Below are 232,728 nucleotides of genomic sequence, written 5' to 3' on the forward strand. Positions count from 1 at the left end.
TTACCGAGTGAATCATGAGCATACAAAGTCATCAAACATGTCAATGATAGAAGGGGCTTTTCATGTTCCGAGGCCAAATTCAGTGTACAGTGTTTCGCAATATTAAATACAGTTTCGAAGATTGTGAGTCCACTAAACCAAACTAATCAGAATCCCCTGAAAAATATCTCAAATTTTCGCAAACTGATTTAGGCACCGACCTAAACAGTAGCTTTAATAAAAACCAAATTGCCAAGGATGTCGAATAAAACGTATTCATTTTATTAAACAGACGTTTATACATAAACGCGCTTGTTTCCGCTTGTACATTATATTTTCACTGATGATGACAATTGTTTTTGTCGAAACGTCTGTTTAATAAAATGAGTACGTTTTATTCTACATCCTTGGTAATTTGGTTTTTATTAAAACAGCACGTTGTTAACGAAAAAGTAAGTACATGAGAGTTGCAAGTCGGGCCGGGTTAGGGTTCGGGTCGGGTTCGGGCTTAGGTATTTGTCAAAAAACGGGCTCAAAACGGGCCTGACTTTACGTTCCGTTTCCGCCATTGTTTTTTAAATAAAATCACTCAACTAAGTAACAATTCTCTGTCTTTGATCTAATACCCACCTTCCTCTAAAACGTATTGTTTACCCCATTGTCTACTATTGTTCATTGTGTTTGTTGTCTATCTTTTTTTTTCTCATCCTTTGTTGCAAGGCTTTCTTGGATAGGCCTGTCAATGTCAATCAAAATTTCGGGCCTAAACGGGCTTTGCAAAAACGTTTCGGGTTCGGGCCGGGTTTCGGGCTTATACTCTCGGGTTCGGGCTCAGATTTCGGGCCCGCTTGCAACTCTGAAGTACATGACAAGCTTCAGGTTTTTGTCACAATTGTATTCAACACGAGGGACATCCTAAAAAACCCACAATGCCTGACTATGTACAGTTTCCGAATTGGAACACCAATTCAATGCTCTAACACTGCACGTGATAAAACGAAACCCATGAAAAATGTGATCACGCCTCACACAGGTCACGTACAGGCCAGAATGTGAATACCTGAGCTAAAGTGGAAATATGTGAACCAGAGCTGTAAGTCGGGCCTGGTTCGGGCTTGGGTTTCTTAAAAAAGGGCTTGAATCGGGCCTGACTTTACACTTTGTGTCAGTATTTTTTATTAAGTTAACTTAACTAGCTAAGTAGCTAGTTGCTGGACCTGCCCTAATGTCAAACAGCCCTAAAACGCCTTGTTCAAAACCATTTGTCTATTGTGTTTGTTGTCTTGGTCTTTTCTGAGGCTTCAATGTATATAGGCCTGTCAACCAAACTTTCGGGCCTAAACGATTCGGGCCGGGTTTCGGGCTTGTACTTTCGGAATCGGGTCGGGTTCGGGCTCCAATTTCAAGCCCGTTTACAAATCGGCCATCAATCAATTAATGTGAGCCACGCTAAACAGTAACTAGGTTAAAAGCAGCAAGCATTTTTTGTTGTGTAAGGTATGATATGCGTTTATCACATTTACAAAACGGCCATGCAATACAATAAATGCTATCTGACATCGTTAAGTCGAGTATAAAATGATCAACGGACTTACAATAAAACAGGCAGCTCGACGGCGGACTCATTGTGAGCATAACGCATTTAGTTGCCCGCCCACCGAGGATAAAAATGACAACAAACAACAATCTATTTTACCCTTGAGTACATGTCGGCTAAAAAACGAAAAATACACATATAAAGCAGAACGGTACGTTTGTGGTTCTGGTAGGGTTGTGTATTTAAGCGTGACCTGTATATCTCATCAAACACACACAGCAGATGTTTGTTAAAATGTGAAACAAACGGCTCTATTGTTTGTTTCTACATTTATTATCTTGACAAATGAATGCAATGCGTCATCGTCAGTAAAGAGAACATCGCATTAGCCAGTCAGCTTCCGGCGTAATAAGCAACCAATAGCATCGACACTGGCAAACAGCTAATCATCATAATTTTTTAACTAACCACTTTGATTCACATTTATAACAAACAAACGTGTTTCTCAGTGGATATATTTCACACCATAGCCAAAAACTGCTGCCTCAAGAATAGGATACTAATAGTAACAATTACACCTTCGTTTTTTAGTGTTTACGATTTCAATTTTCGCTTTCTTTTTAAGACAACCAAATGTACCGTATTTACTCGATTGTATGCCGCGGCTTATATTGTTTTTTTAGCTGCCATTTGTGCGGCTTATAATCGAGGGCGGCTTACATTTTAATTTTATACCGAAATTATTTCTACCATCCAACGTTTTGAATTATTTTGGGTTCAAAACATGTATGCATGTGCAGATTTTACGTCGAAACGTTCTGTCGGGTACAGTTATCAACGTAACTAACAGATTTGGGCAAATATTTATACCATATAACAACAGAAAGATGTATTAAGAAACAATACTATCAAAAATTCCAGCGTGCGGCTTACATTATTTTTGTAACACCTCAACATGCGGCTTACAATCGAGTAAATAAGGTATTTGTTTCATTTTGGGCAAAAATATGACAATTTTTATTTGTTTTATTTTGGGCAAAAATATGACAATTTTTATTTGTTTCATTTTGGGCAAAAATATGACAATTTTTATTTGTTTCATTTTGGGCAAAAATATGACAATTTTTATTTGTTTCATTTTGGGCAAAAATATGACAATTTTTATTTGTTTCATTTTGGGCAAAAATATGACAATTTTTATTTGTTTCATTTTGGGCAAAAATATGACAATTTTTATTTGTTTCATTTTGGGCAAAAATATGACAATTTTTATTTGCTTTCATGTCAAAATGAATGTTTGTAAAGCGCATTTTAAAGTTTTCATTTTCAAAATTTATTTTCGTAACTGAAAAACAAAAACAAATGTGATTCACAATGTCTAAAGTCTAACAAACAAACGGCAAAAACAAAGCAAACAACAATCGATAATTCGAATTTAAAACACTTGCCAACTTGGCAATGCCAAGTGCACTGTTTTAACGGATGAAATATTATCAACAGTTTAAAAATGAAGTGGTTTAGAGGATGTTGTTCAAAGTGAGTAAATCACGTCATTCTACTGGCACTTGTAGTCAAAAACCCTCTTCTATATTACCACTTGTTTCTAAACAAGTCGATTTGTGACATGCAAACATATGTTAAATCACCGAATTGTTTTCATACCTGACATTAAAACTGAGTTTATAAATCAAATCAGTTCATTTTGTTGACGAAATTCAAATGGAAACTGTTTTGTTACCGTGCTAGAAGGGAAATGCGTTATTGTAAACAAGGACTGAAATAAATTGCCATTATAAAATCACGATTTTGCTGGCGGCTCAGTGCATGCATTCATGTGGTAAGTCAGATTCGTGACATTGAGTAACTGCATTTTGGCTTGTCCCATTATTTTATGCGCAACTCATTAAGTTTAATTGATTACAACCGCTAACAACCTAAAACCAGTTCTGGACACCAGACCTTTCAACATTAGTTGTTTTGTAAATAAAACGGTTAAAACTATAAAAGCCATTACATGGTGCCATTACATGGTGAGTAAGCAGCAGATATATTCGCCAATACGGCAATAGTCTTGTCACCAGCTGCACTGGTGAGACCTTATGGGCTAAAACAGTGTGCATCTGTAGCCGTTTTGTAAACCGTTTCAAAAAACGTTAATGTGATGCCCATTACAAACGCAATCCATTATAATAGCTACCATTGGTTTTAATTGATAAACAAAAATTCTTGATTAAAAAAAGGATCCAAATGTACGATCAGTTTGTGCAAACAATACAACTTTGATAAATGGACAGGCACAATGTATGGAAAGCGCAACATATGCCAAAAGCTGTGTTGGAAAAAAGCGCATTTCGATTTTTGAAACCGCAGAATTTCGATTATTGTTCGGCTACAAGGCAATACAATGTTATGCTTAAAACACAAGGTTTCATAGAAAGCTTTGCTCGCTATAGATTTAAAACCGTATGACCGGATGATATGATACATCGCCTGCTGGTTCCGCAAGAAGGAAAAAACATGTTTATGTCAGACTTTGATGGCAACGATACTGTTAACACCCAGTTTCTGTCGTGCTAATTAACTGTGGTGCAAAATCGTGAAACGGAAACTTTGAGACAGTTAATTAATAATTGCGTCCTTTCTGAGTGGGCTGGGTGGCCCAGTACTTAATTTGGAAGTAGTTAACCAATTTAAAGTTTCGTTTAAGTAATACAGCCACAGTTGGAAAACCAAAAATATTACAAAACATTTTTGCATAAAAAAGGAAGAATGTTGTATTGTTCCGAGGTTTGTACACACAAAAATAAAGGCTTCGCACCGTGTACAAACGCGGTCAACAACACAGTAATCGTTTTGATATTGCTAAAAACAGCGTACTACGTGTTTATGTCCGACTAATCACTTTCAAAAAAATTTGCATCGTTTTTAATCCTAAAAAGTTTTAAAACAACTTCACCAGTTAAATAATATAACTATGCACCAAATGTAAATTGAATTTAGCGTCAAAAAACAATTCGCTCTTAACCAAATAAGAAGTGCAAAAATCGATGAATAAAATTTCACCTCTGACATACTAACACCCACGAGAGTATTTTTAATCACTGCAAACCGTATTTGAAATCACTATTTTATTGAGTCAATGGCGCCTCTTAGGTTTTGTACATACAAACACATACATATATATATCACATATAGATTTGTCGTCTGTAATACATATGTACAGGTCAATTAAAGAATTGCAACGAAAGGGTTAAGGCGAAAATAAAACGCGGTAAACACAGTGCAAAAGAGAGCATCACTAACAGCATAGGAGGTGGACGGAGGCCTGACATGCAAAGCAATCGTGCTTATACAACTTGTAATGTGATAGGGGCAACAAGCTAAGGTCTCTGGGGTCTGAACTTTGTGTACTGGGCATAAGCTTCTGTGTATAAATGCATTTTTTAGTGTTTCAAACAAGAGGTCTCGATCTTGTGGTCGAATTCAAAGGCCTGCTAACGCGTTCGCAGCTAAAATTGCGATTTAAATTAAAACGCACTGTTAACAAAGCGAAAATGTAGGACTGGTAAAAAGGACAGTTTGGTTGGGTTTAAAGGCCATAATAATAGTTACTACAACTCAAGTTTCAAAACGCTTTCCTGCTAGCAAAGTTTACTTATTTTTTAGAAACAAAATCCGTACAAAAAGTTTATTTTTTGTGTGAACTATATTTTCTACAGAGGGATTTATTTTGAACAATAGCTTTAACAAGCTCCGTGGTAAATTGCAAAGCGTTTCATTTTAATAGTTACCAAAGCCTGGGTGTAAACAGAACTGAACGTCCAGAAGTTACTAGGAATTAATTCAGCTCACTGTCTTTTGTGGGAAACGGCTGAAAACACAAGCGAGGAACAGTGAACGAATTTCCGGTAATTTCTACAAAGTATTGAAAACCAAACACATTTTCCAGTAACTGGTAAGGGCTGCTGCAAACGCACAAACTCGGCTTCAATATAATTGCTCTTGTTTTCATAAAATACAAAGTTTAAATGGTCCAAAATTTTTATGTGCATTTTAGGCAAAATTTTGACTCAATTGTGCTAATCTGAGAAAAGGCAATAACTGTTACTTGTATTAAGAATAGCATGTCCCGTTCGCGCGGAAGAGTATTGCAATCGCTGGCAAAAACCCTTTGCTGGCAAAAACCCCCGGGTCGAAACTAAATGACGTCACTGTTGCGAATTTAGGCGTTGTGGTTGGGAAACTTGGAAACGAACTATGATGTCATAAATGTTTGTTCAAATAGACTTTTTTAGGCGGTTGTATGTTAAGAAGTAGTTTTGACCTAAAACCGAAGGTGCGTTACCAAAGCAAGGGTGTACATGTCTTCTATCAAGCGTTCGTAAAGGAGTTACGCTTTTCCAGTTTGCTTCCAATTACCAGTTATTAAATCGCACGGTTCTTACAATCAAATTACGCTATCATGTGATCGTTTAACAGAAACGATGGTATTACCACTTGTGGCACAATTTTCCTGCCACATGACAACTCTGTGACATTGCCATAAGCATCTTAGTAAAGCTGATGGACACAGTTTTAGATAAATAAACATTGCTTTTTACACAGGCCATACTAGAGCTCCACCAGCATTGCTCATATATTGGGAAATATGCTTGATAACTGTTCACCAACCAGTGCTAGACCCTAATGACCTTAAAACTAAAGTACAAACCAACAGCTGCTTGGCAAATGTTGTTTTAAAAACCAGCACAAACAACTGCTTAAGAAGTCTACTATTACGAAAAAAACAAGGACAGAAAATTGTAGGAAAATTAAAATTGGGTGACTTTTCAGGATTAGGAATTTTCACAACTAAATGTACTATGGGGAAGGTAAAATTACTGTCGATTATCATGTGACAAGAAAAAAAGAAAGAACACCAACACAATGTGCCAACTGAACAAGGCACTAGCTAAACGGTAAAGGTACACAAAAAATATAACTGTATTAATGACTTATATATTGGATTTAACCAACAAGAAAAAAATCAGCTAAACTTTCTGGGTGGAAGTTCACAAAGATGTGCAAACACGGTTTATGGCATCAGTTACCAACTCAATTCAAATATTTGCATTATTTAGGGTTTTGCCATGTGACTAACCGGGCACAATTTTGCTTGTTGCTTGGCAAAAATAGATGGGATGCCAAAAATAAGTTATATCTTGGAATCAGTAAACATTTGGATCAGTTGTACGAAACAAAAATAGAAACTAATGACCAATAACTATACAGGTATGATCCTGTCAGTATGAAAAATTAATATGGTTTGTTTTATGTTAATCTAAATCCAGACTTGGACGCTTTGACACAATCTCACAACACCCTAGAAACAACTACAAGGCATGTATAATTAATAGCAACCAAAACATAACGGAACTTTGAGGATAAAACAGACACATGCTGCAAACTTTAAGCAGATCCATGTTACCAAATAACACAAATAGTTAAATATGTCCAGATGGACCACATTTGAACCCCCTCAACAGTAAATAAGTAGATAGATTTTAGCAAATTTTATCAGCAAAAATTCAAGGACGGGGTATTGTTTAACGTTAGTGGCTAAAACAGAAAGCCACGTTTGACTTTTAAAGTGAGGCAGCATCATGGCTCCGGCTTCTATACTAACAGCTCTGTTTGTGATTCACTGGAAAATTGAAAAACAAAGGAAAAACACACCCACAAAGTGAACCTCTCACCTTCCACCACCATTTGTAAGATTGTACTATGTTTGTGCAAAAATGTTTGAACACAGAATGCCATCCTCGTCTCTAAGATGGCGCCGTAAAAATTCTTGTTTCGTTAAACGATGCGAAGAAATATTTCCCCGTGTAATAAAAAGTTGTTTGTAACAAAACTGGCAAAGATTTGCCTTCAGTGTTTGTTTGTGGTGGAGAATCTGAACTAGCAGCCAAAGGGTTTGTGTTTGGGTCTTGACCCGCTCCATCAGCCAGCTCCGATTGATCTTGTGAAGCAGCATTTAATATGTTTGCCTGAAACATAGTTTGGACTGTTTACTAAAAAAACTTTTGACATCAACAATTTTCAAAAAAATGTCTTTAAAAATACTATTAAATAGCCAAGTGAGTATATTCACACTGGGATCAGCCCTGAAGCGTCAATGAAGACCAGCGATCATGGCATACTTATCGATAAATAGGCCTGGCATACTATGATTTACTATTAAATAGTGGTTAAATATCATTTCAAGTATTTTTGCCAATGCGTAGTCCGCTAGCTTAAAAACAGTTTAAAGACAACAAGAGCAACAGCCGTCCAGCTTAATAAAAGTACAGAATCTGACAAAAATTAGACACAAAAACTTACATTCGTCCAAAGGCTTAAATGTATAAAGACAACACCAATAAAGAAACTGATGCTAAATAAGGTGAAAAAGTGGAACAGGATGTGTCGTTCATGACCCCTAGAACAAACAAAAACACAAATTAAAACAACAGAACATCCACTAAAATTTTTAAAAAAATGGCAAGCTATATTACAATGCTGTGAAGATATGAACCAGCATTGCTCATCATGTTGCTAAAAAGTGTAAATCAGCCACATTTTCTGTGTTTAAAGCAGCTGTCTACTATGATAGTTGTTACAAAAAAGCAACTAGGTAATAAAATTGCACTCTACTAATCACCTTATGCCTTCATAGACTTTGTCATCTTGGACAGGATGGCGCTTTGGTCGTTGATGTGAAGTTGTTGCCTCCGATTCTGACTTTTCCTCTGAAACTGCCAGTCTTTTTCTGACATTTTCATTTGGCTCCTCCATAATATTTTAATTTAGATTTTGCTAACTCACATTGAATGATTTGGGCTTATAACCTTATTGGAATATTATCTGCACATTAAATTAATAAAGATTTAAGTGCATTCAGTGTTATTTACCCTGATGAAGACGAACTGTATAGGGCTCGGAGTAAAATTACCTGCAATAGCTTATATATTTAAGCTAAATGAGTGTCAAAATTCACAATGGTATTAATATTGAAAATCAATCACACAAACTGTCTATAATTATATTCCTAAATGTCTAAAAAATCTTAAAGGCAAAAAAAAACCATAAACCAGTGATTCCCAACCCTTTTAGTCAAATTTCTCTGTAATATACTACATAGTAGATGCTAAACCGTACAAAGAAAATTTAAAATTTAGTCTTTTATCAACTTTACAGGTTAAATTTCCAGAGCTAAAGTGCCTGTTTACAAACCACATGTAAAAATCAAAGTAAATTCTTCCCCTCAAGTTTTAAATATTGTCCCCGGGTGGGAACCACTGCCTTAAACCCTGCCACATATTCCAAAAACATACAACTTATACTAAACTTTAAAGTAAACCTGGTTTAAATAATGTCTATCCGTCAAGAATTATAGCAAAGTTGTAATATTTCCATAGATGTAATTTACATAGATAAAGCTACTAGCTCCGTAACTAATATCAAATACAACAGTTAACACTGAATAAAATGTTTTTATCCGGCATGTTTGAAATTTGCAGATCGACCGCTACTTGCAAATCCGAGCGCACGCCCAAAAAATTTCAACCAAACAAAATTGCTGTTTACACTTTTCCCTGACGTCGTGTCACGGTTGGATGAGTTTGACCAAATGACGTTGCATGTACGGAAAGCAAAATATATATTCTATTTTTATCAAAATCGAACAATGTAGTTTAACGAAGGCTAGGTATGGTATTTAAGACGTAAATTTAGATCAAGCAAAAGATAAAATACGAAATAAATAAATGCATCTTCATTTTATTGTTGTTTTAATGCAAGGTTTTACAGAAACTGACGGTGCCAATAGGCGAAATATATATATTTTCTTAGTATTATCGACTGATTCTGCTTTTTTGGAAACCTGTTTGCATATTTAGAATTATACTTGAAAAAGACAATGATTGTCGGTAAGTATGCTGCCTGTCAGAGGGTCAGATACCGCTCAATCAAATGGTTCTATATTTTTTTTTCATTTGCATCTAGAATAGGGTTGCCATACGTCAGGATTTTCCCTGACATGTCAGGGAATTTAGTGTTTAAATCTGCGTCAGGGAGAAATGTTAAAATGTACTTAAAAGTCAGGATTTTAGGGAAACAAATGTAGATATACTATGAAATTAATGTACCAACGGAGAAAATTTCTAGTAGTTAGCTACAACCGCGTCTATACCATGAAACGTGAAGAGGTAAACTGGCGGCGGGCAGGTCAACGCACAAAGTTACTGTTTCGTTTTGCAGGGCTCCGTGAGGCAATCTTTCGGGGGCCGCAAAAAGCTGGAAGTAATTCTATATTCTAATTTAGCGTCAGCTTGTGCAACTAAATAAGTTCAAAGTGAAAATCAAAGTGAAATTGAGAATCGACCGTCTCCATTGCCAGACAATAGGTAATAGCGGAAAGAAATGACGTCATATTCAACAAATGACGTCATACACAACGTCACGACCCCATTCAATCCTCGCGCCGATTTTTGTTCCATATAGTTTTACGCACTAACCCGTAGCCACTAACTCACTAACGCACTTAGTCTTCCTCCTCAAAAACTACATTTAACACAAAGCATGATTCGATTGCATGCGAGTTTTTAATTAGTTCATTAATTTGCATGACCAAATTCTGCAGCATATTTTTGCATTTTGCTCTAAAAAATGCGTTTCTTGTTGCTATTTGGAAGCAGAAACAAAATGTTTGTCTAGTATGTTCAGCTTAGTAAATGTTATTGTAATACTTTTTTCCGCTATTATATATTGCATGACAACCAACAAAAATGCAATTGTTCGCGCACAATGCTAATGTTTTTGTCTTGTCTGTAATGTCAGATTTAGATCACTGTTATGCAGAATTTTACATAACTAGCAAAAATCCTGCAATCATTTTTCCTTTTTCTGAAAAACACATTCAGGCTTAAGGACCACAAGCCCTCGAAATAATGGCAGGAAGACCGTTTAGAGAAAATGACGAAAAAGTTTGAGAACCACTGGGTTAACGCAACGGAGATAAATTTTGCAGGGATTGTGTATCATAAAATATGGCAACCCTAATGTAAGATTTCTTGCCTCTAGCGTCGCAAACTGTTATGTACGGGTGCCAGGAAGATCGTCCTGGCACTGCTATTGTCGCAACAATGACTTTGTGACGTAAAATCCATTGTGGTGCAATTACCTTGTGCAACTGCGAGACGGGCCACTCTAAAATACGCAATCTACGCAATCTACGCAAGCTATACGCAATCTACTAACAAAAACTAACTAAGATGTTGACGGTTAGTGCTATTAGGGTCAGGGTGACGGTTTGTGATACAATTAACTTTATAATTTAATTTCAGATGCGTTTCAGGTCTAATTTTCTCTACAAGTGTTAACATGCGGTACCATACAGTGTTTAGTACCACTCTCAACACATATGAGAATATTAAGCCCAAACTGGACATCTAAAACTAAATTATAGTGTTAATTTTATTATAAACCCTCACCCAGACCCTAAAAGCCCTAACCGTCAACATTTTTTAAAGGTTGCATACGTTTTATAAGCAGATTGCGTACAGATTGCGTAGATTGCGTAGATTGCGTATTTTAGAGGAGCCCCTGCGAGACCGCATGGTTATTAGTTTATTAGTGTCTGTGATGTGCTGAACGCATGAAAGTGAGTTGTGATAGCTAAGTAACGACATTCTGATTCTATTTGAAACAGAAATTTTACTGCAAATGTGCAAAAGTTGTACCTAAGTGAAGTGGACCTGTGAACTTTGCGCTGAGCATTGGAATATTGTGACCCGATTAATTTACTGTGGGCAAGATTCGGCCTACATCGATCTGTGCGAGGGAGTGACTTGGTTGCATTGTTGTACGCCGGTATGTTTTAATGTAATGGCCTGTATCTTGGTGTGTTTTTATGTGTTTTACTGATTACGCCTTACGATATTTACAGTCTGAAAACCGTAATCTGTGATTTCTAACTGGGAAGTCTAATACCTGGACCGATCAAAGTTTGGTACGTTATTTGTTTCTCTCCTGTAAATGCGTTTGTCGTTGTTCCTCGTTCTGACTTTTACTAGTGTTGTTATATTTGCAGAAAACCGCGTTTATTGCGCGCGTCATTCATCTGGGTCGAAATAAAATTCTGTTGCTCGCACTGGTAGCTTGACCAGGCGCTGCACTGAAGGTGCGACGCTACACCTAATCTAGAAGGTTTGTCTGATTGGTTTAGAAAGAGGCGTTGCCAATTACCCCGGTTTTAAACCCACGAAAAAGGTAAATCAGTTTTCTGTCGTTGTTTATCATGCGGTTCTCGAATTTAGAAGGTTAAACTCCTCGTGGCTCGGAAAAAACACTGGAGCCATCCGAGTTCCGCCCAAATCCACATTTTGTCCGTTTCAGGGATGGGGGTCATGTAGCGGTTACTTTCACTGCGATTATCGTGTTCTTGCATACCTATAGCGAATCGGACAGATTGCCTTCTTTCATTTATTCACGTCTTATGGGGCTTATTCCTAAATTGCGTTATTCTATTTTGATATAACTCGAATAAACACGTCGCTATCTTAGGTAGGGTTGCACTTACAAAGACCTGACTTAACCAGAGGATCTAACAACCAATGGGAAAAACAATAATGTTTTAAGAGACCTTTTGTGGGAAAGTCGAATTGGATAAAACAAAAGCTTTCCTTATCTAATTTGCCGCTTTTTATGAAAAAGTCTTTTCACACTATTTTTGTACATTTAAACACAAAATAAACGATACATACGTATAGCCAGGTATATGTTTGACAGACGATGCAAATATAAGTCCATAACATTATGAAAAATGCAAAAACACGAATTGATTCACTTGCTGCCATTTGCGGTGAGAAGTTTCATCTGTTCACTATCAGTACCATCTTTGCTGCCTCCAGTGTCCGCTTGCATTCTCTTGTAAGGGGGACGCATTATGAGAAATATTACAGACGATATAAAAGTAAGAGCGAAGGGAAAAGACGTTGAAGCCGTTGCCCCAATGTTGCTGAGCAACACACGGCCGATGATGGGATACATCAGGCGAAATATCCCCATTCCAATAATGTTAACCATTGTAACCAACATTGTAGGTTTAGGATAAGTCACCTCTATCAGGATTTCAAAGAGCGACGTGTTTGCCATGCCAAGAAATAAGCCTTGCGCTACAACGCCAACGTAGACACAGACTAAAACTGAAAATTTCACGCCAAGGAGAATAACGAGACACGTAACACATTCAAAAGCGACACTAAACAGCACCACCTCGCGGAACTTTTTAGTTTTCGTGATAAGCGGCCCAGCTATGAAGCCTCCTATTGTGTATGTGATCCAACCTCCCATTAAAACCAATCCGGCTTTGGAGTTGAGCTGAGTTTGGCCGACAAACTTGGTGTGAAGCACAGACGATAGTAGAACGCTGTTATTGCGCAGAACTGGGTTGACGGCACCGAAAACGAACCAAACGGCCACAAAGTAAGGATCGGTAAAAAGCTCCTTGATAACCTGCTTGTACTGCTTTAATGCCTCGGTAAAACTCTGTTTCTGCAGATCTCCGGTTTTGACTTTTTGTATGATGGCTTTGGCTTGTGCTTCGCTCGGAGGCAAAGGCGGTGCGTCGACGACAAAGAAATAAACGCAGACTGTGAGAATCGCAGCAATCAGTGTGAAAGTAATAAATATCCACGTCAGCCGAAATCCGATCACACCCATGCTTTGACGCACGTTTACAATTTCCGGAGTCAAAACGGACCCGACCGACTCTCCAATGCCGCGTCCCACCACTTGGAGCGCCACAGCGGTGGCTACTTCCACCGTGGGAAACCAAATAGCGGCGGTAGGTGGCGGTATAGACCAGGAAATGATATTGCTGAATCCCATAACGGTCTGGCCGACTATAATAGAAATATAACCCGTAGGCATTGAAACTCCAATCGTTGTGAGCGCAAAGCCTAACAGCAGTGTTGACGTCATCAGGAGATATGACTGACGAAAGCCTAATCGTGACGTAAGCCATGACATAGGCAAGGACATGCTAAGAAAGACTACGGACTGTGTGAGGATAAACCAGTCAACTTGCCAAGGGTGAATGCCCAGAAATTTAACGAATACACTGTTTATTGGGCCATAGCAGGATTGGTTGAAACCACGAAGGAAAATAGCAACACAGGAGATTGTGAGAATAACCCAACGTCTGGCATAAACACCAAGCTTCATAGAGATAACATCTTCTTCTTCTTGTTGTTGGTCTTCTTCTGCTACACCGTCGTTGTTGTTCGCAACTGTCAATGTAGATTGAGTTTTTTCCTCAAACTCTGTAACATTTTCAGCAGGTACACCCATAATATTATTTGTTACAATGCAGGATTGCTATTCGAAAGCCTAATGAGCAAATATAAAAAAACGTTTAATATGTCACGGCTTCGAAGGACATGGACCCACGACCGTTTTAATATTGTCTAACTTTTCAACACTGTATTTGACCCTAATGTTAAGTATACGTGACTTCCATTATAGAAGAACTGTATAGGTCTACTTGATCAACATATACTATATGTGTCATATAGCAATCAATGTATGATAACTTTCACGACTGAATATATCGTGTTTCGTGCTTCTGTGCATAGATCAGTTGTACTCATGTAAGTTCGCATAACATTTGTACTTTTAAAGTCTGTTTAGCAAATCATGAAACACAACAACGCCGTCACTACCGAAGCACATTGTCGTTTTTTTTAATTTACCCATTCTCTGAATCAGTTAGAATAAAGTAATTCTTGAAAATAAAGTAAAATATTTTTGGCAAGAAATAAAAAAAACATTTACAACAGCAGTTTTGGTAATGGTAAACCATTAACGGCAGAACTTAAACTGTCGATCAGAATTAGTCAAATGCACTTTATTAGAGGTGCAGAAAGTGCACACTGTTTCGACCTTATACAAAGCCTGTTACTCCCAACAAACTTGAGTACCGTTGAATGGCTACACTATAGCCAATACAGACTATGTCAGTTGCTTTTACACACTCTATTTAAACAAGACACCGATGAAACCATTTGGAGAAATATATTTCTCTGCTTGAAACTGTTTCTTTTTGAACCAAGGGTTTTACTGTTACAATACAGAGAAAAATATCAAACTTTTTGTTTACATCCCTTCAAATGGAACCATAATTGACTAAAAAGAAAGTTCTATAACTGACCAATGTAATAAAAATACTGTTTTATAACAAATGAGTGCACACTTGTAACAATCTATTAAATACTTTCGGCAAAAATATTGCTGTTGTAAACGTCAGAAAACGTAAACAGAACCGGTTATTGTTTTTTTTTCGTGAACAATCGCTAGTACCAGCATGCTAAACACTAAACAGGCTAAAAACGTGTTGGTATGCTACATGTAGAGAAACTATGTTTTCAAATTCTTATTTTATATTTGTCTAGAATTTTTGGTATTGAGAAGAACTGCTACATGAAGTTATACTAAAACACTCCTGTCATTGGTCTTTTGACATATTTTAAAGGTAACAATTATCTACAAAATTACTCCAGAAGAGCGACAGATGATCAGCGTCAGTATAAGCTTTTATTTTCGAAACAGATTATTATTTTTGCCTGTTCAGAAGGCGTTATTAGTTTTCTTATTCAAATACCAACTCGATGTCAAATGCAGTTGAAGCTCTTTGTCTTGAAACATACGTGTTATGTGAAACCATGACAGTGTTAAACTTAAAAACGTTTTATCATGGCGTGACGCCTAACAACTTAAGTCAAAACAGCCACTGTCATAACAAAAGGTGAACCACCGGTCACTACTTCTTGCATATCGTGCACTGTACTTACGCGCATTCAGTGTTATTTGCCTGATTTGTACAGTAAGAAGTGTCGGTTCAAAAATACAATTGCCAGAAAAGCTCTATGGAGTTGATATTATGTCTGGCAGCAGCTTATACCTATCACAAGTTGCATATCCAAACAATGCACACATTTTTCTAAAAACTTACTTATAAGTATAACGAGCAACGTTTTTAGCAATATTAACCAACCGCCAACTGTTACATAATAAAGTATACGGCTAGAAAATATAAGAATAATTGTGACCAACTCGCATCACACGGCACCTAGATCAGCGCTTATACTCTACCTTGCTTTCGCATATGCTGACTATTTTAACTCCTGATAAATAGATATAATGACAACTTCCGAGGCACAGCTATTAATTTAGAGTTTTCGTACTTCGGCTTTTACTTTCAGTAGACACGTGACGACTTTCTAATATAGAGGTTACGACATGTTAATTTTGTGAGAAACACTTCATACGAATTAAATCATGCCCCATCCAAATATCGTGTAATGAAAATAAAAACTACAAAAAAATCAGAAACGTTTTTAGAATAAATTCATTTGTATCAGATGTCTAACAACAACAAACATTCTATGCAGCATACGCTTCACTTTTTCTTGTAATGACCCCGTATTTTAATAACCCTAATTTTTGGACACTTTTCGTATAAATTAGCCAAACTTTTGGTTACACATTTATTCACCTAATTATACATTCGAGCGACTGGATTTTTTTTAAATAGCGCTTTCTCCGCAATGCAAAAAGGTTACAATTTTGCAACTTGATTCTTGACATTGCCAGACACTTAGTTTCACAATCCCTGCACTATTCTGTTTTACAACCTTGTTCACCTATTATCAGTTCTTTAACTGCCCGAAATGCCTATGCCATAGCAATATCTAAGGCCACAGCGACCTTCAAGAAGGTCAAAAGCTTAGGTTGCGTAGGAAGACGCTTTAGCTTTAATTCGCTTATCGGTCTGCGCGAGAGATATCCTGAATGATTTATTACGTTTTCCGGTAGCGTCATACGCCTAAATGAATATAGGCTTAGGCTACCATTGGTACGTGTAGCCTACTGATCATGCTTTCACTGCCTAAAGCAGTGTTTCTCAACCTGGGGGTCGCGACCCCCCAAGGGGTCGCCAAGCACTTTTGAGGGGGTCGCGGAGACGCAACCGAACACGGAATTATTTTATCTGTATCAAAATAACTTTCCCTGTGACTTTTGTTTAGCATATAGTAACTCACACGACCGTTTGATTTAGAACGGGCGCAACAATATTTGCGATTGTATACTTCTATAATTGCGGGTTTTGGTTTTTCTTAACATAAAAAAAACACGAAATAGTGAAATAGTTAATGAAAAATAGGCGTTTTCCGGAATACAGCAAAACGCCGAACTATCGGAGCCACGTTAGATTGCAAATGTGTGATGAACACAATCAACACATGCTGGTAGTTAAACTTCCTGTGTGTGTGCGTGTGTAAAGGGGTCGCGTGGTGTTAGAAAATCTCTAAATGGGGTCGCATAGTAAAAAAGGTTGAGAACCACTGGCCTAAAGTGACTCAAATACCTTTAAAATTCTTCTGCTACAATAAGTAAGACATTTTCGGTTGTTATACATCTAAATTAGCCTTGGGGCTGCTCATATGGGTTTTCATTTGGAACAATTTGCCCAGCTCGATCGTCGCCTAAGCCTGTGAACTCAATTTGCACCATAACGATTTTAGTGTTTGTAGACTGGCAAGCGAAATGCTCAAATGCCTGAAAGGTCATTATGTGACGTTGGTAAAATCTGCATTAAACCTGGAATTTGTAATGTGTAAGATTAATTGCATCAATTAGTACTAAGCTAAGTTTTAACTAAGTTTTTGTAACGCAATAAAATACAAATTTGTGGGAACGAATTTTAATGATGAACAACAAATACGTCGATATGTGATTGAATTAGACACAAACAATAAGCATTACAAAATACTAACTTTAGATTTTGTTACAAATATCGTTTGTAAAGTTAAAAATTTGAATAGAAAAATCCTTCAAAAGTTTATTTTAAAATGTCAAAATCGCTCATCTGTTTTAATGCCATATTCCCGCCTTTATAATCAAGCACTGTTACGTCACAACCGACAAGACAAACGTTGCATTGTTTCAATTTTATCTAGAAACCAGCCAATGCATTTAGTTCCAGAAGGTTTCAGTTGTATTGTATTGTTATCTACAAAAATGGACACAAGTACATTGACTGTGTGTGGATATGGAAGTCGAAGGGAGCTGAACCCTACAGGTTTTCCAGCAAAACTATATCGTCTGACCACCAATGAAAGCTATTGCTCAATTTGGTGGGCCGAGGATGGAACTCATATTGTTATAGATGTGCCAAAATTTGAAAGCGAAATTCTGCGGAATGGACAAATTCCACGCTGTGATCGATTTAAGACCATGGCGTTCACCAGCTTTATTCGCCAACTTAATTTATATGGATTTCGTAAGGTATGCAGTTTTAATGGTTGTTTGTTTGGCATAAACATGTGTTTTTATGAAGTAACAAGGTGCTTTTTTGTTGTGTTCTATACTCACTTTAAAATAACATTAGATTACATTACGATCTGAAATTAGAATTTAGGTGTAACAACATGCTGCTTAAAGAAACCGAGTTATAAATTTGAAAGGCAATACGTTTTTTATGGCATTTACATAGTAGCCTATACTGGCCTCCTAAACGTGGGTTACACAAGCACCTATTAAAAAATAGAACTTTAAACATTTGTGAAAGGCAGCTGGCTAAAAACTAACAATTATTTTGTGTATGTTTTGTTTTTACTCATACTTTTAACTCAATAAAAATCCTGATTTTGTTTCAAAGCCTAAAGCAAAAAATCTTTCAGTTTACAAATATTAGCATAGGTATTTTGCACCAGGTTGTCGTGGATAATGGTTTGCATGAAGACCCTGTCGACTGGCAAAGATATGCCCATGCGTTTTTCTTCCGAGGGCGTTTAGATATTCTACATTGGGTCAGAAGACAACCAGGTCCATTCCATTGTCGCATGTCGCGAGCTTCAAGACAGGCTGTGAATGCAATGCGTTCCTACAACGAGTATGTTTATAATTTGTATTAGTGATGCACCGAATTGGCTTAATTAGGATTCGAACGCAACCGAATATTCGGTACATTAATAGTTTTTACGAATATACTGCGTGCTTAATATTTATACCGGTATTTTTGCAAGGTTAATTTGGCGAAATTAGTTTGGCATTTTTGGCGAAATTAGTTCGGCAACTGATATTTAAAGGTAGGCTACACTTTGTGCAAGTTTAGGCAACAATTTGAACCAAAATTGAAAGTTCATTTATCTTCCACTTTAAGCATTTGTAGTAACTCAGATTTGGTAAAATCGAACACTAAAGATCAGGGGTCGGCAACCTTTTAGGCGACGCGTGCCAATTTACTTGTTGTTTCCATGCGTCAATGCCCTCGCGTGCCAACGTTTTTCTAAATGATAGTGGTTCGTGCCAGCAGATATCAATAATAAAGAGAAAGCAGAGTGTTTTGTGCATGTAAGACTGAATTTTAAGACAACGGCATGATACCAACTATAAACAAGCAGTGTAACAGGTTAAATTGTTACTTCAATATAAACACGCAAATCGTTCGGCGTGCCATGAAAAACGACTTAGCGTGCCAACCTTGGCACGCGTGCCAGGGGTTGCCGACCCCTGCTAAAGATAGTTTGCCAACGTGGCGTGTTCAGAAGTGGGCAATTTAATTTTTTTTAAGGGGGAAAATACCTGTATTATATCAAATCTAGAGGGTACTGTCTGGTAATAGTATTGGATATGATGGCCAACACATCGAAAAAAAAATCGAAAAAGTACCTAAGCTTTTGTTTTTGCGCAGAGCTGTTGCTCAACATCTTATGTTTCGCGGGCTCCGGCCATCAAGGAAAGGACCTCGACCTGCTACGGACAGAAGACGGAGCGGGCCAAAACTACCAAATCCAAACGGTAAAAAATTTTTTTTTTTTGAAAGTATCTGTATGTGTTACGTTTTATTTTTTTGGTAACGTTCTCTAACGTCTTTTTTGCCATTCTATGTTACTTCGCTGTAGCGACTTGTAAAAGAGCCCTGTGAGGCTTGGTACCGGGCAGTTGTGTCGCTTTGTATCTGCGTCGCTTGTTCTTTAATTGTTTTTACTCTTTAACATTTTAATACAAGTTTGAATTGGATACTGACAGCCCGTTATTGCAGAACAACACATACACCGAAAGCAGCAAACGATAAGCCAGTGGCAGCACGAAATGTTTAAGGTTGACATATATAGGCCCAGCAACTACGCTGCCGTGTTTTTTTAACTTCTCTCTCTTGCATGTTTTCTTCTCCGCTTTTAAGTGACAACTCTGTTTAATCCAAAACTATAAAAAGAACAATTTGTAAATGGCGTCATTCCGCAATGGACTGTTTTTGCGAATGACTTTGCCCATGCTTGACCATTTCTACATATTTGTAATCGAAAGGTTATCACATAAAGCCCTAATGCAAAAGGTTCAAGTTCTCAAACTGGCTGTCGGAGTTCATAATTTATGATTGTTGTTTTGTATCTAGGTTACATACATCTGTGTGAGCAACTGCCATTAATCAGCGGAATGCAGCAGAATGCCATGATGCCGCTTAATACTGAATTCCCAAAAACGTTTGCGGTGGACGCTGGCTCATTGTGGAATCCAACTTTACAATTCGATTTGGCCGGACCTGCTGCTCTAAGTCAAGGTAACTAACGTTTGTAAATTAAATTAAGGCCAGAAGTTTGATTGAGTAAAAGCACAGAGGTAATAGTTTCCTTTGTCAAAAGTTAACTGTGCCCTAAATAGAATTGCACGACCAAGGTCCTTGCGACAACAGTATGTAGTTGGTAGTGATTGGACGATACCAGAATTTGAAGCGAGTACCAATACCGAGTACGACTACTACGTGTATATACCTTCGATGCCGTTTGCCGAGTATTTCTTCGATACCAAATACCGAGATTTTCACACGATAACGAAAAAAATATACATAACCTGGCGGAACTTTTTCCCGATTTGTGCTGTACGAAGCAAATATTTGCAAAAAGTTGCCCATATTCTTACAGTGTAAGCCGGGCTTCGCTATCGGACGTTGGTATCGAAAACTGAGGCAAATTATTTCGATATCGAGTACGAGTATCGATACCACTGAAATCATTCGATACCGAGTACCGGGTACTCGCCCTATCACGAGTAGTTGGACAATCATAGGCTTGTTCGAGAATGAAGACACAAGTTTAAACCTTAATTTACCACCCAAAAGCAAAGAATTGTTTGATTCCTATAAAATACGACCAAAGGTTTGACTTACCGAATAACATTCACATGAACATACTGTATGCGGATTGTTAGTGTACGTTGGACAAAAGCAAGAACAACCTTACATATTTTACGCAAAGAAAGAATAGAATAATGATTGTAGACCGCTTAAATTTGGTAAATAAACAGAAATATTTACTTGCTGTTAACAGGTGCTGGCGGATCTCATCAATGTGCCAAGTCACCCGGTTATATAGAAGTTGAACCAAACGATATTAATCTCACTCCGGAACAGTGGCAGGTATGAACAGTGCTTAAAAAAATAATGTTTTCCAAAAAGTGTAAAAACAATCGACTTATACTGTATTATCGAAAATGTGAAAAATTGGAAAAGAAAGTAATTTGTCTCTACTTTCCGTAGGCTTTGAGTGCAGCATTTCATCAGCAACAGCTACCCGACCTAAGCAGTCTTTTTGATGTTGGGGAGTTAAAGGAAGATCTTGGAAATCATGTGCTATTGCCGGTTAGCACTGATGCAATGGGCGAAGCAGAGGGTTTGCCAAAGTTTTACGTGTAAGTTTGTGGTTATCAACCGGTTTGTAGCTAAACTGACAAATTCCGGAGCGTTTTTTTTTCAGTTTATCAAAGAATTAAAAACAAACGTGGTCGGCTACCGAGCATCTTACGTTAATGCTCGGTGCTTGGCGCTTGGTGCAATGTGACGTCACAAACATTCCTTATTCCGCACTAGTTTTGTAGCTTTTCGAGGTCCCTTACGTCACCAGCGGTGTACTGAGCTATACATGCCCATAAGTACACGTTTTTCACAATCTAACGCATTTAAAACAACAGTAGTCATTTTTGATCTTGGATACCCTTTCGAACACCAGTTTTGTACTTTAAATATGCAAATTTAATGCTTTGGTCTGTTTGTGCAGCTGCTCGGCCGAGCACCGAGCTTTAAAAGCAGCGATGCTCGGTACCGAGTACTCTGGTTCTGGCTCGGCTCGACTCATACATAGAGTGTTTCCTATATCGTTCTTCCGTAGTAAATCCAAAAAATCCAAACTTGTCCAAGAAAATCCGTTTATCTTTGCATGTTTTTATCGATTTCGACAGAGGTCCGAAGGTGCCTATTAGCAAGAAGACCTCAGAAGATAACGCAGCATCTGATGGTGTTAATACAGACTTCTCTGTGACTACACCTCATGAAAATCTGCGCATTGAATCACTGTGGAGTGACGCAACTGGCAAAAAAGCCTTCATGTGAACTATCAGAGGCTGAAACTCAAGAAAAACTTTCCAAAGAGTTTGCCGCGGGAAGTTCTCCGCAGCAAGATGCCTTACATCAAATTTCTAACTTTACATAATAGCAAAAATTTTTCAGTCAACTTTTTATATTTCGCTTTAAAATTGAATGGTTTGCACAAAGTTACGGTGCCTTTAAAGCTAAAATATGCAATGAACCAGTTTTCGGTTTAACAATATTTAATTTGTGCGCGTTTGTGACTAAAAAATCGCAGTCTATGTTCTGTAAAGTTCTTTTTGTGTTCTACTTTGATGTAAATAAACGAATTCCGTTTTTTGTTTAACCAACGCACAAAAAACCTCCAAACACCTAGTCTTTTGCAGTTTACCATAAAAGGTATCAAATATACATAACCCAAATAAATTTTATCCAATTTTAGATTATAACTAGATACTAAACGAACTTCTTTCCACCTAAAAATGAGTCGTTTTATTTTCTGGGGGGCTATTTGGCGACTTGAAACAGGCGAAGCTTAGCGCGCTGTCGTTCATATCAGTTGTTTCGCGACGTTTGCAGCGTGGCTGCGATGGCCGAGTGGTTAAGGCGTTGGACTTGAAATCCAATGGGATATTCCCGCGCAGGTTCGAACCCTGCTCGCAGCGTTTTTATTTTCGCGAACCTAACTTAATATTTTTCGTTTCATTTGAACTGTATGCACTGACCAGTAACCACATAAGGTAGCCAAAAACACACCAAGACATTAGCAAATTCACACAAAGGAAAAGAATACATTTGAAGTCCTTATTCGACGACAAACGACATGCATAATTTGTTTTTAGGCAACTTTTTCAACTCATGACGATTTAGATTTGAAAAGTTTAAGTTTTCAAATTACATTTGACAACCAAAAAATTCTTTGCAACTAAAAATCTTGGACACAAAGTGTCACCTATCAAATGCGAAAAGTTTCACATTTACATGTATTTTAGTTGAGTTCTGAGTAGATGTAGCAAAACATTTAACAAACTGAAATTTTCAAAATACGAAAGGTTAAAAAAATACGGATCGAAACGAAGCAAAAACGCTGCGAGCAGGATTCGAACCTGCGCGGGAATATCCCATTGGATTTCGAGTCCAACGCCTTAACCACTCGGCCATCGCAGCGCCGATCATTTCGGCCTTCTTCATCTGCTATATTCAACATGTAAAAAAATGAATGTTTCTCGTAACCAATGAAAAGAGAAAGGCCTGTGTAAAATTTTATTTTCCGTACATTATACTTCTTTAAAATTGTTGCAAAATATTTAATGTGTTTGAGTTGTTTAGGATGTAGAATAGCTGATAATTTGTAAATTATTTGGAAACTTTTCGCATATTTTTTTATTTACACTTCAGTGCGTGAGTATTCATGCATAAAAATAACAAAAGATTTGGCGCGAAATCCAGTGAAAAATGGAATAGGTTCTTAACTACTTTGCGAGTATTGCGACTTTTACCAAAACAATAATAGCTGATACTCCGAAATAGAACGAGGTTATACAGAAAAATATGAAAGTCTTAACTCCAGAAATCTCCTGGCATGCCAAGGAAGCGGTTTTTTCAATTGCTGTTCAGCCCTCTTTACCAAAACAGCCAAGAAGATTGGCAACTGCCGGTTTGGACAATAATGTTCGCGTAAGTACTTCTTAATAACCAAAATCGGCGAGAAATTTTTAATCGTAATAAACTATCGACGAATTTGTTTTTAGATTTGGCAATTCAAAGACGGAGAAGTGAAATTTTTGTCAAACCTGAGCAGACACGACAGAGCTGTTAATATTGTGCGTTTCGCAAACAGTGGTCTATTTTTAGCATCTGCCGGAGATGGTATGAATGATTTTTACAACAAAATATAAACTTTATCTTGCGACAGTATTTGTAGTATTCTGTCATCTTTAATTAAATGTTGAAGTGTTGTTGCCTGGTGGTTAGTACAACTGCAACCAGATTGTGTATTGTAATCCTATAGCAAGAAACTTAAAGTTGGGGACTTCGGTCTGTCTAACGGTCTTTGAATTACTTGAATTGTAGTAAAAAGCTAAAACTAGAACTACATTTTAACAGATGGCAACATATTTATCTGGAAACTAAGTGAAAAAGAAGAAGCTCCAAATATTTTTGACAACGAAGGACAAAATGTTGAAACCTGGTGCACTGTTAAAGTTCTTCGGTATGAAAAATACCATTACCTTGATAACATTAGAATATTTTTAAAACCAAAAAGGTTAGCTATTCCACAAATCTGGTTTCACATTATTATTGACACCACCCAAAGCTGCTGTATTTTACAAACGATGCTGTTGACAGTGTGGCAAATTCTCTAAGATATCGTTTATGTACCTGATTTGTTTTGTTTTTCCCACAGATCATTTTATAGCGTATAGGCTATTGCTGCCAGACATATTATCAACTATATAGAGCTCTTCTGGCAATTGTATTTTTGACCTGACGTTTCATTTCATCGTGTGACAATATTCTGTATGATATCATTTTCCTGCATGATTTGTTAATATTGATAGAGGGCATCTCGAAGATGTAAACGACCTTTCCTGGTCCAAAGACGACCGCTATCTGGTGTCGGGATCAGTTGATCACACAGCAATACTCTGGGATATGGAAAAAGGCCAGAAGATGTCAATATTTAATGATGCCAAACATTTTGTACATGGAGTTGCATTGGATCCACAGGGAGCTTATGTTGCTACAATGAGTTGTGACAGGTACAAAATCAACTTTTAATTCAAGTATTAAACCCATTACATGATAAGTAAGCTTCAGATAGTGCACAATGTTCCGACAGATAAGGTCTCATCAGTACAGCTGGTGACAAGAAAAAAACCTGTCAAAGTTTAGCCTTGTTATACTTGGCTGAGTTCCTCCTATCACTTTCAGTAAGCAAGTGTCATAATGTGACTTCGCTAGCCGATACGGTCATATGTCTAATCACCAGCGGCACTTGTGACCTTATAAGTCAGAACAGTGTGTTTGTTGTAAACTGTACTATACTATTATTTTATGTGTTTGTTGTAAACTGTACTATTTAGGACCATACTGTGCCTGTGCAGCGAAATTATTTATTATTTATTTGATACTAAACACTTGGATATCAATAAAAATGTTGCCAATAATGTGTTTCACACAGGGCCTTGCGAATCTACAGCATTCAAAGCAAGAAAATGGTGCACTGTGTGTCAAAAATGAATCAACCTTGTTCATCTAAGGAACAGTCCAAAGACGGACAGACACAAAAAATGCAAAGGATTTTTCATGATGAAACAGTTGTCAGAAGAAGGTGAGTCTGATCTTTATCATATTTTTTGTTGAAAGAAAAAAAATGTTTTTGGATTTTGTATTGAGTTATACCCAAGATTGATAGTTAGCTATTGGTTGAGCATTTTTTTGGTTGTGTGAATGGATTTAAGTAACATTGATACTGTGACACTGAGCTGACTTCACTTTTGTTCCCAAGCAGTTGCTTGGCCATTGTGAGCCAGTTTCATCTGTAGTGAATGCCCAGTTGTGGCATTGCACAGACTACATGAGGCATGGCTTTTATCTTGTTACTCCCAACAAACTGGAGTGTCGTTGGATGGCTGCACTAGCCAATACGGCCGATCTCTCATCACCAGCTGCACTAATGAAACCTTATAGATCAAAACAGTGCGCACTGTCTGCAGTAAATGAATTTGTTTTCAGATTAAGTTTTACTTGTGATGGAAAGTTGTTGATTACTCCAGCTGGATGTCTTCAAGTTGAAGATGAAAAAGATAAACAAAATACGCAACAGGTATAGCAGATTTCCTGAGTAACTGGTATTATAGAAAAAACAAACAAGATGGTCAATTGTAAAAATTGCTTTGCAGATCAATACTGTAATGTTATTCGGAAGAAACATGCTTTCAAAACCATGTGCTTGCCTTCCAAACCTGAAGCAACCAGCTAGTATTGTTTCATGCTGCCCAACACTTTTCACTTTGAGGCAGGGTGGTAATGGAAAGGGTAAGCAAATTACAAAACAAATTTTCAATCCTAAAACCCAGAATCAATATATTATTATGCTTTACAGCCTTGCCATTTAAACTGAACTACCGAAATGTATTTGCAATTGCCACCAACGAAGATGTGCTAGTTTATGACACACAGCATCTTTCTCCATTTGCGATGGCTTCAAACATTCACTACGCCTCAATCACCGACCTCAGCTGGTAAGTATACACACAACTTGTGCTGCCGTTTACAGTAAATTATATTTATACCTTGTGACTTGGTTCTGCTTAAACTTTTGTATTGGAAACCAAAATACCCATTTCCCTATGATTTTTTTTCATAATCTTGGAATATTTTTTTCTTTTATAAAGTAGGAATAAGTAAGTTTGCTATAAAAGAGGTTTGACATTGATTTGCTCTTGAAGATAGAAACGGACTAGCACATTTTTCCATTAAGCTTATCATTTCTTACAGCAGTGTTGCAAAAATGAATTAAGATTAGAATATATCTTTTCATACAGGAGTCCTGATGGCAAATTTCTTTGTGTTTCCTCCCGAGACGGTTTTTGTTCCATCATGCAATTTGATGACGGTGAAATCGGGGAGGTGTACAAACCTTCAAAGTCCGAGGAAGTTTTGGACGATAACAAGACAAATGACCAAGACAAAAGTATTAACAATAAGGAAAATATTGTCTGCACAAGTGAAGGGAAATCCTCTACTACCATTGAGACTGAAAAGGAAGAAGCTATGGATGTTGTAATTTCAGAAAAAGAGTCTGCCGCACAAAATAACGAGATCGATGTGAGTATGGTAATAATTTCCACTTGTATTATAATCATACAAAAGTTTTTTAACGTACACTGTTTTTGTATAAAGTGCGTTGTTTGTGTTTTTCAGACAAATACAAAAACCATATCTACAAGGTAAGTATCACTCATACTTACTGTTTATTTAAAAATGTAATTCTTTATTAAACTGTGCAATATTGGGGGCATCACTCGTCATGTGATGTTTTTTTACTAACTTTGCAACAAAAACTATTTTTTGACAGCGATGTGAAGCCAAGGCGTGTAACACTGACAAAAGTACAGGAGCCACAACAAACGACCACAGAAATTTTTGCCAAGAGTGCAGAGTCACCGAAAGCACCAATTCTCAAAGTTGCTTCTACAAACAAATCAGCACCGAGACGAATACAACTTACTCCTGTAGCCACACAAGAATAAATTACATTTTTTACAAATATTTATGTGAAAAATCATTGTTCCTTTTTTGCACTCCACGATCATAAACCACAGTTCGTCTTTTATGTGCTTTGGTTGTATTTCAACTTTTTCCAATAAAACTAAACAGAATGACAATAGGTTTCAAAAATTCGCCAGGTCTTTTCGCCAAAATGTAGATGACTGTGCAAAAATTGGTATTCTGGTTGATAGACTTTTACTCGGTTTCATTCTCCAACCAACACAACGACAGTAAAGTAAACATCTTTCAAAAAACTGCATTATTCTGTGACGCAACATACACAAGAGAAAGACAACTGTGACGATAACAAATAAATTATGATGCTGCATAGATAGCTCATCACATTTTGCAACTTAAGGTGATTCACTCTTTGAAAAGAAAACAAGAATAGTTATTTATGTCAAGCATTGAAAAAGATTTGATACATTTACTCCCTTAGCCACTTAAGTACCGCTGGTGTGTAGTATGTGATAATTATATCAGTACCAGCTCTTCTTAGGGCAGTAAAACTTTCCATAACAGCAGATCGCAAATCGAGCGCTCCTTTTTCAGCGGCATGCCACAAACATGCGTATTCCCCTGAAACATGATACGCTGCAAGAGGCAAGTTTGGATGGTTTTGCTTGATTTGGCAAATTATGTCAAGGTAAGGCATTCCAGGCTTCACCATTAGCATGTCAGCACCTAGGAAAAGAATGATGAAATTAAGACCTTTGTCCAACTTATAGCACAGTATTTACCTTCTTGCACATCTCGTGCAGCTGCCCTTAGAGCAAGACCTCTAGATCCTATTGGTAGTTGATAACATTTGCGGTCGCCAAAGGCAGGAGCAGATTTTGCAGCATCCCGAAATGGTCCATAGAAACACGAAGAAAACTTTGCACTGTAGCTCATTACACTTGCTTTTCCCGTCAAATCTTTAACATGCGACAAAAAATGTTTAAAATGCTGTAATGTTATCAATGTAAAAATCATACCAGCGTCTTCCAAAGCATCTTTGATTGCTTTTATCCTGTTGTCCATCATATCGCTTGGAGCAATGACATGCGCTCCAGCTTTGGCATACGCCACTGCTACCTCTGCCAACCTCTTAATGCTCGGTCCATTGTTAATTGTTCCATCCTTGTTCAAAATTCCGCAATGCCCATGATCTAAATTTGCAAATACAAACCAAAGGCTTTATTTAGACTTGTTAGTAAAAAAACATGATGACCCTACAATTGATTACATAAAATTTTGCAAACACTCAAACAAACAAAATTAAGATAGGAATCTAAGTACAATGGATTTGTACATCACTAATATCTATGTAAACACTAAAGTACAGTAAACTTTAATCGAGGCCCAATTGTACCAAAAACTGGTCCAGCAAAGATCTGGATTAACCGATGTCGGTTAGTCTAAGACTCTAAGTCTTACAACATTACAAATCATTTGTACCTCGAGTTTGTCCGGGTTAGGCGAAGGTCCGGATTAAACAAGGTTTACCATTTACGTATACGTTTAAGCTCCAAGGTGATTGTCAAGTTTATTTACCTGTATAAGCACACAGACAAACATCAACAGCCACCAACAAGTTAGGAAAAGCTTCTCTCAACTTTCTTATGCCTCTAATAACCGGTCCATCTGGATCGTCTGCAGCAGAACCTCGCCCATCTTTTGTGATTTTCGTTGGCACTCCAAACACCAAAACAGCTGCAACATGAATTTTATAGCAATAAATATGTAAAACATGACTCTGAAAATTGATTGATGTTGGTTGAGTTTCAATTCCCTCAGTGCAAAGCAGAACAATTGCCTTAAAAATATTATTTGCCTTAAAACGTACAGCAACAGAACAATTGCCTTAAAACATACAGCAACACTGATTTTAAAGGATGACAAAGATGAGCCAGTCTGCAGAACATGGCAGTTCCCGCAAGATCTCAGCCATGTAGGACCAACATGTCCTGCGTGCATGACCCTTTTGTCTGTATGCAAGGCCACAAATTTGATAGAGGTCAAGTCAGGACAATTTAATGCCTTTGAGGCAAAATTTCCACATGCAAACCCAAACATTGGCATGGATAAATAGTAAATGTGCTATACCATGAGAGTGTCAAAGATACCAACCTTTCAAAGGAAGACATTCACTTCCATCCACCAGTGGCTTAAGGTATTTGATCAAATGATTTACGCCGTGTCTTCCTTGCTCTGGCAAAGTTGGGATTGCTTCATATGTGTCATCACAAGCATCAGTGATAAAAACTGGATACAAAAGGTTGTCTGCAACCAAAATTAAACAGATGTGACAATTAAGCATTTGAATGATAAAAACTTCATGACCATGAAGTACCAGTACAACTTTAGTGCATCACCTTTACATGATTAATTTCTTAGTATTATGCTTAACCTAAAATTTATTGCAGTTCGAAAATCAAATATTTCTTTTTGTTATTTAGTTAAGTCAAAATTTTATTTGCATTGTCACTTCATTTTCATTGTTGAAGTGTTAAGTACATGCCCTAACTCCTTACATTAACATTAGGAAGGCACGACGATTGTAAAAAAGCTTAAATATAAGTCAGTCGCAAAAAAAAACAGCAACACGTAATTACCTGGAGTTATTTCAGTGTTGATTGAATTCCAGGATCGCAAGGTTGGGTGAAGAATAGCTGAATGCAAACGGGTTGACATTTTTCCCAAACTTTACAGACCACTGAACGAAAGCTACAGCAAAAACCGTTTAAACTTTAACTCCTACACTTATCGCAAAATGCAAACTGTCAATGCACGCGTTACTACTTCTCAATTGCCCGGAAAAAAGGCATAAATTGGTCCTGTTATACGCGTTAAAACACGTTTAACGTGCACCACAAACTGCTCTCCTTTATATACCGGTTTTACCAGCAAGAAAGTAATTTTTGAAACGTATGCAAACACGGTCCAATTTCGACGAAATTTTTATGTCAAGTCATGCTAGATTTAAATAGTAATGTGGATTCTCCGATCTGACATTTTTATTCCAGCTATCATTACTTTATCTCTCTCGCTTAGCTACAACAGGGGTTGTGACTTTTTCGTGGCCCGTCTCCAAATCGATTACAGGCAGCCTAACAAAACAAAAAATGAAATGGTGCGTTTTTAAACAAACTGTTTGTATTCCATGTTCAATGTTATGGTAATTACGCTGCAGAAATGAATTTTACAAAAACAAAAACAAGTTTTACGTTACGCGCGCTAAGAAACCCAGACTTTGTGAGAAAAAAGGCCAGGACGAAACCTTTTTCGTGTCGCACCTCACATTGCTCAAGCCGTTAAAGCTAAACATATAGCAGCATAGTTTCAATTCGCTGTCCGGCAAATTATAAACAGGATTGGATTTTGAAATTAGGAAATGTCGGTTTCTGCACACACTGTGTCCCTCCAGCAGACTTTAAAAGGTGTTGATGCAAAATTATCGTTTCTGGGCCCAGGCCCTCATGATGCACAACAAGCAGAGGAATTAAAGAAATTGACAAATTTAAAACAAAAGCTCGTTCAACAAATTCAAGGTACCTTGCATATTATTTTTTCATGTTTTAGCTTTGTGATTATAAAGTAAACTTTTTGACAAACATGTTTCGAGAAAAAACAACACTACAGACAAATTTTTAGTTGGCTATAACACAACCTTATTTGTAGGGGGTCCATAGTGTTTTGATGGAAAGTATATGAGACAAACTAATCTTTATAGGTAGCAGTAATAAGAAATAACTATTTAATTAGTTACACAATTTCACACATTTTGTTTTGTTAGCTTCCATACAGGGCGTACCACAACAACAAAGTCTTTCTACCCCAAGCCCAACTACACAACTACAACAACCAACCACTCAATTGATGACCACGACTATAACACAACCATCGCTACCACCAAAACCAGTTCAACAGATGGTGCTTACCAAGCCACGGCCAGCAGTCCCTCAGTTTTTAACCCCATCTGTTCCTGAGAATGACGGAAAGGTACAGTCTTAATTTTCAACAGGTTTTTATTAAATTGGTGCAATTTGCATTTATTTCTATCATGGTTTATATTTGAATTAATACTTCAAAAGTATTTATTTATTATTTTTTAACACTGTGTTTCATTTTTTTGTTTTAAATAGAAAGTGACATTCACTAAAAGCATTGAAAAATTACACAAGGAATAAAAAATCAAGGTCTATTTTAAATCTATATTCATCTATTGTTCATGTACAATTTAGATCCTAAACAAGCAAAGATTACACGAGCTTGTTAAAGAAGTAGATCCAACAGAACAACTTGACGAAGATGCAGAAGAGGTAATTAATCATTTATCTTAACTGCTAGTACAGATGAATCAAGGTAATCACAAAACAATTGACCAGACAGTTCACTTCCCTATGGTTTCAATTTATTATTCCTTTGCATTTAAACAAATTATGTAAATTATGGTTATGTGTTTAACCAGATTTGTATGAACAACATCAATTTATCATACTTATTGTCTTTCGATCTGTTCCCTGGTGTCTAATGTTTTTTAGTAAGTAACTCCATGACATGTTTATATCACTGTGTTGACATTTGTAACACTAAACTAAATTTTAAAAAAATCATTTTTCTTTCCCATTAACACCTTTTTATTTGTGTTGCAGATGCTTATGCAGATCACAGACGATTTTATAGAAAATGTTGTAGCAGCGTCCTGTGAACTGGCAAGACACCGGAAGTCAAACACTCTTGAGGCCAAAGATATCAAGCTGCACTTAGGTATGTCCCCTAAACCAGTTGTTTTCAACCTTATACAGATCGTGTACCACCTGACAATTTTTCTATCGCTGTGTAACACCTAAACCCTGTTTAAATTGGGCTAAGAGATAGTTCTCTCTTTCTTGACCAGGCCAGCATATTTCTGAGGGCTGATCAGTTGGGTCAAGTATGGCATAAAGCTACTCACATACCACCTGAAAAGCTGTGGTGTACCACTAATGTGTGCATAACACAGGCTTAGAACCACTGACCTAAACCAAAGAAAATCAGCTTTAGCCTATGTATTTTGGGACAGCAAAATAAGAAGCGAATTCACAAAAGAGAATAGCATTAATATAGATACAATCAAATACAGTCAGGACAGTGTGTAAAATAATATATGTGGAGTTTTATTAACAACCTTCCTATTTTGTATGTAGAAAAGCATTGGAACATTACCGTACCTGGTTACAGTTCTGATGAAATTCGAACTGTGAAAAAATCTGTGACCACTGATGCCCACAAACAAAGACTTGCACTAATTCGAAAGGCTACAAAGAAATGAAATAACAATCATGTGCAAAGTTTGTGTTGAAATATTATTCATGGTGCGTACAGATGTACTACATTCTGGGCTTCATTGAAAACCTGAAAGTTACTGCTACATCAAGTACATAGCAGCATTACATAAAAATCAAGGGCCAAATTGAGTTCAATTGTATTAGATGTGTTTTTACTGCCGAAAAAAAAATCTTTAGCAAAAATATCTGTCACATGTGTGGACAAGGATATTTTTTTCTAAAGTAGTGAATAAACGAACGTTATCTGAAGTAAGAGCCTTTCAGTGAATATTTTTTAGTAATCTTATAGACACACCAACAACAAAACAACAACATATATAGCACATATTAAATAATAAAAAGCACATCAATCCCATAACTCTTCTGTCCTTCCAAATTTAAAAGTTATTGTTGCAAAAAATATCAGCGCATTTTGTAGAAAAACTGCTACTCCAGGATATGCATCTTTATGCGTTGCTGCAAAAAATGAAATAGATAAGTTCTTGAACCACTTAAATTTATGTGCAGAAGATAAACCCTAAAGAATGTTTACAAAAATTTAACCCCATCTTAAGTCTACATCAGGAGTCAACAGCCATTGCAATGTGAGGTGTTTTTTATGGCAGGTCAAGACATTTATGAGTTCATTTTTCAATGACGGTAAATGTAAATAAAATACGTTCAATTTATTAAAATGTGACAAAAACTACAATGTGAATTAACTAGTGCAGCCCAATTTAATAGGCAAAAAATATCTTCATTTTGAAGTCCTTTACATTGCTAAGTTGTTTTATTACATAACTAGTAAGTAGTTATTTTAAAAAGATTGTCAAATACTATACTGCATAATATACATTACAACTGCATGCAGCTATTTCAATAAAAACTTTTTAAATATATAGTGGTTTTGATCAATGGCAGCATAAACTCTTGCTTACTGTTGACGACGTAAACTCCAAATAAAACCCACATAGATGCAATTAAGGACCCAAATGCAAGTAAAAATCCAATTAGCATCCAAATTCTTGCCCCTAAAAAATATACATTCGGTAAATTAAAACGAGTTTGCCTGATTTAGAACTGAACCTAACCAACCTGTTGTGCCAAGGCATCCATCTGAGTAATTTTCTCCCCTTACCTGTCCATTAGAAACTGCATTTACCCTGAAAATATAGTCTGATTACTAATTTGGTACAGATTGTGAAGTGTGGAGGCTCAATCTTGAGCTGCTGACCCCGCGACCCCCAATTAAGGTTTAAGCGGGAGAGAAAAATCATGACGATGACTAATTTGGTAAATAATAATGCACACCAGAGAACTGGACTCGGACTTGCAAACTTTACCGTTTTACCTTGGATTGAACTTGCAGTTTTGCAGAACAAGTTCAAATTCAAGTTTCAATTGGTCCAGTTTTTATTTTGTTCAATACCCAGGGCCAACCTAAAACTTTAATGCAAAACAGTGGTTCTCAAGCTTAACGCCATTAGAAATTTATATTTTGTAATTCTCAGATTTCATGATTAGGTGTATTCCTAATTATGTCAATGGTGGACCTTGAAGTTTTAGTAAACTCCTAGGTTCACACGGGGTGAAACATTTGAGATACATGGATGTTAACAATGGAATAGTTAACAACAAAAAAATATATACAACTGTGTTGTAGAAGCAAAAAAAGTTCTATTATTTTTGTCTTACATAAAAAACGCAAACGCTGCGACTGCTCCACAGGCATGGACAGCATTTGGCATTTGAACTGGATCGTACATCATAGCCGCATCGATTACGATCCACCAACCAGTGAAGAACTGAAAAACATAATACATATTTAAACATATGTACTTTAATGAAATTACTATTGCTTACGAAACACTACACATGGACTTATTTAATCAAAAACACTGCCAGAGTACTTAGTATATAAAATACATCATGCACATGTTTTAACAGTCACTGTTGTCATCGTTAGTGTAGGTTGTCAACTGTGTTTAAACAGGGATTGTTTAACTTTAAATGTTTGCTAGATGTATTCCATATACACAAGTTCTAGCAGGCAGTTATGTTTTTGAATAAACTACTGTCATATCGTTAAAAGTTTTTCCACATTTGAACGCTTTTGATTTATCATGCCCAAAATCACCACTTTAAGTATTTTTTTTTATTTATGTTCAAGATTTTGGTTCAACACCAAATGGACTGATTTACTATTATCGTTGCCATAAACACGCAACAACACACTTACCATTGCTCCGGATGCAATAGATGCCACAACATTTCGTTTGTCACCAAGTTCAATACATTCGCAAGTTGGACATCTGAAGTTATCCAATATTCCGGCCATTTTTAACTTTGCTCCAATAAGTTGAAAGCAATAAAACTCCTACAACTAAAATATACAACAACAAAAACGACAGGACGTTATGCATTAAAACAGTTACAAGACTAAATATTAACACCTATAGCTAAGTATTTCGTACCTTTATTATTATTAAAAGAAAAAGATAAAACGGCTTTGAGCAAGAAAACAAAACATTAAAGCTCGCCATAGAAATCACACAGTCATGTGATGTTACGGATCAGTGATCTTCGTCACACTTGACAAACGGCGGAAATTTAAGTTTTGTTTTCTGTTGATAGTTTTTATTAAACGTTTAAAATAATAGTTGGCAAATGAATACCATGCTTGAAGCCGTCAAAACCTTGCCACTAACTTTTAATTTATGAATATGTATAGATATTAGATAGTAACGCAAATGTTTTTTCGTTAAAAAGATGAAAATATCACACTAATGGCAGAAATTGTTTTCCCACGATGGAAACCATTTTTTCATTGTAGTGTAATAACTGTGAGCATTATATTTGGAGCTCTTGCTTTCTGGATTATTGGTTTGCCGCTGATTCCCGATGAAATGGTGCAAGTAAAGCAAATGTTTCCAAATCCAATTTATGCAAGTGTCGCAATTGTTTTTGGATTTGTTGTATCTTCTGTTTTGTTTGGTGAGAAGATTTTTACTTCATGTTGTAAATAAAAAGTTGGATTCAAATGTTTTAAAAATAGCATCTCACTAGCAACTTGTCATACTTACCTGACAAACATGGTACACTAACAATGGCATGCTCATGCTCACATAGGCCAGCCTATTACTTATGTTGTTTACAACCAGTCAAAAATGTTAAAGCCCAATATGTCAACATCTCTATTTGAAAGTTTACATATATTTTGATCAAGTTTCATACGTTGTAAAGAATTTGCATTCACATAAAGTTGCCGCACTTCTAGTATGTCCTTGTTACGCAAAAACACACTGAATATTGCTGCAGGCAGTGCACACTGTTTCAACTAGGTCTCATCAGTGCAGCTGGTGACAATACATGTGCCAAATAGGCAAGTAAAGCCGGGCTACAGCACTCTAGTTTGTTGCTTTTACACTAAATTAAAAAAGCATTTTTTTTCAATCAAGGTTTGTGCTCACTCTTGTTGCTTCGAATAGAGAAGGAAAAGTTCTCTTGAATCATTAACTTTGGGCAATTTTCGTAGACCAAAGGAGCATTCAAGTTCACTTGCAATGAATAGATGAGTGGAAGAGAACTGGCCAGAAATTCTCATGTCATTTTATATCTAAAAGGACCAAAAAATGGCAAACCAGATATTGGGAGACAGAGCTTGTAAATTACTCATCAATTTCAGTTCTTGAGTATCTAAATACCTTTTATTGCGCAAAAACATTTTCGGCAAGAGTTGTTTTTATTGACCACTGTTTGTATGTTACTTTTTATTCTGTAGTGATGCTATTATGAGTTTTTCCTATTATCTGTTACCTGCCTTAATGAATAATGTAGCTGTAACACATCTGTCACAAATGGCAGTACAAGAAATATCTTTATTAATGAAATTTGGTCGCCGTGAAACATCACCGGAAATACATAGGTTCTGGGTTAAAATAGCAAAAGCAAGCTTTTAACTGAAACAGGCACATTTTGCAAGCAACAAAAAGTGGTAATGCCGTTGTCATGCGGCATAAAACGAATTGAATAAATAGATAAACAAGCGTTAACTGTCCACGCATTGAAAAGAACAATTTTAAATGTGACAAGCAATTCAAAAACAGGTGTAACAAAAGTCACACAATGCCTAAAAAACAAAATAGTGATGTTTGTAAAATAAGTTGGTCTGAAAAATTGTTTGTTGTGTTTTTAGAGATATTGTTATGAAGCAAAGAATTTTAACAGCATTTTAAATTCTGCAAAGCAATCGAAAATGGTAAAACAAATAAAACCATATTTATTATGATTTTATAACTAACATTACAATGTTGTAAGTACAGTATTTACCCAGTAAACACGATTTTTTCCACTGAAAGTACAATAAAAATTGCATTTGTTTTTTAATGCTATTTTTGAACAGTTTGCACAACCAACAAAGCGTTTTTTCACCTTTGTGGCATGTAACATATAACAGTAAATACCTATAAAAAGCCATTATTGGGTATCTGTTGTATATATGGAACCATGATTTTTGATATAATTTTCATGTGCCAAAAAATAACACTTATTGTCATGTCAGTGCTTTGGCACAGGTATAAAGTATGTCAGCATGACATTGTGGACAGGTCAGTTACCCCAACATTAAAAAAAGGTTTTGTGCATATTGTGTAGAAAAAATGCTACAATTGGCTTAACTTTAGTTTTGCCAGTTAATACAATATAATCTATTTTTTTTTAATTACCAAATTAATTTTACTGTTTTATGTGTATGTAGGTTGAAACTAGGCTTTCGACTTTCATATTTAACATGAGAAACAGATAGGAATTTAATTGTCAAAAACAATGTGTTGTTGTGGTCCAATGGTGCTTTATGTTTCTATTTTGATTTTACTAATAGTCTTCAGGGGAGGGTCATTCGGCGAGAGGGCGTCACTAAATTGTAGTGGCCCTTTACTGCATTGCGCTGGTCGTTACTTGTTTGACAAACGTCAGAGCTTGAATTCTGTCATATTGGTTTCAGTTGTTTTAAAGGAATACTGTTTGGCATTTTCGTCCATCTGTAAATGAAAAGTTTGATATAGTTGTGGCTGAGATTAAACCTGGGTTGCAGATTGATAAGCTGTAAGCTCTATTTTAAAGTCATTACTCCAGTTTAGAGGTAAAAAAAAACATATTTTTAAAAGATCAGAAAAAATTATCGCAATAAGCAAACGAAAGCAAATAGTGTAAGTCTGATAAAAATGCAACTTAAACGACCCAACTAATCAGTCTAGATTTGAGCAGAAATCGTGCTTTTGGAATTGCTAACCTCGTTGGTTTTGAAAATATGCTAGCCGAGTAGTAAGAAGAATTCCTATCTAAAATTATGTACAAACAAATCCAGTTTATCACATAACCAATGCTGGGATTCAAATTTTTGGTCAACCGGTTCCATCACAAAAGTCATATTTTCAACCGGTTCTGTTACAAATAGTCCATTGACAGTAACCAGTAATGCTAACCGGTACGCTCATCTCATAAAATTTCGTGAGACGGTTCTATAGAACCGACTGAATCCCTCCACAGCACATAACCAATTTGGCCCCCAAAATTTGACGATAACAAATAGGAACAGTTGAGCTAACAACAGAAACAACAACAAAAATAATTTTAACAAACCTCTGGTGCAAGTTGTTGGTCCTCATCTTCTGAACCAAAGTATTTATCGATCATATCAAAAGTTTTTTGGTAAATTTCCTGATTTTCATGACTTTGTAGACTCTCAATTTTGTCCAGGCCTAAATGGAAACAATCAGTATTTGATACTTCCTGGTATAAATGTTTGAGATAGAGTAAACATTGGTTACACAGGATTTAGTTAGTCCGGATCTTTGCCTAATTCAGATAAAACTTGAGGCACAAATGATTTGTAATGTGGTAAGGCTTTAACTAAAAATATTTTAGTAACAATAAGATGGGTGCTATGTATGAAACTTGGTAATAAATACTTTTAACAGCTTATTTGAATCTATTGTACCTCTACAAGATTCGATCATAATTGCATATTGGTTAACTCCAGAATCCTGCATCTCTAATTTTCCAAGCCTTAGAATATTTTCGAGCCCGTTTAGAGCCACAAGAATAATCCTGGCATCTTGGGCTCCAAGCAAATCACACAGGGGGTCGATACACTGTATACTGACGAGGTATCTAAAAGACAAAAGATCGCAATTAAACATTTGATACAAATACTCATTTGATATTGTCATTTTGTTCACTTACTTATAATTATGTGTCATTGTATAAACAAAGTTTAACGATGTAGGGTGCCTTTCATGGATTTGTTAAGGCTTGAACACCATTTGGCATTTATATTCTCACATTTATAACATCATAGTCAGATCTCTTAACTATTCAAGAAGTTAGTAGAGCGCAAGTCCCGGAAAGACTCCTGTCGTGGGTTCGAATCCCACCGCAGGCAGTATTTTTCTAGCCACTGCCTTGCCATATGGGAATGCTTGGTGACCGACTGATTCGATATCACGCCTGTAATATGCCTGCATACTATGATGGTCTCTACCTATATTGCAAAACTGTGTCTAAAAGTCAGTTTTTAAAGTTATATACTCGAAAAACCATATTTGCTCTGGTAACTGCAAAAACACAGACTAACTTTATTTGCTGTGGAGTTCCACCCGAAGTTGCATTTGTGATCGCCCAAGCACCCTCTTTTCGTGTTTTATAATCCGCAGTTCGCATAACTTCAATTAGCTTTGGAAAAATGTTGGAGTCAATGGCATGTTGAATTTGCTGCCTGAAAACATGAAACACAAGTTTAAGACAACCAAACAAATGCATGTACTTACATACAAAGAAATGACAGTAATGTGCAAAAGAAACAAACATTAAAATTAGTGCTTATTTTGTATTGGATTTTTCCATTAACTATTAAGTTCTGTTTTATTGTAATGTATTACTCTGATGTATGATGTTAAGTTTTATAGTATAACTACTAAAATTTATCAACAAAAAATATTGCAAAGCTGTTTTTTATGGTTTATTCCCTAAATCACTTAATAATGTGGAGAGTTTAAATAGTAATACCTATTTCCAGCTGTTATATTAGATAGCGTCCAGCAAGCTTCTTTCTTTATTGAATCTTTATTTACTGAGAGAAGATGGTGCAAAGCAGGAAGAACAGAACAATTAAGAATCACCTGGACAAGAAAAATATTCAGTTGACTAGATCATGGGTTATCCATCAATGATTGTCTAAGGCAGCGGTTCTCAACCAGTGGGCCATGGAAGCATTTTGATTGGGCCACAGACCAATTAAATAGAAAGCTTTTTTAAGAATTTACTTTCATTTGCTTTGGAGAAATTGGGAAAGGATGTAAATTAATTTAAATTATTCTGTTTGAATTTCTGCAACACTTTATGTTTATGATGTAATAAACTATACTTTGTGATTATAATAAAGCCAGATAGCAGCATATCAATTGTAAAATTACCTGGTCATAACTGAAAGTGCTTGATTAAAGAAAGGAAAGTGCTGTTTTATGAATTTTTTTGCATAGTTGTTTTTAACGTATAATCTGTTTGAAATATGTTCTGCATGTTTTTTCTGAACCTATTTTATACTTGTTTTTTCTTTCATAAAAATTTACTGGGCCACAGAATTTTTGAGCAATGAAAATGGGCCACGAAAGAAAAAAGGTTGAGAACCACTGGTCTAAGGTCATGGCACAAATCAACTGCTAAACTAACCACAATTATATTTTAGTTCTAAACAAAAAATTAGCTCTCAAGTCTTAATGGTTAGTAGAAAACCTATACTTTTACTGATACAAGCTGAAATAACCAATCTTTGGTCAAGTCTATTTGTCTTTTTTGTGAGTAAAAAGTCTTATCACCTGTGTTTGTACATCGTCCCCTGTAACGATATTTCCCACAGCTCGTAGAGCGCTGGAAATAACAGCGTGATGACTGTGAGTTAAAAGTTCCACCAACCTTCGGCACACACCACTGTACATGAAATACAAAAGTTTAATCTTTGCAAAAAAAATCTTTGCAGGTCATCAACCCAAAACTTATGTTTAAATTGTCTAAACTGGTGACGCAACAAACAGCAAATCATCTTGGTTGGAGTATAATAATTGAACTTAAGATATTTGTTTCTCAAATGCCTGTTGCTAAATTTCATAAAAATCACCATAGATGTTCCTTAATTTTTTTTGATATAATATTTTGACTTGGAAACAAATTTTTAAAAATACTTATTTTACTTGTTATGAAATGTACAACAACAGAACACATACACTTTGTCAAAGTCCTATCATTTTAGTTTTAGAAAATAACTAACACACCTGTCTATAACCATCTGTATTTTTTCATTTGGTCCATCGGAAAGATAGGAAAGAGCCCAACAAGTGTCGGCCAAAATGTCAGGTTCCTCATTAAAAAGTAATCGGGACAAAACTGGTAGACAGGGCGACACCTAAAAAATGAAATGCTTTGAAATCATGTGACAATAAGTTTAAAACAAAGATAACAGCTGAATGCTGAATTTCTTAGCAGTAATGGTCATAAACCCAATATACATGATCACATTTTCGGTAAAAAGCTTTTGTGTAATGTTGTGCCATAAACAATTGAATACTTATACCATGCAAGTGGTTTCAAAGAACATTTTTTGAATGCATTTGTGGTAAGATTAACCTAAGTTTGGCTTTGATTTTAGGACATTTTAACACATATAAGATGGACAGCATATTGACTACATAACTAATCTTAACCAATTTTGAACACAGGCAAATTCAGAAACAATCACATCATACTTCATAAAGCAAAATGTCAGGAAGTCAATTTTACTGATTTTGAGCGGAGATAAAAAAAATGACTGCAAATATATCAAACACTTTATGGGTGGTCACAGTCAAGACAAACCTACCTTTTGAAAATTAGGAGGTGGATTTTTTCCTCTGCACACATTTGAAATTGCCCACACAACATTTCGTAACATTGAAAGCCGTGAGCTATTTTTTGCCAACCTAAAGCCAACAAAAAAGTTGTTAGTGCCCCGGCAGCAAAATTACATTCTATGGGTCATTGTCACTTTTATTGAACATAACAGCAGAATTAAGGTAAAATAGATGTTTAGGCATCCAAAATTTAATGTTAGGTGCTTTACCCAATTCTACCAAATACAAAACATCTCCTCTTAAAAACAAAAATCATCGAAAACTTAATAATACAAAGATTAAACTACTGTTTAATTAAACAAACAAAAATTCTATGCGTCAAATGCATAATTTATTTTTTTGGGAAACCACTAGTATATATGCTCAGTCAGGCACCAACATAGAGTCATTAGTTGTTTCACAAAAATAATTAGTTTATTCAATGCCAAAACAGCAAATGCCTGCTGCTTTACCCACTTCAGCCATATATAAAATGAGTCATTTAAACTGCAACAATCATGAAACACCTTATAATACAAAGATTAAACAATTTTGTCATCAAACATATACAAGACAACGTAATATATATGCAAGGCAATGCCTAAATTGCATACAACTTTCACAAATTCTTACTCAAGTAAAGGAGGTATGACTCCGCACTCGATGACATAATCCCTGCACTGTGCACTGTCTCCTGCTATGTTGCCCAGCGCCCATACAGACTGAAAAAACAAAGAAATAAATTAGTTGCAGAATTGAAGTTCGTACGACAAACAAAGGGAGCAATATATGAGTAATATTCACTGGTTCTCTGGCATAATATTTTTACACAGGGAAAACTCAAAAGTTGTTAAGGTAACAGTTGTTAATGCGGATTAATATGTGAATCATGCTCAAAAACATGAAATAAGACTTGTACTATGAAAAAAATCTCCACACACTTTTTTAGCCCCAAAATTATTATGGCCTGCTAGTACTACACAATGGGAACCACTGAAACAGTAAGGGGTTTTGTTTAAACATTTGTTGATCATTTCTTGTTGTTGCTGAAAAAGAAGCAGAGACAGTTACCTTTTGCTATAGTAGGGGTCGGCAACCCCTGGCACGCTAGGTGGTTTTTCATGGCACGCCAACCGGTTTGTGAGTTTATATTGAAGACACAATTTACCCTGTTACACTGCTTGTTTATAGTTTTTATCATGCCATTCCCTTAAAATTCAGCCTTGCATGCACAAAACACTCGTTCTCTTTATTATTAATATCGGCTGGCACGAACCATTATTATTTAGAAATACGTTCACATGCGAGGTCATTAACACATGGAAATAACAAGTAAATTGGCATGTGTCGCCTAAAAGGTTGCCAACCCCTGTGCTATACAATGCCCTTGTCAGGACAAAACGTTAGTAGATAGTGAACTTTCATGTGGTCGAACATATACATTTGTTTCTGCTACAAAAATGTTGTCATACCTGTTCGCAGACTTCTTCATGTGGTGATGTTAATAAAGACACAAAAATTGGGACGGCATTCGCTTCAATCACGACTCGAGTTTGCATATTAGTTCCTGATGCTATGTTGGTGAGGGCCCAAGCTGCCTCAAACTGCAAGCTAGGCTGATCGCTATGACTTAGCATATTTACAAACTCTGGTACCAGCCCAGTTTTGATGACCTCGTCAATTGGAGGGTTTGGTTCTGCAAAGTCATGACTATTAAATTGCAACAACTTTCACAAATCAGTTGACAGTTTACAAACAGGTTTCTATTTCATAACTTTTCTTTTTATATCCCTAACTATCTAAAATATTTTATGCTTTTATTGTTGCGTTGACGGTTTACAAATGGTGGTGCACAATATTAATTAAGAAGCATTTAATGTGTTGTCTTAAAACACCAATAGTTTCACCAGGACAAAAAATTTGAAGACTTGTAGAATAAATCAGTATATCTGCCCAAATATGCAACTTGTCACCAACAACAAAAGTGATAAATATTAACTGGCAAACCTTTTGAAAGAAGCCTTCTAAACTTCTGGGTGTAGGAATACTTTTGCTGAATCGTACCATGAAGTACGGCTTCAACCATTTCTTGGTCTATAAGTTCACCATCTGATAAACAAGTAGTGGTAGATTAGAATACTTTCACATGTCAGCATTTTATTGCAATCTTTAGAAAGTAAATTGTGCTGCCTCATTCAAATATTTACCTGTAGTAGAGTGGATCATTTCAATCTGAATGTTATCGCCACCAGCAATTTCTTCATTATTTAATGTCACATTCCTTCTTTTAAACACCTGAAAAGAATATAGATGAGTTATTGTAGCGATTTAGACATTCTAGATGCAGTGTTGGAAAAAAATAACTTTAAGGGGGTTGAAAAAAAAGTTGAGAATTGTTGTCATAGAGCAGTGGTTCTCAAAGTTTTTTATTGTCGGGGCCAAATGGTAGTTTTTTAAGTGTGTAAGGAGCCACAAAAAAAAATCGAGACCTCAAAAAATCACTGAAGATTATAACCTTGAAAGTTGAAATAGCAATCTTTGGTGTTTCTCTGAGGTCTGGCGCAGGCCGCAAAATAAGTAGTTGGGAGCCACATGCGGCCCTGAGAGCCGCGGTTGAGAATGTTATAGGGTCTTTCTAGTGATAGGACGAGTACCCGGTACTGGGTATCGAACGATTTCAGTGGTATCGATACTCATACTCGGTATCGATATATTTTGTCTCAGTTTTCGATACCAACGTGTGAGTACCGAAGGCCGATTTACACCATAAGAACACGGGCAACTTTTGGCCAATATTTATTTCGGACAGCACAAAATCGGGAAAAAGTTCCGCCAGGTTACGTATATTTTTTTTCGCTATGACGTGGTGATTACATTTTTCAGCATGTGTGTGTGCACGCCTGTACCCCGACTATGGCAGATAAATTAGCCAGTGATATACAACAGTACAACACTACACTTCAGTACTCGGTAATCGTACTCGGTATCGAAGGTATATACATGTGGTACTCGTACTCGGCACTCGCTTCAAAACCTGATATCATCCCATCACTAGGTCTTTCCTGGCACAATCTTAAAATGGAGCTTAGCATGGGCTAAGCCAGGGGTCGCCAACCTTTACTACTCAAAGAGCCACTCGGACCAGTTTCACGTAGGAAAAAAACACTGGGAGCCACAAAGCCGTTTTAAAATTTAAAATAAAATGCAAAATGTTTTTAGTCTTATGACATTCGACTTTTTGTTGTTAGCTAGTGTTTCATTGCATACTAGACACGCTGATATACTAGTCTCGTCAGCAGAGAAAACAACTTTACGTAACGTAACTAACGTTGCATATTCTGTTTTTGCAGCATTTGGTAAATTCAACAACTGAGCCGCATCAGAGGGATCAAAGAGCCGCATGCGGCTCCGGAGCCGCGGGTTGGCGACCCCTGGGCTAAGCTGACTTGATGCAGGTTTGAAGTTTTAGACATTGCTCCGGTATTTGCACTGGGCTCCTCTAAAATACGCAATCTACGCAAGCTACGCAATCTACTTACAAAACGTATGCAACTTTTAAAAATGTTGACGGCTAGGGTTTTTAGGGTCTGGGTGAGGGTTTATAATAAAAATAACACTATAATTTAGTTTTAGATGCCCAGTTTAGGCTTAATATTCACATGTGTGTTGAGAGTGGTACAAAATACCGTATGGTGCCGCATTTTAACACTTGTAAGAAAATTAAGCCCAAAAGGTATCTGAGATTAAATTATAGTTTTTTTTTTGTTATAAACCCCCACCCAGACCCTAATAGCCCTAACCGTCAACATCTTAGTTAGTTTTTTTAGTAGATTGCGTATTTTAGAGTAGCCCATTTGCACTTATGCAATTTATTTTTTAATGGTTAATCAAAAAAATATTTTACCAAATACACATTTTTATGGGTAAACAAATCACACCTGCTCATCACGTTTCTGTTTTCGAAGTTGAATCCCTTCTTCTTCGCGTTTTCTCCTCAATTCCTCCTGATCTTTTGCTTTGTTTTTATAAATCTTCATTCGTTCTTTTGACGCCATTATTGTGACTTTGTATCAATTTATACTTTATTAACCTTAATAGATCAGTAATTTTCCTGTCGGGTTGCAGTTCCTAAAGTTTAGTAACTGATTTGACGTTAGAAAAAAGTTTAAATTGATCTAGACTAGAACTAAACAGTAAACAACCTTACTTTATTGTTTTATTAAAATAAAAACATAATTCAGACGTCATACTGTTTGAAAGATTTAAATTGACTTCGCCGTAATTGCCAAAAAACAAAAAACATTCAACAAATTTGACGCGCTGTTTTCTTCCAAAACTTTTACAACTTTTGCCGTATTTAGATCCGACCGCTGATCGACCATTAACTAAAGTGGATGATGCTAAACGTATTATACTGACTTAATTTTTTTTATCTTTCTTAATTTACTAGACATTTGTGCTCTGTTAAAGCCAACAAAACAAATAATACTGTATATTCTTAATATAGCAAAACAACTTCCTACCAAAACATTTCCAATTTGCAAACATTATTTTAAAATCGTTGGCAAATTACAAATAGTCAGGTTCTTGCAAAGATGAAAACTTAAATATAAAGAACAAGCATAAATGTGGTTGCATTTACATTTTTATGCAATTTTGTGTTAAATCCGTAAATATTTGTTGTTGGTCCAAAAGTTGAAACACCTGATATTTTGGCACTTGGGGCGACAGAGTTCACACAGCAAAGCATGTTGCAAGATGGATGCGCCCATGATAACCGACACGAAATTATGCGCAGATTTCAGTATATTTATGGTACGTATTTATCAACTTGCATGCTTAATCTAGGGTATCAATGCAAACTAAAAACATAAATATTTAAAATAGCGATTTTAAAACCATGACCAATTTTACTTTTGTTTAAAAACAAGGTTGTTTGTTAATTTTAATTAGACACGTTTATTAATGCTTTTGTAAACTTAACATATCAACTAGTCTTGTATAGACATCTTTACATATATTTAAAATAGTGTTCTGGTTTCAGAATGCCTTGAAGAATTCTAGAACAATTGATGACCGAATTGTGCAACAATTGAATTCTGTTATTCCCACGCAGTCGTTCTCAGAAGGAATAAATATTTCTGCAAAATGCAAAGATCTTTATGAACTTGTGAGTGATATTTTTAAAACTATGCATTTGGCTGTAAATTTGTTAAAGAAACCACTAAAAAAATTGTGAAAAAGATACATGTAATTTTGCAGTTACTATTATTTTTGTTGTCTTTTAGCGTTATGTATTTGTCTAAATTTCATGTGGCTGAGTTAATTTTTTTGTTGTGTATGAAATTGCCCCTAGAAAGCACTGAAAAAAACTGTTAAAAAAGTTATATGTAACTTTGGAATTACTATTGTTTTTGTTAGTTTTTAGCGTTAAGTATTTTTCTATTTTATGTGAGTTTTTTTGTTGTGCATGAAATTGCTTCCATTACAGATGCAATCAACACATCTTTCAAGAGTCACTGCCATCAAACAATGTATCTCTATGCAAACTGACCGCACGAAGGACTTGGCAGGTCAAAAACAAGCAGACCCAGAAAATTTTCAAATACGGAAAAAGCTAAGCAAGGAGCAGGGCACTGTAAGTCACATGATAGACTTAAACATTGTCATTGAAGTGGTTTGATAAGCATTGGCCATGTTTGAAATTTATTGCTAAGAGGCATAACGACAAACAGTAATGACTTCTGAACATGTTTTTAACATTTGGTTATCATAGATTGTAACCTAGACACTTATTAAGTACTAAGGAACAGACATGTTAAGTAACTATCCTATTAACAGAATTTTTAGCTCTTCCGGCAGTTTTTTATTGTAATATGCCAACGTTTCGATGTCCCATACGAAACACCTTCATCAGGGTAATGACATACAATGCAAACGCAAGTTATTATAAAGCGAAAAGGGCGGCGAAACACACATAAAAAAGGCGATAGAAATAACGCAGTGCGCACCAATGGTCGTGTGATAACACCTGGCTCAATGGTGCAAAAGTGACCGATAAGTTATCGGCATTAGAACGTCCGTTTTAACGTTCATCGTGTTGGTGTGGGAATGTATGTTCCACGACTCCAGGAAACCTCGCTTGTGAAAATCGGTTTCTCTAGCTAACACCTGGGCAGCAGAGAAGTTTATGGTGTGACCGAGGGTAGTAGCATGTTGTGCTAATGCCGATTTTTTAGCATCTTTCTTGGCTACATCCCTCTCGTGTTCTTTAACTATCCTATTGTTTAAACTTTAAACCTTTTAAGTAGCTAAACAAGTCATTAATCATAAAATACATTTATATATAGCTTATTTGACCATAAATTTGTATTTTATCTGCAGTTACGACTCTTTCAACAAGAAATGAACATTGAAGAGATAGTCCAGCAGCGAGCTCAGAAGGTGTTTTACGAGCGATGTCGTGATTACTATCAACCAGAGTCTTGACAAACGTTACAAGTTTCTTATTCCCTATCCACTTATACGGCAATCTAGCTGAATTTAAGATGTGGACTTTTGTTTGCATATGAGCGAAAATGTTTTCACACTGTTTTTGTTGTGCCAAGATATTGTCCAAAAATAAATTTTATTTCAACTAACACAAAAATTTGCATAGAAATTAGGTCACAGTGAAGTACAGAGGTAAAAATAATTTGCATCAAATGTTTAGAAGCGATTCAATCAAGTGCAATGTAGAATTTAGTCTGTCGCTTGTGATTTGGCACTCGGTGCTGCCAGGAAGAGACTCAAAGATGAACTTTAAGAACTGCCACATTGAAGCCAAATGGGAATTGATCTGAAAAAAAGGATTATTACACACTAACAAATCTTGGCATATCAATCTAGCTAAGATTTAAAAATTTGTATTCACTGTTGGGATAAAGAGCCACACAACAAATTTTGCAAGTAGAATGCAAATTTTAGCTTACCATGTAAAAATTAAAGACTTAAATGTGGTTAATCAGACCAGTAAATCGCCCAGTGTTTGGTTCAAATACCCAGAATATACAATTACCAGAACAAAAGACATTTTCTCTATGCAATAACATGGATTATGTAATTAAACTTATTCATGTGTACCTCAAAAAGATTTTTGGTAGTTGGCCACATCGAACATGCATGGTGTATCTTGCGCATGCACAGAGGGCACAGTAGAAGGGGTTGATTAAGAGCTTCTTCAGAAGAGCAACTGGCATTCATTAGACACGCAAACATGGCACAGTGGTTTAAACCAAAAACATGGCAGGTTTCGTGGATAAGTACCTGCAAACATGAAAAAATATATCTGAACAGACAATACATGTTTAGATGGAGATTCAAAGCATTTGAAGTTTACACAATCTAAGCATAATTGGTATTTTTTGTGCCCACTATCAATGTTGCACAGCTTTTTTAGCATGGTAATGTTCTAGTAAAATGGCATCTCTAGGTTGTTTTTACTCAACAAAACAACCTTTTTGAAAGTAGTTAAGATGAATTAATAACTGAGATCAGCCCTGAAGCGTTCATGCAGACCAGTGATCACAACTAGTGATGTACCGAATCGGCTAAATTTCGATTCGGCCGAAACCGAATATTCGGCGGTTTTGCCGAATAAATTCGGCCGAATCAACCGAATCATTTATGACGTCACGCGAAGTCGTACGCTTCGCGTTTGACGTGAAAAAAAAATGTTTATCTACCAGGCAGCCAGTGCAAAATAGTTGTGTTTCGTCCTTATTTCAGTTCTGTGGGGTTTAAAATTGCCTTAAGCATGATTGGCAACTTGCCGATGAATTACTAATTTTTTTGACTACCGTGGGAAAAACGATAATGTGTTGAAAAAGATAAACATTGACGCAATTTTCGTTATGTTTGGACTTTTGAAAGATTGCGTGGACCTTAATAAGCAGAAAAGACACGTTTAACGCTTAAAATTTGTGTTGGTAAAAGATTCGGTTTCGGCCGAATCGCAACAAATTATTCGGCCGAAACCGAATCTTTGCAAAAATGATCGATTCGGCCGAATAAATTCGGCAAACCGAATATTCGGTACATCTCTAATCACAACACACTCATATATAAATCATGGTAAACCAGGCCTATCCAATCAGCCCGTCACCAAGCATTCCCATATGGTGGGGCATGGGATTTAAACCCACAACATGAGCCTATCCAAGTCGTGGGCTTTTCACAGATAATAATGTCTATTGTGATAACTTTGTCGCACCTTGACTAGTTTCCACAGCGCTGGAGCGTTTATTGATGTGATGTCCTTCATATCATCAGCTGTTATGCCTTCAGTGTTTCCTTTAAATCCTCTTAAGTAAGTGGGATCGAATCTCCCGAATGAAGCAACACAGCAATAGTGATGGAAACTTGCCTATAACGAGATGCTAATTTTAAATCTGCTCACATAACTTGGTGAGAGTAATAAATAATCAAATTTAGCTGAAATCGAATTCACTTTTTTAAGTCAGTGTTTCCCAACCTTAGTTTTTTCCTTATCATAGCAATAAATAGAGTATGGAGTTAAAACACTGCTTTACTTAGTTGCCCACCCCCCTGTATGAAATGAGCAAGCTTGTAAAAACTCACATACTTTACAATATTGAAATTTGTGCATTTACTGGCCCCTTGTAACTCTAAACATCCCAGGTTGAGAACCACTGCCCTAATGTTATGAAACAAGTGAAGTTGGGAAGACATACTTGGCCAAGAACAAAGTTAAGATCCTTGCAAGGATAAAGGTCATCCCATGTTACAGCAACGATGCAAAAAGAATCTTTTGGCACCTCAGACCTAAAACCACATTTTGTCATGATTTTGAGCAACATAAGCTTACTAACAATTTCATTTTACAAAAAGACATTTCTACAAAATGTAAGACTCACATTTAAAGGTGATTTGTCGTAGCCCTTACTTTAATATTGGGAAGAAGTCAGTTACAAGATATTGGTGTTTCTTGGTGAAGTCATGTATCCTGCCTTGTACTTTCATCTGGCTTATGTCTCGCTCTGGCAAAACCTCAACAGTGCTTCCAGTAAAAAAGATCCTGATAAAAGAATTAAAAAAAATTGTTTGCTAGTTTTCTGGCAGAATGCAACACATAGGTTTTGACAAAGACAGTTGTATTAGAAAACACAATATTCTTTTAAGACAAAATAAATTATAGATAGTGATGGGACGGGTACCCGGCCTTCGGTAATTGGTATCAATGGTATCGAGCGAGTTTAGTGGTATCGATACTCGTACTCGGTATCGAAATATTTTGCCTCAGTTTTCGATACTAACGTGCGAGTACCGAAGGCCGGTTTACACCATAAGAATACGGGCAACTTTTTACCAACATTTGCTTCGGACAGCACAAAATCGGGAAAAAAGTTCCGCCAGGTTACGTATAATTTTTTCGCTATCATGTGGAGATTACATTTTTCGGCATGTGAGTGTGTGCACCTGCACCCCGGCCATGACAGATAAATTAGCCAGTGATATACAACTAACTACAACACTATATTTAAGTACTTGGTAATCATACTCGGTATCGAAGGTATATACATGTGGTACTCGTACTCGGTATCAGTACTCGCTTCAAAACTTGGTATCGTCCCATCACTGATTATAGATTATGTCAAGGATTGTAATCAACTTACGGAAATAATCTTTCAAAAAAAAAGGAAAACAGAGCTTGCAACAAAATAGCCCAGTAAATCAAACAGAACAAAACATAAAAGAGATACAACAATCATTTGCAATAAAAACAAATATATAAAACAGGCAGCTCAATGGTGGAATCATTTTGATCATAACACATTTAAATGTTGCCGGCTAAAAAAATGAAACCGGCTAAAAGTGAAGTTTACCTTAAAGAGTCAGCGAGTAATGCCCACAGACTTTTGCATCTTCCAGGAATTTGGAAGTTTTTGATGAAATCAGGAAATGGCCCAACTGGTAGCAGACACAGTTTCAGTTGTGGGGGGTTGGTTTTAAATCGCTCCAATTGTCTACAGAGACAAAAACGTTGAAACTTATTTATATATGGCAGTGCAATTTATTTTTATGACGACAAAATGCAGGCAGATGTAGAACCTTTATTTAATTTCATTTGCGGCCAAATAAATCACTTTGTTGTTGAGCAGCAAACTTTAAACTTCGGGGAACATAATCATTCGAATAGCGTTTCATGTAGGAAACAAAACATACATTACAAATTGGACCTGTTAAATTTACTCAGCGCAACGTGTTGTTTCCACTGACCAAATGTTTGACAATCAACAGATTTTGGGCACGGAATCAGTCTTGTGAAAATATCATCTGCTGGAACTAAAATGTTTTCTGCACCTAAAGAAACAACAAACAATATTTTATAAAGCTAACTTTTTGTTTAAGGGTTTTTGTCCGATCCAATTAATAATTTTCTTGTATGAGAAACTACAAGTTTCACACTGAAATTGTTCTAAGGAACACTATACATGGACTTGAAACGTAATTTAATCATAAACATTACTGCCAAAGAACTGGTGTATATAGAATACATCATGCAGACGTTTTGACAATCTCTGTTGTCATCATCAGTGCAGGTTGTCAATCAAGCTGTAGAACAGGGTATATAAAGCACTAAGGGAAAAAGGGAAAAGCCAGCTTTGGCTGATGATGACAACAGAGATTGTCGAAACGTCTGAACGATGTATTCTATATACACCAGTACCTTGGCAGTAATGTTTATTAACAAAAAGTATTTTGTATTTTCATGTTTAACTGTTACTACTACAGCTAGGATTATTGTATTGCTAGCAGAGACAAATCTAATTTAAATATGCACCTTAAATTCGCAAGTCCTAAAACACCATAAACAATAAACATATCTGCAAGTAGAAAAATAATAGGACTCAATAAAATCTTGTTGGTTTTGGGTTTGGAGTAGGTTTCTGTTCCCTGTTTTGGAAGTTTATTAACAAGCCTAGGTTTAGATAATATACTTATAAGTTTCCCACCTTTGCAAGAACAAATGTTTGAGGAGCATGATTTGAACGCCAGGCGATAAAACTTTTGTGACAGAGATGAAGTGTTGTTATAATTCCCAAGCAATCTCTGCATATCTTGCTGTGTGTGATGAAAATAACGAACCTTAGCTGTTAAGCTAAGCACCTAAAAATTCAAAATATGTAATTAGGATAGGTACAAAGTTTGTTTAAAAATAAAAAAAATGATTACTTCAACCTACAAACAATATCTAACTTTACAAGTGAAAAACAAGATTGAACAACCAGTCTGAACGTTTTACGAGTGATAAAAAAAGAATGTAAATTTCCATTATTTAACAAAAAAGTCTAAGAACATGAAAACACCTCAGATGATTACAACAACATATATACTCTGAAAAAAACATTACCTATTGCTGAACAAAGAATGAATGTTTCAGTTCTAAAGCTTAAAGCAATTGTACTTTACCTGGCACACCAAAATCAACTATTTTTGTGTTAAAAACAAGGTTAAGTAAGACTTGCTTGTTTTTAAACTTCGGAAGCTGTGTTGTTTTTTCACTCAATGACATTGCTTTACTGGTGAAGTTAAAATAACATTGTGCAATTTAAGGTTCAAGTTTTCAGGCACATCCAAAGAAACATTACATTGTTTTACCAGCATAACAAACTGCCCAATTTATTAAGTGCTTGAGATTTTACTTAAAAAAAGCTAAATATTTGAACTTATAAGAGGACAAATCCACCAACAAACTGTACTCATAACTGCCAAGTTTATCGATTAAGTACCGTAATAATAATAAATGACTTGAACCACAAAATCACAGTCTAAATCAGTTGTTGCTCAAAAGCAATCGACATTCATTTTAAACCTTGTTTTCGTTTTACAATAGTTTTTGTTCAGCAAATACACATTAAAGACCTGTAAAATTCAACAGTGAACTTCCCTTTTTTACACTTAATGCTTTCATTTTTCACAATTGAAAACAACATTTGTCAACACTATAAAAATTCATAATATTACAATGTTTACTCAATGTCAAAACCAGTGCATGTCTCTTTTTCTCTGCAGTCAATGAAAAAAGCAAAAGCACATACCTGTTGTCATGTCCAAAGCTCTTGAAGAAATACACATAGAATACTATTGCCCGATGAGTTGAATCATATATGTCAGTTGCTAACTATATATTCATAAAGGACAGTAACATATCAAACCAAGACTACAATTGTCTTCAACCCAGTGACCAGGGCAGCAGAACTAAGGGTGTATGAGACAGACCCCAAATAAACACAATTATATCAACACTTGTTATATTTTACAATAGGGTTTTATTGCTGTGTTGGGTCTTTGTCTTGTCATATAAACTTGATTCTTAGTTTGGTTACAGCAGAATTTGTGTCGCAGCTGTATGGAAGCAATTATACATATATTCTCTAGTTGCAAGTTTTTGGTCAACAAATAGTGTCAACTTGCATAAACTTTACTATCAACTACTAAAACAGCTAAAAAGAGCTGCTGTAGATTAATGGTCATCAACCTTTTTTACACAATCCCATACATAAGATCAATATTTGCATGAAAGTGCTTGCCCCATGAGCAGAAGTGAGCATTCAAATTTACCCAGTAACACAGGGATCAGGTTGTAGAGTCAAAACTTAGTTTAATTCTCACAAATTTGATGTTACAACAATATGCAGAGTCTTGCAAGTGATAATCGTAGGTGAAGTTTGTTACATCATAGACAAGATAACACTATGGTTATGCGCAAACAGTCACTGTTACCTGGGTCAGAACAAATTAGTACTACTCAGCAGAGGAGACTCTTATACATTTCATGTAATGTTACATTAAATGTACCAAACTAAAAGTTACTTACAAACAAATACTTCGCATTTTAGAAAGTAATTGTATAGGAGAAGGGAAAGCAAAAAGCTCATTACCGTTGTATTAAAATGGTATAGCCCCTTTTGCGAATCCCTCAGTTCCTATTTTATACAATTAGTTATTATAAAAAGGACAAAATCATGTCTATTGAATAACTGTGCTGTAGATAAATGTATTGTTGCCAATTGATTTACCTTTTGGACAGAAATTAACTCTAAAACCTAAAAATAATTCGGTATTGTACACTAATATATTCTATTGCCAATCAATTCAATACCCAACTAGCTTTTCTTATTAAAATTAACAGATTCTGTCATAATCCACATGCTACATACATATTGGCAAAAGTAATAATTCAGACTCCCCCAGTTATATTACTGTGACACTTAGCTACAGTGACTGATATGACATCTCTTCTCTTTGGTGGCTCAGAATTCAAAACATTATGCTTTCAGAACAAGAAACTGCCCACCCCAGCACAGAATGTGACATAGATTTCCCAACTGTCTCGGTACAGTGCAATCTGCCTTGTTGGTTTTAAAAAAGTTATGCACCACATATGTCTTCCTACAAAATGGCAACATCACATAACAATTCAAATGCTGTCTTCTTTCAAAGTAATATCATTTTGTCTTCTTGTCCACTCTAGTCTTAAACAGATGTTACAATTCATTGAAAACAATGCTTTTTTAATACGAGTTAGAGAACACCATTTGGTTAAAACGAAGGAGGACAAGTTAAACAACCAAAGGAAAACTGTTTTCACTTAGAACCCTATTTTACTCTCTGTTGCTCAGTTTTCATTCTCTCTCGTAGTCATGTTTGTCTAAAAGCACATTTAATGCAGTGCAAAATTGTTTAAACTACCTTCAATGAAAAGAACATCTATTCAAATATATCAAGTAGGGTCCCTATTGATTGTATGGCTTTTATAACATGATTTTGTGCATGCAGAAGCCAATGGGCCCCCATACACAAATTGTTAACAATATTATATCAATACTAGTATGTAGATTTAGAATTAGTGAAAAGCTTGAAACACATCTGTTTTATTCACCTGAAATCAATTGGTAAGTACTGGAGAAGCCTTAAATAAAATTTCACTTTTCAGAGTATGTGAGTTAATCACTAGGCTAAAATGGGGCAAAATTAACATGGACAAACTTAAGATCGTGGTTTGTCACTTGTTATACTTTCAAAAAGTTTTTCTACTCATTCTTGATGGCTTGATACTTACATACAGTGTTTTTTTAAGGTGTTTCGGGGGGCCGAAACGGTCCCCCAAATTTCTCCAGCGGTTTCCCAAATAAGCAAATATGGCTATTTTTGGGTATTTAAATGAAACACTTGCGGTCTCTTAAAACTACTTAGTGGTCACCCAAACCAAACCTTAAAAAAAACCTGCTTACATACTTGGTTAGACATAAAAAAACACAGAAAAAAATGTAAAAAAACAAACATTGAAAGCTTCCTTCATTATTATTAATTAGGTACATTCATCACAATACGACAATATGATTGCTTCATGTACATTATTTGAAATGATGACAAGTACAGGCAAAAAGTTTTGCATGTAGTTTTTCATTTCTGTAAAACAACAAATATGAGTCTACATGAAGTCAGTTATGCATCACATCATACGGATTTTTAAACAAAAGCTTGTTTCTCTTTAATTCCATAACCTGAAAATATTACTAGAAAGATGGTTTCATATTTTTATTATGTTTGAATTTTAGTTGGTCCCCACATTTATCAAGCATTTAACAACACAATGTAGAACTGAATGGGTCCCCAAACACAGGTGCAAACAATGACAGTAATGTTTTAAAGTAAGAACGTAACAGTGATAAAAAGCAAGAAATGAACTTGAGTTTGACCCAAAGTCTGTTTGCATTTGCAGATACCACCTTTTAACAGTTAAAACAATCCTGTTTCATTTATCATTTGGTTTTTAATAGGAGGTTCAAAATTGAATCAATTTTTTGTCAATGAATTAGAGAATAAAACAAGTAGCATAGTACAAGGTATTGGAGTCTGAATTTTACTCTGTTGTCACTTCATAAAACCAGTCCCAATGTTCCAAGCAATACCACCTTGGTTCTTACATGTTTGTATACCCCTGGACTTGCTTAATGATCAGAACTAATTGCTGTTTGATTTTTCAACAGTCAATATGATTTTGGCTAAATATTGCACTACTTGTAAAAGCATACAAGCCAATAAATGATAAGCTGCAGACAGTGCACACTGTTTCGACCTATAAGGTCTCATCAGTGCAGCTGGTGACGAGAGATCGGCCGCATTGGCTAGTATAGCCATCAAACATGTATGGGTTTTTACCCTGTTGCTCACCACAAACTGGAGTGCCGTTGAATGGCTACACTAGCCAATGTGGCCGATCTCTCGTCACCAGCTGCACTGATGAGACCTTATAGGTCGAAACAGTGTGCACTGTCTGCAGCTTATCATTGCACTACTTATTTTGCAACTGGGGCTTTCACAGTTACAGTTCTTCAAGAAAACGTGCACATTGTTAAAGATCTGACTAATTATATCAATTATAATTCACAATCACCTTGGAAATAAACCTCCACAATTTTCTTGTGAAACTGGACTCCTGTGGATAATAATGTCATTAAAAGTCAAACACCTTCATAGTTAAACCATTATTCCATTTCAACGATTGTGCCTCAAAAGTATCTCAAAAGTGCCAACAGTTATATTAGTGTTTCTCAACCTTTTTCCTGTATCGCCCCTTTTACACCGACATAATTTAAAATCGCCCTCCCTTCCCCAAAAACACAAAATCATTAAGAGTTTAATTCACAGACAATAACAATGTGACGATAAAAGCTGCATGATGCAAAGACAACTAATCTTTCACAAGCTTCAGTTTAGCTCCTGAAAAGTAAAACGGAACCCAGGGCCCGTTTGAGAACCACTGTGTTAGACTTTAACAATAGTTTATTTGTAATGAAACATTGCTTTTTAACATAGATAATGCATCAATACTAGAGTGGAGTAAGCTTTCAAAGCTGCACTAAAGTGGGTGTTAAAAGTTCCTCCAAAATTTTGCATCAATTAATGAAATCCAGTCATGATCCATCAACAGACTTTTTTGCACTGTATCAGGGGTGGCCAAACTGTGGCTTCCGAGCCGCATGCGTTTTTTTGAGTCTTTGATTGTGGCTCTTTAAAGTGGAACATGCATTTCCCCATCTTGTCGAGTTGTTTAACATGATTATAAAACAATGCATTCTCTATCACGTATTAAAAATAGGTAATAACCAATGTACATTCCGAAAACCGAAAAGCACATTATTGTACAGTACGCGCTAGCTTGTGCATTGTAGTCAAATATATTGTCAGATTGAAGCTGTATGTCAGGCCTGACATTAGAAGCATTTTACTTTTGTATTGTGTCTTGTACTAGCAATAACTGCAAAGTTTAACCGGTTAAATGTCGTTCAGAAAAATAAAACTTTCAAAAAAAAGGGTGGAAGGAGGAGTTTGCATTTATTGATAATGGAGGTAAAACTGTGTGTCTTATCTGTGAAGCTTCGCTCAATCATTACAAAACTAGTAACATAAAACGACATTTAACAAATACGAAAGTGGACGAAAACGCCTGTTCAGCATTTTATAAAACGACATTACGAAGCTAAACACAAAAACTTTCCCATCTAATCAGCTTAATTTCAAACACCTTGCAGCCCAGGTGGAGACTCAGAGTATCACCACACAACAATAATCATTTTATAGCGTACACTTCATTGTGAGTGAATAAATTCGTTTTTAATTTTTGTGTTGCGGCTCTTTTAAAACTAAGTTTTGTGATATGCAGCTCGAGCGTGAAGCAGGTCTGGCCACCCCTGGTCTGTATAAAGTTTTAACATTGCACAGCTATTTCTGTTGGTGATTGTTCTAGTGAAATTGTTTGCGATGTGTCTTTCACCAAGCAAAATAAACTCAAATCAAATTCATGTGCAAGTACTAATGAGTAAAATGAAATTTGATTAAAAAATCAGCACTGGATAACAGTTTTCAAAATAGTTTTATTGTCCAAGCATATGAAGGATGAATGTTTTGTACAGTTTCTATTAACGACAGTACCAGCTTTTGCAAAGGTTCTTGGGGAATGTTACAGAAGAAAAAAAAAGTTACAGAAGAGTCAATGTTACTTTAAATGTACTTTATAAGACACTCCTGTTAAACAAATCATATGTTTGACAACATTTTAAAAGATTATATTGCTGTAATTTTTATTGATAATCTCGTTGCAATGTAACCATACTATTACAGGTACATTCAGTTTCGGCAATTGACTTTTTTTAACAAACTACAACTGATTTGGTTTTTCAGGTTTGACTAAAATGTTTATTTAAGTAATGAAGGACAACAGTTAATAAATACAGATCAGTTATCAATCTGATTAATAGATTATCAACATGCTAAGCATCTAGACTCAGTTTCCCAGAGTATGCAAAGAACTATTCACTCAAATGGGTACAGTTAAAATTTCTGACCTCTTCGCAATTAACCAGAAAGGTCTGGCCACACTTCACTTGAATACATTTTTTTTATGATGAAAGTTACACGTTGTCCGTTGAAATCGCTTGTACTCGCTTTAAGAAAACCCATAAAACTTCGCAGTTTTGTTTATCACATGTTTCAGCGAAGCACAGAAAATTTACGAAATATTTACAAAAACGTATGTTATGATTGACTTCAACAGGAATCCGTGCTTCTGATGCTTTAAATTTCTTTTTACATTCATGAGCGACAATCATGTTACACAGCTTTACATAATTTAAAACTGCACACATGATGCAGTTTTTGCTGGATGGTGTAAAAACAAAATAACTGTCTAAATCACGATTAGCAAAACTTAACAAGCTTTTGTGTACAAGTAAAAGTCAGCCTTTGTACAGTTTTTATGCAGTAATGTACACATCACAAGTCTGCAACAGCAAGTGTTCAATTCAGATTCTTGTCTACTCGATACAGAAAGTGTTTTGAGCATGAAAAAGTTATGATTTTCGCTCGGACATCTCAGTAATTCAATACCGTCGTCGCTTTTGCTTCCCATCAAAATCCATGTCACCGTAACCGCCGCGTCTTTGCCCAGGATGTGGTCCTCCGCTATAACCCCCACCCCCTCCAAAACCCCTCTCCATGGGTGGACCATGGTCCATACGAGGGCCTGGGTCCATACGGGGGCCTGGGTCCATACGTGGCCCGGGACCCATCATATTGGGGTCCCCTCTTTGCCCCATACCTCCCCCACCCCTGTTTGAATCAAAGCGGGACTACAAATGGTTGAAGATTTCCAAGTTCCGACGCATCATGAAAAAACAAATCAAGAACAAACTCCAATTAGATTTTTCTCTAGTTTCAATACATCTGCATAATATTTAGGCACAAATTTTAGTTTTGGGGCCCCCACTTCCAATTTACACAAATTATGCTTAATAGTTAGTTACACACTGAGTATTTGCTCTGACTTTCAATGAGATCTGAAACTCATCCAAAAAAGTAAACAATAAAGGACCACAGCAAATTCTTGCCCATCATTGGTATAACAAAATAAATGGTGAAAATCCAAATTACACAAATGGTGCTTAATAAATTGGTCACATACAATGACTTATCAACAGGCTTGAGAGTTAGCCAAAAAACTAAAACATTATGAAAACAAAATCTGAACATTGTATAGAACACAAAGATCACAGGTTCGAGAAAAACTTTCTTGACAAACTAGATGTTCAGCCATGTTTCTGCCTAAGCCAAACTCTTAAAAATGTAGTCAACTTCTGAAATAAATCTACAAAGAAGTCTTTGCAAACAAAAACAATATTAGAATCGAAACCCTAGCCTTTAATGTTTAATATGAATTTCAATTCTTTGACTCCCACATTAGCGATAATTCTTTGTCAAGTTCAAAACCGACTGAATAAAAACAGTTTTCCAGCAAATATGTGCTATTTCTATTAAACCACCTTTTAAGGTCTAATGATGCAACCCAGCATATTTTTCATAAGTCTCACTTTCTGTAAATGTGAGTTAAACCTTACCAGTATTTGCATGCTGCATAATACTCAACCAAATTTGCCTAATGGAACATATTATCAAGGAAAGGGGTGAACGTATGAACCTCAGGGCTGTCATTAATTTGGGGCTAAAAACAAGAAGAATCTTAAAAAGCACAACAAATCTTTTAAACTATTTTTTTTTAATTTTTAAACTATTTCTCTTCAACAACCAAAAGCAGGAAAATTGGACTGAAAAAAACATTTATCACTTTCATTTGAACCAAACTCTCTTCAACATCTTAAAAAAGTATACAAAAGATTAACATAGAGCCAAATTGGCCGACAACTGTTTCATAAAACTGCAACAAAAGGTTTACATATAAAGGTTTAAACAACAACCACTGTATGTTTTTTCAACAATCCATCAACACCAATATTGGATAAGTAATGAGCAATTTTTATGCAAATATATTGATGCGACAGTCAAGAAACCACACCAGATTATTTTCAAGAAATTTAAACAACTAACACATGATCTTTGCAAAGGTTTTAAAGTCAGTAAACCAACTCAAATCCAGCTTCACTGCTTAAATAAGTTTTAATATGATGGAAGTGGGTACCCCAAAACATACACAATGTTTTAAAAAGTTAACAATATCATGTTTGTTTTATATTTGCCACTTTACTTATAGTAGCACAAAATCTGCTTATTTTTGTCTTTATCTACAAACTCTTTGTAAGAGTGTTTGGAAATTTGTAAAACGACCAATGTGGCAAATCAGTGCTTGATCACCCAACAGGCAAAGTAAACACATGATAGGGTATCAATTCAGCTAAATCTACATCTGCTAGAACGGCCCTGTACCACATAGTGGCATTTTGAAATCCATACAACTTAATCGTTTAGTTTTGCAACTAAATCCCTTTAAATCCTTTAGTTGCACAGGTCTCCTACTGACACTGTGTTTAAGTATTAGTCCACAAAGAACTTTACAACTAGCTTTTTAAAACCTGAGCAAGATTATTCCCCTTTAACATAATTAGACATTACATAGTTTTTTGTTTCATAGTTTTAAAGTTTTTCAGAGTAGAATCATAGTACACACAATTTCAGAGTTTGTTTTTAGCTCTGTTTTTGGGTAAAATTCGGCGCTTGCTTCAAACAACACTACGCTGAAAGGTAAAAGTTTCAACCAAGTTAGTCCGTTGCTGCTTTTCAGAAGTACAAGTATACATGATACATAAAACTTATTAATCCAGTTGTTTGGGTTAATTCCACTGTAATATGCTCAGCACAGGCCTGTTTGACAAATTGACTTTATAGCTTTAACTTGTAGTAATAATTTTGACACCCATGTCTGTGGAACAGGATTAGCTAACAAAAGCATTGTTAAGAGATAAATATTTCACCCTTGTGGACACCATAAGCCCCTACTTTAAATAGAATATTTTTAAATAATGGTGACATCTTAATAATCAGTTACTTGCAAATAGGCTGGGTTTAGACATCACTGTGTTTAAGCTCTTCAAATTCACATTTCTGCATGCCATTAGTAAACTTTACACTAAAAATTTTGACGAAAACTCTTGGTAGAACGAACAATCTTCAAACCAATTTAGCATTACGCCCACATAAAAATGAAAACTTACTATGCTACCAATTGGTTTATGATATTTTAAATTTGTTGTGTTTTTGGGTTACACTGCACTTTTTTTTTCCTTTTGAATCAATCTGCTCAAAAATGTCAGAGTTTTGTTAGACCCCCATATTTTTTGCATTCAAAAATCAATAACTATTTTTTTTGTTACAAAAACTATAGTCTGACTGCTCATTTAGAGTCTACATACCCAGGTACTTTAGTACAGAAACTTTCATTAATGTTGTCCGGTAATTACTGTTACATTCATTTAAGCGACTGCCTGCAAATTCATATTGACGTAAGAATTGTTAAAAAAGCATGAAATAATCCCAATGCTGTTCTCTTGCCATGGTGGCATTTCTAAACAGCTCACGACGGACGTACATTAATTACCAGGATCAGCTGTGAAGCATTAATACAGACCAACAATCTACCAACTGCAAGATAGATTTCACTAATCATGAATGCATGGAAAAGGCTTGATTTGGTATGATGCTTTCGCAGTCTGGTTTAAAACCTTTTTAACTCTCACGTCCCACCATATTTTCAAAAACTACAAACTTCTCACACAACTTTTTATCCAGAGCTGAAGACTAAACTATATTTGGTCAATAATCTTTTCCAACTGCAAATGCAGTATTCTAAACCAGACCAAGTTTCTCACCAAAACCATTTAAAAGATCTAATCTTCTCAAACTATCCAACTGTGTATCAACACTCTATCAAATCTTTTTCGACATGAGGCAGAAATAAGAAAGATGACCTTCCAGTTTTAAGTGACACTTTACTTACCGGTGCCGGACCAAGACCACCTTGCCCTCCCATCATTTCTTGTGCAATAACATCATGAAGCATTGCCTGGGCTTGAGCCTGGGAGCCTTCAGACCGAGCGAATTCTGGCAAATTTAACAATTGTTATGGCGAAAGAATAAACTAAACAATCAAAATAAATTTAACGATCACAAAATTTCTACAGCAACCACAAATGCGTTTTGAAAGCAATTTGGAAGAAAAATGTATGAAAAATATTTGAATCACTAAACCTTACTTTACTGATACTAAAAGTTTGTTTTTCAAAATAGATTAAAACATTCGGTTAATTATACTTGTATTTTGAAAAAGCTTGATAGGTAGCTTTGAAAAATAAAAGTTATTCATTGCTACGGTTTTATCATGACAAAAAGCTTCTATACTAAGCTAAAGTAACCATACCTCTTGGGAAGCCCATTGGATCTTGTTTAAATGACTGCAAATAGAAAGATTTTATTTGAATAAGGCACTGATGATGCTGTATGAGACACAGTTAACCTCAGTGTAACCGGATTCGGTTAATCCAGATCTTTGCCTAATTCGGACAAAACTTGAGGTACAAATGATTTGTAATGGGGTAAGGCAGTGGTTCTTAACCTTTTTGGTGTGGTTTCCCACTAAAGTCAACCACCAACTTCGAATTTTCCCCTCTGTTATTTTTATAAAGTGTTTTGTGCCCTACGTTAAACAAACACAAAAACTATTCTTTGAATGAAATAATTTTGAGAAGCGATTTGGTCTGGAACTCCAAAGGTATACTGCAATCTTATTTAGTTTTGTGCTTCTGTGAGAGATTAAAGTGTTTGGAATATTGAAGAGTCTCCTCTGCTTGCAATAGTCATTTATTCCATCATAATCAACAAAGGAAAAGCTTTTATTCGCGCACAATAGCAAAGTCATTGATACTTTTAGTCTTGTCTGTGATGTAACAAACGGCATTTGGATTTATATATGTGTCTTGTAAGCCTTGCTGAAATTAATCTTACATGTTGTTGCGAATTTTTTTTAGGAAAGTAACTTTCAATGATTAATTCAAAGCGGGATTCGACCCTCGGCCCGAGTTTGGTTAACTGACTTACATAATTTCCCTCTGAAAACATTAACACCGGTTAAGAACCACTGGGGTAAGGCTTAAATCAACATCAGTTAACTCAAGTCTTTGTCTAATCCGGACAATTTTTGGGTCCAAACGGGTCTGGATTAACCAAGGTTTGCCGTATATCTCAAAATCTTAATAAACTTATGTGAGAAGTTGTGAAACATGTGAATTTCAGACTTACCCCTTCAATCTGAGCTCTAAGCATATCTTGTCTATGATGCATCTCCTCAAGCTCTTTCTTTCTTGCTTCTTCACGACTACATCACAAAAAATATAATTTTCAAACTTGCATTATGAATATAGGTGGGTTTAAATAATATTTTTCAAGTATGCGCCTAAAGTTTATGCTTCACAGAATCAAAGCGTATAGTTTGGCAATAATTAGTATGTTGTCAATGACAGGGAGTAGAAATGCTTGTCATGTGGGTTTAAGTTCAATTCAGTTCAGCTACAGTATTTTTTTATTCAGTGGGTCCAGGTTTGGTTCAGGTTTCAAAAACAATTTTGTCGTTTGGGTTTTAATTCAGTTCGGGCAAACTCACATTTCTAAACCAGCTGAAATCCACACATTAAAAACCATAGCACAATTTTTGTTTTTTATTTAAATCAGGGGTGGGCAACCTGCGGCCCTTCATTAAGGTTGTGCGGCCCGCAGAGATGCTTGGATTTCAAAAGTACTGGCAAACAAGTCCAATTATTACATATTTTTAAACTGATTAATGCGCCTGATGCTACTTTTCTGCGATCTGGCAAAATGTGACTAGAATCAAATACGCATTATACTTTTATTTAAGCATATTTGGTAAGCAACAAAGTAAAATCACTTTGTGTTATGCACATGTGCGGCCCGTGATCCAATTTTGACATTTATAATTGGCCTACAGTAACAAAGGTTGTCCACCCTTGATTTAAATTAATAAACTTTGTGGTGGAAAAGTACAAAAAAATACAGTAAATGAAAACAACTTACGCCATTTCCAGTTGTTGCCGACGATCAAGTTCACGTTTCCTTGCGTCTTCCAGTCTCTGCAGCTCTTCTTGTCTTCTCATTAAGTCTGTTCAATTTGAGATTTTAATAAGACCAAACACAATCACATGCGAACAGTCAAATGCCACTCTGGTAAAGATACATCTGGTTAATTATACTTGCTAAACGTTTTATGCAATTACCTAAACGATTTTCGTATCAAATGGCTAGTAAAGGATTTATAATACCTATGCGATGAACCAGTGTGCAATTAGTGTGTGTTTTATTGAAAAAAAAAACACAAAACAATTACGTCATAGATTTTTAAAAGATTTATAGACTTAAAAGATCATAAGACTAAAAAAACTTTGATGCTGCCAATCACAACATTTTTATAAAATACCTTGTTTCATGAGCATAGTTTTGTGTTCATGAATTGCATTTTCCATTTCAGTTTCTAGTTTTTCTTTGGCACCCTGAATACTTTTCTCCATCTGCTCACGTTGTTCCCTCTCCAGGTCATCCAGTGCTTTCCATCTTCTTGCAAACTCCTCTTCAAATGTACCAGGTTGTGCAAAGCGCGGCGGAGCTTCCCGTTCCCTGCAAATTCCAGATACATGATTGTAACAAAGTAATTCACTTAATTGCAATTTTGTCATCCGAAACAAATCTTAAAGTTTAAGAGATGATTACCGAAGCAGAGACAAAATGAAAAAGCATGGAGCCATTACAGTAATGGGCAAGCTGCAGACAGTGGACACTGTTTCAACCTTGTGTATCAACCAGTAGGACATTATAGCTCTAATTGTCATCAAGGGGTAACGGCACCAGAAAGGTTGGGAACCGCTGACGTAAGCAATGAAACAGTGTGCACTGTCTGTAGCTTACTAATACAAGCAAGCATTCCAAAACATCATTTAGCAACACATCAAAATCGACAGCGGTTAAACAAGTCTAAGGATATTAAAAGTCTAAAGTTATTTATAAGTGTAGAATTTGGATTACTATTATCCTTAAACAATGACAAAAAAACGTAAAATACAAACGGAAACAAGCGCGTTATCGGTGTGACGTAGTTGATTGTACCTTTTCTCGTTACTTTTTTATGTATATAAACGCGCTTGTTTCAACTTGTGTTTTACATTATATTTACTGATGATGACAAAGGTTTTTGTCGAAACGACTGATTAATTAAATGAATATGTTTTATTCTACTTCGCTGGCAACTTGTTTTCTAGTAAAGCTACTATTTAATAGTGATGGGACGGGTACCCGGTACTCGGTACTCGGTATCGATGGTATCGAACGATTTCAGTGGTATCGATACTCGTACTCGGTATCGAAATTTTTTGTCTCAGTTTTCGATACCAACGTGCGAGTACCGAAGGTCCATTTACACCATAAGAATACGGGCAACTTTATGCCAATATTTGCTTCGGACAGCATAAAATTGGAAAAAAGTTCCGCCAGGTTACGTATATTTTTTTCACTATCGTATGGAGATAACATTTTTCTGCATGTGTGTGTGCACGCCTGTACCCCGGCCATGACAGATAAATTAGTCAGTGATATACAACTAAGTACAACACTGTACTTAAGTACTCGGTAATCGTACTCGGTACTCGGTATCGAAGGTATATACATGTGGTACTCGTACTCGGTATCGGTACTCGCTTCAAAACCTGGTATCGTCCCATCACTACTATTTAAGTCCGTGTCTTGTGTACCTAATGACAAAAACTTACTGGAAAAACTGTGGGCTTTTCTGCATGTTTCGTTCTTGCAAACCGTCCTCTGAATCTTCCTGTTCACGTTGGCATGCAACAATGGCTCGTGGAGATGAAGTCAAAAGGAAGCATCCATCCTTCAAATATAGGTAAGGGTAAATCATGGTCATCTTATCAAATGTTTCACAAAAGTGCAAAAACAAAACTGGATTCAGGTTCTTTCGAGAAGTGGTATTAATATGGTGGTTTACTAAAAACGTACAGGTACTTTGCAAGGTTTAGGTGATTAGTCACAGGCGTTTAATCAAAATGATAACTAACATGACATTAGATAGACTATGCATTGTGCATTAATGTGGCACTACTTTTTTTACATTTTGTATGTTTCTTGTGCAAAAATAAAACCATTTTGAAGTCCTGCTAGTAGATCACGTAATTTTTAATAACCAACAAGTGATTACAAAAACTAAAACATAGAATACAAAGATAATGTGAATGTAAAAAACTACTGAACACCTTGATCTGTTGAAGAGCTTTCATTGCAGCAGATTTACGAGCAAACTCAACTATCCCCTTCTCAGTTGAACGGCCACGATCATCCACAATCACAATCGCTCTTTCCACTTGACCGAATTGGGAGAAGGCTTCTCCCAGCAGTTCATTAGATACCTGCATTAAAATGTTCATTTATTGAAATGCGAGAAAATGTAAATCCTATTTTTATTAGTGGTCATACAAATGAATCAATTTGTTCATGTAGTTGTAAACCAGGGGTTCCCAACCTTTTTACGATCTCGTACCACTTGGACGCACTGCACTGTCACGCGTACCACTTCTTGCAGAACAACTAATTTGATCAAATCATATTCATTCAAAAGAATGGCCTACTAAATAACACTAAAGTACCACAATTAAATTGAATGAGATTTTTGTTTTTGTTTACTGTAAACAATTATAAAGTTGCGAAACCAGGCTTTTGTGAAAAAAACGGAAGCTACTCGCGTACCACCTGAAAAACCTTCGCGAACCACTAGTGGTACGCGTACCACAGGTTGGGAACCCCTGTTGTAAACCATAGTCTATTATCCTCATAAACAAACAACGCCAAATCAAGCTGGTATTATATGCACTGACATGAGGTAAAGCAGGCCAAACGCAGCCTATTGATTAAAGATTGTGCAACACCGGGACCCTTGGAGCGAGTCCACTTGTTATATGGTGACATTTTTTGCGACCTGACAATATGCAGCTAGAATTAAATGCGAATTTGACCTATAGTTGTCAACTCAATATAGGCACATCAACTCAATATAGGCACATTTGGTATGCAATAAAGTGCAGCCCGACAGTGACAAAGGTCGCACACCCCTGATGTAAAACATAGACTTGGAAACTTTGGGTTTAGATGGGTTTTACCAATCTTTGTGCTCTAACAACTAATAAGTAAAGACTCGATGGTACCTTTGCAAAAGTTAAAAAACCAACACTGCCATGTGTGTAAGCACCTGTTTTACAGTTATCTTAAATTTTTTACTACATTATCACATTACAAAAAATGTTAATATATTTAGGCTACTACTGCATGTGACTGCATGATGCCCCATGGCATTCTGCTCAGAATACTGCATGCTTACAAAAGTCGGAAAATTATAATTGGCGTAAAAGCATATTCAAGTCCTTCACAACTTCCTGTCGTGTGATAACATGCGGTCACATGTGGTACCATGCGGTAATTAGTACCACCGGTTTAGAATTCATCTGTATAACTTACGTATGGTGACAGATTCTTTACACTGAGGGCTGCTCCGTGCGTGGCAAACCGAACACGAAGAGGTCGATTTTTTAGTAAAGTTCCATCAAGCTCCCATTTGGCTTTTTCGGCATTGGCTCTGGTATCCTAGTTTCAAACAATAAAAAAAACGGTTTAAAAGAGGTTAAATATGACAGAAACACTCACACTTTTAAAAACACATTTCGACATGGGTTGTACTGAATACCGCATGATATTCTGCTTAGAATATTGCGGGGTGGAGGGAATGTGAGAGTACAAGCCTCAACACGGGTCAATTAGACCAGATTCTAGTGTTATTTTAGTTACAAACTATCACCCAACCCGAATAGCTCTAATCATCAGTGCTTTCAAAAGTCCGCAAAATTATAATTTTCGTGAATGCATATTCAAGGCCTTTACAACTTTCTGCCATGTGATAACATGTGGTAACATGCTGTATTTAGTACCACCACTTTGTCATGGCATGAAAACACCCTAGATTTTTCAGTTGCAATTTTTTGGTACTTACCATTCTTACAAAACCAAATCCTTTATCAGAGTTGATAAACGTTTCTGAAATTTCCCCGAATCTGGTGAAAAGTCCTTTGAAAGCATCTTCTCCCATTCCAAGTGGTAAGTTGCCAACAAACAAGCGGCTCCGTTGAGTAAACTTTTTCTCATGCGGAGGCAGTCGTCCACCTGCCATAGAAGTTCAAAGATCACAATTAAAGCATCAACTTATCATTATTTTATTCGCAGTTGTGTATGTGTTTACATCAGGCATATGGATTACTTTGGGCAAGCAATTGGCAACAGTGAAAGGACTATATTATAACATTAAATTAACTGGCAAACTGTTTAAACTTATTTTTACCTCACGCCTTTGTCAAGACAATCTATTTTAGCTTGGTCGATAAAATGTACGTTTAGCTATAGGAAGGCCACCCATTTTAGCAAAGTTAATTTTTTCAGCCGAAATCATTTTTTATTGAAAAAACTTTTTTCTTGTGAAATTTCTTATTTTCAATTTTTGAAACAAAATCACTACAAATAAAAAAACATGTTTAACTGACTATTTTGTGCATGTGCTGGGGGTGGTGCTTCAGCAGGGCTCGGACGAGGTGATGGTGCAGGTTTTTCTTTATGAACCTTATCGCTTTTCGGACTTTGCATGACTTCAGCTTTTACATGTTCTGCTTTTTCACGCTTCATAGCCGGCGATCCATTATGTTCTTTGCTTGGTTTCTTAGGATTGTTAAAATATCTTCCACCTCCACTTGGGCGATTTGCAGGCATATTTACAATTATTTTTTATGTAAAACTGACCTGTGGCAAAATATTTTTGTTTGTTTTAGAACAAATATATAATATGTAGTTGTATCTCACAACTGATAAAGCTATTACAAATTGTTACCAGTCTACAATAAATAATTTATTAATAATTTCCAATTAATATTTGAAAAACTTAATAAACGACACCTGTATATACTCGCACACAGTTTGTGGTATAATAAAAATAAATTATGACAATATATTGAAGTTAACACAAACAAGTTATTGTTTATGATAAAATAAGTAGTAAAATGCAAACTACAAAAAACTGCAGAATAAACAATCTTTCACACAAACATATAATAATAAGAGTTTAATTCTTCTTACGTTAAGAAAACTTCATTTAAAAATCAGGGTGAAATTTTAAACTGAGAAACAAACAAAGCAACATTGCAAACTTTATTTGCGCCAGTATTGCTTGAGCTTAGGACTATAAAGACATTCATTTAAGGCGTAAATTGTAACAAAAACACGTTACATAAATACAAGGTTTCATAATTAACAAAACAAATTTTAAAAAAAATTTCAACTTTTCCTTTCCCTTGACGTTTCGATTACCCTGCTCTCATACGAAATGCGGTAAATTGCGCTTGTCCAATGAGTCAACTCGTTTCTGCTAAAGTTTTTTAACAAAATCATTTTGTTTCTTGTAAAACGTTATTTTTGTATTCAGCATTTTCTTTCTCTATTTAATGTTCTTGTCATGTCGAAGAGTCCCTTGTTAAAGAAAATGTCACTTTTTCGTACAACTCTGTACAGTTGACTACTATTGCTTGTGGCTGTGGGTAAAGTTTGGAATCGAGAATTTTAAATGTTTTGCTGCTTAATAATGTGTTTGGTTTGAAAGTCTAAGTTGACAGACGTCATATTCACACACACTGTTTTAATCGCTGAAAGAAACCCCAATAGTGACAATAGGTATAACAAAAAGTTCAATCCAACAAAAACCATAGAAAATAAGTAAATAATATACTGTCTTAAAAAGGTAACTTAAACGTAAAAATGCCTAGTATGGAACGAAATTACACTAAAAGAAACTCAGAACAGGAACAAAAAATAAATCAGGATGATTGCTACACGAACAAAAACATGTGCAGATAATAGTTTCACAAAAAATGCAAAAATACAAAAAGTTTAGTGATAAAATATGCCTAAAAACGGGCATTTGAACTCAATTTGCTTGCATGTATGAGTTTAAACACCATCTAAAAACATGGAGAAACTGCAATGTGTACAAAATATTATTGAACAGGTTTCAAAATCAATTTACGGCCATGTTAGAGGATGGACTGTTTCACTTAACAAAGCATACCGCTTTACTTTAAGCGTTGTGAAACAAATTACGTTCAGCTTGACTTTACTACAAACGACTTGCCGAAGAATTGGGCGTTATATTCATGGGAATTTGTTGGGGTGTCACCAACCCTGATGGCAATAAGTACGCTGCTTGTGGCCTAGAAGATGAATACGCTGCCTGTGTTTGTTTATTAGAAGGGCCAGGGGTTGGTGACCTGAATGTTGTGTGAGGTAGAGTTGCCTGATTTCGTTCAGCGAACGGTTGAAAATCTTGTCCTGCTTTTAAGGACGCGGTTGGGGATTTAGAAGTTGAAATGAAACCGTGTGGTGTTTGTATCACAGATGGGTGAAAATAAGGAGCAGATAGTCCCAACAAAGTGCACGGTGGAGTTCGCATCCCTGTGGACCAAGGGTGCACAGTTTGCTTATCGGTAGTAGGAAGCCGACTAGAAGAGGTGAAAACGCCCGAAGCAGAGTCTTGTGGGTTAATGGAGAATTTTGCCTTTTTGATGTGATCATTATTCGCCACAACTTTGCGGCTTAGGCTAACGCTCTCAGGTCGTCTTTGAACGGTTTTTGTTCCTTTCATTTGTGTATATCGGGAGACTTCGGCGTCTAGCTGTGTATCACAGCGCGCTTGAACACTCGTAACCGTTTCGGCTGTTGATTTAGGTCCAGGTATCGATAGTGACATTTTCTGTTGACAACCACAAAATATTGTTACCGTTTTAAATGTGCAGAGCACAACATTTGCCGTTGTAAGCCGGGATCAAGTTTGAATAAAAGAAAGATAGCAAGTTAAGAGATCTAGCGATTGCTTGGAACTGTGTTCCTTAAACGTAAAAGTCATTTAAGGGATTTTTAGTAAACAAACATTTGCGTACCTAATTAAACTTAAAATACAATAAAACGCCACATAGTCAACAATCAAGGTTAAAAAACAGAACCTGGCGTTTAGTTTCAGAGCAGGGTGTCGATGTAAGCGAAGGATGGACTTCTTGACTTGGTGTGGCACAAATGCCCAGCAGTTCGTCCAAAATCAGGTCCGTCGACTTTCGGAGGGCGTTTGCAGCGCTCTCATCCGAAGTAAAGTGGGCTTCAGTTTCGTTTAATCGTGGCGTCCTCAGTCTGGTGTGGTTATCAGTATTGGATGAACTAAACGAAGTGAAAAAATGCAGATACAAATTTCAAAGCTTAATATGTAACGACCTTAACGTTGCTTTTCCAAAGTCTTGGCCATGGCACAGGTTGCAACAGTGTCCCATTAACGAAGGTCCATTCAAAAGCCACAGAAACGGGTTTTACAGGTCCATCAGCTGCTATGTTAATTTGCATGTAGCGAAAAATGTGCTCATGACCAGAAACGGTCGTTTTAAACTTTGTATCCGATGGCGAGTCACAACTTGATATGACATAAATAATAAGGTTGTAGCGGCTTCTCTCACTACGCTTTTCATATTCTTGCATACTACAGCGAACTGGACAGATTGTCTTCTTTCTTTTACTCTCGTCTTATACGGCGTATTCGTACATTGTGTTATTCTATTACGATGTACCTCGAATAAACACCTCGCAACATTGGTAACCCCAAGTGTGCAAAAACGTTATTTTTTGCAATATGACAAAAACCACAAACTCAGAGAATGATGTAGCAGTTAAGTTACCTACGTTTCATAGCTCAGAAAAACACGATATTTCTGAAAAAACAGAAAAACCTTAACCCAGAAGTCATATCCTACCATGGTTCGTTGCTTTGTCGTCTCAGTACAGGCAACTTCGCTTGTTCGAAGTGAGTTTGGTCGTAATCTTGCCAGATTTGAGGCAGCATGGCAATGTAATGATCAAGTTCAGTCACGTGCAACGACCCGGGATTCCCCGGTGGTGCTTCCCCCTCGTCAACATTCGGTTGAGCTGCAGAATGGATTTCTATAAACATCACACGAGACAATTGTAGCCAGGGTTATCGCAACACCTTTTTTGAATTTGTTACTTTCAAAATGTCGACGTAACCATACAAAAGTCCCCACCCCCCTAAAAAAATCTTACACATAACATCGACTTTGGGCGTGTTTACATATTTAACCTTCTAAAATTTTGCAGTGCATCATTACCGGGAGATAACTGTTTTATTACGTACCAACCTGACAAAACATGGGTTGTAGGCGGGGGCTCAAGCTGTTGTATTGGGGACACAGGTCTTAAATGTGGTGGATCAACTTTACCGGGGGAACGAGATTGAGTGTTTTCAAATTCTAAAACACTGTTCCCGGAGTTAGACAAGTGAGTTTGACTGCAGTTTTGCAAGGATCTGTAGAAAAACGTAGTGTTTCTCAGTCGCTTTGACCAGTTAAAATATATTGACCAATTTTAAAGTACATTTGCAAAACAATTACGGTGTTACTAGCTCAGAAATAAAACAGTCTTGACTCTGTGGCAGGAGTGTCCAAACTTCTTCTTTGTTTAATAGGGACCACTTATCATCAGATGAATACGCCCGTGGGCCAATCTTTTTTGCCACGTTTTTTATGGTAGAATTAGATTACCATTGTAGGGGACTTAAGAAGAATGTGGGATTTCGTTGCGTCAGAACCATGTATACTTCCGTTTTACCGGCAAATAAGCTCCAAAGAAAGCTTTTGCGTGAAGTCTCAAGTCTCAACAATCCAAAAACTTCATCAAACTATGGCGGTCCATACGCAACACAATTTGAAAACTACAGCCGCGGGCCATGTGAAATGCCGCCGAGGGTCGCACTTTGGACACCCCTGCTTTTATAAGGAAAGGGAGTGTCCTGGGTTCGAACCCCGTGAAAGAAAGTTATTTATGTTACCTGAAAAAATGCGATTCTACCATCCTTCGTGGATGACCCGTGAAAAAATTATTTAGGTAACAATTGGGTCTGATGTATTCGACTTCTGGGTACGGAAGATCGTTACATCCCTCTGCCGGTACTTCAAAGTAATCGGAAACCAGCGAGGAGGCGTTAAAGTGTGGGTACAGATATCTAAAAAATAGTTATCTATTTGATGTTTAAGTAAAATAGAAATACTTCTGTTTAGAGAATAAACACTTCCCTCTTTCTACAAAGTTAAAAAATACGTTGGATTTGTCAAATACGATTTAAACAGACGAAAAAACGTGTCTCATTATAAAGAAAAAAATGTCACAATAAAGCATAACTGGCCTAGAGTTGGATATAGGGCCGGCTTTTTGGATCGGGTTCACGAAACAGCGGGTTCGGGTCTTACTGTACATGCGGCATCATAATGCCACGTTTTCACCAATATTCGGGCGTGATTAGGGCTTTTTTTACAAAAAATCGAGAACAGGCCTGGGTTTGTTCTTGTACTTTCGGGTGTGGGTCCTCTTCAGGCTTGCTAACAACTCTAAACCAGCGTGCGGTCGACGCATTAGACAAAACGCTCTTATTTACGGTGTAGCTGCAGCGCGTTTAACCATTATCCACCAATTGTGCCCTCAACTTTGTCGCGCTTTATAACGTCTCAATGTTGCGCAGCTATTCCAGCTTGGTGAATATTTTAGTGCTATTGTGTCGCTATGTTTTCTCACCCCAGGCCAAATAAACTCAACTCTCAACTCTTTCAGCCACAAACTCGTATTTTTATTGACAAAATACCTCGGATCATCTTCCTGGGACGTTGTCTCCGGTTCCTCCTCATCTCGTGTTTTTTCCTGCTGATTCGGTGAAGACGCGGATGATTCGATTTCCTCGTCACATTTCAGCCAGCTCCACTCAGGTGATTCTCCTTGTTGTTCCGTCTTCTCAGCGATTACTTCCGTATTTGTCGACCAATCAGATCTTGTGTTTTCCACCAAGACTAACTGGTGTTGGACATCCTTTTTTCTTCCGCTTTTCTACAAAAAGTGTTCGATATCAATTTAAATTACAATAGTTTTTTCGCAAGACCCAATGATTTATGTCAATTTCAAGATAAAGCTATAGCAAAGCATGGCTTTTTAGCCGGTCATTTTAACAAACTGGAATGCCGTAAGATGAAAACCTCAGCAATATCTTGACATCAGCTTCACTGCTAAGACCGAGTAAGTTATACCGAATTCGGATACAATAATTTAAAGCTAAAAAAACCTGAAGGACCGTACGCCATTACTGTAATAACAATGTGGTCGCAGATATAACATTGGGGACGGAAAATAGCCGCTATTTTATAACTACTTGTGGTTTTTGTCCAGTTGTCAAACCCACCAAAAGTGATAAGGCATGCCTTTACAGCTTGTTACTCCCAACAAACTGGAGCGACGTTAGATAGATTTTTTAGCTCTTACGGCCAAGTCTTGTCACCAGTGGCACTGATGAGACCTTAAAAGTCGAAACAATGTGCACTGTCCAGGGAGTCGGAGCGGATAATTTGCCCTAACCGGAACAAAACCCGAACCCGAAAATATACGTTTTTGAAAACCTGAACCGAACCCGAACCCTCAAAAACAAAAAAAACAACCTAAACCCGTATGACAAGCGGTTCGACTCCCTGGCACTGACTGTAGCTAACGCTGCAATAATTTTAATAATGTTTCCCCCCCCCCCAAACAATTTACACAAAGATGTTAAGAAAGGTCAAAATTGATACTGTGTGTGTTGGCAGTTTTCTATGATATCTAATACTTGAATCGTATTTAACGTTCCTCACATTTTTTACCACAGTCTCGCAAATGCTTTGCAACCGGTCTTTTGGTTACGCAACCGGTTCTTATTGTTCAACATCATAACGTTGCTACTTGTTACAGTTAATATGTGACAAAGAATCTAGTTCAGTTCAATGCTGCATTATGATTTAAGATTAAACCTAGTTCAGTAATGTTACACGTTTAGGCATTTAGATGTGTCACTTACAAGCAATACTCATTTCAGTGTTAAGATTTTAGTTTGTAAACTGCATACCTTCAAACCTCTTTTACAATGCGAACAAACACCCTGTACAGCCATCTAACTATTCAAAGTTTCCAAAAATACAAAGGAAACCTATACGTGTACATCTAATTTGGATTCAGCATTTGGTTTAGCTGTGCAAACAACAACCTTCGATTTGTAGTGCAGTTGCTAATAAACAAACACTATCACCTTTCAGTGTAATCTTTAACTCAATTTCGTTTTTTTATTAGCAACTCCAATACACAAACGCCGACTTCAACATATACCAGCACTGACCATCAGCAATATAAATGCCCCAAATATAGCAAAGACCAATCTCACCTGCAAGGCCATTTGACTGTAGCACGCTAAAACTTCTTCAAAAGCAAACACATGACATCGAGGCGCGTTTTGATTTCGCCCGCGTTTTGGAACGTTCTGGTTGGCTGCACACGACGTTTTGCGACAGACAGAACTACAAGTACACGAAAGCCGCAGTTTCATTCTCAAACAGAAGATGAATCTGTAATGGTTTTGCACTCGCTGTAGGTATTTGTTTGAAAATAATCAGTAACGATAAGACTAAGGTGGGTAATTGTTTACCACAGAATTCATGTAAAGTTTAATACTCAGATATTTGTTTATTACAGCGTCTTTGTCCAGTTTAAGTTTTTGAAGTGAATTTTGTTGCGTCGCTATGCCTTGCCGTCTTTACCAGATTCGTTGCAAGTCTCACAAACCCTTATGATTAGCACAAACTGAACCAAGTGGTCGCGTGAACTACAGGGTGCATCTAAAATATACAGGATCACTTGGATCGCTTAGTGCAGTGGTTCTTAACCTGGGGTTCGCGGACCCCCAAGGGGTCCGTGAGATGGTTTCAGGGGGTCCACGGAGGGGAATATGTTAAGTAGCATTAACCAACAGAAGAATATTTTTAAGTTTCTCAACCGTTTTTACAATCCTGCATACGAGTGCACGCTGTTCATCGCACCTTAATTGGGCCAAGAACACATACTTTTTGTAATTGTTTTCTCTATTGTGACATCATAACACACATGGACAATAGACTTTATAGAACAAGTGATTTGTGAAGTTATATATACCAGAAATACTATCAATTCGATGCGTTGGCCACTAATAAAATACAGAAACGTCGTTGATTTTAAAGGACTGTGAAGGCGGATTTAAATGCTTCAAAAGCATGACATGGTATAATGCAAGAAACGTGAAACATAAAAAGACTTATGGTAAATTGCGTTGGGGGTCCGCAGACTTACAAAATTCATAAAAGGGGTCCGTGACTACAAAAAGGTTAAGAACCACTGGCTTAGTGCATTATTAACACAGTTTGGCGCAGCGTTATAACACTTGGCGCACCTTTATATCGCTAGGTAGAGGTACATCTAACATTATACAGTGTACTAAGCTATATAAATGTGCACCAAGCGATATTAAGATGCACCAAGTTGAATAAAGGTGCGACAAGCGACGTAAAGGTACAACAAGGGATAAAAATATGCACCAAGCGATTCTGTACATTTTGCATGCACCGTCAACCACACCCCTTTTTCAACACAGACACACCCCCAAAAAACGTTTTGAACATTCCGTTCCGGTTTTTGACCGAAGGCACCCAATGCAGTCAGACGTAGCACGTGCAAGAACTCAAAAGTACTAGTTCGAGGCGTTGGATTCATACAGGCCTGATAGATAGCAATCCAAGTCGATGTAATAATTCTCAGTTGTATTCTGTTTTGTCAATTTCACATAATAAATACTTGTGATCTGGAACATTTTAGTGTTTATACCTAGTTTTGGTTAAACAATGTTTGTCGAAGTTTTAGTGCACTATAATAAGGGTGTGTGTCTGGGTCTGCTTTCAAATACGCAATCTACTAATAAAACGTATGAAAATGCTGACGGTTTGGGCTATTAGGGTAAAGGTGAGGATTTTAGTTATCACCATATCATAATTTAATCTTATGTACCTCTTTGGGCTAATTGTTCTACAAACGATAAGATGTGGTGTTTAGTCCTACCCTGAAGCATTGTGAAATTTAAACTTAGAAGGGCTATCCAAGATTGAGTTATAGTGTTATTGGTATTTTAAACCATTACCCCTTCCCTAAAAGCCTTAACCGTAAACAAGTTTCACATGTTTTGTAAATAGATTGCGTATTTTAGAGGAGCTCATGTATTTTGTCTACTCCATGTAACCTTACAATATACGTTATAGAAAATTAACTTGCTCAAAAACTATTTTGTCTAATTATCAGGGTTTATTTGACGAAGGAGTTTGCAGATATTAGTGGCGGTCGCCTCAATTACAAGTTTCCAAAAATTTTTGACTGGGGAAACACCAGGGTACGCAGGAACAAAAAGCTCTCAAGCATAAAGCAAGATTTAACGGTGTGATTTTGTCCGGCTGCGCGAGAAAAACCAGGCAACACGCAAAACAAATAGTGGCATCGCGCACCATGGTTGGTTTCTAATGAAACCAAAATGACAGTTTTGTTTCGTGGTACAAAATAGCAAGTATTTGATCTGTTTATTTGGAATAAATTGCACCCAAATGCGTCCAACTCCCCTGAGGTTTCATGCGCGTAGCGACAAGTTTGGCAAAAGTTCTAATTCAGTCGCACACTTTTACCAGAAGAATTGTGTGAAAATATAGTCTTGAAAAATAATGTATCAATTTTAGCAATATAACTTAACTTTTTCTGCATACAAATATCTAAAGCTATAGAAAAAACTTAAATCGCTGACACAATGGAACTGAATCACCATGAAAATTTAAGATCTGTATCACAGCCTCCAACATTTGGCAACCTTTTGGTATTAGAAGATCGTTACATGGTTCCGGCTTCGTACTTTAAGTACATCCAAACCGAAATTAAGCCCTACATGCGCAACATCGTTGTAACATGGATGTTGGAAGTATGTGAAGAGCAACGTTGCGAAGACGAAGTATTTCCACTGGCTGTAAAAAATCTTGACCGATTTTTGAGCATACATAATATCTCCTACACTAAATTACAGCATCTTGCCGCGGCAAGTCTTCTTTTGGCATCGAAGCTCAAGAGCGCTCGGCCATTGAAAATTGAAGACTTGGAGATGTATTCTAACGGAAGCGTCCCTCGTAAGGATATACTCGACTGGGAAATGCTGCTTCTGACGACTCTGAAATGGGATATATCGGCTATTACACCCGTGGATTTCATTGGGCCTATACTGGATGCTTTACCATCTCAAACACAATCAGCAATACGTACAACTCCAGATTTTATGAGACAGATCCAACTCTACATCAAGTTGTGCAGCCTCGACAACAACTTTTCAATTTACAGCCCGTCTACGATCGCTGCAGCAAGCATAGTGGCCTCGTTTGCAAGATTTGAGCAACATCTAATTGCAAATGATCTCCTTATGGCCACACTTCAAGCCGTGATCAATGTTGATGCAGATATATTGGCGCAGTGTGTTGAGCAGGTGATGTCCACACCTACGGCTGCATCCATTCGTGCAGGTGCCGAATTGAGACGACTTCTGCACACACCAAGAGACGTTGACATGGCGGCATAAGCGTAACGGGCTCAAATTTTTTGTCGGCTGGTTCTATCACAAAAGTCATATTTTTCAGACGGTTCAGTTACAAAAAGTCCATTGACAGTAACCAGTAATACTAACCGGTTCGCTGATCTCATAAAATTTCGTGAGACGGTTCTGTAGAACCGGTGCGAACCGGTTGAATCCCACAACTGGACATAAGCGTATATCGTTGCAGATTTGTTCAATTGCTCATTGGTTGTTTTGTTCAAAACTTTTAATTATTTCTCCTTCATTCGTGCTATCATGTTTTCCAACTTTATAAAACATACTGTTTTAGTACACAATTCTTCATTTTCTAAGCAAGTAAATCTGAGCCTTAAGTCAGATATACAAGTGGCTCTCTAGTCCCATCTTGCGGTTGGAAGTTAGTAGCGTGTGTGTTTTTACAATTCTTTAAATATTCAATAGGTGCGTTTTTACGCTGTTAAGTTAATTTACACTAAAGAACGATTGTAACAACTCTAACTGGTTTGTGTGTACAGAAATTTTGAGGAGAAGCTATAGTAAAACTGCCCAAGAAGATAATGGTAAACTATACCTTCATCGGTCGTGTTAGCAAATTTGATTTATAAAGTATGGTGCCTTTCTAGTTTCATGTGCCTTTTTCTTGTACCCTGTGCTTAAACCGTTCATACCATTTTATCTGCATATTGTCTTAGGAAAGTTCGAGAACTTAATTGAACCATTAGTTAAAATTTAAATCTGCATCAATCGAATGGCAGATTGACTTATAATCAAAGTTTTTCTCGTAAGTGTCGATTGTTGTATTTGTAAATATGTTGTCTTTTTTGCGAACGCGATTTTTCATTCATGTTTGTTCCCTTATCTCGCAACGTTCCTTCGCTTTTGTTTCAAATATATACGACAAGCACTTTCAATAGCGAAATCTACTAACACCATACCTCACGGCAGACCCACATTTAGCTAATTTTCGGTTGGTGGCGCATAGAGCATTTTTAGCCATTTAAAACGTTGGCCGAATGGACTTGCGCGCCTGACCCATAGACAGACATAAAAAAACTGATCGGGATTCGTCTTCGGGAATGTCCTGGGATCGAACCCCGTGAAAAAAAAATTCTAAAAATTCAATAAAACTAGCAATAGAACTTGGTTTCTTATGTAAAAATTATAAAAACTTACACCTAACCCTACCCCTCTTTAGCTGCTAAATAAATAATTCTGCTACTTGCGCCACCTATTGAAATTTAGCTAAACGTGGCTCTACCAGTATAATAAGGCTACCATCTGTTGAGGTTACTTTGGAGACAAACATAACATAACTTACAGCCACTTTTTGTGCTTACAAACAATAACAGAATCAAATATTCCACAGATCAACACAGTCAATAGCGTGTACGTAAGTCGAGCAGTTTAAGGTATTTTTTAACAATTTCGACCAATGTTTATCATAACTTACAGCAAATATTAATGTGGATCACAAAACTGACCTGTCTAATCCCTTGTTTTAAAAGTTAAATGATAAATTATATCTTAGATGGCACAATATTTGAACATATGTAGTGAATGGAAAATTAAAAAATGAGGACATTTAGACATTTTTTTATTGTCCTCTGAAAACAACTTTAAAAATAATTGACTAGGCAACAGTGCTTCCTAATCAAAACCAGTCAACAAATATTGTTTAACGATATATATTTCACCCCAAAAGGGCATCTTCAATCGTTCTGCGAAACAACGGGTGTAAAATGCCCATTACTTGCGGGAAAGAACCTGTAGCAAACACTAAATGTCTCGTATTAAGTCATTATTTTTGTGTACTTTGTTTTGATAAATGCATGTTAGCGATAAATTATTTGAATACTACTTTACTGCACTTAACAATTTTTTTCTACATTGCACCATTGTGAACGGCAGCTGCTTTAGAAATGCGTCATGCAAAACCAATTAGAACCATGATTGGTTGTTAAAATTGGCGAAAGAGATTTTGTACCTTTTCGGGCAGGTGTATTGGAGCAAAAAACATATTGGTTTTTGGTATAACCGCTAACAGTTGGTATTGATTCAATGTATGGTATGTTACATACGACACCATGCTTATTCAAGGCTTATTGCTGCAGTCAGTAACCAAGCAAATCCCGCAAAAGGAAATTAGCTAGAAAATTTGATGTTTAAACTGTTTTAATGTTATTTGCTTTGTTCAACTTTTTTAGATTTATTTTTTTACTTTCCACAATGATTATTTAGTCGTCATTTTTTACAGAAATTTAGCGAAAAGGGAAAAAATACTTTTACATTAGTGGTCAAGTTATTCGCAAACTACGTAAAAAAAACTGTCAGTCCTTTTCCTTTTGATAAGCCATAGTGACGTATGCCAATGTGGTAACCAATTTCGTTTTCTATTAGTATTACAAAGTGGGAAAAATACATATTTGTTAAAAATTAAAAAAGGTAACTTTGTTGTGAAGGCGTAAATGTTTTTTGCGAAAAAATCTTACTTAAAAAATGCGAAAAAATAAAATAAACCCCCGATTTAAATTTATGGCAACCCTGAATAAGTAAGTTTTTTTAAAGAAATTTCTACGCTATCCACATTGTTGCATGTTTTAAACATAAAGCTGATATAGTTTTCATAATAATCTGTTGTCTGTTTAATGCTTTTAAATTTGGGTATTTTTTAATTCGCGAAACACTGAAATAAATGTAATCACAATCTGTTGGCTGACATTAGGTTTTATTTTTTAATTACCACCGTGGATCATATTTCAGTTAATGCTTCTCGCTGTGGGTAACATGTTGATATTTAATTTTCGGTATTGGCAAATTGCAATTTAAAACATCTGTCCATTGCTATTTTCCCCAAAACCGGTAGCTACTATAGCTCAGCTGGGGGTGAAACTGAACACGAAAAACACATCTGCCAGCCATGTTACGTTGCAATCCTAAACATTGACCACCTGTTGGGTAAAAACGATCAGAATAATGCGCAATTACATGTGAAAAGTATCCCCGGACCGTCTGTTCAGTTGACAGCACGGTATCACACAGTGACGTTGCATGATTTTTAATTGCAGTTATACAACGTAAAAGAGAAGTGTTTTTTGGATTAGCGGGTGCGCTTTAAAAGCTCAGAACAGAGACAGTACATTCAGTTTAGTGTTTGGGTTCCATTGAATGAAGTCAGTTAAAAAAGACTTATAATGAGGTGCTAGCGCTGGTAAGGGGCTTGGACTATTTGCAATTTTCGTTGAAAATAATGCGCATAAAATGTTTTCAAAATTGGTAACTCTTTAGCAATGCGCTGTACTAAATTATCTGAGCAATAAGATTAAAGCCATTTTTTGAGTGTAAAACATAATAACGTTTCGACAGTTTTTAACTTTCTATTGTCATAGACAGATGAATTAAAACAAACAAAAGGGACATTGTTATGTTTTACACTGAAATATTGACTTGTATATTTTTGTTTAGTGGTTTATTTGCGTGTTTGTATATGATAGCGGGTTTATTTGAACACAGATGAACAAACTAATTCTAAAAACAACAGTAAAACAACGGTTTATGTAGCTTTGGTTGTGGTTATTAAGATTGTTTATGTGAGCAAAACTCATAGTATCTCATATCTCTACTAAATGTTTACCTATAATTGATAACAGTAAAATCTGAGCAAATTTACTTATAACGGTACTTAAAAAACAGTAAGAATAGTCTATTTATATACTGGTTTAGCGCTGGTTGTGCTTAGTTTATTTTGTGTGAGCAAAATTCATAATATATCTCTTAGTATAGGTTTCCATATAATTTTTAACACTATTTTCTAAACAGATTTACTTATACTGTATATCTTGCCGAGAAACTAAACTTTCAAAATGGTAAACTTTCCATGGATGATTCGTTGCGATGACCCAGCATCGAAATACACCGTAAACAACATAGAAATGGTGAAGAAAGAAAAAGATGAAAAAGTCGACGTTGAGACCGGCATTGCTGAAGACCCAAATGGCAACACCAAGGAGACTTCCATGATAATTTCCCCGAAAAACGTCTCCCCTGATGGAATAACAGCCTGGAAACGTCAGCAAATGGAAAGAGTTCTAATAGATGCTGGATTGCTTGAAGATTATGACCGCACTGGTGTTGGTTACAGTGATAAGAACCAACAATCGGAGGATAGCTATTCTATCATCATTGTGATTACTTTTGTGTGTGTATTCTTCGCATGTGCCATGTACCTGTTGGCGAGCAAGGCATTTTCGGAGTGGGAGATTGAAATGAGCTCAACAGCGACACCCGAGGGCAGCGGCTACGGATCGCTCTCCAATCAATAATTGTAACGCTTCATCAACTGCACATTGTGTTTTGTAATCGCACCAACATTTGAACCATTCAAAATGCTCATTATTTCGCCAATCGTTGTGTTAAATTTTTCCCATTTTGAGCATGTAAATAAAAAGTAATGGTTACTTCAGTGTTTTATTTCTTTTTCTGGTATTCGCATTTAGATTGGGTCAACGTGGTGAAAAATAAAACGCAACAAAACAAATTAAGTTGATTGTTCTATTACAGCTGCGGTTATAAATATAAAATGACCTGCTAACACAAGAGCTCACACCTGACAGGTTTGCTAAATACCGATAGATGGCGTAAAGAGTGCAGTTATTTTTTGGAGACTAAATTTAACATAAAGATTTTAGATTGATTTTATTGTTATCACTATTATGAAGCCTCAGATCAACCTTAATAGCCCCAACTGTCAGCATTTTTATACAATTTGCTTTGCGCCATTCATCGGTGTTTATCAAGCTTTTTGTGATGCGAGTTCTTACGTTGGTTTAGCTACTAACACAAAAACCCACCTTAGACAGATTGGATAATTTCCGATAAGTGGCGCAACGGAGCATAGGCGTTTGCGATGGCAATAATTCCCCGTCAGCAAATTGCTGCCTATGCTCTTTACGCTACCTACCGGACTTTTTAACAAACTTGTGGTGTGAGTTCTTGTGTAAGTTAGCTCTACCTCCTACGTTAGTAGAATTTTCCTGTTTACATGCTTTGGTTGGGGTTTAACTTTCTCGTCACATTAAACAACATAATTTATTTCTGAAATACATTGTGGACTAGGGGAAAGAGAAGAAATATTTCGGGGTTGATTCGCCACACTTCTATTCATTACAGAGCACTATAGGGTTATATACAGTGGTGGGGTTTAGTCGGTTCGCACCTGTTCTAACCGTCTCACGATATTTTAATTTTATTTTATGAACCGTCTCACGATATTTTATGAGATCAGCGAACCAGTTAGCATTACTGGTTACTGTCAATGGACTTTTTGTAATAGAACCGGCTGAAGAATATGACTTTTGTGATAAAACCAGCATACCAAAAAATTGAATTCCACCACTGGTTATAGACAACATTCATCAGTTATGTTAGCTACATGAGCAAACACAAACACTTAATGATCAAACTTTGAAGTGAAATGAAGCTTTAATGGGCGCAATAAAATGTCCAAACCCCCCCTACTAAAAATCGTTTTTTTTTAAGGAGAGGCTTACGTAGACAAACAAACCGAACTTTAATTTGAAAACACTGAACAAGCGTTTCGTCCACCAGGTTGCATATTTAACAAATTTGTCGTTCAACTGATGTGATCCTAAACAAAACACTAGTTGCACGTTTTTCAAGAACTTAATTGTATCTTTGCGGTCGTTTCGCCCGCCATAACGATATAAATAGGGCTTCTTTGGAGCAATAAATGTACTGCGAGCAAATCCCGCTGTTCGCGAGTTTTAATCATTTACAAATTGTTGTTGCCCAACGGAGAAGGTTTTTTATGACCCTGTTTTTATCATTTGTTTGCTTTCAAGAGCTTATAAATTTGGGCTGTAGGCTATATGTGTTTTATGCTGCGAGCTCCTTTTTATAGAGATATATGGGCCAATATATGCAGGCTGTACCAAAATCAATTAAAAGGTTGTATAGGCCTGCATGATCAATTTTTTAATTGTGTTACCCGAATAAGCAATAGGCTAATATCTACGATGACTTCAGAATTTATCCGTTATTTGCCAAAAAACGCCTCGAAATTTAAACCTTAAATAAGTTTATAACAAAGTCACATAAACCAAGGGTCGGAAACCTTTTTCGCACTGCGGACCGGTTTTGAACCTGAAATTTAATCACGGACCGGCCTTTAAAGAACTACAAATATTCAACATTAAAAACGCAAAAATTAGTTTATCATCCCCGGGCGCATGGTCAAAATATTTTAAAGCATTTAGTCTGAAAAAGTATACGGCCCGGTAACGACGAACTCCTCGCAGACCGGCACTGGGCCGCGGCCCGGCGGTTGCTGACCACTGACATAAACAATTAACAATAATTAAACGCTACGTAACAAAAAACATTATGAGGCAAAAGTTTATCAAAAAATATACGATTATTATCATGGTTTTTATGTTCAGGTTGCAGACTGGAGCATGATATATCCAAAAGTCCGGTCTTCCTAAACAGAAATCATTAATTAGGCCAGCAAGACGTAGTAAAGCAAATAGGCCATTCATAAGGCCTCTTTGCCTGTTATCTATTGGATTGACACGCAATTGAAGCAATGTACCGCATTCGTTTCGATAAGCGAGCAGAGCAATCATTTCAAGTGCTTGTTTTGTGGGTGGGGAAGGGGCTGGTCTGTTGTGTCACACATAACACACCTGTTACCGCTGCGTTTGCATGCAATACAAACAGCTGGCCCAATATCGACCCGGTATGTGCGAAAATAGCACGAAATTTAATCAACTCAACAATGGTCATCTGTAAAGTGCGGACTTTATATTAATAAATGCATTCGATTGTTTGTTCGACAAAGGTTATTCTAGTAAAACAATAAGCAAAAGATGTCATTTGCTACATATATAAGCAGTGGTAGGATTCGAATTTTTTGGCAGTCGGTTCTATCACAAAAGTCATATTTTTCAGTCGGTTCTGTTACAAAAGTCCATTGAACCGGCTGAATCCCACTACTGTATATAAGGCATGCGCGTATGTAAATGTGAGGTGCCTACAAATAGTCCTGTTTTTCTTGGAAATTAATCAAAAGCACTGTACGTTTGCATCCAATTGTTGAGGTATATGACTGTGAACAGGTGTCTTTACTATAAAGGTTAAAAAAACAAGGACGGGCAAATCGAGCTTGGTTTTATTAAAAAAATCAACTCAAAAACATACGCATATCCACCACTGCAAAGCAACAAACGCAATGAAAACCCAAAAACCACAAGCCTGAACGACTGGTCGTGTGAAAGTTGAAAGTCACTGTCATTGCTGTGGTAGTTCATAGTCAGTTACTGCTTTGGTTTTCAGGAACAAATACAAGAGTTATTTTATTTGACTGGACACAAACTACAGACATACGCATAGATTTGACATAGAGATAGTAGAATATTAGGTTGATCTATCTGTATGCAACGGGAATTAAAAGCTTTTAAAAAGGTGACAAAACGGACCTCGTGGTAGAAACGACTAGAAAGGCTTATAAAACCTTGCAAAACTATAAAGTGTAATAGCGGAAACTATATTGGGAATGTTGTAAAAGTGATAATTTTTGGTTTTTATCTCTATTGGCTTGCAAGGTAAAGTTCTGTTGTGGAATCTGCGTTGAAAAAAATGGAAAAATTGTGCTTGAATCAGTTGGCACCCTCGTCAGTGGCAGCAGGCTCGTACTTGTCGAGCTAAACAAACAAAACAATAGTTATTTATGGGTGTTTTACGACTTGAAAATGGTTATTTGTCTCATGATTCTACTCGCAACATTTATAGCAACATCAACATAAGTGCTAAAGGTTGTTAGAATAAGATGTATAATTTGCTTTAAGGAAAAAATCATTTGATAAAATACAAATACTGAACAGTAACATCATCAAAAACTAACAGATTTTTTTTTTGTAAAACCCAAGCCAAAAGTTTTATATTATATCATGTGTAAGTTTGCTCAAAAATTCTTCAAAATGATGGCAAAGCACTTAAATTAAAACTGACCAAGTGAATTAATAAACTGCTAAATTCCTCTACTTAGCGACAAGGTAAACAAGCACATTGGTTCCAACATGTTTGTTGATGGAAAACGGATGTTCAGAATGGGAAAATGACATATATTCGATTCATCAAATGTCAAAATAAAGTAATAAATTGCAAAATGGCTTTCCAGTTTGTTGACAGCGGTCTTACGAAGATGCCACAATCAATATTTGTTGTTCACACAAATGCGTGTGGCAATAGATAACTAGGACAACACTGGCTAGCTGACCAGGCAAAGATATAGTTTGACCTTACTGACCGCATGTAAATCATTTACAGTGCATCAGTAGGCTAGTTTTTCCCAACAACAACAGCTTTAAGTTTTTAAAATCAATTAATACTGCTTTTCAAAAAAGTGATTTTTCTTTTTTTAAATCATTTATACAAAGTTTTGCAACCACAGTGTCAATTTTTAAGTCAGTTAAGCTTATTGCAACTTGAATCGACTAGATTGGAAAAAATTGGGATTTTGTCCTGCATACAGTGGTTGACAATTAGAGAAAATGTGGTTTGAACAAATAGTTTTTTAGTAGTTGACCTATACATTTGGCAAGTTTTGTAAATTTTGGCCAAAATGATTCGGACTAACATCATCAACCCACCATTGGACACATGGCTAAATGACAATTGATCAACAATAAAAAATGCATTTGTCATTAAACTAATCTTACAGTCATTGCATTTCAGACCATTTTTTACAACTTTTTCTTGTTTTATAAATCTTACAAAACTTTTCCTGTAAGAATTTATGTTTTTAGATGAAGCAGTTAAATTGAAAAATAAAGGTATAATGATTTTGATTCCACAGATTCCAAAATGCTGAAGACCTGATATGACAGTGGTTCTCAAACTTTTTTGACCGCGACCCAAATCTGGGCTTTAAGAACATCTTGCGACCCAAGCCTCAAACAACAAAAATGTATTTTTTATTTTTGTATGAATAGTTATCACCCTTAAACGTTAACTGTTACTTTCCAAGTTCAGTTTCGTATGATTAACCTCCTATCATTCCCCATGCTAGCGTGTTACAATCGTCGTGTGCGTAATAGAAAATTGGAAGGCTATTGTCTGTGTGTTATAATGATTGGTTCATTTTGCTGTATAGCGTTGTCGAGTGAGGCTGTATTTGGCTACGGTGCTATCAAAACTCTCAGAAAACCACTTACTTATGCTGCAATACTCCAAGGTTACCAAGATAAAGCCACATAAAATGCCTATGATACAATAATTCAGTCATGACTGAGAATTGAAAATTGAAATGAAAAAAGTTCGTTTGGGCAGAATTGAATCACCACAGCGCGACCCACACTTTGAGAACCACTGTGATATGACATAAGAACAAATAACCTTCTGGCTCAGAAAACCATAAACCCAATTTTTGTGGAACTCTTATGAAACATGGGGTATTGCCTAACTGTCTTACTCTCGAACGATTTTAGAAAGTTAAAAGCAGCATTAATTGATTAAATACACGAAACTAATAGTGACTTTACCTTGCTGCGCAAATCCTCATTTTCATCGGAAAGCTGTGAAACTTTGGCCTTCAGTTCTGCTAGTTCAACTTTGAGTGCTTCCACATCAGCAGTCTCTGGCCCTGCTCCACTTAAATGCTGATTCAGAAACCTTGATTTATCATGTCATTAAGGAATATATTTGTTAAAAGTTTGTGAAAAAAGTAGTGGACGCAAAAAACTTGTTTTGACAATAGTTTTCGTATTAAAGGATACTCCAAAGCATTGTTTGGTTTTTCTGGCTCTTCATAGAGGTTGACCAAAACTAGAAAAACATATATATATATTATTACTGCACCAAGCATTAAAAACAATATATGACAAACCTTTTGTCAGAGCATCAATAACTCCAGCTTTTTCCAAATATTTCCGAAACTCCTCTCGTTTTGAATCTGCTGCCTGATAAAAACATTATGTTTTTTTTATAATGTTAACTAGTGGTTCTACATTTGACACATGCAGAAACTATCGAGTCAAAACATTACTTAAAAAAAGTAAATGAAAACATATTAATTATGCAATAAACACGCATAAACTAGGTTGTATATTTTAAAAACTTTTAGATTAAACAGTAACTTACCCTGTAGGAAGTCATAGTTACAATTTGTAGCAAAAACAGTGAAACTTAAAAACAGAAGAACAAACTGATAGCAACTACAGTTTGAACACTAAAACCTAGCACGCCCGGTGCAGTAAACTTAAAAGCTACCGAGAAAAAAAATGACTCAGTGAGGTTCTTATCAAAAAAATCACTCCAAAGGCACCGATAACGAAATTCCAACGCCGCAATTAACGCCGCGCACGCTGTTCTGTTCATTAAAGCGCCGAAATTTATTCAAGAAAACGACCGCTCGCAAAATAAGTCCAGTAACCCCGGGAACCAATTTCCACGCTTCAGTGAACATGTATAAAAACCTTTTTTTGCCTTTGGGTAAGCTCGCCTTCAGAAAACCAGTGCACCTGCTTTGAAGCTGATTAATTAGGCTTTTCTTATCAAAATTAACGAACCCTTAGGTGCTGCTGCTACATTTTTTAAGGATATCTTAAAAAATGTTGCATTACATTTTTAAACATCTGCCAAAATTTCGATCAATACCGCAATACAAAAGCAACCAATCATTTCGTGACGCACGCATTTCAACCGTTCTTATCAAGAGCTATAATGTTATTTGCTGTTTTGGTCCAGTTATATCGATTTTCTTCAGCTGGTCATTAAATTATAATAGCCTCGTTCCAATACAAAACGGCCTTAAAATTTGTTTTGCACGAAAGAAAAAAATGCCATCTAATTCAGGAAGTAGGTGTAGGCTACTGATGCCATGCAAAACATATGCTAGCAAAATCTTTTCACATAAATTACCAAAAAAAACTAATTTAGCAACCAGACAACCAGTAGGCTAATCTGAATCTCTGATGGTGTTGATCATAAAACGAACTTTTTCAAGTGACACACTGTAAAAAGGAAAGTACTAAATTGGTATCAAGGCAAATGACTTACAATCACATAGAATTACACACGAAAAAATCTCATCTACACTTTATGCACTTCGCAAATCAATAAGTCACTCTGCTTTAGGCCTTACATCGTTGTGTTTTCTCCAGGGGGGGCAACGTTAAATGAAGTCAAAATCGAACCGCATTAAATTGCTACAACTATTGTTTGTAAAATTGAAGTGTCAATGTCGTGATTTGGTTCAATTAATTAAGTTGATCGATTTTTACCAATTTAATTAATTGCAACGTTCTAATTTTTAGAGTTTAAAAACTGCTATAGGAAGTAAGGAACGTGACAACAACTATGTCATTATTGTTAATGCCTCAGATTGCTATGATAGTTTTTCATGATGCCAAATAACGAGACCAAAAAGTTTAATTTACACAAAACTGAAGATTGCTCTTAGGGCTTGTTACGATGAAGAAATCTTTTTTCAATTTCAGCACTAAATAGCCCCAAGTGCATGATCTGCTGGTATTTACAACCCAAAAATGTTTTTTAGGCTATACTAGTGAAAAACTGGATATCAGCGAACCTTGTAGTGCATCATTGGTACCACAGCTAATGCAGCTTTATAATGGATTTGGCTGCAGACAGAATGTTCACTTTTTCCAAAAATTTATGTCCCTTGACAGCTTATGCTGAAACTGTTTATGCCAACTCTCTAGCACGGAGGCTGGCAAAAAGTATGTCTGGGTTGCTGATTGACTGAACTGGTTGCCTGTTCCCATGGCAGCACCGGCAATTTCTTCCTTGGACACTGTGAATGATGAAGCATAGTTGTAAAAGCTGCTAAGCATTTTACTTGCAAAGTCTGCAAAGGTGCTGCCTTGCTCAATGGACGACCCGGATGTGGCTGGAACTTGCTGAGAAAGCTGGTCCAAGGGTTCGAGCGATATTCCAAGCTTGATAAAAAACACAAACATATGCATAAATCATAACAACTTAAAGCACTTGGACAGCTCCTAATTTTTCCCACCTACATGTTTTTTTATTTTGCTGGTAAATCACTTAAAGGCATTGATAATTTTACAACAGGAATCCCCTGCATTTACAATATGCAGCCGGACAAAGGAAAAGGCAACACACATTTCTTTGACCAAAGTTAGGCAATAAATGAGGTAATTACTCATGACACAGCATGATTTAAAATGTCAATTTTTACTCTTTGATATAATGTAGTTTATAAGTACAGCCGTTTGGAAAGCTTTTGGGGGCCTGTGGGTGAACCACAGAGTCAACCGAGGTCAAACTTTAGGAGGATCAACAAATGCATAAAGATCTGACAGTTTGGTTTAATCAATCGATTGATTCACCTGAGCATGTGGGTGGTCAGTGTTGGGGAACATATCTGAGAACATCTTCTGGTCATTTGATTTGACACCTTAAAAATGTTTTAAATCACCTGCATTAGGTATTGCTGTGATTTTCCCAACCAATAAACATTGCAGAATGTAAAAGCAGACCCCTCACCTTGCAACCCAGATATCTTGAAAATAGCCGAAGGTTTTTGATTTGTCAAATGACCGACTAGTTGCCATCCACCTTCTGCAGATGATGGTGCCAGATTGATATACACTGCTGCACCAACGCCTGAAAAAAAAAAGGATTACTGAAACTCGAACAGTAAAGAATGAAGTTTGCAACAAGGCAACATATAAAATACTGCACAAGCGTTTCATCCACCAGGTTGCATATTTAACAAATTTGTCGTTCAACTGGTGTAATGCTAAACAAAATATTAGTTGTTTTTATCAAGAACTTGTATTTTTGCTAACGTTTCGCCCACCAGAACGGTAGGGCTTCATCAGAGCAACTCAACCAGTGGGGGATTCAGCCGGCTTGCACTGGTTCTATAGAACCGTCCCACGAAACTTTATAGTATCATCAAACCCGGTAGCATTACTGGTTACTGTCAATGGACTTTTTGTAACAGAACTGGCTGAAACATATGACTTTTGTGATAGAACCGACTGACAAAAATTTGAATCCTACCACTGATTAAAACTGAACATTAACAATAGTATAAAAATAAAGTAACATACGCACAAACAAGAATGAGTAAATTGTGTTTGTGAAACCATACAGCAAGTGAACGGACACAGAAATGTTGCAAGTGAAATAAGGCCACACAAAACATTTCAAATTTACCACCACGCTTTTATCCCACTCTTCTCTCCATTCTTTGTTCTAATGAAACAACAAAACAATTTCCTTTTACAATAGGTTGGCCTTAGTTCACCTGAGTACAGCGTTTGCAGGGAAAAGTTTCAGGCAATGTCTAAAAATTGATCCGCACTAAAAATGCAACTTTATGTTTAATCCAGCAGAAGTTTAACACAATAGTTGCTTTTAGGTTACAATGAAACTTTATGCAATTAAGCTAAATTTAACATGCAATGATCCAAATTGGCGGAATAATAAAAATATAGGAAAAAACAAACAAAATATAAAATATATCACAAAAAAATCTATGCCAGTTGCAGTATCAACAATACATACACAAATCTTACCATCAGCAAAAGGTTGTTGGCCGGTCATAAACACGACGATATGATTGACATTGTCTAGATCAGCAAGAGTGAACATGAATTTGGCATCATCTACCTGAGTCACATCGGTCTGTACCTAAAATGTTCACAAATTTTTGATCAGCGAAAACATAGCAACACAATTGCAGAAGCCAGTTTCCAAACTGTGCCTTATAAACAGGGGTGGAATTCAAATTTTTTGTCAGCCAGTTCAATCACAAAAGTCATATTTTCCAGCTGGTTCTGTTGCAAAAAGTCCATTGAAAGTAACTAGTAATGCTAATTGGTTCGCTGATCTCATAAACTTTCGTTAGATAGTTCTATAGAACCGTGGCGAACCGGTTGAATCCCACTACTGCCTATAAACATCTTTAGTAGGCTATAGAGTTATTTCAACTTTTAGTATGTACGTGTATATATGATAAAATAAGCTATAATTGCTTATTACTGCACAAATCATAAGATTTACAAAATTTGACAACCTGATTTGAATTAAATATTCAGGCCTTAGAACAAAAAGAATTTGAGAACTATTGCACTAAACCAATTACCAACCCCGAAAAGGCTGCATAACTTGCAAATGTTTATGTTACGCTACAATGTTTATAAATAATTCCAATATTATGTAATGTTAAATGATAGTGTACTTGCAAATTACAACACATGTGTGCAAAACTTAAGAAAAAAACAAACAATCAAATGAAATACAAAAAAGAAACATCTGGTAGACTTTTATGAAGTGTTGATATATTTCAGTGAAAGGTTAAGTTTATGTGTAGGTGCAGAGCACCAAGGATGAAGTGTTTGACATTATTGACTGAAAACTTACCAAACGTCCAGCCACAATCACTGCAAACATGTTATCTCCCTTTTATTGCATCCGTTAACTGTAAACGCATCTATGCAAGGCTTGTAGCCTAAATCAAATTATTGTTTTAGAAGTTGTAACTAAGAAATAATGTGGAATTATATAACAAATCCATTTAATGCTTAAGTTGTTATCTTAAAAATCTGTGTAGACTATGTTATGTTATTCATTTAAAAGTGCACCGCCAGTGTTGAATGATTTAAATAGCAGTGTGTAAATCACAATCACTAGATAGCGTTATAGAACGACGAAAAATCGCGGTTTTTGTTTCTTGATGCTTTGTTTTGTGTTGAACAGAAGTTGAATACCAACAGCAAAATGTTACCTTGTCTGTTATGAGTTCTTATACGTTATTACATCCACCATAACAATTTAGGCCAGATTGCAGTGTGTTGTAATATTTTTACTGCGAAAACAAGAACTTTTAAAAGTCGTCAAACAGCCAAAATTGTGATGTTTGGAATTGTAAACATTTTCGATGAATGTTTTTGAATCTTTTTTTGCAACTGACTTCGTGAAAAAATAAGCTGTTGCTGCCAGACATAGTATCAAGTCTATAGATAGACTTGACTTCGTAAAAGTTGGGTGGTTCGACATGTAGGAAACACGGCAGCAAAAAGGAGGACCAGAAAGGCATTTGAAGGTACTAAATTAAGTTTCTGTACAGATCCATAGGTACTTAAGTCAAGTTTAGTTAAAATCATTTAAATGTACTTTTTTTAAAACGTTTTAGATTATAGTATTTGTACAATTAAACCCGACAAAATGTATCGATTGTAAAATCAGCTGTTTGAAATCACGAAACCCATTCCTGGTAAATTGACTACATATCAAGTCTTTATCTGCTGATGACGGCGTCGCAAGGCGTTTGACGTTCCTGTACAAACACTATATCAAACTTATACGCATATGTAAGTCATCTGTGGACGTTATAAATGCCCCCCTGCTAAGAACAAATGCGTAGTGAATTGTTTGCAAAGAAATTAAATACTTAGAAACTTAAACAGGTTTTATTGCTGAGCAAACGACAGTGGGTTGTAAAATATGGTACCAGTACAAAAGTTTACCCATTCAATGTTGGTTAAGTAATAATTTTGACGAATTGTGACCTAAATATATTGATAGAAGTGACACACTAAAGAAAGCTCATCGCTAATTTAAGTCTTTTAGCTTTAGCTGGAATGTTGTATTTTTTTGATATTTCTAGCCTATACCTTGTCATATGGTGATAACCTATAAGAAGGCTTGGAAAACCGGCTTGATTCGGTATGACGCCTTCATTAGGTGTTGTGAACTATGATATTTTTGTGCCTGCTATTAGTAGGCTAGGTGCTTGACTTGAAAATTTGTATGAAAGCCAATTTACGAAGCTGTTTTCTTCGAACATTTTTTCAGAACAAATTTTAGAAAATTCTGAAGTCTTTGAAGCCCCTTCTGATGTTTCAAATTAACTTTTAATTAGTAAGCTATAGGCTATTGGGGGTGAATGTCTTCAGACTTCAGTAACTTGTGACTTATGATTTTATAAATGTCATAAACAATTTTTTTTTCATTTCACTTGAAAAAACATCTTTTCTTAATGGACTGTTGCGCGTGTAACTTGAATTTGATATTACTCTCTGGCCAACAAAGATTTCACATCAAGTTCCCAATATGCGATAACGACCGTCACAAAATTGCGTTGACGTCATTGCGAATTTACGACCCAGTGCTGTGATCTGTGTAAACGCGATAACTGCACGCACTAGCTTATATTTGCACACTTCATGGGTCCACCAGGCTACCCATAAGAACACCTTTTTCAAGTTACTGTAACCTTTCAGTCAATGCTTTTTGACGTCGATCTATAGGCAATATTTTCTGACACCGCTGTGTGTGGCTGGGTTGAGAAACAGTGACGCATTCCTTATTATTGCGCGTTGGAAAGCAAACAGTTTTAATGAGATATGGCCACCGAGAGAGTTTGGCTGCTGGTCACAGAGCGCTGTGGACAGCTAATCATTGAGACTGGAATAGGTTCGAGACTAGAGAGACACATGAAGATATTAATGGTGATGAGAAAGAATGAAAATTTGACTAATTTGAGCATAAACAAAAAATAAGGTCCGAAATATTCAGTTTAATTCCGTCTTCATGCAAAATAGCCTACTGATACTTATAGACAGGGTGTCGAACCGTCTGCCATACGGGTTCAGGTTCGCTGGTTGTTGAACTTAGAGGTTCGGGTTCGGTTTAGGTTTTGCGAAAAAAAATTTGGGGGGTTCAGGTTCAGTTCCGGTTCGGCAAATTAAGCGGTCCGAACCGGTTTGCGGTTTTTGAACCGGTTTAAATCGCCGACTATATTTTTTTTTATTGCAACTTTCTGTTTGTACACCACATCAGCGTTTACATTCCTCAACATTACCTGGCTGACACACTAGCTTTGAAAACGTAAACCAAATAAGAAACAATCTTTTATTTACTCATTTGTTAAACATGTGGTTCATTTTTATGAGTAGTATGTCTTCGATGACCGTGTCTTTCATGTTCCCTCGTTGAGGAGATAGTACAAACTTTAAGCACGAAAATGCTCTTTCAACGCTGACTTGTGTAGCCGGAACACCCATTACGACAGACGCCAGACGATAAAGCTCAGGTCTCACTTCTTTCTCTTTCTCCCAATAAGCTAAAACGCTAGCATTTTTTCCAAGTCGCGGTTCAAGCACGAGCGAGTCCAAATACGAACCAATAACCTTTGTACGTTTTGGTTGTAGTATTTTTCCCTGTCCTTTCATTTTTTGTGACTCGTGGGCCTTTAATAGCAAATCAAGGTCGTCATCAGCACCAGAAGACCCTGATGAGGTATTTTGTTCATCAGATGTGGAATCGGGTAACGGTTTACTGGTTGACAACGCCTGTAAATGATTCCATAACTCCTGCAAGTGACGTTTAGCAGTGGTTTGGTCTGCGTCACCTAGAAGTAAATTGTATCTAGGATCAAGATATACACAAGCTTTGAAGATGTCATTTTGTAATAAACTTTTCTCCCGTTTTTTCAAAGCGGCTAGAAGTACTTCCGAGAACTGAGTAATTTTTAATTTTGAAGTTTCCAGCTTGCATCTGAGCCAAATACCATAGAAATCACCCAAGGTTAATTGCTCAGATTGAAGACTTTTAGTTGCAATTTTAGAAGGTTGCAATGCCTGAACAATTTCAGCCACAATTTGCCAATCACTTGCAGGAAAATGAAGGGAATCATTTGACGCTGCCATTTCTTCGCAAAATTCCTTAAGAGAAAGAAGTCGCTCAAGCATGTTGCAAGTCGAATGCCATCTGGTGGGACAATCAAGTAGAGGCTTGTTTAGGTGAAACTTTTTCAAAATTACCATAATTGAAGGATTTCTTAGTTTCTTGCATAACTCCCGAGCCTTTGTTATGATGCTTAGGATACCCCCTTGCTTTACTGCGTCTTCTACTGCAAGCTGTAATGTGTGTGCAGCACATCGTATTCCATGTAACTTTGGATGCTGAACAGGTGTGTCGAACAAGCATGTATTATCTATAAGTTCAATGTAAATCTTATATGTGGTTGAGCTGTCGCTGTCATTATCACTTACATCAACTTCATCATCACCACTTGATTCCCACCAGCACTGCGATGTTCCTGCGATAGGTATTTCCTCCTGTGCAAGGAGTTGTACAGATTTGATCATGTTTGCCCCATTGTCAGTTGTAACACTATAAATTTGATCCAACTGTATGTCGTACTGCTTTACAACTTCCAAACGCATTCCTTTAATGTGTGACCCAGTGTGGCGGTGCGTTATTTCCTTCATTGCCAAAGTACGAAGAACAATTTTACCCTCTTTTACAAATTGCATGTTTACCCCCAAAATCGATCTCTCCAGCCTTGTTGCAATGTCTATCTTTAGTGATATAAGTCTTCCTTTAACTTCGTTTGTTACGTCATTCCTGATTTTCTGGGCCAACTCAGCAACTTTGTTCCGTATATTTTCCGCATTAATCGAAATTTTCCCGCCCATTCCATGAATCAGTGGATCAATTATTTTTCGAAATCCTGAATCTTCAATCAGTTTAAATGGTCTTCCATTTACAGTTACAAGTTCCAAACAAGCAGCGATCAATGTATTAGAATCTATCTTAACTTTGACGGTTTTAAGAAAAGTACTATCAAGCGTGGATTGTCCAGGTTTAAACTTTTTCATTGGAATACCGGAACTACCTGCACCTGCGGTGCTAGTACCTAAAATATGTACTTCTTTTCTTTCCAAATATTCTGTATATGCCTTCAAATGGTGCCTTTTTACGTGCCGTTCCAGATTTGATGCGTGATTTCCTGACAAAACTTTCTTGCATCCTTCAATGAGACATGTTGACGTCTCATCGCTTAACTTGTATTCAAAAAACTGTCTAATTTGGCTAATTTTATTTCTTACCATGTTCAAAGACGAGCTGCAACACAATGTGATAGCTACAGAAATGTTACAAGTCTAAATTTAAAGTTTGCAAGTCTGAACTTAAAAGAAACCTACAAGCTGCAACATGACAGCACTATAATCCACTGACATAAAGAAATACCTCGCCAATCAGAACGTGTTGCACCATTCACTACTATTACGTCACAAACTAAAAACAAGTCTTTTGTGTTCTGAATCAACAACGTTTATGGTGGTGATTACATTAAAGTGGAGACTACAATTTAACGGGTTCGGTTCCGGTTCAGGTTTAACGCAAATGAAAATATAGGGTTTAGCTCCGGTTCGGGTTTTTAAGAAAATGAAATATGTGGTTCGGGTTCGGTTCGGGTTTAATGAAATTAACCGCTCAAACCGGTTCGCGGGTTCGGGTTCAGTTCCGGTTCGACTCCCTGCTTATAGATGCTTGCAAGTGTTGTCTTGAGCATTTTAGAGCCAAGCGTAGTAAGTCAGAGTCACCTATGTAGGAAAAGAATTCATTGATTGTATACCCTATCAATGGATACGTTTAAAATCGGTGTTTCAGATTGGAACGTAACGTTAAACCTGAACGAAGCGAATAAATTTTGTCCAATATACTGGAAAAAATGAATTGTAAAAAACGAATAACTCTATTTTGTTTAATTCCATTCCGGTATAAAATACTGTCAAGATAAAGGTTCCGCGTTCTAGAAAGGCTTCGCTGTACTATGTTATGGTAACCTATATCAATTTGTGTCAAAATGTACAAAAAACGTATGTCTCCTGTACGAGCAATGCGAATCGAAGAACAAAGGCCGTAACGGCCTTTCGATTACTTTTCACAATAAATCACAACCAAAAAAAAGATATCGTACATGTAGTCAGTAGCTGAACAGCGGGTTTCAAGTAGTGCAGATCTATCGGTAGTAATTTCATTCCTTATGACTGTTCAAACACAATACAAGTGTTGTATCAATACGCGACAAAACCACATATTAGCGTTAAGACCTTTGTTTTTCAGCAACGTTTAAACGCCAAACAGCTGCTGTCGGTTGAGTACGCGGCTGCAGACGAGTTTGGTGTTGTAGGAAAGCGCAATGCAGTTTATAAATGCAGTTTTGGTGACTATTTTAGCACATTTTATCGTTGCTTTGAACGGAAAACACCCATTTGAGCCGGAAAAACGAAGTTTTCGTAACGCTCCACCATGGAGCACGTGGACACAAAACGGGTATTTACTGCATGAGAGCAAAGAACATACACGAAGCAAAACCACCGGACACTTAAAATCGGAAAACAACGAGAAAGTGAATAGTGAACCTTTGCACGCTGAACAGGAAACATGGGTTGAAGAAGCTTGTGTTAAAGTTCGATCTGGGCCATCATGTGACGGAGTATTTCGTCGATATCATGAGGAATACTCGATGGATGGGGATATTATTTTAGCCGGATTATTTCCTGTGCATTTGGGCCAAGGTTGCACAGTACTTGAGGAGATGGGCTCGATTCAGCGCATGGAGTCGATGGCTTACGCGGTGCAAAAAGTCAATTCGTGGCCAGACTTTTTACAGGTGTGTGTACATTACAAACAATTTACTTACTTCATTTAAATTTAACGTACAAGTGTTTACCCTTCGTTTGCCAGGCTTGCAATATCGCAAGCTCTTCTGGTAATTTTATTTCGACATCCTATACATGTTGTCTTCATAACGGTAAATAACACTGAATGCGCGCATTACAGTGCACGATAAACAAAGGAAAAACGAATTACAATATCGCAAGTAATATGAAAGTAATTAGGAATTGTTTTTTGGTGTATATTTAACATGACTTAGTTTTCATGACACAAAAAATTATAAGCACTTTATTAAAAATATATTCGAAAGTGTTTTTCATTTGTAAAAGAGTCACCAAAGTTAAGTTTGATTCAACGGGCTTGATTCGGGCCTGACTTTGCATTCGGTCTTATTTCTGCCGCAGTTTCACGTTAAAGAATCCAACTTTGACTTTAAATAGAACAAATACGTACTTGTTCCTTCGGGTTCAGATGCCGATTTCAGCTTATAATCCTGCTTTTTACAACCTTACGCATTTTGGAAGAAAAAAAGTTTTTTTTTTTTAGTTGAGTTTATTTCTCCGGGCAAAACCTTAGCAGCACAATTGCGCTAAAAAATTCACCAATCCGGAAAATAGCTGCGCAACGTTCAGACGTTAAAAAGCGCGACAAAGTTAAGGGCACAATTGGTGGATATATCGACGCGCTGCAGCTACCAGACCTGGACAACTAGATAATTCTAGTTGTCTAGTTGGGCAAATTAGAGCAAAATGGCGGTAATTTTAGTTCTAATCTAATTTAGAAATATTGAGTAAGCTCTAATTCTAATTCTAATCTAATTCACAGTTTTCCCAAAATCGCTAGTTTGTCCAACGGCACTTTTAGGCATGTGATGTGAGCATGCATTTTTTAACCATTACGCACAAAACCATGAGATTAACAAGACCAAACCACATCACTGAAACACGTTTATCAGTGAAATTTGGCACTCAGCTTCGTTTAAACATGTTTTAGATGCACCGAATCGTATTGTTTTAAATGTGCAAATCTACAAGTTTCAATTTGAACCAAACTAAAGTCGGTTGGCTTAAATTTGAATTCTAGTTTAATTTCTAGATTTTGAGAAAATTCTAATTCTAATTCTAATCTAATTTGCAAAAAAAGGAGATGCTCTAATTTTAATTCTAATCTAATTTGAAAAAACGAAAATAAATCTAGTTGTCCAAGTCTGGCAGCTACACCGTTACTACAAGCTTTAATCGCCAGCCACCACCATGCAATTTAAACCTTTGTGTTCGTACACGAATAGCAACGACATTTTTACGCATTACATGTTTGTTATCTATCTGAATATTTGATGAAACCGCTTGTTATTAAAATGTTTTTATCTCATCCAGAACTTTACGCTTGGCTTTCGAATTTTCGACACTTGCAATTCGGAGTCGGTGGCATTGGCCAGAACAATGGACGTCCTTCCTCACTGCGCTAACTGCTCGCATTACCCCATCTGCTTCCCGTAAGCGTTTGTATTTGTTCAAGTTATTGTTCTATTTAATATAGGAATAAAATTAATACGACAGGAAAGTTCAATGTTCATGCAAACATCTCATGTTAAAAAAAACAAAAAAACATTCGTCTTTATAGGATTTTAAGACCTTTATGTATTTCGCCTCTATTGTATCATAAGTATCACAAACAATTTGTTGCGAAGACAAAATATATAATTATGGAAGTTATGCCTCAAAATTATAACGACAAATACTTTCATGGGTACCCAAGACGCGGACTTGAATAATAGCTTTACTAAAAACCAATTGCCAGCGATGTCGAATATAAAGTAGGCTACACTGACACAACTTCTATGCCCCTGCGGCTTTTAACATATAACTTATTAAAACTGCAGCGCTATCAGTTTAATATTCAAATAGAATTACCTATTAAGTTTAACCTACAGTTGGGCAACAGACTTAAGGACTGTGTAAGTTTTAGTTTCAGGAATTTTAACATTTCAGGGATTGTCCGATCATAGTGTCAGGAGTTGTGGGACCCGAATCGAGTTCCAACACTTTGCTTGCTGCTCATGCTTGTAACTTGGCCCTGACGCCCATCATCAGTTATTTCGCCACATCAGTCGAGTTGACAGATCAAACAGTATTCCCTACCTTGTTCACAACTGTCCCTTCTGACGATTTCCAGGTGGGAGGATTTGTGTAATTCAACAGCAAGCTCCGTTTGTGTTGATTCTTTACCTTAAACTAGACATTAATACAATACACCAGGGGTCGGCAACCCCTGGCACGCGAGGTGGTTTCTCATGGCACGCCAACCGATTTGCGTGTTTATATTGAAGTAACAATTTAACCTGTTACACTGCTTGTTTTCAGTTTTTTTTTGTCATGTCATTGTCTTAAAATTCAACCTTACATGCACAAAACACTCTGCTTTCTCTTTATTATTGATATCTGCTGGCACGAACCACTATTATTTAGAAAAAACGTTGGCACGCGAGGTCATTAACAAATGGAAACAACTAGTAAATTGGCACGCGTCACCTAAAAGGTTGCCGACCCCTGCAATACACACATTGACCGATGTGGCCAATTTCAGGTGCGGAAAAACACGTGAAATTAATTATCGACAATACATCAATTAGATGACAAATTCAACACACACTTAAAGCAGTCTGTATCTTTCTCATTGCAAAACGTTCCCGTGGATCAGGACGATTTCTGTATTATTACATCGTTAATTATCGACAAATCCTGGTTAATTTAAAACACACGAGCATTTGATTTGATACCTGCAACTTAAACTAGACATTTTATAGATGTTTTAAGGTATTTGTTGCACCATAAACTGCCCCAGAGCAGTGATTCTCAAACTAAGTTAAAAGTTTGCAGAAAACTGCCCCAGATAGGACAGTTACAATTTAAAAGATGTACGTTAAAACGGTGGCATTGGCCTTAAATGTTTGTTTCACATATAATATCGATCAAAGTTTATGACCTGATCATTACGCTCTGTTTCAACGACGCCGGTAAGGAGAAAAGCACCTGGGCATAAATTTTAAATACTTTTAAAAACACAACTTGAAAAATCATGAAACTATCCATTGCCTACTGGTGTAAACAAAACTTAAATGACACAGCTGACAATTTTACAATTCAGTATGTGTATTTCTTATTACAAACCACTGCGGATATCGTTTTTACCCAAAAAATATGACATCATCAGTCTTAAACAGGAGATGAATCTAGATATTAAAAAATAAAAATTATATAAATTGTTATATATTTTTCTACAGGTTCTTTTATATTTTTCTACAGGTATCGGCAATGCTGGCTTTATTGGAACATTTTGGTTGGACCTATTTTTCAGTCGTTCACACCAACGACAGGTAAGCATTGGTACTTAACAAGTCTTCAAACTGGAGATGCTGTCCTATTATTAGTTTACTGCTTCACAACAAATGTTTAACTTCGTTTTCACGTCTCGTAAATAACTAATCAAAGTTGTATAAGCGGTTCTAAAATGGCCGGGTCACTACAAAAAAAGAGTCAAAATAAATCTACAAAGGTGAAATTGCGACACAAATTACGCCGAGCGTGAAGTCAGGCCCGAATCATGTCCGTTTCTCCAAACTGTAGCCCGAACCCGGCCCGACTTACAACTGTGTTGCGACCCCGGTACAGAGAGATTTTCTTTCATGCGGAATGGTTGCTATGAGGCGGTTTAAGTGTCCAATAAACCTTGAGGTTTACAACATCGTTTAATAAAGTGGGCTGAAGTTCAGGTTGAAAAAATCGTTAACAGCAAATCGCTTGATAAGTTGGCAATTTGTATCTGTCCGTAGCCTAAGAGATAGAAAAAAATAAACAAATTCATCCAACCAGTTGTGGGATTCAAATTTTTTGCCAGCCGGTTCTGTTACAAAAGTCATATTTTTCAGCCGGTTCTGTTACAAAATGTTCATTGACAGTAACCAGTAATGCTCGCTGATCTCATAAAATTTCGTGAGATGGTTCTATAGAACCGGTGCGAACCGGCTGAATCCCACCACTGCACCTACCCATAAGTAAGTACAGGCCGCATTCATATACTACCTTATTCATTCAAAACCACCTTTCCCAAGGCACTATAACAAAACGCAGACTGCCTATAAAGCTAATACCGCACACATTGCTCACACAGGCGCGTTCGAAGGGTCGCGGTTAAATCAACTTGAGTTATCTCGTAAAATCGCAATTTATCATGATTGCGAACAAATGGTTTCTGGAACGACTCAGAGGTCTTTTCGGGAGCATCAGATTATCGGAAATAAGCGTTATACCCAATGTTTGATGTGCCCAACGGGTCGACGGCGTTATTAGTGTGAAGAAACACAATGTTTGTGGAAATAATGTGCGTGAAAACCATAATGTGTTTGTGGGAAACGTGTCATCCAGGTTAAGTTACAAACGACTTAATTAATTCCGAATGGTTTTGGTGCTGTTGGTAAAACAGGCCTGTTGGTATTTACTTAAATTTATTCGTTTGCTCAATTAGTTAATTTGGATGTAACATTAAACACTTTCGTTGATGTGTGCTTTTTTGCAGTAAAAGTTATGTTTTAATCACAAATTTTGGTATCAAGTTACAAAGTTCAGCAGGCCGTCTTATAAAGATCTATTGTGCTGCTACAAATACATCATGAATTTCATTTTTTTCTGCACAAAAACAAGACTAATTGTTTTGTTAGTTTTAAGATTAGTTTGTTTGTACCGTATGACACCGGAAGAAATTCAATCCGTCTCCCGTCAACAAATTTAATAGGCCTTTAAAACTATTCCCAGGTACGGCAAAGACGCCCTAGATTACATTCAACTTAACATGGACGAGATGTGCCTGGCAGCTGTAGCTCAGGTTAGTTGGTTCGTAGGTCAACAGCTTTCTGCTGAGTTTATGAGTCCACATTGTTTGTCCAAACTTTTAAAGACCCTGTGGTCAACTAGTCTGACCATCTGAACTAACTTGTCGTAAATCTTCGCTGCAGTTTGGTTAAATATTTCCGATGCAGGTTGCAGGGAGAAATAGGTTTTGCTTAAACCACTGGCTTCCAAACTTTAACCCATGAAAACATTTTAGTCAGCCAGCACAAAGCCATTTAAACTTGTAGTATTACGTGATAAAATTAGTTGTTATAATCGTTTGTGACCGCACAATTGTAAAATTTCTATAACTCAGCAGCATATGTTGAGCCCAAAACTGAATTAACTACATGTTTGAGGTATGAATAAACAACACGTCTAGGTATTCACTGGCATAACCCAACGTGACACAATAAAAACTTGTCCAAGACTGTATGTGAAAATATTCAGGATTGCTATGTTGTCGTAAAAATTAAAACAACTTCATAATGCATGAGAAATCAGTCAAAATTCAAATGTCCGTAAAGAGAGATATGTATTTTATCATTGTGGGCATTACCTGTCTCTTATTCAAATAGAATCTAAAATCGTCACTGCAACGTTCTGGTACTTACCTGTTAAGGACTAGCCATCCTAAGTAGATTCGACGATTATCATTAAAAGTATCAATTATGATTTGATGAAGGTTTCAAGCGAAGGAACTGATGAAAGTTACGACGAAGTTGTCCGCTCCTTGATAGTTTACAACCAACAAAGCGACGCAAGTGTGGTCATTGTTTTCACGGATGGCAGATCTGCAAACAAACTCTTTGAGGTAAGAAGTTAAGAGCTGATACGAAACAGAATTGTTGTATTGATAAAGCCCCCACCCACACTAGCTGATACGGGGTTTTACGAAAGTGAGATCGTTGTGAAGTGCAAGCAGGAAATTTCAAGTTGTACAAAAGATAAACCACTTTGAAATCTTTAGAGACAATAAATAGTTACAACTAATACAAAATCCAGTGTGCAGAACCCTAGACCAAAAAACACCAATTGGTATACGTCTTTTAATCGGCACAGTATATCAACGGGTATAAAATTATACATGCAAGCTTTTGGTATCCTTAGTTCCTTATTCAAACAGAAAACAAAGCCTTGTACAACGGCTTACATTTAGTGAATGGTAAAATTTAAAGCTAAGACTTTAATGATGAAAATAACGACCCAAATAGATGTAAAATGCTCCATCATCAGTGATATGAAGGGCCACATCAGTTACACCTGTTTATATCCACTTGAGCCACATGAAGAAATGATAAAAAAGGTGCGAAATAAGCGTCGCGTAAAAGCGATAGATGAAATATGCGCAATTGTGACTGACACGAGCTTGTAGCAAGGTGTAAACCACCTGCACGTGTGCGAAGTATGGCGAAAAGGTTTAGACCGAAGATTTTTATTGCAATAAATCATTGACTTAAAAATCTACAGTCGACTGATCAAAACAACAGGGCCAGCCAACGTTTTACAAAACATAAGTATCGTTTTTGTATTGTACAGGCAGTGGAACGGGCAGGAGTGATTGGTGAATTTATATGGATTGGAAGTGAAGGTTGGGGAGTAAGTTTGAACGATATATCGAGCATGCTCCACGTGGCGCAAGGATCGGTGACCTTTACCCCACATACAGAAATCGACCCGGAGTTTGACAAATATTTCCAGGTGAGAGGTCGTTAGCTTTCTAACAAGGATCGACAAACACGACCTAGTGCTGGATAAGTGTAAAAAAATTGGCAATACATTATTTGTGGCTCGACATAAGGTCAATAATATCACACCCAGGGTTTAAGCAGCACCTTATTGCGATAAAACCATCCCCTTAGTCTTATTTTAATCAGCGCCCAGATGACTGATGAGAATTTAAATGAGCCCAAAAAATCCTTATTTACTGCCAGGCATTATTAACCTGTATAAGCGACTATTGCTCTTACAGCAGTTATTATCATCAATAGTCGACGTTTCGACGTCCTATCCGAAACGCCTTCATCAAGATAATGGCATATCTTGAAACGCAAAGTTTAACCTGTTTCGTGAAGCTTGGAGCTTTTAACTTGTTATTTGAACAATGGAAAACAACTTGCGAAAAGCTGAAACACGTAGGTTTGTGGTCAGCAAAAGCGTCGAATTGGCTGCTCTGTGTCGCAAACATGGCAATAAATCACGTTTCAAAGCACCTGTTCTGACAGTTTTACCACCTCATTGAAAATATGAGCTTCATTCCAAACGAACATAGTCATCACCTGCACGAATTCGGTGTTGTGTAGTCCGACTTGTGGGTGAAGGTTCTGAAAAACACACACAGATCGAATTGTTTTTCACAGATCACTACAGTTGCCAAGTTATCGGCGTTTCTCAGAAATACGACCTATAGGCGCAAATAAAGAAATACAAACATAAATGCAAAATGTGGTTTTATGTTTAATGCTGACAACAGGCAAAACAAATGTGCCTCATAACGACATTTCATGGAAATATTTTGTAGTGTCCGATATTTTCTGTGTATAGCATACTGTCCCGGCTGTTTGAAAAAGTGTGAAAGTATTGTCAAAAATATTTGTACAAGTTAAAAAAATGTTGACAATTCATTTTTTATCAACGACATCTTTTTGACATCACCAACGGAATTGTGTTATTTATTTCTGTAAATAAACGATGTTTTTTGACAAATAAGCATAATAAAAGCCATAATTTTTCAACTGGAATTGACCTTTAAAATTCAGTTCACATTTTAACATTGCACAGAACCTGCCAATAAACCACACAGATAACCCGTGGTGGAGAGAGATATGGGAAACACATTTCAACTGCTCGTTCGATGTTCCACAGGAAAACGGTGAGATAACAAATATTTCACATTAAAATTAAACGTATCACTATCTATGTATTTCAAAACAAACTTCAGTGACTGGTCAAAACCATCAACAACAACTGGGTTAGCAGAATTAAGTGTGTGCTGCAAATCTTTATTCCCCAACACTATTTAACCATATCAAGGTTTGTCACGGGTACAGTTTGTTGTTTACTCTATTCGACTTGTTCAAAAAAATATACTTTTAGGGGGCCACGGTCCAGGAAAGGTTGAAAACCACTGAACTAGGTTCATGCTTGTACTTTCGGGTTTGGAATTCGTCCCCGGGAGTGTCCTGGGTTCGAACCCCGTGAAAAAAAAACTCTGATTGAAACTCCCTATCACTTAATCTGCAACCTTAATTCGCAGAACGGTCATGCACTCGATACGAACACATCGACACCACGAACGGATACGTTCCCGATTCTACGGTCTCACTAGTCAACGACGCAGTGTACGCATTTGCCTACGCCATTAATGATTACATCAACAAGACCAACGTTACGTATGACGACAACGGCAAACCGGTGATTCCCCCATGGGAACTGATCGACTACATACGTCATATTTCGTTTCCGGCTGCTTCATTGTTACGTCCGATGTCGCTCGGTGAAGTCACCGCTTTGTATGACATCAAGAACCTTCAGGTCAACAATAAAGGAGAGTAAGTGGTCGAAAGAGATGGTTGTGCGGCAAAATTGCAACTGACTAAATTACATACATCTGATGTGTTTTTTTAAAATACTTTCGGAGTTTTGCTTTGTACTTTTTTTCACAAAAAACGGCCGAAAAAGCTTTACGTTTTCAATGAACAAATTAGTCGAGGTAAAATTGGAATGCGGGATATCGGATAATCCGTTTAATTGCATAAAGATCGCAATTTTCAATAGTGTCTATTTGTAAAGGAAATCGTCCGGTTAAACGAATAATCCGGTTTATTGCACAAACGGAGCTCTAAACGTCAGCATTTTCACACAAACTGTTTCCAAATATTCTTTAATGCTCTTTACGCCATCCATCGATATTTAGCAAACTTTCGGTTGTGAGTTCTTACGTAAGTAAAATTTCCGACTCTTTAGATACGACTACGTAAGCGTGGGTTATTGGTCGTCGGTCGCTGGTTTAGTGTTAAATGAGGACGCCATCCAGTGGCCTGGAAGGAAGGAAACAACTCCAAAATCGTTTTGCTCCGATCAGTGTTTACCAGGAGAGGTGAGACAAAAAAATTGAAAATTAATAATGAAACTGTAATTTTATGTGCCACGTATTGCAACAAATCTGTTTGACTTGCCGGCTATTTCATGTTAGACTCACTAAATAGCATTTCGTCTTGCCATATATAATGAATGTAAATCAAGAAAAATAAAGTCCCGGAAAGCCTGCTGTCGTGGGTTCGAATCCCACCGCAGGCTACATTTTTAGTCTGTGTCTTGCCGTATAGAAATACTTGTGAAACCGGCTTGATTTAGTATAACGCCTTCAACAAGCCTGGCGTACCCTGATACATTAGGTCCAACTGTCAATGATTAGTTTCCTACAATCCCGTTAATAATGCTTAAATGCTTTTTCTATTCGTTCATAACGTTCTAAACAAAAAGTTTGAATTCTCTGATTAAAAAAACTGTAACAAGGAACAAAATTATAACAAAGTTTTTTGTTCCAGATTCAAGTACTTTTAAAGATATCGTGTTGTTGGGATTGTGAGCCTTGTGGGGAAGGGGCGATTGTGACAAACGGAACGAGATGTGAGGTGAAAAACACTTGTGTTTTCCTGAGCAAAAAACTTAAGCGGCATTGCTCCAACCCAGTGGAACCTGATGGATTAAACTAAACTGAAGTCACCAACTTCGAATTTGATTTAAATGACTTGCAATAAAAGACCCGTTCAGACCAAAAATGTTGTCTGAATTAGGTGAAGATTCGGATTAACCGATGTCTATTATTCAAAGCCTTACGACATTACTATTTATTATCTGTCCTCTAAGTTTTATCCGAATTAGGCAAAGATTCGGATTAACCGAATCCGGTTTGACCGAGGTTAGTTTGTTACACCAGCACATTATCGAATAATAAGTGTATGACAGAATTAGTAAGTTTTTGTGTGTATTAAAAAAAATATATAAAAGAAAAATATTTCTTACCAGTTTTGCAACGAATTTTATTGGCCCAATGATAACTTCACCTCATGTGACGAGTTGGAACTTTCCTATCTTCACTGGAACGAACCAGTCGCAATTATTCTTCTCACGTTCGCTTCGGGAGTTTTTCTTCTGATGCTGCTAACTTCATTTTACATGATACGGGTGAGAGAATGCACTTGTTGCTGTTTGTTGCAAAGCAAATAGACATTTTTAGGCCAGCGAATACTAAGGAGGGTTCAGGAGTGTCAAAAAACATATTTCGACTTGACTCTACTCAAACCTTTTATATTGCCTTTGCACATTTTATTTCTCTTTTTTATAACAAAACTGACCAAACGTAAAAGTCGCCAAAAACATCCTTCGAAAAAGTGCGACCTCACTGACTCCGCACCCTTAATACAGAGTCAAAAACCTTAACCTGAACTACTTTTGAGCGCGATTTTAGCCAAAAGTTCAGTCCATTTAGCGGATTTGTCCACCAAAAGATCGACGAAATACCGTATTTACTCGATTGTAAGCCGCGGCTTATGAAGTTTTTTTACACTTCAGTTTGTGCGGCTTACAATTAAGGGCGGCTTACATAATTTTTTGACACCCTAACATGCGGCTTGCAAACGGTTGTTTGGTGAGAACCCATACACTCATGCGCACTTGCTGAAATTAAAAACAAATTACGGCGCAAACGACTCTGGACAAATCAATTACAAATGCAGTTTACCTTAATTTTTGTGTAGTTGTGTCGATTTATACTGAAGCACTTTACAGCACAGGGAAGACAGACTTGTCAAAGCAAGCGGAACAGAGCTGATGACAATTATCATGTTTGGAGTGATCATTCAAATCGGGCTCACGTTCGTTATCCTGGCAAAACCAACCAGTTCAACGTGTTTCACTATCAGGTGACGTTTCCCGCTGAATAACACAAAGTTTCGATTATTATGTTGATGGATGTATACTGGCCTATATATATATGTACACCCAGTGGTGGGATTCCGCCGGTTCGCACTGGTTCTATAGAACCGTCTCACTAAATTTTATGAGATCAGCGAACCGGTTAGCATTACTGGTTACTGTCAATGGACTTATAACAGAACTGGCTTAAAAATATGACTTTTGTGATAGAACCGACTGACAAAATATTGAATCCCACCACTGGGTATACGTTACACCCGTTATGGGTAAGCAAGGGCTTTGTTAAACATCAAGGTTCCCCAACTATTTTATTTAATTTTATCGCTTTAATATTTCTATCTTCTGATCCAGGTTTCTGTTTGGTCTTGACGTCACGATCACTTACTCAGCAATTTTGGTGAAATCAAATAGAATTTATCGAATCTTCAGCAGTGGTTTAAAGTCAGCAAAGCCGCCAGCCTGGATCAAGAAATATCAACAGTTGCTGTCAGCATCCGTTATTATTTTCATGCAAGTGAGTTTGAACAAGTTCTCTTCAAATTTTCAAGGTTTATTTTTCCTGCAACAACAAAATAATGCCATTTTTTCTTTAATAAAACAAACAGCTCGCCATACCATAGTTGCAAACCGGACTGGGTTTGAAAACGGGTTTCATTCAGACCTGACTTCAAGCCACTTTTGTGCTGTAATTTCAGCTTGGTAAATCGAAGGTTTCAGGCGTAATTTTATTCAAAGAAATCAGGTTCTGGTTTGAACTTTCGGCTTAGGTTCGCCTACAACTTGAAACCGTACAAGAGTTCAGATTCACCAACAGTTTGAGCAAGTTTGTTTGTTTCAGTTTTACCGTCGGTGGGCGGGCAACTAAATGTGTTATGCTCACAATGAGTCTGCTGTCGAGCTGCCTGTTTTATTGCAAGTCCGTTGAAATCATTTTGTATTTGATTTTTCGACTTGAGCAGTTGGTGACTTCAATTAAGATCAACCTATCGAAACCACTGAGTTGCCGCTTAACTTGTGCAAAGAAACACAAGCGATAGAGACAGGATTTAAACCCACAACCTTGTGAACACAAGGCAGTTGCGCTAACCACTCGGCCATATTGTGCGACAAAGTAACGTCACAATTCCCGGGACTTTCCGGCTTTCAAAAACACTAGTAACATAAATATGCACAAAAACTTTCTTTTTATTCAGCCGGCAATGGAAATAATTCATTCGACCTGTTGTCACCCCATTTGGTTTTATAACAACGTCTCCCGAATGAGACGTCGAAACGTCGGATGATTTGTTTACAATTGTCGGTTAGATAAACAAGAAATATGAAATTGTGATACCTGGCAACAATACTATACTTGTAAATACGGACTCAAGCAAACAAATAAATAAGCTATTGCTGCAAGACATAATGTATAAACGAGTATTGGTCTTCCAGCAGTTTTTTTTTAAATAACCGACGTTTCGACGTCCTATACGAGACGATTGGCAAAATGGCATACTCTTCAAGACTAATTTCTCATAAAGTTACTAAAGCATCAAGGCAAACAAAATCAAATTTGCCGTAATCGTTTTTCATGCTTTTTAGGTGATAATAGTTACAGTTTTGTGCTTTGTTTACCCTCCACGAGTTGTGAGATACCAACCTACAAGAGATGTTGCTGAATTATCTTGTGCCATTGAAGAAGTAACAGTCCTTGTTCCTCTTGCATTTAACCTTCTCATCATATTTCCATGTTTGTATTATGGGTAAGAAATGGTTGTTGCTAGAAGTTGGACAATTTTTTTTTTCGCTAGACCTATTAAAGGCGTTGCCGCTAGTTTTATCTAGCCACTGCCTTGCTATATGGGAATGCTTGGTGACCGACTGATTCGGTATCATGCCTTCGATGGTCCTGGCGCACTGTGATTTATACATTAGCGTACCGCAATAGCTATACATAGACGCTTCAGGGCTGATGACACTGTTAAAATTATGTATATTTTTACTAATTTACAGGTGGAAAACGAGATCGTTGCCGGCAAACTACAACGAATCACGGTACATCGCATTCACTGTGTGCACTACATTGGTCATATGGGTTGCGTTTATTCCTATCTACCTAACAGTGGGAACAAAGTAAGTTCTGTCGGTATAACCAGTAAGAGAGAACAAAATAAAGCACACCTGAACTAAGCTGCCACTCGCAATCTAATCAAGATAATGGCATTTCTTTACCAATAAAGTTGTGCGCCCTAAATTTAAAGCCAATTAGTGACGAAGTAGTTTTACCTAAAGCAGTTCCATGCTAGCATCATGTATAAGAAACAATTTTTAAAGTAACTTATAGAATTAAGTGCTGTCAATTTAGATAGCTATTTTATTACAATAATAAGTACAAATGGCTATTGTATTGTGCACTGAAAGCATTTACATAACACACTGCTGCGCCGTGCTCCACAGTTTGGGAACCACTGGGCCAGTACGTTTAACATACATAAATACTCACTTTAAAGTTTAAACAGTCACCGCGTTCAGCGAAAACTAACCTCAAATTCCATTCATTTTCAGTCAGACCACTTCATCTGAAATCCACGTCGAAATTTTGACAACAGTGGAACTGATGAGCGCTTTCATTACATTGGCGTGCTTCTTTTTCCCAAAGCTTTATGCCTTGAAGTTTGTGCCTACAGCATCATGGCATGTTGCCTCCACATACAGAAAAAGGCCGAACAGCAGTTTTCTGTCGCAATGCGAACATTGTGGCAGCATTTACTCCGGCGATTCGAAGGTAAATATGATTCAAAACAATTGACATTGTTGTCACTATTACAACACAATGTCACATAACAATAGATGCAATTTGATTTTGAATCCCTCTTTTTCATACAGCAAATAAGACAGTGTGGCAAAATATTGAGGTTTACAAACATATTTAACACACATTAAATGTACGTTCTTTTGATAATTCCGAAATGACTGCTGATGTTTGCAAAACAACATCTTACTATTTAAAACTGCCATCTTACTAAAAAAATCATAACAGTCCATTTCCATAAACCATTGTACTCGCGAATGGCAAATATAATGACTGCTGTGTTCCATGTGCATTTGTAAAAACTATTGTACAAAGCAGATGAATATGGAAACAGTGAATAACCGAAGTACTGCGCTTGTTATACACAGAAGTGCCCAGCCTACAGAACTCAACAGATTTGGTGAGTACTTTTGTAATTTGTGAAACACACACCAATCCCAAAACACTTGCTAAAAAAGAGACTTAATATCTCAACAGGCAGAAGAAGGGCATCCAGTTTTGCCGAAGCTTTTACCAAGATTAAAGCAACTCAACCTCCAAGACAAACTAAACCACCACAGGTAACAGTTTTAAACTCAACAAACCTAAGAAGTTTTTGACACTTTGCTAGGCTTGCAACGAGACTGGCATTTATCCTCAGCAGATAACGATTTCTCCGCTTCGACATCGATCCTCTAGCGCTCCGGATATTGGTATTCTTCTTAATGAAGTTCAAATTAAAAGACCTGAGTTTTCTCGAAGCAGAACGGATTTGGAAACACATAAAGTGGACGATTGGAACCCAAACAGTGAAATGTAAACTGCCTTGTTATAAGTATGTTCAAGCGTTAGCAAGGGGTCTGTGTTTTGGTGCGTTTGAATCTCATGCGAGAATTGGTCTTTTTTTGCATGCGTTTCACAAACAGTTTAGACAAGTTTTAAGACGCACTTTGTTGGCTAAAAACACAAAACGTTAAACCCAAAACTCTTTTTTTCACATTTAAACTGCTTCAAAAGGTAATAATTAAGTAGCTTGATATTGCTATTAGGTAAAATTATAAGTGACTTTTACTATTCAGCATAGGCTAGTTAGGCAATGCTGTGTCATTTTGTGCTACTGCCTGCTACAAATCGTACAGTTTTGTGCTAATTGCTATATTGTTATGATTGTTTAGTGAGAAAAAAGACGGATCTTCATTTTATCTGCATGTTGCTACACCACTTCCCAGCAGGCGGTCATCAACAACTAGCACAAGAAAAACATCAGTAGTGACACCAGTCAACTTGAAGCCTATTGATACGGTTCCTGTGGCATTTGAGCGCAAAAGCACCCCTCCTGAAAACAAGCCCAACTCTCTAATAGTGAAAAACGGTTTTCTGGCAGCACCTGCGTCGCGTACTCCAGTCAAAATTAAAGAAAAGGCTCCATCGCCGACTATTAGACATCCAAATCAAATACCAGGATCGCCATACATCGTCAATGAGGGCCATACACGCCATGTTTCTATTTCAGTCCCTGAGTCTCATTCTGTAGCTCAGGATCTAGACTATGGCAGTGGAAGAGAGAGAAGTTCGTCCGATGCGGCAGGGAAAAGGAGAGAACGCTTGCTGAATCAACGAAGACGCAGCAGTTTGGCAAATATCGCTAACGTTCTGCCTTCAGGCGAAAGACCAAATTCACCCGAAAGGCCTAGGCCGCGTGTGCTAGCATATACCAAGTACCAGGCATGAAATTAGGCACTCTAAAGATTGTTGGTTAACAAAGAAAAATTATTGTTAAAAATCTTTTTAGGGACAATCTGACTATCATATCAAACTTTGGGAAATGGTGGTAATTCTTTACTTGCTTTTGGCCTTGTTGTTTTGTTGCAAAGCCTGATTGCTTGTTAGGATTCTGCTTTTCAGCTGCCTGCCTCTTTGCAAGCTTTTTATATCATAATTTTATTAAATGTTATGTTTCCAAACTGTAGGTTGTCACAATGATGCCTCAGTTGCATCGGAAACATTAATAGCCGAGATGGGATTAGAACCCACAACCTTGTGAACACAAGGCGGTTGCACGAACTATTGATAAACTGTGATTAGTTGCCTTTAAATTATTATATATAACGCTGTGAATAGTAAAAATCTTATTGAAACTCTTCATATAACGAAGCCCAAACGTGGGATGAAAACGTCTTTTAAAAACCCATGCTGCGATATATTACAATTAAGTCTCCACAGCGTGGCTCAGGGCACTCGACTTGCACAAATATGTTCTTCGAACTTATAGCCCATATTTTAAATCCGAAAAAAATAACTAAACTTTTGAAACACAAAACTAAATTTGTTAAAAAAATTTAAATTAACTGGCCTGGTTGAGATATAGCCTTTCAGCCTGTTAGCCTACTTTCAACAAACTGGAGTGTCATTAGTTAGCTATATTAGTCCATAGAACCTATGTCTTGTCACTAGCGGCAGTGATGAGACCTTTTGTCTGTCGAAACAATCTGTACTGTCTGCAACTTATAATGGACATGTTCTGTAAAACTGTGATTTCAAGTTCAATGCCCTGGTTTTGCTACAAACAATGCTGTGAAATCAGATTTGTCAACAATGCATTATGGTACAATGTACTAAGTTATGTTACCCCCAGTGGTGGGATTCAAAAGTCCATTGACAGTAACCAGTAATGCTAACCGGTTCGCTAATCTCATACAACTTCGTGAGACGGTTTTACAGAACCGGTGCGAATCGGCTGAATCCTACCACTGGTTACCCCTTCTTTAACTGTTCTTTTGATTTATCATTTTCCCTCGTTTTTTTTCTGCGTGCACTTATTTGTCAAATGTACATTCGATGATAAATGCCCACCTGGAAATAAAAGACGACCCCCCTTCCCATTTTTCGTGGGTTATTCCCTTAAACCAGTAGCTTTCCGACATATTTGTTCAAATGCTCAAATTTATTTACAACTGATTTGTGATTAACAATGCCCCAAATTAAAAAATCTAAGTACAAGGAAAAAGTAACAGTGCGCCAGGCCCATTAAAGGCGCCATACTGAATCAGCTGGTCACCAAGCATTCACTATACCATATGGCAAAGTGTAGACTAGAAAAATGTAGCCTGCGGTGTGATTCGAACCCACGACAGGATTCTTATACACGGAAAAAGGTCACATTTGGTGCTTTGCACAGAATTTTTTTATCCCAATAAACTTAGATTAAACTGAACAATACCGACTGAGGAGAATTTACACAAAGGTCAAATATAAATGTTGTTTTTAGGACAGTTGTTGACTGATTTGGATTCAGATACTCTGCTCAAATACAAGACAGCATATAACTTATTAAACCCTGTATCTGTTCAAATGACTTTGCGTCTTACTTAAAATGCCTACGTGGGACCCATGGCTCATACTTAAAGAACCAGCGCCTTAAGTTTAAACCAACATGCAGATTCGCCTATTTTTTGTGCCAAACCTGCAGCGTCTGTGTAAGAAATACCAAACCAAAGTGCACAGGGCGTATCAAAAATAGTGTTATTGTTTTCTAAGCGGCAATTTAAATGCACACGAATAGGTAGATTACCTTTACAAGCTACGAAGCGAAGTAAGAAAATTGTACAAAACATGAAAACTTGTAAAAATGAGTTGCTGGGTTTCTAAAGAGCTTAGCCGAACATCAATAATACATTGGATTGAACTTCCACGCACAAGGTGTAAAAAACAGCACATACACAAAGTGTATAGGTTACAAGTTATGGTAAATGTGCACATTTGTTATGTGTAACCAGTTTTCTTTGGGTAAAAAAATGTGAATTTTTGCCAGAATAACTAGAAAACAGTTACTCCATTAATCCTATACCTGCTATGTAGCAAGTTTTAATGACAAAAATACTGACAAAATTTTAACACTGTACCTGCACCACAAAATAAGCAACAAACTACTTATCAGGAAAACGAGAAAGCTAAAAAGCCAGAAGCTCTTCTAAAAATGTTGCTCTTGTTTCCATTTTGCCACAAAATAAACCCTTTTCAATCCTGAAAATTAAAAAAAAAAACATTCAATGTCCGTCATTTTTTTAAATATAAATTACCTAGCCAAGTTGCTACTTGCTAGACTTAACCGAATGCCCAACAGTCCTAAAACTTTTTATTAAGCCACTGTTCACTATTATTGTCCATTGTGTATGTCTTTATGGACCTGTTAATCAAAAAAAGAAGAAACTACAACTTACCTAAAATCGACGCAGCATTATTACGTCACATTTTATCCACTGACGAAATCATCGCATCTACGTCATTCCAATCTACGTCACCGAGCAAGCTTTCCGTTCCGCATGACTTCACATCAGAGTCATCCATTCGCGAAGCGGTCACGTGACTTTGCAAACTCTTCAATGATTGGTTGCTTTCAAGGTCAAACGTCACATGACCCTTAAAGCGCTTTTCCGAGCTCCCGTACAAAAGGCGTCTGACGTCATCACTCACGTGCCACGTGCTCATGACGCTCGAGAGGGAAACGTCACTCAGGGGGTCAACTTTTAAGATTTAGTAGAAAAAGTTTAACAACAATAAAATCTGTATGGTAAACTTGTCGCATAGTATTATGGCCGCTTTAGTAAAGCACTGTTTTAGAAATCTAAAGGGAATTTAACATAAGCGACATGCTTTATTGGTCAAAAGCCTCACTGTTGATGTCATAAGCATTTGCCAAAACTGCAGACAGTGCACAGTGTTCCGATCCATAAAAGGTCTGATCAGTGCAGCTGGTGACAAGAGTTCGACTCTCCAGTTTGTTGGTAGTATCAGGCTAAAAACCAGCTGCACTGATAAAAATCCTATAGGTCGAAACAGTGTGCACTGTCTGCAGCTTATCATTTATTGACTCTATGCTTTTACATTTGCCGAAACGTTTTAACAATAAAGCGCAGAACGCCAGGTTCAATAAACAATAAAGCACATCGCGTTTTCTATATGTTTGGGCCATTATACTCCATATTAAAATTACACAGAGATTCGTGCATAGAATTCCAAAGTGTTCTAAATCTTTTTCAAAGTTTGCCTTTTTCAATTTTCACCTGTTTCAGGAGATGAGTGAGAGTCAGATCTACGACCTTGTGTGGAGCTCTGTAATATAAATTCCGTAGATATAACGTTGCACTGATGAACAAAACAAGTTGGGTGTTTATTTACCTTATTCATGGACTTCTTCTTGTAAGGTGTGATCCGCTTATTGGTGCGATAAGTTGTATTTAATTGTCCGTTTGCTGTAAAACAATAAACATGAATTTTAACAAATGGTTTTCGGCCCTAATGTGCATAATGATTACAGAATATAAATTGGAACAGGAAAAAATCTGGTATCTTGGCAAAAAAGTTGACAATCAAAATCTTCAAATTTGTTGCTCCAAATTAAGACTTCATACTGTTTGACCCCCTTGGACATTTTGTTAGCACAATTTAAGAAGCATTTCTTGCCAGACTTAAACAACCAGACTTAAACATGTACAATCAGACCTTTTAAAAGACAACTTGATATAAGAAAAATAATTTGACGAATGTACAGAAGTTTTAAATTGCTCATTATTAAAGTCAAAAGAGAATCGGACTAAAATAGTTACATAAGCTATGTCCATTTTTTGAATATTATTTAAATAAATAAAATCAGTAGCTTACCTTCCTTTAACGGGGACCGCTTTGTTTTCGAAGATTTCGCAAATGCTTGTGACCTAAAAGAACAAAATGCAATGAAACCAACGATATTTGGTTTGCAAAGGAAAACTTTTGCCTCCCAATGTCGGTAATTTATTAACTTTGAGCAGGGTTATATATTTCAATTATTATATATTTTTGAGCAGATTAATGCGCCCGATGCTACTTTTCTGCGACCAGGCGTTTTGTGGCTAGAATCAAATGCGAATTTTACTTGTAGTTAAGCATATTTGGTAGGCAACGAAGTAAAATCACCTTGTGTTATGCACAGGTGCGGCCCGCGATGTAATATTGGCTATTGGTATTTGGCCCCACACTAACAAAGGTTGCCCACCCTGAATTAAAGCGTCTCCACCTTACCTTGGCGATGGCATTGTTGGTTTGTCACTTTTTATTTCTTTCATTAGACTCATCGAATCCTTAACACGTTGCTTGTGATGGTTGTCTAACATTCTCCTGCAAACCAAGTCAAATCCAGTTTTATTTACATTGCTACTTTATCACATTGTCATCGTTAGAAATCACAGTACGCCAGGCCCATTGAAGGCGTTATACCGAATCCGCCGGTCGCCAAGCATTCACCACTATATGGCATTTCTATATGAGTGTGCCATGATCGCTGGTCTGCATCGACGCTTCAGGGCTGATCCAGGCTATATATCTATATGTCTTAATTGTCATCGTTAAACAGTTATACAAACCGTAAGGACACTAAAAGAAACATTGGGTGTCTAGTCAAGTATCCTGTTGTTTAAATTACCGGCGTTTTGTTTGGCTAGGCATCTAATGCATAACTGGATAAACACAGGTGCTAGTTGTTACTGGGCTGTCTAGAAACAATATATCATGTACAATGGACAACCCCGGTAGGCGCCAAAGATATGGGTTATCGAGTCAAGTGTCATGTTATTTGAATGGTAGTTGAATTCCGTTTTGGGTATGTCCTGCCGTAGGATCGCAACCGACCGCACGAACCTGGCGGGGTACGTCCGGTTGCATAAGACGGTAGTTGAACCCGCGGGTTCTGCTGGCCAAATGAAACCCGCCTAAACGGAAACTACCATTTTGGTATAGCACAATCATATTATTTCAATTTTTGGTGACAAAAAATGAAATATTTCTTTACATAAACCGACTGATTCTGTTTTTATGAAGGATTTTTATCGTCTATGACATTAACTGTTTTATGGTTGAAAAAAAGCAGTGATCGTCAGTTTAAGCCTGGCTGTTTATTACTTTACTCATTTATCCATTACTCAAACTGTCTTTAGTCCACTTTTTTACACTTCGGTACCAAGTTTGAAACACATCAGCTAACATTGTTTTTGTTCGAGAATTTTACGATGAATTTTTACCTTCTTTCTATTTCTCTCTTTTTCTTCGCCTCTTCTATTTCCCGCTGAGTCGTGTGACCACTCGATCCCTTGAAGGGTTTCGACTCAGCTTCGCGCAGCGCCCTCACGCGGCTCTGATATTCTTCAGTTCTTTCGCGACGCTTTTGCTCCATCCAGCGGCGAATTTTTTGCTTGTCTTCGTCAGACCTGAAGAAAAAAAGAAAATTATACTTGGTCCTTCGGTTTTGTATAATATATATACACACACAACTTTGCGGGTAAAATTTGCTCATAAATTCTAATTTCATTATAGCTACATAATAGTTGGAACTTGGTTAATGTGATGAAATCGTTAACCTTTGATTCCACGGTTTCACTTTCGAACTTGAAGTTTCTTTATCTTCAATCAAAGCTCTCACTAACTCCTCTTGTCTCAGAACAGATGCTGAAAAAATACAGACCGTTTAGTACAGTGGTTCCCAACCTTATCAAACGGAAAAATGCACTTACTTCTTTCAAGTCTTGTCTCATCACTGCTTGTGAAACTTCTGGATGAAATCCCGCCTTCTTCTGGGATCGTGGGAATTTCATGCGGCGTCTCGTAAGGTCGGTCACGCTCCGACGACTGGTCACGCTTGAGTTGGTACGAATAAGCGGACGAGGTGCTGGACACGTGATCACCTATGTCACTGTAATCCGCATCTTCGAAATAAGTTGCAAAAAGATGTTTAAAGGAAATCAATTTTCTTTGCTCGTGGCCCTGAAGGTATAGGAACCTTCTTTGAGTCATAATTTAGAAAAATCTAGCCTGCGGTGGGATTCGAACCCACGACAGGAGTCTTTCCGGGACTTTACCAACTGGGCTACACAGGCTCAGTGGAGAAACCGCCGAAAGTCGAGTCACATGCACCGTTGCCTGCCTTGTATGCTGCACAGTCAGCTTCGTAGTAGGGGATCGCAAGATCGACAGTAAATTAGCAAAGGGTAACATACACACGTACTGGGATCAGCCCTGAAGCGTCCACGCATGTACGTGTGTTTGTTCACCTTAGTTCCACTTAGAAACGAACTATGCGGTCGATCACAATTTTGGCCAAAAACACAAGAACCCCCACAAACAAAAATGTTAAGCAAGTACATTAATACGCTATTGCATTAATGTACAAAAAACGACATAATGATTTCTCTGTATTTTACGTTATGTGATGTGATGACCATATATGGTGATGGACCACATAATCCTACCGTTGCCATGCGACGTTGAAAGTTTGTAAGCTTCCTCCAATCGTGCTCTGTATCTCGAAGAAGCCGTGTTGAAATCGTACGAGGGGTCGTATCTATTGGCAACCGGCTCTCTCATTGGCTGATACGCCACTGTCAGGTCACGTGGTACCTCATATTCTCTGTACAGGAATGAAACGAAAGTATCGTTTTTAGCAAATTTATATCAAGTGATTATAAACGGGTGTAACTGATGTGGCCCATCATATCACTGATGATTACATGAGCATTTGCAGATATGTTTGTACAACAAAGCATGTCGTTTTTTACGTTTATTTAGGCCGTTATTTTCGCCATTGAAGTTGTGAACAGATCCGTACATAGTGTTTCAAATTTATATCTTATCTCCAGAAGCACAACAACCATGGTGTATAGCCTGGCTACATTTGGTTATACGCCTAATGTGTTGTCACCAGTGACGAGACCTTATAGGTCGAAACATGTTTCATATGGTGTATGTGTGCAGCTATATCTTATCTAGCTTGGCACGGTAATTTGAAACAAGCGCCCTTTTAAACGCGACACAATTGCACTAAAACAATCACCAAGTCGGAAATAGCTGCGCAACGTTAAAACGTTATGGGGCACAAAACAGTGAAGGGCACAATTGGTAGATGAAACGCGCTGCAGCTACACCGTGTTATAAAGCGTTTTTTGGAGAGAGCTCACAAGAAAGTGAGGTTGGCGCATTGTGGGTTAACACGACAGGGAAAGGGGGAAAAGAAACCGGATAAATAGGTGCGGTCCGATGTCTAATTATGTTGACTGTATTCTATCAGTGATAAAGTTTGCACACCCCTGGTTTATGGTATGAAATAGGAGCATCACTTTTAAACACCGAACATTTTTACCTCGGAGATCTGCTCCGTGGCGATTTGACCACGTGGTGAGCTCGCGCATCTCTACTGACATCACGTGGTGATAGCTTGTCACGTGGTGATCTTCGTTCTTCAACCACTGGACTGAGACTTCGTTCACGGGAAGGCGGAGATCTTTTCACAAAAAACACTGAGGGTAAGGTTTCCACATTTCGTCAGTAAGGAATATTACATACATATGTTTGTTGCGAGTATAGGACATAGGAAATGCATAGGTACCATATTTACTCGATTGTAAGCCGCACATTGTAATGTAAGATACATGTTTTATGGAACTTCTTTCTGTTGCTAGATATCACAACTATTTGTCAACAACTGTTAGTCCCGCAAATAGTTCTACCCAGCAGAGCGCATGTTAACGTGTAAAGCCAATATGCAAAAGAATTTTGAACGCGAAATAAAACAAAAAGCAGGGTGTGGAAATAATATCGGTATGGTATGAAAATGTAAGTGGCCCTCGACTGTAAGCCGCACAAACGGTATTGGTAAAAAACTTCATAAGCCGCGGCTTACAATCCAATAAATACGGCAGTACCATTCATTAAGCATAAAAGTTACTCCTACCGTTTTCTGTCGCTTGACGTAGGGGCCATGACGTCACTCAGTGTGTCAATGGTCTGCACAAGTCGTTCTGAACTCTGTGCAAATTTTAAAGGAAAAAATCTTGTAAAAAACTGAAATATATACAAGCTACCTATGTAAGTTATATTTCAATCAAACTATGCTTTCAGTCAGTATGTAAAGTTGGTCAATAATTGACAACCAAACATAAATATAATGATGAACATAACGGTCTAAATCAGGGGTGGGCAACCTGCGGCCCTTCATTAAAGCTTGTGCGGCCCGTAGAGACGCTTGGATTTCAAAAGTACTGGCAAACGAGTCCAATTATTACATATTTTTGAGCTGATTAATGCGCCTGATGCTAGTTTTCTGCGATCTGGCAAAATGTGGCTAGAATCAAATACGAATCATACTTGTAGTTAAGCATATTTGGTAAGCAACAAAGTAAAATCACTTTGTGTGATGCACATGTGCGGCCCTCGATCCAATTTTGACATTTATAATTGGCCCTACAGTAACAAAGGTTGCCCACCCCTGGCCTAAATAGACGGAAAAAGCGATCGTTTTACGCGACGCTTGTTAGCACCTTTTTATCAATCTTTTACGTGACTCAAGTGGTTATAAACAGGTGTAACTGATGTGGTCCCTCATATCACTGATGTTGGCATGAGCATTTGCCGAAACGTTTGATTATTAAAGTATGTCGCTTTTTACCTCTATTTGGGCCGTTATAGTCGTCATTAAACTTAATGACAGGTCCGTGTATAGTGTTTCAATGTATAAATATTTCGTGATTGTTCTAGTACCTTGAAGTCGTCGTTCATCTTTTTAGCCATGGCATCAATTGCGTCCAACTGAGCTCCCATTTGTTGCATTCCAGATGTCCAACGTTCTCTGGTTACTTCACGAACCTCGCGCACCTACGTTAGAATAATTAAAAGTAAATTAAACGTTAAAGTCATAGTACGCCAGGCATAGTACGTATCCCGGAAACTCCGGTCGTGGGTTCGAATCCCACCGCAGGCTAGATTTTTCCATCCTACGCCTTGTCATACGGTGGTGAATGCTTGGTGACCGGCTGATTCGTTATAACGCCTTCAATGGGCCTGGCGTACTGTGATTAACATATGAGTGTGCCGTGATCACTGGTCTGCATGGACGCTCCAGGGCTGATCCCAGCTATTCATCTATGTTGTAATTAAACGTTGAAGTTTCATTTCGTAAAGTCACCTACCCTGTTGACCTCCTTAACGTGATCGGACAAAATCGTTTCAACGCTCTTGGTAGCGGGTTGCGGTTCAGGGGGAAAACCAGGTGCGTACGGGGTTACTTCAGGTCGAATTCCGCTCACTGACCTGTAGTGAACTTCTGCGGGCGTCTGTGATCAAATTAATGGTTGCAATGTTAATGAAAACACCGCCGGACAATAAAAGTTAAAGCAGATATTACAATCTTATAAGCTGATATAATACCGTATTCAAATGAACTTAACATGCTGAGGGTGAGGCCAAGCAAGTTGCCACAAAATCACTCAAGCAATCAATTTAATCATGCATAAACAAACATAAGATAATTTTTATTCGGGAACAAGGTCAAAACACTACATACATGGTTTTAAATGCAAGCGTTACAAGTGTGGAAAAATACCTCCAACAAAATCGAGTTTATTTTTTATTTTTTTACGACATAGCTGTCCACGGATATGGGACGCATGAAAACCTGATGCGGTACTCACCATTTTCTTGGGTATTCCCCTTTTGACGCTATCCACGCTGACGTCACCAACATGCAAAAATCCTGCACGTTCTTCTGTAACGTCAGACGGTATGACGTCAGTTTCAAGTCTACGGAAACGAAATAGTTTAGAAAATTGTTTTCACAGAAACCCCAAAAATTTTGCATATCTTGTGTGGAATATAACCAATGATTTCATTCGTTATCGCGGAGTGTTTTCGCTGCATTGTGACGTGCTTGCGTTTCATTCTTTTTCCCCCTTTGTTTATCGTGCACTGTACTAGTCGCATTTAGTGTTATTCACCCTGATGAAGGCGACCGGTATAGGACGTCGAAGCGTCGGAATAAAAATACCATTGCCAGAAGAGCTCTAAAAACTTGATAACCAATGATTTGTTGCTTTCCAGTAAAAGTCTCGCAAACATTTGCAGGAGATAATTATAGAAAACTAATATTTCGTAAAAACAGGCAAAACATTTTGAAAAAATGAAATAAGATTCGCAGAGTTCTGTTCAAAGTTGAATACAACAAATAATTTGGGCCAGGATTTTGTTTTATTTTACGTAATTCGTACCACAATTTTTCACTTATTATCTAATTCCGGTGTAATTTTTGACAAACCTGAGTTTGAGGAAAATATCAGGAGGAGGTTTGAGGGGTTTGGTGGTGTGGCGATCCCTGTAATCCTGCTCTTCCTCTTTGGATGAGGACTCACTGTCATCTTTCACCTCTTCAATGACGGCTTGAAGTTGCGCATCTTTCATGCGCGGTTTAACCGGAACCTGGAAGATTTAAAATAACTTACAAAAGCTACATAACGCTCGAGTACCACCCTCTGTCCCTAACAAGGGTGGTTACTTTTTAACATACTTTTTAACGTTCCACTAACCCACACCTGCTTACGATTTGGCGGTCTGTGAGTGAAACGTTGGGTCAATTGGCTTCAAAATGTGCAGTGCACAACTTAGGTGCACATCCCTAATGTGTTAAAGTTTCGATACAAGCACTTTTTTTCTCGATCAAAGACCTTAAAAACGTGCGACAAAAATATGTGTCCTCTTCACGAACGAAGACCCACAATCAGACTTATGCAAAAGCATTTGCCAACTCAGCTACGGTTGCGTCCGAAAAATAAAAATGTAACAAATCATGGCAGTGATGACGTCATCATTTCCAACGTCATTCAATTTCTGTTGGAATTAGCATTAAAATTAATGGAAACTGACCCTCTTTCCCACAGAAGCAATAAAATGGGCGTCGGCCGGTGTCATCATTCCATCCGTGTCACTCCCGCTCAATTGCTCCACCTCGCGGTTTATCGCATCCTGGTCAAGGTAACCTTCAAAAGATGGTCCCATTGCGTTTGCTGCACCTAGTGGTGGAAGTTGTTGTTTGTCAAGCTATGTCAAAATTAGAATCAACCTAAGATAAGGTTGGTCAAAAACTTTCTACTGGACCACACGTTACAACAATATTATATGGTCTTCTTGTTTACATTTAAAACAGAAAAAATAAATACTCTTTTCTTGCAAAACAGAAATTAAATACAAGACGTAATAAGCTAATCCTAATCTAACTGTTAAAATTGCTCCGAAATAAGTGAAATAAGTCAAAATTTAAAAATCGTCTTCAAACATGTCAACACTTTTATGCAAATGCCTTTAGGGCTCTAAGTTGTTGCTTGTCCACAATAAATAATACCTCGATAGCTTAAAAGTATACACGTCTTTTATCTATCAAATCAATCCTATACTTAAACGAAGGCATTCAAATAAAACACTTATTGTGACATACACGCCTTTGACATAAATACAAGCATAGCACTGTAAATAAAGTCACTTTCAATCCAATTGTACCAATCTATTTGCCTTTACAGCATAAACTACCAACCCATATGGTAGCTAGCTGCATCCTTAAGAATGCCTCATAATAATGATGTAAAAACTTAAAAAATAACCCAGCATTCGTTGAGTGTTTGTTCAGTGGGATATTACGTCCAAGTGCCTGTGTGGTGTCTTATCATGCGTGACGGACGAAAATATTGAATATTATTATTGGGCGCGTTGACTAACATACACATTAATAAACAGCATGAATGCTTGGTGACCGGCTGATCCGCTATAACGCCTTTAACAGACCCGGCATATACTACTGTAAATTGCACTCTGTCTTTAGTGTTCCTAAGTTGTATTTCACTAATCTAAAGTTGCACATTTACAGGGGAAATTATACTACGCCATGCAGGCCTATTAAAGGCGTTGCGACTAGTTTTTTCTAGCCTGTGCGTTGCCATATGGTGAATGCTTGGTGATCGGCTTTATTCGTTATAACGTCTTTGATAGGTATGCTGTGATTTATATATCAGTGCGCCGTGATCGCTGGTTTACGTAGGCGCTTCATGACCGATCCCAGTTAAGATTTTGTATTTTAACTCAAAATTAATAAACAATGAAAATCATTTCAAATCTGCCGATTATCACCTTGTTTGGTTTCTGTTGTTTTTCGCATTCTTGTTTTTGGTTCTCTCGTTTCCCATTTATCCGGGTCCATGTTTTCCTTGTCAGCTATCTCACGCTGCGCGATGCTCGGCTTTGTGCTTTCCCGAACTGCTCTGGATTCGAACAATGGTGCCTTGACCTGCATCATAGGCACTGGAGGCGCCCGGGAGCTTGGAACATTGCTCTGAAAAACAATCGTACTGGTTTGTTTATTTGCCATAAGATGTAACATTGTAACTAATGTGTCCCTTCATATCGCTGATGATGGCATGAGCAATTGCCGAAACGTTTGAACAATAAAGCATGTCGCTTTTTACGTTTATTTGAGCCGTTATTTTTACCATTGACATGATCCATTGATTTCGACAAACGAATGAATATATTCATATCAATTTGTATACAAATTGATAAACTATGTAGGAAACGTGTCAATTTCTAAGCGGTGGAGAAAAGGGTTGTAACCTGGCATGAACCCAAAGTACAACACCAAAACCGACCAAACCCGAAAAAGAAAGTTATATATACCAAAGTGATATTAGGACATAAATATGAGTATGAAGTTCGATTGGAAGTTTTTTACTCAAACTGAAACCCGAACGCGTCCAGAAAAATCCGACTCAACTTAAAACTGGGAGTGAAAATAAATTTCAAAAATTCTTTTCAATAATTTTGTTGATATAAGCGTTGACCAAGTCCAAAAATCCACAAAATGCTTCACTTTTATTAAAAGTTATACACATTTCAAAATATAGTACAAGTACGAAACTTGTAATACTCGTTTTTTTATTTAAATAGAAACTTTTTAAAACCACCCGAAACAAGTTATTTGTCTGTCATAAGGTTTCGTGGTGATTTGACAAAAATACAAATTTTGAATAAAAACGCGAAAAAACACAGACCATATTGTTGCGTTAGCATTACGTCACATACAGTGTATTGTGGTTACCTTGGCAACTGTTTTAAATCCTTGTTTTCTTCCTTCGTAAGCCAAAACCTCGCGCGGGTCGATCAGCCTCGGAACCAGTTCCCTTCGAAGTTGAGGCACGTCACGCTCGGGTATTTCCCTGATGCGAGAAAAGGGGGCGGGAACCGACTCAGCCGACCACGCCCTCCTCGGCACGGATTGTTGGAACTGAGGACGAGTTGGGGGCGCTACGTCCGTCTGTAGGATCGGAAATTGTGTCCTGTACGCGCCGGACGCCGCCGGGCCTGGAACACGTGACCTGTACGCCTGCTCGCGACGCGGGACTGACGGGAATTTTAGAAAATTCTGGTTTTGTTGAGGGGCGGGGTCAACATTTTGAGGTGGAGGTTGCGTTAAGTCATCATGGTGGGAATATACGTCTGGTTTGTGACCCTTCGGGGGGAGCTGGGTTGGGGCTTCGGGAATTACTTGTTTTGGGGCTGTTTGTGAAGCGCCAAGGTCTTTCACCAGGAGCGGTTTATTCGGGGATTCGAGGTTGATAAGTCGCATCCGGTTGGGATGAGGAGGTGATGAAGTTTCCTGCTCATATCGAGTCTTCTTCGCAGCGGTGGAGGATGCCCAGGCTTGCCGCGAGTTTGGGGTCTTCTGCAAATTCACGGATTTCTGATCCAAAGACTTTGTTATCCCCGGGACGTGAAACAGAGGGATCGCGAATTTCTTTTCTGGGCTCCGCGGGACGGTTTGCTGGGGATACATGGGCGGCATCGGGGGCTCTTCAACTTTAGCTTCAACCTGGTGTTGTGGGGCACTTGGGGCTTGTTGTGGGGCTGGAAGGGAAAACCCCGGGACCAGAGACTGTAGAACTCCATTTAAAATCGGGTTTGGAGCTCCTGGTTGTGTAGCGCCACCTTGTGACGCGATCATGGTTTGACCGAGCAGAATTTGACTCAGCAGCGACACCTGTTGAGCGAGTAGCACATTTTGAATCTCGCTTCGAACGACGCCTGCCACGCTCTCGTTGCTGGAAGGAGGTTGTTGGTGTTGGGGCTTCGGTTTTCGTAATCCTCCCCCGTCGGGTTCGACACTAGAGGCGCCCGCAACACTCTCTGCAAATGTTAGAGAATGACGTCTTACTCTTAAGACTAAAGACCTGATGTAAAACCGACTTTTAAAAAAAAAACGAAGGAAGCAACAATTTTACCTGGAGCCTGGGAATCCGTTCCATCAAGAAGATCTTCTGTTCTAAGAGTTGCGTCTTCTGAAAAAAACACAAATTCTTGTGACAACAAATCCGGTTAATCGCACAATCCGTTTAGCCGCATAGGGATCGTAAATCCCAATGTTGGTCATTTGTCAAGAAAATCGTCCGGATTATCGCATAATGTGGTTAATTGCATAAAACACTTGGTGGATTGCTTATGCGATTAACCGGATTCGTCTGCAAAATGCTTTTGATGCAGAGTTGATTTAAACTCAGTGAACCACAACGACCTGACGTCACAAACTATATATTACGTCAGCAAGACGTCATAAAACTTGATAGAGCCATTAACACCATCTCACGTCACATAAAACTTGGAGAAAAAGTCCTGTTTAATAAATTAGAAGTTGCTCGGGACAGGATTAGACATTAAGTTTCAAGGATAATTTCGATATTTATTTATTACTTAACTTCACTCAAATCTAAATAGTTGTAATATTCAGGAATTAAAATTTTTTTTCTATTCAAGAAGTCGTCTGTGTTCTTGACATTGTGTTATTGAAATGTCTGTGTGACGTCACAAACGACGTTAATAAGTGTGAAATATGTGTATGACGTAACAAACATTGTATTTATTTATTGAGTTCAGCTACTAAAAGCATCAATAAACGAAAAATGTTCATACTTTCATCGCTGGCATGTTCGTCTGCCGGAGATTCTTTAGTTGTCGAATCTTTATCTTCTTCTCCATTGTCTTCTGCTGCTGTGACGTCAACAATCGTTGCGTCGACTTCATCTACAGCTAAGGCATAAATATGTGAATATTTTAATTTAATTTTAGCTTTTCACTAATCGTGGATGATTGTGTTGCCTGTCAGAACAGTAGTTTCCAATGGCCTAAATATTTAGTAAAAATTGGCTTGTGGCTCATCACATGCTGCCGAATTTCCAAAACCTGTTCATCTATGCTGTCATTGGCAATTATTAATATCATGTATCTCTTCCTTCTTAAATAGACAATAACAGGTCACTGGCTCGATGGCTAATGTTTGAAATTTTTGAAATTACGTGACGGGGTGTCACTGAACAATGTTTCACCTTCCAACTCTCCATTATCATCTTTTTCACCATCATCATCTGCTATCAAGTGTTCACTCACAGCTTTCGAGATCGCCGCGTCGCTCTTGTCTGCCACCTGGTGTGCCTGAAAATATCACAATTTAAATCTGTTTTGCAGAAATCAGACTAAAATCTAATTCACAGAACAATCGCCCATATATTTCTCTCTGTTCATTAGTGACGTCATCAGATGCCCCACAATATCAAGCTACGTCATCAACAAAAAATATTGACAAAACAAAAACAAATGCGTAAAACAAAATTTTTTTCCACAATTTTGCAATATTCGTGACGTCATCAGTAGTCCAACCACATCATCTTACGTCATCATCAATAAAATGTTGAAAAAAAATTGAAAAAAATAAAAAAATTCAGCTCAAGGTTCAGCAATTCCATAATATGACGTCATTTGCTTACGTCATCGATGGAGCTGACGGTCGTGACGTCATCCTCGCTTTCTCGCTCACTCGCAGGCTGACTCGTGCGATCGGAGTTACTGCTGCCGGTTCCGGTGGTTTTGAAATAATCGCGAGTTCCGAATCTGAGTTCAGCCACAACCAAACCTGGAGGAAACATAATCTTCTAACTCTTATGTTGTCAAACACACAATAGGCGCACAAAAAGTCAGACACATATGGATACTAGGTTGGTAAAACTCTTAATCTATTTAGAGCAGTTTTGTTTTGAAATCCAAACATATGATATTTTGAATTTTATTTAAGTCACGGCCCCCAGTACATATATTACAGCATACATGTTCACGACCGCACCCTAGATCAGTGGTTCTCAAAGTTATACTGATTGCGTACCACTTGACGACTCTTTCACCTAAATCTTGTTTAAATGGATAAACCAAAAGTTCTTCTCTACTACACTAGCTTATTTTTAAAACCAGCATGTTAGCAATCCCTAAAAAACGCCCTAGACATTGGTTCTGCAAAAAACAGGGCTGATCAGTTGGGTCAGTTGAGCAGCAATTTTTGATGGCTTGTATTATGTATAGCAGAAAGCCCTGACGTACCACTAGTGGTACACGGACCACAGTTTGAGAACCACTGCTCTAGATGGACAAAAAATACTCAATTTATTGCCACCACAAGTGATGATGAAAAAATACAGCAAAAACTTGATCAAAAATGCAACAAAACATCACCTGTTAATAGTTGGTCCTTTGTGATAGTCAACCTCATTGCAGAAGCAGCTGTGTTGCTTTGACTTGGTAAATACTTTTCAGACCAGAGCTCCAGCCAATTAGCGTAAGACGACAACCGTTTAAGCCGGTTCCTCATCCCTGGTGGAACCTTATCTTGCTCCAAAGTTGGACATTCAACAGGCAGAGGATGCAACCTTTCTTCAGCTTGAGTTTCGTTAACTTCAGGCAAGCTAAAGTAACGATAAAGACCCCTAGACGGGCCAGGGTTGGATAGGTTGTCTTGTGATGAAAAATCTGGACTTTTGAACTGCAGTAAGCGACTGGGGTTTTTCGAAACGTCGACCATAGAGGAGGTTTTCTTGATAGCTGACTTCGGTGTTGAAAAATATTCCGGAGAAATCCTTGATTCAACGCGAGAGCTGAATTTCTTTAACCGAGAAACACTGACATCAGCGACAGAGTTAAGTTCTTCTGAAGCAATCTGAAAGCGATTACTCAACACAAGTAATTTGTGCGGCATTTTCGCTTTCTTTATCTTTTTCCCGCTTTTGGTGAACTTTCTCAACGCAACAGATTTGTCTAGGATAATATCAAACAGCTGTGCAATGAACTGATGATATAAATGGTCAGACTCAAATGGAAAACTTCGATTTGAAGCCCCTAGTTCTTCATCCACGCTCATAAGGGTCATCGATGTGCTGGACGCACCAGTGCCATCTAGCGGTTGTTTTTGCTTCATAAAAATATGCTGGAAGCATTTGTTATCCGCTTGCTGTATGTTGGATCTACACTCACGTTGGTAGAATACCGTCAAAGGCTGCATGGTCATGTTATGCTGATCAAGTGATGCTGCATCTGAGCTGTTATTGTCTGAGGTTGCATTTTCATGGCGATGCACAGGCACTGTGACTTTACGCATTTTCGACATTATTTGTTTGTACCGCGTCGCAACTTTAGGCTCGACTAGCTTGGAGTCATAGAAGTAAGTCGCTAGGGTCGTAGCGACATCGAAATCGAACTTCATACCAGAAACAAGACACAAAACTATATCCTGCATCTCCGCTTCGCATTGTAAGAACTTAGCAAACGGCCTGATCCTTTCAATCCATGATAAACAATCACGAAGGGAGGAGTTGCATGGCTGAGCCGCTTCCCGGAGGACCTGGTACCTCCTAGAGTGCAAGGACACCTGCTCCCGGACATAAAGAGCCCACATCAGGGAGCAAACCTCTCTGTAGGAAGAAAGAAGAGCTTGGCACTCCGGGGAGCTCAAACTTTCCGAGGAGGATTTAGGAGGAGTTTGGGATGCTGATGTTGAGTTTGGAGATTTAGATCGCTCCTCTAGTTTCCGGATGTACCAGGAAGAGGCTTCCTCGGTGATGCCAATGGAATGGAAGATGACTAGTGATAAGCGAAGAAGAGCTGAGATCTTTTGACGCAGGTGAATGGATGAAGCGTTACCTTAATAAAATTAAACAAGTGTCACTAAAAATGTGGAAAACTGAGAATTTTTTTGACAGGCAAATACCAGTTTGAAAATTAGATGCACTTAGTTCACCACTAGCTCACTATGATTTTTGAATGTCAAGATGACCAAGCGAGTTACAGTAAATCTGGTATTTCGGACCCGTTTGGATCCAAAAAATCCGGATTAAGCGAAGTCGATTAGTTAAAGTCTTGCCACATTACAAATCATTTGTATCTCGAGTTTTGTACGAATTAGGAGATTAAACGAACCCGGTTTAACCGAGATTTACTGTATTTTAATGGGTTTTTTTAATTGCAGCGATTTAAGAAACCCATACGGCATAAAATAACATAATTATTGCTTTGAAATGAACAACATAACATAGTATCAACTATTTACCTAAAATGCCAAAAGTTAACCATTTTAAAACCATATTTATGTAAGAGAACATGTATTAGTTGGTATACATACCGACGTGCTCATCCGGTGTAGGCTGGGGCAAGTAAAGTGGAGGAGCGGGAAGATACGTATCCGGATCGACCAGAAAACTCAATCTTCGACATTGATCCTTCAAATGACCCAGAGTAAACTTAGCCGCCCACGACGCGAGGTCACTCCCGGTCATGACCGCGACCAGGAAAAGGTCAACGAGTTCCGGGTAAAGCGCTTCGGGGTCAAACTTGGAAACATTTTCTACATCTTCCCACGTAGAAGTTGACTCCTGAAGGATCTCGCAGGGAATTAAGCTCTTGAATCTGTCCTGGAGGATACTAAGGACACATGGATGATCTTTTCCGTTGCCCTGGTAACCGTTAATGGCCACGTGACGCTGGTTGTCCTCTGTAAAGGCGCGGACTTTGTCGGAGATTGCGGAGAGGACAGTGGCACATCGCCAGTCCCCAACCCCCATCGCTAGGCGACTTGCTTCTTGGATTCTCCCGGAGCAGAGTAGGAGGGACACGGCGTGTGCGGCGGTCCAGCAGTTAGAAAGACGCTGAGTTCTGTAACCAATTTATGAACAAAATGTAAAGACAAGAAAACCAAGGGTGGAAAAGCTTTCGACCCAAACGATTATTATTTTCTTGCAGGCTAACTGATCGTGTATTGTAAAGTGCAAAAACGAAAAGTAACCGATTTTAAAGTGTTTTGTGTAGCCCGGACAAATTGCGAATAAGCTGTTTTGCCAACAATTTTACACAGCAGTTCATTTGTTGATGTGAAATAGATGCACTGTCGGAGCCGCAAAATACAGTTTTCTAATGACATTAAATCATGATTCCTTACCATTTCAGGTGCGACGCAGTCACCCTATTTATTTCTAATAGATATTCGATTATTTGTCAAAAATTGGACTCGCATAAATATATTAAAAGAAAACAGTCCTAGGCGCCGGACTCATCTAAAGAATAAACAAAATCCTGACGAGGATTCCAAGTCGAAGAGTCCTGGGTTCGAACCCCGTCAAAACCAAGCAAAAACATTGTCCAACAAAATATGTCCAACAACCTAAACTTACCTTACTGCTGAAGTCACCCACTTTCTCTCGACCTCGAATGACCTCACCATGGGTTTAAGGGTCACGAACCGCATAGACTGGTTAGTGAAGTATGACGTCATCGCGCAGCAGAGCAGTTCCACCGCTTGCCACTTGTCGACTGTGAAAAAAATTTGTTCAAAGTCAAGTACAGATTGAAGCGTAAAACTTTTCTACAGTTAAGCTACAGACAGTGCACACTGGTTCGGCCTGGATGTTATTAGTGCAGTTGGTGACCAGACTTTGGATGTATGAGCTAGTGTGGCCATACAACGGCACTCCAGTTTAATGGGAAAAAAGTCATGGCACCAGCTGCACTGGCGAGACCTTTTTGGCCAAAATAGTGTGCACTGTCTGCAGCTTATCGTATATTGGCTGGATGTTTAAACCTTAAAAGTTAAAACATTCCTACAGTTATTTCCATCACCTTTCCAAGCTTTGTTGTAGTTTTGATGGTCGTTCAGAATCGTGGAGGCGAGGTCAAGCGCTGAATCTAGTTTATACTCTGTTAAATGCCCAATCATGACCTTTACAGTGGGAAGGATAAGGCCAGGGGAGAGGTCACTCTGGGTCAATGACCTCATGAGCAAACGTTGCATGAATGAGAGGAGACGTTGCATAGATGGGTTTATCTGAAACACAAATAACAGTTTTTTATCAAACATGCCGAAGTTGTAAACATGTCTAAAAAATGAAAAAACATGTCTAAAAAACAGCAAGGAACCCTAATGCAAACGCCCAAATCCCGGCCCAAACCTGTTTTTAAATTAAATACATTTAAATAAAAGTGCCAGACAGCAAGTATTGGAACCATGTTCTACTTAGCACAAGTATTGAGGTAGTGATTTTTGCACAAATATTACCTGTATATTTGGCACAGCATTAAACAAATCCGACATATATCTGTAAGTCTGCTTCCAAATTGGGAACAAGAGAAGCGGTCGTGAAGAAATTTTGTCCTCGAGAGTATTTTGCATCGGTACAACATCCAATGAGTGGTAGGATTGTCTGATTGGAAGGAATTGTTTGCTATCGATGACATCAGATTCGTGAAAACTGTGAAAGTATTGTTTTTAATTTAAAAGTAAAAACAAGAAAGGGTAAAAAAATGTGATGTGAAACAAATGGATGGGAGATGAAATTGTAATTTAGGAAAGATTGGACACAGTTGAAAATATTAAGAGTTTTATCTTTTTTGTTTTGTCAAACTTTCTAAATATGTTTATAATGTGTAACTATTGTTGTTTTTTGGTTAAGATTCTAAAAAAAAATACACTAAAATCTTTAAAAAATACCTACAAACTATATTAAAGTTCTTAATACATGAAGTGTTCAATTTAATGCATTACTTTTTACATGTGCAGATAAGCAGTTCGGGAGCCTACTATTAACACAGTAATAAATACTAAAGTGTGACTTTTAAAACCAGAACTACAATAAACCTTGGTTAATCCGGACCCGTTTGGACCCAAAAATTTGACCGGATTAGGTGAAGATCCAGTTTAACTGATGTCGATTAGATAGAGCCTTACCACATTACAAATCATTTGTACCTTAAGTTTTGTATAAATTAGGTGAAGATCCGGTTTAACCTAGGTTTACTGTACATTAACTTAAAGTCATAATTTGTCAACAATGAACTGCCAAAAGCCAATCTTAAATAAATAATTTACTTGTAAACGTGGTTAAGAATCTCTTCTGCCTTCAACAGCAACGAAACAGTGCATGAAAAGTTTTCGGACAACTCCATCACAGAAGTGCAGCCCTCTGGTGCACTCCGGTGGCTCACGAGGATTGCTTTAATGATAGTGTGCAAAGTTTCCACCACTAGAGGGAGGTGTTCCAGATCCCAAGCAGTAAGTGCTGCCACTTTTTCAGCCAAGTCCACCAAAATATCGCTAAGTATTTCACGAACGTGGGTGTCGGTTTTATCGTGGTGGTGACCTTCGTCTAGTGACCATGGTAGACAATGTGCCAACTGCTGACACTACAATAATAAATAGCAAGCATTTATTTACCTATATAATTAATGAATTAGGAAAAAGATTTGTGCAAATTTGGTTTGGCGATATTTCAGAGACAGCAATCAACAAGTTTCAATTTAACCTCACTTAGACGGTAGATCTACTAACGCAAGGACTCATATAACAGGCCTGCTAATTTCAGGTAGGTGGGACAACAGAAATATTTTAAATACAGTTTGAGCAAAAAATGCTCATTGTTAGGGCTATTGGGGTTAATCTGAGGTTTCATAATAATAATTACAGTAAAATCAACCTTAAAACCCAGTTCTTTATGTTAAATTTGGTCCCTAACCGTATCCCACTCTCACTGTTAATTTAAATATCTGCACTGTTTATGACATCTATCAGCAGTGTTTTTTTTTGAGGTGTTTTGGGGATCGTTTTGGTCCCCCAAATTTCTCCAGCAGTTTCCCAAAATTTGCCAGTAGCCTAATAAATAATTCGTTTAAGCAAATATGGCCATTTTTTGGTATTTAAATGAAACACTTGCGGTCTCTTAAAACTACTTAGCGGTCACCCAAACCAAACCTTAAAAAAACCTGTCTATCAGTATTAGCAAACTTTTTGGTAATGTGAGTTCCTGTGTTAGTAGCTCTACCTATATAGATAACAAACTATTACCTCATTTAATACAGAACATAACATTGCCATTGATTGCATGAAAAACTTGTGAAGTTTGTCCTTATCTTTTCCTCCCTCTGATTGGATTTTACCATTTTGTTCAGTTCGCTCAGACACAATAAGACCCCATGTACTGCATAGTTTTGTGATACAAGACTTCAATGACTCGACCAGAGTTTCTGAAACACACATTTGCAATTAGCCAACAAACACTGCCCAATTACCAAGTAGTTAGTACAATGTGTTCACAAGGATGTTGGTTCCAATCCCATCTCAACCACTCGTGTTTCTCTAAACAGGAAACTTAAGCTTAGTTGCTTTGACCAAGTGCAACACAATGGGAAAACAAAATTAAACCACCCTGAATTGGCCTGCACCTTGCCATAAGGTGGTGAATGCTTGGTGACCAACTGATTCAGTATGGCGCCTTTAATGGGCCTGACATTTTCGGCATGACGCCTTTATTACTGTGATTCACCCTGAATTGGAAGAATCCACAAACAAAAAAGATTCAACAGACATACAATAGGCTTATTATGAGCAAAACACATTGAGATGTTTTGTCTGCCCAATGTGGAGAAAAATGAAAGAAATGCACTCAGTGGTGGGATTCCAATTGTTTGTCAGTCGGTTCTGTCACAAAAGTGATATTTTTCAGCCGGTTCTGTTACAAAAAGTCCATTGACAGTAACCAGTAATGCTAACCGGTTCGCTGATCTCATAAAATTTCGTAGGACGGTTCTACAGAACCTGTGCAAACCGACTGAATCCCACCACTGAATACACTTCAAATGCTGTCTGTTTGGGTTGTTAACCTTAGATTTTTAGTGAGTCACACAACTTACTTCCGTCCACAGAACTTGCATCAAACGACTCATCCATTGATTGTGGGTCGAAGGTCAAACTAAGGTCAGCAAAACTAATTTTTCCTTCATCAGCATTTAGAATTGCCCCAGATGGTTTCTTCATATTTTCTTTGTCTTCTGCCTCGTCTGAATAAACAAAACTTAAATATGAAAACATTATTTTTTATTACCAAATATCACTGCTTTTCTACATGTTGCCTTTAGTGCACTAATATATATTACACTTTGTTCCCTCAAATCAATATAACAGATGTACTTATACCAGGCATGTACAATCTGTGGTCAGCGGGTAAAGGTTGTGTGTCCCTCGGAGACATTTGGATTTCAAATAAAGTTTTTACCCATAAAGCAACCTCACACACCTATCACAAGCATTAACAAAAGAATTTCCAATTGTGAGAAAAAAATGTTTATAGGGTGAACAGTGAAGAAAATAAGAAACAAAAATTATTTTTTTTTAAATCAAGCTCGCTGATTTATTTACCTGGGCTTTCTGGTGAACTGTTTTCCTGGTTCACTTCTTCAGCTTCCTCTTCTTCAAATCTGAAAGGATAAAAAATATTGTCAAAACTGAGTCTTTCACAGAAACATAGTAACAAACAGCTTATTTATAGTAACAAAAGATTAGCATATTATGTGCGCATTAGTCTTTACTGAATTGAATATGCCGACAAAGTATAAACCCTAATTTAAGACATTATTACTTATATGCCAACTTCTTTATGTCTTCATTTTCTTGCGTAAAACTGTTTTCTGCAACATTCTGAGTTTCACTGAGTGGCTTTCTCTCTGGTTTCTTTTTCTAAGAATGAAAAAAAAAAATACAAGCAATGAAGGATGGGCAAAAAGCACAAATGTTTTTTTGGAGCACCAAGCATTAAAAAAAATGATGCTCAGTACTGAGTGGTCTGGTTCTGGCTCGGCTCAGCCCAAATCCTACAAGCACTCAACTTATTTTGTCACATATTCTATCCCATTACAAGTTTAAATAACTCTGTGGCACACTAAAAATAATTTACAGAACAAGATCACTGGAATAAGGGATTACTTGATACTTACCTTAAACCATCTTGCATACAGTCGTGACAACCTATGCTCACGAAACTTGACTTCATCAAACAGCACAGTTGGAAGATTGTACCGGGGTGTTGACAACGAATTAACCTAAAAAGAAAAATGCTAATTTACACTGTCCAATGTAAAAAGTTATGCCATTAACCAGTGTGTGATTAACTGGTTTTCTCTGTAGTATTAAAATGTTATGCTTAAATAATAAAATAAGGTTTTATAAGCAAGCGAATGTAATTAAATGAGCATCAACATATGCAATGTATTTAAAGGATCCAAAATTGAAAATTTAGGAAGAAAAGTAATAACTTTGAAGTTAGGGCCTCATATTATCATATAAACATAGACATCATATTCAGATGTTTTGACAAAACTGTTCATTATTGTGAAAATACCAAAATATAAGCTAATACTTTGCAGTTGCATACACAAAACAAATGAACAAAAAATATAAAGGCAACTATTGATACCCAATGCCTAACTCTCAGTACACCAGGCCTAAAACAGCCATTATACCAAGTCAGGATAAAAAAATCTAGCCAGCGGTGGGATTTGAACCAATGCCACAAACCTATCAATGCTTACTTCAAGTTTATATTTGTCAATGATTTTCCTCAACTGACGATTTGTTTCCACCAATGAGAGTGTAGCAACATCTCGGGGTCGGACGAACTCAGTGATCTGGAGAGCTATGACAATGTAACCATCGCTACATAGAAGTATCGGAAGCCTCGGATGAGCTGTGATGGAAAATCGTTGGCGCCATGACTTCTCCGAGATCATAGATGAAGCAAGAGAGTTAGGACTTCCTGGTCGATGTGGTGCTGGATTGGCAAAATTGTCTTTCTTTCTAAATGTAAAACAAAATAAGAGGCAGATAAATATCTAAGAAAAGATTGGATAGCAAACGCATTTGACACTTTATTAAAATTTATGGTTTTTACGTCTGTAGGTGCACCTTTGAATCAACTGGGATCAAAATTTGTGAGAGTAAACAATGGAAAAACACAGCAATCCTCAGTTAATTCGGACCCATTTGGACCAAAAAAAATTGCCAGGATTATAAGAAGATCCGGATTAACCGATGTTGATTAGTTTGAGTCTTACCACATTACAAACTATTTTTTCCTCCAGTTTTGTGCCAAATTAGGTAAAGATTGGGATTAACTGAATCAGGTTTAATCGAGGTTCACATTACCTATCATGTGTAAGTTTGAAAAAGTTCATGCCAACATTTCTTGGCCACACATGTGGAACAAAATCAAATTAGACAAAAAAAGGAAAATTATTCAGTTTGACCTGTGTTGAATTTATTTGCTTGGTGAAACAAATTGACAAACACAATTGCACAATCCAGCAAATGCTTGGTGACATTAACAGGTTATAAAGAGCAAAGCAGTGGAAATTGACGTAAACTGCATGGCCTACAAACAGAAAAAATATTGAAAAATCACTGCTTTAGAGGGTGGGCATTTGAAAATCAAGACTTGAAAACAAATTGGATCAACCAAAAATATGTGTCTCTTAAACTAATCACTCATTATGCCCTAATTTTTCACATATAATGACAAACAATTACTTACATACTTGAGTCAATTTTTTCACTGATATGTCCTAATCCGTAAATCTACTTACTTGTCATGTTCAATCAATGGAAGCAAGGGAATGAAAAGAGCCGGCCCAAATTCGATGCCTTGCTTGTGCGTGGCTATAATAAGGGGATGCCCCAGTTTCGAAAGTAGAAACATCGATCCACGGCCAGTCATGCACGCAAGAAACAGATCGTCACTTGTCCAAGCCATGTCTGTCACCCAGTAAGTTCTGTAAAGTAAAAAAAAGTTTAGCAAGCACCCTTTTGCGTGTGTAACATGCTACATGGAAATACTAAACAAACGTTCATTCAGAAGATTGGTCACTAACACAAGTTCTTTAAAACATTGAGTATTTTGTCTAACAGAACGATAACTTAGTTAACAAATTAGACCAAAATTTTTTTATTGCTATATTTATACTGAATATGAGTATATTTTCTTTACAATTTGGGTAACTTACATCATACAATTAGGTTATTATCTGCAAACAAATTTAATATTATAATCTATTTCTTAAACAACTGCAAAATGGGTTTTAACTATTTAGAAAAGTTTTAGAAAACTATTTTAGAAAAGTTCAGTAATTTCATTTTTTTAAGTTGTATTTTTTGGTGTGATATTACCAAGAACCTTATAAATATCTGACTAAAACAAAATATTTATAATAAAAAAATATTTACTTTGCAAATTGAGAAAGAACGTTATTGCTCTTTGATCCAAGAGATTTTAAATCTGATGCCACTGCAGTGGAGGAATATGGATGAAGAAAAAGCATTTGAGTTTGGCACGGCTGGCGCTGGTTGAGAACAATTGCGACCGTCTGTGCATCGTGAGTGATTTTGGCGAGGTAGGCTCCACGGATTCTGGAAAAAAACATTTTTTCCTGCTAAAATTTTTTTGTCGTTTTATTGTTCATAACCTGATGATGACAATAGCACTTGTCGAAACGTCCTTATGTTCTACACAAATATACTGGCTCTGATTTTTTTGCTCAAAATTTTTGTGATTTTTTGAAAACAACAACTTTTTTCCTACATAAATTTTTTTTAGATTAAACAGAAAAAATTACTTGGCTTTTACCACAAAATATGTTTTTAAGATGGTTTAATTTCTAATTTTAGTATAAATATCTTCTCAGAATAACATTCAATTTTATTTTATATCAAACAATGCTAAAAAATGATGTTTTACCAATTTTTTAAACAAATTTTAAGACTCATTACAGCCATTTTACCTGATGGCTTTGCATGGTGGAGTCATTGCATCCAATGGAAATGTTCGGTACGAGACAGAAGAGGTAAAACTGGGTGCGTCAGGATGAAAAACTAATTCATCGTGCCAGTGAAGCAAGATGTTACAAACAACAAGTTGCACTGAATTGTTGCAGACGAACGTACACAGACAACATTGACCCTGAGTCTGGCAATAAAATAAAACAGTTCAAACCACCATGAGCACATAAAGTGTTAAACTAAACTAGAAAACTAGCATCAAGCGCATTAATCAGCTCAAAAATATATAATAATTGGACTCGTTTGCCAGTACTTTTGAAATCCAAGCATCTCTGTGGCCCGCACAACCTTTAATGAAGGGCCCCATGCAGCCCGCGGGCCGCAGGTTGCCCACCCCTGACATAAAGTGTTAAGCATACACCAGTTTTTTTTATCAGGGTCACATTTTGCCCTTCCTAAAAATCGCACAACCGAAATACATGCGAAATATACTAAAAAATAATAAAAAAAGACATTAACAGTGTCATACACAAAAGTGTTTATGTTGATCTGTGTGCTTTATACCATAAACCTGACAGAAAACGGACATTTCTATCTACTTTAACACATAAAAACATAGGCAGAATGCAACAATATGACACAACATGTTGCATTTGACAAAAAAAATTCTTGCACCATTCCTTTAAGTAAACTCACACTGTTACAGTAAATTGGAATAAATGCCAAAATGGTTGCTAAGCAAAAGACAATTACACCAGAAGCACACACAACTGCAAATTCTTGGCTCACAAACCAACAAATTAAACATATACATTACCTGATTGGTAAAAAACATTGCATCAACAGCGGTTTCCTTAAATGCAACTGATTTCAAAGGCCCTAGACCCAAATCAACCATAGACCATTCTCCTAAGTCGTTTGGAGCACCGGTAGAGGCTTGTTGCTCCCAAACATTTATTTTGCTGCAATCGATAATCAACAAAATAACTTGTCCATCATCACTGATAAACAAATTAATCTTCTTTGAGTCTGCAAAAATGAATGCGTACAGAGTTTCATAAAGAAAGGAACAAGTGCAGTAAATGAGCTAATATAAGACATAAATGAATAGCTGGGATCAACCCTCTACGCAAACCAGCGATCATGGCACACTCATATGTAAATCACAGTATGCCAAGCCTATTGAAGACGTTATACCGAATCAGTCGGTCATCAAGTCGAACTGTTGATCCCTACTACGTAGCTGGTATGTACAGCATACAAGGCAGGCACCGGTGCTTGTGATTCGACTTTTGGCGGGTTCACCACTGAGCCTGTGTAGCTTAAAGGTAGAGCGAAGTCCCCAAAAGACTCCTGTCATAGGTTCAAATCCCACCGCAGGGTAATTTTTCGAGCATGTGCCAGCGATCAGGACACACTCATATGTAAATCACAGTATGCCAGGCCCATTGAAGGCGCTATACCGAATCAGCCGGTCACCAAGCATTCATCACCATATGGCAAGGCAAAGGCTAGAAAAATCTAGCCTGTGGTGGATTCGAACCCACGGCAGGAGTATTTTATAACTCCCGCTCTACCAACTAAACCAAGCAGACATACTGCACTACTTGTAAATAACAAGAAAACAATACCTTTTGTGTTAATTGGAGTAAAATCTTTACAAGCAGGAATCACAACCACATTGTTTGAGTCTTTACTCCATCTCACTATTTGTCCATTTAGGAGTAGTGCAACTGTATAGGCACCTAAAACAAAATACTACATTTGTAATGTTGATTATTTTTTTGAAAACAAATTTTTGCACGGCAATTTTGGGGGGTTGCACGCGGAAAATTCGCACGAAAGGTATTTAATTGTACTGCCTTGACCCCTTTTATTTGTTTTGCGCTTGCTGAAATTGACCTTGCATGCGAACTTATGGGCTGTGCACGCGCGCATGTGGGACATGTTGGTCCCGCACGCGCGAGATCTCGTCGGGAACTGCCATGTTCTGCAGACTGGCCCATGCACTAACGCACCAGCTTATAAAGTTATAGCACATAACGCAAGGATACATTAACAAAACATTTAAAAAAATACTAAACAAAGGCAAAATTTTTAATTAGTTTTACATTCATTCTAAGATAAATTCCAAACAACAGTTTTTTGTGTGAATTTGTCAAATCAACTAATAAACCAAAAACAACTTGTAAATGATCCCTACCAGATGTACTAGTATTGAGGTAAACAACATTTTTCATGTGTGACTTTAAGGCACCAATAACGCGTTTGGTTCTTCCTGATGGCAAGTACAAAATCGAAGCACGTCTTTTGTCCAATAAGCAAACGCTTTCTTTCTGTTTTCCAATCCATCTGATTCGTGGCCACGGCTTTTTCCGCCTGATATTACTTGAAACGATAACTTCAAATTGAAGCAACATTTCAGCATAATTAGTTGCATTTAATGTTGAATTTCTGCGTTTTTATTGGTCATTTTTAACACAACAAACGTTTTGCTGGCCAAACAAATACAACTTAACAAAATCTCGCGCTTAATCTTAAATGTAGCTGTTGCTACACTAAGTTACAACACCAGTAGAGAACTTCAGGTCCTTTTAAATGTGAATAAATCTAATTATACGTTTAAATTAACAAACAATAAAGAAAACATGTGCCTCTGATACAAAGTTTGATAAATTTTAGCAAAATATTTGACATAAAATGCAAAATATTGAGCATAGTTATTTTTTTGTTTGTAACTGCACTGACCTTGTAATTCTTACCTGTCACAGTTCGCTGATTAGTACATAAAAATCACTAGGACGCCAGAATTTTATTGTTATATTTACGACCTGTCGCCTAGCCTACCTACTGATACAAATATATGTCTCTGTTTGTCCCAGCAAACTTGTTTAATATTTATGTTGCATTTCTATTTAGGGTGGAACATTTATTACATATAGATCTTGAAAAAATGGACGAAAAACGTCAACAGGTTGAAAAATATTAAAGTTGAACCATCTGCACAACCAACGCATTAAAATATTAACTAGCAATGCAAAATGATGAAAGTAGCGTTTACAGCCAATACAAGCTGCAATTACGATATAATCACAGTGCAATAATTACAAAGCAACGGTGCAAATCGGTTCTAAAGGTCCCCGAAACTTCAGAAAACATTTTGGACCTTTTTACGCCAGCAATAACTCACAGTATTAAAACCTCATGAACCAACGAATTGCAGGCGTCGGTAAATAGGTAAAATTCAACTGTGAGGATAGGAGTTGAAATGACACGAACAATAAAACAAGTAAATTGACTCTTTGAATTTTTACAATAAACTACAAACTAAACGACGGTTGAAAAAAAGTAATTGCATATGAACATTTGAGAACCAATGGACTTTTCTTCAGTATCGAACACGTGACCGCTGATATCTTACGTCTGCAGAAACGCTTCTTGGTTTGTAAAGAGGTCTGTCGTGGTCAGCAAAAGACATCTAAGTAGGAAAACGGAATATATTACGTTAAGTGATGAATTATCCACCAATTGTGTCCTCCACTGTTTTGCGCTTCATAACGTTTCAACGTTGCGCAGCTATTTCGGGCTTAGTGATTGTTCAGTGTCATTGTGTCGCTATGTTTTGTTTCACCAAGCAAAATATACTCACCACAAGTATATTTTCCAATTATGACCATTACATATCGAAAGTGTCCATTTAACCGGTACTTGAAACATGATTTAACAGGATATTTGAATTGTGATATGGCACTTTTATTTCTGTTAAATTTACAGGCATAAAGTTCATTTTAGTCTTCATCCACCAAGCAAACAGATAGACAGTTCTATTTTTAGGTTGGTAGTACGAGCAGAGGTTAGAGACCGAACCATTATAATGCAGCATGTTGCTACTTCTTAAGATTACATTACAGTACGCCAGTCCCATGAAGGCACCATACCGAATCAGCCAATAGGCCTGGCGTACTGTGATTTATATATGAGTGTGCCGTGATCGCTGGTCTGCATCAGCGCTTCAGGGTTGATCCCAGTTATGGATTTTTGTTCATGTTAGATGCCTTAACATGTCGGGATTCGAGCCCACGACCGCAGTATTTCTGGGAATGCCTGGTGACCGGCTGATTCGGTATAACGTCTCATTAATAGGCCTGGCGCGTACTATGGTTCATATATGAGTGTGCCGTGATCGCTGGTCTGCACCGACGCTTCAGGGTTGATCCCAGTTATGAATTTATGTTCAGCTTAACTCCTGAAGATTAGGTAAAAATTTGTAACTTACATTCGAACTTAAAAAGCTGACATTGGGGTTCGATGAAACTGCGGTCTCTACTTCTTTTAATCTTGAGTTGAGGCGTTCTAATGATGCAAGAAGACGTTGTTCCTCCATAGAAAGAGTGGAGGGCATCACTGAATACAAAAATACCGGAGTGAAATTTTGTATCAAAAGTTTCTAATAATTTTTGTCAATACATTGTGGCTTTTTCAATCATAAACAAATGTTTTTGGGACTAATAAAGTCCAGTTTATTTTTGCTTTTGTCTGGTCATTGAAAACAAATTTAGTCTGGTGTTTTGAAAACTTAACTTTAAAAGTAAACTGAGGTAGGAACACTATACACGGACTGATGATGACAACAGCGATCGTTAAAACCTTTGCATGATGTATTCCATATAAACAAGTACTTTGGCAGTTGTGTTTTTGATTAAATTAAAAGAAAACGTGTAAAAACTTGGATGTTAAACTAAACGCGTATTGTTAAACAAACATGTGTGTCATTTAGTTGTAATGTTCGAAGGCCTAAAATCATTTGATAATTTTTAAATTAATTTTGTGACAATAAAATCCCATTTAATGCTGCACCTGATTTTCCGTTGCTCTGGGCCTCCTTGGTTCTTCGTTGTAGCGAATCCATGGCTCGCATAATCTGTTCTTCTGACATGTTTTGTTCAGCGAGGGTTTCGGCCAACAGAAATGCGGTTGTGCTGTCGGTTACACGCTCACTGCTGCCTCCAGTGGTAGATGGGGATGAAAGTGGTGCATAGGTGCTGGTCTTGGGCATTGGGTAGTTGATAACACCTTTTGGCTTTAAATAAAACAAACAGATTTGATATTTTTTTAAGTTTGATTCTGGCGCAAAATGGCGGTGTATGTTAGGCATAGGTAAACATTGAAAATATGCTTTCCATTAAATATGTTTCAGTCAGTCTGAAAGCTGTTGTAGTAACGGTGTAGCTGCAGCGCGTCTATCATCTATCCACCAATTGTGCCCTCAATTTTGTCGCGCTTTTTAACGTATAAAAGTTGCGCAGCTATTTCCTAAAAGTTGCGCAGCTATTGGTGAATATTTTAGCGCAATTGTGCTGCTACGATTTTGCCAGGCGAAATAAACTCAACTTAACTCATGTGCGTTCCTTTGAATATGTTTCAGTCAGTTTGAAAGCAGTCAGGCAAAACTAATGTTGTAGTGCCTGCTGCAACATTTTACCGTTAAGAAACACAGCAGGAAGGTTACCATTACCTTAAAAATGGCCACTAAGAGAGTTTTATGTGTGTACTGGGATATTTTATTTCCATTTCTAAGAAATCCATAATCTGATACTTACTGGTTCAGGTCGCGATCCTCTTGGCATGAAGTGCTTGTGTCGTCTCTGTTGAAGCAAAGCCTGTCGCCTCATGAAAGCTCCGTACGCGTCCGAACCTTGGCTGCAAAAATAACATATTGATATTTTAACAATCACACATGTTTCGCCGGGATGGCCGAGTGGTTAGTGTAACCGCCTTGTGTTCAAAGGGTTGTTCGAATCTCATTCAGTTTCGTTCAATTGTTTTTCCTGAGCATGAATTTTAAGCGACATTGCAACAACCCAGTGGAATGAGCGAATTCCTCACTTAACAATGCAAAACATTTTTATTCTTCCCTAATATACTACATAGTAGATGCTAAATCATACAATGATCTTTGAAAATTGGTTCTTTTATTAACGTCACAGGTTATATTTCCAGAGCTTCAGCGTTCATTTACAAACAACATGTACAATTTAATAGAAATTCCTCCCCGGTTGAGAACTAAGTTGGACTAACTTAAAGTCAGTAACTCTATGAGTAAAAAAATAACAAAAAATGTTCCAACAGAATTTTAAAGGCTGTCCGACGGCGGACTCATTTTGAGCAGCACAGCCAGGCGTTGCACGCCCACAGAGGATAAAAATGAAAACAAACGAACAAATGTTTCGTATAAATGCTTACCTCTGCTTGGACGAAGACGGAACAGCCGAGTTTGGTCGGATGAGACGACGACCACGACTTCTCGCAATGACGTTTTGTTGCTGGGTGACGAGATTTTCACGTGACAACAAGCCCCCGTCTATAGAAACAATACTCGCTTGCTGGGGTTGGGTGGGTGACGGTTGGGGAGATCCCCACGCGAGACGCCGAGATGAAGACGAACCCCCAAACCTGAATATCACATAGTTGGGGTTAGGTCCTTTTTCCGACTTGGTGATTGTTTTAGTGCAATTGTGCCGTGATTTTACCAAGCAAAATAAACTCAACTCTCATATTAAACCATGTCACGACACGCGGCTTAAGAGGCTTGTGGGAATAATGTATCGGATTCCAAGTGCGTGATTTTAACTTTTAAACCACTTGGATTGCTGACAAAGCGGTCGACTTGTTGCAATGTAAAACCACTAAAGTGCCAATTAACATTAGGTGGAGGACTGTAGGTCAGGACTTCAAGGGTAGTTGAAGTAGTAATTTGTTGATTTCAACATTGGGGAAAACTAATTAAACTTTTTGTAGCACTGCGTTTCGACTTTGGCGCTGTGTTGAAAATTTTTGGTGGGTTTTAATGTAATAATGCCACACAAACTGATTTATCACTTGGTATTATATGGGACAATTACATATCTTACGAAAGTCAGACCCTACGCTAAATTGTTAAATTAAGATGTACGATTTTATTGACGAACACGACGGCCCAAATAGACGTTAAAAGCGAAATTTTTGCACTTTTTTTAATCTTTTATGTGACCCAAGTGGTTATAAACGGTTTTAACTGATGTGGGCCCATATATCACTGATGATGGCATTTTAAGGCGGGTTGGGTGCATCAATATAGTTAAAGCATACTGGTATTAGTTTGTAAACACGTACCTTGTGTCGCTTGACGATTTTCGCAAAGTAGTGTGGTGGTTTCGGCTGTTGGGCCTTTGTGCAAGACAAGTTCGGACCTGTGGAAAAGAAACAAATGTGAGAAACATGACATATAAACAGCAGGACAATTTACTTAAGGGGTGGAATCCAATGTCCTAAGATAATCACACACTGTTTGATGTTGTTTGGAACGCATGTTTTATTTGTTTCAAAACAAAAGCTAAGCGTCTTGCCCTAATAGGCTTGAAAAGCTGGCATGAGTGCCTTAGTGCTTTATGCGGATTATGTAGGTATCTGATCAATTTAAATCTAGTTTGCAGCCTCAAATAGTTACTATTTTGACGAAATAACCGAATAAGATTTTTTTAGTTACAATTTCCTAATTCATTTTTTTTGTTTTTGCTGATAAAGTTTTGTTCAAGTTTACAAACAAGTTTGATACAATAACACAGTGACATTATATACAGCTTTTACTACTAGCTGTCAACTATAGTATACGCGTTTTTGACTGTTTAGTAGCAACAAAGTTCAGCCAATTTGTGTTGTAAAAAGTGCGGTCCGCGAAATGTTCATTACATACGTCTGTCTCGAATCACCAACCCAAAACCATTCACAACAACTTGAGAACATTTTATCCCCGATTAATAAAAATATTTTTCACCAAACTGTCGAACCGAATTGTTCAAACTTGTTACCTTTGACCACAGCCAATTAATTTCTTCATCAGTCGGAGTCTTAGTGAGTTGGATCGACGTGTCGTTATCTGATTGGTTGTCGCTGGACTTTGGTTTATCCGAACTTGTCATGTGAATTGTTACCTACATGATATTTCGCTGATAAGTTCAGTCGCAAAGAGTTAGTGCTGCTAAACACACAAACATATTTACTTATGCAATAAGTGTAAGCCAATATATGGGTGTAAAACGTTACAATGTTTCGACACTTTCCATTGTCATGTGATATGAAAGCAACAGAAGGAACTCGGTGCCGCACACCAGAAAAGAGAGGGTCCCTTCTGTGCCTTCATTTCACCTGACAATGACATTAGACACTATCGAAACGTGGTAACTTTTTACACTTCGGCATTGGCATCTTCTTGCTTAGGTTATCGCGCGGTGTTTTCGTTGCGCTGTGACGTGCTTGCGTTTAATTCTTTTTTCTTTTGTTTATCGTGCACTGTACTAGTCGCATTCAGTGTTATTTACCCTGATGAATTAGGCAACCTGCATAAGATGTCAAAACGTTGGTATAGAAATACATTTGCCAGAATAGCTCTACAAACTTGATATCATGTCTGGCAGCTATAGCTTTTACATTAGGTAATTAAGGTTTGTATATTTAAAACCGCGAATTGTGTACCTGGGTTTATTTACCTGGTTGCCTGACTTGTGGACTATATTGCTGCCATTAGATGTTTGAGGGACTTGTTCCTGAGCACGTGGAGGCTCAGGTGATCCCGAACTCTTTAAAGTATCCATGGTAACCGTTTCCTCCGGCGCCGTCGCCCAGGCAACGCGGTGTCCGTTCCGCGAATCGCTCTTTCCTCCTCCCTCCGCCCCACTCCTCCCGTTTCGCTCCGAGGCGGAGTTCGGAATCGAGTAGTTGATCGTCGTGGACATGGTCAACTGCTTCTTCTTGGGAGCGGGAGGTGGATGTGGCTCTATGGCAACCTCCGACTCTTTGGCGGGTTTCAACTTTCTACCACGTGATCCCTTGGAGCTGGACTTTTTAGCTGCCCCTTTCGGTGACGCTGGTTTGGCTCTTGATTTTGCAGGAGCCGATTTGGGACGAGCTCCTTTAACGCCCCCTCGTGGTGAAACTTGCTTCACACTTGCAACTGGGAGAGGGGCCGCGACTTCTGCCGGTTTTGCGACGATTCCTCTTTCTGAAATCGTGGCTGAAGTTCCATCGTTGTATTGAACCTAAAATGGGTTTGAATTGTTAGGGCGAAATTTCACCTCACTAGGCAGCACTTTACAAATGTGTCCAAACTTTAAATGTGTTCTGCTGTCGTAATACCAAAATTGTATTTTTCTTTTATTAAAAATGTATCATTGTTTCCTAGTCACAATAGTTCGAAAAAAGTGAAAACGTCGTCACAAAATACATTCAACAGTTACCCAATACCACATTACACAGCGCAAAAGAAATGAAAAACCTATATAACGTAATAACTAAACTGCGATTTTGCATATTTTAAAAATCTTTAGCAACTCTTACCTCGTGCCAGCGGACGGACTTGAGCGAGTTCTTCCCATCGTCTGGCCTTTGAACTTCCATGCTGTCTTTCACCTCCGTCCCGTTCAGCCTCGCCTTCAGGTACGGAGTCCCGCTGATGTGATTCACCCACTGTTGCCTGGCAACCGCCGCCGACTGGTAACTAGGATAAGGGGAATACCCGGAACGTGGGCGTCGTTCGTACTTTGACGTCTTCCGTAGGATTCCTTTTACGTCTTTGGATTTTGCGTCGGATTCTGGCTTGGTGTCGGCGCTAGGGGGCGCCTCAGGGTTGAAGGTCACCTTGGCGTGAGCTGACGGGGCCGGTAGGGGCTCGGAGTCGGCAAAAGCGCTTGGTACCACGATTTTCGCGGACGAGGACGGAGTTAGGCTGACCGCAGGAGTCGGTTTCGCTAAAACGATTGTCGGTTTGCTGGGTTCTGCCAGCGGCTTTTCTGCGGCATCACCTCCATAGTCTGAACTGATGGGAGTCGCGCTAGTCTTGGAAAATGAAGCCCAGCGGTTGTTAGTTTCTTCCAATTGTTCCAACAAACTCGGTTCAAGCCGCGAAGGTGCAACGTCATTGCTGCTGACGTCACGCTCCCGGGGATTTTCCCGTTCCGCTTGGGGAAGTCCCGTACGTGAAACCGCTGATGAGTAAGGCCGCTTTACAGGTTGTTTCACTTCAGCTTGAGGCTTAGGTGTAGCGCTCCATGGACGGTACGACTTGATATAATAGTTTGGCGCTGCACGGGCCGCTTCCTGCGCCACTGAAGCGTAGCTAGTCACGTGGGATGGTTCCGCATCGGTGGTTTCGTGTTTGTGTGGAAGGTTCCCGATGTCGCCGGCGGAATTGGAACCCGCAACCTCCTGACTTTCGTGCCGTTTCGGCTCCGAAGCGGAATCGCCGAAATATCGACGTTGGAAGGAAGTCATGTGACTAAAAACCGGGGAATTCCCTGAGCTGCTACTGCCATGCAATGAGTCCTGGTCATCGAAGTTGTCTGTAAAAAAATTCGGTTATCTAAAAACCAAATCACTTCGTATTAAAAGCAACAAAGTAGAAGAACGAACTCACTTTGGTGAATGTTGGTTACTTCGTCTCTTTGGTACGGGTCGTACGCTTGACGACGGTCGTCAGGCACGTGATGAGGTACGTCAACAGTTGGATGGACAGGTGCTGTGGCTCGGTGTTCATTGGACTGCTGTAAAATAATAACTCATTCGGTTAATTGCAAGCATAACAAATCAAAATAAAAAGAGTTTACAATACAACAAACTCAAAAATGTAAAGAATCTGATGAATATAATGACCCAAATAGACGTAAAAAGCGATATGTTTTATTTTTCAAACGTTTTGGCAAATGCTCATGCCATCATCAGTGATATGAATAAAGAGTTTGCAATAGAAGCACATAACTGACTCAAAAAAATAAAGAGGTTGCAATATAACAGCACAAATAGACACATAACAAACAGAGTAGTAAAGAATATTGTTATTCATAATTTTACCGTATGTTGTGAAGTTGCTTCTTCATGCTTGTCGCTATCCTGATTATGTTGTTGTTTTGAGGTCTGATGCAAGATACCCTGCTCCTGTTTCTCCTAAAGACACAGATTAATGTTAAAAGGGTCTTGAAATAAGCTAAAATTCTGATGCAGACTGGTAGATATCGATTTACAGTTCTGCCCCACACGACAATGGTTTGAAAAACCCTTTTAGATATTTAAGACCACAGTACGCCAGGCCCATTGAAGGCGCTATACCGAATCAGCCGGTCACCAAGCATTCACCACCATATGGCAAGGCGTAGGCTAGAAAAATCTAGCCTGCGGTGGGATTCGAACCCACGACAGGAGTCTTTCCGGGACTCGCGCTCTACCAACTGAGCTACACAGCCTCAGTGGAGAATCCGCCGAAAGTCGAATCACAAGCACCGTTGACTGCCTCGTATGCTGCACATGTCAGCTTCGTAGTAGGGGATCGCCAGATTGACTTAATAGATATTTAAGAATGTTAAACACCCCAATTAACCAATTAAGAGACACTGAACTTTATCATTCACCAGTTTACAGGATCAAGATTCTACTATTTAAGGAGGAACGCTCAAACAAACAAACAATATTTATTTTAAAGCTAAAATGTTTACCAAATTTTAAGTTTATCAAAACAATTATCTATTGACATCATCACATTGCTTCTCAGATATTCCAGACTTGGCAAATATTTTAGCCTGGTGTAATAAATATCAAAACAGTACAATTATTGGGAGTAACCATGTCATACCAATTTCGTTCAATGTCACAATTGGGTGTAAAACACAGCGGAACCCGGCTTACAATGGCCAAGCAAGCAACTGCAGGAATAAGAAGGAATTTCTATGTACAAAGAAGTAGACCAGGCCAAAATCAGAATGTACGCCACCGGAGTTAAGTTTTAGAGACATTAAACTTTATTATTTACTAGTTTTTAAGCACAAGATTCTACTATTTAAGGAGCGAGGCAAAAAAGGTTTTATTTGCAGTGCTTCTCAGCCATTCCAGGCTTTTCCAGAAATATTTTGCGCGATAACAAATATCTAAACTCAAACCTGTTGCGTTTGTTTGACGAAGAGTCTTGATAAACTGTCAGCCAGGTTCGAAACATCCTTGCTTTGAGTTTGTTCTTGTTTATTTTCCGGCACATTGTAGCACGGGCCGTAAGTTCGGCCGGACATAATATCGACATTAGAGTAGGCATAAGATGGGTAGTTTGCATAGGCAGGGTAGAACGTATCTGGAACTAATAAAAAAATATGTTGGTAACAAAGAAATGTTGTTGGAATTATTTGTTCAGAGCTAGCCAAAAATTACAAACGATAAATATTATAATAAAGAACAAAATTCTGGATGCTTTTGCAAATCACATATTTTAGCCCAGGAAATACACACACTATAACACCAGCTGTAAACACTATAACCCCAGCTTTTCAACTTTGAATTCTATGTTAGAGGCATTCAATGTTGTAAAAATATTTCACCAAAGTGCTAATTTTGAATGATTGAAGAGATATGTACCTTGCTTATCCCGATCATCAGCTTCTAAACTATCTGTGTCACTTAAACCTTCTTCTTGGTTTTCTGTGTCAGCATCTTTGTGCAGTTCTTGTTGAAATTCCTGAATAAACAATCATATTAATAATAATTTATATCAGAAAATGTTGAATCTAGATCTATTATAGGATAAATGTTGTTTGCCTACATTAAGCCATGGACCATATTGGTAATGTATTTTTAGTAACTTACACACAGTTAAACACATAAGGTTAAATCACTCGTTGTGTTTTCGTCTCATTGCATGAAGTACATTAAGTCTTCAATAAAACACATACAGGCTTATCACTCTGTTTTCTTTAGGTAAAAGGTCACCGCAGAACTGTATAACTTATTCTACAAAATATGTAGTAATTATTTCCTTAATAATGAAATCTCCCTGCAAGTAAAGCAAAGGACCTCGGCAATTGAGGGTCATTAATTCTACAAAACGAGGTCATAATTCCATTGTCAATGTGTAACATGTTAAGGAAACTAAAATATTTGTTTGCTCAGCGTAAGGCTCTACCTGCATCGTGGTATGCTTATGTTGTTCCAGGAGCTTTCGTTGTTGTTCCTGGAGCTCGGACTCGAACATTGTTCGCCCATGATTGGTCAATTGTGCAGAGGAAACAACACTGTGAAAGGAAATGATTGTTTGAGATCAAATACATAAATTTTCCAAAGCAAACACACATTTCCTTTACAACTTTCTTTTTGGATTGTTTGCCAGTCTGCGAATTGCTGTACAGAATTTTATTGCATCAATAATGCAGAACTTTTATTAAAACTGGGTAGGTGACATTTAATTTAATGCATTGGATCAAGTTTTAAAACTTGCTTTTCCATAAAAAACTTTATCAGTCTACAAAAAATTTATTCTTTTACAAATTCATTTACAGCTTAAAAAGGAAATCTTTTATGCAGTTCAGCTCTCAAAAAAAAGAAATTGATTGTCTGGCGATTTACCTGTTAGGGTCGGGTCTGTTCTGGTAAACAATTTCAGTGCTACCGCTTCTTAGTTGTTGCAAGACATGGTCAAGTGAGGGTATTCCCTTCAAACCTGATAAAGAGAATAAATATGTTACTCATTTTAAATGCTGGGCCACATTAAATACAACATTAATTTGTAATTTTCTGCATTAATTATTCAAAAGGGCATTGGCAGGTGGACTAGAAAACACATGTTGGCAGTCATGAGCAGACAAGTGTTGTTAAATGACGTAAGATACTTATCAGCAGTAATATAACAACCCTTGAATGAAATTATAATCAGAAACCATGAGTGGACAAAATCTTGTACATATTCATGCCTAAATTATACATAATATACCAGTTTTGGCCCTTAAAAACTCAAACAATGAAAACAAACAAAAGATTTATTAATTATCAAGGCATTTTTTGTAAAGTGGTCTGTTACTTATAAAATGTTTGAAAGCCAGTTGATAGGTCAAACGGTTCTTCTTTCAAGACCAATGCAAATTCTGCAGATAACTGTCATTACTACTTGGCTACCTGAAGCGAGTTTGTTTCTTTTTTCATGTTTTGTTGCAATGTGTGATCTCTGGTATCGCTCTGTAGCTTCAGTTTGACGCTGTCTGCGTTTTGATAGTTCTAATGTCCGCTTGCGGGATTCACGTTCTTCTGCTAACTTCTTTTTTTCCTCTAATGCCCTTTAATAAAAAACAGAAGCAGGTATTTTAAGGCATTGAAGATTTTGACTGAGTCAAGCTATGACTGTATAACGAACATATATATCAATAATTGCAGTGTATATAACTGCAAGAAGTTCTAGTTTGTTTGTACAAATACATTACATGTTAATTGTATTCCAATAATTTCAGAAGAAAGATAGGGTTAGGGTAAATTGTGAAGTATCAATACATATAGATGTAGACTTTATTAGTGGTTTAAATTGTAAAGTTACTCCCATGCTGCTTTCACAATTTTGTTATCTATACAGTATCGATATATAGAGATATATATTTAGATTGTAACTGTAGATGCTGAAGTGAACAAAAACAATTACTTTCTCCTTCTGTTGGTTTCCTGTGAAAGACGCTTTTGCCTCTCACGCTCAATTCGTCTTTTTTCCAAGTCTTCCTCAGTGACAATAAGCGAATATGTTTCATTTCCAACCTGTACAAACAATCAAATACAAATTTCCAAATAGTTCCTTTAATGGAAACAATACCATTTCTTATAATAAATGTTTTATTTGAGTTAAAGGTTAGGCTCTTTTTCAGATATAGTTAATGTGGTAAAAGGCATTGAACTGGTAAATATTTGAGTTGAAACACAATGGCCACATTTATTGTAATTTAACAAAGCCTGAAAGCGACGTTTAAATAGATTTCATTATACTCCTTTACAATATATGTCAAATCCACAGAAAAATTAACAAGTTATGTTTGCATGAAACAATCATGAATCGATTTTTATTTGCCCAATGTAAAGCAGCAAAAATGTTAAATACAGTACAAAGGTTTTTACTTTACAAACTAAAGTAGTTAAAACAAGTTGTTTAAACCAGAGTTTCTCAAATTTTTCTGCTCTGTGACCCCAATTTAGAAAAGAAATTTCTATTTGACCCCTTGATGGGTATCACCTTAAACAATAAATTATACCATTTATTGTGGCAATGACATAATAACTCATAATGTTTTGCGACCCCAAAATTATATTTCGTGACCCCAATTTGGGTCGCGACCCACAGTTTGAGAAACCCTGGTTTAAACCAATTTAGCAACATTAGGCATTACCTGGACTGTTTGATTTCCTATAGTCATTATTTGTTTATTTTATATATCCACAACACACAACCTAATTTTGTGGCTACTATGCCAACTGGTCTCACATATTTTGAAATTTAGGTCATGATGGTTATTGGTTATCCTGTAAAGAAAAAAGGCAATGTAAAAAACAACACATTTCTCAAACTATATCATATCACATATATGTGTTAAAAAAACAAGAAAGACTTGGTTTTGGGCCTGTTTTTTTTTAATATTCAGCTCAAAAATAGTAGCCAAACAAACTTTCAACAGTAATCACATCATTTTAGACTTCAGCAATACTGCACAATTATTATTATTTTGTTATGTTTAAGACATTAGATAACATGACTATAAATTTATTTGGTGATTAATACTTTTACTGTATCAACTGCATACAAAACTATAGTTAGAAATAGAAAAACGCAACTGCAAATTTCAAAAACAATGACGTTTTACATGATAACTTTTTCCTGATTAGTTTATCCTACAGTGGTTCTTTGCTACGTAAATCTACAATATATGGTCGTGCCTTTTTTATATAACCGACCTAGTTACTTGTACAAACACATGTGCTCTTCGACTCGCTATCGCAAAGATTTAAATAGAGCGAACTTGAGAAATTGCGGCGGCTTTGTTAGCAACAGTAGACTCAAAATAATCCGTTGCTACTCTCTCTGCTGCCACTTGTGACAATATTTGTAGAAAGTGAGTAATTAAAATTATGCTTTGTTTTTACTACAGTTAAATTACTTTTGTCGTTAATTTTGATTTTCTAGTAAACATACAAAATAAAAATACCACAAGTTTACTTTTCAAGTTATTACTTGTGAAAAAAATTTCAGGACAAGTTTACATCGTTTCAAAGGTATTTTTGTACCACTCAAATTATATATTTGTTAATTTGCTTGAAAAATATGGATGAAAATAAGTTTATGACAACATTTTGTGAGAAAGTTGATTTGTTTATTTCTCATCGCGTGGTTGTTACGGGCTCGCCTGGCATTAATGATGCATGACATAGTGACGCTTGGTCTGTAAAATTTCGGGATTCGGTTTTAGTTTTTCTCGAGTTGTAAATCGACACTTGCCTAGTAAGATTGTTTCTGAGAGTTAGTAATAAATGTATACTGGTTAAATATTGTCTAGGCCACTAGTTATCAACGTTTTAAAGCTTGTTAAGCGGTAATCTTAAAATAATACTGGCGCCCGATATTTTACATAGAGTGTAAAAAGGATAAACAATAAATTGATAAATTTATAATGATCCAGCAATACTTAAAGCGAATTTGAAAACAACTGTTTTATTTCGTTCTCAGCTATAATGTATGAATTTCTGATGACTAATCAAGAACTTATAGAGTCTATGCCGTTTTACTTCTGAATTTATACACTCTTAAATTTAAGCAAAGGCAGTGTGAATTTGGATTACTTTTTCGGGGAAAGGTAATGAAATGGTGGCATTTAAATCCACCACTTTGCAATTTTATAAAGATATTTATTCAAGTCATTATTGTAGTTAACTGTTAAAGAAAAAAGCTTATGTCCCTTTAAAAAAATTATCAAACTTTTTATTCAGTTGCAAGGTTATGTGTGATGATATTTTAGGCAGATCCACTTAATTCTGATCTTTAATAAATATTAGCATGGCACAAAGCACAACCAAAGCTGACCCTTCAAGTGGAGATGATTGGGAAAAAGATTTGGACTGGTTGATTGAAGATTCAGACAAAAAAGAAAGGGTACTATGTGCTACAAATATAAACTTATTGTAGGATATGGTATAAATTTCTTACAGCATTTTTATCTTTGAATTATAAAGTGTGATGACGTAAAATTTGCTGTTTTACAAATTTTTAATCTGAAAATGATTCTGACATTAACAAATAAGTTTAAAAATATCCACTCTTATGTTGGGCTAAAGTTACATATTACTCGATTGTAAGCCGTCCTCGATTGTACGCTGCATGCTGGAATTTTAGATACGATTGTTTCATAATACATCCCCCAAATTTAAAAAACAAATGGAGTGTAGAAATAATATCGGTTAATAACTAAAATCTAAGCCGCCCACAAACAGCAGGTAAAAAACAATATAAGCCGCTGCTTATAATCAAGTAAATATGGTACACAAAATAAATTTTATATAAATCATAAATATTAATAGAAATCATCGAGCAGCAGCAGTTCTTCGTCGTCATCCTCATCTTCTTCATCTGACGAAGAAACACAAGAGCAAAAAATCAAAGAACTTGAAAAAGGTAATTGCATAATATATTTTATTTATTTGAATGTGGACAAATGTTAAAATACTGTACATTGTTTTAGATGAAGCAAATATGCTGGACCGCAATGAAGCTGCAAGTCCGATTAAGTCCGAAAGTGGTAAGTTTTATGTTTACCGTATTTTACGGACCATAAGGCGCAATTTAAATCCTTTTTTTTCCTCATAAATTGATCGTGCGCCTTATAAGCCGGTGCGCCTAATGTATGGATCAAGTAGTGCTTTATTGCCTACACTCCAGTACCGATACTATTATTATATAAATAAACCACCGTCTTACACAATAAACTACGGTAAAAGCAACTAGCAACTGTGATATTCATTAGACTCGTTTTTTCTTTTTCTCATTGTGCTATTGTGACTTGCTTATAAAATATTTATTACGTAACAAGTAAACTTTTATAACCCATACTCATACGTTGCGTTCTATAGCCCGGTGCGCCTTATGTATGAACGAAAAACTAATGAAAGCAATTTATTGACAGTGCGCCTTATAATCGGGTGCGCTTTATGGTCCGTAAAATACGGTAGTTTAACTTCGGTGTAGTTGAGTTTATTTCGCTAGGTGAAGCAAATTGTAACCCCAACTTCATGTTACTGCTAGTTTAAATCCTTTAAGCATGTTAAGCAAACTCTAACCAAACAAGTTTCAGCAAACCGCAAAGATTAAATTGAAACTGTGTTAAAAACACAAGTTGATCAATGTCAGTCTGGGACTTGTACTTTTTAAGTTGCAGTCAGTGTTGTTTTTAATTGTTGAATCACAGTTGTGATATTTTTTTAAAAAACGCAATAAATTGTGCAATGGCACAAATATTTTTTGTCGAAGTCAGAGTGGAAAAGGCTATGAACTAAAAATGATACCAAATAACCGATTTAGTGGTTTTCGCACTGAAATTTCTTGAAGACCAAATCAATTATCTTTTTGTGCCAATTTTTCAGATGAGGAGCAAAGAGTAACGGATGTTACAACAGATGAGGAGGACAATGAAGATGGGCTGACGTCGAAAACTCGACCGATTGTCCAGAGGAACACCCAACTTAACGATGCCACAGATGATGAATATGATGTGCAAGCAAGACTAGAAAAGGTGAATTAATTTCGCTCAAATCTATTTGTTTGCTGTAGACATGCTGGTAGTTTATGTTGTATGCTGCAGGTTTTGACTTGACAAGGTTCAATGTATTGTTGCAGTTAAAGATTTAGCTTAAAGTTATGATTTTTATGTTGCATTTTTATCAAAGTGAACATGGTCTGCTGTAAACTTTAAAAAGTTTAGATTCTTTTTTTTTGATTTACAACTTTTTTGTTGCAATTTTCCAATCTTGATTTGTTGCAAAAATATCTCCCAATATAAATGCACACTTAGCAATGTTGTGGTCTCGATAGTTTGGTAAAATCAATTGGTAAAAGTTAGTAAAGCATAAAAGATAATGTGTAAAAGAACAGCGATTTTCTATATACAACAAATTCAACATTTAGTATCAACAAAAATGTAATCATATAGCATCATTAGGTGGACAAGAAAGGAAAATTACAAGTAAACTGTGGTATATGGTGCACAACTGCACATTAATACAAAATTTTGGGCTGCAATAATGTTATGACATAAAAAATAATAGAGCCATGACAATAATCTCTCTTATGTGTGTTGATAAGGTTACACATTAACCGATGAATATGAAATTGTCGTAATTCACACTCGCGTAGCACATGCCCCGACTTGTTTGTACAGCAACATTAAGGCTTGTAGTACAAACTGAAACAATTGCAGTGCAACGCCGAATTTATTTTCACATACAGACGGCTTTTGTCACAAGTAAATTGCGGCCCCAATTAGAAACTCGATACAAGCTTTACAACAATAAGCAACCAAATACTGCCAAGCCTACGTCTTTTGTGTGTTTTCCTGGATACCCAAGTGCTAGTTACTGTAACGCCATAGTAGCAAACTGTTTGGCAAAACTACAAGCAAAGTTGTAAATTTGTTAGAAAGCAGAATGGATGAGCATTGCTGAGTAAATCTAATGTAATTGGAAACTTCTAACATTAAAAGCAATACTATGTTGCAAGTCTATATGCAGTGAATACGATAAATTATTGCTTAATTGTGTATTGTAAATGTCAGTTTGTGTGTTTTTGTGATCATGCTGAAACTTTGCCATGTTGTCAAAGTGTGCGGTTGCCATGTTGTCAAAGTGTTGTTGCTATGTTACCCAATTTTGTAATGTACAATGACTTGCTTTCAAAGTTATATGTATATTTCAAAACATATCATTCTTTAAAACCTAATTTCTGTTCATCTTAAAACGAGCAATGTCAATGTCTCTGAAGTATGAGATAAAACTCAAGTAGTAATAACTGTGTGTGTTGCAAGACCCTTTTTGTCAGTGTGACGGAGGGGCAACACTGGAATATTACCCCCTCATTATCCCACCAGCTCATTAATATTACATAGGCATCTTGGCTAGAAGAATAATGGTAGACACACATTTGTGGCTGTCTTGGTTTGGCGGAGTGCATCATATTTGTCAATGTTGGTGTTTGTAATTTAAATTGCAGAAAAATAATCAATTTTTAATTTGCCAAGAAACATTACATTTACACATATACTTAAATATTAACCTCACTAAAATAAAAATTGCCAATAAAAATACCGATATAAATAGAGAATTTGATATTTTTGGATAAGACCTAAGTATTGTCATTTTTCTGCTTAGAATATCAAATTAAATTAAACTTGCAACCATTGAACTGTTTAGTTATGCAATGTGCAAATTGCATGCCTAAATGCTTGAACTATTTTGACCCTGGGTGTGTTTAGCATGAGTGATTGATCAAGCAAGCAAAGCCCAACACAAAATTACTTTCTAAACTGAGTGCCAAGTTTAAGTGGTAAACAGGAACCAAGGAAATTTGTTTGTGCCCACAACACACATGCTGCCTGTGTCAAGAATCTGGTTAATGTCAAGTTGGCGGTGCTAAAAATAAAAACGTTTTAAAATTTGTTGCGTATCATAACATTTCACTGTTGCACATCTATTCTTCTGTTGCCGATTGTTTTAATAGAATATTGTTGCTATATTTTCTTTTACCATGTAAAACAAACTCACCTCAACTAAAACTGTAATTAATTTGTGTCAGAAAATGCTCAACATTTTGTCTTTGTTAGTGATCAGTGATCACATATATATGTCACCATTTATTTATTTTGTTGAGCATTTTCTGACACAAATTAATTACAGTTTTCGGTCCCCCAAAACACCTTAAAAAAACACTGCACTCAAGCATTCTAAATCATGAAGTCCTAAAACACCAGGAACTGTTTCCACTTTAAAATAGGAAATATTTCACTTAAATCTCTCACGGTACACTAAGGTGCCATGGCACACAGTTTGAGAATCACTGATATAAAGTTATGACACAAACTATATCTTTGACCCTATTTTGCAGGCTAACGCTGAATTAGCAACTGACAATAATTCAGAGGAAGACCGAGAAAGAAAAGTTTTATTTAAACCGAAATTAATCGACTTTGAAGCCCCTCCTGACGATTATTCATCCTCATCCTCATCAGAAGACGAGGAAGAGTAAGTGTTGATCAAATTAATAAATTGTTGGATAATTAGAACACAGGTACAAGGCAGGCAACGGTGCTTGTGATTCAACTTTCGGCGGTTTCTCCACTGAGTCTGTGTAGCTCAGTTGGTAGAGCGTGAGCCACGGAAAGACTCCTGTCGTGGGTTCGAATCCCAGCCCAGGATAGATTTTTCTAGCCTACGCCTTGCCATATGGTGATGCTTGGGAGACCAGCTGATTCGGCACGCCTTTAATAGGCCTGGCGTACTATGATTTATCGATTAGTATGCCGTGATCGCTGGTCTGCATTGACGCTTCAGGGCTTATCCCAGTACGTTTCATCTTAGAACTGTGGCTCCTAACTCGTCACAGGCCATGGACCACCAGTTCAATTAAAGGAATACCGTGGACCAGTCCATTGGTATGTAAGCATAAAAAAGCGTCCACGACAAGCATATTGTCTTGAAATATATTCCTTTAATACAGAAGTTTGTGGAGTGATATCAAACAACTGACAGCAAACAAAAAATAGCCAATAACTTGGATATGCTTTTTTTCGTACTGATTATTTAATAAATTACTTGCAACTAATTCCAGTTTATCACCAAATATAGTTAACGTCGTGTGGACCAGCCATCAAGTCAGCATGGACCACCAGTTGAGAACTATTGATTTAGAACCTTTAATTATTTGTTAATTACTCTATTTTAAACTTAAGTCGTCAAGTGAGCTTATCGTTGAAGCAGGTTTAGTTTTTGTTGTTGTTTACATTATTAATGCAAATGAACAGAGCAATACTGTCACAGGAATCTGAACAAACTGTATCAACATGTTTCAAAAATATGACTTTTACCCAATACTGAGTTGAATAGGTCTTTGACATTGGCTTCAGTAAACATGAAGAAGTCACAGATGAAGAGATACTCCCGACAACTTGTGTTTTTTGTTATTTTTCGATCAAGTGATTTTGCACAAACTTGTTCATATTAAAAAAACAAACATATTCAAACAAAAACGAATGTGCCAAAGTCATCATACACATGAAGTTATGTGTATATTTTTTTGTATGTTTTTTCAACGTGAGTGCAAGATATTAAAGCCAAGGTCATGTCAAGTTTCCTGCTCAATGTTACGATCTAAAACAAATGTGTTTTGCATTGCGATGTTTACAAAAGAGGTTTAATTTTACACGCAGTAAAACAAAGAGCATGTTTAGTACACCGATTTTGTATACGCTGTTGCTGCTAGGCATAATATCAATTTTATAGAGCTCTTATGGCAATTGTTTTGTATTCCGACGTTTTGACGTCCATACATGTCGCCTTCATCAGGGTAAATAACACTGAATGCGCGTGGTACAGTGCACGATAAACAAAGGGGGCTTGTATAGGACGTCGAAACGTTGGTACAAAAAATAAAAATTGCCAGAAGAGCTCTATAAAGTTAATATTATGCCTGGCAGCAACAGCTTATATGTAATGAAATTGCCAGAGAAACTCTATAAAATTGGTAACCCGATTTTGTCTGCAGAAAAGCATCAAAAAGCATGACAGACCTAAACCTGAGCGATTCATCCAAATCCTCTTCGGACGAAATTGTTGAAATCAACGGACAGTTTGTGAGGCGCGATGAAAAAATCCTAATCGAAAGAGGAGGAAAATTTGAACTTGTCGAAGCTAGCGAGTTAAAAGCTATACTTCCTCCAGTTCAAAACGGAAATGGCAACGGTCATTCAGTGGCTCTGGTCGTGGATGAACCGCCTACAAGGCCTTCAGGTTTGCCTCCAGTGAACAGGCCAAAATCGGCTCCGGTGAAGTCCTACAAACCGAGGCCACCGTCCAGTAACAGACCAGTTTCTGCGTCTGATACCCAAACATATCGCAGAAAGGTCGGTTTAAAATGAAGTTTTTCGTTAAAATTTAATGTAAATTAGATGTGCCAATACCGTATTTATTCGATTGTAAGCCGCGGCTAATAATTTTTTTTACCCTACCGTTTGTGCGGTTTAAAATTAAGGGCGGCTTACATTTTTATGTCATACCGATATTATTTCCACACCCTGCTTTGAGTTTTATTTTGCGTTTAAAATTCTCTTGCATGTTGGCTTTACACGTCAATATACGCTCTGCTGATTAGAATTATTTGGGTTACTAACAATTGTTGACAAAAAGTTGTACAAAATGTAGGAAAAGAAAGAAATGTCATTAAACAATAGTACCTAACATCACATAATGCGGCTTACAATCGAGGGCGAAATACATTAATTTTTGGCACCTTAACATGCGGTTTCCAATCGAGTAAATACTGTAAACACTTTGTGGCTGTAGGTTTTGGATTCGTAGTTTACATTTTGACTTGTTTAGCATCATATTTCAGTTTTTATTTTGTCCAGAAAGCAACAAATGATCTGTGTCAAGTTAATAGAGCTCTTCTAGCAATCGTTTTTTTTTATTATTATTCGGACGTTTCGACGTCATATACAGGTCGGCTTCATCAGGGTAAATAACACTGAATGCGCGTCGTACAGTGCACGATAAACAAAGGAAAAAAGCATTAAACGAAAATAAAATAAAATGCATTTGCCAGAAGAGCTCTATAAACTTGATACTATACCTGGCAACAATAACTTGTATACAAATAATCCGTTACTTAAATTTTTTATTCTTGTTTTTTCTAACTTTCATTTTCAGAACGAGCGTCCCTTTTCTTACTCTCCTGAGATGAAGAATATCCTCAGAAAGCAGCTGGACGCGAAAGCGGAGAAAGAGCGAGAGGATGAAAAGAGGAGGAAGGCGGAGGAGCAAGCGGCGCGGGAGGAGGCGGATGACGCGTGGAGGGCATGGGTAGAGAGAAAGAATAGAGATATCAGGGAGCAAAAACGCAGGGAGAGAGAGGAGGGGAGAAAACGAGAGATGTCGGAGAGAAGGGTGAGATAATATAAATCATACGCACATGAACTAGGAGCGACTATCTTTGGGTTCAAAGTCACGTGATAAATTCGAAACAGGCTTTTGACCTAGTTAGAGGAAACACAAAAAGCAATTAGTTTGAAAATGGACACTAAGGCTCTGGGAATATAACCTGTAAAGTTGATAAACGATCCCAATTTTAAATGATCTTTGTAAGGTCTAGCACAGCGGTTCTCAACCAGTGGGCCATGGAAGCATTTTGATTGGGCCACAGACCAACCAAATAGAAACCTTTTTTTAAGAATTTACTTTCATTTGTGTCACTACACTCAATTTTACAAGAATTATGGCTTGGGGAGGAATTGAGAAGGAATGTTTTTGTTTTGTTTTTTTCTGAACCTATTTTATAGTTGAATACACTGTTGCTGCCAGGCATAACGTATCAACAAAATTTTCAGCTCTTCCGGCAGTTTTTTTAATATGCCAACGTTTCGATGTCCCATACGAAACACCTTCATCAGGGTAATGACATACATTGCAAACACAAGTTATTATAAAGCGAAAAGGGCGGCGAAACACACACAAAAAGGCGGTATTTTATAGTTGTTTTCTTTCTATCTTAAAAATTTACTGGGCCACAAAATATTTTTGCAATGAAAGTGGGCCACGAAAGAAAAAAGGTTGAGAACCACTGCTCTAGCATCTACCATTTAGTCTATGGGGAAGGAATGAGAATGTTTTGCAGTGTTAAGTTACGAATTTGTCGATAAAAGTTGGGAACCACTGGTTTTGCGCATCAACAATCCGCCAAAGTTACAACAAGCTTCTAAACCCGTGCGACACTTGTTTTTTATCGTCAGGATCCAAATGAGGCAGAGACGGCCTACAAGGATTGGTGGAAGCAGAAGTCTGTTCAGATCAAACAGGAAAGGTTGACTTTGCAGCAGAGGCAGATTGAACAGGATGAAGGATGGTTTTTACGGTAAGTTCAAACTTTTCTTGATAATATACAATAAACCTATGTTAATCCGAAACCGTTTGGACCCAAAAAAACGTTCGGATTAACCGATGTTCGATTAGTTAATAAAGTCTTACCTGGTACAGGGGTGTCCAAAATGCGGCCCGCGGGCCAAATGCGGCCCCCGGCGGCTTTTCGCGTGGCCCGCGGCTATTTTTTTCAAATTGTGTTGCATATGGCCTCCATAGTTTGGATTAAGTGTTTGGGTTTTGGCGACTTGTGACTTCACGCAAAAGCTTTCCATGGAGCTTTTAGCCTACCGGTAAAAAAAAGTGTACATGATGCTGACGCAACAAAATCCAACAATTTCCCGAATATTTGGGTTCTAATTCTAAAAAAACGTTGGCCCGCGGGCGTCTTAACCTGGTAAAAATTGGCCCCTATTAAAAAAAGTTTGGATACCCCTGTCTTACCACATTACAAATTATTTGTATCACAAGTTTTTTTTCGAATTTGGCGAAGATTCAGATTAACCGAATCCAGTTTATCTGATGTTTGCTGCCAATTTCAATGTTGAGTGGAGAAGTTGCTTCGCTTGGTGAAAGAACACAAAGCGATAGAATCACAATAAAACAATTATCAAATTGGAAATAGCTGCGCAAAATGTCAAATGAATTCGGTTAATCGAAAGCTTTTTTAACAATAAGCTCACTTGTGCGATTAAGCGAACTATGTGCTTAACAAGTGGCAACGGTGATATAGTTTCTCGGCACCTATGCGATTAAACAGCTTGTGCGACTAACCGGATTCTTCTACACCAGGCTTTTAATTTCAGCTTGATTTACAAATTAAAGCAAAACTTTCCAGGTATTCGATTTATTGTTTAGAAATGTGTAAAATTGCTGAAAAAAACACACAATAGTTTTCCCCCTTACGCAAATTACAGCACATCGATTATAATCGTAAATATTTACAGCCAATTTTTTACTAAAAAAGAAAACATAATATTTAGTACATAATAACACAACCAACAGTGTCATTTTTTTTCACAGCGAGCGCAAAGAGTGCAACAAAGCGTTCCGCCAGTGGCTCCGTAAAAAGAACGAGGCCTCGCGAAAAGAGAAAGAATTAGAAAAGTCGCTTCGCCGTCAATCACGCCGTGAAGCGAGGCAAGTCCGCCGGGCTCAGAAACTTCTAGATTCGATCCGTGAAGCCCAGCAGATGAAGTATGTGGAATATTACGGATATAGGTTCTAGTTTCGACTTCGCCTTACCTGCAATACGACTCTGACGTCATGTGGTGACGTCATCAACCTTTTTTTATGTCGGCATTTTTGCTGCATCGGTACGTGCCTATATTGTTCGTAGGCGGGTTTTTTGCGTAATTTTAATTAATATCGTGAGTATTTTTGTGCGCATTATCGGGTAAACTCTTATATATAGGAGGTGTTGTGAACGATGTAGAATACTTTATACTTATCCCAATGTGCCTATAATCGTTACTCTGTAACTTAAACCTCATTATTGAACTACTGGAGCTGATTGGAATGAACATTGTCCGTCATATCGACATTTTTTTCTGTTTAGTCAAACGGTTTAGCTACAGAGAAAACTGATTCGTTCAGGTTTGCCGAACTATAATAATTTGAACTCGGCTTTCTATCTTGTAATAGCGAGTGTCTGATAACGTTTTGAAACAAACTGTCGAACCATGTTGAAAAACGTTTCCAAATTCAAACCTGATCATGTTAGTACGTTTCCAGTTTGTTTTCCTGCTAAGCATTTGTTTCACAATTTTGGTTAACACGCCTTTCTACTAAGTTTGACATAACTTAGCATGTGAACCGCAATCAATATGCTAGCCTTCCATGCGTTTGGCTACTGACAAACCAAACCGTAAAATGTCGTTTTTACTTGCTTCTCACACACGCACCTAACTTACAACTACGCACACAGCCTACACATCGGCAACAAAGCCGTCAAAACTTTATTAAAGCTTCCTGCAGTAACAGAAAAAAAAACGTAGTAACGTTGGTTTAAAATAAAATGCACAATTAACCAAAGACGTAATTACAATTTAATGTGACAAATAGTTAGTAAGTTGCATCTACGATCCAACACACCACGTAAAATAACGCACACCTTTACAAAATCCCCACCTGAATGCCTCACCGCCTATTTTCGCACATTTCAGGTTTAAATTAATCTTCTTCACTTCACTTTAATCTTTTTAATTTTTTAATTTAATCTTCACGCGCATTTGCTCTTCAACCTTTTGCATACATCCATACGCACATAAACTGTTTACAATTCGTCCAACACTATATAATTTGTACATATGTTGTAATATAAACCGCATTTGATTGTGTCGTATATGTAGCCCCCCTTTTACAAAGTGCGTGCTTTTTGTAGCATTACGATATTATTTTTCCTCGTCACAATTAACGTCACTGTGTCCAATTGTTACGTAGCAATTACGTTTATCTGCTCATGTCCGTATGTTCGACGTAGCGCTAAACAAATAAATTTCTTCTGCAAAGGTCCGTTGTTTTTATCTTTGATGCGCGAATTAACGTCTTTCGTAGTAAGGGGCCACAGAAAAGTTGCATGTTTTTACCCATGGTTGAGTTAAGTTTATTTCGCTTGGTGAAAGAAAATACAGCGACACAATTGCACTAAAACAATCACCAAGCCGGAAATAGCTGTGCAACGTTGAAACGTTATGGAGGCAAAACAGTGGAGGGCACAATTGATGGGTCATGAGTCATGACTAAACGCGCTGCAGCTACACCGTATCACGAAGCGTTATGTGACGGGAACTCAGCAGAGATTGAGTTTGGCGCATTGTGGGTAATAAAAAACGACGGGAAACGTTAATGGGACAGTCGATGGGGCCTAGAAGTTAACCACCCTAACCTCTTAAGTTTCGTGGACTGCAAAATAACGTTAAGAAGAAAACACTCCCTAACTCAAAAAGTTTGACCATCATTGATAAACGGAATAAGCGACTCTTCAAAACAACTTTCAAGGGACAAGACGTGACTTATAAGACACACAAAAATACCTATTGTGTAAGGGTCATACTTTTCAAATCTAGCACATGTCAACACCTGGTTCAGCCTAAATATAGTTTCAGCCTCACTCTAAACCTGCAAAACATTGTAAAAGCGACATCCAGTGATTTTCCAGTGAGACGATTTCAACCGAAACGAACCACACTATCCAGTTTTGCACGTTGTGTAATAGAGCACGCAGTGTGGCGCGGGGGTCAAAGGTTACGGTGAAACTGATCTCGAAAAGGTCAAATGAGTTCAGTTGTTGCACAAGATTCGGGTCATCGGACAGAGTTTAATTTTGGAACTTTAAAAATATCGTTCGTGCACTTTGACTCCATTATTTATTTGCAGACATTTGCACATTTAAATAGTTGATAATTTAGTGAAATCCGTACAGACAAAGGCAGTATACTAATCCATTGTAGTTCAGGCGAAATACGTCCGGCCCATTAAGGCGTTATACCGAATCAAGGCGGTCTTCCAAGCATTCCCAAGTGGCAAGGCATAAGCTAGAAAAAATCTAGCCTGTGGTGGGATTCAAATTTTTTGTCAGCCGGTTTTATTACAAAAGTCATATTTTTAGCCGGTTCTGTTAAAAAATCCATTGACAGTAACCAGTAATGCTAACCGGTTCGCTAATCTCATAAAATTTCGTGAGACTGCGAACCGGCTGAATCCCACCACTGGATTCGACCCCACGAGTCTTTCCCGGCCTGGCGTACTGTGATTTATATATGAGTATGACGTGATCGCTGGTCTGCATGAACGCTTCAGGGCTGATCCCAGTAATGAATATTTGTTCACTGTAGCTCATAATGCAATCACCAGTATTAATCTACAGTGGTCCAAGCAAAACAACGTTTCAGTTCTTTGAATGGAAAAAGTTAAGACAGGTTTGAAACCAACAATCTTTGCTTCTCCATTCAGATTTCAAGCTTCTCAGTCACACATAGTTTTAGTTTTTATTGAATCTTGCCATTGGTGCTCCCAAAATATTGCTAATGTAATAAAACTTTTAATTGAGAAACAATGAAATAAATGCTATGCAACAGCTGTGGTTAAGAAACTCAGGAACGTCCTTGGAACATCTTTGATGTTAGCAACAGGATTTGCACGTAGATAAGTTAAAAATTGCTTTCTATGCCTTCTCATGTCAGCTATTGAAATCACATGATTGATTGTGAAAAGTTCATTGCAATTGGGCAGTGTGATTGTGTCACCAATGTTAGATGTTTTCTGGGCAGACAAAATTGCAGCTCCAATTGTCTGAACAATAAAAAGTATTTTACACCTTCAGCAAAACAGTACGTGTTTTTAGGACATGCAAACAGATTTGTGGAGTAGAAAAATAAAAATAATTCTTAAAATTGGTAAAATTTCACTTTTTAATTAATTCTAAACTAAGATTGACATAGTTAATTAGATGTAAGATAAGCCTGCCACTGCTAACTTTAAACAACACAAAAAGTCTAAAAGCTTGTAAGTAACATAACATAACTTGTTAGTTTGGCAATCTGGACCATTGAAATGTTTAATTTGTCTGACAAATGCTGTAAACATTATCACGATGTTCTTACAACAAAGTTGTACTTGTTTTTACAAATACAGACAAATCCACTTAATTGCATAGCCAATTTGCCAAGTTTGTAAGCTTAACCAGATAAAGTGGACCATTTTCTCAACAATTCTTAAGTTATGATCTTATTCCACGCATGCAATACATTGGTTTGCAATTAACTGGATTCATCGGTACCAATGTTTTACATATCAATGCAGTATATCAGTAAATAGAGTAACTTGAAAAATATTTTTATACCTGTAGCATTTTGTCAGCCTCATGCACAAATGTTGGAGACATCAGCGGTGGATTTTGTGTTGACATGTTGGGCTTGGGAGCCTTTGCATTAAAAATTGCTTCACATATGTTTTTTGATGGCAAGTCGTCATCAACTTGAATTGTAAATAAAGGAGAATCCCACCTTGCCATGGAGTTTGGTGTTTCAAAACGCATCAACAAACCTGGAATGAAAATGTACACAATTTTACATCTAATCTTCAATGATTCCGACATTAGTTTATAAGGTACACGACTCACGATTTAAAATATTCTCACTAGAAACAAACAAGCCAATACGTTTGTATAAAACATGACGTTTCGACAGCAACTTGTGTCATTCTCAAATGAATGAATGTAAAGACAAGCAGCGTAAAACCAGCAAAAGCAGCAAACTTGCTCTGTCATGTCTTATACACATATACTGGCTTGTTTGCTTCTCGTGAAAACAGTTTATAAGCAAATAAAACTTGAACATGGCAGGTTGAATCAAATTAAAACTGCCAAATTAAAAAGCATCGAGGTAATAAATGACAAGTAATCTGCAGACAGTGCACACTGTTATGGCCCATAAGGTCTCATCAGTGCCGTTAGATGATAATACTAGTCGATACCGCCTATCTCTGTTACACTGTCTGCAGCTGGTGACAAGTTACTAACTTTATGAATATTAACAGTTATAAATAAAGAATTTCAAAAACAGTCCATTTGTTAAATAATCTACTACAAGAGTGCTTAGTACAACATACAAAAATAAAAATCACATACAATAATACTACCGAATAACACCTATGTTTATTCAATTTTCGAGGCAAAATTTAAATGTCTCAATTTAAATTCATCAATTAATCTAGTCAAATGGTAAAAAAGGTAATTATATGACAAAACTTTTTGTCTAATTCTACTAACCATTTTACTAGAAATATGAAATAATGATACCTTCCAATATTTCATCAGAATACTGGTCTTCAGGTGGTTTTAATTTATTGAATTTGAAGATATTGTCTTTTGAAGCAGCGCAATGAATGACACAATGTGTTGTCCTTGCATACTTTGAAACACAATGCAGTTCATATCTGAAACCTGCAAAAAACAACAACATATTGTCATAATATAAAAGCAAACATTAATTTCATTTTAGAAAAGAGAGGTCTGTATGATGTATAGGATGTACTCTTACGCAATCCCCCCTATATAACATTTAAAACTTTTAAAACTGCTGACGTTTAGCGTTTTAAAGGTCGGCATGAGGGTTTGTAATAAAAATAACATTTTTATGCGTTGTATTAGTAGATTATGTAGGGTGTATTAATCAGTCATGGGATTCAAATTTTTGTCAGCCTGTTCTATCACAAAAGACATTTTTTACAGTCGGTTCTGTTACAAAAAGCTGATTGACAGTAACCAGTAATGCTAACCGGTTCGCTGATCTCATAAAAATTCGTGAGACATAGTAATGCCAGTCGCCTAGATGGGGCTCCTCTAAAATACGCAATCTATGCAAGCTACACAATCTATACGCAATATACTTATAAAACGTATGCAACTTTTAAAAAATGTTGACGGTTAGGGCTTTTAGGGTCTGGGTGAGGGTAAGGGTTTATAATAAAAATAACACTATAATTTAGTTTTAGATGCCCAGTTTAGGCTTAATATTCACATGTGTGTTGAGAGTGGTACTAAATACTGTATGGTGCCTCATGTTAACACTTGTAAGAAAATTAAGCCCAAAAGGTTTCTGAGATTAAATTATATAGTTATTTTTGTTATAAACCCTCACCCTGACCCTAATAGCCCTAACCGTCAACATCTTAGTTAGTTTTTTTAGTAGATTGCGTATAGATTGCGTAGATTGCGCAGATTGCGTATTTTAGAGTAGCCCCCTAGATGCCTACCTTTAATGTAGTTCAAAGAATCAACAATTACAACAGTTTCCGTGTTTATTTCACGTTCAAGTGCAGATTTCAGGGCTCCACGAACGGTGACTTCTTTCTTGGAATCAGCATAAACAACATTTCGATCGACGTTTGTATCTTTTACCACAGAAACTTTGATATGTGGGTGATGTTTTGAAAGATAATCAAACAGTTCCCCAGTGCGTTTTGTTTTTCCACTGGACGGACAACCACATACGACAACCAATGGCATCGTTTTTATCTTTACACTGAACTCCAGAATTCCTAAAATACCGTACGTTAAAGGCTATCTAGTAGCTAAAACAATTCGTTAAAATGTTTTCACTTTTGTTCAAGGCGTGCGCTATTTACAGAATAAATTTCTTTGAATACACCTACATAGGTACATTGGAAGTATCTTTAGGCAAGCAGTTGCCAAATTTGACCAAATAACAATAAAGAGTTTTTTGATTTGACAAAAATTTACATATCAATAGTTTGGATTAATGTAAATTTTAATAAATAAGCTAAATCTGGTCATTTAATATAGCGCTTAATATAACTGACATTAATGACACTTTCAAAGTGCTATTTTTGGTGGGAACGGGAATTCCCCTTGTATTTCACTTAAAACCACCTAATCTGCAACTTGCTTTGATTCAAAGAAGTATCATTTATGGCATGTTAAGGCCAGTGGTGGGATTCGGCCGGTTCGCAACAATTCTATAGAACCGCCTCACTAAATTTTATGAGATCAGCGAAACGGTTAGAATTACTGGTTACTGTCAATGGACTTTTTGTAACAGAACCGGCTGAAAAATAGGACTTTTGTGATAGAACCGGCTGACAAAAAAATGAATCCTACCACTGGTTAAGGCCTACAAGTTACTTAAACTGTTTCAGCTATTTCAAACAGTCGTCCAACGTTTAGGAATTTCACAAATGTTGCGATAAATAAAATCTTACGGTTTATGAATAAATTTATTTGCAACAAAACCACAACAGACAACATAAGAGCACAGCACATAACATTTCATTGTAACAATCTCACAAAGCTGAAACAAAAACGCGTAAAATAACAAAAATGTGCAGCATCAAGTTTTACGAATGATTCGTTTTTTAAGTTTTCAACAGTCGGTATTTCATCCACAATGAAAAATATGTTAGATTTTTAATGATGCAATTAATTACAAAGAATAAAGAAAATCATGTAAATCATATGAATCATGTATGAAAAACATTCCGGGCAGCACCTTGCGCAGCATGTACATGGAATAAATTACGAACAGCGGTAAAGGCTATGGCTGAGGCATATTGCACATAATAACAGCAAAAAAAAACGCAAAAAGCACCAGAGCTTTGAAAAAAGTTTTGCCAGCAAAAAGCGTTAAGTCAAATAATCCAGTGCGATTTTTTCCAATTTTGAAACCAAACAAATTTTGAAAATCTTTGAAAAGAGCTGGCGCGCAAGCTATGCAGCAGAAATTTAATTGATTGGAATGTGTTCAAAATTTGTAATTACATTTTTCAGTTTGCCAGCCACAGTAGCACAAATACAAGGGATTAATATAATGTGCAGAAAATCTCAAACTTAATAAGCTTTATTCTGGTAAAAGAACGTCCATCTACGTCACAGTGCTTGTTACGTCACAACGAAAACAAGAAACGTCATCAGTTGGTTAGCGAAAGAACCTTTGTTTTCTCACAAGCAATCGTTGACCGAAGCGATTTTTTCGCGAACCCAACCCTCGTATGACGTCATACGCGCGTAGATGCCCACGTGACCTGGCTCTCCACACCGGAAGCCGAATGACGTCACTCCAGCGAGATAACTGCTTCCGTCGCTTCGCATACAACTCAGAGGACCGCCCGAGTCACCCTAAGGAATAAAACGATTGCTGTAAACTTTTTTTTTCCTTATTCAAATAGAATCATAAACAGATGTTTAAAGAATAATAAACAATAGTTGACCAAAGACTTATTCGTCTTAAACTTACACTAACTGTGAATGAACAGACTAAGTTTGAGGTCATGCAAGTGACCAGTTGTCACATAAACAAAATCAGTCGTGCTTGAAATTTAATCAGGCAAAACACAATAAAAAATAAATTCATTTGGGGACAAATTTAATGTTAACGGCTACTGCGAGTCAATCAGCGGTTTTTTTCTTTTCGTCAATTTTGTGACAGAAATATTTTACTGTTGATTTCTTACAGAAATTTAACCAATATGCATCATTACATTTTCATTTTTTAGCAAACTAGAAAGTATGTTGTCAGGTAAGCTGCAGTCAACGAACCAAAAATTTGGTAAGAACCTAAAATTGTTAAGAGTTTATGTGCATTTTCAAAACTTTACGGAAGGCTATGGTTAAGAGGCTCAGTCCTAAACAGTCAGGTTACTGACTGTAAACGAGCTTATTGAGAATTAAAAGTTGTGAAGGACAAGTTGAACTCACATGACATGTGTCCGTTTCGGCTTTAACCGGGTCACCAGCGCACAAATGGTGATTTTCCTCCAAAATCGTGTAGTTGGTGCCGAGTTTACGACAAGTGCTGTAAGCTAACACTGGAACCTTTGCTTCGAGAAGTTTCTGGCCGACAGGAGCTGTGAAAAATGCAAAATAATGTTGCCTAAACATTGGTTTGTGGTTGGTAAAAAAACAGAGAAGTTATTAAAACAATTCTTTTGTATTAAAACCAAAAAAAAAATTGTTTGGTAATTGAGAATAAATCACAAAAAAATTTGTCAAGGTATAAAAACACAGAATAAACTATATTACATTTGGTAATTCAAAATAGAGTTTACCATTTTTTTGAAAAATTTTAATGCAAAGAAAGAGTGTATTTTAAAAGCGTATTTTTTCTATTTAATTAGAATCTATTTACGCGTTTACCAAAACACAAAACTCTTGTATGGGTCGAAGTTTAAGACGCGTGAAAAAATGTGTTAAAGTTCACTTGAAAACCAGAGACTGTGACCTTTCAAAGTGACGAGATTTCACCAGCAAATACAAGCACACATTACACAACAAGCCTTACCTTGCAACGCATCCCAGCCCGTAATAAAACAACGCTCTCCTGGTCTTGGGTCTCTTCCTCCTGGCATACACGTGGGCATGACGTCAGGACCCGATTCCACAGGCCAACGAAGCTTCACCAACGCCACGTCAGCTGTTAAGGGAAATTAAAAAAAGGGTGAATGAAGTCCCGGAAAGACTCCTGTCGTGGGTTCGAATCCCACCGCAGGTTAGATTTTCTAGTCTGTGCCTTGCCATATGGGAATGCTTGGGAAACCAGCTGATTTGGCATAACGCCTTTAATAGGCCTGGCGTGCTATGGTTTGTAAATTAAAATAATGATAACAGTGTCATTTTAGGCGAAATAAAAACACCAAAGTTTTAACACTAACTGCCATGTATTTTTTGTAAATGTGTCTCCATATTTATATACTGTGCTTAGTATTTTAATAATCACGAGTCACCAGAGATTCAGAACGAGAAATGGATACAAGAGTCGCGTAATAAGCTGAAACTTTGACAAGCCTGAAGTCATCCACCGTTTTTTATGTTTAGAGTAGACATATAAGCTTATATGTATATTTCAAGTAATAGGCATCTTTAGTATCTTATTTAAATAGAACACTATACACGGATCTGTTGGTAAGTTAAATGACTTAATAAAAAGCGACATGCTTTATTTTTCAAATGTTTCGGCAAATGGTCATACGACCATCATCAGTAACAATACAGCATGTCGCTTTTTACGTCTATTTGGGCTGGCATTTTCACGATTAAACTTATTTAAATATAATCTTAATATCGGTGTATTTTATTGACAATTTTTTTTGCATTCTTACCTTTAGGAACAGTGATAAACGAGTAATTCGGATGAACAAATATGCGAGACAGAAAATACGGAGTCCCTTCCTGATGTAAATGATTCATCCCGAATACAACCCTCCATTTATCACCTGGGTTGTCCCGATTCACTCGGTAATATCTGCATGAAAATCGTAACTACATAACAATGCCACAAAATGTAATCCAAAACTCTACGGTACAAAAACCGTGGACCTAGGCCGAACAGAATCAACTGGTAAACACAATTTTCTTACAAAGTGTATTTTCCACCAAAGGATTTCCGCATGTCATTTTCTTATTTAAATAAAAAAAATAAAAAAATAAAAAACTAACGAAATCACACTATTAAATGCTAGATAAAACTTGGTAATGCAAAGTGACTTGAAAAAAAATAACATTTTTGCAAGAATTGTCGTTAGACAATCGCTCCTTGCCAATACAAAAAAGAAACATTTTAGTTTGTTTTTACGTCATATATACGTCACAATATCCCAAACATGCTATCTTAAGCAAATGCTCTTGAAGCACCTATGATTTATTTTTGCAACAAAACTTTTTTTTAATTAAAAGTCAAACTTACGAATCTTCACTGCAATGTCCAGCTGTAATGAACCAGTAGGGGGCGATGAGTGCTGCCCCACAAAGATGCTTCCATCCGCACGAACCCCCATCACAGTCGTAATGTTGTAAACTTCCGTGCCAAGGCCATCCGTATGCTTTAGATTGCTGAAATCAAGTAAGTAGTCATTTAACCTTTACGGTGGTGAACAAAACTAAAGTTAGAAAATACTAGAGAGATCGCTGTTTTTAATGATCGGTGCTCGGCCGAGTAGTTGCACAAACTGACCCGAGCATTTAATTTGCATATTCATGCCCTGCTAACGTACAAAACTAGTGTTCGAAAGAATATCCAAGAACACAATGTTTTTATCTATATGTAACTGCGTTAGATGGTTGAAAATGCGTGCTTCTGGTGCCTGTGCAGCTTAATACACTGCTGGTGATGTGAGGGACCTTGGAAAGCTACAAAACTAGCGTGAAATTGAGAATGTTTGTGACGTTACAATGCATTGACGTGAGATACTCGGTGTTCGACCAACCAGGACATTTGCATATTTAACCAACTGGTGTGGTGCCAGACAAAAAAAACTCATTGTTCTACATACTATTTTACATCGTTATACATCGAAAACAGCGATGCACGGTACCGAGTACTCCGGTTCTGGCTCGGCTGGGCCCATCCCTATTACCCTACATACTATACATACCTGGCCGCCAATAATCTTTTTAGTTGTTTGGTCGCCGGTACTTAACGAATTTCTTCTTCCACATTGAGTTGTTTCGAGTACATGAGGTCGAGTCGCGTTACACGGGCCCGGAGAACATACCTCTGACTCCGAAGTGGGTCCTTCGCAACCTAATAAAACGAAACTAGGTTAATGACCGACGTATTTGTCTGGAAATCGGATAAACCCCAAATTCAGACAAATCTGGGTAATCGCATAAGAATTGTGATTTCCAACATGAGCCATTTCTAAAAAAATAGTCCGGCTAATCGAATAGTCCGGGTAATTGCATACAAAAACTTGTCACATAGTTACAATTTATGCAAAAGCATCGAGCCAATAACCGATATGCTGCAGACAGTGCACACTGTTTCGATCTATAAGGTCTCATCAGTGCAGCTGGTGACGAGAGATCGGCCGTATTGGCTAGTATAGACATCCAACGGCACTCCAGTTTGTTGGGAGTAACAGGCCTTACCTACTCTGTGCGATGCCACAGTTACAATTTACTTGTTAAATTAGTACCATAAGTAGACAGTAGAAGTTTAAATTATTCGATAGAAGCTTCCTTATTACACAAGATCTGGCCTACCTGGTACACCGGGAGATCCCCTTCTACACGCCCTTATTCTTTCCCGAACTCCAGTTTCACCACAAGTGACACTACAGCATGAGAATGCAGCCCATTCCTCCCACTCTGGACAGCGCTGTAAACAACATAGAAATAACATAAATAATATGATTTCTATAATCTGAAAAATACAAATACAAAAAATACATGTTAAGAAGTTTCTAAATTGAAAAGCTTGGGTCAAAAATAAAATTACCAGAAAGTTTTTGCACATTTAGTAAATATATTTGGCCGCAAAAGCATTAGCAATCGATATTTTATAAAAACAAAAATATTTGTCATAGAATAAATACTATTTTTAAATTTAGAAAAGCGTTTCTTAATCATAAATTATTCACACTGTGGGCTACCACACACACAATAAACACAAAAATACTTATTTTCGGCCTAAGAAATCGTATTGCTAATGCAAAAATTCTACTAACATTTAAGTTACAGCTTTTTTTCTCTACGTCACGTCCAATGCATTTCGAGGCGTAACATCTACGACGTTTCGTCATTTTTCCTCCACCACAAGTCTTCGAACACGATGAAAATTTCGACCATTCGCCCCAATTCTGGCATTTCTGCAAACGATAGCAATTGTTGTAAATATAAAACAGACAGCTCGAAGGCGGACTCATTGTGAGCAGAACGCATTTCAGGCGTTGCCCGCCCACCGAGGATAAAATTGAAACTTCATCCAACAAACAATCATCCAATGTCAAACTTGGCAAGAAAAAAAAAAGATTTACCGACGAATCCGGTTAATCGCATTACCTATTTGCCAACTGGAGTATGCGATTAAGCGAACGATGTTCTTAACAAAATGATTCAGATTTAATGATGAAAATAACGACCCAAACAGACGTAAAAAACGACATGCTTTATAGCAGTGGTCGGCAACCGCCGGTCCGCGGCCCGGTACCGGTCCGCGAGGAGTTCGTTACCGGGCCGTATAATTTTTCAGGTTAAATGTTATAAAACATTTTGCCCATGTATCCCGGGGATGATAAACTAACTTAAGCGTTTTTATTGCTAAATATTTGTAGTTTTTTAAAGACCGGTCCGCGATAAAATTTAGTTTCAAAACCGGTCCGCACTGCAAAAAAGGTTGCCGACCCCTGCTTTATAGTTCAAACGTTTCGGCAAATGCTCATGCCATCATTAGTGATCGCTTTTTACGTCTATTTGGACCGTTATTTTCATGATTAAACTTATGAATAGATCCGTATGTAGTGTTCCATGGTTGAGATTTGTAATCGCTATTTATTTAACCGGGCCATGATGCAACTGCCCAGATTCGTCTACAAAATTTGTATTGCTACAAATATTGTTCGCTCACATTGCCCGAAGTTAGACGACACGGTATTTGTTCTTTGCTGGCACCGGAACAGTTTGTGTAATTTTGTATCATCAAGGTTTTGTTGGTGCAAATCCGCGTCCTGGTGCGGTTTCCAAACTTGCCCTTACATTTTCCTTTACAAGAACTAAACCTGGACCAACTGCTCCAGCAGGGCGGAGCATAACATTTCCGATAGTCCAGTTTTTCCCCCACACAAGTAGATCTTGTTCCTGTTGAAATTAGATGTGTTTTGTTTTAAAGGGAACAAAGTCCAATAAGCAATATAACGGCCCAGATATAGACGTAAAAAGCGACATGCTTTTATGTTGAAAGGTTTCGGCAAATGCTCATGTCATCTTTAGTGATATAAAGGGTCACATCAGTTACACCCGTTTATAACTACTTGAGTCACATAAAAGATGGATAAAAAGTTTTTTTTTTAAATTGACTTCAATTATTAGTCTTTCACCGAATTGAGGCAGATTTTTTTACACAGCAGCGTAGAAAAGGCAAACAGCTTGTAACAAAATAGTCACAAACACATAGAATTTTTATTATGTATCCAAATTACCTTCTGGTTGCAGACAAAATCTAATCGCATAGCTGCTTCCTAATCCACATGTCGAGCTGCACGGAGACCAGGGTTGCCAGTTTGTCCATCTAGCAGAGCAGTTTTTTTCACACACACTCCCTTGAACAGATCTTTCTTCGCCTGCCTCGCAAAGTCGAACATCAACCACTACAATTTGAATCATGTGTTAACGATGCTGTGCGGATTTTTTGTCATATTTTAAGGTACCTTCGCGGCTCTCTTCAAGCTGGATCGTGGGGAGAATCTTTAGAATAGGAGTTCCACTGGTCGAGTCGATACCAAGATAAACAGACCTAAAGAAAAGCATGAGATATAAATACACGGGTCAGAAACAACATTTATCCTAACTATATAGACGACTAAAGGCGAGTCCCGGAATAACTCCTGTTGTGGGTTCGAATCCCACCGCAGGATAGATTTTTCTAGCCTACGCCTTGCCATATGCCATATGGGAATGCTTGGTGACCAGCTGATTCGATATAACGCCTTTGCAGTCCTGGCGTGCTAAAACGACCCAAATAGCCGTAAAATGCGACATGCTTTTTGTTCAAACGTTTCGGCATATGCTCATGCCATCATCAGTGATATGAGGTTCAAGATTTCAAATTTATATAGTCACAAATATTAAACATTTAACGCTTGAACATACCTGACAAAGCAGTCCCTTGATCTGTACCGTATTCCAGTGCCACACAAAGTAGAACAAGCACCCCAAGAATGCCAAGTACTCCAAGTTGGGCAGGTCTTGAGCAGTAGACAGATTCGCTGCTCTCGAATGTGGCCGGTGCATGGTCTGAAAGTCAAGTCATATTTATTTGCATTGTCACTTCATCACCATTAAAGTTGGCTTTGTTGTTTTATAAACAGCAAGAACAGCCGGAAAATAAACTTTTGTGTATCAAGCTAAGTGTCCTTTTACACTACACTAGTGGTTCCCAACTTGGGGAATTTTAAACTTGAGGGAGGAATTAACATTAATTTTTACATGTGCTTTGTAAGTTGACACTTTAGCTCTGGGAATATATCCTGTGAAGTTGATATTTTAATAGATCTTTGTATGGTTTAGCAATTACTATGTAGGATACTAGGAAAGAATGAAAATGTTTTATGTCGTTAAGGGAGGAATTCGTCGATAAAGGTTTGGAACCACTCAAGGCGACCGTATCAAAGATACAAGAATAAACGCGATAAAAATAGGATAAAAGCACAGGAGATTAAAATAGGTGTAAAATGAAGGCGTACTTATCGTCTGTTCGCAAACACAGTCTGTCTCGATGCTGCATTCCTTGACCACAAGAGGCGCTACACCTGCTCCACGGCGCCCAATTTGCCCACCTGTAAATATAAGCAAGGTTTGTAGGCAATCGTTGTGAGTAGGCTTACGTGTTGCCAAAACTTTCTATGTTTCATGACACAGTGAAATCAAGTTCTCATAATATATTGTGGCTTAAAATAACCATGGCAAACTTACAAGGTATAAAGAATATATAGGTCTCCAATTAACCAGTTGCTTTATGAAGGGTGCTAAGATATTTTTAACTTTTTACCTCCGTTTTCTTCTTAACGTGCGCAAAAAAAAAATGAAAATAAACGTACTTTTGCGCAACCAGTAACCAATCGTTATAAGTAACACATCGTGTCATATAAATTAGGTTTTTCGTTATTTTAGAGCGCATCTGGCTAGCCTCCTAGGCGCACAGTTTGAGAAGCACTGATTTAGACGTTAATTTAGAAATATGTGCTTAACACGCAGGTATATTTTCGTGCTTACCTTGTGGTATCAGGAACAGTGGCGACGGTGCAAGGTAGACACAGGCGGAATTGATAGAGCGCTAAAAATAACAACAACGTCCATCACGTACAGTGTGCAAATGACAACGGGCAAGAACTTTTAAGCCAAAAATAAATGTAATCCCAAGTAAAATCAACCCCAAAACTTTTCACGCTAAATGACTCACATCAGGGCTAATGTCAAAAAATGCGATAAGAAAATTGTATAGTGATTAAAATAACAGCCCAAAAAGGCGTAAAAAGCGACATGCCTTTTTGGATTGGACAAACGTTTCGACAATGTCCATGCCATCATCAGTAACAATACAGCATGACGCTTTTTACGTCTATTTGGACTGCTATTTCCATCATTAAACTTATCAACAGATCCGTATACAGTGTTTTAAAATGGTTTAATTTAGGACAACAAATAATAAACTGTTCAAACTACCCCATTTTAAAGGCTAATTAGGAGAAATGAAACATTTTTTGTTCACTTACGTTCAAGGCAGGTGGTGTGATGGCTACCACCAACACAAGTACGATTTCTGTATTGAAATCCAGATACATTGCATATTATGGAGCTGCAAGAAGTCCAAGTTACCCAAGGTGAAAGGGACAGTGTAGTCTGAAATGTTTAATACAACAGTTCTTAATTTTACTTGCTTCAATCAAACTTGTATATAATGGCTGACAAAAGTAAAATCGATAATTGTAATTGACTTAAAAAAATTCATTTGTAACTAATTGTTGTAATAAATACAGGCATTAATTAACATGAAACTATTTTATATTAACTGTATTTGCAAGGCATTAGAAGTTTTAGTTTGTCACAAATAGACCTAAACAGTCTATTAAACACAATATCTTGTATTCATTTGCTTGCTGCTGTGAACCCAACTAATTTTCAAGAACATTTGACAAACGCTGGCTTAATAAAAATATTATAAAGCCTGAGATATTATCGTCAAAGTGAGCATCTGTTTTATATTCACCAACACAAGGTTTTACCTAAAAGTCCTTAAAACACGCGACTTAAAAAGGTTTCAGAGAATATCAAATCTACCAACTGGCGTTGATATGTTTATGTGAGGCCAAGCAATTGTTTGTCGATGATGTCGACACAAAAACGTTTGTGACGTAACTTTTAATGCGTGTTTTGAAATCAGGTGATTATCAGGCGATGTTGAGGTCAACCTGCAGTGGTTTATCAGGAAGTTGTGGTTAATATGATTTGTATTGGATACCGGCTTGGACATATTTTACGTTTTTTGAGGTTTAACTCTCGTAAAAGTATGACATAAATTGGTTAAAACTTTCGTATTAACTAAGCGTTTATTTTGAAAAAATACACTAAAGTTACATATTACTTAGATAAGTGTACGTGTCTTTTAAAATCAGTGAACGCCTTGACATTAAAGTTTTCAGTCTGTTTTTTTTTTATACGACAGTTGTTTCCATCTCTCATACTAAGTGTCTATGGTGACCCTTAAAAATGTACAATTAGACTTTTTGACAAAAACACTCTTACCAATTGCGTTTTCAATTTATTCTAAAAAAAACAATTGGTAAAATTGTTTATGTCAAAAAGTAAAAGTCGTTCCTTTAGTAAAATCCCTAAGGTTGCTCCAAAATTCGTTAAGGAAAACTATTTTTAGAAAATGAAATATAACTTACACAATGGCTCCCTGTTTCAACTGGGTATGGTCAAAAGTTGTTGGAATGTGATCACAAAAATATCGGATTCATGTCAAAATCCGAATTTAATTAATCGCTAACGGAGGTGGTCATTAATTGTGGTGGGTTATGGTGATCAGACTATTTGACACATTGCCGCGTTAATGTAAACTACCTGTTTTCAAAGTAGAATTTCTTGTTATTGTACAACATAGCGACCCAGTTCCAAGTTAGTGTGAATGTTTTTTGCACATATCGCCCCACAAGAAGTTATGTTTAAAAAGTTTATTGTCTTATGTGTGCTATTTTTGTTGTATTTAAAAATTGTAGAAAAAAAGACTTTTTACCCTAAAAAATATATATATTTTTTCATTTTGGGAAAAGATTTTTTGAGAAAAGCAAGCAGTGTAAAAAGCTGTAAATTGCAATTTGTGTAGTTGCTTGAAACATTACAAAAACGCTTACCGTTAATTAGTTTGAAATAAAAGGGCACCGAACAAGACTTCAGCCAAAATATTTCTTATCTGTTAGGGCGTTGCCGTAAAGATTGTTGGTTAAACAGACATAGTTTGTTGCGAAAATGAAGCGAGTCATGTTCAAGGAAGGGCAATTTGCGCGGCGGTTTAAGTTTGTAAACTGTTCGAATATGTACTCTAAACATTGTTTGTTAACAATAAGGACGTCATTTTAGTCGATTATCGTGTCCATATTGTCACCCTTCTACGTTTTTCAAAAAGAGATTTTTTCCACAATGTTTCAAATTGATATACTGTATTGCGTTTTAGATTATATAACAAGTAGATTAATAATCCGGTTCCGTTTTTCTCGTAATTCAACATTATCATATTATTTTCTCCGAATCTCAATGCCCAGTGAAACGAAGATATACGCTGACACACCAGCAACAAACAAGTCGAAAAGCCGCATTGTTGGAATTTCAAGTCGCTGTAGCGAAAAATATTTTTTGTCCATTTTAATCAACGCATCAAGTTCAAAATGGCTGACCTAAAGCCTTAATTACGTCCGTTAATTTTTGCTTCAGTCTAAAACCTAATCCGAAATTTCGGAAAGCCCATAAAAACAGAACACGCCGCGGTACATTGATGTCAATATTTGTGTACGAAAAGTTCAAGGTTGCGGTTACCGGCGTTGAGTTGTTTAATGAACCAGGTGCACAATATGTTGTTGATATTAAAATTTCCGTTTCTTGTCAACTGTACTTTAAAAGTCAAACAAAAATGATTTATTAACAAATTCAAAAAAGCACAAATATTAAGCTATTTTTAGTTTCTTTATGAGTCAACGATAATCCAATCATAATTGACGTTCGCAACTTTATGTAAGAAGTCGTTGTTTCAAGTCACTTTCAGATGACATTTTAAAATCGAAATAGATATTCTTCGTTTGAGGTCTACCCAGTTCAGACAGTTGTGGATGAAGATGAGTTTAGTGGTCTCAAAACTGAATTAACCATTTGCCCAAGGCAGCGGGAATGTACGGATTTATATATAAAGAAGGGTGCGGCAGTATTATGGACGGATTGTGGATTTGTCAAGAAAACTTTCGAGTAAAAATACTCGTTTTTTTCAATAGGTTGGTTTCGCATATTTTCGTTGCAGCTGTTGTCTACGGATGCATTTAAAACCTAAACATGATTTTTTGTTTCTAATTTGCATGTGCGTTTAAATCATTTCATTGTCCTAAACAGGATTTAATTTTGTGCAACGTTTTGCCCTTAAACAATTATTTAGTGATCAAAGAATAAATGCTCACAGTTTTCGTTTGTAAAAAAAATTGACACGTTTGAAAATTTATACACATATCAGATGAGCGCATCAAGATAAATCAGTTGCTTTTATGGTTGAGTATTTATTTACGGACCAATATGGCCAGTTAAGTTTCTGAAAAATGGAACAAGGTGAAAAAATGTCTTATTTTTCTTACCACTGAGCGCAGTCGGCGAATGTTTCGTCGTGAAATTGATTTGACTTCGAAGGGCACATTCACGTCTGCAAAAAACAAACAATGATATTGAATAGTGTTTGAAATAATGAACGCAAATGTTTTCAATCAAAACTATTTGAATAAAAACTGTTCAGTTTTTTTTCGGTTGGTAAAAGAACACACAGAGACACAATCAAAAATCAATATGTAACTTTCAATGTGGCTATAGGTTGCGCGAAAAATATGTTTTTGAAAAATGCAACTAGTATTTAATGGCGCAACATAAAAAGGTTGGAAAACACTGTTTTAAATCATGTCAAATGTAATCTTGTTTGAAAACGTCTGCGGTCGTATCAATGAAAGCTGTTTTTTTTTCATGATATAAATTCTAAAATAATAGTTTACATGAACCCAACGACACCGTAAAACAGACGAATCAATATAACGTTGATTTGCAACACGAACAATAACGCATCGCAAAAAATGGCAGAAATAAACTAAAACCTAAAGTACTTGCCAGACTGACACGTGCGTCCTAATAAACTTTTCGAGTGGCCAACCTTCAAGTGTTATGCGGTTTTTCAATGTATAATTATCCGACGGTATATTGTCATGTTTTACCAACAAGCACGAGCGCAGTTAGCATTTATATCAGTGGTCTATCACGACTGATTGCCGCCAACAATCTAGATATTGCCGCAAAATATAATCATTGACATAATTACAAGATATGGTGCAATTAGTGTGACCATAATTTCAAACTTTTCAAAACGTTTATTGATTTGATAATTGTTTTTGTGGCAAGTTTTGTTGGTTTAAATAGTTCAAAGGTGTTAATCAATGCTCATGAATCATACTTTTCAAGAGTCAGTTGAAGCACTATGAACGAAAGCCGAGATAAATGCACTTGCTTGTTCAAAGCTTCATTTGTGCTCGCAGTTTAAAGAAAAACTAAAAAACTGACAACACTATTTTTATGGTAAATTTGGTTGCAGCGAACAAATGTGCAAGTTTTTTTTTGCATGTGGTTTGTAAATAGACACTTCAGCTCTGGGAATATAACCTGTGAAGTTGATAAAATACCGAATTTTAAATGACCTTTGTGTGTTTAGCATCCATTATGTAGTCTTTTGAGGAATGGATTTTTTTGAACTTTTAAGGGAGGAATTCGTCGATAAAGGTTGGAAACCACTGCGCTAAAACCAAAATAGAAGTGTATTAAACTCCTTCACACATCATCAAATTTGGTAGGTGCCGTATTTTATGACGTTTTAAACTCATCTGTTTCCACCAATTACATTTTGTGGTGACTTAAGCGTTGCCGTAAAAGTAAAATCGGACGCGTTTTTCGCCGAGTTGTAAATAACTGTTGACGTGTTCAACGTCATACGTGCGTAAACATTTAATCATAATTATACGTAATTAAAAGTGAAAATGTCATATCAGACTACAGGAATCAGTGAGACTTCACCGACGCTGATAGCTTGCCGCTCTTTTTGTGTAATTTTAGATCGATCTACGTTTACATCACATAGTAAAACAAACAATTTACTGCAAGGCTCTTTTTGCTTTAATAGCTGATTAATGTCATAACTGATTACACTTTACTTTGTTGTGTTTTATTGCTTTTATTCATCTTTTATTATGTTTTATCCTGTGGTTCTGTAGGAGCTAAAGATGCCAGTTTGGCGAAATATGGACTTATTCCAAGTGAATTGATTGACTCTGTTGCATGGAAATCATTTTCCATTTTCAGTTAATTATTGTGACGATGCACGAATTAAAAAGGTTTTCGAGAGGTTATTTTATAAGTCATATAGCAAACAACATAGGTGTTCTTAACAGCGAAAGATTGAATCGAAATGGATCCGCCAAAAATGTGACAAAAACCACCAAGCAAATTTTTGCAAAACAACAAACCATATTTCGTGACTCATAACGAGCAGACGAATCCAGCCCACAAATATTGCAAGTTGTATTTTTTTGGCTCTGATGCATCACCGAAGGATTTGATCAAGGCGTCTGAACCACTTTTATTCTTATCCTAGGACATTGAAATCTCTATGTATATCCGAGATTTCTATGTTTTGCGGCAAAGAGTGTGAAAATAAAGTGGAGCAGTGCGCCTAGAAGTGTTTCTGTCGGTTTTGTGGTGAGATTTTGACAGATTTGCCTCTTACTTAAACATGTTTTTGTGAACGCTATCTAACTACGGCGTATGTATTTCGAAACGAACACTTGGAATCAATTTGTTTTGAAGCTCAAAAGTTGTCTTGAAACTATATGCGGTTAAATTCTCGGAAAACAAATATTAAGTGATTTCCAAAATCTATTTTTCAAACCGGAAAATTTTTGACAGTTTCTTTTTCTCGAGTTTATACCTTTCAGTTTAAACTGAGAAATTGTTTCGATTACAAGGTTGCCGATTTTGCTATTTCGTAAGATGGGCGATAAGGATCACATTCCTTTACTGAAAGTGATAATTTAAGTCAAAAGTTAGGCTTATTTACCAATTGAGGCCCGTTTCGAACGGTAGTGAAGCAATGGATGTTTCGACAAATTTATGAAACAAAATGTTTTAGTATTTGGTTAAGAACATTTCTAGTATAAGTTTTTTAAATGATGTCACTAAAAGTCCAAAAACGCTTTTTAATTTGCTTCAAAATTCAATATAAGTTCTTACAATTTTTATATATTTCTGTCCGTCCATAATTGTGCACAAATTGTACGAAGAAATTGAAAAGCGCTCAAAGGTTACAGACGCAAACGAGGTTAAGAATTACCACCGAGCTAGACTATAATGTCTTTTTAAATCCTACAGATTCGCAATCGACATATCGGACATGCAAAAACGCTGTTTACAAAGTCGTTATGTCGAAACAGCGATAACTTTATCAGGGGCTCAATTTCATGGTCAATCAAATTCAAACTAGAATGAACCGCGACACTGTGATAAGTTTTCCGGGCGAAACGAAACGCTCCCGAGAAAGAAAAGAGAGCAACGATAAATAAATATTGCGGGCCATGACTTGACTTTATGCTTCTTCTGCTGACTTTGACTAATCAGAATTCGTTTCATAAGAAGCCGCAAATACAGAGAAGTTGAGAAACAACAAATTTAATTTCGATATATTTACATGTCACGAAAGTAAACAGTTAAAAGAAAGTTGAAACAACATTATGGTTGTTTCATAGCTGGCACAAATTTGGTAAACATGTATTTAAATCAGATCTAGTTTATTGGATCTATATATTCAATTGAAACTGTTCTAAATAGCGTTGGTCTCAAAACTTTGTGTAAAGGCCCTGAAAATATATTGGGCTGCGTAAAGTTGAAACTATTTTTTTATTTTACTGCATTGTTTTATTATTTGCAAATAGGCCCACAAATAACTTTTTTGTGCTGGCGTAAAGTCATACAAAGTACTCACTTTTTTAAAATTACAAGGGCAAGTACAGAACCAGTATTTTGCACAACCTTACACTAGTTAGTCGATAACTTGATTAAATATACAACATTGTGGACGAAACATTGTTTATTGTATTTAAGTTCGAATAATATTTTCCACTTACTTGTTTGCGATTCTCTTTTTATTCTTTCTTCCAAGTTCAAGTTAATGCTTGACGACAAATCCCGAAGCCCCGAGTTGTCCAATGCGGCCGAGTTGGTCTGGTCAAGAATCGTCATCAGAAAAATACTGGCGCACCACAAACCGAAATTGACCTTCTTTATTGCAACCATTTTTCGTTTTTGTGAGTTTTAACCCGATTCTACAATTCTGCGAACAAATGTGTTGATTTTACTGAAAATACAATCAAAACAAGAAAATACAATCATCATAACAAACTTTTTATATTTGTACAAAAAGTTCTTTAATGTTGTTATCTTGAATAATACTTCAAACAGTTGCAGGAAAAGTTGAAAAAAACGAAAGTTTGTCGCTGCAACATACTTTTGAAACAGCAAACTTTCAAAGTTAAAAATCTAGTTTGTTTGTTAAGTAATACTTAAGAAACAACGTAAGTCGGCAAAAAACAACTTCAAAATTCTATCACAGACACAATCCGAGCACAAAGTTCTGAAGGATTTATAAAAACGAAAATGAAGCAAGAACTAAACGTATCACTTTTCAAAACTAAACCGAAGATAATTTTTCGCAAGAAAATGTAAAAACCTTCTTACATGTTACATTGCAACCCTTATTTTGTCGCTATGCTTTTCTTTCACCGAGCCAAAGAAACAAACTCAACTTAATCAGTGTTGCCCAAATGCGCTGCATCAAGCCAGTCACCTTCAGGTTATCTGACAACTCAGCTCGCCGTCTTGCGCCTTTTATCTACTCGACGTTACGAAGGATTTTCATTACCGTTCTCGGGCGCAGGTTTGAAAGCACAGACGTGGAAAATATATTTAACAAAATCAAAATCTCCGCTCGCGTGCCGATTCCCACCGCTTAAAACGCCCGCACGTACCGCATACGCGCTAATGTTTATTTTGAAATTTCGAGATTACACACGTCGAGTCTGGTTGATTCGAATCTCTAGGGTCAAGTAAATGCGATGCACGTTAAGAAAATACCTGCCGGCCACTGAAAACGCAGATAGTTATGGATTTAAATGTTCAAATAAGCATTACTTATTACAAAGGCGCAGTGGTATGTTCAAAAAGCTTCACAATTATTTTTGCAAAAGTGTAATTAATTACTGTAATAATGAATATAGCTCGAAAACGCTGATTGTTTTATAAATTAAATCAAAAAATGAAAACATTAATTTCTAAAAAGTATAGTTTTCAGGTTCTATGTAAAGCTAAAGAAAAAATGTACACGTAAATAACAACCATGGCCTGATTGAATGCAAGATTATCAAGAATTTGTTTTGAGTCTTATTATTAAAACAACACTTACAAAGTGCAAACCGAATTAGGATTGTTTCTAGACAAAATCAGGCCAAGAATGCGATGCAAACAATGTACATTGAGCTACTGGGATAAGCTTCACATATTTTCGGAGATCACGAAATAACTTCGACCCGCTTTTCTTGCGGTGGTTTAAGCTCGCGCGCACAATTATTGCGTCATTGTTTGCTGCGTTCTTAAAAAAAATCCGAAGTGCTTTGATAGCTTTGCAATATAACGTTACAACGTCAAACTTCACCACTTGCGACAGCAGTTGTAATGCCAAACATGCCTTCACCATTTTGTTAAACAGAGGCTGTTGTTTTTTTATTAGTGAGGACTTTTACAGCGTTTGACATTCGTTTAATTTTACAAAACGATTTTTGATTTGATTTTCTTCGTACCTAGCATATAAATTTCGTAATCTTTCAAAAAACTTTATTCCAAAAATTTTTTTTTTAATTTGTTTTAATAAAACTTTTGCGAAAAAATTTCAAATCATTGCTTTTTGGAAAGCAACTCAAAATAAAAATCACAGTTGTTTTTATCACAAATAAATATGGGTCTTACCTCATAGCATAGTTTCTTCGACTGTTGCCTTCTGTCAGGTGAAACAAACGCACACCATTCGATACCCAAATTTACTTTATCTGCAAAATAAGTAGGCCATGTTCAGTTGACTACTAAAGTGTTTTAAACCAAATAAACAAACCAGCGAATACGGTCAATTATTTGCAACGATGAGACGTTAATAGTATGTATTCTTTACAGCTAGATTTTCATACGAGGGTTCAATGCTTTTATTCGTAAAAAAAATATTGTGAATTTTGACCCCAACTCACTGGAAAGTGCAAATAGGATTTAATTTATTTTTTAATTTCCGCATTGCAAAAATTGCAGTTACAACAGAAAATTAAAATCACCCAGCTCGTCGCTTGGTGGATAAAAACTAGTGATGCACCGAACCCGCCTAAAAAGGTTCGGGCCGAAACGGAATATTCGGGGCCGAATCAAGCCGAACCTAAAATCCCCGTTTATATGAATGTTTTCAACTGAACCTTGTGTCGTTGATACGAGTGAAGTAAATTATGACAAATAAAAATCACTTTCACAATGCGGAAGCGCTACTAAAATTGTAATATTTGATTACCCGACTATAATAAACCTTATGTTTGCAGATTTAACTACATGAAAAAAGTAAGTCATTCGTCCTTAAGATTGTTATATATTTCTGCATGGAGTTGCATGTGCCTTAAGACAGTGGTTCTCAACCTTTTAAGTTTGTGGACCGGTAAACTTTCAAAACAAATTTTGCGGACGTAATCACGACAAAAATATGCAATTCAAAAGAACTATGAAAAATTCAATTCAATGAGGTGTTTGCTGCTGTCTGTTTGATATTATACGCGTTAAACGCGGTTCTAATGAAGTTTTTGCAAGGCGAAGTAGAGCGTTGACTTCCACACGATTTCTATGCCTTCAACATCTTGCATTTTGCAGTTGAGGTATAAAATTTTAATATATTTGGCGGACCGGCAGGATAGTTGATGCGGACCGGCGGTTGAGAACCACTGCCTTAAGATACATTGACGTACGATGAGTCACGAGGCCAAGTAAACAACAGAAAAACTTCATCAAAAGTCGCCTAATACGCGATGACGCACGAAACCGAATCAACTTGCCAAGAAAAAGTACCTGCGGTTCAGCTGACAGTGTGAATGTAATGCAAAAAATTAAATGAAACGAAATTAATTCTTTTGCAGCAACTGACCATGCTTTAATAGTGAAATATATTTACTTTAAATAAGAAAGGTAATACTGTACAGGTTTTAAATGTTTTTAAACTTGTTGAATATAAGATGTAGAAATCGTTACAACAATGACAATATATCAGGGAATGATTCCCAGAAGTAATTTACTTAAAAATTACGCGTAATTAATAATATGTTGCGTCACTAACCTATAATGTCTTAGATCTATTTTTTTCATTTTAGATTTTCCTGGGTTGAAGAAATGCCGCTTTTCTGTTTAGAGGAAGTTTTATTTAGGCAGCAAATTTAAATATAAAAATGTGAACATGATATTTTCGTGTTTAGTCCTTGATGAGCCTGATTTAACAATGATTAAAATTATTTTTGTGCAAAAGATTTGCATAATGTTTACGTATTATTTATGTTGGTACTTAAAGAGATGAAAAAACGGGAGGGGCCGGAGGGCTACGTTTTGTTGCTAAAAAATCAGGCACAAGTTTCATTTTTTTTTAATTTTGATTGTGTTTTTATGGTCATCAGTTGGTCAAAAACTACATTTTTATGCAAATAATTTACACTTTTTAATGTGTGAAAGCAAAACAATCGGCAAAACAGTATGAATGTTTTTTTTGATATTTATTTGGACAACTTAAAAGATAAATTAATTCAAGTGTTTTTGGTTGAAAAATTTTACTGTCGGCCAAGTCTGCCATTTTGTTGTGTAACATTAACACAATAACGAGCAAGATAAAAAAAATAAGCAGCCGACTAATAGGAGATTACACACAGGTTTTGCCAAACAAGATAAGCATTATAAGTTTACTGGCATGCCAAGATTAATCACAAAAAGGGCGTTGTCGTTAAGTTTTGACGTTTTAATGGTTTGGGTCGAGGTAATCTTTCTGTTTGTGGTGTTACCGCCCGAGCGAACTTCAAATCCCAGGAATTTTCCAATCTCCATTTTCAAGGAGAAGCGATTTAAAATTCTCGGCAACATTATTAGTTAAAGGTTATCAAAAGGTTTATCTTGAATTAAAGGACAAAATCAGCGAGCATGTAATATTGCTAATGAATAAATTAGCATATTTTTTCTGCCGAAACGATTCGGTCATTCGTAATATTGTCCCAAAATTACGTTGCAACCAAGTAACAGAAATTTGAAAAACAATAATTGAAGGCTGTGAGCAGGATTAAATTTTACACCTGCTGTTACAGAACAATAAACACAACAATAAGACAAATAATATACAAAGAGCTGCAGCAATCAGAGTCAGTTAAATTTTTTAAACAGAAAAATTAATTCGCCTATTTCGAAGGCGTCGTCAGTTTTATTCAATTAAAACATTGAGATTATCAAAAGAATAAGAAATTGGTCAAGACTTTTTTTTATGATAAATTTATAGAATCCATTAACACAGCGAAATACGCCTCACAGACAATAATTATTTAAAGTGAATGGACGTTCCTTCATCAATGTGCAGGTATAATAGGTAAAGTAGAACAGGTAAAATTTATCAATGATGGGTCAAACACAATTAACGTTATCATTTGACCGTGGTCTGAACTTTTATGTTACAAGTTGTATTCACGTTGTTGCTACCACCAAACACGCTTACATTGAATTAACAACTACCAGTAAAATTCGAAAGTAAATCAGCCACAACGGCCATGATCTGTTTAGAAATCAATTAAGAGTTGTTATCGCTCGCTACCACTAGAAAAGGCATTGAAATAGTTTAGCGAACCACACTGCAAAACTAAAACGTATTCGCGAAAACACACAACCTTTAATCAAGATAGTAAAGCCGAATCCAATTTTGGTTTAAAAGCTTTGGATACGAATATGGCGTTGGGTAAAGCCTTGCACAATGTGGCAACAGTTTTGAATGTCAAATTTCTCAAATTTGCACCTTTTACGCAAAATATTTATTATATTAACCAGTGGAGCCCAATTAAATAAGCACAACAAGTTTACTTACTCTGTAAACCAGTGGTTCTCACACTTTTTTGTTGCGACGCCTCAGGAAAAGTTTTCTGGACTTGCGACGCACCAGCAAATAAAGATTAATGAGAAAATTTATTATTAAAGTTGTGTTTATTGATACAATCACAAAAATCCACGCAACGGAAATATTCTGCGACGCCCTTGGAAAATTGAAATGACGCACCAGGGCGTCGCGACGCACAGTTTGAGAACTACTGGTGTTGCAACGCCACCAAATCTCTTGGTTTTGCCCACAAACTGCTTAAAGCGAAAAGTGAATTTAAGTTGCTGAAACTAATAACACTAAACAGTTTTGCCCATCCGCGTTGGCATTCACTAAAGCGTTTCAAATTTGCATTTAAATTGCTTGCTGATAATCGCAAAATTTGATATCGGGCCTTAAAGACAAGTTTACATCTGCAGCTAAAAATATTAAATTGCCTTGTTCGGTTATTCAATATTGTGTACTAGTTACTGTCGGTTGATTATAGGCATCGAACAAAACAGTTAAAAAAGATAAAAATGACACAACCATATATTCAGGGTTGCCATACCGTCCTTATTTTGAAGGGATATGTCTTAGAAAAGTTCATTGTCCTTATTTCTAAGAAATGTCCTTATTTTTGACTTAAGTCCTTATTTTGTCTTATTTTCAACAATTAGTAGTCAATTCTCTGCTTTAAGTAAAAGTAATCCAAGACCTGAGGTGTTGTAAGATGTACGAAGTATTTTCTACGAACAAGGAGTTGCTGGAACAGCTTGTTTTTGGCAAAAATATTGCAAATATTATGTCATGTCTCGTATATATGCAAAGATTTGTTCAAAAACATTTGTTTCTCTTCGTTAAAATAATTTATTTTCAGTTGTCCTTATTTTTGGTTTCAAGTCGATGGCAACCCTGCATATATTTCATGCGTAAAGTTTTACCGATACAGAGTGCTATGTTGCTTACAGATACCGATGGTGCCGTTAAGGCGATATATATCGATATATATGAGATATATATATCAAAATCATAAGGACGAACGACTAAATGTTGTTCATGAACTTAAATCAATTCCAGGTTTTACTATTAGATCGATAACAATTACCTTGAACAAGCGTTTATTCGTTAAACAGTTATTGCCTATTAGTTGAACAATTACCCTGACGAACCTTAATAAGACGTTGAAATGTCGGTTAAAAAAAATTGCGAAAATAGCATTATTTGGTTTACAATTTGACACATGTTATTAGAAAAACTGGTAAAGTTATCATTTTACTCGTCAATTATTTGACAAAGAACAAAGCATTATTAAGGCCACAAGTATTTCTTTGCTAATTGATGAACATTGACCTTCATGGGCTGCGTTTTTAGGGCGCTTAACATTTGATTTCCGGAAAAACGCGTCAGTCGACTTTTCTACGAATCGCGGTCCGTATCACGTAGACTTCTGATCTGTAAAATGTCCGCCCAAATCAACGCCCTGTTGATGCGACGGGACAGCGATAAATAATTCGGAGAAAACGCAGCAAAACGACGTAGATTGTTTGTCGTTGGTGACAACCCAAGGTCGGCAAATTATTTCGCACTCTGCACTCGTTCAGGTCGCATTTTTGTGCGGATTAGTGTCAGTCACATGAACCGGCTGAATAAGAGGGTTAAAATGTTACCGGTGTGTCAAGATCAATGTTATCTCTCTTGGCGAACTTTACACATAGAAAACTCACCCAAAAATTGGAAAACATGACTTGAACATGAAGCCAACCAGTAAGCCTTTATGTAACAAGCACACAATATGATTTTGGAAATTATTTTTTTACAACTAAATTAAAATGAAATTTGGCAAACAACTTGATCTGTGTAGCAACTGATAGTTACTGATTTTTTAAAAGCAGCGCTGTCCAAATAAAAGCCGACACTTTCATGCAAATAATTAGTCAACAAAAGTCGTAAACGTAAACTGTATGGTTCTTAGACCAGTCGTTCCAAAACTGTGCGTCGGGACGCCCTGGTGCGTCATTTCAATTTTCCAAGGGCGTCGCAGAATAGTTCTGTTTCGTGGCTTTTTGTTGTTGTATCAATAAACACAACTTTAATCAGAGGTTTCCTCGTTTACTTTTATTTGCTGGTGCGTCGCAAGTCCAGAAAACTTTTCTAGGGGCGTCGCAACAAAAAAAGTTTGAGAACCACTGTCTTAGACAATGCTTACGCATGGATCTAATCATAATTCTTGCAATGAGTATACGCGCCAAAGTGTTTAAAAGAGATTTAACTTTACTAACCACACGATTACACGAGGCACATTTTACCATATTAACGTTCAAACAAGGGGATTTTCTCTCTATCCTTGCGAATCCAAAATTTCTTTCCGACATTTTTTTTAGTTGACCCCAAATAAATTTCGGTTTACCGACTCGGCTTTAAATACTGCATGTTTGCTGACGAATCAAACCTCAAACATTGATATTGCGTAACAAAACCAACGTCCAACCCAATGTGTATTGTGCACACTCAAAATGAACTTTTCAATTTTCAAATCAATCTTACCAACGATGATATCATTTTTAAACTTAATTGAACCCTGATGGAATTTGAGATCACAAACCACCTGTTGGGAATTTATTTACCCATTAGATAGAATGCGAACGTTAATCATCCGCAAGACGAGCTCAAATGCGTTTAGTGTGTTGATTGCGGTCAACCCAACTCCCAGAAAATCGAATGTCAAATGGTCACCGACTCAAGATTTAGGCATCAAAGTGCCAAGTGTATGCGCTGTAATGTTTACTGATAAAAGCCCGACTTAATCCATGTGGTATTTCACAGCCAAGAGTGCAGAGGCCTCTTTTTTGCGCAGATAAATCGGGAGTCGGAATTGCCTTGTTTTGGGGCTTGGATTGTTAGTTACGGTGAATAATTAATGGTGTTTCAAAAACAGTAATAATAAACGGTAGGATTTTTTTAAAAGTCTTTTTAAAATCCTCTGTTTTGGTAAATATTTTACGCCCTAACAAAATACAGACAATCAAATACACGTAACAGTAGAGCACCAAGTTCAGACATTTTATTGTCATTTGAAAATGTTAAAAGTTGATGTTTTCAGCCAATATATGGCTTTGGGATTATGGTGTTTTTGAAACCCTGTTTTCTTTGGCATTTTGCGATTAATTAAGTTTGTTGAGGGGGATTTGATCTACAAATGTGTGTCATTCTCCCAATCGAGAAAAAAAAACTCTTATGAAAACGGAATGACTTAAAAACGCGCAAAAACTTGAACTACTGGTGAACCCGATAAACAAGATAATTTCCTGTTGTTGAGGTCGACGCCCTTAGATAAAAAGTTGGGTTAAATGTCGGGCAAGTCTGGTGATAATGAAAAGATATATTTGCCATAAGTTGCCGTTTCATCATTTAATCTTCAGCATCAAGGCGATATGATCAACCCATAAGAGATAACACCCACGCAATGAACTTACGCCGGTTCAACAGGTTTGAAGGTTAAGAAAAATATTTTGACAGAAGGTGTTTTTCTGTGGGTAAGACACACATAATAGCAAGAAAAAAAAATAGAAAAATATTTTCACAGAATAATAGCAATTGTTGAAATATAAAAAATCATTTGAAATTTCTTTTTTCAAAACGATTTTTCTTTTTTTCTTTTTCAAAATGTCTTTTTAAAAATTAAAACTGAAAATCCGACATAAATCTGATCAAAAATCGTCGAAAAACAGTCCATTTAAAGTCGATTTTGTTTTATGAAGACGAAATTATTTATAATTATTGGTAAATTTAAACTGTTGGCCACATCTGCCTTAGAGCTTTTTTTACACTAAATAGTTAAAGAGCATTGGTTTAAAATATTTGTGTGCAGTTGCGAGAATTAAAATGTCGCCCATTTTGACATCAAAATCCCATAAAACTCGTTAAAAACGTTGGTCTATTTTAATACAACAAAGGACTGAATTGTACACCAGAAATGCAGGCAATTGGACTTTGCATTCGAAGGTGCACGCGAGTTTCAACTCGGTAAAGTTTCTTGTTCAATTAGTTATGGCGGTTTTAGTTTCACCCTAATCAGATCGCTGCAATGTTGAATTATACAACAAGTGCATATTATATATGCTCATAAGTTTGTTGTGTAACTAAATTCAAAAATGCACGATTGCAAAGAATAAAAACACACAGTATGACTATAAACAACAAATTAAACGTCACAAAGTTAAATGTATTTGCCAAAATGTGGTTCAACGTGAGCGATTAGCGTTTCTGCTCACCATGAAACGTGTATTCAACACGTTTAAATTTTGAAACAAACGGATCTATTGGTTTCATTTGATAAGCGAATACACGCATATCTTGACTACGAAAAGATTATAGATGATATCGGGGGCCGGAAAGACTAGTAGCGCAAGAAAATGTTTTCTGGCAAAACAGCATTTTCGAAGACTTTAAAAGGAAAGAACGAATAGTTTTTAGTTTATGATGACATTAGTGCAGATTTTTGTTCAACAAAACCTCGAGTTTAATTTAACAAAAAATGTTTAAAAAAGGTTTGAGTGATTTTGGAGTACCATAAACCACTTCACTCGCATCAACAACACAAGATTTAGTTGAAAACATCCATAGGAATGGGGACTTTAGGTTCGGCCTGATTCAGCTGAATTTATTCGGCCTCGTGGCCGAATATTCGGTTTCGGCCCGAACCTTTTGAGACGGGTTCGGTGCATCGCTAGTAAAAATAACGACCCCCAAAGAGACGCAAAAAGCGACATACTTTATATTTCAAACGTTTCGGCAAATGCTCATGGCATCATCAGCGATATGAAGGCCACATCAGTTACACCCGTTTATACACATAACTTTTCATGTTTTGCTACCTACTTTTTAGCAGCAGCTAGAACCCAAAAAATGCGTGATCACCTGGTAAGGTATTTACAGGCCTAACATCGCCACACACAACGAACAAAGTCGTAGTAGCGAACTGGTAACAAACACTTTCGAAATCTCCATAAAAATTCGGCGCTTTACCTTAGTAAAATACACAGGTGCTTTGTATAGGCGTGGTTATGCCGCAAAATTGCATAACAATTTCAGCAAACTTGTTTATTGAAAGCAAAAAAGCAATCCACGAAACTTTATAATCCATCCTACGACCGGATTAACCTTTTTAAAACATGCAGTTACGCACACAATTCAAGTTTTAAAGAAACGCCGCATTTTTGTTGCTGGATCTTAACAGGGTGTGCCTGTTTATGCTGGTAGAAGTTTTTTTTGTGGTGAGTAGTAAAAAAAGGGTGAAAAGTGCAAAAACTCAAAGAAGCACCATTTCATAAAAAAATCGAGAAAAAAATACTCATTTTTATCATAAAAATGTAGTTTTAGTGGAGATTAGCGCGAAAAAAAAAAAAAAGTTGATTAAAATGTTTTCAAAGAAATAGAACTTTTTTTGCAACAAATAATCTTAAATGGTGAATAATCGGCTAAGCACACTCCAACTTTATAGAGTAAAAAGGTACTGCAAATCATGAGCACAAAATCCAGTGGTAATTGAAAAATAACTTGTTGAAGCAAGTAGTTAATATTGTACCTGTTTTAGTTGTTTCTCCAATTTTTTCTTTTTCTTTGAATGAAGGCATGTTACACTGCACTGTATACAAAGTAAATCCCAGTAACTATTTTAAGGTTGTTTATCCTAAAATAAACATCAAGCAGTTCAAGAAACGCTAACAACGATCCTTGTTGTACATCAACTGCAGGACCACTTCCGTATCTAGCCTAATTAACGAATCTCTTTACGTTTTGCATGTTTCCAAAACAAGAACACACCTTCACCACAACGCAGCCTCACTAATGATTTTATTCTCCACACAAGTAATGTACAAGCAAGCGCATATTTTTCTGAAATAAAGATACCAACCATTCTTAACTGGCTGCACAAGACAGAAGCATTCTAGTAGAACAAAGACCATTGTTACGAAACAGTTCTGGGAGCACTTGTTAATTACTGCACAAGGTTAAGCTTAAGAAGCATACAACAGACATTTTTACATAGGATGGCTTATAAATTAGCAAGGTTTATAACACAAGGGCTCACATCTCGTACACATTAGCAAATGAGGCACGACCAGCGTGCCGCAAAGCCTTTGATGGTACGGATGCGGAGCAGCAGATTTGCGACACTTTTACATAACCAATGACAGAACAAAAATGCAAATAAACGCAGGGGTGTTGGCAAGCAAAACGCGCAATGACACTTAATTGGTTGGAAGTTTACAGGTTTTATTGCTTTCTAATTAAGTCTGATCATTACCTTATTTTATTGTTCTCATTTTTTTGGTAAATTGACATAAAAGCACTAGAAATGATCTTATAAAGCTGCTTTTTGATTTTGTAAAATCAGTTTGTGTCTGGTAATTACATTATAATGCAGGCCGTGTAAAGACTGGTACTGCGAAAAAAATGCTGTTGTGATCAATGCAAAGATGTAATTGTTACGGCTCCTGCATTACAACGTAGCATATTCACCAGGTACAAACTTTTAAACAGTCTTCAGACTAAAATTCCTAATTTGCATTCTTATGAATCTATTACATTCTGTCAATCTGGAGCTTTGGCGATATTAGCTATTAAAGTCATTTTGCCACGTTTTAACAGCATGTGTTGTACAGCGGGACACAAGCAAGATTTCCGCAAGCATCAAAAGCCGTCGGTGTATGTTGTAAACTACTACGGTTTAAAACTATAAGTTTAAACGTAAAAACTACTGCTGCATGAACTGTACAGTGGAATTATGCTAACGTTTTTGCTTTTACCATAAATTACAGAACTGCGTGAAGCATTAAATATTGTAGAATACTCGTGAGCACGTCCCACAGCATTGCCATTTCCAAGACCGGTTTTGGCACAAACCATGATTCCTGACGTACGGACACGGGCTACCGTATCTTGCAGTGCGATGTCTTGCAGCTGAAAATAAAGGCCAAGTTTGGTATTTGTAAGAACATCGTTAAGTCTGCAGACATTTACCCGACTTTATAGTTGTATGTATCAGTGGTGGGATTCACATTTTTTGTCAGCCGGTTCTATCACAAAAGTCATATTTTTAGCCGGTTCTGTTACAAAATCCATTGACAGTAACCAGTAATGCTAACCGGTTCGCTGATCTCATAAAATTTAGTGCGACGGTTCTATAGAACTGGTGCGAACCGGCTGCATCCCACCACTGGTTTATACATGTGGTTCCCAACCCGGGAGGAATTTACTTTAATTTTTACATGTTGTTTGTAAATAGACACTATAGCTCTGGGAATATGTGAAGTTGATAAAAGACCCAATTTTAACTGATCTTTGTATGGTTTAGCATCAACTATGTAGTACATTGGGAAGAATGAAAATCTTTTTAATAGTTAAAGGAAGAATTCGCCGAAAAAGGTGAGGACCACTGGTTTAGGGGGTTTAGGCTTTATTTCAGTTTTAAACGTAACATTATTAAAGTGAAACCATTTTAAAAGTAAAACCATTTTAGCAATAGTTCTTTCAACAATACCCAGAATTTTTTAACTTAAACTGTGCCGCAAATACAGATTCACAAAAGCGATATATTGACGTTTTCATGCACCAGAAAACACATAGTAGATCAAGCAAAGAGATACAGAGATTAAAAGTTAGAAAAGTCCAGCCAAACATTTAAGAGAATCAAAATCCCACATGCGGTTATAAGGCTACAGAGGTAGGGCTTCACACAATAGCAGTGGTTAGCAAAAACACGATTTGTACAAAAAAAGTCAACGAAAAATCAGTGCTTCAAAAAAAATATTTCTACTGCTTACAAGAAAAGTGTTTCACAAATGTTAACAGTAACGGTACAAGTTTTTTTTAATTTAATTTTCTGTGGTAAGAAATGCTGCCTTAAAAATTTAATTACACAAAAATTATTATTGGCACGGAAGCACAAAAATAAAAGCAATACTATTTACAAAACTAAAATGAGATTATGTTTATACCTCCATAGTCGCAGAAAACGCTACATTAAATCACAAACTTGCTTCACTTTATAAACGGTTATTCTGTTTGGAAACCCCACAAATTACATTTAAACATAATTGAGGGTGGACATCTCTTGAACTTATAACTGGGGTGTTACGAAATAACCAGGATTTTAGGCGAAAATTGAAAAAAAAATACTAAAGTGTACAGCTGTTGGGTTTGAAGACAGCACGGTTAAAAAATATTCGTAAAAATGAAGAAATGCCCAGGACGGTAGAATATCGGCAAAAATTTCTAAAACGAAAATCTCTTTGCGCCTATATGGTGTACATATGACGTCATAGGTTTACGTCATTTGTACATATATATAACGCCATCACGCTACCACGCAAGGGCGACAGAGAGTGTCAGTTTGGAGTGTTAGTGGTGTTAGAAGCAGAAGAGGTCGAATTGGAAATCGTCTCGTTGCCGCTGCTGGTTGAGTCAAAGTCGCCTTCGTAAAGCAGATCGCCTGACGACTCGGTAAAAATACGGAAACTCTCGCAAGTGTGGCAGCAAGCCGAAGAAAATATTGGCATGTGACACCACTGGAGGCGCAGCACCAGCATGCAAGGGTTGTTCATTATGTCCACATTGTAATCTGCGTTAGTTGAGAAAGGTTAAATCACCGGCTGCGGGGTTAGTGCAGAAATACGTTTGCCAGAAGGGCATTGTTTAGTTTATACATTATGCTTGGCTACAATAGTTTGTGCAGGATTAGTGCTGATCAGTATACTGTGTACAAGTGTCATGCTGTTTAATGAGCTTGAATTTCAAGATTCTATTTAAATAGGAAACTTATGATGCCCATTTTGGGCGAAATATATATTCCGAAGTTTGGAATCGAGTGATTTTGTTTTTTAGTAACGTGTTTCCATAATTAACCATTGAATTTCAAAAAGTTTTGACAATTTGTGTGGTGTTCATCCTTACAAAAAATCAATTGCACTTAAGCTACAAAACACGCTTAATTTACGCCCTTATACCACAATTGGTTATGATATGAAAGACCACTGCCAAACCCTATGCAACTTCGTCTTGGCAAGTTTTAGTACCAGTGTTAAAGATTCAACTTGCCAGGATAGCTATTCCTACACACAATGTTTTCAAAGTGGCCATTTAAACTTCACCGCTTCAGCTGTTTAGTAAAACCAATAAGCAGCTGAATTTTGTCACAGAAACCTACTCGTTAAAGCAGGTAATCAACACGCAGCAAATTTTCATTAAGCAACATGCAGCAGTTAAAAGGTAACATTCATGCAAGTATTTTTCACGTGGAATAAAAAAAATCTTTATTTCGTCTATAGAATTCTGTTTGAGTAAGACCGAAACTGAAAATGTATTTTCTATGGACGAAATTTTTCTGTTTTAAAAGTAAAATACACTGTTAGTCTGTAGCTCTTTCCAACTATTTTTTTAAACCGTAAAAAAAAACTTTTTTCACACGGTTCGAACCCGAAAGCTACCGAGGACGAATCTCGATTTTTAATTGCTAAATGCGAGTCAGGCCATTCGGCCAAGTTGTTGTTTTTTCACGGGGTTCGAACCCAGGACACTCACGGGGACGAATCACGATCTGGATTTTTTTGTATGGGTCAGGCGCGCTGGACCATTCGGCCAAGTTATTAAGTACATGTTATTCTGTATAAGCAGCAGCGCCACCTACCGTCTCGGCAAACGTCCAGACATTGACCCATTGAAAGTTGTCTACTACCGTGGCACATGGTACATTCTCCACGACGTGGTCCATTACATTGCCGGCAAGATGAATGGCATCTAGTTAAAAAAATGTGAAAAAATATAAGTGATCAAATTGCTAAGGTGGGTTCAACTGTTTCATGGACATTTAGTCGATTCTTATTAATAAAACTTAGTTTGAAAATTTAATTCACTAATTTCCAACCATTTCGTAGTGACGGACCTCTAAACTTCTTTCAAAAATTTGCCCCTTGTCACAATTTTGCTTGAGACTTGGGTTTAAATCGGCATAAAGCCTATATTAGACCTGGTATACTATGAGTTTACTATTAAATTTAAAAATTAAATTTTAAATGCTCTACTTGTTAGATGAAAACAGCGTTGGACCGCCGTCCAGGGTAAAACTTTAATCAGTGTGAAACGCAAATCACCACAAAAATACAGTAGAGTGGGGTGGCATAGTATAAAAAGTGTTTTTTGAGCACTTTACAGCTTTCAACTGGCATTTTTGGGGGTTAAAAGCATTACTTTCACAAATACTGAAACGTTCCCCTGTGTAAACCGGTAGTGGGCGCTAAAGCACACACTGTATTGTCTAAGTGCATCCGGTTCACTGATTCACTATTGCTACAGTCTGGTAACACACCCAAAAACTGTTCACAATTTTTAACCATTTTTTAGGAATCAACTTACCTGCGACACGTGCGACGGTGAAAGTCGGGGAAGTACCGGTCGGGACAGGCCTGCGTGCAACGCTCACGGAACAGCACGTAGTTCCCTGCGCATGCTGTGCAACGGTTCGGTGAGCCAATGCAGCGCTTGCAAGACTGGTTGCAGACGCGACATCCGGCGGAAATGGACACCAGATAGGTTCCGGTCGGACAAGAAGGTCGACAATTGCCTGATTCGAATCTGTTAATGAAAAAGACCAATTTCAGGGTCTGCATGAACTCTACAAGGCTGATCCCAGTATAGATTTTTTTTATCTTAGTTGATCAATGGTCGAAGTGGCTTTACTACGAAGCTGACATGTGCAGCAAACCAGGCAGATAACGGTTCTTGTGATTCAACTTTCGGCGGATTTACTGCTGAGCCTGTGTAGCTCAGTTGGTAGAGCGCGAGTCCCGGATGGGCTCTTGTCGTGGGTTCGAATCCCACCACAGGACTAGCTTTTTCCAACCTATGCCTTGCCATATGGGAATGGTTGGGAGACCAGCTGATTCGGTATGATGCCTTTAATAGGCCTAGCGTAGTATGATTTCTATATGAGTGTGCCGTGATCTCTGGTTTGCATGAACGCTCCAGGGCTAGTCCCAGTTCGTGTGTATGTTCTTCTTAGCTGATACTGGTCAACCGACGATCCCCTACTACGAAGTGACATGTGCAGCATACTAGCTCTATAGTGTACGGTCATACCTCCAACTTTTTAATCATGCAATTTTGTCGTCATGTTACACTGCAAACAAATGTTTCGATAGTGCGTTCCGTCGACTTACTTAAAAGTTTGTTTTTGACCCCAAACTTTGAGTTTGAGACCCCTGCTCTACAGTGTACGATCACACCTCTAAGTTTTACACCAAATTTGAATCCAGTTTAAACAAAATATCACAGACTTTTCCCCAACTTACACGAATCCAGGCCTGCATGACGTGCAACGGCTACTTCGGTGTTGGCAGGTTTTGCAAAGTTCGTCACATATCATGCAGTTCTGCGTAGCTGCGATGTAAAGTAAAGAAATATTACAACTAGTGACTACCTGTAACTGAGAATGCCTACTGTAAACTTGTATTATTGCCTAATTCAAATAGAATCATAAACCTATGATAAGTTGAAAGGTGGCTTTCCTATATATTTCCATTATATATTGTGTACCCTATTTATCGATTTACTATAGACACCATTTGATCTACACACATGATTGTTTTTGCAAAACTTCAGGGAAGGGAACGCATAATAAACATAATTGCAAAACACACATACAATAGTTGACATGCAAACACATTCAGCGTAAACACCAAGTCAACTACAACTGCACACACCGACTGCAGATGAACAGACCGAGTGCAAGGTCATGCAAGTTGCCACTTGTCACATGGCTAAATTAGTCATGCATGAACATCAGTCAGGCATATGTAAAAAAACAACTATTAAATTCAGTTGGGGGCAAATTTAAAGTTAACATATATATATATCAAGTGTTGGTGTGTAACTTCAGTAAAATATAAATTTTGTTTTCAAACATATCCAGTGGTGGGATTCAAATTTTTTGTCAGCCGGTTCTATCACAAAAGTCATATTTTTCAGCCGGTTCTGTTACAAAAAGTCCATTGACTGGAACCAGTAATGCTAACCGGTTCGCTGATCTCATAAAGTTTCATGAGACGGTTCTATAGAACAGGTGCGAACCGTCTGAATCCCACCACTGAACGTAGCTTACTATGCAATGATTACAAACTACTTTTATACTTACATGCCTCAAGGAAATACCCAGGGCTGCATGTTTTTACACAAGCTCCGTTTACGATTGCATATCCAGGATGGCAAGATGTGCAATTATGTGGACTGCCGTCATTGCAAGTCAAACAGCTTCTCCAACAGTGCTGCGAAGAAATAATCCGTTGTATGAATTAATATTTATGATTGGGTTGTCACTGGTTTGAAAGTCAATGGCGCTAACTTGTATTGTACCTTATTCAAATAGAATAAAAAAATTAAATGCTGATTATTAAACATAAACGTACATAAGCAAACGGAAAATTCTCATTCAAATAGAATTGATATGCAAGTGATTATTAGACATTAAACATACACAAACAAAGAAGGAATTTAAAACTTGAGGGGAGGAATTTACTTCAATTTTTACATGTGATTTGTAAATAGACACTTCAGTTCTGGGAATATAACCTGTAAAGTTGATAAAAGACTCAATTTTAAATGATCTTTGTAAGGTTTGGCATCTACTATGTAGTTTATTGGGAAGGAATGAAAAGGTTTTGAATTGTTATGTGAGGAATTCGTCCATAAATGTTGAAAACCACTGCGGTATGTAATTATCATTTTGACATAACAAGTAAACTAGCATGTGGTGTTAAAAAGTGCCCTTGTGTTGGTAGGTCAAGGGAGAAATTCACCCCCAGGGAATAAAACAAAGTTTGGGAAAAGCTTACAAGACTTAGCACTTATTTGCAACGCAGTTACCTTGCACATATTGTTGGACGGTTCGATGTACTGCCTGGTTGCACATGAAGCAATACATTCACCGTGTACGGTCCTCACGTGACGACAACGGGTACAATCCCGCGAGGTGGCGCCACAACACCCGTCGCATTCCGGATGGCAATGATCCTGCGGAAAGGCTGCAAACAAAAACTTGTCTTTATTATTGATTATTGAGTAACTAGAATAGTTATATTATACATGATCATGCAGTGATCGCTGGTCTGCATGAACGGCTGATCCCAGTTGTAAATTTATTGGGCACCTTATATCAGTGGTCGGCAACCGCCGGGCCACGGCCCAGTGTCGGTTAGCGAGGAGCTCGTGACAAGTGTCGTATACTTTTTCAAGTTTAAATGCTTTCAATTATTTTGCCCGTGCGCCCGGGATTAAATTTCAGGTTCAAAACCGGTCCGCAGTGCAAAAAAGGTTGCCGACCCCTTCATTAGCTAAAATGGTCAATCTGGCGATCCCCTGCTACGAAGCTGACATGTGAGGCATACAAGGCAGGCAACAACTTTCGACGGGCTCACCACTGAACCTGCGTAGCTCAGTTGGTAGAGTCCCAAAAGGGCTCCTGTCGTGGGTTCGAATCCATCACAAACACGTTTTTGCTTACCATATACCTTGCCATATGAGAATGTATAGACAGATTTGATTCGGTAATACGCCTTCAATGGGCATTGCGTACTGTTTATAAATGAGTATGTCGTGATAACTGAATAACGCTTCAGGACTGATCCCAATAATTAGGAAAGCGTCATAGAGTCAAATTTTGGGCTTTCGTTTTTTTCGTTTTCGCACTAAATAGCCGGCGTAGTATGACTGGCAAGTGCAAAATTATCAAACCTTCAGTTAACTCCCAGTAATTGGAAACGCGCTATACGGTCAAATCAAGGGATTTTATATTTTCGTTTTTCGCACTAAACAGCCGGGGGAGTTTGACTGGCAAGTGAGAAATCATTATACCTTCACAGTTACTGTAGTTAAAATCGGGCTGAGGATGAGTTTTCGTCCCGAAGAAGATGAGTTGCCACTGTTGCAGCATCCCACGACGAGATGCGTCTCGATGTCTCAGACTCTTCGGGTGATCTCTGATCTCGAGTTCCCAGACTCCCATCGGGTTTTCCCCCCAGTGATGTGTCGTCATAAACTCCCATTCACGGAAACCGATCTTGGAGCGGTCAAAGTCCCTGTGACGTCATAATCAAGGTTTATTTGTAATAAAATATTATAGAACGACTCAAGTTTTTACGTTGGTGCTTAAATTATGTTTAAGTAATTCGAATCAGTTAAGAATAAACAAAATGACGCAATAACGATATTCAGTATAACGTATCATATTCAAAAGCTCTATTGCAAATCGAGTTTCTTGGTCATTTTCATTTCCCTAGCGTGGAAATTTAGATTAAAAAATCACGGTGGTGAAAAATCTTCACTCATATTCAATAAAGAACTTTCAAAGTCTATTGTGTAGCCATTTGTCCACACACTGAAGCGTGGTTTTTAAGCTCTTTTGTGCGTTCGTAGCCTTTAAACTTGGATTTTTTGTTCTCCCTTGTCTCAAATGCCTGACAGAAGTAAATACAATTGTGGTAAATGTGAAGTTAAATCGTCAGCTTTTTAAGTTTTCACACATTGAGTGAGTCGAGAAAATGTTATTTAACAATCATGCTTAAACGACAAACAGTGTGCACTGTATGCAGATTACTGGTCATTTATTGGCTTGATACTTGTATGCTCTTAACCTTTACCTTTTAACAAATGGGTCTACACAACCTAATTTAAGTCACCGTAATTCGTACCCCCAGTTAAGGTGCATTTGTACACCAGAGTACATCCACTCCTTGTTGGGGAACCTTGGATTGCAGATAGATACGAACAGTGGTGGGATTCATTTTTTTTGTTAGCCGGTTCTATCACAGAAGTCATATTTTTCAGCTGGTTCTGTTACAGAAAGTCCATCGACAGTAACCAGTAATGCTAACTAATTCGCTGATCTCATAAAATTTTGTGAGACGGTTCTATAGAACCGGTGCGAACCGGCTGAATCCCACCACTGGATACGAATATTTGTACGTCAAGTAAAACGGGGGTCATTTTTCTAACCTGCGTTCTAGAATATTCGACACGGTTCCCGATGGCGACTGAAGGAAAATTTGAAGATCGCCTCGCCTCGGATGAGTAAGTGTGACGCGCAAGATCACGTGTTCCAAGTAAGCGATCTCATTGGGCTGGCGGAAACAGGCGCGGGTATCCATGGAAACGGTGACAAATCGATGAAACGAGATTTCCTCGCTGTAACGATTTAAAGAATTTATTATTTCTTATCATGCTGAGGGGGGATTGTAAAGTTTTAGCCTATAGCCACGTTGCCTGTTTGAAAACTAATCTATACCCCCTACAAATGGTTATTAAGCACGGGTTAAAAAAAGGAATGTATTCGTCAATTACAACATTGAACACTATACATGGATCTGTTCATGAGTTTAATAAAAAAAAATAGCGGCCCAAAACCCAAATAGACGTAAAAAGCGACGTGATTTGCTATCCAAACGTTTCGGCAAATGGTCATGCCATTATCAGTAATATGAGCATTTTGCTTTTAACGTTTATTTGGACCGTTTTTTTCGACATTGAATCACAACACAGTTTATTTAAATCCAGCTTTAGAAAAATACACGAACCCGACCCATAGATTTTAAAATATCCAGACTGGCTTACAACTCATGTCCAACTCTGCTCCATTTCAACACAGGGCAGGACAATTGAGGTTTAGTATTTAAACCGAGCTAAAGGCAAATATATGAAAATATATGTGTAAAGCCGTTGAGGTGGGTTGACTCGTTAAGAAAGTTAGTGAAATTACACAACAATTGAGCGTAAAGTCAGGCCCGAATCACAGACGTTTTATACAAACATATACCCAAAACCGAACCCGGCATATTCAATTGGGGTGTGTTTTTCAAGCCCAGCTTTAGGCAAATAAATGCATACTTGTTAAGCCGTTGAGGTGGGTTGACGCACTCCCTCTGCGCTGGGACTTCAACCCACGATTTAGCCACGTGCGTCAGTGCAGCAGCGTCAAGCAACCCGAACCCGAACACATGCGAGACATTGTAACCAGCTCCGTTCACTACCCAATCTGGCGCATGGAGCCCCCTTGAGTTGGACGTCCGTACGATGATATGCTGTACATCTCGCCAAGTCAGGTTGGTGTTGGCTTGGAGCATCAAGGCCACGACCCCTGCAGCCATTGGCGCCGAGGCCGAAGTCCCAGTATGCTGGTGGGTGCACGTGCTGCGCAGGTCTGTGGTGATCTGTCAATCAAACAATCACGCTCAGTTAATAAGCCATTGCTGTCAGGCATAATGTACAAACGAGTATTGCTCTTCCTAAAGTTTTATTATAAATAATCGACGTTTCGACGACCCATGCGAGACGCTTTCATCAGGATAATGGCATATCTTAAAACAGGGGTGTGCAACCTTTGTTACTGTGGGGCCAAATACAATTGCCAAAATTAGATCGCGGGGCGCACCTGTGTGTCAAACAAGGTGATTTTTCTTTGTTGCTTCCCAAATATGCTTAACTACAAGCAAATTCACATTTGATTCTAGTCACAAATTGCCAGGTCGCAGAAAAATAGAGGGCGCATGCATCTGCTCAAAAATATGTAATAGTTGGACTCATTTGCCAGTACATTTAAAATCCAAGCCTCTCTGCGGGCCGCACAACCTTTAATAAAGGGCCGCATTTGGCCCGCGGGCCGGAGGTCGCACACCCCTGTCTTAAAAGACAAATTTAATATTATTATTTTTTGTGTTTTAATGTTTTTGTCGCTGTATAAGAACTTGTTTTAAGACATGCCATTGTCTTGATGCAGGCGTCTTGTATACGATGTCAAAACGTCGCTTATGTATAATAAAAACTGCTGGAATAGCAAATACTCGTTTATATCATCACACTCAGGTTACGAATTCTCGGGTTTGTTACGCCATAATTGATACTAGTCCAGAGCAAAAAACTAAATCTAATTTGTAGTGGAAATTAAAAATCGTAGCAATAAGTCCGTACTTTAAGCTTATAGAATCACCAACTCGTTGCGATTAAGAGTCTTTTTAAATACGGCAAAAAAACGAACATGCGGTGGGATTCGAACCCACACTCGTAAGTCGTAACCTTTCGTGGTCTGAAGTGTAACAGGATGAAAAATACATTAAATTACATTGAACACAAAAATGTGTGATTCACATAAATTGTAAGGTTGTCGCAACATAGTTATGTTGCATAATAACTGCGGATTTGCTATCCATGCTGTATTTGTGCCTGCACGCCAATCACACTTAAAATATTGAAGTTCGAAAAACGCGTTGTGTACCGCATGACTTGTGTAATGCTTTAGGTATGGGTGTTATTTTATGCAAGTCAGGTCTTAAATTGGATTATTGCAGGTCTACATGTGCACGTGAATTCCAAGAAATTTCAATTCATGCGCTGTTTACATTCCGGCGTCCAGTAATTGTTATTATTCGAGTATCTCGCCGTTTTTAACAACCACCATGCTTTTGTAAGGTTTGCAAACCAGCTATGCACAAATATAACCTGAAAATTGAATTTATTGGAGTAACACAGAAAATATTTTTACCACAGACCCTTAATAACGTTATTTTTGTGCCTTTGGAAACCAATAATATTGAAGGCTTATCACTATGTTTGGTGTTTGTTGAAAAAATACCGTTGCGGTTGATTGCATAAAGCTCGCACGGGGACTAATTCGTAAACACGCAAAATTCCTTATGTCACAACAACTGTTCATCCAAAACCTTGAAAATCCTTGTTACAACAACTCAAAGCGGATTTGAACACGAAAAATTCGCGTAATTCTCTCAACAACGCCGCAAACGTAATTTGAAAATCTGACGCGTGTTTGAGCGCATCAGGTAGCTAGACACTTGAAACAAAACACCTTAAGCGTGTTGTGACTACGCCAAGTACTTGAAAATCGCAAAACACGCTCCGTGAACCGAAAAACAAGTTGTCTAAGTCCTCAGGCACGCGGCAATGCGACTGGTTTGCTGAAAAAACTCAAAAATGTGACCGTAGTAGTTTAAATGTGAAACAAATACTGCATTGACGCAAGTTTACCGCCGACTTTGGCTTGTTGAAAGGGCACAGGCACGCGACCAGTGTTAGACAAAGCATGACTGACAGCAAATTAGAGGCATTTTTGCGATTTTTTTTCAACTATTAACCCGTTACACCAGACTCTGCAAAGTGATGTGGAATGTTTTAGAAAACATACCAGAAACAACCGACACTATTTCGAACCCCACCGAGCTTGAACCTTAAGGTTGGGGTCAACTCTAGTATGTAAAGAATACGCCGTTAAGTGATTTAACGCTATGAGTTCATTATACTTAACACGGAAAAATATTAAAAAGCAGACGAAACGTATCACAAAAACTAACTTCCAAATTCCTTTGAGACAAAGTATGGCACGATATTAGACCAAACAATTGACAGTTATTAGGAGTTTGTCATTGCGATTTGAATTAGTTTACTTTTGCATTAAGCCTAAATGATTCATGATTTATTTGCGTCGAAACGATTTTGTCAATATTTTGTTATTCACCTCCTATAGGCCAGTAGTTCTCAAACTGTGGAAGTTAATAATATTTGGCCCTTATAGTTAGCGGTGTGCGGTAGGACTGAAGTCATATTTTTTTCTATCCAAACCAAGTTTGCGTTTTGTTTTTGTTTAACAACCAGCGGCAGGCCCTAACCCAGTGGTTCTCAAACTGTGCGTCGCGACGCCCTGGTGCGTCGTTTAAATTTTCCATGGGCGTCGCAGAATAATTCCGTTGCGTGGCTTTTTGTGGTTGTATCAATAAACACAACTTTAATAATAAGTTTCCTCAATAACTTTTATTTGCTGGTGCGTCGCAAGTCCAGAAAACTTTTCCAGAGGCGTCGCAACAAAAAAAAAATTTAGAACCACTGTCCTAGGCAAACAAGCGTTTCGAACGATAGCTTCGCCACAAGTTATTCGTATTGTAGATCTTTTAAAATTCGTGTTATTCGCTTCAGTGAAAGAAGAATTCCCAACGAAAATAACTCGGTTTACGCGAAGGCAATTTCCGTTCGTGAGGGAGAAAATCAAACAAAATTGCAAATCGCGGATTTATGTAACAAGTGGAGAATTGAGAATCATGCTAGACTCTGTTGTTAGCGTTATATGTTACTTCAAACAGCGCTGTAAAAAAAATTATTTGTTTTTGATAGTTTTACGCCTTATACCAATTTATTGTGTTTTTTGAGTAGCGTACAACAACAAAAATAAATGTCAAATTTGATTTTTTAGCAACAAATATCTGGATTGATCAAACAATCTTATCCAGGTTTTTGTCAGTTTCTTGCGGTCTTTAAAATGCTGATGAAATTCATTGTAATGAGAAAGGACATCAGCAAACCTATTTAGGGCCAAAATCGACGTTTTGCGTCAAACGTTTTTTTATTATTGCTGCTTTTCTTAAGTTTCTTTTGCTGTTTTCAATGTCTGGTTTTTACAAAGATTTGCCCAAAGGACACAAAATCTCTACAAATCACCGATACAATCTTTGAAGAAATGTTGGATTGTCGTAAATGACTTACCACTTTCCCTTCGAATACATCTCCACTGCTGTAAGTTGTGGCAAGTGTAGACGCACAACCCTCCAAATACCAGGGGCGGTAACCGTACTGCGACACACTGGAGAAAAATAAACATAAAAATCTCTTGCAAAATTGAACAAGTTCTGAAATCAGAAAATGCATTGCCCGTTTACATGATGAAGTAAATGATGTATTGTAAACACACACGCAAAAAAGTGCAATCGGCTAACCAAGTGGTTTCCGACCTTATCGACGAATTTGTATCTTAACAATTTAAAACATTTTCATTCCTTCCCAATAGACTACATAGTAGATACTAAACCATACAAAGATCATTTAATTAGTTTTTTATCAACTAACTTGGGTCTTTTATCAACTTCACAGGTTATATTCCCAGAGCTTAAGTGTCTATTTACAAATCACATGTAAAAATTAAAGTAAATTTCTCCCGGTTGGGAACCACTGGGTTAACCTTTTCTAATAGTAGTTTTGCGTTTTTCAATTTACGGAAATAACAGTTATTTTATGAGCAAGAAAAAAAATTGAACAACAACTGAAAGCAATTGACGTCGCTTTTAGTACGTCACCATTTCATGACGTCACTGAGTTTATCCGGTCACGTGACACACTGAAAAACAATTCACCGATTGAAATGCTCTGCTTAAAATACCTCGGCGTTATCGAAAGCAATTCAAGAAAAAATAGAGAAAGAGAGGTATTTAAGATTTCTATCACTTAGTGGGTTTCCAGGACAACGCCAGGTTGTAATAGATTTTACTTGTTCACGTGCGACGGAAAACCGTTAATTCGACGCGAAAAATTCGAGAAACATCTCATTATCGTGTGATAACATTCCATACATAGCGAAAGTTGACCACAAAAGACAGACTAGAGTCTAAAGACGGGTCCAAAAGGTCACATTAAGTTCAGATAATTCGTCAATTGCAATAAATGCGACGAAAATAAGAAAAAAAACAAGCACATTGTTTACAATTTTAAATAAGGTTTCAGATATTTTTACATTATTACTATTTATAAAACATTTTTAATTTGACTAAACTATTTCGGGATATTTAAAAAAATAAACTTTTTTTAACAGCTCACATATTGCATAACAGTTATGTTCCACAGAGCGCTGTAAGCGGGCCTGAAATTGGAGACGAAAACCCGGTCAAAAATCCAATTAAAAACACATGCGAAAAAAATGATAGCAAAAATACAAGTTCCTAAAAAAATTAGCATTTTGTTTAGCATCACACCAGTTGAACGACAAATTTGTTAAATATGCAACCTGGTGGACGAAACGCTTGATCAGTGTTTTTGACTTAAATTATGCCGATTTTTATGTCCGGTCCGAATCGAGCCCTCTTTTTCAAACTGAAGCCTTCACCCGGTCCGAATTACAACTCAGACGCGGAATAAAAAGCTTACCTGCTTATTCCTATGGTGTATATGCTGTTGATGTAACCGTCGCATGAGCAACTGTCCTTGTTGTGGCCGCCGTTACCGGATGCCCAAATATAGACGGCGCCCCTGCCTCTACGTCCCCGCCGAGCGCCGTTCTTAAATGCCGCCTTTGCTAGAAGTCCGGGTCCTACACGAGACATTGAGACGTTAATTAGGGTCTTTGGTGTTAAACTGGAGACAGATTAGGCGGCGTTGAGACACAACTTTGGTAAGTGCATATTGTGATTAACTTTGTGAATAAAACATATAGGCTATTGCTGCCAGGCATAATATCAAGTTTATAGAGCTCTTCTGGCAATAGTATTTTTATTCCGACGTTTCGACGTCCTATACAGGTCGCCTTCATCAGGGTAAATAACACTGTACAGTGCAAGATAAAAAAGGAAAAAGGTAAATTTAACGTTACATTGCAAAATAGGGATCGCAAATTAGTGATCGTAAGTATAGGCTGCTATAGAGAGATACATTGTTACGATCTATTTCACCAATCTACCTTACTGACTCATTTTATGTTGCGTGGTGAAAAATATTGCTTAAAATTAGTCAACAAAATATATATATTTCCCTCAATTGTAAAATCACAGTACGCCAGGCCCATTGAAGGCGTTATGCGAACCAGCCGGTCAACAAGCATTCATCACCATACGGCAAGGCGTAGGCTAGAAAAATCTAGTACCGTGATCGCTGGTCTGCATCCATAGACGCTTCAGGGCTGATCCAAGCTATAAGTTTATGTTCATATTAACTCACTTGTAAAAATCACAACTTTATGTCTTGGTTTCTCAGCGTTTTTATATATCCCTGATTCTTATTAACTTAGCGCTGGCAACTTAAGAAAATCAAGACTTTATTTCAAACCTTCAACCGTGGTCCCATCGTCGTCCGGACCCCACGATGCGCTGTATATATCGATGTGATCTAGAGCAAAGTTCAACGACCTGGCTTCCACCCTGTCCGTTACTTCACCATCCAACATTCGAACACCTGCGTTTAAGGTAAAACAAATTAACGTTAAAGCTATTTACAAAAATTTTGCGATGCGATGCACGTATTTTTCCTAAAGTTTTTTTAATGACGAAATTACCGACCCAAATAGACGTAAAAAGCGACATGCTTAATTAAACGTTTCGGTAAATGCCCAAGCAGTGATTTGAAGGCTACATCAGTTACACCTGTTTATATCCACTTGAGTCGCGTAAAAGATTGATAAAAAGGTGCGGTAGACGCGTAAAAACGATATTTAAGCAGTAAAGTAATGTTGTAGCAAGGTGTAAAACGAAGTATGGCAGTCAGGTGCTGGTCAACCTCAATAATATACGATTTCAAAAACAACGACTAGTGGAATTCGTTGTAGCCAATTTCAAGTAAACACATTGTTCAACAGGACAGGCCGAGGTCCAATGACCTGGAAAAAGGTCGAAGACGGCTAATATTTGAACACAAACAAGTCCTGCGTGCCAACAGTGGTATTTCTTATTTTCAATGCTATATGGTTTGTTTGTACATGGTGTTTAGTTGGGTTGTTTTGATTGGCAAACGAAATACCGCAATATAAAAAGGTTATCGTTGTTTTTGAGTAAAGAACATTATCGATATTGAAAAATATAAATAAAATACTGCAAGCTGAAAGTGCATAGTTTTAAACTGTTTTAAAGGTCTGTCTGTGAAAGACCATGTGTTGAAAACAAATTTCTTCAAGTTAAATATAAATTCGTTTTCCTTCAAAAACTTTAAATCTTTGTTATTTTTACTTACCACCAATTTTGGAACCATATGCTATTCCCACGCTGCATATATAGTTGTCCTGCACTGCAGCAACTACTCCAGCACATCTTGTTCCATGTTTGTTTTCATTGAGTGGATCATAACGCGGCGTTGGATCATTATCTCCATCATTTATGTCCCTCGAAGCTAAAGGATCCTATAACAAACATAGCCAGTGATGGGATTCAAATTTTTTATCAGCTGTCACAAAAGTCATTTTTTTCAGCTGGTTCTGTTTCAAAAAGTCTATTGACAGTAACCAGTAATGCTAACCGGTTCACTGATCTCATAAAATTTTGTGAGATGGTTCTACAGAACCAGTGTGAACCGGCTGAATCCCACCACCGCATATAACCATGTACATGTGATGTTTGATATACAAACTACTTTGATACGGGAAAGATTTCATAAACTTACATAGTTTGGCACGAGATCAGGGTGATTTTTTTCAATCCCATCGTCAAGTATTGTGGTAACGACTCCCTTCCCAGTATATCCAGCTCTCCATGCATCCAGGACTCGCATGCTGCATGGGCAAACTGAACTGTTCCCTTCTCCACAATGCTGTAATGAAACTGATTATAAATGTTCCTTTAATTACATCGTTTTTAAACCATCACAAAACGCCAGGCCCATTAACAGTGTGATGCAGAATCAACCAGTCCCCCAAAAGTTTTCATATTACAAGGCGTAGGCTAGAAAAATCTAGCTGCATGAGTGCTTCGGGGCTGATCCCAGTAATAAATTGATGTTCGTCTTAAAATCATTTTTTTCAGAGTTGTATAATGATTTCATCCCCCAAAAAGTGATTTTAAATGTGGAAAAGAGTGAAACACAGATTATTTACCATATACCACATATCATTCCAAGAAGGGTCATTGGGGGAGCGATTCGGTATTGGCACAGCATCTCGTTTTACTCTGTAAAGCTTCTGCAGCCTTTCCACATACAAGACCTACAAAATTGCAAGATGTAAGTTGTTGATTTTAGTTGAGTTGATAATCGACTACCAACCTCTTTGGCTCCCTTCAAAAGTTTTATGTTGTAGTTTTGTCTGTTGCCAAATTCCACAGATCGCTTACGGAGACGCCTGTTGGTAAATATGTACCAATCTTCCAATTCTTCTACCTACAGGGAAAATTAAAACATTGATCAAATTGTCAATTTCAGGAATTCTTTATTTTTTGTATTATTATAGTACAAAGTTGTAGTGCAAAATTTAGGTTTGAATACACATTGTATACAAGAAACAATTTTCAGGAAAAGACAGCAATTTTTGTTGCACGAAAGGAAAATCATGTGAAGCAAGAAGTGATAAAAAAAGCTTGAAAAAAAATCTAATTGGTACTTACTGGTCCTGTGTTAATAAAACCATATCTTTTTGCAACTGCATTTGCAACCATTATCCCACCAGGGACATCAACAGCAAACTCATTGAGATAAATAGTTGGTTTTGGTGTTTTTACATGGTGGTGCGATGGTCCTTTATGTCTTGATGCTTGAGTGGTTGTCAATGAATGTAAAATACAAATGACCACCATCAAAACAATTGCTTTTCGCAAAGAGGCCAATCTATTCCAGATACTGCTCTTTTCGCAGGTCATTTTCATCCTGAATGCTTTTATTTTCTTCACAGAAGAAATTGCACTTTGAATGACCGACAAGTTTCCTCCAATACAAGGGTATAACTTCCTTCAAGCAGTAGTTTTATGTCAGCAGTAGGCCATTGCACCTAAAGGGTCATTCCTAAAGTTACCTAGAGAAAAATGCATTGTGTTGCATTGGGGAATTGTGCTGTATCTTTAAACTAATGCAATACATGCCCGCAATTTAAAATTGCACAAAAAATAGCAAGTTGGCAATAAAAAAGTAATAACATAAAAAACATTCAACAAACTGCATGTAAAACACAAAAGAAAGACCTCAAAATATTTTTTTCTCACAACACGTTGCTGCCTCTTTAAGACGCTTACGAGGTTTATTGTTTCCATTTGCGCGCATAAAGGGATTACAACGACAGGCTTCTGTTGTCGCTAACTCCAAAAACTTCGCTTAAACAACTTAAAAACGCCTCTCAAACACATCCAATACTTCAGAAAAACTTCGCTTAAACAACTTAAAAACGCCTCTCAAACACATCCAATAATGTATATGTAAGTTACATAACATTAACTTACAGTTAGACATGCCTAAAACAAGCTTTTAAAATCTGCAAATTGCAGCATCACTTCAAAACACAAGCTTTTTCACGATCGGTATACAGTGGAAAACTACACGCTGCCTGAAAAACCTTTCTCTCCGTCAGCGAGACAACTAAAACCGAAACGCGAGATTTTATCGCGTAAATTGAATCCACCTCTCGCCCCGGTGTCAATTCAACTGTCTGCGACACAAAAGGGAGTCGCGTGGCTTCAACACGGCTGCGAAAAAGGTGACGAAGCGCAGAAAAGGCTCAGCGCCGTCGTTAGTTGACAAGTTCTGCGATTTAAAGTGCCGATCAAATACACAATTCAGGTCAACACGTGTAATTTGCGCAGCGAAGGCCGTTGCGTTCGGCCAAATGCGACGCCTTGTTTTTGCTGGACATTCTTGTAACAGTAGTCATTAGCAATTTATCTGCTCTTAACAGGAAACCAGCATACGGCGCTACATTTGTTTTACAGCGGGCTGCCCCGTCTGTACTTACGCTGCAAAGCCTTTTCTTTTCAATGGTTTCCTTTGACCGCTGAACTTCCCGACATGACCTTGACAATTCAATCAATTTTACTTGGCTAGCATCAAAGCAGTGGTGGAATTCAAAATTTTTGTTACCCTGTTCTATCACAAATATCATATTTTTAGCCGGTTCTGTTACAAAAAGTCCATTGACAATAACCAGTAATGCTAACCAGTTCGCTAATCTCATAAAATTTTGCGAGATGGTTCTATAGAACCGGTGCGACACTGCTGAATCCCACCACTGGTCTAAAGTCCAAACGTTATGTAATTCAAAGTCATACGAATGCTGTACAATATATAGGCAAGACTGTAGTACTTTTTCTTTTCCAGAAACACAAAATCCACTTTTCAAGCTACAACGCTTAGCGATAACCACCCAGCAAGAGTGCATGACGCAATCTAGCAGGTTTACTCCATTCTGTGGTCTATTAATTTCGGGGGATTTGGGTAGTTATGCAAACAACCGTTGTTGGTGGTCTGTTTGGAGAAAGGAAATAAGAAATAAAACACAACATCTATTCAAGAGATTCTTGCATTTTTGCTGATTCATCTGAATTAAGGTGACATTGCTTGACGTCAGGACTGTTGCCTGCACAATAATCAATTCAATTCAGAAAGCATTGGGTTGCGAGAAAACAACGGTGTCTGTTTAATAAAGTGAACTCAATTTATCTACCAAGATATATTGTGGTGTTTTTCAAACTCATTGACGTCCGACTTGTGTATCTGTTTACGAAACCGATAAATTTAGGCAAGTCAGCTGGAACAGATAAGTTACTTTATATTTGTAATGACCTCTACTGCACTGCGAAACAGGAGCCTTAAACCGGATTTAAAAATGAAAAAGTAACGACCGGGAAAATATTGCGGTTTTCCCGCCAAAAATCAAACAAACACATTTACGGAAATATTTATTTCAAAAACCTAAATTTTAAAAAAAGTTGGTTTATGTTTCACTTTACTGAAGGAAACTGCAAGTTAATTTAATTGGTCTTTCTTGTGTTGTAATAAAGTTTGTGTTTTTATATTGGGCCACAAATTAGATGACGAATGACCAAGAGAAAATAAAATGCTGAACGGTGAAAAACTGTATGAGGACAAAATAAGGACGCAAGTCAAAAATAAGATAATCTCTTCAAAGGACAATCGCATTTTTTATAATGTCCTGTATCAAATAGGGCAAATCTTAGAAAAAGTTTCGGTCTGGCACCCCTGGCCTTACTTGAACAGTTTTTGTGGTTCTGTTGAGCAAACTTGAAATGTTATTCTATTGTCATATTTTGTATCATTAATACAATCTTAAAAACTTAGATGGGGGACGATCTAGCACTCCCGGCCCAAACCAATTCATCGGTGGTTCAATGGACCGACTATCACTAGCCTACAGTGTTTGATTTTCCACACAAAGTCAGTTAAGGCCAACTGGCATATATTGAACAACGCAATGAAGGAAAATTTGTGAAGCCTTCGCACGCTAGCAGTCCAACGACTTCCTTTCAGCATTACAAGCAACCTCTCAACTAGCTGCAGTATTTCGTATCACAGGTGCATGCGAAAATACTTGGCAAACCGTTTTATTGGCGACACACGGCTACTGACAACGTGTGGCACAACTGTACAATTTTTACACATACGGCAGGCGGCATCTTTGTGCGCCTTGAGCAGCAATCTTACAAAACTCGATTGGCCTACGTCATACATCCGGGCCACTCGCTGCTACGTCACCGGTCACATGATTCCGTAAAACTTGAGCGAGCGGTCCATGGCAGTTGAGGCTAAGAATCGTGCGTTTTGGCCGAATCTGACTCCTGTGGTCATGGCGCTGTGTTCAGTGAAAGTCTTAAGCTCCTGCCATTGCTTGCAGAGATAGATTTTCAGATCGGTTCCAGCCATAGCGAGATAGGTTCCAGATTGATCAAATGTCAAAGACTTCACCTGAAAAAGCAGAAACAAAAAATGATAAAAAATTGAAACTAAACTTGACGTCATAAGAACGGCCGCCTTACCATAGCCACAATGGCAATTCTTAAAACTAAATGACTGAATATGTACGAGTTGATACGTATTATAGCGATGGCAAATTCTATTAAAACCAACAGTTTATAACGTAATCTAAGGGCCTTATTACAATACACCAACATAATCTAAGTTTATCACTATTTCAGTGCCAGTCAGTTTAGCCACACAAGTTTTTAATCTCTGTTTTTTGTGTGTTTGGTGCAATTGTCGCTCAATAAAACTTTGTTTTTCAAGATATCCCATTGCCATAACGAGGCGTCTCATATGGGACGTCGAAACGTCGGTAGTTTATGATATAACTGCTGAAGACCAATACTCGTTTAACACTGAGATAACGAAATCTCGGGTTTGTTACGTCACAATTAACACTAGTCCAGACTTTGGCAAAAAACTTTAATCTTATTTATAGTGGAAATATAAAATCGTTTTAATTTGCCACATCGGCTAGTTTTGATGACAAAATATTATCGACTATTATTAGCGTGGGTTTCTACCTCGTATCTGTCAGGCATTGTCAATGTCTTGAAGTTCTTGAGTTTCCTGAGATCCCACAGTTTCACCGATGAGTCATTTGCCGCAGTGGCGAGATAATAACCATTCTCGGAGAATGCGATGTCAGTGATGGAGCCAGTGTGTCCGGGGAAGTTCGCCACATTGGTTCTTTCCTGCACAAAGGAGAAAGTTATTAGTCATGGTATTTTTTTACTAAAAAATCATGTTCAACTAATGCTTTCAGTATACAGTAGACCTCGGTTAAACCGGATTCGCTTAATCCGGATCTTCGCCTAATTCGGACAAACTTGAGGTACTAATGATTTGTAATGTGGTAAGACTTTAACTAATCGACATCGGTTAATCCGGTTCTTCGTCTAATCTGGACAAATGTTTTGGTCCAAACGGGTCTGGACTAACGGAGGTTTTTTGCACTTGGATCAGTAGCCATTATAGTGGCGAATTGATTTTTTATGTTTTAATACATTGCATTTCCAAAAATGCAGACTGTCTGAAAGCTTCAATTAATATGATGGTAATAGTGTTTTCTAACTGAGATAAGAATTATATAATCAATTATGAAATTTCAATTTGATGTTTTAAAACTGAGTTTCGCAAATATTTTCAAAAATTAGGGGCCAAAGCCGAAAGTAAAAACCTGACTTACAACTCTGAACTGCTAGCACTGGTTAAATCAGTGGTTCCCAACCGGGGTTCCGTACAACCCTTTCAGGGGTTCCGTGAACTTTAAGGGTTGCACGGTGGTTCGCACCGATTTGGTGTAGCAATTCAAACACTTCATAATATTATTGTTTCGAACAACAATGATTTATAATATGCTCGCCTATACCTTATAGTTAAGCATTGTTACACCATTGATCAATTGTGACGTAATAAAATCAACCTTGATACACTTAGCTAAATTGCTAGATAAATGTAGAAACGACCGATCCAAATAACATAGCAATGCGTTTCAGTGAATCGTTTAATTGAAGTCAACCTTTATGATGTACTTGGGATCAGGGCTGCCAATGAGAATTTCAACAAAACCCAAGACTCACAGCAAAATAACCCAAGAATTTAAATGAAAACCCAAGAATGCAAAATGTGGTTAGAAATGCAATTAATTAGGAAATTTACTCGTTTCATTGACAAATATTTGACAATTTACAGTCCGGAAATGCAACTTTACAAACTTTTGGTAGGAAATGGTCAATGCAAGCAAAGGGAATATTATGTTCAATAAAATATGCAGCAATCGCCAGTTCACTTTTGGCTGTTTGATGATCATCATCTGTTTTCTTTTTCATAAAATTAGTAATGTCTACAGTATATTTAAAAGCTTTAAAACTTCTTTGATGGTTTGCAGTTTTTATGTTTAACGAACATTGATCTATTTGCATTTTTAAGTGTAACGATTGCTTTCACTGTATACTTATCTAGAAAGAATTAAGGTCTAGAATAGAGAGAAAATAAAAGAGATGAAAAAATGGCCCAAACAGTGCAGCTAGCCGAAAAACTTTTCTCGTTAAATAGTTCTTACATATATCTATTTCCTCAATAACACTCAAAACCCAAGAATTGCTATCATTTTCAAAATAAAACCCAAGAACCCAAGACGTCAAGTAAAAACCCAAGATCTTGGGGCAAAACCCAAGCTTTGGCAGCCCTGCTTGGGATGTGTTAAGCAAAAATGCATGTTTTTTTCTTTGATGTAGCCTTCTTGTATTACATTGATTACAATTATTTCATGGGGGGAAAGTTTGACAAAATACCTTAAGGGTTCCGTGCTACTAAAAAGGTTGAAGAGCACTGGGTTAAATGCACAATGAAGTTTGTAAGTGTGGCGCAACCCCAAAAAGATTTGGAAATTTTGGTCCGAAACACAAAATGCACAGTGTACCTTCAAATCCCAAATCTTAATCTGATTGTCAACTGTTCCAGTCCCGAAAATCAAACCATCCGGATGGAACTGAGCACATGTAAGAGCTAAAAAAATAAGAAGAGTTTAGGTTTTGATGAAACACAATCTTTGAATAAAATTTCATATACTGAGTTGAAAACATCACAAAAGGGCTTTAACACTTACATAATGCAGTGAAAACATGTTGTTCAGTTATGCCCTGATAATAAGCCAGTGATTCCCAACCAGGGAGGAATTTTAAAACTTGAGGGGAGGGATTTAATCTATTTTTACATGTGGTTTGTAAATATACACTTTAGCTCTGGAAATATAACCTGTGAAGTTGATTAAAGATCCAATTTTAAATGATCTTTGTGTGGTTACATACCTACAAACCATTAACAGTTACAAACACAATTCACAAATCTAAATATTTCCAGCAAGAAGATACAAGCCGATATCCTGGAATAAAACATTACAACGTTTTAACAGTTACTATTGTCATCAGAAAAAAAATGGTCCCTTCTGCGGCATTCATTTACCTGATGATGACAATAGTAAAAGTTGAAACGTAGTTATCTTTTATACCCTGGTAGTGGCTTGTAACTTTTTGTTGGCATAACAATTAATTTAGTTCACAAGATTGAGGGGTGAAACAAAATTTAGTATTTGTATATTTCACTTACCACTCCCAATAGCATCATCTGTGACTTTGCAAAGAGTACGCCCAGTTCTGATATCACTAAATGCCCAATGTTGGTCCTCACTACAACTTAACAGATAATCACCCAGAGCGTGGAGACTGATGCCTAAAAACACAAAGGAAAGTAAAGTAAATGACTATGTGTAATATGTAGCAGGCAGCAATAGCTTATATATTCAGTAGTAGGATCTGCATTTAATGCTTTATTCTATGGTTGGTCTAAGTGGCGTTGCAGAGCAGGATTTTGTGTGCCTAACTGTAACATACTTCTATCCAAACTGATTAGGTCAAACTGGCGATCCCCTACTACGGAACTTAGATGTGCAGCATACAAAACAGGAAATGGTGCTTGTGATTTGACTTTCGGCGGTTTCTCCACTGAGCCTGTGTAGCTCAGTTGGTAGAGCATCCAAGAACAAAAATCACTGTTTTTTTAATGCGTAAGATGTTGGAACAATGCGTATTTCTGGAGTCTGTATAGCGTAACACACAGCTGGTGATGTCACAATGCAGCGCGCCTGCTCGGCCGCGCACCGTAAGATGCTCAGTGCTCGACCAAACAGAACATTTCCAGTTTTGGCATATCCCTATCCAGTATGTTACCAAACATATGCTACTGCACAAGCGAATGATGTCATGTTTACCTGTAACAGCCTCCTTATGTGTTTTGATGATCGTTGAGCAATGTCCATTCTGCACTGACCACACTCGGACAGTTGCATCCGGTGAGCAACTGAAAGCGATGTCCTGAATAGCAAGAAAATTGTGTTGACAAACATAAAAAAGTTCATTCAATTCAACCACTTTTTAATGTCACAAATAAATAGTGGCTTTATTTCATATTTCCACCCTGGAAGAACAAACAAAATATTTGGACCCTTCAATTTCTTTCAAAGAGATATTATGCTCCATTGCATATAAAAGCTTCACAACTTGCTTGCTCCATCTAAACTTTACATAATTTTTTTTACATAATTAACTTTTACATAATTAACTTTTGCGCATTAACGTTTATGTTTAACAGACTGTTAGGCTAGATTAGCAACAAACATCATATTAATAATAATTCTATGTGATTGCCTCAGTCAACGCATCTTTAGTTACTTACCTCTGTTGGATGGTAAATGACACTTGTAACTTTTTTGGTGTGACCTTTCAATGTGCTGATGACCTGTTCAGTTTCTTTGTCAAATACGACAGCTGTTTTGTCCGCTCCACCAGTAATTACTCTACACAACACATAAATGATTTTAAATTTGCACACAAATCTGCTGCATTGCATAATCGATTTGCCAAGCATTCTTCATGCAATTAACCGGATTATGTGTTTAACCAGATAATTTTCTTACAGGCTACAAGTGGGATTTACGAATTGTATGCAATTAAACGGATTATGTGATTACCCATTGGCAATTGGATATTGCTTGTTGTGGTAGCACTCAACCAAGTATTACACAAGTGCTTTTAAATGTAAACTAATATCTTAGCATTCATCAAACCCCAAAATAGTTAAGCAGTAATTTTAAAATCACAAATATTCTTGGCAGTTTTGTGACTCTACCGATCTTGAAATAGTCTACTATGCAAGGAATGAGCAACAACAAAGATAAACAAAACATAAAGTAGCTTATTAGACGTTCTTATGGAATTAAAAGCTTACAAGTTTAAAAATATGGCATGTTGGTTAGTGAATAAGGACTAGATCAGTGGTTCTCAACGGGGGGGTCTGCACAGCATTTTTAGGTGGTCCGCGACAACTTCCTAATTTTGCGGACATGGAGACTGATAAAGCGCAATTTGAAAAATGCTTCTGTGTTTTAAAATAGCATGAAACTTGTTTAAAGACATTCTTCATAGGCGACAAACCAAAATACATTGTGACATATCAACTCCATTGTGACGCAACAGAGGTAAATTGTCGGTGGCAATAACGTCATATCACAGTGTAATGGATCTTTCTTGCTGATTTCCGATGTCGCTACCCAGACAAATGGATTAAAATTTTGGTCCTTGACCAAATGTGGTTTGTATACTCTGCACCTTGTTTTGTTTGCTTGTCAATGAAAAAGGACAAACAATACCAAAATCTTTAAAGGGTCCGCAAAGGCAAAACGGTTGAGAACCACTGGACTAGATGATCAGTTGTACAAGCTTGTTTGGCCATGAGTTAAATTAATTAGTAGTTGTAATAAACATACTCATTGCAACACACACACACCTGTTTGTGTCCGATGCACACAAGTCCAAACACAAAATTCCAGGAATCGAAGCAGAGTGCAAACCTGGATGTGAAGCAACCTTAAATCAAAAGACCTTTGTATAATGAACGAAATTTACAAATGTACAATGTTAGAATGCAAGGTTGCAAAGTCAATAGCATAGGGCCAGACCCTTGACTTCAAGTACTTAGGATATCGACATGGCTCTGACTGCTAGGATTTTTCCAACCCTTCGATATGAGTCACACTCCTTAAGTTTGCCATTTTGGTCTTTTTCTTTTCTGCTGTTTTTTTTGGTACATGGCTTTTTCGGGTTACCTATTCAAACACTAGTTTCGGATACAGGGCATGAATATGCAAATTTAATGCTCGGGTCAGTTTGTGCAACTGCCTGACGGAGCACCGATCATCAAAAATAACAATGCTTGGTACCAAGTACTCGGGTTCTGGCTTGGCTCAGCCCATACATAGCGGTGAAATCAATTTTACATTCATTACATTGCACAAATACAAACACAGACTGATTCAATCATATACAGAAAGCTTCAATTAGGTGTAGGTAATTGAGTCAGCTCTCTGGCGGTTTGGTTATTTGATCAAGCTATGGCCCTAACTAATTTTGCAAGTGTAGTGTAAATGCCCTAAAAAGGGGTGGGGAAAATCAGTAGATGCAAAATACTCACTGGTCTGTAGTTTCTGATATCGTCTGCAACCACTAAGTCATCAGGCATCTTCTTACCACGTTTCTTACGCTCGGCTGTAAGCACGCTTGCTTTATCTTGCAGTTTTTGAATCACATCTTCAGTAAGACCAACTGGTTCACCTGTAAATAACAGAAAAGGTTAGGCCTTTAAGTGGTGTTGTTGATGATACATTTGTGTCTTATAGAACACCTAAAATACAATCCACAAGAGACACCATAAACAGTACAGGTTGTTTGGGAATAACAGTTCCTATGCATTAAAACAGATTTTGATAACCAGAATCATCTGTGTATTAGTTTCAGGCTTTCATGAATAAACACAAATAATTAAGTTACGTGTAGACCACACTTCTTTTGTTAAATATGCTTTAACCAAAGTTACGGGGTATCAACAGTCTCATGTCAAACTTCTTTAATGTCAAACTTCTTTAAATTGGGGGGGGGGGGGGGGGGGGGCAGTTTTTAAACATAATGAAGTCAACGTCTCAAAACTGTTTTACGAATCAGACTCAATTTTTTAACAAATTTAAATTGTGTAAATGTTTAAGTCATGTTTGTTTTCAGAAATGATTTTTATTAGTTAAACTGAGGGAAAAAAACTGGCGCCAAAACCCAGGTTTAACAACTTTCAGGAATATCCCAAACAAAATTTTACAAAAATCTACATACCATCGTCCTGCTGTTTGTCCACTTGCATCTGCTGAACGGTCGCTTGTGGTTGTGGTAAACCAGATTGGGGTTTCAGCGTAGCCAAAGCTTCACGGGCAGCAGTTGCTTCTTTGGTCAGTCGCGCAATCACTCGACAAGCTGCATCGTGCTGGTACAGAGCATGGGACAGCTCTGGAAATATTTCAACATTAACATTGTGATTTAACTTTAGTATTTTCCATATTAACTCAACCCTACTACTTATGGATTTTGTCAGAAACCAAAAATTAAAACAAACAATTTGGCTTAATACAGTAAAAAAGTGTTTTCGTTGTGTTGTGACATGCTTGTGTTTCATTCTTTTTTCCTTTGTTTATCTTGCACTCTACTAGTCGCATTCGGTGTTATTTACCCTGATGAAAACGACCTGTATAGGACGTCGAAACGTCGGAATAAAATTACATTTGCCAGGAAAGCTCTACAAACTCGAAATTTTTGTTAATTTTAGGACATTCTTTATAACACAGATACTATTTAGTAAGATTATGATGAAAAGGTTGTGTATTAAACCTTGTCTTGTTGTGTGCAGTTGTTGTCTGAGAGTAAAGGTTGTCAGCACACAGGCGTCCCATTCATCTTGTAGCGACTTTAGAATTGCTGGAATACTTGTAGCTGATGGTGGCTTTGGTTTCACAATTGGGTTTGCCTGGAAATGAAAGTAAAGGAGTAAAAAACAGGCTTTTTTGAATCCATCCATGGCTAGCAATGTACTATCAAATTGCACGGCTTCATGTAAACACAATCTAATCCAACAAATCGCTCTAAAACCCACAATTGACTTCAATACATTTAAGTGGATAGGATGCATATACATATTTTTTAGTCGAGGAAATTAACATATTCAGTGAGATTACATTTAACAAATTTGGAGCGCTTTTTTAAAAGCAAATCTAGATTCTTATTTTTTTATTCCAACCTTAACATCTATAATCTGATCAGGAGTAATAGGTTCTCCATTAGTTGGATCATTGCCATTTTCTTGGATATATTTTTCCAGCAATCTCCTTTCAAACACACATCCCGAAGCAGGTGAAATACAAGGCACTTCTGGTACTTCACCAGAAACTGAAAGATAAAACAGCTCGTTGTAAACAGCATGTTATTCTTGCAACAAAATTTGTAAAAATCCCAGTGTGTGTATTGTTTCTTTAAAACAGAGCTAAAATTCTGATAGTAGTATAATACTGTAACATAGTAATAGTGATGCACAATATAAAACGCACATTACGAAAATGTTACTACTTTTACGTGTAGTATTAAAGCAGTTGAAGATACTTTTACCAATCAAAGTACGTCGTTGTGTTAGTATTGGTGTTAAAAGTAATTAAAACATGTGGTCAAACTGTTTTTAACTTGTTACAGCTTTAGAAAATTACATTTTAGCTTTATTAATCGACAAGGCATACTTACTTGAGCAAACGAGAGACATAACAATTGATTTTGGTCAAGTTTAACACAAACAATTACAAAATAGCAAACGAAAAGCAGGAAAATCAAACGCGTTGAACTTCTGCGTTTTCGGATTTTTTGCCAATGTGCCAAAATGCAAAACGGATGAGCGAAAACTTAGGTTTCCGAAAATATGTTTTTAATAAACCAGAAACTGCTACCGGTACTTCAGTTTATTTAAACTGTATTGCGCGTAATTTAGTACTGTATGTCAGGGAATTGTTTAATTAAGTACTCTTTGTTTAAATACAGTTAAAAAATTATACCGCCGATAGCTTCTTACGCAACACAAGTAAATTTCACTGCTAGGTTGCACACCGCTGTAAATCACATTTAGAACTATTGAAGCGCATGTTATTTGATAACTTGTGACCAATTTTGTGCTTGTAAATTTTAGAAGAAGAAGATATACACAATTCGCTTTCAGTTTAGGTTGGAATAATTTGCACGGGACTATAGTTATCTTATTTTCATCAGTTTATGGCTTAAACTATGCAAATATTCGAAAGCAGTCTATTTACTTTTTTAAATGTTTAAAAAAGGTAAAAGGTTTATTTGTTATCGCTCTTGTCGGTCAAAGGACGGTGCGCTGGGCAAATGATGGTTCACAAAAAAGATCCAGTACTAAATCATGCAGTAAATGCATTTTGTTGGTGTAAAAGATCGTTTTTAAGAAGGAAAAATCTGATGCAAAGATGCAACATTTTGTCAAAAAATCTTGTGTCAGCGAAACATAGAAATCTTTATTTATATGTTTTAAATTGCCGCTCGAGGCGCTGATGGTCTATTCGTCGCATATTAGTAGCTCCATCATTCGTCGCCTGGGTTGGGTTTCTTCCTGGACATTGACATTGTGGCTTACAAGCATAGGCTACAGTGGTACATTTTGGTCACATGTTTTCATCAAAAAGGCTTGTACCAAAACACATCAAGTAAGTATACAAGGTTAAAGGTATACTTCGAAAATTGAATAAAAGTAAAACCAGATACAACCGTGTACAGTTCTTTGTAAGTAACAGCTAGGTCTCCTCAAACATGCCGTTAATGAGATAAGTGTAATGAAGCTAATGATAGTAACATTGAATTCAAATTTTGTAAGGAAAAGGGTGGTGCTAGCGCATACAATCTTAAATGTCATCCGGCTAGATTACCGCTAAACGTGTCACGTTTTTCACCACATTTAACCAACATTTAAACACTCCTTGAGCCAAA

At 37.1% G+C, this 232,728-nt stretch overlaps 22 protein-coding genes, 1 long non-coding RNA gene, 3 other non-coding genes and 1 pseudogene across 27 annotated transcripts; 9 read left to right on the forward strand and 18 right to left on the reverse strand.

The window, feature by feature from the left end:
- Positions 1-4,627: 4,627 nt before the first annotated feature.
- LOC145233780 (uncharacterized) lies at positions 4,628-8,423 on the reverse strand. Its single transcript, XM_080098563.1, has 3 exons — positions 8,199-8,423; positions 7,880-7,976; positions 4,628-7,545 (listed from the first exon to the last, which is right to left on the reverse strand). The coding sequence occupies exons 1-3, from the start codon at positions 8,330-8,332 to the stop codon at positions 7,324-7,326; spliced, it is 453 nt and encodes a 150-aa protein (XP_079954689.1). The 5' UTR covers positions 8,333-8,423; the 3' UTR covers positions 4,628-7,323.
- A 3,817-nt stretch (positions 8,424-12,240) lies between these two features.
- LOC145232930 (choline/ethanolamine transporter flvcr2a-like) lies at positions 12,241-13,920 on the reverse strand. The gene has a single exon (XM_080097596.1). It carries the CDS (start codon positions 13,886-13,888, stop codon positions 12,380-12,382), a length of 1,509 nt encoding a protein of 502 aa, XP_079953722.1. The 5' UTR covers positions 13,889-13,920; the 3' UTR covers positions 12,241-12,379.
- A 3,697-nt stretch (positions 13,921-17,617) lies between these two features.
- Positions 17,618-22,210, forward strand: LOC145232665 (uncharacterized). Its single transcript, XM_080097328.1, has 7 exons — positions 17,618-17,884; positions 18,313-18,491; positions 19,293-19,399; positions 19,998-20,162; positions 20,929-21,017; positions 21,138-21,289; positions 21,836-22,210. The coding sequence occupies exons 1-7, from the start codon at positions 17,618-17,620 to the stop codon at positions 21,984-21,986; spliced, it is 1,110 nt and encodes a 369-aa protein (XP_079953454.1). The 3' UTR covers positions 21,987-22,210.
- A 335-nt stretch (positions 22,211-22,545) lies between these two features.
- Trnas-uga (transfer RNA serine (anticodon UGA)) lies at positions 22,546-22,627 on the forward strand. Its single transcript has one exon. It is a non-coding gene; the product is annotated as a tRNA-Ser (tRNA).
- A 420-nt stretch (positions 22,628-23,047) lies between these two features.
- Positions 23,048-23,129, reverse strand: Trnas-cga (transfer RNA serine (anticodon CGA)). Its single transcript has one exon. It is a non-coding gene; the product is annotated as a tRNA-Ser (tRNA).
- Positions 23,130-23,391: 262 nt separating this feature from the next.
- On the forward strand, positions 23,392-27,355 carry LOC145231920 (chromatin assembly factor 1 subunit B-like). The gene is made up of 11 exons (XM_080096384.1): positions 23,392-23,639; positions 23,714-23,831; positions 24,069-24,174; positions 24,524-24,724; positions 25,147-25,296; positions 25,701-25,791; positions 25,868-26,003; positions 26,071-26,209; positions 26,513-26,795; positions 26,892-26,917; positions 27,046-27,355. Exons 1-11 carry the CDS (start codon positions 23,514-23,516, stop codon positions 27,218-27,220), a joined length of 1,551 nt encoding a protein of 516 aa, XP_079952510.1. The 5' UTR covers positions 23,392-23,513; the 3' UTR covers positions 27,221-27,355.
- Positions 27,299-30,268, reverse strand: LOC145231921 (delta-aminolevulinic acid dehydratase-like). The gene is made up of 6 exons (XM_080096385.1): positions 29,837-30,268; positions 29,352-29,504; positions 28,776-28,934; positions 28,217-28,390; positions 27,980-28,156; positions 27,299-27,923 (listed from the first exon to the last, which is right to left on the reverse strand). Exons 1-6 carry the CDS (start codon positions 29,913-29,915, stop codon positions 27,667-27,669), a joined length of 999 nt encoding a protein of 332 aa, XP_079952511.1. The 5' UTR covers positions 29,916-30,268; the 3' UTR covers positions 27,299-27,666.
- Positions 30,269-30,484: 216 nt separating this feature from the next.
- On the forward strand, positions 30,485-32,800 carry LOC145231922 (transcription initiation factor TFIID subunit 12-like). Its single transcript, XM_080096386.1, has 5 exons — positions 30,485-30,772; positions 31,018-31,223; positions 31,466-31,543; positions 31,877-31,991; positions 32,411-32,800. Exons 1-5 carry the CDS (start codon positions 30,616-30,618, stop codon positions 32,533-32,535), a joined length of 681 nt encoding a protein of 226 aa, XP_079952512.1. The 5' UTR covers positions 30,485-30,615; the 3' UTR covers positions 32,536-32,800.
- LOC145231923 (transmembrane protein 50B-like) lies at positions 32,258-34,941 on the reverse strand. The gene is made up of 5 exons (XM_080096387.1): positions 34,770-34,941; positions 34,226-34,335; positions 33,626-33,693; positions 33,469-33,561; positions 32,258-33,007 (listed from the first exon to the last, which is right to left on the reverse strand). The coding sequence occupies exons 1-5, from the start codon at positions 34,866-34,868 to the stop codon at positions 32,898-32,900; spliced, it is 480 nt and encodes a 159-aa protein (XP_079952513.1). The 5' UTR covers positions 34,869-34,941; the 3' UTR covers positions 32,258-32,897.
- An 89-nt stretch (positions 34,942-35,030) lies between these two features.
- LOC145231924 (uncharacterized) lies at positions 35,031-36,916 on the forward strand. Its single transcript, XR_013860792.1, has 2 exons — positions 35,031-35,524; positions 35,989-36,916. It is a non-coding gene; the product is annotated as an uncharacterized LOC145231924 (long non-coding RNA).
- On the reverse strand, positions 36,395-45,618 carry LOC145231919 (importin subunit alpha-7-like). The gene is made up of 13 exons (XM_080096383.1): positions 45,390-45,618; positions 43,659-43,746; positions 43,459-43,560; positions 42,924-43,147; positions 42,085-42,173; positions 41,442-41,541; positions 40,858-40,988; positions 40,405-40,516; positions 39,596-39,708; positions 39,165-39,305; positions 38,529-38,701; positions 38,171-38,289; positions 36,395-37,569 (listed from the first exon to the last, which is right to left on the reverse strand). Exons 1-13 carry the CDS (start codon positions 45,504-45,506, stop codon positions 37,501-37,503), a joined length of 1,578 nt encoding a protein of 525 aa, XP_079952509.1. The 5' UTR covers positions 45,507-45,618; the 3' UTR covers positions 36,395-37,500.
- Positions 45,619-46,144: 526 nt separating this feature from the next.
- Positions 46,145-48,088, forward strand: LOC145232317 (protein MIX23-like). The gene is made up of 4 exons (XM_080096911.1): positions 46,145-46,266; positions 46,496-46,621; positions 46,943-47,089; positions 47,836-48,088. Exons 1-4 carry the CDS (start codon positions 46,210-46,212, stop codon positions 47,938-47,940), a joined length of 435 nt encoding a protein of 144 aa, XP_079953037.1. The 5' UTR covers positions 46,145-46,209; the 3' UTR covers positions 47,941-48,088.
- Positions 48,061-69,731, reverse strand: LOC145232316 (uncharacterized). The gene is made up of 18 exons (XM_080096910.1): positions 69,459-69,731; positions 68,915-69,084; positions 68,386-68,511; positions 67,131-67,283; positions 66,633-66,751; positions 65,291-65,487; positions 64,891-64,975; positions 64,102-64,177; positions 63,224-63,257; positions 62,804-62,907; positions 52,467-52,620; positions 51,690-51,813; positions 51,336-51,476; positions 50,396-50,527; positions 50,184-50,274; positions 49,703-49,855; positions 48,574-48,756; positions 48,061-48,289 (listed from the first exon to the last, which is right to left on the reverse strand). The coding sequence occupies exons 1-18, from the start codon at positions 69,679-69,681 to the stop codon at positions 48,152-48,154; spliced, it is 2,403 nt and encodes an 800-aa protein (XP_079953036.1). The 5' UTR covers positions 69,682-69,731; the 3' UTR covers positions 48,061-48,151.
- A 1,029-nt stretch (positions 69,732-70,760) lies between these two features.
- LOC145232666 (uncharacterized) lies at positions 70,761-73,689 on the reverse strand. The gene is made up of 5 exons (XM_080097329.1): positions 73,685-73,689; positions 73,155-73,321; positions 72,753-72,939; positions 71,961-72,168; positions 70,761-71,710 (listed from the first exon to the last, which is right to left on the reverse strand). The coding sequence occupies exons 1-5, from the start codon at positions 73,687-73,689 to the stop codon at positions 71,078-71,080; spliced, it is 1,200 nt and encodes a 399-aa protein (XP_079953455.1). The 3' UTR covers positions 70,761-71,077.
- Positions 73,690-78,673: 4,984 nt separating this feature from the next.
- Positions 78,674-79,486, forward strand: LOC145232667 (G1/S-specific cyclin-D2 pseudogene; annotated as a pseudogene).
- Positions 79,487-86,650: 7,164 nt separating this feature from the next.
- On the reverse strand, positions 86,651-89,840 carry LOC145233189 (c-Myc-binding protein-like). Its single transcript, XM_080097867.1, has 5 exons — positions 89,636-89,840; positions 89,382-89,454; positions 89,272-89,320; positions 89,038-89,167; positions 86,651-87,198 (listed from the first exon to the last, which is right to left on the reverse strand). Exons 1-5 carry the CDS (start codon positions 89,648-89,650, stop codon positions 87,154-87,156), a joined length of 312 nt encoding a protein of 103 aa, XP_079953993.1. The 5' UTR covers positions 89,651-89,840; the 3' UTR covers positions 86,651-87,153.
- A 544-nt stretch (positions 89,841-90,384) lies between these two features.
- LOC145233188 (protein Hikeshi-like) lies at positions 90,385-94,076 on the reverse strand. The gene is made up of 5 exons (XM_080097866.1): positions 93,911-94,076; positions 93,064-93,178; positions 92,024-92,143; positions 91,867-91,934; positions 90,385-91,455 (listed from the first exon to the last, which is right to left on the reverse strand). Exons 1-5 carry the CDS (start codon positions 93,938-93,940, stop codon positions 91,153-91,155), a joined length of 636 nt encoding a protein of 211 aa, XP_079953992.1. The 5' UTR covers positions 93,941-94,076; the 3' UTR covers positions 90,385-91,152.
- A 2,335-nt stretch (positions 94,077-96,411) lies between these two features.
- Positions 96,412-98,388, reverse strand: LOC145232669 (zinc finger BED domain-containing protein 4-like). Its single transcript, XM_080097333.1, has one exon. It carries the CDS (start codon positions 98,386-98,388, stop codon positions 96,412-96,414), a length of 1,977 nt encoding a protein of 658 aa, XP_079953459.1.
- A 1,084-nt stretch (positions 98,389-99,472) lies between these two features.
- Positions 99,473-115,288, forward strand: LOC145232671 (metabotropic glutamate receptor 3-like). Its single transcript, XM_080097335.1, has 21 exons — positions 99,473-99,956; positions 101,338-101,456; positions 101,953-102,136; positions 103,267-103,337; positions 104,773-104,842; positions 105,533-105,661; positions 106,387-106,548; positions 107,629-107,719; positions 108,104-108,398; positions 108,814-108,946; positions 109,398-109,484; positions 109,879-110,037; positions 110,641-110,774; positions 111,139-111,301; positions 112,369-112,529; positions 112,780-112,899; positions 113,332-113,551; positions 113,897-113,978; positions 114,056-114,138; positions 114,189-114,373; positions 114,733-115,288. Exons 1-21 carry the CDS (start codon positions 99,483-99,485, stop codon positions 115,286-115,288), a joined length of 3,678 nt encoding a protein of 1,225 aa, XP_079953461.1. The 5' UTR covers positions 99,473-99,482.
- A 1,768-nt stretch (positions 115,289-117,056) lies between these two features.
- On the reverse strand, positions 117,057-144,866 carry LOC145232565 (uncharacterized). The gene is made up of 41 exons (XM_080097210.1): positions 144,550-144,866; positions 143,978-144,091; positions 143,164-143,375; positions 142,349-142,533; positions 141,795-141,977; positions 141,158-141,343; positions 140,108-140,372; positions 139,514-139,618; positions 139,159-139,256; positions 138,939-138,997; positions 138,434-138,580; positions 137,589-137,767; positions 136,617-136,930; positions 135,807-135,999; positions 135,371-135,575; positions 134,926-135,064; positions 133,881-134,410; positions 131,942-133,402; positions 131,206-131,351; positions 130,768-130,873; positions 130,355-130,471; positions 129,670-129,726; positions 128,490-129,574; positions 127,526-127,727; positions 126,272-126,417; positions 125,667-125,827; positions 125,047-125,155; positions 124,546-124,689; positions 124,118-124,231; positions 123,312-123,385; positions 122,721-122,861; positions 121,834-121,991; positions 121,099-121,290; positions 120,946-121,033; positions 120,610-120,795; positions 119,615-119,710; positions 119,219-119,271; positions 118,736-118,809; positions 118,621-118,669; positions 117,778-118,080; positions 117,057-117,580 (listed from the first exon to the last, which is right to left on the reverse strand). Exons 1-40 carry the CDS (start codon positions 144,764-144,766, stop codon positions 117,803-117,805), a joined length of 8,568 nt encoding a protein of 2,855 aa, XP_079953336.1. The 5' UTR covers positions 144,767-144,866; the 3' UTR covers positions 117,057-117,580; positions 117,778-117,802.
- Positions 144,867-145,211: 345 nt separating this feature from the next.
- Positions 145,212-157,701, reverse strand: LOC145233872 (uncharacterized). Its single transcript, XM_080098640.1, has 18 exons — positions 157,550-157,701; positions 156,817-156,926; positions 156,303-156,460; positions 155,757-155,850; positions 155,317-155,425; positions 154,773-154,872; positions 154,307-154,497; positions 153,228-153,320; positions 152,794-152,920; positions 151,719-152,719; positions 150,872-151,420; positions 150,194-150,316; positions 149,499-149,575; positions 148,590-148,799; positions 147,947-148,046; positions 147,204-147,426; positions 146,623-146,750; positions 145,212-145,824 (listed from the first exon to the last, which is right to left on the reverse strand). Exons 1-18 carry the CDS (start codon positions 157,574-157,576, stop codon positions 145,735-145,737), a joined length of 3,510 nt encoding a protein of 1,169 aa, XP_079954766.1. The 5' UTR covers positions 157,577-157,701; the 3' UTR covers positions 145,212-145,734.
- Trnas-gga (transfer RNA serine (anticodon GGA)) lies at positions 153,543-153,616 on the reverse strand. The gene has a single exon. It is a non-coding gene; the product is annotated as a tRNA-Ser (tRNA).
- A 1,161-nt stretch (positions 157,702-158,862) lies between the features above and the next one.
- LOC145232947 (uncharacterized) lies at positions 158,863-169,832 on the forward strand. 2 transcript variants are annotated; one of them, XM_080097608.1, is made up of 10 exons: positions 158,863-159,007; positions 159,207-159,303; positions 159,729-159,822; positions 159,890-159,946; positions 160,788-160,936; positions 163,300-163,436; positions 164,956-165,313; positions 166,116-166,352; positions 167,195-167,316; positions 168,345-169,832. In XM_080097608.1, the coding sequence occupies exons 2-10, from the start codon at positions 159,208-159,210 to the stop codon at positions 168,547-168,549; spliced, it is 1,455 nt and encodes a 484-aa protein (XP_079953734.1). In that variant the 5' UTR covers positions 158,863-159,007; position 159,207; the 3' UTR covers positions 168,550-169,832. The 2 variants fall into 2 exon arrangements, with proteins under 2 accessions (XP_079953734.1, XP_079953733.1); XM_080097607.1 differs by lacking the exon at positions 158,863-159,007 and having other exon boundaries at positions 159,145-159,303.
- A 1,459-nt stretch (positions 169,833-171,291) lies between these two features.
- LOC145232948 (protein KTI12 homolog) lies at positions 171,292-174,437 on the reverse strand. The gene is made up of 4 exons (XM_080097609.1): positions 174,078-174,437; positions 173,122-173,265; positions 172,165-172,367; positions 171,292-171,614 (listed from the first exon to the last, which is right to left on the reverse strand). Exons 1-4 carry the CDS (start codon positions 174,328-174,330, stop codon positions 171,390-171,392), a joined length of 825 nt encoding a protein of 274 aa, XP_079953735.1. The 5' UTR covers positions 174,331-174,437; the 3' UTR covers positions 171,292-171,389.
- A 602-nt stretch (positions 174,438-175,039) lies between these two features.
- LOC145234699 (uncharacterized) lies at positions 175,040-190,957 on the reverse strand. Its single transcript, XM_080099426.1, has 17 exons — positions 190,737-190,957; positions 187,164-187,228; positions 184,044-184,170; positions 183,544-183,604; positions 183,015-183,107; positions 182,422-182,565; positions 181,980-182,065; positions 181,752-181,919; positions 181,181-181,410; positions 180,282-180,422; positions 179,818-179,932; positions 179,208-179,356; positions 178,520-178,665; positions 177,936-178,078; positions 177,119-177,250; positions 176,536-176,684; positions 175,040-175,956 (listed from the first exon to the last, which is right to left on the reverse strand). The coding sequence occupies exons 1-17, from the start codon at positions 190,903-190,905 to the stop codon at positions 175,780-175,782; spliced, it is 2,295 nt and encodes a 764-aa protein (XP_079955552.1). The 5' UTR covers positions 190,906-190,957; the 3' UTR covers positions 175,040-175,779.
- Positions 190,958-203,223: 12,266 nt separating this feature from the next.
- On the reverse strand, positions 203,224-220,378 carry LOC145232490 (furin-like protease kpc-1). Its single transcript, XM_080097123.1, has 17 exons — positions 219,955-220,378; positions 219,617-219,730; positions 219,450-219,557; positions 219,020-219,166; positions 218,594-218,759; positions 217,697-217,822; positions 216,803-216,965; positions 215,372-215,468; positions 211,715-212,037; positions 210,827-211,015; positions 209,687-209,910; positions 208,700-208,857; positions 207,972-208,101; positions 207,130-207,217; positions 206,195-206,413; positions 205,470-205,579; positions 203,224-204,404 (listed from the first exon to the last, which is right to left on the reverse strand). Exons 1-17 carry the CDS (start codon positions 220,210-220,212, stop codon positions 204,172-204,174), a joined length of 2,853 nt encoding a protein of 950 aa, XP_079953249.1. The 5' UTR covers positions 220,213-220,378; the 3' UTR covers positions 203,224-204,171.
- A 2,500-nt stretch (positions 220,379-222,878) lies between these two features.
- LOC145233325 (pre-mRNA-processing factor 19-like) lies at positions 222,879-231,609 on the reverse strand. Its single transcript, XM_080098036.1, has 12 exons — positions 231,478-231,609; positions 230,984-231,132; positions 230,578-230,713; positions 230,029-230,199; positions 229,340-229,479; positions 228,656-228,735; positions 227,546-227,666; positions 227,082-227,184; positions 226,421-226,543; positions 225,735-225,820; positions 223,834-224,004; positions 222,879-223,255 (listed from the first exon to the last, which is right to left on the reverse strand). The coding sequence occupies exons 1-12, from the start codon at positions 231,494-231,496 to the stop codon at positions 223,049-223,051; spliced, it is 1,506 nt and encodes a 501-aa protein (XP_079954162.1). The 5' UTR covers positions 231,497-231,609; the 3' UTR covers positions 222,879-223,048.
- Between the last annotated feature and the right edge of the window lie 1,119 nt (positions 231,610-232,728).

Source organism: Phallusia mammillata, chromosome 6 (genome assembly GCF_965637545.1).
Source record: "Phallusia mammillata chromosome 6, kaPhaMamm4.hap1.1, whole genome shotgun sequence".
Lineage (NCBI taxonomy): Eukaryota > Metazoa > Chordata > Ascidiacea > Phlebobranchia > Ascidiidae > Phallusia > Phallusia mammillata.

What these genes read in the sequence shown, in the direction of transcription:
- LOC145233780 (XM_080098563.1), bottom strand. Translation starts at nt 8,332, where the DNA reads ATGGAGGAGCCAAATGAAAATGTCAGAAAAAGACTGGCAGTTTCAGAG. An exon ending in AAAGTCTATGAAGGCATAAG is followed by an intron (nt 7,977 to 8,198) that starts GTGATTAGTAGA and finishes TGTTTGTTCTAG; the next exon opens with GGGTCATGAACGACACATCC. An exon ending in ATTTAAGCCTTTGGACGAAT is followed by an intron (nt 7,546 to 7,879) that starts GTAAGTTTTTGT and finishes ACTATGTTTCAG; the next exon opens with GCAAACATATTAAATGCTGC.
- LOC145232930 (XM_080097596.1), bottom strand. Translation starts at nt 13,888, where the DNA reads ATGGGTGTACCTGCTGAAAATGTTACAGAGTTTGAGGAAAAAACTCAA.
- LOC145232665 (XM_080097328.1), top strand. Translation starts at nt 17,618, where the DNA reads ATGGACACAAGTACATTGACTGTGTGTGGATATGGAAGTCGAAGGGAG. An exon ending in AAAACTACCAAATCCAAACG is followed by an intron (nt 19,400 to 19,997) that starts GTAAAAAATTTT and finishes TTTTGTATCTAG; the next exon opens with GTTACATACATCTGTGTGAG. An exon ending in ACCTGCTGCTCTAAGTCAAG is followed by an intron (nt 20,163 to 20,928) that starts GTAACTAACGTT and finishes TGCTGTTAACAG; the next exon opens with GTGCTGGCGGATCTCATCAA.
- LOC145231920 (XM_080096384.1), top strand. Translation starts at nt 23,514, where the DNA reads ATGAAAGTCTTAACTCCAGAAATCTCCTGGCATGCCAAGGAAGCGGTT. An exon ending in GTTTGGACAATAATGTTCGC is followed by an intron (nt 23,640 to 23,713) that starts GTAAGTACTTCT and finishes ATTTGTTTTTAG; the next exon opens with ATTTGGCAATTCAAAGACGG. An exon ending in ATAAACAAAATACGCAACAG is followed by an intron (nt 25,792 to 25,867) that starts GTATAGCAGATT and finishes ATTGCTTTGCAG; the next exon opens with ATCAATACTGTAATGTTATT.
- LOC145231921 (XM_080096385.1), bottom strand. Translation starts at nt 29,915, where the DNA reads ATGTCAACCCGTTTGCATTCAGCTATTCTTCACCCAACCTTGCGATCC. An exon ending in CAACACTGAAATAACTCCAG is followed by an intron (nt 29,505 to 29,836) that starts GTAATTACGTGT and finishes TTTTGGTTGCAG; the next exon opens with ACAACCTTTTGTATCCAGTT. An exon ending in TTGTCTGTGTGCTTATACAG is followed by an intron (nt 28,391 to 28,775) that starts GTAAATAAACTT and finishes TTGCAAATTTAG; the next exon opens with ATCATGGGCATTGCGGAATT.
- LOC145231922 (XM_080096386.1), top strand. Translation starts at nt 30,616, where the DNA reads ATGTCGGTTTCTGCACACACTGTGTCCCTCCAGCAGACTTTAAAAGGT. An exon ending in GCTCGTTCAACAAATTCAAG is followed by an intron (nt 30,773 to 31,017) that starts GTACCTTGCATA and finishes TTGTTTTGTTAG; the next exon opens with CTTCCATACAGGGCGTACCA. An exon ending in TTCCTGAGAATGACGGAAAG is followed by an intron (nt 31,224 to 31,465) that starts GTACAGTCTTAA and finishes TGTACAATTTAG; the next exon opens with ATCCTAAACAAGCAAAGATT.
- LOC145231923 (XM_080096387.1), bottom strand. Translation starts at nt 34,868, where the DNA reads ATGGCCGGAATATTGGATAACTTCAGATGTCCAACTTGCGAATGTATT. An exon ending in CTATTGCATCCGGAGCAATG is followed by an intron (nt 34,336 to 34,769) that starts GTAAGTGTGTTG and finishes TATGTTTTTCAG; the next exon opens with TTCTTCACTGGTTGGTGGAT. An exon ending in TGGATGCCTTGGCACAACAG is followed by an intron (nt 33,562 to 33,625) that starts GTTGGTTAGGTT and finishes TATATTTTTTAG; the next exon opens with GGGCAAGAATTTGGATGCTA.
- LOC145231919 (XM_080096383.1), bottom strand. Translation starts at nt 45,506, where the DNA reads ATGGCGTCAAAAGAACGAATGAAGATTTATAAAAACAAAGCAAAAGAT. An exon ending in CACCTCCTAATTTTCAAAAG is followed by an intron (nt 40,989 to 41,441) that starts GTAGGTTTGTCT and finishes TTCATTTTTTAG; the next exon opens with GTGTCGCCCTGTCTACCAGT. An exon ending in ATACAGATGGTTATAGACAG is followed by an intron (nt 40,517 to 40,857) that starts GTGTGTTAGTTA and finishes TTTCATGTACAG; the next exon opens with TGGTGTGTGCCGAAGGTTGG.
- LOC145232317 (XM_080096911.1), top strand. Translation starts at nt 46,210, where the DNA reads ATGGATGCGCCCATGATAACCGACACGAAATTATGCGCAGATTTCAGT. An exon ending in CAGATTTCAGTATATTTATG is followed by an intron (nt 46,267 to 46,495) that starts GTACGTATTTAT and finishes TTCTGGTTTCAG; the next exon opens with AATGCCTTGAAGAATTCTAG. An exon ending in GCAAAGATCTTTATGAACTT is followed by an intron (nt 46,622 to 46,942) that starts GTGAGTGATATT and finishes CTTCCATTACAG; the next exon opens with ATGCAATCAACACATCTTTC.
- LOC145232316 (XM_080096910.1), bottom strand. Translation starts at nt 69,681, where the DNA reads ATGCCTGCAAATCGCCCAAGTGGAGGTGGAAGATATTTTAACAATCCT. An exon ending in AAAAGCCCACAGTTTTTCCA is followed by an intron (nt 65,488 to 66,632) that starts GTAAGTTTTTGT and finishes TGGAATTTGCAG; the next exon opens with GGAACGGGAAGCTCCGCCGC. An exon ending in AACTATGCTCATGAAACAAG is followed by an intron (nt 64,976 to 65,290) that starts GTATTTTATAAA and finishes CAAATTGAACAG; the next exon opens with ACTTAATGAGAAGACAAGAA.
- LOC145232666 (XM_080097329.1), bottom strand. An exon ending in CGACAAAGCAACGAACCATG is followed by an intron (nt 72,169 to 72,752) that starts GTAGGATATGAC and finishes CACTTCGTTTAG; the next exon opens with TTCATCCAATACTGATAACC. An exon ending in GCTCTGAAACTAAACGCCAG is followed by an intron (nt 71,711 to 71,960) that starts GTTCTGTTTTTT and finishes GGTTGTCAACAG; the next exon opens with AAAATGTCACTATCGATACC.
- LOC145233189 (XM_080097867.1), bottom strand. An exon ending in TATTGATGCTCTGACAAAAG is followed by an intron (nt 89,321 to 89,381) that starts GTTTGTCATATA and finishes ATGTTTTTCTAG; the next exon opens with TTTTGGTCAACCTCTATGAA. An exon ending in ATGAGGATTTGCGCAGCAAG is followed by an intron (nt 87,199 to 89,037) that starts GTAAAGTCACTA and finishes TTGTTTGTTTAG; the next exon opens with CTCGACAAGTACGAGCCTGC.
- LOC145233188 (XM_080097866.1), bottom strand. Translation starts at nt 93,940, where the DNA reads ATGTTTGCAGTGATTGTGGCTGGACGTTTG. An exon ending in TGATTGTGGCTGGACGTTTG is followed by an intron (nt 93,179 to 93,910) that starts GTAAGTTTTCAG and finishes TGAACATTTTAG; the next exon opens with GTACAGACCGATGTGACTCA. An exon ending in CTGACCACCCACATGCTCAG is followed by an intron (nt 91,456 to 91,866) that starts GTGAATCAATCG and finishes TTTTTTATCAAG; the next exon opens with CTTGGAATATCGCTCGAACC.
- LOC145232669 (XM_080097333.1), bottom strand. Translation starts at nt 98,388, where the DNA reads ATGGTAAGAAATAAAATTAGCCAAATTAGACAGTTTTTTGAATACAAG.
- LOC145232671 (XM_080097335.1), top strand. Translation starts at nt 99,483, where the DNA reads ATGCAGTTTATAAATGCAGTTTTGGTGACTATTTTAGCACATTTTATC. An exon ending in AGTTTGACAAATATTTCCAG is followed by an intron (nt 106,549 to 107,628) that starts GTGAGAGGTCGT and finishes AACATTGCACAG; the next exon opens with AACCTGCCAATAAACCACAC. An exon ending in TACAGAACTCAACAGATTTG is followed by an intron (nt 113,979 to 114,055) that starts GTGAGTACTTTT and finishes ATATCTCAACAG; the next exon opens with GCAGAAGAAGGGCATCCAGT.
- LOC145232565 (XM_080097210.1), bottom strand. Translation starts at nt 144,766, where the DNA reads ATGTTGCTTCAATTTGAAGTTATCGTTTCAAGTAATATCAGGCGGAAA. An exon ending in TACACCGGATGAGCACGTCG is followed by an intron (nt 133,403 to 133,880) that starts GTATGTATACCA and finishes AATTTTATTAAG; the next exon opens with GTAACGCTTCATCCATTCAC. An exon ending in AACGGATTCCCAGGCTCCAG is followed by an intron (nt 129,575 to 129,669) that starts GTAAAATTGTTG and finishes TAACATTTGCAG; the next exon opens with AGAGTGTTGCGGGCGCCTCT.
- LOC145233872 (XM_080098640.1), bottom strand. Translation starts at nt 157,576, where the DNA reads ATGACTATAGGAAATCAAACAGTCCAG. An exon ending in GAAACCAACAGAAGGAGAAA is followed by an intron (nt 156,461 to 156,816) that starts GTAATTGTTTTT and finishes TTTTTATTAAAG; the next exon opens with GGCATTAGAGGAAAAAAAGA. An exon ending in CCGTCTTCGTCCAAGCAGAG is followed by an intron (nt 148,047 to 148,589) that starts GTAAGCATTTAT and finishes TTATTTTTGCAG; the next exon opens with CCAAGGTTCGGACGCGTACG.
- LOC145232947 (XM_080097608.1), top strand. Translation starts at nt 159,208, where the DNA reads ATGGCACAAAGCACAACCAAAGCTGACCCTTCAAGTGGAGATGATTGG. An exon ending in TCATCAGAAGACGAGGAAGA is followed by an intron (nt 163,437 to 164,955) that starts GTAAGTGTTGAT and finishes TTTTGTCTGCAG; the next exon opens with AAAAGCATCAAAAAGCATGA. An exon ending in GATGAAGGATGGTTTTTACG is followed by an intron (nt 167,317 to 168,344) that starts GTAAGTTCAAAC and finishes TTTTTTTCACAG; the next exon opens with CGAGCGCAAAGAGTGCAACA.
- LOC145232948 (XM_080097609.1), bottom strand. Translation starts at nt 174,330, where the DNA reads ATGCCATTGGTTGTCGTATGTGGTTGTCCGTCCAGTGGAAAAACAAAA. An exon ending in TTCTTTGAACTACATTAAAG is followed by an intron (nt 173,266 to 174,077) that starts GTAGGCATCTAG and finishes TGTTTTTTGCAG; the next exon opens with GTTTCAGATATGAACTGCAT. An exon ending in AGGCTGACAAAATGCTACAG is followed by an intron (nt 171,615 to 172,164) that starts GTATAAAAATAT and finishes TTTATTGTTCAG; the next exon opens with ACAATTGGAGCTGCAATTTT.
- LOC145234699 (XM_080099426.1), bottom strand. Translation starts at nt 190,905, where the DNA reads ATGGTTGCAATAAAGAAGGTCAATTTCGGTTTGTGGTGCGCCAGTATT. An exon ending in TCACACCACCTGCCTTGAAC is followed by an intron (nt 183,605 to 184,043) that starts GTAAGTGAACAA and finishes TGTTATTTTTAG; the next exon opens with CGCTCTATCAATTCCGCCTG. An exon ending in AAAAAAGCTGTAACTTAAAT is followed by an intron (nt 179,933 to 180,281) that starts GTTAGTAGAATT and finishes TGTTGTTTACAG; the next exon opens with CGCTGTCCAGAGTGGGAGGA.
- LOC145232490 (XM_080097123.1), bottom strand. Translation starts at nt 220,212, where the DNA reads ATGAAAATGACCTGCGAAAAGAGCAGTATCTGGAATAGATTGGCCTCT. An exon ending in GTTTTATTAACACAGGACCA is followed by an intron (nt 219,731 to 219,954) that starts GTAAGTACCAAT and finishes TTTTCCCTGTAG; the next exon opens with GTAGAAGAATTGGAAGATTG. An exon ending in CGATGGGACCACGGTTGAAG is followed by an intron (nt 216,966 to 217,696) that starts GTTTGAAATAAA and finishes TGTCTCGTGTAG; the next exon opens with GACCCGGACTTCTAGCAAAG.
- LOC145233325 (XM_080098036.1), bottom strand. An exon ending in TCATTTACCATCCAACAGAG is followed by an intron (nt 227,185 to 227,545) that starts GTAAGTAACTAA and finishes CTTGCTATTCAG; the next exon opens with GACATCGCTTTCAGTTGCTC. An exon ending in TTAAGATTTGGGATTTGAAG is followed by an intron (nt 224,005 to 225,734) that starts GTACACTGTGCA and finishes TCCTTTGTGCAG; the next exon opens with GAAAGAACCAATGTGGCGAA.